This window comes from Odocoileus virginianus, chromosome 33 (assembly GCF_023699985.2).
Source record: "Odocoileus virginianus isolate 20LAN1187 ecotype Illinois chromosome 33, Ovbor_1.2, whole genome shotgun sequence".
In the NCBI taxonomy this organism is placed as follows: domain Eukaryota; kingdom Metazoa; phylum Chordata; class Mammalia; order Artiodactyla; family Cervidae; genus Odocoileus; species Odocoileus virginianus.
In genome coordinates, this window is record NC_069706.1 from 21,356,822 (window position 1) to 21,591,345 (window position 234,524).

Consider the following 234,524-nt stretch of genomic DNA (forward strand, 5'->3'; position numbering starts at 1 on the left):
CTTTTTCATCTCCTAAAAATCAACACATTTAATGAAAAATTAATATAGGGCAAACTATATCAGTGTTAGTTAGGAATCAGGTAAAATATAAGAGGGGCAGACATAGTCAGAAATGTGTAATTTCTACCACAATATCACATTTTTAAAGTTTAGTTTTTTTTCTGTTTTTGTGAGTGTGTGTGTGAGTGTGTGTGTGAGTGTGTGTGTGAGTGTGTGGTTTCAGTTTCGTTTGTTTTTGTCACTCAGCGGTGTGTGGCCATCCTGGTGATTATTACTGTTGGAAACATACTAAGAATAAAAACAAAATAGCAGTTCATCTTTTCTATTAAGAAAAGGTTGAAACTGACAGTTAACTCCTGAAGTTTTGAATCCCTTGAATAGAATTGTTATTTAGGAGGGATTTCAACTTGACTTTATCAAGTTGATTTGCATTCAAAAATAATCCAATCCAAGAATCCAAAGAATCTTGACTTTACTCAGAATTTCAAGTCAGAATCTCAGGCTAAAGAACAGCCTTCCAGTCATGCAATCAACTGTTACCTCTTGTAATTACTCTGGGAAACATTATTTTTCTACATTTAGTGTGTCTTTATTTTTTAGTTTAATAGTTTAATAATATATTCTTAAATATTAATTATCTTAAATATTAATTAGCTTGGGAAATAAAATTTAATAAATATCAATTTACAAAGTCACATTGATATCTTATAATTTAAAATGTTTCTTATATCAAAAGAACTCATTAGCACAATTCATTAATATTTTATATATAACTGACATAACTTTGTATTAGTTTAAGTTGTATAATCTGTTGATTTGATAGACATATATTGCAATATGATTGCCAACAGTGTGTTAGGTAACATCCCTATCACGTCACATGGTTATCATTTTTTTTTTGTGGTGAGAACAAAGGATATAGTCTGTTAGCAACTTTGAAGTTTATAATAAATATTGTTGGCTATTAAAAAAAAAGAATAAGAAATGCCTGTGATTCTCTTTCTTGAGAAAGCAGATGGCCTTTTGTGAAATACAAATAGATCATCACTAAGTTGGAGGCGGGGCTTCCCAGGTGGCCACTTGGTAAAGAATCCGCCTGCTGTGCAGGAGACCCAAGAGATGCAGTTTCAAACCCTGGAAAATGCGCTGGAATAGAAAATGGCAACCCACTCCAGTATTCTTGCCTGGAAAATTCCACGGAGAGAGGCACTTGGTGGACTACAGTCCATGGGGTTGCAAAGAGTTGGTCACAACTGAGTGACTGACCAAAGTTGTAGAGACAGGTGAGACTGCGGAGCGCATGAGGAATATTCCCTTTGAGTTCACTTTTGAAATGGAAGTTGCACTTTGGGTTTCCTTAGCTTCAATCTGAGGCTACAGTGTTGATTCATAAAGGTAAAGATTCTATCCAAAAATAAATTGCTATACCTGGTCTCATTGCCAGGAAGCAGGTGAGGGCACACAGGTCTCATTTGCCTGGTTATTACAGGGAAGGGGAAAAAACACCTAAACATACATAATTTTCAAATCATTATGGTATTGGTACTAGCAAGGGCAGACAATTAAGTGGAATTGAATACCATTCCAGAAATTGATCCAAATATAAAAATAGTAACAGTTTCAGCATAAATAGATGTGAAAAGGATAGATTTTTCAGTAAATACTTTGAGAGAACTGGACAGCCGTTTAAAGTAGATTTTTTTCACATCTTAAAATTCTAGATAGGTTAAATTTTTATCCAAAATTTTATTTTATTGTATAACCCAAGTGTTGATCAATTTTACTCCAGCCTTCTAGAATCACTTTTTCTTTAATAGTTTGGTCTTTATTTTCCAAATCAGCCAGTCTATTGGAAACCCAGGTTTTTCCTCAGTAGTTCTGATGGTAGTTGCGAGATCTGGTTTACCTTGGTTTCCCCTTTTTTGAATTCCTGATGTCTATTCCTTGTGCTGATGTTTCTCTTCTAATCTCACTAGAATCTCAGTCTTCATAAATTTTCTGACATTTCTCCCAGAGCAAATCACATCCTCATTTTCCTATATACAGCAGCATCCTTTTTTGTCCTATACCATAGGTTTTTCATCTTTTAAACTGAAATCAGTCGTTAAGGGTATATTTCTGAACCAAGAAACAATTCCCCTGTGATGAATTATACCATTAGAGGGCAGAAGACGCTGCAGTTAGTTCTTTAAAAATAGCAACTCTTTTTTTTCCCCCCCTCTACAAGTTTTTATTTTCTTTCCAGCAGTCAGTCTTGGTTGCTTCATGCAGTATTCTTTAGTTGTGGGATCTAGTTCCTTGACTAGGGATTGAACCCAGGCCCCCTGCATTGGGAACATGAAGTCTTAGCCACTGGACCACCAGGGAAATCCCCTCTACAACTTTTAAAAATTACAAACTCAACTATTACTCAGTATACAAATGGCCAGTTACCATTTGAAAAAGATATCCCTGGTAATAAGAATGCCATAAAATAGAGTTCTGTTGCCCTCAGTTGTTTAGAATTATCCACAAGTCCAAAGTGTACCTGATTCTCCATCCCCTCTTCTCTGATGGTTAGTGTTTTTTTATGAAGTTCACCCAGATCATCATATGCATTCTCAATTTGCAAGTTTTAAATTTTGTTTTTTAACAAAGTTGTACATAGTTTTAAAAGTCACAAATTTCTTCAAGACATTTCAGTCTCTTGCCCTAAGCTGATGCACCCCAACCCCAGTTCTCCAGAGGCAATTTCAACTCTGCTAATTGTTTCTTTAATAAAAAAAAGCAGGGACTTCTTCAGTATCCAGTGGTTAAGACTCCGCTTTCCAGCACAAGGGATATGAATCCAATTCCTGGTTGGGGAATTGAGACCCTACATGCTGAGTGTTGTGGCCAAAAACAAATATACAAACAAAAAACAAAAGAAAAAAAAAACTACCCCAAAGCAAAACTCAAAAAACTAAAAAAATAAAACCCCAAACCTTTTTATAATAAAAATAGATCATGCTCCTGTTATTTCCTCATCTTCCAGTTTCAAGTATGAACAATTACTTTAGTTCTTCCTTTCCTCCACCTGCCCCCACCCCACCACATAGACATCCTCTCCCATCCTCCAAATAAAAGTTTTATTATTTAGGCTAAAACAAATTGTGTGTACATTATGATATATTATTCAGAATCAAGTCATCTGGTATATAAGGATTTCTTTCTTGTAAAATCTTATTTTTCCTGGAATTACTAACTGGTTCATTTTTAAAAAGTGTTTAGGACTTCCCTGGTGGTCCAGTGGTTAAAAATCCACCAGTCAATGCAGGTTCGATCCCTGGTCAAGGAGGATCCCACATGCCACAGAGCAACTAAGCCCGAGAGCCACAACTACTAAGCCCACGTGCCGCAACTACTGAAGCCTACGTACCATAAAGCGCATGCTCTGAAACAAGAGAAGTCAGCGCAATGAAAATCCCAAGCACTACAATGAAGAAAGTAGCCTCTGCTTGTTGCAACTAGAGAGAGCCCTCGAACAGCAATGAAAACCCAGCACAGACAAAAATAAATTTTTAAAATTAATTTAAAAGTGTTCTGTTTCCTGTAGATTACTAGCAGTGTAAACAACCTCTTGGAATAGTCAAATAAATATTCTTCCTTCAGTTTTATCTTTTTGCATGTGATAATTCTCCTAGAACCTTCTTTGCATTTATTCTTTTTAGCCCATCGCACAGCTATGACCCCAGGAGCTCATTTTATTATCCTGGAAATTTTCCTCAGCTTCTCACCTGCACTGGATCTTTGTGTTTTCCATCCTGGGTCTCTCTTTTTAGGTTTGTTTCCTCATTTGGGGTAGAAGCACATGCTCTAGTAAATTCCTGAGAAAGGATGCACGAGAGATAACCTTTTTGAGCCCTTGTAATATTAAAAGTGTTCTTACTTCACACTTACCCTTGATTTATGGCTTGACAAGGAATAGAATTCTAGTTTGGAAGTTGTTTTCACTTGTACTTGGAGGCCTTTCTCATGATGCAGCTTGGCATTGCTGATAAGGAGTTCAAATCCATTCTGATTTCTAATCCATTTATATATGGTTTTTTTTTCCTCTCCCAGGAAACTTTTGGGAAATTTTACATCCTGGGTGCATTAAAAAGCCCAGGAATGTACACTGATGTGAGTCTTAAAATTTATTTCACTGAGTGCTCTATGAACCCTTTCAATCTGGAAGCTCCTGTCTTTCAGTTCTAGAAAACATTATTTTATTACTTGTGGAACAATATCCTCCCATTTCATTTTTCTTCTTGGACTTATTATATTTAGATGTTAAGATTTCCTGGGGTGATTGTCTAATTTTCTTACCACTTTCCTCCTATTTTCTTTCTTTTTCTTCATTTATTTTTATTAGTTGGAGGCTAATTACTTTACAATTTTGTAGTGGTTTTTGTCATACATTGACATGAATCAGCCATGGATTTATGTGTATTCCCCATCCCAATCCCCCATCTATGTTTTTGCAGTGAAGACTTCAACATTTCCTGGTTTTTATTTTTGCTAGTATATTTATAATTTCTCATAATTCTTTTTTTTTTGTTTGTTTTATTGTCCCCTTTTAATAACATTCTGTTCTTTATTCATGGATATAATAGGACTGGTGGAGAGATGATAGGCTTTTTTTTTTTCTTTTAGTTCTTGCCCCCTGCAAGAGAAACTGTGTGAGGTTTGTCAAGTGGGTTCTATTGTTCTTGTTGCATCATTTCATTAGGGGAGACCCAGCTGCTAGTATCTGCCAGGCACTGTTCTTGGGCTAGTTTCCCAAAGAGGAATTTTCCACTCTTCAGAATGGTATAGAGGAGGTGCAATATAATTACAAAGCTGGCTACCAGAAACTTTTTTTGAAGCCAGACAGTCTTCACTCTGTATACAGACTTTAAGTCGATCTTTCTGTGCTTATTGCAGCATTCCTACTACAGCTATGCCTGATGTCCTCAAATCCTGAGCCTTTCTGTTTAGTGGTTCTCATGGGGCTGCATATTGAAATTACCTGAGGAACTTTAAAAGTACTGAAGACTGAGGCATTTAAAAACACTGAAGATGCTACCCTCCAGAGTTTCTGATTTCATACATCTCCCCAGGACTTCCTTGATGGTCCAGCAGTTAAGAATTTACCTCTCAATGTAGGGGACACGGGTTCAATCCCTGGTCCAGGAAGATTCCACACGATGTGAAGCAATTAAGCCAGTGCATCACAGCTACTGAAGTGTGGGCCTAGAGCTTGTGCTGAGCAACAAGAGAAGCCACTGCAATCAGAAGCTTGTACACTGCACTGAAGAATAGCCTCCACTTGTCGAAACTAGAGAGTCCATGAGCAGCAATGGAGACCCAGCACAGCCAAAAAAAGATAAAATAAAAAATAAATCTAAAAAAGATTTATACAATTTCCTTCATGTGAAAAAACATTATAAAATTTAAAAAAAAATCTCCCCAGGTGGTTTCAATGTGCAGCCAGGGGTTGAGAACCACTGCTCTCTAGAGAGCTAATCTCCATTCTGGGCCTAACTGCATTCCTGCTTTCAGCAGTATCACCTATGTATTCTGATTCTTCCTGAACTTCTGTGTTATGAATAGCTTGACTTCGGGCTACTGATTTGAAACTCTGATTTTCTGATTGTTCATTTGAATTTCATCTTCCAGCAATGTGTTGTTACTATTTCCTTTCCTATTCTTTTTCATTTGTGCCCCTTTTCTCCCTTTATTACCATTAGAGTGAATTTTCAGGAAGAATCAGAAGGAAATAAATTCAATTCACTATGTTTAGCTGAATTCTACTCTCTATCATCAATAGTATTGTTAGACAATGTCTAGCTAGGGACTTGGCCAAGTCCTCCAGATTAGCAAAACTTGGCCTGTAAAATGTCTAAGGTTTCCCCCAAGATTCTATAAGTTTCTGGACTGCTCATGTTTTCAGTTCAGTTCAGTTCAGTTGCTCAGTCGTGTCCAACTCTTTGCGACCCCATGAATTGCAGCACGCCAGGCCTCCCTGTCCATCACCAACTCCTGGAGTCCACCCAAACCCATGTCCATCGAGTCAGTGATGCCATCCAGCCATCTCATCCTCTGTCATCCCCTTCTCCTCCTGCCCCCAATCCCTCTCAGCATCAGGGTCTTTTCCAATGAGTCAGCTCTTCACATCAGGTGGCCAAAGTATTGGAGTTTCAGTGCATTAAAAACAGTTCCTTCCAATGAACACCCAGGACTGATCTCCTTTAGGATGGACTGGTTGGATCTCCTTGCAGTCCAAGGGACTCTCAAGAGTGTTCTCCAACACTACAGTTCAAAAGCATCAATTCTTCGGTGCTCCGCTTTCTTTATAGTCCAACTCTCACATCCATACATGATGTTTTCAAGGCCATTGTAAATTCATGACTAGAATCCTTGGTCAACCTAAGTTGACCTATATCAATCTATGTTCTTCTTCTAGATCAGTAACTTTTTCTTCTGCTAGTTCCCTTATTTCATCTTCTCTTCCTCCAACCTATTTTTTTTTTTGTTAACTCTGATTGTTTGTAGTATATAATTAAGGGATTTGTTTTCCATGTACCTTTCCATGACTTTTTTTAAATTAAAGTTTTTTGAGTTATAATAAGCCAAAATTAATGTTTCAGGTGTATGACCTATGGATTCAGTATTTTTATACATTATAAAATGATCATTACAATAAGACCAGTTATCATCTGTCATTACACAGGTTGTTACAATATCATTGACTATATTCCCTATGTGTACATTACATCCCCATGACTTATTTATCTTATAGCTGAAAGTTTGTACCTCTTAATCCCCTTCACCTGTTTCTTCCATTCCACCCTCCCCCCACCCCCTGCCTGGCAACCAGCATTTTTTCTCTGTATCTATGAGTCTGTTTCTGGTTTTTCGTTTGTTTCTTTTCTCTTTTGGTTTTTAGATCCCACATGTAAATGAAATCATAGGGCATTTTTTTTTCTATCTGACTTATTTCACCTAGCATAATAACCTTCTATGCATCCATCCACGTTGTCACAAATGGAAAGATTTCGTTCTTTTTTATGACTGAGTGATAGTCCATTGTATTTATATACCACATCTTAATTCATTCATCTATTTGTGGGTACTTAGGTTGCTAGCATATCTTGGCTATTTTAAATAATGCTGCAGTGAACATAGGGGTACATATATCTTCTCAAACTAGTGTTTTTGCCTTCTTTGGATAAACACCCAGAAGTGGAATTTGCCAATTCATATGGTAGTTCAATTTTTTAAATTTTTTGAGGAACCTCCACATTGTTTTCCATAGTGGATGTACCAATTTACATTCCCACCAGCAGTGCATGAGTGTTCTCTTTTCTCCACGTTCTTACCAATACTTATTAGTCTCATCTTTTAGATAATGTGAGATATTATCTCACTGTGATTTTGATTTACATTTCCATGATGATTACTTGAGCACATTTTCATTTGCCTGTTGACCACCTGTATGTCTTCTTTGGGAAAACATCTATCCTCTACCCAATTTTTAAAATCAGGTTGTTGTTTTTTTATATTGAGTTATATGAGCTGTTCGTCATTTTGGATATTAACCCCTTGTTGGTCACATTGTTAGAAAATATTTTATTCCAGTCTGTAGGCTGTATTTTCATTTTGTTAACAATTTCATTTGCTGTGTAAAAACCTTTACATTTAATTAAGTCCCCCCCATTTTTGCTCTTATTTCCATTACTTTAGGAGATGGATGCAAAAAAATACTGCTATAATTTATGTCAAAGGTTATCCTGCCTAAGTTTTCCTCTAGGAGTTCTATTAGTAGCTGGTCTAAAATTTAGGTCTATAATCCATTTTATTTTTGTATTAATATTAGAGAATGTTCAAATTTCATTCTTTTTTCATGTAACTGTGTTCATGTACCTTCATTCATGTACACAACATTCATTTTTCATGTAACTATCCCATTTTCCCAGCACCACTTATTGAAGAGACTGTTTTTTCTCCATGTTATATACTTGCCTACTTTGTCATGGATTAACTGACCATCCATCCACGGGTTTATTTCTGGGCTGTCTATCCTGTTCCATTGATCTATGTATCTGATTTTGTGCCAGTACCATACTGTTTTGGTTACTTTAACTTTGTAGTATAGTCTGAAGTCAAGGAGTGTGATTCCTCCAGCTCTGTTTGTCTTTCTCAAAACTGTTTTGGGTATTCAGTCCTTTATTTTTCCACAGAAAATTTTAAATTACTTGTTTTAGTTTTGAGGAAAATGTCATTGGTAATTGATAGGGATTTCATTGGCTCTGTAGATTGCCTTGGGTTATACAGTCATTTTAACAATATTGATTCTTCCAATCCAAGAACACAGTGTATCTTTCTTCTGTATCATCTTCAATTTCGTTCACCAGTGTCTTGTACTTTGAAGAGTATAGGTCTTTTGCCTCCTTAGGTAGGCTTATTCCTAGATATTTTATTCCTTTTGATGTAATGGTAAATGGCTTATTTCCTTAACTTCTATTTGTTATTTTGTTGTTAGTATACAGAAATGCAATATATTTCTGTATATTAATTTTGTATCCAGCAACTTTACTGAATTCACTAATGGGCTCTAGTAATTTTCTGGTGGCATCTTTAGGATTTACCATGTATATAATGTCATCTGTGAAATATGGTTTATTTATAAAAGCAATCCTAACAAATGTGAAGTGACTCCTGACTGCTATTAATATTTTTCTCTATAATTTGTTTTTAAATATTAGATTGTGATATTCTTTGGTGTAGTTTTATTTTTGATTAGCTTTTTATGTTTGATTAGCTTTTTAGATCTGTGTGTTTATAGTTTTTATCCACTTAGAAAAATTTCAACTGTGATTTATTAAAATATTTTTTCTATCCCACTCCTTTAAGGGTCTCCAAGTACATGTATATTAGGCTGTTTGAAGTTTTTCTAAAACTTACAATAGTCAGCTAATTTCTTTCAATCTTGTTTTCTCTACATGCTTCACTTGGGATTATTTCTATTGCTATGTCTTTGTGTGAATACATGCTAAGTTGCTTCAGTCATGTCTGATTCTTTGCAACCCTACGAACTGTAGCCCACCAGGTCCCTCTGTCCATAGGACTCTCCAAGCAAGAATAGTGGAGTGGGCTGCCATGCCCTGCTCCAGGGGATCTTCCCAACCCAGGGATCCAACCTGTGTCTCTGTTGTCTCTTGCATTGGCAGACAGGTTCTTTACCACTAGCACCACCTGGGAAGCCCTTTTATGTCTTTAGATTCACTAATATTCTATTTTACAAGTATAATCTGCTTCTAATTTTATGCATTATAATTTTTATATTGGTCATTACAATTTTCCTATCTAGAGGCTTGATTTTGTTCATTTTTATATCTTCCATGTTTCCACTTAACATATTTCATCTTTCCTCTAGACTTTTATACATATGGAACATAATTATTATAACTGCTTGGATTTTCTTACATACTAATTCCATTTTGTGTCATTTTTTATTTTATTTTTTCCCACTGTGTGATATTTTTCTGTTTCTTTGCATGTTTGATAATATTAAAGATTGGATGGTAGAACTGTGAATTTTATTTTGATGTGTACTTGGATGTTTTTGTATTTCTTTCAATATTATTGAATTTTGATATGGGCATCAGTTAAGCTACTCAGAAATATATATATATATCAGTTCTTTTAAGGCTTGCTTTTAAAGTTTATTTGACTGAACTAGAATTGTGTTTAATTTGGGGGTAATTTGGACCTAACACTACAGCAAGACACTTCTTAGCATTCTACGCAATAATTACAAAGTGTTCCAATTTAGGGTGGTGAGCAGGAGTTATTCTTGGCCCTGTATGTGCCTCAGGATGGTTCCTCTTAGGGTGGTTCTTTCAATTGTCTTTGGTAGTTTTATTTCGTGTATGATCACATGTGATCTCACATGTGATGATCTGTACTCAGCTGGAGACTTGAAGGGCACACCCGAAGATCTCTGGAGTTCATTCCCTGCGAGGCTCTCTCCTCTCCAGTACCCTGCCTGGCAAACTTTAACTGCCTTGGTCTCTGTGACCTCCTAGCTCTGTCTCTTCAACACACGGAGAATGCCAGCCTCAGTCTGAGTCCCACCTCTCTTCCTGCAGCCTGGAGACTCTCCAGGTAGTAATATTTGGCAATAATAGGGCTAAATATCATTTGTTTCATCTGTCTTTTGTTGTCTAATGTTCAATGTCTTGGAAAACTGTTGCTTTATATATTTTATCTTTTAAGTTGTTTCATGCAGAAGGATCCATCCAATTCCTGTTATTCCATCTTACTTGAAATTAAGAGCCAATAATCTCTTCTTGAAAAGTTAAGCATAAAGTTTTTTAAAATAGTCTTCATTTAACTGTATTATTGCATGAAATTTATAAGGACCAAATACTGCTCTTTGTTCTGTCTACTAGTGCTTTAAATGTTATAACTGATGCTTTATAATTTTGGATTATGAACTCATCTGCAGTGGGAAGTTAATCTGTGGGAATTCTGTGGAACCTGAGTTTAGGGAACTTGCATTGGGATCAGTTTTATGTTTGCCTCTCCAGGGCTCCTCCCTATATGTGTTATTTTCCACTTGGGGTATTCCTGGGTCATAAAAATAGTGTATATTCAAACATCAAAGACACATGAGGACAGGCTTTGATTATTAACTAGCAGAGATTTTCCCCAGATTTCAGGTCAAATCACATAAACTTCCATGTTTTCTTGAACGTAAATGTGGACTTTTTTCTGTTGCACATTTTCACTGAAAATACAGCCCTTTATGGGCCCTAAGTTGTTGTGGGAATTTCTGTTGCATCTCCCCAGACTCAAGACTTTGCCTCTACACTGCTCAGGGTTACTGCCCAGTCCCCTGAGGTTGCCCTGTCCCCATTAAACACCAGTTCCCAAGGTTGACACAGTGTTAACTCAGGTGCTTAGCTCTCGGCTTTTCTGTTTCTTCTTCCCTTTTAGAGCACTCAGCTATGCACTTAAAAGAAAGGTGTTATATTTTATGTAGAATTTTCCTGTGCTTATTTGGTCCTCCATATTGTGGGAACAGAATTTTCCAATTTGCATCTTGATTCACTATCATCAAACTTCCATCTCCACAACTTCACTGAGGCTATTCTTCCAAGGCCATTGATGACCAGGAGGCAACTGACAAATTCAAAGGATGCTGTACCAGTTAGGATACGTTTCAACCACAGGTGATAAAAATATGTGGCTAAAAGTGTTTTTTCTGTCCTTCTTCATAACATCCTTAGTGTTATGCCAATGATATTTTTTACCTCATTGACTCATGAAGGCTGCCTCCCATGACCATATCCAATGAACAAAAAGTAGCATGGAAGGAAAGAACTTTTTCCTTGTGAGTCTATCTCTTATCAAGGAGGATAAAGGGGGTTCCAGAAGCTCCAGAAGCTTCTAGCAAGAATGGTCACATGTCCATCCTTGGAGCAATCACTGATGAAGGAGAATGGAGTCATCCCTAGGGCTGGAAATATTGCTGTTGGAACCATAATCAGGATGTCTTAACAAATAACATGAGTTGTAGAATGCATCTGGCAGTATCTCTGTCCTTAAGGTGCACCCTGTCTGGAGAAGGCATCAGAAACTCAGATATAGCAAACTAAATTTCACGGCCACACAAACTTAGATGTGCAAAATTATAATTGCTCTAATTGTCTACACCCTGTGGAAAATTCTGAAATAGATGGGAATACCAGACCACCTGACCTGCCTCTTGAGAAACCTGTATACAGGTCAGAGAAGCAACAGTTAGAACTGGACATGGAACAACAGACTGGTTCCAAACAGGAAAAGGAGTACATCAAGGCTGTATATTGTCACCCTGCTTATTTAACTTATATGCAGAGTACATCATGAGAAATGCTGGGCTGGAAGAAGCACAAGCTGGAATCAGGATTGCCAGGAGAAGTATCAATAACCTCAGATATGTAGATGATACCACCCTTATGGCAGAAAGTGAAGAAGAATTAAAGAGCCTCTTGATGAAAGTGAAAGAGGAGAGTGAAAAAGTTGGCTTAAAGCTCAACATTCAGAAAACTAAGATCATAGCATCCAGTCCCATCACTTCATGGCAAATAAATAGGGAAACAATGGAAACAGTGGCAGACTATTTTTTGGGCTCCAAAATCACTGCAGATGGTGACTGCAGCCATAAAATTAAAAGATGCTTGCTCCTTGGAAGAAAAGCTATGACCAACCTAGCTGCTGCTGCCTCTAAGTCGCTTCAGTCACGTCCGGCTCTGTGCAACCCCATAGTGGCAGCCTATCAGGCTCCCCCGTCCCTGGGATTCTCCAGGGAAGAACACTGGAGTGGGTTGCCATATCCTTTTCCAATGCATGAAAGTGAAAATTGAAAGTGAAGTCGCTCAGTCGTGTCTGACTCTTAGCGATCCCATGGACTACAGCCTACCAGGCTCCTCCATCCAAGAGATTTTCCAGGCAAGAGTACTGGAGTGGGGTGCCATTGCCTTCTCTGGACCAACCTAGACAGGATATTAAAAAGCAGAGACATTACTTTGCCAAAAAAGGCCCATCTAGTCAAGGCTATGGTTTTTCCAGTAGTCATGTATGGATGTGAGAGTTGGACTATAAAGAAAGCGGAGCACCGAAGAATTGATGCTTTTGAACTGTGGTGTTGGAGAACACTCTTGAGAGTCCCTTGGACTGCAAGGAGATCCAACCAGTCCATCCTAAAGGAGATCAGTCCTGGGTGTTCATTGGAAGGACTGATGTTGAAGCTGAAACTCCAATACTTTGGCCACCTGATGTAAAGAGCTGACTCATTGGAAAAGACCATGATGCTGGGAAAGACTGAGGGCAGGAGAAGGGGACAACAGAGGATGAGATGGTTGGATGGCATCCCTGACTCAGTGGACATGAGTTTGGGTAAACTCTGGGAGTTGGTGATGGACAGGGAGGCCTGGCGTGCTGCAGTCCACAGGGTCGCAAAGAGTCAAACACGACTAAGCGACTGAACTGAACTGAAAACTTAATTTTACCCTAAGCAGTCATTCTGCCCCACACAGGAAGTTTAATGTATCACATCATGTAAACTCGGCCACCTGTGCCTACCACAGACACTTCTGCTCTTATTATGTAGGACGAAATAGAACAAAATTTCTGATTAGGAAAAACTTCTGCTTTCCTCTCATGGGCATTTTACACTGCTACCCATTTGAACTTAAATTGTAATCTTCCTTGCTCAAACAGGGCCCCAAATTACAAAGTGACAGTGAGTCATACTATTTTCTTCTAAGGAAAGAGGTCCATATAGTTTGTTTACCTGTTTATTTATTTGAGTCAGTGTCAGAGCTTAGTAGCAACCCCAGTATGGAGAGTGACAAGAGAACAAACATTTAATTTGATTTTAAATTTGAAGCAGAGAAAAGTCACCCGGACGAGTTTATTGGGAAATTATTAGATTAAATTTACTATACTAGGTAAGATGGGGGTGGGGGGTGGGGAGGCTGGAGGGAGAGGTGAGGTTGGGGAGTAGACAAATAAAAGATTCACGTTTCTCATGCCTGAGTTTGTGTGACTCTGAAATTTGCATCTGCTACATCTGTTGCTGTTTCTGTTGCCTCTAACAAACAACGTGCGCCTCCAGGATGGAGAGCTCGCTTTGCGCATTTATTTTAACATCGCTTCTCTTCCCTTGCGCAAGATCCACAATGTAGTAGGTATGCCACGCACACACAAAAAAGAGTTTGTTTAATAAAAGATTGTTTGGGTATAGGAACAAGCAAGAAAAGAAGGTTACTGCAATGGGAGGAAATAAGCCTAACAGATTTCCCAGCCAGATCTATTTCACTGAATCCTGATTAAGGAGGGAAACGAAGGAATGCGTGAGTGCAGAGGGCTGCAGACAGAACAGAGCTAGATCGCTGAGAGGAAGACAGTCTAATCAGAGCCAGACGGGCCCCACCTGACTCCTACTGCAGCTACGGGGGGAAGAAAAGGGGACTAGAAGGTTCAGCAGGAGCGTCTCTCCTTTTGCAGCTCCATCGCTTCCCACCTCCACCCCACTCCCACTGCTCTGTAAGGAGGCATGGAAGCTGTGGGGAGGGGAGGCAGCCCAGTCGGGTATTCCAGAAGGAGGCAGGATGGTGTGAGCTCGAAAGCCCTGCAATTGCTGGAGCAACGGTGGCGACACTTGAGTTATTCACAAAGGCTGGAATTCAAATGAGGCTGGCGCTGCTCCAAGTCGCAGTAGCTTAGGAGGAGGGAGAAAGGCATATTAACTATTCATCAAGATCCGAGCGTTGCTGGGGCTCTGAGGTTCTCTATCTGCATCCCTCCTTCTATCATTGATTTCTAGAGGGGGGAGGGGGCTCCTCCAAAAGCACTTTATCTGCCAGTCTCTGAGCTGGAGGTGGGGGTGGGGGGGCTGAAGTTAGGCAGATTTGTCTCGTCACATGATGGAGGACCTGTATCATGTGATGACTCCGGTGATGTTGGAGGCAGCATGTGACTCCCAGGGCTACGTGGGCTCAAAAACAATTTAAATGCAAAAACACAAGCAGGTTCCCCTCCTCTCCTTTGCCTTTTGGTCTGGCTCTCCCTTCCCTTTGGGTTGGCGCCGGCCTAAATGGAAAACCCGTCGTCTTGCCTGCGCTAACCTGTGAGCACCGGGTACCTGGAGGCCAAGGCCCCTCTGCTGGGGGGGGCGGTCCCCCGGGAGCTGTACCCCATCATTCCGCAGCCCGGTAAGTTCCCGAGCACTTGGAGCGATCGTGTGTGAAGCCGATCTAGACTGCCTCATTAGCGTGCACGGGCGCCCTAGCTGGGCGCGCTGGCCGGGAAGTGTCGGCGGGCTCTGGGGACCCGCGGCTCCCGCCCCGCCAGGCAGACGCAGGCTTCCTGGGGGCAGCGCTGCGCGGCTGTGTCGGGTGGCGTGTGCGCCCCGTCTCTGCAGCCTGCCTTCCCTGTCTTCCTCCTCTCTCTTCTCAGCCTTACTTCTCACCTCTTCCCTCTCCACTCCCCTCCCCTTTTCTCTCTTCATCACCCCCACCCTCTCTCTCTCTGTCTCTCTGTCTCTCCTGGCTTTTCTTAGGAGTCCTTCTCCCCTGGACTGTAAACATTTGCAGAAGTACCTAGATTTTACGATCTTTCTGTCCAGAGTCTGAAGGACCAGCTTCTGGGGACCTGATGGTTGGACATGTACCCAACAACCCCTCCTGAGATGGTTTGCTCACTAAGACAGTGCAGAAGGCCCAGCTCCCGTCCTGCATGTGTGTGCCTGTATGTGTTAAGGGTGACTGATGGGCTTCCAGGGGCCATCAGAACTGATTCTTGGGTGGATGTCTGCTGGCTCCAGATCCCAGCTCACCCAGGGGCATCATCAAGTGATAGGAGCGGCTGTTACAGCAGTTAGGAGACCATGTCCTCTGACCCTAAACGATTGACTCTCCGTGGGAGAAATCGGGTATGAAAGCTGAAGTCAACATCCATTGCTGAAGGCTTAGGGGCGATGTCATGAGGCACGTCTCAGAGATGGCTTAGAGTTTGAGACCACACCTTGGCAAAATGAGGCAGAGCGCTGGCCGAGAAGCTAGCCACAGGGAAGACACATGTAAATTTAATCACGGCAGTGTCTGTATCCACAGAGGAAGGACATGGTGGCCGTGTCAGAAGCTCCTGGTTCACTGTTCTCTAGGTGTGCTGGCATCTGTTCAGCAAGAAATAATTAACATTTTAAAATATTTATTTATTTGGCTGCGTTTGGTCTTCTTTGCAGTGCATGGGATGTTTGTTTTGGCAAGTGGGCTTCTCTTTAGTGGCAGTGCGTGGTGTTAGATGCTCCAAGGCCTCTGGGGTCTTAGTTCCCAACCAGGAATCAAACCCGAGTCTCCTGCATTGGGAGGGGGATTCTTAACCACTGGACCACCAAGCAAGTCCCAATAATGAACAATTACTGAGCATGATCCACCCAGCAATTCAATGTGGAGATGCTATTTGTATCCCTATTTTAGAGATGGGGAAACTGAGGCACAAAGCAGTTAGTTAGGTTGCTCAGTTTGTAAGTGATGGAGCTAGGATTTGAGTCCAGGCAGCTTTTCTCCAGAGCCTGCACTGATAACCTCTATGATAAACTTCCTTCCCCCAAATACCTATCCCCAATCCTATGTGCCTGGTGGTGTGCAAGGCTTGGGGCTACATTTTTGAACAAACAGAGACATCTTGTTCTCATGGAGTTTACAATCCAGTGGAAAAGGCAACTAATAAACATATCGTCACACAAGACTGTATTGTTTCAAATGAGAGTATTTGCTAAGAAGGAGAATAATAGGGTAGCATGAGAATATATAACCAGAGACAAATTTCAGTTGGGGGGCACAGGGAAGAGTTGGTCAAAGGAGTCCGCTTTGCTGCTATAATATTTAAGTTATGATTTAAAAGGAGAACAGGATTCAACCAGGTGAAGAGCCAGGAAGAACATTCCAGGGAGAGGATAAGGGGTGTCTGAGAACTGGGACCACTCAAGAGGAAAAACAGTGGGACCACGAGAGGTGAGGCCATCCAGATAGTGTGGGTCACAGCTGCTGTGGTTCAGTCGCTCAGCCGTGTCCACCTCTTTCCAACCCCATGGACTGCAGCATGCTAGGCTTCCTTGCCCTTCACTGTCTCTTGGAGTTTGCTCAAATTCATGTCCATTGAGTCGGTGGGTCATAGTAAGCCTTGCTAAAATGACGGGTTTCATCTCAAGATCAATGCAAAACCTTTTAAACCTTTTACATAGGAGAGTAGCATAATTGTATTTGGAATATGAAAAGACTCCTTCCAGAGGTATATTGGTTAGTTTTTGCTGCCTTACAAAGCGCCCCAAGCCTTAACGGCTTCAAGCAACCACCATTTATAGCTCAATGTGCTGCAAGTTGACAACTGCAGCTGGGATCATCTGGACAGAATTACTTGCCTAGTTCACTCATATAGCTAGTCAGCTGGCAGGCTGGCTGGCGGCGGTTGATCTTAGATGGTCTCACTCATATGTCTACTAATTGGCAAAGGCAATTGAAACTGACTGGACCTTGTGTCTCCATGTCTAACAAGCTAGCTCAGTCCTCTTCAAATGATGGCTGGTTTCCAAATTCAACAAGAGAAGGGAAGCCCCAGTGCATAGACTCTTTCAAACACCTGCTTGCATTGTGTTTGTGAGTGCTCCATTGGCCTAGATAAGTTACATGGTCAAGCTCAGATTGAAAGGATGAAGAAACATACCTCTTGACAAGAGGAGTTATAAAATACTATGCCTATTCATTTCCAGACTGCTATATGAATTCAAAATGGTAAGCTGGATGCTGTCTTCCTTTACTACGGCAAGAACTGAAAGCCAAGAGGAAGTTTAAAGCCAGTTTTGCTATGATTAGAGATGAACACAGATCGGTCATATATCAAACTTTATTTTCTGCTTTGAATAACCAAGGGTCTGAGCATCTCTTTTGGATGTGAATCAGAAGAGGGTCTAAAAAGTGGTGTAGAAATATCCCCTCTTCTCATGGGATTATCTGGGAATGCCTTGGAATTCAAGAAGACTTTGAGATTGTTACCCTAGAGTGAAATTTGGGCCATTTAGGACTTGGAGTGTGTTTCAGTGTTTTAGGCAGGACAACAGTGTGTACAAAGGCCCTGAGGCAAAGTAGGTGGCTTATTTGGGAAAATAGGAGCCGTTAGTTTAATGTAATTGCAGTGGAGATGGCATGGGAGTAGACAGATTAGAAAAATATTTAGGAGGCAGAAAGAACAAGCCTTGCTGATGAACTTGATTGGAGTTTAAGAAAAGAGACATAGTCATGAGGACCTGCAGGTTGGTGATATCATTTCCTAAGGTGGAAAGATTAGGAGAGGATCATAATATTTTGGTAGGGAAGAAGATAATGGGCAGGGAAAAAAAAACAAGCATTTTATCAAGTTGGTCAAATGTTGCTGAGATGGTGAGTAAACTGAGGACAGGAAATTGTCTGTTCAAGTTGGTAACGTGGAGGTAGCTGAAGATATTGACGAGAACAATTTTGGTGGAGCAGTGATGATGGAAACCAGATTGGAATGTGTTAAGGAGTGAATCCCTAGGAGCTCAGTGGCAAAGAAGCTGCTTACAATGCAGGAGACCTGGGTTTGATCCCTGGGTTGAGAAGATTCCCTGGGGAAGGGAATGGCAACGCACCTCAGAATTCTTGCCTGGGAAATCCCACAGAGCCTGGTGGGCTGCAGTCCAAGGAGTCAAAAAGAGTCGGACTCAACTGAGCTACTAACACTTTCATTCTCAAGGAATGAATAAAGGTGAATAAACTTCAAAGAGGAGCACAGAAATCCGGCATCATTTAGATATGGGTCAGGGTTGGGGATCTCGCTTTATCTTTGCTTTTGAAAAATAAAAACAAGAGCCTGTAGTTTTTGTAAACTGTTGGAGTGGTCCAGTTGAAAGGGAGAGAGGGAATTGGGATCTAAAGTGTGTGTGAATAAAGAGGTGATGATAAGGTTATTTTATTTTATTTGTTTATTTGGCTGCACCAGTTCTTTGTTTCGGCACTCAAGACCTTCTGTCTTCATCGCGGCATGCGGGATCCTTAGTGTGGCGTGCAAACCCTTAGATGTGGCATGTGGGATCTAGTTTCCTGCCCAGGGATCAGACTTGGGCCCTGGGATTTGGGAGCACAAAGTCTCAGCCACTGGACCACCAGCAAAGTCCCAAATTTTTATTTTATTTTTTTAAAAGGAGGGAGTAATGAGAAAAAGATGGAGGCAATACATGATGATTTAGTGCTGAGAGGATGAAGGATTTCCCATCAACCAACTTTTATTTTCCCAGTGAATTATAAGACAAGGTCATTAGCAAAGAGAAAGGAGATAAGAAGAGGGAGGAGGTGAACATATAAAACGGAGACGGTGCGATAAGCATCCTAAGGAGAGAAGCAGGGTTGCTGGGCTCAGCAGAGTGCCTACTGAAAACAGAGAGCATGGATTTCAAATCATCTCCTTTTCTCCAGTAACATTTAAATGTTAACATTAAGTAACATTCAAGAACCTGGAGAAGTTGGAGTGCAAGTCAGGTTGAAGTTTTGCTGAATGAATTCCACAGGAAAGAAAAGGGCCAGATGTTGAAGGGGTTTTCAGAGGAATGGATTGTCCAGGTGAGCCACAGAATCCAAGCTGGGCCAGAGTGGGAATGGAACAGGAAGGGATGATGGAGGATGAGTTAGTGGTAGGCTTAGCAGAATAGAGGTTTGATGAGGTGAAAGACTGCATTCTTGGAGGCAGTCTAGCATCATCATCATCTGGGAGCTTGTTAGAAATGCAGACTGTCAAGCCTCAACCTAGATTTTCTGAATCCAAGTCTGCATGTTAACAGTCCTCAGGTGACTTATAGGTACACTGAAGATTTAGAAGCAATGATCTAGATTGTCTTGTGAAAAATAAATGGTGGTATTCTGGGCAGAGTGAGAAGTCAGTGAACCCCAAAATGTCTTACCCCTTTATTTTTTCCCCTTCAAAACAGATCTTGATTTAGCAAAAGTTCCCTTTTTAAAATTTGGTCCTGGTTTTTATTTTAATTTTATTATGCATAATCCCAAATGTATTTAGAAATGTAGTGAAAACCAGTCTACCAAGTTAGTTTCACTAATTTTCAACTCATGACCAATCTTGTTTTCTCTATAGCATCCCTCCCTGCACCCCAGCAAGACCCTCACCACCATCAAACAAGTTTATCTTTTTTTTTCAGCCAAGTTTATCTTGATTCAAATCTTGGACATGATATAATTTCACCTGTAAATATTTCATCAATTACCTCTAAAAACTACCTCTAAAAGGGCCCCCTTTTAGAACATAACCAATGTATCGTCACCACATCCCAATAAAATCAAGAATAAATTCTTCTTATCAGATATCCAGTTAGTGTTCACATATCTGCAGTTGTCATGTTTGTAATAATTTGTTTGTATGAGCATCCATCCAAATTACAGTCTAAACCTGGCAATTGGTTAATATGTCTCTTATGTCTTATAATTTATAGGTTCTTTCTTTATATCTTCTTTTTTTCCTTGAAATTTTGTATTGAAGAAACAAAATGATTTGTCCTCTAGATTTTCCCAGAGTCTAGACTTTGCTGATTGTTTGCCCAGGGTATCATTGAATATGTTCCACTAGGTAATTAGACCTAAAGAGAACTGCTTTTGAAAATTCTTTTATGGTGAAATATACAACACATAAAATGTTTATGTATGAATACATACATATATACAGATAGCCTGGGCTTCCCAGGTGGCACTAGTGATAAGAACCCACCTGCCCATGTAAGAGCTGCAAGAGGTGTGGGTTCAATCTCTGAGTTGGAAAGGTGCCCTGGAGGGGGGCGTGGCAACCCACTCCAGTATTCTTGCCTCGAGAATCTCATGGACAGAGGAGTCTGGCAGGCTGCAATCCATAGGGTTGCGCAGAGTCGGACACAACTGAAGTGACTTAGCCCACACGCACACATACATATAGCCTGAAGAGTAAAAATATCCTTGCAACACCTACCTGGTGCCTTGTTTATATTTTTTATTTTGACTGTGCTGAGTCTTCGTTGTGGCACGTGGTGATCTTCAATCTTCGTTGCAGCATGTGGTCTCTTAGTTGCTTCATGCGAACTCTTAGTTGTGGCATGTGGGATCTAGCTGGTGATCTTCAATCTTCGTTGCAGCATGTGGTCTCTTAGTTGCTTCATGCGAACTCTTAGTTGTGGCATGTGGGATCTAGCTCCCTGATCAGAGGTGGAACCCAGTCCCTCTGCACTTGGAGGGTGTAGCCTTAGCCACTGGACCACGAGGGAACTCCCTACCTAGCGCCTTATGTGCGTATGAGTGCATATTAATTGCTCAGTCGTGTCTGACTCTTTGCAGCCACATGGACTGTAGCCGGCCAGGCTCCTCTGTCCGTGGAGTTCTCTAGGCAAGAATACTGGAGTGGGTTGCCATTCCCTTCTCCACGGGATTTTTCCCACCCAGGGATTGAACCCAGGTCTCTTGCACTGCAAGCATATTCTTTACCACTGAGCCACTGGGAAGCCCCACCTAGTGCCTTAGAAGCCCTTCAATAAATTCCCTCTTCATCTTCCCTAGAGGTAATGTCTATCTTGACTTCTGTAGTAACAATTTTTCTTCTAGTTTTATTATATATATATATATATATATATATATATATGTATACATACCTAACCAATATATTAGGTTTTCTCTCAGCTTTTTGAGTTGTATGTAAATGTAATCAGACCATACATGTTTTTCCATGACATTTATTTTGCTGAACATTTTATTTTATTTGATTTGATGAAAGAATTTACATTTATTGATATCATTTATAATGAGAAGATCTTTACTAAATTTAAATAAAAGATACAAGAAAATAGAATTATGGCTATAAAGTGAGCTACTAGTAACAACTTTGGAAATACAGACTTTTTTTCTCTATTTTATTTATTTATTTATTTTTATTTATTTATTTTTTCCATTTATTTTTATTAGTTGGGAAGACTCAGAGGGATTGGGTAGAGAGAGAGGTGGGAGGGGGCATCGGGATGGGGAATACATGTAAATCCATGGCTGATTCATGTCAATGTATGACAAAACCCACTACAATATTGTAAAGTAATTAGCCTCCAACTAATGAACATTTTATTTTTGAGATTCGTCCCTGTTTATATATGTAACTATAATTCATTCATTTTTGCTGGCGTATAGTAATCTACCATGTGGATATGCTACATTTTATTTATCTATTCTACTATTCATGAACATTTGGTTTTCCCCCTCAGTTTGGGGGTATCGTGAATAATACTGCTCTGAATATTCTTGTACATGTCTTATGGACTTGAGCAAGAATTTCTCTAAGCTATATACATAGGAGTGAAAGTGCTGAGTCATAGAGTATGCGTAAATTCAACTTTACAAGAAAATGCCATATTATTTTCTGCAAGTTGATTTTGTTCCCTTCCAGATCCTTATACCTTTTCCTTTATGTTGTCATGGCCTTATTATACCAGCTAAGTTTTCTAATACAATATAATAGAAATGGTGATGGCAATTATCCTTGTCTCATTCTGATCACAAAGGGAAAACATTGAACATTAAACTGATTTTTTTTTTTTTTTGGTTGAATGGGGTTTTTTAGAGTTTTCTCTCCTATCAGATTAAGAAAATTCCTATTTCTTCTTTGCTTGGAGTTTTTTTAAATCATGAATTATTTTTGAATTTTATTGAATACTTTTTCTGTGTCTTTTCTGATGATAAAATGATTTTCCTATTTTATTCTTTTAGTGTAGTGAATTATACTGATTAATTCTCCCTTTTTTCTACCTTTATGGACATACTGACATATATATATATATGTTTGTTTAAGGTAAACAATGTAATGATTTGATACATGTTTATATGGTGAAATGATTGCTACAATCAGGTTAGTTAACACCTTCATCCTCACATAATCACCTTTTTGTGTTTGTGATGATAACATTTAAGATCTACTCTCTTAACAACTTTCAAGAATATGAAAGTGAAAGCGTTAGTCGCTCAGTCGTGTCTGTCTCTTTGTGACCCCATGGACTGTAGCTTGACGGGCTCCTCTGTCCATGAGATTTCCCAGATTAGAATACTGGAGTGGGTTGTCATTTCCTTCTCCAGGGAATCTTCCCCACCCAGTGATCAAACCCGGGTTTCCTGCATTGCAGGCAGATTCTTTACCATCTGAGCCACTAGGGAAGTCTTTAAGAATATAGCACAGTATTATTGAGTCTGGTTAGCAAAACTTTTCATTTTACAGCTGAAAGTTTGCACCCTTTGACCAACATCTCCCCAGTTTCCCCCATGCCCCAGCCCCTGGGAACTACCATTCTACTATTTTTGTGAGTTTGAATTTTTTAGATTCCACATATAAGTGAGAACATATAGTATTTGTCTTTCTCTGACTTAAAAAAAAATTATTTGACTGCTTTGGGTCTTAATTGCAGCATGCAGGATCTTCATTTGCTTTGTACAAGATCTTTCATAGTGACTCATGGATTCTGTAATTGCAGCTCTCGGGCTTAGTTGCCCCTTGGCATGTGGGATCTTAGTTCCTCAGTCAGAGATCAAACCCACGTCCCCAGCATTGCAAGGCGGATTCTTAGCCACTGAAACTACTGGAACACCAGGGAAGTCCCCCTGTCTGACTTAGCTCACTTAGTATAACGCCCTTAGGATCCATCCATGTATCACAAAAGGCAGGGTTTCCTTCTTTTTTCTCTGGCTGAATAATGTGTGTGTGTACCACATTTTCTTTTTCCATTCATCCATTGATGAACAATTAGGTTGTCTTGGCTATTGGGAACAATGCTGCAATGAACACGAGGGTATAGATATCTCTTTGAGAGAATGATTTCATTTCTATTGGATATATATCCAGAAGTGGGATTGCTGGGTGATATGATAGTTCTGTTTTCAATTTTTTGAGGGATCTCAATACTGTTTTCCATAGTGCTAAGTCACTTCAGTAGCGTTCAACTCTTTGCGACCCCATGGACTGTAGCCCACCAGGCTCCTCTGTCCATGGGATACGCCAGGCAAGAATGCTGGAGTGGGTTGCCATTTCCTTCTCGAAGGGATCTTCCTGACCCAGGGATCAAACCCACATCTTTAGGTCTCCTGCATTGGCAGGCAGGTTCTTTACCACTAGCGCCACCTGGGAAGCCCGTTTTCCACAGTCGCTCCAGCAGTTTACATTTCCACCAACAGTGACCCAGGATTCCCTTTTCTCCACAGCCTCACCAACATTTGCTGTTACTTGTCTCTTTGATAACACTCATTCTAATAGGTGTGAAGTGATACCTCATTGTAGTTTTTAATGTGCATTCCCTTGATGACTAGTGATGCTGAGCATCCTTTTATGTACCTGTTGGTTGTTTGGAAAAATGTCTATTAAGTTCTTAGCCCATTTTTTTCTTAGCCCATTTTAAAATCAGGTTATCACTAAACCTGACATTGAGGTGTACAAGTTCCTTATTTACTTTGGATATTAACTTCTGATCAGATAGATGATCAGCTTAAATGGGAAAAGAATTTGAAGAACAGGTACATGTATATGTATGTTGCTCTACGGTACATCTGAAATTAACACAATGTTGTTAACTATACTCCAAAATAAAATAAAAAATTTAAAAAGATAAATGGTTAGCAAATATTCCCCCCATTCGGTAGCTTGCCTTTTTATCTTGCTGACTGTGGGTTTTGCTGTGCCAAAGTTTTTAGTCTGACGTAGCCCCACTTGTTGATTTTTGCTTTTGTTGCCTGTGCTTTTGTTGGCATATACCAGAAATTGTTGCTAAGACCATTGTCAAAGAGCTCTTTCCCTTGCTTTCTTCTTGTCGTTTACCATTTTGGATCTTCTATTTAAATCTTTAATCCATTTACAGATAATTTTTGTGGGTGGTATAAGATAGGAGTTCAATTTTATTATTTTGCATGTGAATATCCAATTTTCCCACCATTTATGAAAGAGATTATCCTTTCCCTATTCACTATTCTTGGCCTCTTATAAAATGTTAGTTGACTTTACATGTGTGGGTTCATTATCTAGGCTTTTGATTCTTTTTTCCTTGGTCTATGTGTCTGTTATTATGCCAGTACCATACTGTTTTATTATTATAGCTTTGAAATAAATCAGTAAGTATGATGCCTCCAGCTTTATTCTTCCTTCTCAGAATTGCTTTGGCTCTTCAGGGCTTTTGTGGTTCCATACAAATTTTAAGGTCACTTTTTCTATTTTTCTGGAAAATGCATTGGGATTTTGATATAGGTTGTTTTGAATCTACAAATGCTTTTGGGTAGAATGAACATTTTTAGCAATATTAATTTTTCTGATCCACAAACACGGGATATTTTTCCATATTTGTGTCTTCAATTTCTTTCATCAGTACTTTATAATCTACCATATACTTTCATATCCTTGGTTAAATTTACCTGTAAGTATTTTATTTTTTTTAATGCTGTTATAAATAGCATTATTTACTTCTTTTTCAGGTAGTTCATTGTTGGCATATAGAAATGCATCTTTTATAGGTTTATTTTCGTATCTACAACTTTACTGAATACATTTACTAGTTTTACCTTTTTTTTTTTTCTTTTTGGTGGAGTCTTTAGGATTTTCTATGTATAAGATTATGTCATCTGCAAACAAAGACACTTTTAGTTCTTTCTTTATGATCTGCTTTATATTTCTTTTCCTTGCCTAATTGTTCTGGCTAGGACTTCTAGGACTATATTGAATAGAAATGTTGAGACGGAGCACCTTTGTTTTATTCTTAGTCTTAGTGGGAAAGCTTTAACCTTTCACCATTGAGTATGGTATAAGCTGTGGGTTTGTCATATATGGCCTTTATCATGTTGCTGTTCAGTCGCTCATTTGTGTCTGACTCTTTGTGACCCCATGGACTGCAGCACATCAGGCTTCCCTGTCCTTTACCATCTCCCGGAGCTTGCTCAAACTCATGTCCATTGAGTCAGTGATGCCATCCAACCATCTTGTCCTCTGTCATCCCCTTCTCCTCCTGCCTTCCCTCTTTCCCAGCATCAGGGTCTTTTCCAGTGAGTTAGTTCTTTGCATCAGGTGGCCAAAGTATTGGAGCTTCAGCCTCAGCATCCAATGAATATTCAGGACTGATTTCCTTTAGGATTGACTGATTTGATCTCCTTACTGTCCAAAGGACTCCCAAGACTTCTCCAATATGTTAAAAATCATCAATTCTTCAGCACTCAGCCTTCTTTATGCTCCAACTCTCACATCCTTATATGACTACTGGAAAAACCATAGCTTGGACTAGATGGACCCTTGTTGGCAAAGTAATGTCCCTGTTTTTAATGCACTGTCTAGGTTTGTCATAGCTTTTCTTCCAAGGAGCAAGCATCTTTCAATTTCATGGCTGCAGTCACCATCTGCAGTGATTTTGGAGCCCAAGAAAATAAAGCCTGTCACTGTTCCCATTGTTTCCCCATCTGTTTGCCATGAAGTGATGGAACTGGATGCCATGATCTTAGTTTTTTGAATGTTGAGTTTTAAGCCAGCTTTTTCACTCTCCTTTTACCTTAATCAAGAGACTTTTTAGTTCCTCTTTGCTTTCTGCCGTAAGGATGGTTTCATCTGCATATCTGAGGTTATTATGTTAAGGTATACCCAATTTTTTGAGAGGTTTTTTAAATCATAAAAGGATGTTGAATCGTGCCAGGTACTTTTCTGCATCTATTTTTAAAATTTTTATGTATTTATTATTTTTGATTGCACTGGGTCTTCATTGCTTTGTGCAGGCTTTCTCTCTAGTTGTGATGAATGGGGCTACCCTTTGTTGCAGTGAGTGGGCTTCTCATTGCAGTGGCTTCTCATTGCAGAGCACAGGCTCTAGGCGCTCGGACTTCAGTAGCTCTGACACACAGGCTCAGTAGTAGTGGTTCGCAGGATTAGTTACTCCACAGGAGGTGGAATCTTCCTGGACCAGGGATCGAACCTATGTCCCTTGCATTGACAGGAGGATTCTTATCCACTGCACCACCACGCAGTTCCCTTTTTCTGCATCTATTGAGATGATCGTATGATTGTTATCTTTCATCCTGTTAATATGGTGTGTCATGTTTATTGATTTGCATATGTTGAACCATGTCTGCATCCCAGACATAACCCCACTTGAGCATGGTGTATGATCCTTTTAATGTGCTGTTGAATTCAGTTTGTATTTTGTTGAGAATTTTTGTATCTATACTCATCAGTGAAATTTGCCTATGGTTCTCTTTTCTTGTAGTGTCCTTATCTGGCTTTGACATCATGGTCATCCTAGTTTGTGAAATGAGTTTAAGAATTCTGTACTCTTCAATATTTTGAAAGTGTTTAAGAAAGACTGGTGTTAATTCTTCTTTAAATGTTTGTTAGAATTCATCAGGGAAACCTTCTGGTCCTGGAGTTTTCTGTGTTGAGAGGTTTTTGATTACTGGGGTATTTCCTTACTTGTTATTTGTCTGTTCATATTTCCTATTTCTTAATGATTCAGTCTTGGGAGGTGGAGTGTTTCTAGGAATTTATCCATTTTTTCTTAGATTATTCAATTGGTTGGCATATAATTGCCCACAGCAGTCTCCTGTGATCCTTTGAATTACTGTTGTAATGTCTCTTCTTTCATTTCTTATTTCAGCTATTTTTTTCTTAATCAATTAAGCTAATTCCTGATGGCTTCCTGACTTCCCTGATGACTCAGATGGTAAAGTGTCTGCCTACAATGTGGGAGACCCAGGTTTGATCCCTGGGTCGGGAAGATCCCCTGGAGAAGGAAATGACAACCCACTCCAGTATTCTTGCCTGGAAAACCTCATGGATTTTCCTCCCATGGAGGAGCCTGGTAGGCTATAGTCCATGGGGTCACAAAGAGTCGGATCCGACTGACCAACTTCACTTTCACTTTTCACTTTCAGTCAAGCTAAAGCTTGGTCAATTTTATCTTTAAAAAAAACTATTAATTATGTTGATCCTTTTTATTGTGCTTTCTAGTCTTCATTTCATTTCTTTATGCTCCAATCTTCTTTTCTTTCTTTCTTTCTTTCTGCTAATTTGGCGCTTGGTTTGTTCTTCTCTTTCTAGTTCCTTGAGGCATACAATTTTCTGGAGGGGCACAGGGCTCATGGTTTGCCCAGAAAGGGGGATATGAATAAGAGGACAGGAGCTAGCATGAGCTAGGCTAAAAGTTTTATGAGTATTGTGAGGATAAGGACACCTCAAAATTTATTCTCCTTCCTTTCCGCTTGCCTTCTCAGCTCCCAGGTCAGAGGGGAGGGGGCTCCTAAGCAAGGAATAGCCGCCAGGTTTCGTCTGTGATTCCCAGAGCTTTGGGCAGGCAGTGAGTGGGGCACAGGCCTGCTTCCCCCAGCTCAGGGCAGCTTCTCTCTGCCTGTGAGCACCAGGGTCTTTAGGATGACAGATAGTGAGACAGTCCCCTTGATCACATCATTCTCATCCACCACCACAAGTCTGTGAATCCGTGCTTCCACTAACCTGTTGAGAAAGGTCTCCAGAGTCTCATGCAGGTAGCCCTTAAAGCTACATTTACAGTAATATGATCGACTTTTCAGGGCTTTGACTACAGATCCATCTAAGTTGTGGTGGGTCTTTTATGCTGCCTGATGGATAACATCAATGAAGAAGGAAATGGTAACCCACTCTCGTGTTCTTGCCTGGGAAACCCCATGGACAGAGAAGCCTGACGGGCTACAGTCCAGAGGATCCCAAAGAATCAGGCATGACAGAAGTGACTTAGCATGGATAACATCAAACGTGGAATAGATGTTCACCACACGACCTTCCTCATTCACTGGCAGATGCTGTACAAAGATGCCCAGAGCCATGTTGATGGGGTCATGGTGCAGAACATAGCAATGTTGGCATAGAAGCTAGTCTTCTATTAGACTTAGACATGAATTCTGGCTTAAGAACTCAGTGATAAACACTTTGAGAAACTTGAGAATGCACTTGTGGGTGAGGATGTACAAGACATCGCTTGATTCTGGGTCAATAACTGGCAGCCTGTGGATCTTGTTTTGAATTAATGAAAAGACAGCATCAAACAAGTTGGCATTAGGAGAAATGCAGACAAGTGGTTTAAAGAAGTCCTGTATATACACCTCCTTCCAAGTTTCTATCTTGTATTCTTCCAGCTCATAGCTCTGTACCAAGGCTGATTTATAGTAATACTGCAGGATATTGATGAAATTGGTGATAGCCCACATGCCCACAAGTCCTTGCTTTTTAGTATCCCAGAAGGAGGCAGCTTGTATACCTGCAGGAAGTAACAAATACAACCAAACTGGAGCTTGTGAGAATCGGGTCATAGCAGCCAGAAGCTTTATAAAGGAAGGATAGATGCTATTGATGGATTCTGGGGTCTCTCTCTTTTGTAATTAGTTGATTTTATTTATTTTTGGCATGCAGGACCTTTGTTGTGGCACGTGGCATTTTTCGTCTGGTGTGAGGGCTCTTCCTTGTGGGACGTGGGCCTCTCTCTGGTTGTGGGGGGTGGACTCCAGAATGCCTGGGATCAGCAACTGCCACGTGTGAGCTCTGTAGTTCTGGCATCTGGCCGTAGTTGCCCCACCACATGTGGGATCTTAGTTCCTGACCAGAGATCCAACCTGCACCCCCTGTGTTGGAAGATGGATTCTTAACCACTGGACCCTCAGGGAAGTCCTGATTCTGGAGTCCCTTGAGGATGTTCATTTTTCCAGAGTTGGAAACTCTCAAGAAGTGACCACCTCCATTGCAAGAGGCCCTGGCTGGGTTCATTTGCTCTAGAACTTCATTTTCTTTTTTTTCTTATAAAGGTTTTTATTGATTTCGGGCTTCCCTCATGGTTCAGATGGTGAGGAATCTGCCTGCAATGTGAGAGACCTAGGTTCGATCCCTGGGTTGGGAAGATCCCCTGGAAAAGGGAATGGCAACCCCCTCCAGTATTCTTGCCTGGAGAATCCCATGGACAGAGGAGCCTGGCGGGCTACAGTTCATGGGATCACAAAAGACTCCGACACAACTTAGCGACTAAACAATTACAACAGTGACAAAATAGTGTATTTCCTGTGTTTCATGAAGTTAACTAGTTGCTATTATAGGTACAATAAGAATTAATTCTGTTTTCTGACCTCCTAAGAAAAATATTTTAAGGTAAGTGTTAGTCGTGTCCAACTCTTTCTGGAACCCATGGACTGTAGCCCACCAGGCGCCTCTGTCCAGGTAAGGAATTGCCTATTCACTGAGCACAACTCAATAACTGGAGTTGACTAATGATAGACCAGGGAACAGTCGGGCACAGTGTTGTAAATTATGTTCTGTCATCTTATAATTCTTAATCATTCAGCTGTCACTCTAGACATTTTTGTGTCTTTGTCTGGAGAATGGAGAGAAATAAAATTTAGGCTGCTATTCCAGACAAGGTGAAAATCTGGAGTGTCGGGGGAAGGAAAGTCTTCACAGAGAAGACTCTAAAATTGGGTCCTGCAGGGCGAATCAAAGTTCATGAAGGTGACACAGGGAGAAAGAGAGGGCATTCTAGACAGAAGGAACAAGATGGACACAGATCACAGATAGAAGACATCTTCAATGGGAATAGAGAGGCTGCGTGCATTTGTGAGAAGTTCAGGAAGGCAGATCGAAGGGGCCAGGGTGGGGGCCAGGTAACATGCTGTCCTTAAGAATTAGACAAGCCTGGGACCAAACTCCTGCTCAGCTTCTGATTGGCTCTGCAACCAAGTACCTTGAGCAAGTACCTCTGTAATATTCATAATTCCCTATCTGTAAATTCATCAGAGCAAACCAGTACCTACCTCCTAGCGTTACTTGCTGTGAGCTAGAAATAAGAGAGTGCGTTTAAAATGCTTAAAATGACACTTGATCATGAGTATCATTTAAGGGCTCAGTCAATAGAAGTGTGTGGTTGCTATTGTTACTGTCACTAGTAAAAATGTGTGTGTGGGTATACACACTAATAGCAATAGTTCTTTTATGTGAATCAAGGGACTAGATTATGAAATGGTTTAGAGACCATGTTTAAGAGTACAGGCTTTTTCTTTTAGGTCAATGTTTCTAAAATGTGGTCAATTAATCTATAAAATTAACAGTCCTCAAGCAGCTTCTGTGGCAAAAGCAATGAAAAGATACCTGTTCAAAAATTTTATGAATTTGAGATTGAAGAAAAATGACCAAATACCATTATGCTCTTAAAAAGGGTTCAAACATAGAGATGGCTCAAATTGGACAGACCCTTAAGGTGTAGCTAAAATTATTAGGCTATAGTTTATTTTAGTTATATCAGTGGAATATTATTGTTTATGTGTGTAAGGTTTGCATTTTTTTTCTTGTTACTATTGTGTTGTGTTATGACTCTGATTAACAAAAATAGATTAATGACTGAAAAAGTGATTCATTGAAGTGTAAAAGCAATGATAAAAATAGTACAAAAACTACAATTCAGAATTGTAATTAGTGAACAGGATTTCAGGATCTGTTGGAACAAGAGCATCTGTGAGCATGATAAATTCCCTCAAGCAGCTGAAAGGGAAAGTGTGAATGGGAAGGGTGGCTATGGATATCTAAAAACAGGACTTTATTGAACCAGGGGTTTATTCCCCTCCTGTCTCCAGGGTGCACTCTGTATTAGAAAACTCTGTCAGAATGCTTTGTGATGCTCTCAGAGGTTTTACATCGTTTCTGAAACAGAATAACCTGGAGACTTCCCTGGTGGCCCAGTGGTTAAGATTCCTTTTTTTAAATTCAGGGGGCACAGGTTTGGTCCCAGGTCAGGGAACTAAGATCGCATATGCTATGCAGCACAACCAAAAAATAAGCAAATGAAAAAACAAAATAGAATAACCTTATAGGTCAACCTGGAGAAGGAAATGGCACCCCACTCCAGTATTCTTGCCTGGAAAATTCCATGGACAGAGGAGCCTGGCAGGGCTACAGTCTGTGGGGTCACAAAGAGTCGGACACAACTGAGCATGCTTGTGTATGGGTCAACCACTAGTTTTTCCTGAACCAGGCACAAAATAATATTTTCTGGTGTGAAATTGATTTATTTTATTTATAAATGTGAAGAGGCCAAAACAGTAGCATCCACAGATGCAAGCCATGCTAGGGCCAACATGTTTATAAAACTGGCCTCAAACTCAGGACAAATAAAATGCCGGGAGAGGAAGCCAGAGCAGTCGTGGGCAAACCTAACACCAGGACAGGATGCTGCATGGCACAAATAACACGCAAAGACGTGGGACTCTTCTTATTGTAATGATGACAGCCAGGTTTTGTTTTCAGTTCAGTTCAGTCCCTCAGTCGTGTCCAACTCTTTGCAACCCCATGGACCGCAGCACGCCAGGCTTCCCTGTCCATCACCAACTCCTGGAGCCCACTCACACTCTTGTCCATTAACTCGGTGATGCCGTCCAACCGTCTCATCCTCTGTCATCCCCTTCTCCTCCTGCCTTCAATCTTTCCCAGCGTCAGGGTCTTTTTAAAATTTTTTTAAACAGTTGAGTAATTTATTTTGTTTTACAGTTAAGTAAAACTATAAAACAAAACTATACTTTGTTTTTATTTGAATAAAACCACAGAAAGGGAAAGATATACTCAACAGAATGCAGAGTTCCAGAGAATAGCAAGGAGAGATAAGAAGGCCTTCTTAAATGAACAACTCAAAGAAATACAGGGAAGCAATAGAATGGGAAAGACTAGAGATCTCTTCAAGAAAATTGGAGATATCAAGGGAACATTTCATGCAAGAATGAGCACAGTAAAGGACAGAAATGATGAGGACCTAACAGAAGCAGAAGAGATTAAGAAGAGGTGGCAAGAATACACAGAACTATACAGGAAAGATCTTAAGGACCCGAATAATCACGATGATGTGGTCACTTATGTAGAGCCAGACATCCTGAAGTGTGAAGTCACGTGGGCCTTAGGAAGCATCACTATGAACAAAGCTAGTGGAGGTGATGGAATTCCAGCTGAGCTATTTTAAATACTAAAAGATGATGCTGTTAAAGTGCTTCACTCAATATGTCAGCAAACTTGAAAACTCAGCAGTGGCCACAGGACTGGAAAAGGTCAGTTTTCATTCCAATCCCAAAGAAGAGCAGTGCCATAGAATGTTCAAACTAACATACAAGTGTGCCCATTTTACATGCTAGCAAAGTTATGTTCAAAATCCTACAAGCCAGGCTTCAGCAGTACTTGAATCGAGAAATTCTAGTTGTATAAGCTGAGTTTAGAAAAGGCAGAGGAACCAGAGGTCAAATTGCCAACATTTGTCGGATCATGGAGAAAGCAAGGGAATTCCAGAAAAACATCTACCTCTGCTTCATTGACTATGCTAAAGCCTTAGGCTGTGTGGATCACAGCGAACTATGGAAAATTCTTAAGGAGATGGAAATATCAGACCACTTTACTTGTCTCCTGTAAAACTTATATGTGGGTCAAGAAGCAACAGTTAGAATCAGACATGAAACAACTGACTGGTTCAAAATTGGGATAGGAGTACAACATGGCTGTATATTGTCACCCTGCTTATTTAACTTATATGCAGTGTGTGTGTGTGTGTGTGTGTGTGTGTATGTTAGTCACTCAGTCATGCAGAAATGCTGGGTTCGATGAATCAGAAGCTGGAATCAAGATTGCCAGGAGAAATATCAATGTTTCAAATGATGCAGATGATACCAATCTAATTGCAGAAAGTGAAGAGAAACTAAAGAGCCTCTTGTTGAGGGCAAAAGAGAAGAGTGAAAAAGGTGGCTCAAAACTCAGCATTACAAAAATTAAGATCATGCCATCCAATCCTATCACTTCATGGAAAATAGAAGGGGAAAAAAATGGAAGCAGTGGAAGATTTTCTTTTCTTGGGCTCTAAAATCACTGAGGACAGTGACTGCAGCCACGAAATTAAAAGATGCTTGCTCCTTGGAAGGAAAACTATGACAAACCTCGACAACGTCTTAAAAAGCAGAGACATCACTTTGCCTACAAAGGGCCATATAATCAGAGCTATGATTATTCCGGTAATCACGTATGGTTGTGAGAGTTGGACCATAAAGAAGGCTGAGCACCCAAAAATTGACGCTTTCGAATTTTGGTGCTGGCGACTCTTAAGAGTCCCCCTAGACTGCAAGGGAATCAAACAGGTCAATCCTAAAGGAAATCAACCCTGGATACTCATTGGAAGGACTGATGCTGAAACTGAAGCTCCAGTACTTTGGTCACCTGATGGGAAGAGTTGACTCATTGGAACAGACCCTGATGCTGGGAAAGACTGAAGGTGAAAGGAAAAGGGATGAGGATGAGATGGTTAGGTAGCATCACCAACTCAATGGACATGAGTTTGAGCAAACTCCAGGAGACAGTGGAGGACTGAGGAGTCCAGCATGCTACAGTCTATGGGGTTGGAAAGAGTCGGACATGACTTAATGACTGAACAGCAACAAGAAGAAAACCACTAGTGGGAATAGAATAAACCAGCTCTTTGCATCTCTTTGGTACCTATATGAAAGAGAAAGACATACCTTATAATTTTGAATTCTCATTATCAATTCATCTAATATTTTTGTGAGATATGATGCAGATTAGAAGTGTATTTGAGGTCATGCTGATGGAGGACCAGACATGTGTCCAGCAAAGAAAGGTTTGGCATGTCGGTATCTACTTTTTTAAGAAAGTATTTGTTTGTTTATGTTTTGGCTGCCTCGGGTCTTGGCTGCCTCTCGTCTCAGAGGATGAGATGGTTGGATGGCATCACCAACTTGATGGACATGAATTTGAGCAAGCTCCAGGAGTTGGTGATGGACAGGGAAGCCTGGCATGCTGTAGTCCATGCAGTCGCAAGGCGTCAGACATGACTGAGTGACTGAACTGAACTGAACTAAACGGGTCTTAGTTGTGGCGGGCAGGCTCAGTAGTTGTGGCTTATCAGTTTAATTGACCATGGGACATGTTGGATCCTACTTCCCCAACCATATTGGGACCCACGCCCCCTGCATTGGAAGGCAGATTCTTAATACTGGAGCGCCAAGGAACTTCTTGAAGCTATTGCTACAAAAATGTACAGCCACTTCAAAACCTCATCACTTAAATAGTGGGGATCTATTAATCTCATGAGTCTGTTGGCTAATGGAGTGGTACTTCTCATCTCAGCTAGGCTTACCCTGGGGTCAGTGACAAGATGTGAACAGGACCAGCTGTGTATATTGTGGAGCTCAGAGCAAAATGCCAGGCCCCTTATTTAGACATCATGGAGAATTTTAAAGCAATGCCAACAGAACATTAAAGCAAGCATGGGGTCTCCCTTCCCATCGGACCCTCTGTGACTGCAAAGGCCAAGAGCCGTGAGGCCAGTCCTTGCTGTGGCTCATCGTGGAGGCATCTCTGCTCCCCTCAGCTGGGTTCTTCCCTGTGTCTGAGGCACAGTGTGGCTAGTCTGGGTTGGCCTTGGCTGGACGGCGGGGGTAGCTATCCTCCGTCCATCTCATCCTTTAGCAGGCTGGCCCAAGCGTGTGCATGTGGCCAAGGGACAGGGGAGGACAAGCAAGCCCAAACATGCTGGCACTTCTCAGGCCTCCACTTTGCCACATTTGCTGCCATCCCACTGGGTCACGAGTGGGCTTCCCGGGGGGCACTAGTGGTAAAGAAATCACCTGTCCATGAGAGATTCAGCTTCGATCCCTGAGTCGGGAAGATCCCCTGGAGGAGGGCACAGTAACCCACTCAGTTATTCTTGTCTGGGGAATTCCATGGACAGAAGCCTGGTAGGCTGCAGTCGACATGACTGGAGCAACTTAGCAAGTACACACGCATGCATGCATGCATGCACATTGGGTCCCAGCAAGTCCTGTGGCCAACCCAGAAGTAGAGTGGAAGGGTGCTACCACACTATGACAAAGGGGTGAAGAATTAGGGCCGCTTTTGCCTTGTACCTCCCTCGACTACTCAAAACTGGCTCTACCCTGGTGCTAAAATTGCACACTGTTTTATTTACTAAGAACGTTTAAGAATGGTGATCTTCACAAAGTGGAGAAAAAGGAATGAAAATTGTTAGCCCCATCAAATCTCTATGATGGAGCATATGTCTTTCCCATGTGTCTTGCGAAGAAATGGGTGGCATGGACTAAAACTGTGTTTCTACCCTAAAGTGTGCTGGCTATCCAGGGGGAATGTACTCATGTGAAAAACTAAAACAAGGGAGGAGAGAAAATTTTTTTATAACACTAATAATGCCAGGAAAAACCAGAGACCAGAAATCATCCTTGTTGTCATTACCAGTGTTGTGAGGAAATGTTATCTCAAAGGTTTCCAGTGGGTGTCAACGTGCCATGGGCAGCAGGTTGAAAATCTCAAACCTCTCATTTCAACCTCATCCGATATTCAGTGCAGAAGATAACACATCAGGAAATTGAACTGTGATGCAAGAGGCTTTGTCAGCCAGCACTGAGTCTTCCCTAACACTTGATTTTTGTCCATTTTCTGGAGAAAGACATCAGTGACATTGGGCATATTTAAAAACCGTTCAATGTGCCAGAAAACATGGAGAAATTCTTTCCTGAGCTGAACGAAAACAGAAAACTTTAGAAATTCATTTGCAACTATCATCCAAGTTAAACCATCCAAGGACTTCCCTGGTGGTCCAGTGGTTGAGAATCTGCCTGCCAATGCAGGGGACATGGGTTTGATCCCTGGTCAGAGAAGGTCCCACATGCCACGGGGCAACTACGCTGGTGCCCCATAACTAATGAGCTCGAGTTCTAGAGCCCACATGCTACAGCTACTAAAACCTGCACACCTAGAGTCCATGCTCCCCAACAAGAAAAGCCATGGTGATGGGAAGGCCGTGCGCAGCAACAAGAGAGTCCCCTCCTCCCCACAACGAGATAAAGCCCATGTGCAGCAAAGAAGACCCAGCACAGCATAAATAATAAATATTTTAAAAAATCCAGCCATACAGGCTTTGACTTAACTGCTTGTAAAATTGGCCTTCAGTGAGAGACTTCACCACTGTTTCTAGGTATATATCCCCATCGAAATATACACAACACAGTGTGTAGGGCCACCGAGCATTTGCTGCCCATCATTCTTAGTTATGGGCTTCCCAGGTGGCACTAGTGGTAAAGAATCTGCCTGCCAATGCAAGAGATGCGGGTTCGATCCCTGGGTCGGGAAGATCCCCTGCAGTAGGAAATGGCAATCCATTCCAGTATTCTTGCCTGGGAAATCCCATGGCCAGAGGAGCCTGGCAGGTCTCAAAGATTTGAACATGACTGAATGACTGAGAATGCATGCATTTGTAATTTTGCTTTCTAATTTAGCAGATAAATGGAATCTGTCATTAATCCAGATATACATATACATGTGTATATTATATACTCTAAAGATTGATGGCAAATAATAGTATCCTTTTTGCTGATTTGTTATTCCTCACCATTCTGCCTTTGCTATTTCAACTTTCTATCCAAACTCTGGATCTGAGTATATTTGAATACTTCTTTTTAGTAAGCCTGGTATATGGCACTATCTAAACTCTTGCTTCCTGTTATCCAAAATTCAGGTACCAAGTGTGTGTATCCCTTGCTATATGAACTTGATTTCCAAACCCAAGGTCAGAAGATAAATAGGTTTGATAACAAGGGATACTTGAATACTATGAATCTTAAGTTATATATTAATTTTATCATTTAAAATTTTTGTGACTGTTTACCTAAAATTGGAGGTTTTCATATGCTCCAGGCAGCTAATAAGTGGTTATTAAACACTGAAAATTTAAGAAACACTCCTTTCCTTTAGGGAATGGGAAGGGGTGGAGATCATTGAAAGAAATTTTAAATAAACGGGAAAATATAAACAGATCTGCATTTTCAGATTATTCAGTAAGATAGTGTTGAGTTTGGGAGATGGCACATAAAATTCCATACTGGGGACTTCCCTGATGGCCCAGTGGTTAGGAATCCACCCGCCAATGCAGAGGACATGGGTTTGATCCCTGGTCCAGGAAGATCCATCATGGTATGGAGCACCTAAGCTTGGGCGCCACAGTTACAAAGCTTGCATGCCACAACTACTAAAGCCTGAGCTTTAGTATGTACGCGTAGAGCCTGAGCTCCTCAACCAGAGAAGCCACGGCAATGAGAAGCCTGTGCCCTGCACCTAGAGAGTACCCCTGCTCACTGCAACTAGAGAAAGCGCCACATGCAGGAACAAAGACCAGCCATAAATTCATTAATTAAAATAAGTAAACAAATGGAGGTACCTGTGTTCCCAAAAGACTACTGAAAAAAAAAAAAAACTTGATACTGGCAGACTTTATTCTTTCTACAAATACTCAGGTACCTACTGAACAGAGCTTGTATTGGAGGATACAGGAATGGAAAGATTGCAATGGGGGTCTATTGTCCTGAGTCCAGCCTCGTGGAAGTGACCACTATTCACACAAATTACCCAACAATTAAGTCACAATTGTGTTAAGTCCTGATGATGAATCAGGAGTGGCTCAGAGAGGTGGCGTGGAGATAGAAACCGTTCTTACAGAAAGATGAGACCTGAAGGTGAGAGAGGAAGGAGATGAAAGATGATTCCAGTTTTCTGGTTTAGAGCCTGAGGTTATTGACAGAAAAAGGAGGGCGGATTTAAGAGGAAGTGATTTGCCCTCTTTTGATAATTAAGTGATGTGCTTTGCTGTGCTGAGTCACTCAGTCGTGTCCTTCTCTTCACGGCCTATAGCCCACCAGGCTCCTCTGTCCGTGGGGATTTTCCAGGCAAGAATATTGGAGTGGGTTGTCATGCCCTCCTCCAGGGGATCTTCCCAATCCAGGGATCAAACTCAGGTCTCCCAAACTCAGGTCTCCCACATTACCATCTGTGCCACTAAGTGATAGACATGATGAATTTGAACTGCCTCTGAGATATGCAGGATAGTTGTCTAGAAGGCAAGTGTGCACTTAAATGTGGAGAGAGAAATCTGAGCTGCAGGTACATATTTGGGGATGGACTGGTAGCTATGGAGACTGATTCTTGTCCACTATCCTTAATAGCTTCTCCTCTGGCCTCAGTCAAGGCTATAGACAACTGTTTCTGCAGGGCAAGATATTTTTTTTCAACCAGCTTCCATCTCTTAACTTCCACTTTGAACCTCCCTACTTTGGTTTAGCCTTTATAGTTTTCTCTTGCCTTGAATCTATATATTTCCATTATGAATTTTTTTTTTTTCTTTTTGGTTGCTCAACTTCCATTCACTCTACTTCTGCTAACGGCTTCTGGGCATTGCTTGAGGCTTCACCTTCCCCCACCACTCTAATCCTATGTAGTTCTGGTAATACTGACTCCACCCTGAATTTGGGGCAGGAGAATCTATACCTATGATAGAGGCCTGGCCAACCAAAGTCTCCTGGTGATAGTGATTACCTCAGGGTCGATCGCATGATCAGAGTAGGAAAATAAAAAAGAGATGCCATGAAAGCTTTGCTGAGACTTCTGGCATAATGGCAGGGGTTCTTTCCCTCTTAATGTAAACCAAAAAGGACATAATGGTAACATTTCTACGATAGTCTTGTAGCCACAAGGATTTTGAGAACAGAGCGAATACTGTGAGAGAAGCCTGAGAATGAAGAAAATGGATCTTGGTGATCTTGTTGAATTCCGTCTTTTACTTAGGGAATTTAACCCGTTGACATTGGTTGTGATTACTGTTTCCTCCTGTTGAATTTCTTTATTTTTATTCATTTAATACAGTGGTTCTCAGATACATAAGTCTGACCCCATCCCACAGATTCTAATTCATTTGGTCTAGGGTATGCTCTGGCTGTTAGTATTTTTTAATTAATTTGTATTGGAGTATAGTTGAGTTACAATGTTGTGTTAGTTTATACAGTACAGCAAAGTGTATCAGCCGTGCATGTACCTATCTCTCTCTTTTTTTATTTCTTTCCCATTTAGGCCACTAGAGAGCTTTGAGTAGAGTTCCCCGTGTTATATAGTAGGTTCTCACTAGTTATCTCTTTTATACACAATATCAGTAGTGTATATACAGCAATCCCAGTCTCCCAATTCGTCTCACGGCCCCTTCCTCCTTGGTATCCACATGTTTGTTCTCTATGTCTGTGTCTCTGTTTCTACTTTGCAAATAAGATCATCTGTACCATTTTTCTAGATTCCACATGTATGTATTAACATGCAATATGTTTTTCTCTGACTTATTTCATTCTGTATGGCAGTCTCTAGGTCCATCCACATCTCTACAAATGACCCAATTTCATTCCTTTTTATGACTGAGGAATATTCTATTGTGCACATGGCCCACATCTTCTTTATCCATTCCTCTGTTGATGGCCATTTAGTGGCCTTTGGTATTTTAAAAACTTCCCCACGTTGTATATGCAGCCAGGTTTGAGAATTCCACATCTAGCAGTCACTCTTGATTTTTTTTTAATGTTTTATTATAAAATACCACAGGTACAGAAATATAAGACACTCAGGAAAAAAACATAAAGCAAGCAAAACTCAACTTTACCTTGAGAAATGAAATATTACTGGTACCCCAGAGCCTCCTGCACACCCCATTTCAGTTCATCTTAAATCTCCTGCCAGATATCTTCTATCAGTACCTAGGCTTACTCTATGTCTTCAGCATCCCTGGAGCAATTCAAGCCATAACCTGCTTTCACACCCCTTCCTGCCCTCACTCCAATGTTGAATGAAGTCTTATGAAATTCTAGTTCCAGGTCTTAATTTTTCTCACAGTATACATGTCTACATTTATTTAGATATAGTCATAAGTTTTCCTAGTTTTTTTTTTTTTAATTTGGCTGTGCCTCATGGCATGTGGAATCTAGTTCCTTGACCAGGGATCAAACCCCTGCCCCCTGCATTAGAAGGTGAAGTCTTAACCATTGAACTGCCAGGGAAGTCCTCAGTGTATTCAGACAGCATGTTTCTTGTATCCACCACTCCTTTCCCTAGAATTGGCAGTGTTGGAAGCTGGAGCACTGTTAGTCTGAATGAGAACCTCTGTTCTTATTCCAGGAGCCAGTTTCTGAGATTTTAAGGGATGGGGTAACTGTACTGCTTGATTAGGTGGTACGTTTATATTCTAAGAGGACAGGTATTCTCTCCTTCTTGGTAGGTACTGTGTATTCTTGGGGGCACTCCCTGCCTTCTTCTGCGGCTCCTGGAATTATTCAGAAGTGTTCTACCTTGGAGAGCTAGCTAGGTAGCTGTGACAGGGCCGGACCCCAGAGACAACCTTTCCTTTTAACTCCCCAACTTCGGTCCCTATCGTTTTAGAAGCCCTTTAAGAAGGGCTCTGCTTCCCCATCCAGGCCAGCCCTCAAGGTCAGAGCCTTCTCTAGGAAAGTTATTTATTCCTTTGTTCAGCAAGTAGTCCTGGGGTCTTTATCCTGGGAACTTTCTCTGCCTGGAGCTGTCAACTAGAGGGCAGTGTCTGACCCAGCCAGGCCAAACGCAGCCTGGTACTTAATTACTTTAACAACCGTCCAGGGGGATCTCTCTCTCTCTTCATATTTGTTTATTGTAATCTTGAATTTCCCCCTGGCTTCCTTGGAAAGAGCTGCTTTTCCCAGCAGTGTTTAGTGTCAAGTTTTCTCTACCCTAGTCTTGCCCTTGATTGGAAACTTTATAGAGTCTATCTTACAGGAATTCTTTATCATTTCTTTCTTTCTTTTTAAAAAAATATTTATTTGACTGCTCCAGGTCTTATTTGCAGCGTAGGGGATCTTTAGTTGTGGCATGCAAACTCTTAATTACAGCATGTGGGATCTAGTTCACTGACCAAGGATCAAACCCAGGCTCCTGCATTGGAAATGTGGAGTCTTAGCCACTGGACCACCAGGGAAGTCCCTTCTTCATCATTTCTGATTTAATAATAGGACTCTTTCTTGTTTTTTGGCAATTATATATGCAAAAAATTTGCCAGACTATATAAATATTTTATACATAAATAATACTATATTAAGCATACATAATTTTGTATATATGTGAATAATTTTGTATATATCAATAATATTTTTCCTGTCATTTTAGTGGAATATGGGAGCACGGGAAGTAGATATCTGTGCTGAGAAAATGAAATAGTGAGACAGGCATAAGATGGCATCTTATAGGGAGTAGCTACATAGTTAGCATCTCCATTTGGGCCTTAATGCATACAGGAGTATACTACAGTTACTTATATTTTGGGGGGGGGTGCTGTGCTAGATCTTCCTTGCTACATGCAGGCTTTCTCTAGTTGCAGCAAGTAGGGGCTACTCTTTGTCGGGGTGTTCGGGCTTCTCTTTGCAGTAACTTCTCTTGTTGCAGAGCACGGGCTCTAGGCACACAGGCTCGGTGTTGTGGCATCAGGCTTAGTTGCTCTATGGCATGTGGATTCTTCCTGGAGCAGAGATGAAACCCATGTCCACTGTAGTGGCAGATGGATTCTTAGCCACTGCACCGCCAGGGATGTCCAGTTACTTCTATTTTAACTAATGCTCAGCTTGCTAAGGGCTTCCCTTGTGGCTCAATTTGATGAAGAATCCGCCTGCAATGTGGGAGACCTTGGTTCGATCCCTGGGTTGGGACGATCCCCTGGAGAAAAGAATGGCTACCCACTCCAGTATTCTGGCCTGGAGAATTCTGTGGACTGTATAATACATGGGGTTGCAAAGAGGTGGACCTGACTAAGTGACTTTCACTTTCACAACTTGCTAAATTTGTAAATCCAAAAACCCAATTTTCCCTAAGCCTTTAACATATGACTCACAGATAATATTATTGTATTTATAAGTCTAGCTGTATCTTATATAAAGTTAATGACTAATTTTCATTTGTTCTTATATCAATGCTAAATTAGCATGTAAATTTGACATAGTACATTTTCCTAAATATTTAACATCATTTACAAACTTGATTAATAACATTTCCGTAGCTTTGGCATTTTAACCACAATTACAGATTTGATTCTCTTCAGTGCTTCAAATGTCTGACAAGGCCGACTTATAAATGGAATAAATAAGATTGCTATGCACTGAAACACTGTTTACAGACCTAATAAATCTGAAGTTATTTACTAATCCAGAAGTTTTTTAACATTCAGTTTTAGTCTGAGTCAATCAAATTCTCTTAAATATTTTTAATTAAAGTCACAAATCTTCTTAAATCACTCAAATTCTCTTTACCCAACATTCTGCCTTCTTCACCTGTTTGTAGCCTGGCAACTGAAGGCAGCAGAGGAAAAACATGCACGATTAAGCTTATTGGTTTTGCTGTAAATTTATGTCCACAAATCTCCAGTAAGTCCCTGGTACTGCTTCTAATATTAAATTTCCCCAATATATTTACTCTCCTGTATTCCCAAGTAGCTTTTTTTTTAAAAAGGGCAGGATGGTTATTTATTAGCCTTTTTCACCTTTTAAAAATTATTTCTTTATTATTTATTTTTTCAGCTGCACCATGTGGATTGTGGGAGCTCAGTTCCCCAACCAAGGTCTGAACCCCAGCAGTGAAAGCCTAGAATCCTAACCACTAGGCTACTAGGGAATTCCCTGAAACTAATATTTTTTTTAATTATGGCAAAATACATCTAACATAAAATTGACCATCTTAACCACTTTTTCAAGTGTCTCAGATAACTTTTCACAGTTTGTCTCTCCCTACTCTCAGTGGATGATCTCATTCACTCTGTAATTGTAAATATTGGGAGCAATTAGAAAAGAATGATTTTGTTTTCTTGCCACTGCCAGATTTGCCAGCTTGCCTACATCTGTGCCCTTTTAAGCTGCTCTCCCTCGTCTAATAGTGGAAGCACTGTTTGTGCCAACCTCTCCACCAAGCCGCGGATCCCGTCTCCCTCACCTGTTCAAGGGCTCCGCACCCAACGTTATCCCCATCCTCTCCTCTTCGTCAGCTTTTCCTTCTATTCATCCTTTCCATCAGCAAGCCAGAGGGCTGTCTTTAAAAACACCAAGACTGAGTTTTCTTTGGCTTTTCCTTTCCTTCCTGTTGCTACCCCATTATGGGAAAAGTTCCTTCAAAGGCCTGTCCACACTGTTTTTTCATCACTTTACTCCATAGTCTCCATTCTATTTGTGTGTGCTCAGTCACGCCTGACTCTTTGCAACCCCATGGACTGTAGCCCGCCAGGCTCCTCTGTCCATGGGATTCTCCAGGCAAGAATACCGGAGTGGGGTGCCATTCCCTTCTCCAGGGGATCTGCCTGACCCCTGAATTGACTTCTCATCTTGCGCATCTCTTGTATTGACAGGCAGGGTTCTTTACCACTGACGCCACCTGGGAAGCCCCCACTCTCTTTTTAACCTACTCCAATACTGCCCCCAAGCCCCATGTTTTATAGCAGTGGTCCCCAACTCTTTTGGCACCAGAGACTGGTTTTGTGGAAGACAGTTTTTTCACAGACAGGGGTGGGGGATGGTTTCAGGATGATTCAAGTGCATCACATTTATTGTGTACTTTATTTCTATTATTATTACATTGCGATATGTAATGAGATAATTATACACCTCTTCATAATGCAGAATCCATGGGACCCCTGGGCTTGTTTTCCTGCAACTAGACGGTCCCTTCTGGGGGAGATGGGAGACAGCGACATCCAAAGTGTGTTGCTTATGTCCAGTCTGCTCTATAATTTTGTTTTGGTTTCTAGAATACCCTGCTTCACAAAGTTAGGCTGTTGAAAACGGAAGCGGGTTTGTCAGTGCTTTTATGGCATCTCAGGATATTCTGCCTTGACTTTAATCCAGATGTGTGGAGATTTGAAGTTGTCTCAGACACGCTTTTCAGGCCACCATCATTTGCCATCTCAAGCACTTGCTCCTCTTCCAGCATGGACAAAGTTGATTCACCTGGCTTATTCACAAATGGGTCTCAGAGCCATTCCTTCTCGCTGCAGGGATTTTATGCGGTTCTGAAGTCATGCTCAAAGCCTTTTGAAAACTGAGATAGGTGATCCGACAGGAGGTGAGCTCAGGCGGTGATACGAGCAATGGGGGGCAGCTCTAAGTGCAGATGAAACCTGGCTCTCTTGCCCGCCGCTCACCTCCTGCTGTGCGGCCTGGCTCCTAACAGGCGACGGACTGGTACCTGTTGGGGTCCCCTGCTTTAGAGGACCCTGCTCAGACCCCCCTCTGGCTTTGCCCCTCCCCACAAGGGAAACACAAACCCCTGGATTTGCCCCCTTCCTAGACCTCACTCAGGATGCCTACGATCCTGTCTCAATGGTCCCACACCAGTTCCCAGGGCCTGTGAGGGGCTGTTCCCCAAATCCAAGGGATGCAGTGTGTGTTTCTCTGCCTCAGAGGTGGCTGTTGGCTGGGGAGGAGGGTTGGGGAAGCAAGTGTAGGTAAAATAGACATTCAGTCTGAAGGGAGGGGAGGAAAAGGGGAAGGAGAGCAGGTCAGGGGCCAAGTTCTCTTTATGCCAGTTCATTCTGATAAGGAACTCAAGGAGGTGGAGAATTCCAAATCTGAACCTTGCCTGCCAATATATAAGGAATATAATAATATTTTATTTAGCAGTTTGTTCCATTGATATTATTTAAATATTTAGATCTGTGATGTGTAGACCTCCATGAATGCCCGCTCCGGTCAGCCCCGTGGAAGCTCTGTAGTGAAGGTCACTGATGACCTGCAGTTTGCCAATCCAGTGGCCGCATCTTCCTCAACCTCGCTGCAGCTTCTGACACGATGATTCACCTTCTCCTTGGTCTGCCTCCTGTTGCCTCTCCATCCGTTCATCTGTTCCTCCTCCTCTTCCCACTTACCCTAAATATGCCCTAGAGTTCAACATCACTCCACTCACATCCTCTCCTTTGTTACCTGAGGTCTCATGTCTGTAAATACCAGCTGCTGCTGCTAAGTCGCTTCAGTCGTGTCTGACTCTGTGTGACCCCACCGTCGGCAGCCCACCAGGCTCCGTCATCCCTGGGATTCTCCAGGCAAGAATACTGGAGTGGGTTGCCATTTCCCTCTCCAATGCATGCATGCATGCTAAATCACTTTAGTCGTGTCTGACTCTGTGCGACCCCAGGGACAGCAGCCCGCCAGGCTCCTCTATCCATGGAATTCTCCAGGCAAGAATACTGGAGCGGGTTGCCATTTCCTTCTCTGATAAATACCAGCTATGACCGTATAATAAACTCCTTGTCTCCCTGCTCATCACCTCCACTTGGGTATCTAAGAGAGACCCCACAGTTTACATATCCAAATGAGAATTCTTGATTTCCCTTACCAAACCTGTCCCCCCTCACCCCAATCCCTCCGATATCTTTTCATCATCCACCCAGATATTTAATCCAAAGTGCTAGATGGTCTTCCTAACTTCTCATTACCTGACATCCCACACCCAATCAACCCATATGGAAGATATTTGGCTCTATTGTCATAACCTATCTTCAAACTATTCACTTCTTTTCAATTTCACTGCGACTATCCTCTTCCAAGACAGTATCATCTTTCACCTTTAAGGGGCCTCTCAACTGACTGGCTTGCCCCCATGTGTACCCCTCCTCATTACAGACTATGAATTCTTTTCATTTTGTTTGTTTGCCTTTGGCCAAACCTCATGAGCTTGTGGGATCTTAGTTCCCTGACCAGAAATTGAACTTGGACCCCTGGCAGTGAAAGCACTGAGTCCTAACCACTGGACCATCAGGGAATTTCCGACAGACTATGAATTCTTACAGTAGCCCCAATGGGCTTTTAAAGATCATACACCAGACCACATGATTCCCTTGTTCAAACCCTCCCCCAAAATTCCCTTCATGTTAAAAATAAAACCCAAGGACTTCACTGGTGGTCCAGTGGTTAAGAATCCTCCTTCCAATGCAGGGAAAATGGGTTTGATCCCTGGTCAGGGAAGCTCAGTTTGTAAAGAATCCTCTTGCAATGCAGGAGACCCCAGTTCAATTCCTGGGTGGGGAAGATCCACTGGAGAAGGGATAGGCTACCTACTACAGTATTCTTGGGCTTCTCTTGTGCCTCAGCTGGTAGAGAATCTGTCTGCAATTCGAGAGACCTGGCTTTGATCCCTGGGTTGGGAAGATCCCCTGGATAAGGGAAAGGCTACCCACTCTAGTATTCTGGCCTGGAGAATTCCATGGTCTGTATAGTCCATGGGGTCACAAAGAGTTGGACACAACTGAGCGACTTTCACTGTCGGGGAACTAAGATTCCACATGCCATGGAGCAATTAAGCCCACATGCTTTGGAGACCACTCACCACAGCCAGAGTCCATATGCCTCAATGAAAGACCCTGCATGCTGCAACTAAGACCCATTGCAGTCAAGTAAATTTAAAAAAAAGAGAGAGAGAGAGAAAGAAAATCCAGACTCCTTCTCCATGGTCTTTGAGACCCTACGTGACCTGGCATCTACTTTGCTTTCAGCCTCCCCTCTCCATCGCTCACTCTGTTCCACCTCCCGTGCTGCCTTGCAGAGTCTGGAACACACCGAGCTCATTTCTGTTTCTGAAACGATGCTCTGTTTGCTGTGCATGGATGCTTTGCTTCTGCGTGGCTTGCTCCTTCATACGTTTTAGATCTCAGTTCCAATACCTCCTCAGAGAAGTCTGCAAACTATACTCCCTTTCACGTCTATCACCTTAACTGTATTTACCTTCTGCAGAGTATTATCAATTACTTTTTAAAAATTGAAGTATAGTTGATTTACAACATTATACTAGTTTTAGGTTTACCGCATAGTGATTTGGTATTTTTGTAGATTATAGTCTATTAAAAGCTATTACAGGATAATGATTATAATTCCCTGGAGTATACCATATATCCTTCTTGCTTATCTATTTTATATATAGTAATTTGTGTCTGTTAATTCCATACCCCTAATTTGTCCCTCCTCCGATTCCCTCTTTCCTTTGGTAACCACTAGTTTCTTTTCTATATTTGTGATTCTGTTTCTGTTTTGCACATACATTCATTTGTATTATTTTATAGATTTCATATACATGTGATATACTACATTTGTCTTTCTTTATCTGACTTATTTCACTAAGCATAATATTCTCTAAGTCCATCCACATTGCTTGCTGCAAATGGCAGGATTTTGTTCTTTTAATGGCTGAATAATATTCCATTGTGTGTGCGTGTGACATCTTTATTTGTTCATCTACTGTGAGCACTTGAATTGCTTCCCCGTCTTGGCTATTATAAGTAGTGCTGCTACTACATTGGAGTGCATGTATCTTTGTGAATTAGCGTTTTTGTCTTTTTCTGGATATATACCCAGGAATGAAATTGCTGGGTCACATGGTAGTTCCAAGTTTTGAGAAAATGTCCATACTGTTTTCCATAGTGGTTGCACCAATTTACATTCCCACCAACAGTGTACCAGGGCACCCTCTTCTCTATATCCTCTCCAACATTTAGTCTGCGTAGACTTTTTTTTAACTTGTAGACTTTTTGATGACAGCCATTCTGACAGATGTGAGGTGATATCTCATTATTGTTTCGATTGGCATTTCTCTAACAATTAATGATGTTGAGCATCTTTTCATGTGCTCATTAGCCATCTGTATGTCTTCTTTGGAAAAATATCTATTCAGGTCTTTTGTCCACTTTTTGATTGCTTTTTTTTTTAATGTTAAATTGTATGAGCTGTTTATATATTATGGATATTAACTCTTTGTTGGTCACATCATTTGCAAATATTTTCTCCTATTCTGTGGATTGTTTTTTTCATTTTGTTGATGATTTTCTTTGCTGTGCAAAAGATTTTAAGCTTAATTATGTGCCATTTGTTTAATTTTGCTTTTGTTTTGTCCAAGGAGACAGATCCAAAAAAATATTGCTATGATTTATGTCAAAGACTGTTCTGCCTGTATTCTCTTCTAGAAGTTTTATGGTTTCAGGTCTTACATTTAGGCCTTTTTTTTTTTTTTAGTTACTGTTGTTTTGAATTTTTTTTTTATTTTTTAAATTATGAAAGTATAATGGTAAAGAATCTGCCTACAATGCAGGAGACCCAGGTTCAATCCTTGGGTCAGGAAGATCCCCTAGAGAAAGGAATGGCAACCCACTCCAGTATTCTTGCCTAGAGAATTCCATGGACAGGAGAGCCTGGCAGGCTACAGATCATGGGGTTACCAAAAGTCAGACACAACTGAACAACTAACACTTTCAATAACACATTTACAGAAGTCTTGGAAAATATCGAACAAGGTTACATATAGTTCTACTATGTATCACAAATATTTTTTAAGTAGATAAATTAAGATTTCTAGTTGGAGTTTCCATATCAAACACTCAGAAGTTAATAGAATGAATATACAGAGAAGTAGGGCTTCTCTGGGGGCTCAGAGGGTAAAGGATCTGCCCACAATGCGGGAGAACCCTGCAATGCATGAGGCTCAAGTTCGATCCCTGGGTCAGGAAAATCCCCTGGAGGAGGAAATGGCAATGCACCCCAGTATTCTTGCCTGGAGAATTCCATAGACAGAAAAGCCTGGCAGACTACAGTCCATGGGGTTGCAAAGATTAGGACAACTGAGTGACTAACAGGAATGATAGAGAAGTAGAAGGATATGTAGCCCTGAAAAGCACTATGAACCAATTCAACATAATTAAGATTTTTACAATTTTCACATAAAAGTAGCATACAAATTCTATTCACATTCCCATAAACTGTAAACTAGGAGACACTGGAACATATCCAGGGACATAAAACAAGGTGCAAAAATTCCATGGTCTAAAGGTATTGAAACCATACAGAGTCTATTCTCTTATCACTGTGTAGGTCTTTTCTTGGCAAAGTAGAGTATAATTGCTTTCCCTGGAGGAGGAAATGGCAAATCACTCTAACATTCTTGCCCGGGAAATCCCATGGACAGAGGAGCCTGGCAGGCTACAATCCATGGCGTCATAAGAGTCGGGCATGACAGCACCACACATAATTGCTTTACAATGTTGTGTTACTTTCTGCTATACAGAAGCATGAATTCATTACATGTATACATGTATCCCCTCCTTCTTGAGCCTCCTTCCTATCCTGCTGGGCTTCCTTGATGGCTCAGTGGGTAAAGAATCCGCCTGTGATGCAGGAGACACAGGAGACGTGGGTTCGATCCCTAGGTTGGGAAGATCCTCTGAAGAAGGAAATGGCAACCCGCTCCAGTATTCTTGCCTTGAAACCCCATGGACAGAGAAGCCTGGAGGGCCACAGTCCATGGGATCGCCAAGAGTGGGACACGAAGCACGCAGACACGGCCCGTCCAGCTAAGACATCACAGGGCGCGGAGCTCTGCTCTCTGTTTTGCGGCAGCTTCCCATTAGCTGTCTATTTTACCGATGGTGCTGCATATATGTCAATGCTAGTCTCTCAGTTCGTCCCACCCTCTCTTCCCCCACTGTGTCCACAGTCTCTTCTCTATGTCTGCATCTCTATTCCTGCCCTGCAAATAATCTGTACCGTTCTTCTAGATTCCATACATATGCGTAAATACACAATATTTGTTTTTCTCTTTCTGACTTACTTCACTCCGTATGACAGACTCTGGGTTCCTCCACTTCACTACAAATGACCCACATAAAGGTCTTTAAACCATTTTGAGTTTATTTTTGTGTATGGTGTGAGGAAATGCTCTTGTCTCATTGTTTTATATGTGGCTAGCCTGTTTTTCCAGCACCACTTGGAAGAGATGGATTTTTTTTCTACCTTTTGTTTCCTTGCCTCCTTTGCCATAGATTAATTGACTATAGGTGCACCAATCACTTTTGAAATAATATTAGTTGTGTATTTGTTTGTTCCCTATGCCCATCTGCCATCATTAAGGCATAGACTTCATCCGTCTTTTTTATCACCATATGCCTAGAGCTTCCTGTGATAATTCAATAAATAAAATTTCAAAATAAATGTACATTAGATATCACAATTTTTTTAAGTGTTCCACACACATCAAATAGCATGCAAAAATTACAAATTATCACAAGGACCATAGAAACTTTCTGCTGAACCTGAAGGGCTCAAGTTGGACCTATCTGTCCATCCCCTCTATTCTTTTTTCTACACTTTCCCATGTTTGTGAAGTCACTTCTCCAAGACAGCAGATTATCATCTTAGGGAAACTGAGGTTACAAGTTCAGGGACTTCAGACGGTAATTACAAACAACAACAGAGGAAGTGGGATATGCTTTCTAGGGTAGGGCAGTATCAACCGTATTTTAATGACCTCGACCCTCTCTCATAATTATGCCATATGTGATCTGTTTATGGCAGATATCCAGTCTGTCTCTTTCACCTAGAATTTAATATTGAATTCACAACCTAAGCATCATTTATTTTTCACATTCAGCTATTTTTTTAAAAGAAGTCTTAATCTCCATACAACTTTTTTTTTAATTTATAAAGCTAAAATTCTCTTTCACCTAAATTGCTTTACTTTTTATTCATGAGAATCTGTGCCATTTTTTTTTTTTTTTTTTGCCATTCCACTCAACTTGTGGGATCTTAGTTCCTCAAGCAGGGATTGAACCTGGGTCCTAGCAGTGAAAGCACCAAGTCTTAAACACTGGACCACCGGGAAATGTCCCCCTGCCTTCTTTATATCATACTTTCTCAGCTGTTTCATCATATCATTCCATGGACATTCCATTTGCTGGTTTGGGGGAAAAACTGTTGCTCTTTGAGTATCTATTTTGTAAATTTCCAGGACTCTTTTCTTACTGCTGATTGTTTTTAGATGATTCTCCTAGGTTTCATGCAAGGAAAGATCGTTTTTGTCTCACTGCCAAGAGCTATACCTTGTTTTGTCTCCATGGTTTTTTTGTTTGCTTTTGCTTGAGCTTCCAGAAAAACAACAAATGACAGTGGTCGCCCATATCCTGGTTTAGCTTCTGACTTGAAAGAGACAAGGTCTGGTGTTTTATTGTTAAGTATGATGTTGACTGTTGATCTGAGATTCTTTGATCATCCATTCCTTAATTCATTACATATTTATTGGTCCCCATCCAAGTGCATTGGGTTTGGCAATATGTAGGGCACTGAGCGCCTTGGGGAATGCAGTTTCCATGGCATGGTGCCAGCAGAAGCCAGATTGCAGTGGTTTGCAGAGAGGCATACGATGGAAACCTTCTTTAACACATGCCAAGAGTTTTCATCAGATATGGATGCTGCGTTATTTTTTATTTTTATTGACGTACAGTTGTTTACAATGTTATGTTAATTTCTGCTATACAACAAAGTGATTCAGTTATATATACTTTTTTAATATGAATTCTTTTTTAATGTTCTTTCAGCATTTATTAAGTGATTTTTTTCTCATTTGACCTATAGGGATGACTGAACATATTAATATGTTTTCATTCATTTATTCAAGAAATATTTAAGTACTTACTATAAGCCAGGCACTCTTCTATTATTGTGACAATTTGTGATTTTGACAAAATGTAAGCTGTTGTGATATCTTTGCTATCAGTTTGTAAATATTCAGTGGTTTTTACAATACTAGGATAATTTCTACTTAACTGTGGTGTGTCATTCTTTACATTTTAATCACTAAGTCAAAGACCTTACTATTAATAATTCAAAGGATGCAAAATAATACAAAGACAGAAAGTTCTCATCCAGTTTTCCAGAATCCCACATGATATTCCCTATTGATAGATATTTCTGGACCTTTTTCTTGAGATTTCTTAAAAAACTGTTCTCCAGTTTTAGTAAACTTTGAAAAAAAATCATTTGCAAGCATTTTATGGAGGATTTTCACATTGGTATTCATGGCCGAGGTACAGATGTCACAGTAGGAGAGCCACACCTGGCTCCACATCAGGTTGGCATTTCCTGCTAAATGGCACTTTGTTGCAGACCTGACCCATCTGTTCTGTCTGGGCAACATGGCATTCCCCAACACCCTCCACCCCATCCCCTCCTCTGGGCATGCAGGGAGCCATGCAGCAGTAGCTGAGATTCATTTGTTCAAAAGGTATTTACTTAACACTTATCTAACTCCATGGAACTCACATTCCAGGCACGGCAAATAATAAACAAAATATATCAAATGTACAGGATGTTAGATGGTGATAATAAGTATGGAGAGAAAGCACAGAAAAGGGGTGGGAAACGTTATCGGGAGAGTTTTGTTTGTTATTCCGTTGCTCAGTCATGTCCAAGTCTTTGCGACCCTATGGACTGTAGCCCACCAGGCTTCTCTGTCCATAGGGATTCTCCAGGCAAGAATACTGGAGTGGGTTGAAATTTCCTTCTCCAGGGGATCTTCCTGGCCAGGGATCAAACCCAGGTCTCCTGTATTGGCAGGCAGATTCTTTACCACTGAGCCACCTAGAAAGCCCTATTGGGAGAGAGGGAACCATAATGTGGGAGGCTGAGAGTCTTTGCTGAGAGTTCAGACAGCAGTGGAGAATGGATGATCCACAGCTACTTACCACAGTATCCATGAATCCCCAGAACACCATGTTGAGCAAGAGAAGCAAGGCAATAAGAAGTGTATTCTGTAGGATTCCGCTTGTACAGAGCACAAAACCAGGAAGAGTGACCTGTGACGTCAAAGTCAGGTTAGCAGTCACTGCAGAGGTGGCGGAGTGTCTAGGAGACACAGTGGGAATTCTGTTCATGGTCCATTTCTTAATCCAGGTGCTCTTAACACTCATGTGTTCAGTCTCTCAAAATTCATCAGGCTGAACATTTGTAATTGTGTGCCTTTTCTATACAAATATTACATGGTAACAGTTTCATTATTTTTTTTAATTCAAAGTTAGCTGTCTCATCGGTGGATGGTACAACAAGCAGAAGACCCCTCCATGAAATCTGTTGCCTTGTCTTTCCCCCCAATATCTGGCACATAAAGGGGTTCACTACATGTGTATGTTTGAATGAATGAGTGAATCAGTAAACAAACGCATCTCTATAACCTCTAACTGGTTTTGTACCTGCTTCCCTTAAGCTAATCATTAGGGAAAACTGAAGCAATAGTTATTTTTGTTGTCATTTTTGTGTTTCATTATTATTTTTATTTTTTAGGTTATATTTATTTATTGAAGTATAGTTGGTTTACAGTCTTGTGTTAGTTTCAATAAAGTGATTCAGTTAGATGTACATATATATCTATTTTTTCAGTCTTTTCCCTTGTAGGTTATTATAAAATATTAATATTAAATTTAGTTTCTCTGTGCTATATAGTAGGCCTTTGTTTATCTAATATATGATAGTGTATACATGCTAATGATTTATCCCTCCCCACTTTCCCCTTTGGTAACCATAGTTTGTGCTCTGTCTGTAGGTCTATTTCTGTTTTGTGAATAAGGCCATTTGTGTCATATTTGAGATTCCACATATGAATGATATCATATGCTATTTATCTTTTTCTTTCTGACGTACTTCACTTCATGTGATACTCTTTAGGTCCATTCACGTTGCTGCAAATGTCATTATTTTATTCTTTTGTGGCTAATATTCTGTTGTATATATGCACTAGATCATCTTTATTCATTGATCTGTCGATGGACATTTAGATTGTTTCCATGTCCTGGCTATTGTAAAACAGTACTGCAATGAACAATGGGGTACATGTGTCTTTTTGAATTATGGTTTTCTCCAGATATATACCCAGGAGTGGGCATGTATTTTCTAAATTCTTTATGTCTCCCTTCTGCTTATATGAGAATAATAAACTTCATTCAGCAGACATTCAAATACTTTTAGGATTTAGAGTCAGGAGATCAAGTAAAATGAGGACAAAAAGTTGTCCGTTGAGTCTGGCAACACGTAGGTTCTTGATGGTGTTGGTGGAAGCAGCTTCACTCTTGTGCATGTAATGGATACCAGATTGCAGAGGTGTCAGGGGCAATGGGATCTCAGGAGCTGGAAACAGTAAATGCTGACACATACTTCAAGTGCTTTAACTCTAAAAGTCAGGAGTGAATTGTGCGTGGTGACAGTTTACTTTTTCAGTGTCTGTGTGTGTGTTTATCATGGAAAATGAGCAAAACCAGAGCATGTTCACATGCTAAAGCAGGAAATCAGCAGCCAGGAGTGTTCAGTGGTTCAGTCGTGTCTGACTCCTTGTGACCCCACGGACTGCAGCATGTCAGGCTTCCCTGTCCTTCACGACCTCCAAGAGTGCTCAAATTCATGTTCATTGAGTCGGTCATACCATCCAACCATCTCATCCTGTCATCCCCTTCTCCTGTCTTCAATCTTTCCCAGCATCAAGGTCTTTTTCTAGCCAGGAGTCGTTTCATTCGTTTACTTCTGCATTCAATCGGTCAGTCACCCATGTGGTCCACAACTACTTATTGGTACCTTTTGTATCAGTTCTTGACAGTAATAAAGAGCAGTGAATAAACTGGACACAATCTCTGCCCTCCTACAGCTTACAGTCTATTAAAGAAGAGACACTGAAGATGTAGGTGACAGAAAGAATGATGCTGGCAGGGATGTTGAATCAAAATACAGTAGGAAGAATTAGCATAGGCAAGAGACAGCCTTACAATGAGACAGTGGTGATATATCTTTTTCTTTTTTTTTTTTTACAAAGGGATAAGGCTGAAAAATGGATACAAATGTTGCTAAGAAAAATTACTGGTGAAGCAGCATGGTGCATTCCTTTTAGACAAGAGTGTGGAAAAATACACAAGATCAGGTGAAACCAGGCAGAGGACAGTAGGCTTAAGACAGGCTGTTTGCAGGACCTGTATGCTGGATGAAGCCCTTAGAGATACCTAATTCAGCAGCTGCCCACCTTGATTCGCAAATCAAACAGTTGTCAGGGGTGACTCATAAGACCTGTAAATAAGACTGCGTAGATGTCTGCAGAGTCACATCTGACACCAGGATCAGTAAGGCAGCAGAGAAGTTAAAAACCGCATGAAGCTTCCGATGAAAAATCTCAGAGGAAAAGGCCATACTGGAAAGGAGATGCTTTTTTGACAAGTTTTCTCCCAGAAAAGCATACGTATTGATTTTTGTTTTAGTTGAACACGAGCTGACGTCATTGGCCTCCCTGTAGGGCTTTGTATTAAAAAATGATTGTGTAACTCTCAGCTTAATGAGAACCTCACAGGATGGGAGGTGTGGAGAGACCAAGGACAACCAGGAGCCAACAGGTCCCTGTTACCCATCTTTCATGCGATTCCTCACTATTAAAGTGATGAGTTTTTCTTCCTTATGTTCTTTCCCCCCTTCCCCTTCTCTCTCTTTTTATTTTCAAGGTGGGTAATTAAATCCTCAATAAGTGTAATTCTATTACTGTCAAAATATCAAGTTTTCAGATTATTATTTTTTTAAATATTAATAAAAACAAACTTTCTCTGTCCTTCCCTTGCATTCAGATAGGCTTTCTTGAGTGGGGAAGAAAGGGATGGAATTAGTTAGCACCCAAAATTGGCCTATGGATGTGTGTCTTATAGGTAAATCTGTATCACTGGCTGTATTTGGGAGGGAGAAAAAAAAAACTCACTAATATGATGCAACCCCTTCATTTCTCAGGTGTGAACACTGAGGCCCAGAGAGGTGATGTGATTTGCCCTAAGCCATGCAGCTAGTGGCAGAGCCAGGCCTAGAAGCCAGGTGTCCTGGCTCCCAAGACATTCCGCTGCCCAAGGAATGGAACAGGTAGTATCGCTCACACTGGGGGCCATGGGTCAGTCTTTTCAGCTCAGAGCTGCCTGGGGTTCCAACCAAGGAAACCAGAGGAAGCATCAGCTCAAAATGCTGACCGCTAAATGACGCAGGGATGAAATCAAAACTGGGTAAGAGACAGAAGGGGAGGTTTGACATGCCACCCTCGTGACTCTGAGACAGAGTCCAATGGACCGTGCTCCCAAGGCAGCGGTCATCTTCTCAAGGTGGATCTAGCTGGCTGTATCGTGTCCCTCTTCAAATACCGAGGTGCTGAGTCACCTTCTGGCCATTCTGACACCTACACTGTCTCCAGTGCAGTTCATAGTGTTAGGAAAATCAGTGGCCCCTTGCAGAGGACAGTTGAGGAGTCGGGGAAAAAGAAAGTGAGGGAGACCAGTTAGGAGGCTTTCGCAGGGATACAGGAGGGAGATAATAAGGAAAGGCTGGCTGGTGGGATGGGCTGGAGCAGGGTGACATCACCTGGGTTAGTGGCTGGGAAAACTGGCTAGCAGTGGAAAGGTGGACAAAAATTGAAATGTACATCAAAATGAGGAGGAAAAGAGTTCTTGCTTTCATATATCATCGGATGTTCTTAAGACTAGCATTGATAAAACCAAAACTACCTATGATGCTATAAGTAAGTTTTATTCTGTGTACTATATATAAACCTGGGTACTGGTCACTGTTAACATGCATTGACCCCTCTGAGGAGTCTTAAGTCATAGTTTCCTTTTCCTTTATAATGGTTATTTATGGAGCACCTACTATGTGCCAGGTTCTTTTCTGAGTACATGGCACACATCAAGTCAGCTAAACGTTGAATACGCTTGTCCTCATGGAGCTCATTCAGAGAAAAATGGCTACAGAAGCCAGTCTCTTGGGAAAAACAATAGGAGAAGACAGCTAGGAGAGAAATAGCTAATTGAGATGGTATTGATAAAAGAAATATCCAGAAAGAATATGGTGAGTTTTACTGACTCCCTCAGAGGAAGGTTTTTTTTTCAGCTTTACTATTTCCTCTATGATTTGGATACTTTTTATGTCTTTATCTTGCCTAAGCTGCTCTGGTTCTGGTGGTTCAGATAGTAAAGAATATGCCTGGAGTGCAGGAGACCCGGGTTCAATCCCTGGATTAGGAAGATCCCCCTGGAGAAGAGAATGGCCACCCACTCCAGTATTCTTGCCTGGAGACCACCATGGACAGAGGAGCCTGGTGGGCTACAGTCCATGGGGTCACAAAGAGTCAGACATGACTGAGATACTTTCACTATGACATTAGTACTATATTGAATAGGAGTGGTAAACTGGGCACCCTTATCTTGTTTTTTGCTCTTAGAGGAAAATCTTTCAACTTTTCACTCTTTTTTTTTTTTTTAATTTTTATCAGAGTATAGTTGCTTTACAATGTATGTTAGTTCCTACTGAAGAGCAAAGTAAATCAGCTGTCCATGTACATATATCCCCTCTTTTTTGGGTTTCCTTCTGATTTAGGTCACCACAGATCGCCGAGTAGAGTTCTCTGTGCAATACAGTAGGTTCTCAATAGTTATCTGAAAGACTTTTTTCTAGGCAGAGAGAACTGAGATAACAGAGTTGTCTGGATCAGTGACTGTAATCTTGCAACTCCTGACAGCACCAGACACCCAGGAATAAACTGCCCCACAGGAGACACATGGGGATGGGCTCTGAGCCACGGCCAGGTGAGGAGGTTCAGACGTGCAGACAGGACGGAGTGTCTGGAGAAGTGATCCGTTCATGTGGGTAGTCAGACTTCAAGAGACCAGGCAGTTTTGTCCCAGATGATTTCAACACAGGAGCGTGGGGAGCAAACCATCGGAAGTCTGGGGGCATCTGAGATCCGGCTAAGTCAGATAAGTGGTGAGCATCAGTCATGGAACTGAAAGCAGGGCTGTGGTCACTGAGCTGAGATTTGAGGAACATTTCCCAACTCTGGGAGGCACAAACAACATCCCGAGCAAAGCACTGACCCAAGGACTCAGGCCCAGGGATGGGGAAGGGAGATGCCATCGGAACCAGAGCATGAAGTAGGGACTTGGTCACAGGAGCCCAGTTATTAGCTGGACCCTTCATCAAACCTGGCGTAATAGCCATGAACCTTTAAATCTCTGGGAATTAAGCCTCCATCCCACTGATGCATAGGACCTAGTCTTTAGAGAATGTGTTGTATGTCATATATTATCTGTAGGATGTATTATATGTAAGATGAGGGAAATGGGTACCATCTCCCTTCCCCCACCCCCACCAGGATGGAGGGAGAAGGTCATGTCTGTTGCTTCTTCTGTCAGCAGTAATCCCCACTAGTGCCTCCTTGGTTGCCTTGGCATTGGATGGTTCCAGAGAGTCCCTTTTCTTGAATTAACCCAAGTACTCACTCCAAGACTCCAAGGATGGATTTCTTAGCAAGACTGCTAGTTAGGGCAGGCACAGGGTCCTTATCTGCAGCTGGCTTAATCTTTGCATGTTTCTTTCAACTCCCACCCCAGCCAGCCCTGTGCTTAGTCTCAGCTCATTCTCCAGTCCACATTCCTTTCCGTTTCCATCTCCCTGGCTTCCAGCTTCCTTGCTTATTCCCTATTTGGAGATTTAGCTCTGTCTTCACACGGGTTGGTGCCATCTTTGCCTGATTCTACATCTTCCTCCAGCTATGCTTCTGTAGTGGACGTTATGTTGGTTCTCCAACCCACCCTCATGAGTAGCGGCAATGCAGTTTGGTCCACACACTGCCACAGATACCATGTTAAGGTTGGCTTCCAAACAATCCTTCTGTCTCTGCACCACTCAACCCAGAATCAAAGTCCCAGGGGTAAGCATCTGTCAGCCCAGGTTCATGACTCCTTGGATCTGGTTCCACAGGTTTCCATGGTGTGGGAGCTGAGAGAGGAGGCAGGTGCCTTCAACTGCCCTCTTGTCAGACCTGATCATGATGGGTAATTCTCTCAGTGGGAGATCTGGTGGTAATCAGAAGGAAGGGATTCTAATCAGTGCTGTCCAATAGAATAATAATGCAAGCCACATATGTAATTTAAAATCTTCAAGTACCACATTGAAAAAGGCAGAAACAGATGGAATTAATTTTAATATTTTATTTAAGCAATATTCTCCAAATATCATTGTGTCGACATGTAATCAAAATATAAAAAACTATTGGTGAGATATGTTCCTTTTTAAAAGTTTTGTTTTGTTGAAGTATAGTTGATTTACAACATTGTGTTTCTGATATGAAACAAAGTGATTCAGTTGTCATATATACATTTTTTTCATTATGGCTTATCATAGGGTACTAAATATAGTTCCCTGTGCTATACAGTAGGACTTTGTTGTTTATCCAGAAATGTTCCTTTTTATGTTGTTTTAAGTCTTTGGAATTCAGGATGTATTTTACTCTCACAACACAGCTCATCCAGATGCTACATTTTTATTGGAAATGTTTGATCTATGTTTATATTTGGGGCTTTCCTGGTGGCTCAGCTAGTAAAGAATTTGCCTGCCAATGCAGGAGACGTGGGTTCAATCCCTAGGTTGGAAAGATCCCCTGGAGAAGGAAATGGCAACCCATGCCAGTATTCTTGCCTGGAAAATCCCATGGACAGAGAGGATCCTGGCAGGCTACAGTCCATGGGGTAGCAAAATTGTTGGACACAACTTAGTGACTAAACAACAACAACAGCATATTTATATTTACAGCTGAAAAAAAAAACCAACTAGAAACACATTCCCAAGTTCTTCCAGACCTGCTTAAAAGTTATCCAATTACTGAATCAAGTACCAAAAATCATTTGCCTTTAAAATTCACCTCCACATTGACAAGACAAATAGATCATTATTAGAATTGTTTGAAGCAAAAGCTTATTAGTTTCAAAGTTATTTTTGTCCAAGTTATGTTAATACATTGTCTCTTGTGTCAACTCAGTAATATTAAGATGGAATGTAAAGGAGTATTGCACAAATTGCACAGTAATTCTAAATTTATTCTTCCAATTTTGGTAGGTTTTGCAGATAATTGACATAATACTGCTTATCATTTAAAATATTTTATATGTTGATTCATATCATTAAAAGGTATAAAAATTATTGTTGATTTACATTATAAAAAGCTTCCATTTTAGTGCAAACCCTTGTACTTTTCTAACTGGGTCACAAGGAAGCTTTTTCTTTTTCCTTAGAGCTTCAGTGCATCTCATTCATACCCACTGTGATATCAGTAAGAAAACTTAAATCTCATTGCCATTTTTTATCTTTGATTCCTAAGTATTTGGTAAGAGCTTCTTCTGTTTCAAGAAAATCTTGAGTTGGAATTGACAGTACAGTAAATCTCTGTAAAATTCTCCCATGACTCAACCCACAAACATAGATTAGGATACAAGATCATCACATTTATTGCTTTTTATTTCTTTCTATAAACTGGTGATGATTCATAGCATTTGAATGCATACACTGAAAATTTTTTAACAGCTGTACGCATAACACTTTCCATAGAATGTGCTTCTGAAAGTGAACACAAATATTTTCAATATATATCATACAGTGGGATAAAGCAATAAAGAAAACATCATTCTCTTATTTTGAAATTCCAATAAGTCCAGATTTTTAACATAGCTGGAGTACCATCTGTCATGATAGAAACTAATTTTTTTCATATCTAACTGAAATTCTTCTTTATCAGATGTCAAAGGTTCAAATTCTAAGCGGCAGTTTTTTAAGCCATGAATTTACAATGTTTCTGTACAAATTTGGAAGACCTTTAAGACTAAATATACCCAAGGTAGTCACAGGGCAGTGTCTCATGGCATGACTCAGCTAAAATTTGCTATTTTTCAAAATTTGAATTAATTTATCTTTGATAAGTTCTTTTATTCTATGAGCATTTGGTAGCTTAATTGAAAATTGCTCACTTGTTTTGAAATATCTTTTTAGTTTCTTCCTCATAATTTTCTAATAAAATTTTCACAACTGAAAAAATAATTTCTTTTATCATCTTTTCATTAAAAATTGTGCATATGTGTACGTGTGCAATCTTTTTACAATTTTTATTTATTATTTTTGGCTGTGCTGGGTTTTTGTTGCTGTGACAACCTTTTCTCTAGTTGTGATGTGCAGGCTTCTGATTTCAGTGGCTTCTCTTGTTGCAGAGCAAAGGCTTTAGGGCTTCAGTAGTCAGCACAAGGGCTCAGTAGTTATGGCACGCAGGTCAGCTACCCCTATGGCATGTGGAATCCCCTTGGAGCAGGGGTCAAACCAGTGTCCCCTGCATTAGCAGGTGGATTCTCAACCACTCGACCACCAGGGAAGTCCTGCCTCACTGATTCTTTTTCAAATGTTGAGAGGAAACTTATCAAATCAACTCTATGTGTGGAAAATGCCTCAATATTTTCTATCTTATTATTTTAAAAAATGGTTGTTTCATAACACAGTATTTTCATTTTGCTCTGCCATAGCAAATTGCAACTGACATTCATCGTGAAATTTGTGATGTTATCCTCTTCCAGTCCCTTTTTTCTTTACTATTTTCGTTGCTAGTTTCTGCAACTCCATTGGATCATCAGTATATGCCTTCATTTTATATATTTAACAATTGTATGCAGAAAAGTAATTGAATTATATTATACTTAAAATAATACATATTGTTATTGTTCAGTTGCCCAGTAGTGTCTGACTGTTTGCGACCCCATGGACTGCAGCATGCCAGGCTTCTCTGTCCATCACCAACTCCCAGGGCTTGCTCAAATTCATGTCCATCGAGTCAGTGATGCCATCGTACCATCTCATCCTCTGTTGTCCGCTTCTCCTCCTGCCTTCAGTCTTGCTCAGCATCAGGGTCTTTTCTAATGAGTGAACCCTTCAAATCAGGTGGCCGAAATATTGGAGCTTCAGCTTCAGCATCAGTCCTTCCAATGAATATTCAGAGTTGATTTCCTTTAGGATGGACTGGTTTGATCTCCTTGCAGTCCAAGGGACTCTCAAGAGTCTTCTCCAACACCACAGTTCAAAAGCAATTACAATTTAAAAGGTATCCGATCCATATAAAATATTCCAGTAAACACATTACAGTGATTTACATCAGTGCACAGAAAAAAAAATCATTCAAACTGAAACAGTCCCCAAAAATCCACAAGCAACAAACATTGGAAAGGGTATGGAGAGAAGGGAACCCTCCTATACTGTTGGTGGGAATGTAAATTGGTACAGCCACTATGGAGAATGGTATGGAGGTTCCTTAACAATCTGAAATTAGAAAAAAAAAATCTAAAATTAGAACTACCATGTGACCCTGAAATCCCACTCCTGGGCATATATCTGGAGAAAAACATGATTGGGAAGGATACATGCATCCCATTGTTCATTGCAGCACTGTTTACAATAGCCAAGACATGGAACCATCCTAAATGTCCATTAACAGAGGAATGGATAAAGAGGATGTAGTACATATATGCAATGGAATATTACTCAGCCATTAAAAAGAATGAAATAATGCATTTGCAGCAACATGAATGTTCCTAGAGATTGTCATACTAAATGAAGTAAGTCAGACAGAAAAGGAGAAATATTGTATGACATCCCTTATATGTGGAATCTTAAATGGTACAAATGAACTTACTTACAAAGCAGAAAGAGACTCACAGATTTAGAAAACAAACATGATTGCCAGGGGGTAGGGATAGTTAAGGAATTTGGGAAGGTCATGTATACACTGCTGTATTCAAATGGATAACCAACATGGAACTCTGCTCAATGTTATGTGCCACCCAGGATGGGAGGGGGTTTCGGGGGAGAATGGATACATGTATGACTGAGTCCCTTTGCTGTTCACCTGAAACTATCACAACATTGTTGGTCAGCTGTACCCTAATACAAAATAAAAAGTTTTAAGTTTGAAAAAAAACTGCATCAGTCCATATCCACCAATTAAATAGGTAATATGTTTATATGCTATCCTAGGAATGTGCACAAGTGGCCTACCTATAACAGCATACTGTGCCCTCTATTATAAAAATAATATTTTATGCAATGCAGTTGTTTGTTTGCCCTACTGAAATTCAATGTAACAAAAAAAAACTTTTTCTGATTTAATTTTGAAATTTTAAATGTTAGGTAAAGCTGAAAATTTTAGTTTTATTTCAAGTGCTCAATGCCTATATGTGGCTAGTGGCTACTGTATTGGATAACACAGCTCCGGAAATACAAAACAACCACAATAAACTGAGCGATTCCATTGTTCAGTTTCTTCCCAAAAGAAATTCTGTACATGTGCACAGGAGGGCATGTAGAAGGAAGTTCTGGCAACATTGTAAACATTGTTTACAGGGGCCACCAACCAGAAAAACCTTATATCCATCAATTGGGTTATGGCCAAAAAAATTGTGATGTATCCATTCTAAGGAATTTTGTGTCACAGTTTAAAATAGATCTCTGATTAGGTTTTTAAAACATATCACTAGGTGGGGAAGCGGAAAAAGCAAGCTGTTCAATGTGATGTCATTAAAAAAATACCAGATTTAAAAATTGATTAGATAGATCAAGATAGATTCACACCGAATGGTTACTTCGTGTTTCTGTGGCAGGAAAGAGGAAACTTAGGCTAACTTGGATTTAATAAGAATGAATTGGTGTTTTACTCATCTAACTAAAACTAATTTGGAAAAAAGATCTTAAGAAAGGAGAAGTCTTGACAGAAGTGGAAAGATGAACAAAGACACCAATTAAATAGAATTAACAGCAATATAGATTATATGGTGTCTAAATAAGTGTAATCACATGATTATAATATTTAACGCATAAGTCAAAAGTAATGCTTCAGAAAGAAGATACACAAATTATATAGCGGCCCTCCTGTAAACTGAAAATTGGAAGTGCCAAACAGTGATTAAAACTAATTTATGTGGCTTGCCTCCACCAGCACTTTGGCAAACATCCAGGTTACCTATCACATGCTGCTATTGCATTAAAGCCTCCAGACCATAGTCCCAAACTGGCATCCAGCCCCTTGACCTCACCAACATTTTCCAACACACCAATTGTTTTTCTAGTTCTTATTTTCATATCTACTTTTCTTTTTCTTCTGTGTCCTTTGTTTCTTAAATATAGATGTTGATTCAGTGGCAGTTAGGATCCAAACAAGTGGTGATGAGATCAAACAACATAACCTTTCTCAGGAAAGAGAGGGGGAAGAAAATCGAAGTGTTTGAAATCCTCAATTTGCCCTTCTTTACCGTAGAGAACCCCAATTCCAAATTAATAAATACCTCCGTGCTAGTTTTTTTTTTTTGTCTCTCCATAGATCAAATTTACCCCCAGACCCTACAGGACATGGATTGATTAATTTAATCCTGATCCCAAATTTCCCCTTGACCTACCTGACATTGATTGAGTAATTAGATTAGTCAAGAAAGACAATAAAATCAGCAGATAGGCTTGGGAATCTTCCTGAATTTTGTGTAAAAATGTCCTGAAATTGGAGCTTCTTGGGAGCATTAGCTTCAAACCATGTCCTAAATTGAAATCACATTCCACTTCCCTAAGATCACAGCCTTTCTCTAAGACCGGATTATGGAAACTCTGAACCATCCAAGCAGAGGATATGTGTCTGGGAGTAAAACTGAAATGAATAAATCTATAAAAAGTCGAACAATAACACCAACAAAGGCAGCATGATTCATCTTGCAAATGACAAGAAGAAAAAATAAACAAGGGAGCATTAACTTTAGAAAGTATAGAACATGATGACAATGATAAGACTTAATAGAACAGTAATGAAAAGACTTAACCAATCCCATTAAAAAACAAAGCCCTTTGAGATGAGATTTTTAAAATCTAGTTACATCTTGTTTCCAAGAGACAAATCTATGGAAAGTGAATCGAAAGTGTTAAGCAGAAAAGGGGATGGGGTGATCTAAAAATACATCAGAAATGTAAAAATAAAGGAAACAGAACAGTCATAATTTTAGAGGAAAGAGAACAAAAGAAACATTTTGGACCAAGTATTATTTTATGGCAGAAGGTACAACCCTCCTAAAAGATAATGTTTGTGAACATTTATGAGATAAAAGGCAAAGCACTGTAGAAAAAAAATGATAGGAATTGTCAGAGAAAATGAGACTGCTTTGTGGTTTTAAATAGTTTTCACTATAATTGCCATTTATTTCTAAAATATGACTTTGATAAGAGTCCCTAGGACAGCAAGGAGATCCAACCAGTCCATCCTAAAGGAGATCAGTCCTGGGTGTTCATTGGAAGGATTGATGCTGAAGCTGAAACTCCAATACTTTGGCCACCTGATTTGAAGAACTGACTCATTGGAAAAGACCCTGATGCTGGGAAAGATTGAAGGTGGGAGGAGAAGGGGATGACAGAGGATGAGATGCTTGGATGGCATCACCGACTCAATGGACATGAGTTTGAGTAAGCTCTGGGAGGTGGTGATGGACAGGGAGGCCTGGCGTGCTGCAGTCCATGGGGTTGCAAAGAGTCGGACATGACTGAGCAGCTGAACTGAACTGAACTGAAGAAAAGTCTTGCAAGAACTTTTTTTGACTCCAAGAGAGTATACAGAGTTTATGTGCTGTCTGGATTCATTACAATTACATCAGTAAGAAAAATTAACTTCCTGTGATAAATGTAGTTTACAACATTGAGGAAACAAGCAAAATTATTTACAACAAACACTCTAGCAAATGCCATTTCCTGTATCAAATGTTTAATTTTTTAAGATTTTGAATTAATGGTCCTTGGGGCTATTAAAATGAATCTCCAAATTTAAGAAAATTCTTTGCCTTTTTAAGTTATCAAACTTAGGCAAAAACTTACTTTTATAATGATGGAAATTCATAAAGTTACATATTTAACTTAATTTTATCACTAGCATGTAAATAAGCCAGTGTTTGCATTCTCAAAAGAACTGGAGTCAACATTTTTTCTATCTTAGAGCTTTTTGTTAAGTGTGATTGAATATTACCTCAAATTTAAAACAAAGGCTGAGGCAAAGAATATGGGAATAAAAGGTAATCATTTCCATGGAATTATAAGAAATACTAACAAAAATAAAATTAAGAAAGAAATTAACAAGATATTCTTATTCTGAAAGAACAAAATTTAAGAAAATCAGGATTTGATTAAAAAATGATAATATATCAGGCCAAGTGAAAACTTAAATCCCAAAGGCAGAAACTGTACAAGTCAAGTTATGTATTTGATAAAAAACAAACTATAAATGAATAATGTATTTTGGGGTTAGTGAAAAAGTCAAAATACCTAGAATTTTTTAAAATTCCCTAGAAAATTATTTTGGGGAAAAGAGGGAATTAAAACTTCAGTTGCTATTTGTGTACAAAAGAGTACAAAAAGAACTATCTTTCAAAACTGATGAGATGAGACAACCCTGTAATCAGAGGTAAAATCATAATTTTAAATGCTTTTATTAAGAAAACATAAAAAGAAATAAGTTTCTGATAAAAAGATGTTACAAGAAAGAACTAAATGAACTAAAATAGCAGGTAGACTGAATCAATCATGACAAGACAACTACTATTACATTAACAAAGAGAAACAATTGTTAAATAAATCCAAGAACCAGATCTTTCATAAGATCGATAAAACTCTAGAAAGATTTATGAAGGAAAAGAGGGGATATTTCAAAATTTGGAAATAAAAAAGAAAATTCAACCAGATATACTCTCAAGATTTAGAAAGATATGAAAATATTTTCTCAAGTCTATACGAATAACATTTAAAGTTTTATTTTATGGTGCTTTTTTAAAATGAAGATATATGGGCAACAATAGTCTTAAGAGATTTTTTCAGAGTTCCCTAGTGGTTAGAATTCCAGGCTTTCACTGCCATGATCTGGGTTCAATCCTTGGTCTGGGAACTGAGATCCCACAAACCATGCAGCACAGGAAAAGAAAAAAAGATTTCTTAGCACTGAGCATTAACTACATTCCTGAAATATGTTAGGTTTTCTTTAGCAATATCTTATTTAAGATATAATATTTATAAATGAGCTTGGTATATAGTTTTTGGGATATGATTTTCAGGTTTTGATGTGACTTTTACAGAAAATGTGAATGTCTTTTACTTCTATGTGCTCTAATTACAATTTATATAGAATCAGAACTGTTTATTTCTTGACTATTTAGAAGAAACTCTCTAAGAAACTTTCTGGGTCTGGTGGACTTTTGGTAGGGAGCCGGTTGATAACTTCTGTTTTGTTCTTGCTTACTGTTTTAAGATTTATACCATTGTGTTCATTTTGTTGTCGGTGCTCAGTCACTAAGCTGTGTCTGACTCTTGAAGACTCCATGGACTGCAGCATACCAGGAGTTTGCTCAGATTCATGTCCATTGAGTTGGTGATGCCATCCAACCATCTCATCCTATGTCATCCCCTTCTTTTGCCTTCAATCTTTCCCAGCATCAGAGTTTTTCCCAATGAGTCGGCTCTTCGCATCAGGTGGCCAAAGTATTGGACCTTTGGTTTCGGCATCAGTCCTTCCAGTGACTATTCAGGGTTGATTTCCTTTAGGATTGACTGGTTTGATTTCCTTGCAGTCCAAGGGACTCTCAAGAGTCTTCTCCAGCACCACAATTCGAAAGCATCAATTCCTCAGCATTCAGCTTTCTTTATGGTCCAACTCTCACATCCAAACATGACTACTGGAAAAACCATAGCTTTGACAATATGGACTTTTGTCAACAAAGTGATGTCTCTGCTTTTTAATACGCTATCTAGATTTGTCATAGCTTTCCTTCCAAGGAGCAAGCATCTTTTAATTTTATGGCTGTAGTCCCCGTCCTCGGTGATTTTGGAATCCAAAAAATAAAGTCAGCCACTGTTTCCACTGTTTCCCCATCTACTTGCCATGAAGTGATGGGACTGGATGCCATGATCTTAGTTTTTTGAATACTGAATTTTAAGCCAGGTTTTTTTTTTTTTTTTTAACTCTCCTCTTTCACCCTCATCATCTATTTCAGATTTTCAAATTTAATTGCATGAACTTTTGCTGGGTACTAAATCTTTTCATTTCCTCTGTATGATGTTATTTTCCTCTCCATATTTCGAATGTTGTGTTTTTGCTGCTTTCCCCTGTGGGTTTTGTTTGTTTGTTTGTTTGTTTGTTTTTCTTCTAATTAGTTCACTCAGTAGTTTCTCTATTTTACTTTAACCAACCTCATCCCGAAGAGTCAGTTCTTGGATTAACCAGTTCTACTTTTTAAATTAGTTTGAGTTCTAGTTGATTCATTTCTTTATGATTTTTCTTCCTTCTGATTTTTCTTTTTCTTTTCTCTAACTTGTTTGAATACTAAATATGTTTGTTTTCCTTGTTTTTTTTTCCTTTTTACTAATGTATTTATTTAAGGCTCTGTATTTTCCTCTATTATTTTAAATTTTTGCATGCACTGGGTCTGTTGCAGTGCATGGACTTTTCAGGTTGTGGTGCATGAGTTCAGTAGTTGCAGTGTGGGCTTAGTTGTCCTCAGGAATGTGGGATCTTAGTTCCCCAACCCGGGTTTGAACCCACAACCCCTGCATTGGAAGTTGGATTCTTAGCCACTAAACCACCAAGGAAGTTCCTGTATTTTTCTCTTAACCCATATTAACTCTGTGACATAGGTTTTGGTACATATTGACTTTCATATCATTATTTGAGATATTATGAAATTTGGGTTTAAATTTTTTCTTTGATTTTTTTTTCTCTTCCCACACTTGCCAACCCACATGGGGTAGGTTTTTTTTCTTCTAATTGTGTAGCTAATTCCTAGTTTTCTTGTGTTGTTATTTGTGAATGGTCTGTTATATTTCTACTTTTTAAATTTTGTTAAGATTTTCTTTGTGACCTGATATTTTTTAATTATTTTAAATTTAAATTTTGAAATTTCCCAGAGCCATGAAAAGATGTATCTTCTTTTATCAGTATACAGCATTCAGTACAAAACAACAAAGTCAGCACAGTTAAATATACATTCAGGTCCTCTAAATCTTTATTTTTAATTTCCTTTCTTGTAGACTGGGAGAGTTAAGCTACATAAGTCTGTTGTTAGTCCTTGGCGTCTGTTGAAAGTTGATGCTCTGATTATTTTGCTCTGGCTTATTATTTTTTGCTCTTTGCAAATTATTTGTTATTTTTATCTTTGCAAATATATTTTTTATTTGCTCTTTGCTTATTATTTTGCTCTTTGATTATTATGCTCTGGCTTCAATTATGTCCTTATATCATTGAAGTTTTAGCCTAATTGTGGAGTGTACACACTCTTTGTTATTATCAAATGCCCTGTTAGTCTCCATTACTTCATTTAATTATAGATTCAACCTTGTCTGGTATTAATATCATGAACCCAGCTTCATTGTTGTTATCTTTACCTGATATGCCTTTGTTCACACCCTTCAAACTTCCTGAGAAATTTCATTTGACATACTCTTTTGTTTTCAACCAAAAGTTTTGTTTCATTTTTTTTGACCCAGGAAGTCTTTCTCTTTAAATTATATAAAAACTCCACATTCATTTATGGAAATAACAGATATGGTTTGTTTTCATTCTCTCATGTTATACTTTCTGTTTTTAACATTTCCTTTATTTTCTACCATTTTGATACAAGGTTTATGTTTGCTTTGCTTCTCTTCACTTTGTTTCTGGTCATTTTTAGCTTTATCATTTTAGGTTGCCTTTTGTACTTTCAGATAATATTTCAAGCCTCCATTTCCTGATTTGTCAGCTTTTGTAAATGTCTACTGAGATCCCAAAATAAAAGAAAGTGGATGAGACTCCTGGGTTTTTGTTTTGTCCGTTTTTGCATTGGGGATGCTCATAAGTGAATTATCCTAGGAGACACACGTGCTGACAAAGCAAGAGACTTTATTGGGAAGGGGTGCTCAGGAGGAGGGCAGGAGGGTAAGGGAACCCAGGAGCACTGCTCTACCTGGCTCAGAGTCTCAGGTTTTATGGTGAGGGGGTAGTTTCCAGGGTGTCTCTGGCCAATCATTCTAACTCAGGGTCCTTCCTGGTGGCGCCAAGATGGATTCCTGCAAGGAAGATTCTAGAAGGTTGATAGGACCGAGAGGCTGGCATCTCCTTGCTTTTGACCTTTCTCGAATTCTTCCGGTTGATGATAGCTTGTTAGTTCCATGTTCCTTACCAGGACTTCCTGTTCTAAGATAACTCATGCAGGTGGCTTCTGTCCTGCCTGGCCAGGATGAACGAGTTCAGTCAGTGTATTCCCTAACCCTCCCACGTCCCTCTCATTCAGAAGCGGGTCAGGGGAACAGGCACCAACCAGGTACTTCTGCCTGCCACACACACCACTGAGAGATTTATCTGATTTATTTTTTTACAGCCTGCTCTTCTGTCCAGTTCTTTTATGGCAGGAGATAGTGAGAGCAGGTGGTTGAGACCAATCTACATCTCCTTTCCTGCTTTCCTGCTATCTGAAATACACCACGCCAGCCCTTACCTGTTTTTTCAGCTCTCTTGTAGGACTCTGAGATGGAAGCAAGGAGCTTCTCCTCCAGTGGGTGTGGGAAGGGAAATATTGCCAAGATTCTTTGGGACTTTCACCTTTATCTTCTACCTATTCCTCACCCTGCTTCACACTCCCTGGGATACAGGGCAGAAGCTGCCTATTGATTGCATGAAGCTTCTGAATTTTTTTCCATTGACATTTTAAAGCTGAAACATAAGGTCATAAATCTTCCTCTAAATTATTCTGGCTGGTTTTTTTTTAATTAATTAATTTAATTTTTATTTATTTTTGGCTGTGCTGGGTCTTTGTTGCTGCGTGTGCCCTTTCTCTAGTTGTGGCAAGCAACAACTACTTGCTGATTTCAGTTTCCTGTGGCTTCTTTTGTTGTAGAGCATGGACACTAGGGTGTGAAGGTTCTAGTAATTGCGGTGTGTGGGTTTACTTGCCCTATGGCATGTGGAATCTTCCCAGACCAGGGATCAAACCCTTGTCCCTGCATTGGCAAATGGATTCTTAACCACTGGACTACCAAGGAAGTTCCATGGTGGTTTTTTAAATCTAGATTGTTGTCAATTTTTGTCCATTCCATTATATTGGGATAAAAAAAAAACCTCTCTCTTTGGTTATCTTCACCTTTATATTCCAGAAGCTTCCTTTATTCTTTGCACCATTATAATGTGTAGTATGAGTGTACCATAGTTTAACTAACTATCCTTTTATTGGTAGAGCAATTTATTAATTAATGGAGCAAGTAATTAATGCAAGTGTGATAAGGAAGCAGGGAAACAATCCTGCTTGCATAGAACTGGTGAATTTTAATTGATATAGCCCTCAGAAGATATACTCTATGAAAGATCTTAAAAACGTCTGTACTCTTTAATTCAGAAATTCCATGTGTAGAAATTTAAGATAATTATAGAAAAGCCTAATGATTAATGTACAAGAATCTTTATTGGTGCCTTATATGGAAGTGCAAAATTGTTGGAAACAATCCAAGTATCTAACAATGCAGAACTGGTTGAGAAAATCATGGTACAGCCATACTGTGGAATCTACACGCTCATTGACTGTTGGGAGGGAGTGGTGAAGAGACTTTCAGCTTATTTACAGAGAGGTACACCGCCAATTGTGTTTCTCACTCTACTTTTACTGGCCTTATGGTGAATCTAGGAAATGACTCGTAGATTCTAGCCCTGGTTTTGGTAAAGGTAGGACAATTCTGAGTATGAATGTGTGTGTGTGTGTGTGTGTGCGCGTGTGTGTGTGTGTGTGACACAGAGAGAGAGAGAGAGTTTGCACACATGCAAGGAGATCCAAAATGATCTGCACATGGTCACCGTTGCCTTGCAAGAGACTAGTCGAGGAATCTTTTAGTTTATTCCAGAAGAAGTGAAAAGAGAGGAGAGTGGGAAGATATGTCAGGGGTCCCTAAGACCACCCTCAGGTTTGAAGATTTGCCGGGAGGACTTAGAGAACTCAGGAAACTGTTACGATCACGAAGTGTATTACAGTTCAGTTCCGTTCAGTTGTTCAGTCGTGTCCGACTCTTTGCCACCCCATGCACTGCCGCATGCCAGGCCTCCCTGTTCATCACCAACTCACGGAGTTTACTCAAGCTCATGTCCTTCGAGTCATTGATGCCATCCAACCATCTCATCCTCTGTCATCCCCTTCTCTTCCTGCCTTCAATCTTTCCCAGCTTCAGAGTCTTTCCCGATGAATCAGTTCTTCACATCAGGTGGCCAAAGTATTGGAGTTTCAGCTTCACCGTCAGTCCTTCCAATGAATATTCAGGACTAATTTCCTTTCGGATTGACTGGTTTGATGTCCTTGCAGTCCAAGCGATTCTCAAGAGTCTTCTCCAACACCACAGTTCAAAAGCATCAATTCTTTGGCACTCAGCTTTCTTTATAGTCCAACTCTCACATCCATACATGACTACTGGGAAAACCGTAGCCTTGACTAGATGGACCTTTGTTGGCAAAGTAATGTCTCTGCTTTTTAACATGCCGTCTAGGTTGGTCATGGCTTTTCTTCCAAGGAGCAGGCGTCTTTTCAGTTGAACTCTGCTGGAACCATCATTTGGTGTCCCTGGTGTCCCAGCGGTATTACAGTGAAAGGATACAGATTAAAGCCATCAAAGGAGAAAGGTACACAGGACAGTCCCAGCACTATCTTCCAGCTGTGTCCTCTCTGTGGAATGACAGGGATATTGCTTAATTCCTACAATAATAATATGTGACAACACACAAAGTATTGTCAACCAGGGAAGCTCACCTAAACTTTGATGTCTGTGGTTTTTGTTGGGGGCCAGTCATGGAAACACAGAATGACTGTGTGACTGATCTTAGTTACTCAGTCTCCAGCCTCTCCAGAAACTGAACTAATACAAAATGACCCAAAGCCCCCACCATAAATCACACTTTAGCATAAACCAGCTGGCATGGCCCAGGATCCCAGATCTGAAGCCACTCTCATCAGGCAAGATAGTCAAGGGCTTAGAGGTCATCTCCCAGAAGCAGATCAAAGGCCATTCCTTTTCTTTGAAATATGTATGGTTTGGCCATCCCAAGCCTGCTGAGTTAACCTGTTAGTGCACAGAAGAGAAGAGAGAATAAAAGCAGGGTGATATCAGGAGACTCTCCTGGACAGAGTGTCCTGACTAATCCCCAAATATCCAGGAAAGTCTATAGTAAATCGTGAAATCTTCCTGCATATGAAATTCTTATGAAAATCCATGAGGTGGAAGAGTTTTGCATCAGAGAAAAAGGTGTTTGTTGAGAACAACGGTTGCAGAAACAGAAGCCAGGGGAAGTAAGCCGTGGGCTTAAAGGACTTAGAGGTTTGCAGTCAGATTCTAACATCAGAGGAGCAAGAATCAGGTTGGAGAGTCTCCTCTGACAAAGAGAAGAGGCAAATGTATTTTTTTTAAATATCGTTTCACTATGTTTTTTGTATGACTCATTGTCTGCTACTTTCCCTAAAATAGTGGTTTTCAGCATGAGCTGTACATTACAATCACCTGGAGAGAATTTTTTAAATGACCCCACCCAACTGAATCAGAGTCTTTGGGAATGGGGGCTGGGCATTAGTATTTTAAAAAAATTTCCTGGATGAATGTAATGCATAGCTAGGGTTGAGATCCACTACTCAAAAGTGTTTTTATTGTAGTCATAATGATGGTCTTGTTTACATATTATTATTTTTTTAATGTGGACTGGTTTTTTTGCATAATTTTTTTAACTCTTTATTTCCTATCGGGGTATAGATGATTCACGATGATGTGATAGTTTCAGGTGAACTGTGTAGGGACTCAGCCATATGTATACATGTATCCATTCTCCCCCAAACTCTCCTCCCATCCAGGCTGCCACAAAGCATTGGCAGAGTTCCATGAACTATACAGTAGGCCCTTGTTGATTATTCATTTTAAATGTAGCAGTGTATGCGTGTGGATCCCTAACTATCCCTTCCCCACCTTCTTCCCCTCCCCCCGACCCCAGCAGCCATAAATTCATTCTCGAAATCTGTGAATCTCTATTTTGTAAGTAAGTTCATTTGTATCATTTTATTTTAGATTCCACATATAAGGGATATCGTACAATGTTTCTCTGTCTCTGTCTGACTTACTTCTGATGTGGACCATTTTTAAAGTCTTTATTGAATTTGTTACAGTATTACTACTGTTTTTGTTTTGGTTTCTTGGCCAAGAGGTGTGTAGGATCTTAGCTCCCTGACTAGGGATCAAACCCACACCCCTTGCACTGGAAGGCCAAGTCTTAAGCACTGGACCACCAGACAAGTCCCTTGTTAACAAATTATCTTAAAACAGGGTGTCTCAACCTCCTCATTGTTTTTTTTTTTTTTTCATTTATTTTTATTAGTTGGAGGCTAATTACTTTACAGTATTGTAGTGGGTTTTGTCATACATTGACATGAATCAGCCATGGATTTACATGTATTCCCCATCCCGATCCCCCCTCCCACCTCCCTCTCCACCCGATCCCTCTGGGTCTTCTCAGTGCACCAGGCCCGAGCGCTTGTCTCATGCATCCAACCTGGGCTGGTGATCCTGGTTAGTACTTGAATGGGAAACCTCCTCATTGTTGACATTTTGGCCAGACGATTCTTTTTTGTGGGACATTGTCTTGTGCGTTGTAAGATGTGTATTTAGCAGCACCCCTGGTTTCCATCCATGATAGGCTAGTAGCACCCCACTTCCCAGTTGGGACAATAGAAAAAAATTGTCTCCAGATACCACCAGTGTCCCCTAGAGGGTCAAAATCACTTCTGGTTGAGAATCACTGCTATATATGAATTATTGAAGGTGCCATTTATAGAAAAGTTTCTGGGGACACAAGTCTTTCCCTGCTCCTCCTGTATCTGTGCTCAGCTAGTGTATCACTCAAATCTTTGTGAGGTAGGCATGTAGGGCAGCTGTAATTCATGTCCAGTGGAAAGTTGCAAGCAGTTGTATTGAAAAAATGTGACATACCAATGTAAGTTGGAAATCTCAGTGTTCTTGAGAAATTGTATTTAAAAGCACAGCCTGTGATGTTTGGTAGAAACCAACATAATACTGTAAAGCAATTATCCTTCAATTAAAAATAAATACTTTTTTTTTAAAAAAAGCAAAGCCTGGAAAAAAAACAAACATAGGCTAGGAACAAATCTTGACTCCAACATTTACTCCCTAGATTAGCCAGATTTTTCTGCTATCTTTTACCAGCCAAAGCAGCTCTAAAACCAATGAACCCCATTCTTTATTGCTCATGAATCTGTGGTCAATGGCTGGTTGTTCTGGCCTCTCCCAGTCTCACTCCTGTGTCTGGGCTCAGCTGCAGGTGGGAGAAGTGGCTTTGCTGATCTTGGCTGGGCTCTGCCACATGGCTGGGCCACAGCTGGAGCAGCGGGACTCTGGTCTACCCAACCTCTCATTCTGCAGTGACCAGCCAGGCCTGGTACAGGTAGTCATGTCAGGGTTCCAGAAGAACGAGCAGAAACATGGCTGGTGTCTTGAGGCCTATGCTTGGAACTGGCCCATCATCCCTCCCCTCCTTTCTTCTGGTTCAAGTTGACCTCAAGGCCAGCGGGTGGGAGAACAAATTCCACTCTTGGTGGGAAGAGCTGCAGAGTCCCTTCGCCAAATGATAGCAACGTGACAAACACAGCGGTGGATGGAGAGTTGTGGTCGTTTTTGCAATCCTCCACATTTGGGCAAGTGCCTTACCCTCGTTAAGCCTCAGTGTTCTCATCTGAAAGACAGGGATAGTATTGCTCCACTCAGAGTTACTGTGAAGATTCAATGCCTTGTGCATTGTTGGTGCTTGTGAACAATAGCTATTTTTACTCTTGTTATTCTACTCTTTAATATACCTCAGTGGTTGCACTTTATTCAGTGAATGAATTCAGAATCCCTTAGTGCAACCAACAAAGCCTTCGTGATTTGGACATGGTCCATCAGGCCCCCCACCTTCAGTGATTCTGAACTACTTGAAGCTGCTCGATGGAGCAGCTTCATGACAGGTGCCTCCATGTCTCACCAGTACCATTCCTTCTGCTGGGTTGTCCACTTTTGTCTTTTGTCCTTAACAATTAGAAGGGCACCTGAAATTCAGTCTGCTTGCCCACCTCCTCTGCCTTGCAGATGAGGTAATTATTTATTCTTCATATGGTCAGCAGTGGTTTCGGGGGGACACTCGTGGAGCAAAAGAGATCCCTGGACTGTGTAGTGAGAAGGTCACTCCCCTCCAGTGGTTTTCAGTACTTTACACAAGGCAGTTTCATTCTGCTGCTCATGTGTCCTTAACACCTAATACCTGCCAACCTGAACAGATGGTGAGCCCCAGTCTGAAAACTTTCAGTAGGAAGAGGTTAGAATTCAACAGCCCTGAATTGTTTCCATCACTTTTACTTTTATAGTTTCTTTCATGGCAAGTGATACTAGTTTTACATTTTCATAGCGCTATAAAGTTTCCTTCAAAACCACATCCATTTGGCCAATAAAAAAGGGTCAAGTTCAAGGAAAAAACCTGAAATAAAGAACAACATGGGTGGTACTCAGGACGAAAATACAGAGGGGGTACTTAAGTGACATGTTTGGAAAAATCCTGAAATACATCAGCTGTACCACCTTTTCTCAGAGAAGGCAATGGCAACCCACTCCAGTGTTCTTGCCTGGAGAATCCCAGGGATGGGGGAGCCTGGTGGGCTGCCATCTATGGGGTCGCACAGAGTCAGACACGACTGAAGTGACAGCAGCAGCAGTACCACCTTTTCTAATAAAGATCCTATAGCTCTTCCAGGATTCCCTAGTTGTCTGTGGAGTCGTGCCTTTGTCTGACCCTAGATTCACAGCCAGTGAGGGCAACAGTGAAGTGCCAGCCAATTTGGGCAGGCTGGTATCATTCAGGGAAGAAGAGTTGCCAGTGACTCATAATCCTGTACTCAGCCGATGTGTGTTATCTCCATGGTGATAAGAGGAGGAAGAGTCAGAGAGGGGTAACAGCAGTCATTGTTATAGTAACAGTAAGCATAGTAACAGTAATAGTACCAGGAGTAGTTAGAGTAATAGGCAGAGTCATAGAAATAATTGTAGTAGTAGCAGAAATATTCACAGTAGGAAGACTAGCAACCATTTATTGAGCACCTAATGTGGGTTAAGCATTGGGCCTTACTTGGTATGCATCAGCTCCCTTATTTCTCATCACAACCCTCTGAGGCAGCTCTTCTTCTAACCTCTATTTCACAGATGAGGACATTGATCTTAATGAGGTAAAGTAATTAGCCCAAAGCTAGTCAGCAGGGAAGTAACGGGGCTAGGAGTCTTAAGGTCGGTCTGACTGCCAGGTTGGTGCCACTCATGACCAGAGATATTCTCTTCCACTAAGGTTTCGAGAGTGCAATCCTTTGCACCTTTCCAAGGCAACGGGAATGCTACTTCAGCAATTCATGTATAATTTAAGGAAATTCTGAAGCAGTTTGAATATTTAAATGATGTCTTATCAAGGCAATGTAAAAAAAAAATTCTGCTTCTCTTCAATCTATAATACGATCCTCAGAAATTCAGTAGAATATCTGAGAACTCTCCTGTCTCCATCTCCAAACACCCCCAGCCCCACCCTGCCATTCCCAGCCTCCAGCCTCTCGTTTTACTGAAGAAATGAGATTCAGATGGAAAAATACTGGCACAAGCTTGACCGAGGTTCTCTAATAAAGACACCATGCATCACGCATCAGCTGCTGCTGTTGCTATGGTGACAGCCACGATTTCTCCCAGACAGCTTGGGTCTGAAGGGAGGGTGGACCCTAGGGGAACAAGTGGATTTCTCCAACCTGTCAGTCCCTCTCACCTTTCCTGTTTCTCTCACCTCCCCCAATCCCACCAGCTCCCCCCTCTTCTTAGATGACGCTGACAGCGGGTACTAGCACCCCTAGGCCATTGTAATTAGCATCTGGCTCTGAGCCCAGTCTTCTGGCAGCACATTCCTCTCCTCCCTCGCCAGCCAATCTCCTTCCCCCAGCATCCCTCCATCAGCACTGCAGCAGCTGCGGCACCAACAACCTCCTCACCAAGGTCACCACCAGAACCAACAATGACAAAGCACTCACTTCCTTCTTGGGTGGGCACCACACCGGTCAATGCCTCACGATTGTCTGAGCCATTCTGGGATAATGCAGCTGTGATTCTGAACAAAGAGCGTGTCCTTAGGAGGATGGGTAAAGGTTAGCCACCCGTTCTTGGAGGGGCTAGTGAGAGATGCATTTAATCAATTAAGCTCTCCAGGACAGAAGGAACAGAGCAAAATAAGCCTAAGAGATCCCAGAAGGGTGAGGAAAGGATCAGGCGAGTTTGTGCCACTGCAGCTTGGAACCTGGGGTGCTGAGGATGGTGGTGGTGATGAGGAGGATGCTGATCGTGATGACAATAGCACCATTTACTGTGTGCCAAATACCAGACTAAGCACTTGCCAAGCATCTCTGCGTTTAATCCTCGCATCCACCGTGTGGAGTAGCCAGCGGCAGCTACTGTTAGGATACCCATTTCACAGATGGGGATATAAGCCTAGAAAAGTTAAATAGCACACCCCTGCCTGAGGAAACAATCACAAAATCCAGAATGTGGGACATTCCACAAGATAATTGGCCTGGACGCTTCCCAATGTCATTGATGAAGGGGTAGGGATCTTTTCTAGACAAGAGGAAAGTAAAGAGACATCAAAACCAGGTGGAATTTGTGCTCCTACTTGAATCTTGATATGGAAAATAGAAACAGCCATAAAAGACATTTAAGGGACATTTGGAAAAATCTGAATATGGACTGCATGTTAGATGACATTAGGAAATTGTTAATTTTTGCTAAGTGTGAAAATGCTACATAGGGCACGTCTGTTTGTGCATGTTATTTTTAGGTGAGACACACCAAAATATTTAGGGGAGAATTGTAATGATGCTTGTGATTTACCTGTACATGTCCTTACTCTGTGATGTTTTCCAACACCAGCAACCAGACACGAGTGGAGGGTCCTACAGTCCAGTTCAGTCTAACACCAACTACCCAGAGTTGGGTTTCCTGGGTGGTGCAGTGGTAAAGAATATGTCTGTCAATGCAGGAGATGCAAGAGACAGGGGTTCGATCCCTGGGTCCGGATGATCCCCTGGAGGAGGGAATGGCAACCCACCCCAGTATTCTTGCCTGGAGAAGCCCAAGGACAGAGGAACCTGGAGGGCTGTAGTCCATGGGGTTACAAAGAGTTGGACACGACAGCAGCTGAGCCCACACATCTAGAGTTAGCACAGATTCCACAGGCTAAGGGCTCAGACTAAGGCTAAGGCTAAGACTGCCCTACTTCAAATATCAGTCATGAGCCCCAGCTGTCACCTGTACTTCTGACTGATGGGTTATAAATTCAGGGAATTCCTACAACCCTCTCCCCAGATTTGATAATTTGCTAGAATGACTCACAGAACTTTAGGAAAACAATTCACTTAAAATTTTTGGACTTATTAAACAGGATGGGCTTCCCTGGTGGCTCAGCGGTAAAGAATCCACCTGCCAATGCAGAAGACGTGGATTCAATCCCTGGGTTGGGAAGATCCCCTGGAGAAGGAAATGGCACCCCACTCCAGTATTCTTGCCTGGGAAATACCGTGGACAGAAGAGCCTGGCGGGCTATAGTCCATGGGGTTGCCAAAGACCTGAACATGACTTAGCAGTTAAAAAGAGGATGGTAAACTCCATCTAAGGCCAAATACCAGCAGAGACCGGTGGTCAACAAGTATTGTAAGGGAAAGTTGAAAAGAACTTTGAGAAAACAACATTATCCTGGATACAACTCAGGAACAGCCAAATGGAAGAGACACATAGGGCAGGGCTGGATGCCCTCTCCACATATTGAGGAGATATGTGCCTTCTCCATATACTGGCTGTCCTCTCGTAGGATTGAGATGTTCACCAACAATGATGTGATTGTTGATGTGTTCACCAACTCAGAAGCTCTCTGAATGCCGTCATTCAGAGGTTTCTATGGAGGTTTCCTTACACAGGCAGAAATTATTAAATCATTGGTCATGGGTGCTTAGCTCATATCTCTAGCACCTCTCTTTTCCCAGGAGAAAGGTGAAGCTGATATTTCCAACCCTGCCATCCAGACTAGGTCTCTCTGAGGACCAATACCCACTCTGAAGCTTCATGTTCAGCCATATAATGGCCCCTACGCACCAATCATCTCATTAGCATACAAAAGACACTCATCAGAGTGTCCAGAGTTCCAAGGGTGTTAGGAGCTGTGCGCCATGAGCCTAGGACAAAGATCTTTTTTTAAAAATTATTAATATATAATCCTTGTACATATGCATGTTTGCAAACCTAGAAAATATAGCACAATATTAACAACTGTTGAATCTAGGTGGTTCATTATTGGGTTATCAATTACAGGGACTTCCTTGACTGTCCAGTGGTTAAAACTTCAGCTTCCAGTGCAGGGGGGTGTGGGTTCGAAACCCTGATCTGAGAGTTAAGATCCCACATGCCTTGCAGCCAAAAAACCAAAGCGTACAACAGAGAAAATATTGTAACAAATTCAATAAAGAATTTAAAAATTGTTTCTGTTCAGTAAGTCATGTCCGAATTTTTGTGACCCCATGGACTGCAGCATGGCATGCTTTAAAAATGGTCCACCTCGAGAAAAAATCTTAAAAAAATAGCACATCATATATTACTATTATGTTTATCATATATCATATATTAGTATATAATTGTACTATTCTTTCAACTTTTCTGTATCTGTGAAAATTTTCATAGTAAGGTTGTGAGAGAGTATAGAAAAGAAAGCTTAAGTCACTTGCCCAAGTCCAAAGGTAATACAGCTATTAGATGTCAGAAGCAAACTCAGATCTGAGCCACCAGGCTTCAAAGTTCATGTCCTGGGATCATGGCTCCGCTGCCTTCCCAGGGAGAGAGGACAGAGCCTTGCTCACCTAGGGATGTCAGAGGGTTCCCTTTGCAAGGGCCATGTCTCAGGCAAAGGTAAGGAAAACAGGTGGTGACAGGGGGAGAATTCCACTAACCCAAGCAGTGAAACAACCCTTCAACAACTCACTCAGGAAATATTTTTGCAAGACCACCATGTGATGTTCACCAAGTAAAACATGCAGTTGTAAATGAAAACAGACCAAAGTTCCCACTTATGTACTACTTATATTGCAAACACTTTAGACTCCATTATTCTTAGCAGCAAAGCCTTGCCTCAGATACCATCAAAACATAAAACAACCTCAGAAAGGGAGTCAGGAATATGCACTATAATTTTTGTAGTCTTTAAAAAACATCCATGATATCAAAACAACATCAACATTAGCAACAATATCAAAAGTATTTCTTTTAAAAGCACTGTGTCCAAAATTTACTTTCAACACTAGCCTTAGCAATAGGCCTAAAGGCTCCTGCTGAGATGTGTCACTTTCTTATTTTAAGAAAATGAAATTATAATAGACTTGAACTTCATAAACATCTTCATTGCTTTATCTGTGCATGCGTGCGTGGCTAAGTCACTTCAGTTGTGTCCAACTCTGCCACCCTATGGACTGTAGCCCATCAGGCTCCGCTGTCCATGGGATTCTCTAGGCAAGAATGCTGGAGTGAGCTGCTCTCCTCCCGGGGATCTTCCTGATTCAGGGATCGAACCTGAGTCTTTTACATCTCCTGCATTGGCATCCCGGTTCTTTACCACTAGTGCCACCTGCTTTGGTCAAAATTCGGTGCTATGTTGCTAGCTTTGCTGGGTGTTTTTAGCTTCCACCGATCCTTAATAAGCCACTTATCCTTAATAAGCAGTGGCTCTCACCTCAATTGTATGATAGAAACACCCAGCAAGTTTTGACAACTACTGAGAGCCAAGCACTAAGCTTCAGGGATTCTGAATAAAGTAAGGTCGGGTCTAGTGTTGAATATCCTACAGAAACAGAGTTAGTGACCTTCTGCCCTCCTGCTCCAAATGTTGGTTGAAACATCTATTCAATCTAAAAGCATTCCATATATAGATCAAATTAAGCTAATTAATATATTATTAATGAATAAAAATACAATCTTGGGACTTATGAAAATATTTAATAGCATGAGATAAATTACCTAGATGAAAGAGCTCAGAAGAAAATGTTTCTCCCGATACAAAGATTTACTGCAAAGAAGGCAGCATGTTTGAAAAATGGTCTACACTCAATGAGATAATAGGCCAAGAGTGAAGAAGAGAGGCAGATACAAAGGAAATTTAACAAAACATCCACTTCACAAAAACCTTACTGGAGGCAGGAAAAGCAGAGATGACACAGGAGAAGGTTGTATCAATGCAACTAAAGAGGAACTTGGGAAAGGTGGAGGAAATAGGTCAAGAAGTGAAAAAATAACAGTGTAGCTTCTGAATTCAGTGCAGTGGAAAAGAACTGGCTGGGAATCTTAACACTAAGGGTAATGATATAACACAGCAGTGGTTCAGTCCCCAGAAGCATTATCACAGGGAGGAGGAGAAAATGGAAGGAGCTACACAAATTGCCTCGAAGGTGCATGTTATATATAGATGCTGAAAATCTGGTAGAGAACCATCACATCAGACCTGGATAAGTCTCTCCCAAGGAGTAAATTCTACAGATTACAAATCATTTTTATTGACAGTCACATTTTGCAAAACTTACCTGTTTTCTAAATGCAAGTAGTGTTTGAACATGTATTAGTAAAATGAACTACAATATTGTAAAGTAATTAGCCTCCAACTAATAAAAATAAATGAAAAAAATAAAAATAAAAAAATGAAATGGGAAGTCGCACATGATAAAAACAAAACAGCTGTTTAGATATGATTGTTTGGAAAACAAGTGGACAAGAAAATCCCAATGGCAAGTTAGTTCTCAGATTTCCCAGCTCTGGGCATCTCTTCTCAATAGAAGGCTGATTCAGGTCAAATGTTAATGTTCTTAAATGGTCTACCTTTTCTTTCCAACTTGTGATTCAAAAGTAAAATAGTATCAAATGATTCGATGGGTCCACAAACAGCAAATTGCCAGTTTTCTTGGGTGGGATTAGTAATTTGGGATTAGTTAGAAAAGTAAACGTTAGTCATAGTGTTAGACACTCAGTCATGTCTGACTCTTTGCAACCCCACGGACTGTACCCCACCAGGCTCCTCTGTCCTTGGAATTCTCCAGGTAAGAATACTGGAGTGGGTAGCCATTCCTTTTTCCAGGGGATCTTCCCCACCCAGGGATCAAACCCAGGTCTCCTGCATTGCAGGCAGATTCTTTACCATCTGAGCCACCAGGAGCCCAATTAGAAAGGGACTTTGCAAGTAACAGAGCCTGGCTTGCAGGTGGAGGCAGGGACATCCTTTCTTCTCCATTGCAACAGAGTGACACATAAAAGCAGGCAAACTGTTCAATATCATGACAGAAGGATATACGTGCAAAGGAAGCTTTTTACCCACTATTTGTCTTAAAACACCTCTCATGCCACCCAACACACATACACACACATATACAGTTTGGTTTAAATCTGAACAATTATGTGAAGTAAGTATTTTTTCAAAAGAATTGCAAGAAAGATGATGAAAAGACTGCCAAAGGAGCCATGTCCCTCAATTCACTCCAACTCTCCAGCCAACACCACCAATGTCAGGCAATTTTCTGACCCCAAAGGGAAGAAGAAAAGTTAAAGAAGCAAGGCCTTTTCTGGACAGAAAGAACAAACCGAAACAGCAGACATCCAAAAAGATACTTCACCTGAGAAAAGCTGAGATTCTTCCTACTTCGTAAATGCCTGAATTTCCTAAGATTCCATCTTTCGGGGAAGTCCCTGGAGGTCCAGGGGGTATGACTCTACAGTTTCACTGTGAGGACCTGGTTTCAATCCCTGGTTGGGGAACTAAGATCCCACCTGCTGTGCAATGCAACCAAAAAAAAAAAAAAAAAATTCCATCTTGCTAAAGGATATGGACACACTTTGGCTTCGGAAGGAGATTCTGTTTAGATAGGAGACACTGAGTACCCACGAGGAATCTAGAACGTCCCAGCACCTCAGCCTTTTCACTCCTGGAAACCTCTGCTTCTCTGTTGACTGGAGGACACACAACCTCACAGTCAGATAGGTGTGCCCCCTTCTCCAGCTTTTCTTTCTACTCTTGCCCCCACTCGTCCAAAGCAATCTTATTCTTCTTGCCTAATGGAACTATTTACAACCAAAATTAGGACTGAATGAGAAAATAAGAGCTGACAGCCTCCCAGAGAGTTAATAGCATCAAGGATGGATGTTTAATTCAGATAAGGCCTCAGTATTCATCTATGTGCCAATGGGATTAAAAAAAAAACTCAAGAATGGTTTACTTTCTCTATCTCTACTTCCCCATCCCTCAATCCCTTCTCAACCTTCTCGCCTTCCCACTCCACACTTCCGAAGCCCTTCTCATCACGGTCACTGATGACCTTCTCTTTGCCCCAAGGGAGACATCTTGACTGGGTTAGACGAAGCTGTTCACTCCTCTTTCTTCCAGTTCTCTTCTCCTGCAGAATCTGTGATGCTTCCTTGTGCCTCTCTGACTGTTTCTTTATCTTCTCTCTTTTTGCCTTCTCTTTCCTCTTAGCCACCCTAGAGACATTCCTATCTGTCAGGGTTCCACTACTCTTCTTTCCTTTCTCCATTTATTGGTGTGGCTTAAATATCACCAATGGGGGCTTCCCAGGTGGTGCTAGTGGTAAAGAACCCACCCGCCAATGCAGGAGACAGAGGAGGTGTGGGTTTGATCCCTAGGTCGGGAAGATCCCCTGGAGGAGGGCCTGGCAACCCACTCCAGCATTCTTGCCTGGAGAATCTCATGGACAGAGGAGCCTGACGGGCTACAGTCCACAGGGTCACAAGGAGTCAGATGCCACTGAAATGATTTAGCACACATGCAAATATCACCACTACACTATTGATATGTTTTTTTTCTTTGTCTTTTTTAAGCACTTCTTTTACCTTAGACAATGTGTGTGTGCTAAGCTGCTTCAATCATTTTCTACTCTTTGCACTATGGACCAGAGCCTGCCAGGCTCTTCTGTCCATGGGATTCTCCAGGCAAGAATACTGGAGTGGGTTGTTATGACCTCCTCCAGGGGATCTTCCCAACCCAAGGATCAAACTTGTTCTCTTATGTCTCTTGCATTGGCAGGTGGGTTCTTTACCCCTAGTGCCACCGGGGAAACTCCTTTTTGTATCTTTTTAAAAACTTTTTTCAAGATGACTTTTGATTATTTTTTTAAAATATGCATTTATTTATTTGGCTCATCTGATCTTAGTTGCAGCACTCAGGATCTTCATTGTGGTGCACGGACTCAGTTACGGCATGTGGGCTCCAGAATGTGTGGGCTCTCTAGTTGTAGCTTGCAGGCTTAGTTGCCCCATGGCATGTGGAATCTTAGTTCCTGATCAGGGTTCAAACTCTCATCCCTTGCATTGGAAGGTGGATTCTTAACCAGTGGACCACTAGGGAAATTCCCCTTGATGCCTTATTTTCTGTTTCGAGTCCAGGAATCCCTGCTGAGCTGCTAGTACGTGTGTGTGTGTGTGTGTGTGTGTGTGTTAGTTGCTCAGTCGTGTCTGACTCTTTTTGACCCCATGGACTGTAGCGCACCAGGCTTCTCTGTCCATGGAATTCTCCAGGCAAGAGTACTGGAGTTGGTTGCCATTCTCTTCTTCAGGGGATATTCCCAACCCAGGGCTCGAACCCAGGCCTCCCACATTACAGGCAGGTTCTTTACCATCTGGGCCACCAGGGAAGCCCATTGAGCTGCTAGACTGGTGTCCAGTTGCCTCCTGAGTATCACCTGGTTGTCTCAGAGATTCCTTAACCTCATCACCTCCAACACTGAGCTTATTGTCCTTACCTAAGTCTATTCGCCCTCTAGTTTTCTTCACCCTGGACAAGGTACCAGGGTCTATCAGCTGCCTAACCTTGAAACATGGGAATCGTCTTCAACTCTTCCCTCTCCCTCCCTCATCACATCCAGCTCACCAGCAGACTATGGTGAGTCTACCTATCAAACCCCTCGTGAATTACACGACCACTGTCTTCTTTCCTTGCTCACCATCTCTCTAGTTGCCTTGCTTGCCTCTACTATACTATAAACTCCAAGAGCGCCTGAGCTTGGTCTGTCTTGTTCAGCATTTTATCCTCAGAACCTAGAGTAGTGTCTGGGCATAATACACATGGGTTGGGCTCAGTACATACTTGTGGAATGAATGGATAAGTCCTTAAGAAGCTCCTGCCTTGAATTACCTGTGCTTCTTCTATTATCTTTCATCATATCCATTGTTCTTGTGGTTGCTTATTTTCCCAGAGTAGGTAATGGCCAGGATGGCCCACAATGATTCTTGTCCTCTGATATCCCTGCCCTTGTATAATCTCCTCATCCTTGCATGTGGACTGGATCTAGTGAATTATTTCAAATTAATAGAAAATAGCAAAAGTGATAGGATGTCACTTCTAAGATTTGGTGACAAAGAAACTCTGGCTTCCATTTTTCATGCCTTCTCTTGCTTGCTGTTTCTGAGGGAAGACAGCTACTATGTTGTGAGCTGGTTTCTGGGAAGATCCACTTGACAAGGAAGGTCTTGTCAAGGAAGGTCTTGAGGAAAACCTTCTAACCAACAGGCAGCAAAGAGGCTTGCCAACGAGCATGTGTGTGAGCTCAGAAGTGGATTCTCTCTCACTCGAGCCATCAGATGAGACCACAGTCCTGGGTAACACATTGAGTGCAGACTTGTGAAAGATTCTTAGTCACAGATTCTGTGAGATAGTAAATAATGGTTGTTTTAAGCTGCTAAATTCTAGGGTTATTTATTGTGTAAAAATAGATAAGTCATATATGACCTAGGGCTCAATTTTAAACTGCATGCTCTAAACCTTCTAAGGTCCTAAATTAACTTGGCTTAACCATGCTATGAATACTATGGAATGGTTAATAGAAATGAAATCAATGTAAGGCATTTACAACATTGAATTTTAGAAAGCAGGGTGAAGAACAAGACCTATTGTAGGGCTTCCCTGGTGACCCGGTGGATAGGAATCCACCTGCCCAGTGCAGAGGACACACGTTCGATCCCTGGCCTGTGAAGATCCCACATGCTGAGCATCAGCTTAGTCCATGAGCTGCAATTACTAACCCCATGTGCTGTAACTACTAAAGCTTGTGAACCTGGAGCCCATTCTCTTCAACAAGAGAAGCCACTGCAATGAGAAGCCCAAGTACCTCAATGAAGAGTAGCCCCTACTTGCCACAACTAGGGAAAGCCTGCACACAGCAATGAAGACCCATCACAGCCATAAATAAATAAATCTTAGGAAACAAAAGAAGGCTTATTGTAGGATATCATTCATGTAAGAGAAAAAAAAAAACCTCAATACACAATATACTTCTGTAGCTGCAAGTAAATGTATGTACATATCTGGAAATAAGCCTGGAGGTAAACATATCAAGTCATAGCATGCTTCCCTGGGTGTGGTTAAGAAGAACTGAAACTTTGCCTGTATTTCTAGAAATTTTAACACAAAGAATGTGTTTAGGTGTAACTTTTGCTATTAAAAAAAGTAAACACCACTTAATTTTTTTAAATTAATTAATTTATTTTTTATTTTGGCTGTGCAGGCTCTTCGTTGCCACGCGGGCTTTCTCTAGTTGTGGTTGTATAGTGGCTTCTCTCTAGTTGCAGCTCTCTGGCTTCTCTTGTTGCAGCACACAGGCTCTCTAGCTGCCCCATGACATGTGGGATTTTAGTCCCCCAACCAGGGATCAAGCCCACATCCCCTGCATTAGAAGCTGGATTCTTAACTGCTAGACCACCAGGGAAGTCCCTAAAAAAATAAATACTACTTTCTTTCTTTATTTATTTTACCATTTTATTTATTTTTATTAGTTGGAGGCTAATTACTTTACAATATTGTAGTGGTTTTTGTCATACATTGACATGAATCAGCCATGGATTTGTAAGTATTCCCCATCCCGACCCCCCCTCCCACCTCCCTCTCCACCTGATTCCTCTGGGTCTTCCCACTGCACCAGGCCTGAGCACTTGTCTCATGCACCCAACCTGGGCTGGTGATCTGTTTCACCCTAGATAATATACATGTTTCGATGCTGTTCTCTCAAAACACCCCACCCTCGCCTTCTCCCACAGAGTCCAAAATTCTGTTCTGTACATCTGTGTCTCTTTTTCTGTTTTGCATATAGGGTTATTGTTACCATCTTTCTAAATTCCATATATATATGTTAGTATAATGTATTGGTCTTTATCTTTCTGGCTTACCTCACTCTGTATAATGGGCTCCAGTTTCATCCATCTCATTAGAACTGATTCAAATGTATTCTTTTTAATGACTGAGTAATATTCCATTGTGTATATGTACCACAGCTTTCTTATCCATTCATCTGCTGATGGGCATCTAGGTTGCTTCCATGTCCTGGCTATTATAAACAGTGCTGCGATGAACATTGGGGTGCACGTGTCTCTTTCAGATCTGGTTTCCTTGGTGTATATGTCTAGAAGTGGTATTGCTGGGTCATATGGCAGTTCTATTTCCAGTTTTTTAAGAAATCTCCACACTGTTCTCCATAGCGGCTGTACTAGTTTGCATTCCCACCAACAGTTTAAGAGGGTTCCCTTTTCTCCACACCCTCTCCAGCATTTATTGCTTATAGACTTTTGGATAGCAGCCATCCTGACTGGCGTGTAATGGTACCTCATTGTGGTTTTGATTTGCATTTCTCTGATAATGAGTGATGTTGAGCATCTTTTCATGTGTTTGTTAGCCATCTGTATTTCTTCTTTGGAGAAATGTCTGTTTATTTCTTTGGCCCATTTTTTGATTGGGTCATTTATTTTTCTGGAATTGAGCTGCAGGAGTTGCTTGTATATTTTTGAGATTAATCCTTTGTCTGTTGTTTCATTTGCTATTATTTTCTCCCAATCTGAGGGCTGTCTTTTCACCTTGCTTATAGTTTCCTTTGTTGTGCAAAAGCTTTTAAGTTTAATTAGGTCCCATTTGTTTATTTTTGCTTTTATTTCCAATATTCTGGGAGGTGGGTCATAGAGGATCCTCCTGTGATTGATGTCGGAGGGTGTTTTGCCTATGTTCTCCTCTAGGATTTTATAGTTTCTGGTCTTACATTTAGATCTTTAATCCATTTTGAGTTTATTTTTGTGTATGGTGTTAGAAAGTGTTCTAGTTTCATTCTTTTATAAGTGGTTGACCAATTTTCCCAGCACCACTTGTTAAAGAGGTTGTCTTTTTTCCATTGTATATTCTTGGCTCCTTTGTCGAAGATAAGGTGTCCATAGGTTCGTGGGTTTATCTCTGGGCTTTCTATTCTGTTCCATTGATCTGTATTTCTGTCTTTGTGCCAGTACCACACTGTCTTGATGACTGTGGCTTTGTAGTAGAGTCTGAAGTCAGGCAGGTTGATTCCTCCAGTTCCATTCTTCTTTCTCAAGATTACTTTGGCTATTCGAGGTTTTTTGTATTTCATAAATACTACTTTAAAAGGAAGGAAGCAGGCTTAGAGATTTTATTGTTCCAAGTGAAAATAGCTTTTTTTAATTGGTAAAGCTTATTCCAATAAAACTCAAATAATAGAGATGCATAAAATAGAAAAAGAAAGGTCATGATTACCTCTCAATCAATAATTATTAACAATTTGCTTCATATTCTTCTATATTTTCTTTTAAATTAATTAAATAAAGATGGGATCCTATTTTACTTCCTGTTCTGTAGCCAGATTTTCTTTCTATTAATCATACATCATGAACATCTTTCGATACTCATACATTTGGAGCTACTAATTTTGTTGTCTTGTTGCATGTCATTCTTTATACACACGTGCTGTATGTAATTAATTCAACTGCTAAAATGTAAGCTCCACAAGCATAAGACTTCAACAGACTCGCCTACCAACAGATCCTTAGGGGCTAGAACAGTGCTTGAAGCTTAGTAGGCATTCTAAAAATATCCACTGAGTGAATTAATTTGTCTCATCAACTGCCAGTAGATGATTGGTTTGACTTTTAATACAATAGAACATTGCTTCACACTTGTATGATTGTTTTCTTGAGATAAATTCCTGAAGATGAAGTTACTAGGTCAAAGGGATATCTTAAAATTTGAGACTCCCAGGTGGCGCTGTGGTAAAGAATCTCCTGCCAGTGCAGGAAATACAAGAGACATGGTTTCGATCCCTGGATGAGAAGGATCCCCTGGAGTAGGAAATGGCAACCCACTCCAGTATTCTTGCCTGGAAAATCCCATGGACAGAGGAGCCTGGTGCACTACAGTCCATGGGGTCCCAAAATTTTGAAACATGTTGCCAAATTTGTCCATGTTTAGTCTCTATCACATTACATTCCTACCCATCAGCGTATAAAAATATCTATGTCCCCTATACCCTCACCAGTATGGGATATAATTTATCTCTGACATAAAGTTGTAATGAGGTTTTCAACTACAAGTATTGTGTTGGGGAACTGGAGAGAGTTCCCACAGATTTTTTGTGAGACTGGGCAGGATATAATGAGCCTACCATGCTTGGAAAATTAATTTAAATGAAGAGTGTGCCAGTCAGGGTCCCAGCAGGAAAGGGGAGGCACAGTCAAATCAGGTAATTTAAGGGGCATTTAATAAAGAAACTCATTCCGAGGTAGGACAGTGTGTCAGAAAAACCTTAAGTATCCCCAGGGACTAATTACATTGGGTTGTTTTATCACCTCTAGACCTGAAAGGCAAGAGTGGCTACTGTAACCTGGAGACCGAGAAGTCTGTGTGGTGAAGACCACCATGCAGGAGCTGTGACCCTAAGTTATCACGACCCAGCAGGGTGCAAGCTGGAGATTAAATTCTTCCAACTTCCTTACCTTCTGGGGCTCCCTAGTGGTCAAAACCAATGGGAAGCCCCTGAGTAAGGGTGCCCTTTGAATAGTCGTTTTTTTTTTTTTGGCCTCCCAAAATCACAAGGTATACAGCAAACAGTAAGTGCTCAATAAGTGTGTTCTTGACTTTAACCCGCACAACAGTTTCCTTCAAGGTAGTCATTTATATCCCAAGGGGAAACTAAAGCTCAGAGAAATTAATTAACTTGCCCAAGGTCACACAGCTAGTTCTGGAGGGCTCCCGAGCCCTATGCTGTGAAGTGCTAAGGATCCTGCTTCTGAGGGTAAGCAAACGGTAGTCACCATAATCACTTTGTCAAACAGTGAAGCCCTGGGACTTCCTTATGGTGGTCCAGTGGTTAAGAATCCACCTGCCAATGCAGGGGACACGGGTTCCATCCCTGGTCCAGGAGGATCCCAGATACTTCGGAACCCCTAAGTCCGTGTGCCACTGCTACTGAGCCTGCACTATAGAGCCTGTGCTCCACAACAAGAGAAGCCAGCACATTGAGAAGCCTGTGCAACCCAATGAAGAGTAGTCCCTGCTTGCAGAAAGTCCATGGGCAGCGACAAAGACCCAGCGCGGCCAAAATAAATAAATAAATAAGAAGAAGAAAGTCCCTGAATACAAAGCAGGATCACAGGTGCTGGGGTGGCCACAGAAGACTCTCCTGCAGCTGCTGGGACAGGTGAGCTGGTAGCCCAGGTCAGCTGGAAGTCTAGCATGGCATCCCCAGGGAAACCTGTCTCATCACTGAAGCCACTTGGGAGAGGTGGCGGGGTACAAACTGTCCATATTTAAATCCTGACCCTGTACCTACCAGCTGCGTAACCTTGGGCAGGTTCTGAGGACATTAGTCCTTTTCTCCATGTGTGAAGTGAGAACCATCATCTTAACCTACCGTGGTGAGGACGTCAGGCGTGAACACCTGTGGTACCCAGCACCTTGTTACTCACATCACCTCTAACTTGCAGGGAACTGCTTCTACCCGGCCTTGCTGCCCTTCAAGGTTCTGATGCACAATCTCTCCCTAATTACACTCTGCTACCCAAAGCCAGGGGCTTCCAGGTGGCTTAGTCGGTAAAGAATCCGCTTGCAATGCAGGAGACTGCCTGCAGTGCAGGAGACCCAGGTTCCATCCCTGGGTCAGGAAGATCCCCTGGAGAAGGAAATGGCAATCCACTCCAGTATTCTTGGAGAATCCCATGGACAGAGGAGCCTGGTGGGGCTACAGTCCATGGGGTCTCAAGAGTCAGACTCAATTTAGCAACTAAACCACCACCACCACCCAAAGCCAGAGGCGTCTTGTCTAGGGCTTGGAAACTTCCTTCTTTCAGGAGTCAAGCATTCAGTATTTTCAGCTCCACAGGCCATACATCTCTGTCCCAACTACTCAACCCACTGGCTTGGCACCAGAGTGGCCAGCGCCCCTGCATCAGTGTGAGCATGGCTGCGTTCCAATAAAACTTTATTTATGGACATGGAAATTTGAATGTCACATAATTTTCACATGTCACAGAGTAATATTCTCTCAAATTCTTCTTCAATGACTTAAAAATGTAAATGCCATTTTTAGTTGGCAGGCCCATACAAAAACAAGCAGACTGGCCAAACTTAGTTCTTCATCTGGAATTGGCTAGCGAACCACTAGTCTAGACCCCTTCAGGCAGGACTGACCCCCCGACAGTGCCCTTGAAACCTGACTTTCTTCTGTAATCTCACAGCATCAGGCCTCGGCTCAAACCCCACCTCTTCCAATTAGAGGAAAATCTATGGTCGAACTGCAGCCCTTCTGGCTTTCTTCCAGTTCTTCCAAGGGGCCAACTCCTTCCTGCCTCAGAGCTCCAGGGAGGGAGGGGGAGCACTTCCCCCTGTTCATGTACAAGCTGCTTGATCCTGGGATTGTGTTTGTCTTCCATCCCACTGTACTTTCAAGGCCCAACATAGCACCTGGTATGCAGTAAGTGCTCAGTAAATGTGCATTGAATGTAATCCTAAAACAGTGCTTCAAGTAGGTGGGGAAACTGAGGCTCAGAGACACTGATTAACTTGCTCAAGGTCACACAGCTAATTTTGGAGGTTCCAAAATTAATTAATTAATTTTGGAGGTTCCTGTCTCTCTCTGTCTTTTTTTTTTTTTTTTTGGCTGCACCATGTGGCTTGTAGAATCTTAGTTCCCCAACCAGGAATTGAACCCAGGCTCTCAGCAGTGAGCTGGAGTCCTAACCACTGGACTGCCAGGGAATTCCCAAAGTGCTGTCTTCTTAAGTGCTATGCTCTGTTGCCAAAGAACTCTCCAAGTCCGTCAAATTCTGGTGCCAACATCAACTATCTGGTGACCTTGGGTGAGTCACGGTGCCTCTGTGCTTCAGTTTCTCGGCAGTAAAATGGATATGAGAGTAACGCAAGGCCTCCCTCAGAAGTTGTCATGGGGGTTGGGGGAGTTCACAGATCTTGCCTGGCATCCAGCAGTCACCGTGTGCAATGTCAGTCCTTGTCAGCAGGGAGCCCTGCGCTGTGAAGGAGATGGCGGTCTTAGATCGGGGCAGAAAAATGGCTTCCTCCTTCAGCCCTGGGGTGACCCTGCCCCAGGGAGCCCGAGTGGGCTGGAACTGTCACTCAGTTTTGGAGGAGAGGCCACTGGCCGTTTCTAAGGAAAACCAGGGCCTCTCGGACTAGGTGGTGAGACCACCCTGGCTTCGTGGGGGTTAAGTCCAACCAGAACGTGTTTGTTTTCCCCTGTGTCTGGAAGGGCCTCTCTGGTCTCCATGGCAACGTGACTTCCTGTCCTGGCTTTCCCTTGGACGAGATACCTGTGAATGCAGAGGCGCCTGGGCTAAAGCTGGGCTGGAGGCCAGCGTTGAGGCAGGCCGCTCTCCCTGCCTCCCCAGCACGGCCGGGTGGCCAGCCAGGGCCCCTGTCACAAGAGCCTTTGTTTACCAGTCCAGACATCCAGCTCAAGGGTGACGTCATGGAATCCAGCCGGAATCCTTGTTACGCCCCATTTTCTTTCTTCCTTTTCAAGGGTTTTGTTTCTTCCTGAGGCTGAGGAAACAGGCTCACACACTTTGCCAGTTTGCTGAGAATATTTCCAAACCCTCTCGATCACAGGCCCTGCCCTGGGTCTGGGAACTTCCCTAACGGTTATTCATGCATTCATCGTTTCATTCATTCAGCACACATTTTTGCATGTTGGATTAAATGCTCAAACTGTGCTGGAGTTGAAGAAACGGAGGGGACTGGATCCAGTCTTTCTTTAGCCCTGAGGAGTCTCTCTCTTTACAGAGAGAGATGGGGAAGTAACCAAACACCATACAGCATGGTGCCTCTGGAGAGGCCTCTTCAGGGCTGCCTTGGAGGTGTGATGGGAAGAAGCTCAGTCTCTGCCACCTGTCTGCTTTCAGGATCAGCTCCTAAACTCTGTGGTGTTAGGCACATCCTAGCTTGAGCCTCAGTCTTCTCATCTATAAAATGGGGATGATGCTGATACCTGCTCAGGGGCATTACCTAGCATGGTATTGAGGAGCCTGCTCTTTGGAGTGGGACTGATGGGTTCAGGCCTCAGCTCTACCACTTACTGGCTCTGTGTTTCCAGGAAAGTTACTTATGTTGTTGTCGTTATTTAGTCACTAAGTCTTGTCTGACTCTTTTGTGACCCTATAGACTGTAGCCCTCCAAGCTCCTCTGTCCGTGAGATTTCCCAGGCAAGAATACTGGAGTGGGTTGCCATTTCCTTCTCCAGGGGATCTTCCCGACCCAGGGGTCAATTCTGTGTCTCCTGCATTGGCAGATGGATTTTTTGTTATTTTTTTTTTAACCACTGAGACCCCAGGGAAACCCCAACTTACTTATATTCTCGTTAAAAGGGGACGGACGATCCTGGTGTCCATCACATAGGGCTGTTTGAGGTCTACCTAAGTGAATGCATGCACCTAGGACAGCGCTCTTAGACCTGTTGTGTTATTACCTACCTCAGGGGACCCTGCAAGCCCAGAGGAGGGAGAGACTGGCTCCCCGTAGAGAACAGGGGGAGAGCAGTGAGAGAGGCCTTCCCAGAGGCGATAGCATCTAGATAATTAGCTATCCAGTGTCTCTATTCCTCTGTATCTGGGTTCCACATGTGTGGATTCAACCAACTTCAGATCGAAAGAATTTGAAAAAAATTATTCCAGAAAATTCCAAAAAGCAGCACTTGAATTTGCTGCATACGGAGCACTGTTCTGAATCCACGTGAATGCAGTGATGTGTAGCTGTGCCCTTTTGCAGCCTCAGGGCCCCTTACAGGTCCTCAGAGTCTCTCCAGCGCTCCTTGTTTGAGCATCCTTCACCTCACTGTTCCTTCCCTCGCTCCTTGTGTTAGGTGAACTCTTTGTTTTTGTAAAGAAAAAATAGCTTCTAAAGAGCAATTAAGTGGTCAAAGCAATCCCTCAAAGGCTAAGAGGGAGCAGAAAGTGCCATCTCTCGACAAGAAAACAGAAATCTTAATCTTTTGAAAAGCGGCATGAGGCTTGCCAAAGTGGGAGTCGGGTTGCTAAGAACGAACCGAGCGTTTATACAGAGATGTGGAAAAAAGCTGAAATTTGTGTAACAGTCAGTGCTGGCCCTACAATGGCAAAAACAGTCTCTGCTCATAACAAGGTACTTGCAAAGACTGAGCAAGCATTAAGTGTGTGGTCAGAAGACATGTCACAGAAACATGTTCCTGATGGTGGCAAACTTATGCATGAAAAAGCATCCAGCCTCTGTGAGCATAGAGGTTATGGGAGGGGCTCAAGGAGAGTGAGAGGAAAAAAATGCAGGATGGTAGGGGTTGGCTGGCTGGCTTTGTAAAGAACTACAGGCTCAAGAACTTAAAGATGGGGTCAGGGGGAATTCTCATTGACTAATGCTGAAGCAGCATCAGTGTTCCCAGAAAAGTGCAAGAAGCTCATAGATAAGAAAGGCTACCTTCAACTTGCTATGTAAGAAGGTACCCAATGGTACCTGCGTCCATAAGAGTGCCAAGCATCTAGGGCCAATTTAAAGTATATGGGAGGATGTGTGTAGGCTATATGCAACACTACGGCATTTTATGTAAGAGACTTGAGCATTCATGAATTTTGGTGTCTGCAAGGGGTCCTGAAACAAATTCCCTGCAGATACCGGGGTGGGGGTAAGGGGGCATGTGCAACTGTTTCTCCCCTTTCTTCCTTAATGTCATGGCTCATATCTGCATTATTTCATCATCTGATCCCTACCTCCTTGCACAGTTCATGGAGCAGGAGATCAAAGACTGTGTGAATGGTCAAGTGACTATAGGATAAACCCACCCTTTTTATCATGACATGTAAAACCTTCTGCAATTTGACTGTGGCCCACTGTGATGGTTCATTTTATGTGTCAAATTGACTGGGGCAAAGAGTGCCCAGGTATTTGATTTGAGGTGTGTCTGTGAGAGTGTTCCTGGAGGAGATTAACATTTGAATCGGTATAATGAGTCAAGCAGGTTGCCCTCCCTAATGTAGGTGGGCCTCATCTAATCTGTTGAAGGCCTGAAGAGAATAAAATGCTGAGTGAGAAAAGTATTCTTTCTCTCTTCTTGATGGTTTTTGAGGTGGGACATCAGTCTTCTGTATTTGGACTCAGACTTAGGCTGAAATTTGTAGCATTAGCTCTCCTGGTTCTCAGGCTTTGGACTCAGACTGAAACAACACTAGGCTCTCCTAGGTCTGGACTTCTCAGCCTCCATAATCATGTGAACCAATTTCATATAATAAATCTCTTTCTATATACATCCTATTATTGCTGTTTCTCTGGAGAATAGTGATACACTCGCTGGGTCTAATTTCTGGAAATTCTTCCCAGCCCTATCTCCCTAGGTTCTGTGTGTGAAATTGTTGGTCGCTCAGTCATGTCCAACTCTTTGGGACCCCATGGACTGTAGCCCACCAGGTTCCTTTGTCCATAGAATTCTCCTGGCAAGAACACTGGAGTGAGTAGCCATACCCTCCTTCAGGGGATCTTCCTGACCCAGGGATCAAACCCAGGTCTCCTGCATTGCAGGAAGATTGTTTACCACTGGGCCACAAGAGAAGCCCCAGGCTCTAGTTATAATAAACCTTAAGAAGTCTTAGCTATTCCAGCTTTCTTAAATATCCATCTTTTCATCTTTAGCAGGTGAACCACAACTCATCTCTTTATTCATTGACTAATATTTATTCAAAACAATTGTGTGGTGGAAGTAAAAGTATAGAGGGTGCCATGAGATGTATTGTGAGGCAGATTCTGTTATTCCTTCCCACCTCCTCTCAACCATTCAGAAGCCATTAGATACACTGATGCTCTGTGGAAGCAGGAAAAGGGAGGAGCCTGACTGGTAAAAACCAACTATATTACATCCTACACATCAGTGATTGATTCGGAAATCCAGACCTAGGTCAGCCAGAGTGTGGTTTTCTCCTAGAGGCAGGGACTGATTTACAAAGGGGCAATGACCCAACTTAGCCCAGAGGGAAGTTAGACGGACTCGTGACTTTTGAGAGAGGGACTCAAGATACCTTTGTCTCTCCGTGGAAGCAACATAAATGTCCATTGACAGATAAATGGATAAACAAAATGTGGGAGGGGCTTCCCTAGTGGTAAAGAATCCTCTTGACAATGCAGGAGACACAGGTTCGATCCCTGGCCAAGGAGGATCCTACATGCCGTGGAGCATCTAAGATTGTGCGCCGCAACAGTGAGCCTGTGCTCTGGAGCCTGGAGGCCACACTGCTGAGCCCAGGTACCACAACTCCTGAAGCCCTTGTGCCCTGAAACCCGTGTTCCACAACAAAAGAAGCCACCGCAGTGAGAAGTCCGAGCACCTAGAAAATAGTCCTGGCTCACCACAACTAGAGAAAAGCCCGAGCAGCAATGAAGACCCAGCACAGCCCAAAAAAAAAGATGTGGTATATATATATACAATAGAATATTACTCATCCATAAAAAAGAAACAATAAAATGGTGCCATTTGCAGCAACGTGGATGGACCTAGAAATTATTGTACTAAGTGAAGTAAGTCAGAAAGAGAAAGACAAATACTATATGTTATCACTTATATGTGGAATTCAAAATACAAGACAACCTATCTATGAAACAGAGACAGACACACACTTGTAGAAAATAGATGTGTGGTTGCCAGGGTGGAGGAGAGGTAGGGGAAGGAAAGATTGGGAGTTTGGGATTAGCAGATGAAAACTAATCTACATAGGATGGATAAACAACAAGGTCCTGCTGTGTGGCACAAGGAACTATATTCAATATCCTGCAATAAACCATAAAGGACAAGAATATTTAAAAGTAGGTATGTATAACTGAATCATCTGCTGTACATCATAAATTCACACAACATTGTAAATCAACTATGTGCGTGCTGAATCACTTCAGTTGTGTCCAACTCTTTGCAACCCTAAGACCATAGCCCACCAGGCTCCTCTGTCTATGGGGTTCTTCAGGCAAGAGTGGGTTGCCATTTCCTATTCCAGGGGATCTTTCCAACCCAGGGATTGAACCCATGTCTCCTGCATTGGCAGGTGGGTTCTTTACCACTAAGGCCATCTGGGAAGCCCATAAAATCAATTATACTTCAATAAATTTTTAAAAAGGTACATTGGTCTCTCCTCTTTTGGATGTTATTGAGTAGTGTAGTAAGGCCATCACTGAAGCTACTTTCTTTCTACAAGCCTGTGAATGAAACCTGTGTAGGACTTAGCCAAGATCAATGGAGCAGGAGCCACAAGATCCAATCAGATTCTGTCTACTCCATATGTGGACTCTTAATTGGATTCAATTCATGTCCACATTGTTTAAACCAGTTGGAGGTATGCTTTCTGGTTTTAAAAACATCTAGGAGCATCCTAACTGGTATAAACAAGTAACATGGAGACCTAACCATCAAGAAGCAATGTTAGATTCTTCCAGAAAAGAGTGGCATGACCAGATCCAACACTTCAAAAGAACCTTCTTGGCAGTGATGAAAGTGAGCTGCATTTGAGACTGTGTTGCTAGATGCCTGGTGTGGATATGGGTCAAGAACAAATTGAAGAAGACACCTAAGACTGGAGGCTAAAATATATTATCTTGACTAGAATCGTTCCTCAGACTCCAAATGTTCTGACATGGTGGGACTGTATGCAGATGTGGAGAAAATTTAGGAATATTCATTCATGTATCCAACACATTTTCTGGAGCTCTTATGTGCCAGCACTGGGCTAGCTGCTGGAGATGCAGCAGAGAACAAGAAGGATACAAATCACTGCCCTTATCCAACTGATGTCTTAGTGGAGGGACAGGCAATAAACAAAACTAATTAAGTATACATATAGCATTGGTTAGATGGCTATACATGCTATGAAGAAAGTTTTTTAAGGAAAAGAAATATGGAGTGTCAGAAAGAGAAATGATTCAGCCAGAAGTTGCCACCCCATGGTGGTAAAAAGTGAGTTTTTTCTCAGCAAAAAGCTTCAAGGAATGGTAACTTTATGTATTATTTTGTGACTGATAAGGGCCAGAAACATCTTTTCTAGATAACATCACCCTAACATGGATTGAGTGCCTGCTCTATGAAAGCCAAAAGCATTGTTTCAATCTGTTCACAGACACTAGTTTACTTAATCTCCGTTTTATAGATAAGAGGACAAAAAGTGAGTGATGTCAAGTACGTCACCCGAGATGACATGGTGGGAACAGCTCTGACCCTGGGTGTGTTCAGCACTGAGTTTCATGTTCTGCTTTTGGACTGTACGATGCTATCTCAGTGCAGTAGCTCCATGAGAAAACTCATGGTCCTCAGCAGATGTGATCAGTAGCACTAGATAAGACAACCAAAAAGAAAATGAATTTGTTATGAAGGCTAAGTTTGAGTAGATAAATGCAATCTATCAAATGTATTACAGAAGAGGAAATGCAGAAGTCTCTAGAGGGACCTCCCTGGTGGTCCAGTGGTGAAGAATCTGCCTTGCGAGGTAGGGGATGTGAATTCGATCTCTGGTCAGGAAACTAAGATCCCACATGCTGCGGAGCAACTAAGCCCGGGCACTTGTGTGCCATAAGGAAAGATGGCGCAACAAAGATCCGTGTGCTGCAATCAAGACCCAACGCTGCCAAAGATATAAAGAGATATTTTTTTAAGTCTCTGGAGGGTAAAGATAGTTAAGATTGACCTCCAGACCTGGCTAGCCTTTTCACCAATATTTTGGAGTCCCTCTCACTCCATTGACCACATATCTCTTCCTTTTTGCTTCCGAAGTTATCTTCACAAGGGGCTGCCAGGAGTTTGTGGGAGGTCTGGAACAGATCCAGAAAGGTGAAGTTCTTTGGTATTTGGAGCAGTGAGTCAACCAGATTTCAGAAAATAGGCTCCTTGTCCCTTTCTCAAACAAGCAAACATAACTTCATGTAGTTATGGAAACCCCATATTAGAGACCCAAAGGCCAAGAAGGAAAGCAAAGCATGCCCTTGTGCATACCCTTCCCTAGGGCTACTTGGCTTCTCTCCCATCCACTTGTGCTTCAATCATAAGTGAACTTGTCAGAAAATGATTTTAATTGTACACACAATATATGAATATCTTCTCCTTACAATGAAAGCGTAACAGGTAAGGATAAGTCCCACTTAGCTGCCATTGCCAGTCCTAGGCTTCCTTTCCCTGCCTCTGTTCAAAGCATTTAGAGCCTATCCTTACAGGAGTTCATCTAAATGTTTCTTTTTTCCTATAGAATGCACATACTGTTGCTATGTGCTTTTGAAAAAAAAAATAACATCATACTATACATGCAATTCTGGAATTTTCACTCTTTATTTAAAAGATAGCCAGCCCTAAAGACACATGCACTTCAGTGTTCATAGCAGCACTATTTATTATAGCCAAGACATGGAAACATAAATGTCCATCAACAGATAAATGGATAAAGAAGATGTGATGTGTGTGTATATATATATATATATATATATATATATATATAATGGAATATTAGTCATATAAAAGAATGAAACAATGCTATCTGCAACAACATGGATGGAGCTAGACATTATCATATTAAATGAAGTAGGTCAAAGAAATATTGTAAGGTATCACTTATGTGTGGAATCTAAAAAAATAATACAAATGAATGTACTTACAAAACAGATAGACTCAGACATAGAGAACCATCCATGGTTACCAAAGGAGAAAGGGGAGAGGATGATAAATTAAGAGTTTGGGATTAATATATGCATAGTACTACAAGGATAATAGATAAACAACAAGGTTCTACTTTATAGCACAGGAAACTATACTTAATTTTTAATGTAACACAAGGACCTTATACTCAATATCTTGTAATTACCTATAATGAAAAACAATCTGAAAAAAAAAAAAAATATATATATATATATATATATAAAACCAAATCACTTTTCTGCACACCAGAATCTAACACAACATTGTAAACTAACTATACTTCGATTGAAAAAAAAGAAATAGTATATTGCTGGTCATCATCTAAAAAAAAAAAAAAAAATAGTCATCCCTTCATATCTAACACCTCACCAGGAACTGTTCTTAGTGAACACCCTGGAAGGAAAACTAATATTTATGATGGTTTCAGTAGATGCCAGACTCTGTATTGAATGACACATTTTTCAGGTCTCAAATTTGAATCAAAGCTGTATTTACCCTAGGGTAAACTGGCAAATGGGGCTTTTCACATGGCTCAGTGCTAAAGAATCCGCCTGCCAATGTAGAAGGCGCAAGAAACACAGGTTCAATCCCTGGGTCAAGAAGGTCACCTGGAGAAGGAAATGGCAACCCACTCCAGTATTCTTGCCTGGGAAGCCCCATGGACAGAGGAGCCTGGTGGCCTACACAATCCAGGGGGTCGCAAAAGAGTTGCACATGACTGAGCAACTAAACAACAACAAACTGGCAAATATTTTCCCAACTATTACTTAAAATAATAGTTCAAAAATAATCATAGTAGTAGCATGAAAAATAATCATAATAAGCATACTCATACTATGGCAGGATGGTTTAGTGAGCCATTAATTCATAATGTGTTCCCAGTAGATTTTTCCCTCATGGGCTGTAATTAGGAAACCAGATTTTGTGTTCTCTCACCTGAAAGGGATTAGTTGATATGGAGGAAAGCAGAAGGAACCTTGAAACAGCCCCCATCTTTGACTCTATTCTTTCAAATATTATTTGTCGCAGGACTATGTTGGGTCATCTTTGAGGATGAGGGGAAAAGGCAAGTATCTTAGATGGAGGGGAGACAAAGCAATGAATACCAGGAAGGGGGATTGTCCCCAGTCCTAGACATGGGACAGAGACTGGCATGTCCCCACCCATGTCCCACCTCTTACAACACCCTGGGGAGAGAACAGTACCTTGTGCATGCTAAGTCGCTTCCGTCATGTCGAACTCTTTGTGACCCCAAGGACTGTAGTCCACCAGGCTCCTCTGTCCATGGAATTCTGCAGGCAAGAACACTGGAGTGGGTTGCCATGCCCTCTTCCACGGGATCTCCCTGACCCAGGGATCGAACCCGTGTCTCCTGTAGCTCCTGCATTGCAGGCAGATTTTTTACCACTGAGCCACCAGGGAAGCCCACAACAGTACTAGAAAGGGACATAATTTCATGTGGCCATTGGTCCTGTGGCCTGGGGCTCCCAATTAGCCAAGTCCCCTTGGTCCAAGCTCCACACCATAGCAACCAAACCACTTATCTTTAAAAGCCCAACACCTGGACTCAGACAATGGTGCTAAATGCATTGATCCAAGAGCAAGGCCAGAGAGTGCTCCCAGGACCAGCATCCACCAGAACAGACAACTGAGCAGGTCCAGTGAGTTGTTGAAGAAGTTCCCATGGCTTTAATTTGGTTTATTTATTTAAAATTTTCATTGTATATTGGGGTATTGTTGATAAACACTGTTGTGTTAGTTTTAGGTGTACAGCAAAGTGATTCTGTAATACATATACATGTACCTATTCTTTTTCAAATTCCTTGCCCACTTAGTATTGTATTATTATGTATTATGTATTGTGTTATTACACAGTATTATAAAATATATATTTATATTTGTGTGGGGGGGAATATTACTCAGCCATAAAAAGAATGAACTCTTGCCACTTGTGACAACATAGATGCACACAGAGGGTATTATGCTAAGTGAAATGTCACATATTGTGTAATCCCATTTATGTCAAATACTCAGAGTAGGCAATCCCACAGAAATAAAAAACAGATTAGTGGTTGCCCGAGGCTGGAGGAACAGGGAGTGAGGAGTGTCTGGTAAATGGATAAGGAGTTTCTTTGGGGATGATGAAAATGTTTTAAAATTGATAGAGGTGATAGTTATACAAGTCTGTCATTATAGTGAAAACCACTGAATTATATACTTTAAAAGGATGAACTTTGTAGTATGTGAATTATGTCTCAATGAAGTTATTATTTTAAAAAATAATAGAAGAAGGGAAACAGCTGACGGAGGGGTGGGCAGATTTTCACTATTCCACTGCGCTGCTTACGTATATGACTGTTCGAGAAACTTCCCAAGGAGGATTTCATGCTAATGATGTGGATAAAGCGCAAAGATCATGGGTCACCCCTGAGCCCTCAGTCAGTCATTTCAGTCAGTTCAGTCACTCAGTCTTGTCCAACTTTTGTGACCCCATGGACTGTAGCATGCCAGGCTTCCCTGTCCATCACCAACTCCCGGAGTTTACTCAGACTCATGTCCATTGAGTCAGTGATGCCATCCAACCATCTCATCCTCTGTCGTCCCCTTCTCTTCCTGCCTTCAGTCTTTCCCAGCATCAGGGTCTTTTCCAGTGAGTCAGTTCTTTGCATCAAGTGGCCAGAGTATTGGAATTTCAGCTTCAGCATCAGTCCTTCCGATGAATATTCAGGACTGATCTCCTTTAGGATGGACTGGTTGGCTCTCCTTGCTGTCCAAGGGACTCTCAAGAGTCTTCTCCAGCACCATAGTTCAAAAGCATCAATTCTTTGGCGCTCAGCTTTCTTTATAGTCCAACTCTCACATCCATACGTGACTACTGAAAAAACCATAGCTTTGACTAGACAGACCTTTGTTGGCAAAGTAATGTCTCTGCTTTTTATAAGCTGTCTAGGTTGGTCATAACTTTTCTTCTAAGGAGCAAGCATCTTGTAATTTCATGGCCACAGTCTGAAGTGATTTTGGAGCCCCCAAAAATAAAGTCTGACACTGTTTCCCCATCTATTTGCCATGAAGTGATGGGACCAGGTGCCATGATCTTAGTTTTCTGAATGTTGAGTTTTAAGCCAACTTTTTCACTCTCCTCTTTCACTTTCATCAAGAAGCTCTTCAGTTCTTCACTTTCTGCCATAAGGGTGATGTCACGGGTGATGTTATCTGCATATCTGAGGTTATTGCTATTTCTCCTGGCAATTTTGATTCCAGCTTGTGCTTCATCCAGTCCAGCATTTCTCATGATGTACTCTGCATATAAGTTAAATAAGCAGAGTGACAATACACAGCCTTGACATATTCCTTTCCCGATTTGGAACCAGTCTGTTGTTCCATGTCCAGTTCTAACTGTTGCTTCTTGACCTGCATATAGATTTCTCAGGAAGCTAGTCAGGTGGTCTGATATTCCCATCTCTTTAAGAATTTCCCAGTTTGTTGTAATCCACACAGTCAAGGGCTTTGGCATAGTCAATAAAGCAGAAGTAGATGTTTTTCTGGAACTCTTGCTTTTTTGATGATCCAACAGATGTTGGCAGTTTGATCTCTGGTTCCCTTTCTAAATCCAGCTTGAACATCTGGAAGTTCATAGTTCACGTATTGTTGAAGCCTGGCTTGGAGAATTTTGAACAGTACTTTGCCAGCATGTGAGATGAGTGCAATTGTGTGATAGCTTGAGCATTCTGTGGCATTGCCTTTCTTTGGGATTGGAATGAAAACTGATCTTTTCCAGTCCTGTGGCCACTGCTGGGTTTTCCAAATTTGCTGGCATATTGAGTGCAGCACTTGCATGGCATCATCTTTTAAGATCTGAAATAGGTCAACTGGAATTTCATCACCTCCACTAGCTTTGTTAATAGTGATGCTTCCTAAGGCCCACTTGACTTCGCATTCCAGGATGTCTGGTTCTAGGTGAGTGATCACACCATTGTGATTATCTGGGTCGTGAAGATCTTTTTTGTATAGTTCTTCTGTGTATTCTTGCCACCTCTTTTTAGTATCTTCTGCTTCTGTTAGGCCCATACCATTTCTGTCCTTTATTGTGCCCATCTTTGCATGAAATATTCCCTTGGTGTCTCTAATTTTCTTGATGAGATCTCTAGTCTTTCCCATTCTATTGTTTTCCTCTATTTCTTTGCACTGATCACTGAGGAAGGCTTTCTTATCCCTCTTGCTATTCTTTGGAACCCTGCATTCAAACAGGTATATCTTTCCTTTTCTCCTTTGCCTTTCACTTCACTTCTTTTCAGAGCTGTTTGTAAGGCCTCCTCAGGCAACCATTTTGCCTTTTTGCATTTCTTTTTCTTGGGGATGGTCTTGATCGCTGCCTCCTGTACAATGTCACAAACCTCTGTCCATAGTTCCTCAGGCACTCTGTCTATCAGATATAATCCCTTGAATTATTTTTCACTTTCACAGTATAGTCATAAGGGATTTGATTTAGATGATACCTGAATAGTCTAGTGGTTTTCCCTACTTTCTTCAACTCAAGTCTGAATTTGGCAATAAGGAGTTCATGATCTGAGCCACAGTCAGTTTCCAGCCTTGTTTTTGTTGACTGTATAGAGCTTCTCCATCTTTGGCTGCAAAGAATATAATCAACCTGCTTTTGATGTTGACCATCTGGTGATGCCCATGTGTAGAGTCTTCTCTTTTGTTGTTGGAAGAGGGTGTTTGCTATGACCGGTGTATTCTCTTGGCAAAACTCTGTTAGCCTTTGCCTTGCTTCATTCTGTACTCCAAGGCCAAATCTGCCTGTTACTCCAGGTATTTCTTGACTTCCTACTTTTGCATTCTAGTCCCCTATGATGAAAAGGACATCTTTTTTGGATGTTAGTTCTAGAAGGCCTTGTAGGTCTTCATAGAACAGAACCGTTCAACTTCAGCTTCTTCAGCATTACTGGTCGGGGCATAGACCCATATCAATATCTGCATTACTGTGATATTGAATGGTTTGCCTTGGAAACAAACAGAGATCATTCTGTCATTTTTGAGATTGCATCCAAGTACTGCATTTCAGACTCTTTTCTTGACTATGATGGCTACTCCATTTCTTCTAAGGGATTCTGGCCCACAGTAGTAGATATAATGGTCATCTGAGTAAAATTCATTCATTCCAGTCCATTTTAGTTCGCTGATTCCTAAAATGTCGACATTCACTCTTTCCATCTCCTGTTTGACCACTTCCAATTTGCCTTGATTCATGGACCTAACGTTCCAGATTCCTATGCAATATTGCTCTTTAGAGCGTCAGTCACATCCACAATGGGTGTTGTTTTTGCTTTGGCTCCATCTCCTCATTCTTTCTGGAGTTATTTCTCCACTCTTCTCCAGTAGCATATTGGGCACCTACCAACCTAGGGAGTTCATCCTTCAGTGTCCTATCTTTTTGCTTTTTCATTCTGTTCATGGGGTTCTCAAGGCAAGAATACTGAAGTGTTTTGCCATTCCCTTCTCCAGTGGACCACATTTTGTCAGAACTCTCCACCATAACCCATCTGTCTTGGGTGGCCCTACATGGCATGGCTCATAGTTTCATTGAGTTAGACAAGGCTGTGGTCCATGTGATCAGATTGGTTAGTTTTCTGTGATTGTGGTTTTCAGTCTGTCTGCCCTCTGATGGAGGCTTATGGAGGCTTCCTGATGAAAGAGACTGACTGAGGGGGAAACTGGGTCTTGTTCTGATGGGCAGGGCCATGCTCAGTAAATATTTAGTCCAATTTTCTGTTGAAGGGTGGGACTGTGTTCCCTCCCTGTTATTTGACCTGAGGCCAAACTATGGTGGAAATATTGAAGATAATGGTGACCTCCTTCAAAAGGTCCCATGCACTCACTGTTACACTCTGTGCCCCCAACCCTGCAGCAGGCTACCGCCAACCCGTGCCTCTGCCAGAGGAGGGAGAAAACTATTTTACTAATCCCGTAATTTTCTGAGTGACAAGAAGTGTGTACATGAATCTGGGCATATGCACAGACTGGCTGATATTGCCAGTTGCTTATCGCTTTCCCATTCCTCTCTTTCTTTTCCATTTTGTTTTGGGCAGTTCAGTTCAGTTCAGTCACTCAGTTGTGTCTGACTCTTTGTGACCCCATGGACTGCTTCATGCCAGGACTCTCTGCCATAACCAGCTCTCAGAGCCTGCTCAAACTCATGTCCATTGAGTCAGTGATCCCATCCAACCATCTCATCCTCTGTCGTCCCCTTCTCCTCTGCCTTCAATCTTTCCCAGCATCAGAGTCTTTTCCAATGAGTCAGGTGTTCACATCAGTGGACAAAGTATTGGAGCTTCAGCTTCAGCATCAGTCCTTCCAATGAATATTCAGGACTGATTTCCTTTAGGATTGACTGGTTTGATTTCCTTGCAGTCCAAGGGACTCTCAAGAGTCTTCTCCAACACCACAGTTCAAAAGCATCAATTTTTCAATGCTCAGCCTTCTTTATGGTCCAACTCTCACATCCATACATGACTACTGGAAAAACCATAGCTTTGACTAGATGGACCTTTGTTGGCAAAGTAATGTCTCTGCTTTTTAATATGCTGTCTAGGTTGGCCATAGCTTTTCTTCTAAGGAGGAAGCATCTTTTAATTTCATGGCTGCAGTCACCATCTGCAGTGATTTTGCAGCCCAAGAAAATAAAGTCGTTTTGGTGTAGGAATGTGCCCAAACACCTTCCCAAGCTTCCTTGAAGCAAAGCACACTTGCCGGTGAGATGTAAGCACAGTACTGTCAGAGCTGTGTGGGATAGCTTTTGCTTTTGTGTTAAAAGAGGCAGGCTCAGAACTGGCCCTCTGACACTTCCCTGGTGGTCTAGTGGTTAAGACTCTGAGCTCCCAGTGCAGGGGATCTGGATTCAATTCTTGGTCAGGGAACTAGATCCCATGCGCTGCCAAAAGGCACAGTGCAGCCCAAAAAAAAAAAAAAAATCTGGCCCTCCTTTTGACCTACTCCATCTTCTTTCTGCCTGGGTCTTGGACTTGATGGCTAGAGACAAAGCAACTATTTTGTGACCAAGAGAATCACAGACACTGACAACATTAAAATGCAGAAACAAAAGTAGAAACTACCTATGTTTGGGTATCTTTTTATTTCTTTCATTCTAATCTTCTTTCTCTTCTTTTTGTTTATATGCTTGTTTTTCACTTAACAGTGAGAAAAAGGAATCCTAGTATTCAATGTGGTCCATGGACTTACAACATAGGTATCACCTGAGAGCTTGTTAGAAATGGAGCATTTCAGGCCTGCCCCAGCTTCCAAATCAGAATTCTTAAGATCCTTAGTTGATTGAGTGACGCATTAAAGAGTGAGAAGCTGTGGTTTCAGTAATCATACGAGTGTGGTTGGTTGCAATCTAACTGAGATGGAAGCTGCCTAGAGTCCACAAGACACAATTAGGTGCTGTTTTGTTATCAACAATAGTGGGAGGTCATCACAGGCAGCTGAAGTAGGAGAGAAGGAACATGGCAGGACAGCCAGGAGTGCTGGTGTGGGGCATTTTCTGGATGTTTATTAAATATTTTATGGTATTTACTCCATTCCAGGCATTGTTACAAGCATTATGGCAAGAATAGCTTATTTCATCTCCATGGCAACCTATGACTCATTTCCCAGATGAGTAAACTGAGGCACAGATAGGGTAAGTCATACAGCTGGTGAGTGACAGAGGCAGGAGAGGAACTCATGCATTCTGTTTCCAGCCGTTGTGCTGTCTTCCCTGGATTCTCCCCACAGGCTTTGGGAGAATTTTTTTTTCCATTTATTTTTATTAGTTGGAGGCTAATTACCTTACAATACTGTAGTGGTTTTTGCCATACATTGATATGAATCAGCCATGGATTTACATGTGTTCCCCATCCCGATCCCCCTCCCTCTCCATCCCATCCCTCTGGGTCGTCCCAGTACACCAGCCCTGAGCATTTGTCTCATGCATCCAACCTGGGCTGGTGATCTGTTTCACCCTTGATAGTGTACTTGTTTCAATGCTGTTCTCTCGAAACATCCCACCCTCGCCTTCTCCCACAGAGTCTAAAAGTCTGTTCTGTACACCTGTGTCTCTTTTTCTGTTTTGCATATAGGGTTAGGGTTAGGGAGAGGAGAAAAGGGAACCCTCTTACACTGTTGGTGGGAATGCAAACTAGTACAGCCACTATGGAGAACAGTGGGGAGATTCCTTAAAAAACTGGAAATAGAACTGCCATATGACCCAGCAATCCCACTCCTGGGCATACACACCAAGGAAACCAGATCTGAAAGAGACATGTGTACCCCAGTGTTCATAGGAGAATTTTTTTAATTAATTAATTAACTTAGTTGCGGCATGTAGGATCTTTAGTTTTGGCATGTTAACTCTTAGTTGTAACATGTGGGATCTAGTTCCTGACGAGGGAATAAGCCTGGGCCTCCTGCATTGGGAATGTGGAGTCTTAGCTTCTGGACCATAGGAAGCCCCTGGGGAGAATTTTAAGGAAGTCAAAGGACCTGTAGGGAGGTTAGAAAGTGGATAAGTATTTCTTTGTCTTCCTAGTACATTTTGGGAGGTCTGGGCTAAACATGCGTTGTTCTCACTTAATCTTTGAAACTTCATCTCTTCAACGTTTATCTGCTGAGTGCCTGGTATGTGCCTTGAACGGGGGGTATGTTGGTGGCGAGATCCTGTTCCTGCCTCCACAGACCTGGAAGAGACAGATCATGAGTTCTGACGTGGTACAGTCAGTCCTGGGAAGGGAGTGAGCAAAACGAGCAAGGAGAAGGACATCTCATCCAAGAGGGTTTGCAGGAGACGGAAAAGAGCCAGATGAGGTGTGATGCATGACCAGGAACTGTTCAGGCAGATCTGGGTTGTGGAAAATGTACTTCTGAGGGAATTGCCAAAATAAAGACCCAGAAATGAACAAGCGAGTGGCACTGAATGGCCACTGTTAGCATTTCCTCAACCACCAGCCCTGAGGGTAGATGTGATTAATTTCCATTCTACAGATGTGGAAATGGAGGCTCTGAGTGGCTAAGCAGCGTGCCAAATTCTAGAGTTACACAGCAGATAAGTAGCAGAGATAGGCTTGAAATCTGCTTGTAGTTCAGTCACTAAGTCATGTCTGACTCTTTGCCACCCCATGGACTGCAGCACACCAGGCTTCCCTGTCCTTCACTGTCTCCCAGACTTTGCTCAAACTCATGTCCGTTGAGTCGGTGATGTCATCCAACCGTCTCATCCACTGTGGTCCCCCTCTCCTCCTGCCTTCAATCTTTCCCAGCATCAGGGTCTTATCTGACACCAAAGGCAGTGTTCCTTCTACCATGTTTATCCTACCCCTTCTAGAATCAGGGACTCTATGCCTTCTGGTGCTTAGAGACTTAGACCAGCGGTAACGCCTGTGTAACTCCAGCAGCTGAGGTCGAAAGATATTTCCTAGGGTTCCCTTGCACCTTCCCCTTTATCTTGTGACACTCCTGAACCCCAGTGGGCTGTGGATCTCCAGGGTAAATGTGCTTGACTGGCTGTGTTCTGTAACTAGGTTCAAGGTGACGGGTGACGTACCAGTCTGGCTGGCCTTACGCACCCTGGGGGAATGACCCACATAGGTGTTTTCACTCTGATCCCCGATCCTACACCTTTAGACATTCACCACTCACCTTGTTAAGCATCTTTCTAACTTCTTTGACAAACTGCTGGTCCCCTCCTGCCCCACTTTCTCCCCTGCGTAACAAGGCGGGAGGCTGATATAGTATCAGGTAGATTGCTGTCTGCTCCTTGTATTTATTTGGCACTGACCCAAGGCCATGAGGCTGCCAAGTGGAATCTGGTCATCTTAGGTTGAATTAATGAAAGCATAGGGCTCAGAATCAGGGAGGTGGACTTGGATCAGCACTCACCAACAAAGAACATTCTGTTCTGGGAGAAAGGTTGCCAAAGGCAGCCGTTTCAGAGGAGGCTGTCCAGAGAGTAAGAGGCTCCAAGCCAAAATGTATGAGTAATATTGAAAGAATTGGGGTTGTCTGGCCTGAAGCAGGAATGACTCAGGAGGAGATGGCTCCCAAACGAACGAGACTCCAGGGATCTGCAGGGGTCATGTCTCAGCATCATTTCAGAGTCCATTCCTCTGCTGACAGCCAGATCTTCAAGCCCCCAAGCCTCTGTGTTTCCTCATTCATTCCCCTTACTAAGCCCTAACTCTTTCCTCTCTTCAAACCCACGACCTTGCTCTCTCTTCTTTTATTTTTACGAATGATTTTGCCTTCTTCCCAGAAAAAAATTGAGGCCAGTAAGAAGAAAAAAAAAAAATTCCCTGCACCATCAACTAATTAGTATCTGAATTCATCCTCTCCCTCTTCCTTCCTGTCTCACGGGAGAGAGGCTGGACTCCTTCCCAGGTGATTGCTTCCGCCATGACTCTGGAGGTCATCCATCAACCTCGTTCCTGTTTCTTCAACATCTTCCACTCTGATGCTTCTTTCTGCTCTTCCTATGCAGGAAGTCTAAGTCCTCTCCTCAAAGAGCAAACAAGCCCCCCCCACCGCTGCTCCCACTGGTTGCCTCCTTATCTACCTTCTCAAGCAGGTAATCTTTACACTTCCTCTTCTCATCCTAGATTCAGTTCTTCAAGCCATATCATATAAGCTGATGCTATTTAAGATATTGGGGGACATCCCTGGTGGTCCGGTGGCTAAAACTCTGTGCTCCCATTGCGGGGGCCTGGGTTCGAGCCTGGTCAGGAAACTAGATCCCACATGCTGCGACTGAGAGTGCTTATGCCACAGCTAAAGAACCTGTACACAGCAAGGAAGATCCCACGTGCCACATCTAAGACCAAATGCAGATGAATAAATACATATTTTTAAAAGAAACTTTAGAAAAAAGACATATGACAATATTGGGTTGAACCATATGAAATGACATGTTTCTTCTAACAGCTTTCTTGTGATATAATTCACATACCCTACAATTCATGCATTCAAAGTATACAATACAATTGTTTTTAGTATATGCACAGACTTGTGCAGCCATTACCGTAATCAATTTTAGAACATTTTCACTACCCCACGAAGAAATCCCAATATCCATTATCCCCCAGTTCGCCAACTTTCTCCATCCCAGCCCTAAGCAACTGCTAATCTACCTTGTGACTCTATGGATTTGCCTATTCTGGGCATTTCATATAAATGGAACCATATATTAATAATATGGGATCTTTCCCGTATGACTTCTTTCAATTATGGTAATGTGTTCAAGACTCATTCATGTCGTGGGTGGTATCAGTAATTCGTTCATTTTTATAGCCAAATCATCTTCCAGTGAATGGATCTACCACATTTCCTTGCACATTGATCAATCAATAGATATTTGAGTTATTTCTACATTTTGACTATTATAAATAGAAATGTTCAGAACATTTGTGTACAAATTTTCATGGGGACATGTTTTTACTTCTCTTGGGTGTATACTTAGAAGTGAAGTTCATGGGTCATGTGGTCACTCTATGTTAAATTTCATGAGGAACTGCTAGACTCTTTTCAAAGTGGCTACACTCTTTTATATTCTCACCAGCAGTGTACGAGGGTGTCAGTTTTTCCACATTTTTGTCAGCACTCATTATTATTCATCTTTTTTTGTTATAGCAATTCTAGTACATGTGAAGTGATACCTCGTTGATTTTTTTTTCATTTCCCTCATGACTAATGATGTTGAGCATATTTTCATATGTTTATTGGCCATTTGTCCTGAAGAAATGTCTTACAGATCCTTTTCGCATTTCTTATTTGAGTTATGTTTCTCTTTTAAATTTCAACTATAATCCATTTACAAAGTTGTGTCAGTTTCAGGTGTATACCAAAGTGATTCAGTTATACATATATATATATTCTTTTTCAGATTCTTTTCCATTATAGGTTATTACAAGATATCAAATATAGTTTTCTGTGCTATGCAGTAAGGCTTTGTTGTTTATCCATTTTAAAATATAGTAGTTTGTATCTGTTAATCCCAACTTTCTAATTTATCTCTCTCCTCCTTCCCGTTTATTAACCATAGTTTGTTTTCTCTGTCTTTGAGTCTATTTCTGTTTTGTAAATAAGTTCACTTGTATTGTCTTTTAGATTCCACAAATAAGTGACATAATGATATTTTTTTTTCCGTTATCTGCTTCACTTACTGTAATAATCTCTAAGTTCGTCCATGTTGCTGCAAATCGCATTATCTCATTCTTTCATTCTTTTTAGGGCTGAGTGATATTCCAGTGTGTGTGTGTGTGTGTGTGTGTGTGTGTACATCTTCTTTACCCATTTGTCTGTCACTTAGGTTGCTTTCATGTCTTGGCTATTGTAAATACTGCTGCTATGAACATTAGGGTGCATGTATCTTTTCAAATTAGAGGATTTTTTTTCTGCATATGTGGCCAAGATTAAGATTGCTAGTTGTTCCATCACTCAGTCGTGTCTGACTCTTTGCGACCCCATGGACTGCAGCACGCCAGGCTTCCCTGTCCTCCACCATCTCCCAGAGCTCGCTCAAACTCGTGTCCATTGTGTTGGTGATGCCATCCAACCATCTCGTCCTCTGTCATCCCCTTCTCCTCCTGCCTTCAATCTTTCCCAGCATCAGGGTCTTTACCAATGAGTCAGTTCTTCATATCAGGTGGCCAAAGTGCAGGAGCTTCAGCTTCAGCATCAGTCCTTCCAGTGAATATTCAGGATTGATTTCCTTTAGGATGGACTGATTTGATCTCCTTGCTGTCCAAGGAACTCTTAAGAGTCTTCTCCAGCACCACAGTTCAAAAGCATCAATTCTTTGGCGCTCAGCCTTCTTTATGGTACAACTCTCTTTAATGAACCATCTTTATGCTCCAATAGATGGAGAAACAATGGATACAGTGACAGGCTTTATTTTCTTGGGCTCCAAAATCACTGCAGATGTTGACTACAGCCATTAAGTTAAAAGACGCTTGCTCCTTGGAAGAAAAGCTGTGACCAACCTAGGCAGCATATTAAAAAGCAGAGACATTAGTTTGGCAACAAAGGCCTGTATAGTCAAAGCTATGGTTTTTCCAGTAGTCACATATGGATGTGAGAATTGGGATTGCTAGATCATATGATAATTCTGAGTTTTTCATCGATACTACATGTTATTCTCCATAGCAGCTGCACCAAGTTACATTCTCACCAACAGTGTGGGAAAGTTCCCATATCTCCACACCTCCTCCCACATTTATTATCTGTAGACTTTTTGAGGGTGGCCATTCTCACTGGGGTGAGGTGATAACCTCACTGTAGTTTAGGTTTGTATTTCTCTAGTAATTAGTGATGTTAAGTATATTTTCATGTGCTTGTTGGCCATCTGTATGTCTTCTTTGGAGAAATATCTGTTTAGGTCTTCTGCCAATTTTTTTTCATTTGATTGGGTTATTTGGTTTCTTGATATTTAGTTGTGTGAGCCATTTGTATATTTTGGAAATTAAGCCCTTGTTGGTCGCATTGTTTGTAAATATTTCCTTCCATTCCATAAGTTGTCTTTTCGTTTTGTTTATGGTTTCCTTTGCTGTGCATGGTTATGTGTCTTTTTATTATTGAGTTCTAAGAGTTCCTTACATTCATTTTCAAGATACAAGTCCTTCATCAAATACATGATTTGAAAATATTTTTCCATTAAATTGGTTTTCTTTTCCACTTTCTTGGTAATGTCCTTTGATGCACCAAACTTTCTAATTTTCGTGAAGTCCACTTTACTGAATTTATCTGTTTTGTTGTTTTGTTTGTGCTTTTAGTTTCATGTCTAAGAAACCATTGCCAGATCCAAGACCATAAAAATTTATTCCTATGCCTTCTTCTAAGAGTGTTACAGGTTTAGTACTTACATTTAGGTCTTTGATTCATCTTGAGTTAATGTTTGTATGTGTGAAAGTTAGGAGTCAAGCTTCATTCTTTTGCATTTGACCATCCTGTTTTCCCAGAAACATTCACTGAAAAGATTACTCTTTCACTCATTTAATTGCTTTAATATCCTTGTTGAAAAAGCAAGTGATTGTAAATATGAGGGCTTATTTCCCAATTCTCAATTCTTTTCCATTGATCTTTATGTCAATATCTATGTCTATCAAAGTGTTAATTACTGTTTTGTAGTAACTTTTGAAATCAAGAAATATGAGCCCTCCAAATTTGTTTTTTCCAGATGGCTTTGGCTATTCTGGGGGCTCAGACGGTAATGCGTCTGCCTGCAATGCGGGAGACCCGGGTTCAATCCCTGGGTCGGGAAGATCCCCTGGAGAAGGAAATGGCAACTCACTCCAGTACTCTTGCCTGGAAAATCCCATGGACTGAGGAGCCTGGTAGGCTACAGTCCATGGGGTCGCAAAGAGTCGGACATGACTGAGCGACTTCACTTTCACTTTGGCTTTCTATGTCCCTTTTATGTCCACATAAATTTTAGGATCAGCTTGTCAATTTCTATAAAGAATCCAGCAGGTATTCCAATACAGTTGTGTTAAATCTCTCAACCAACTTGAGGAGTGTTGCCATCTCAACAATGTTAGGTATTCTGAATGCCCTTCTATCTATCTAAATTTTTTTCAATGCAGTTGCTGTCTTTGAAGTTCCAAAACAGTTGAATATTGGCAATTTAGTTATTTTAAACCTAATACATAGAGAAAAGTCAGTCAGATTTTCCCACAAAGCCAGTATAATCTTCACACACAAACCAGAATCCAGTCGCATCTTAAAACCATAGTGCACACAGCCTGTTTGCAGCAGGGTAGTGGTTTCCTGTGGGGAGGGGTATAAAGATGGAGACTGGGAGGGGGATGTGTGGAGCTGCACATGTGTGTTCACTTTGTCATTCACTCAGCTTTTTTTCATTTATTAAAATTTCTATTTTATCAATTATAAAGACACCTCAATAAATTTTAAAAAATTGATTGATGTATAGTTGATTTACAATGTTGTGCTAGTTTCCGGTGTAAAGTGAATCAGTTGTACATGTACAACTGATAGATCCAGTCTTATTTATTTCTGTTTTGGCTATGCTGAGTCTTCACTGCTGTGTGTGGGCTTTCTCTCGTTGTGGAGAGTGGGGGCTGCTCTCTAGCTGCGGCATCCACTCTCTTAGATTCTTTTCCCCATGGGTCACTATAGAGTACTGAGTGTCATTCCCCGTTTTTGTTTTTAAAGATGGATTGATGGGCTGTGCTGTGCGTGGGCTTTCTCCAGCTGTGGTGGGTAGGGACTACTCTTGATTGCAGTGCTCAGCTTTCTCATGCAGGGCCTTCTCTGTTGCAGAGCGAAGACTCTAGGGTGCACGGGCTTCAGTAGTTGTGGCTCCTGGGCTCTAGAGCACAGGCTCAATAGTTGTGGCCTTAATTGCTCCCTGGCATGTGGAGTCGTCCCAGACCAGGGATGGAACCCACGTCCCCTGCACTGGCAGGTGGATTCTTAGCCACTAGACCACTAGGGAAGCCCTTAGCTTTTATAACAGTTATTTTTAAACATTGTTCTAGATGAACCCAAGATTTAAAAATAAGTTTAAGAATTCCAGTGTGAAGACAATATGATGATATTCACAGGTAATATTATTACATATCTAGACAACCCAAGAGTACTATTGGAAAAACTCTTTCAAAAAAATCTCTTATACAGAATGAATTCCGCCAGGAAGGGGGTTGGTTGCAAGACACAGAGAGAAAAATCAACAGCATTTTTATGTTTCAGAAAAAGAAAGCTAGAAAAAAAGGAAGAAAAATACTGTACTCAAAAGAGTGCCAATACTTACTTTATAATGGCAGCAACAACAAAGATGAAAGAAAATGGAAGAAGAAGCAAATGAAAATACATACCATGTTCATCAATAAGAAGATTTAATGGTGTGAAAATACATATTCTCCCTAAATTAACCTTTATTTTTAACTTTATGTCAATAAAAATACATTATGAGGTTTTTATGAAAGTAGACAGAGTCTAAAGTTCGAATGGAAAAATAAACAAGTGAGGCTGGCCAGGAAAATTCTGAAGAAGAAAAGTAATAAAGAAGGATTAACCTGAGTATGGTTGTGGTTTAGTCACTAAGTTGTGCCCAAGTCTTCGTGACCCTAGTATGCACTGAAGCATATTATAAAGCTGCATTTATGAAAAATGTTTGGTACTGGTACATGAAAAGAAAGACAGATTAATGAAACAGGTTAGAATTCAGAAACAGATTAAGTACATTTGAGAAGATAGTGTACGGTAAAGCTGTATTTCAAATCAGGGAGGAAAGAAATAAAATCATACAATGTAGTCATCGGTTCTCGGGTAATTGCCTAGCCATTTAAGAAAACATAAAGCTGGGTGCTTATCTGATTACTTACACCAGATACATTCCAGATGAATAAACAATTTAAATGTAAATAAGTGAAATAAAGAATAAGAAGACATGGGCATGTGTACACACACATATAATTTTGAATGGAAGAAAATCTTTCTAAGCAAGCTACAAAACTCAGAAGCTGAATAGGAATAAAATGGCCACATAAAAATTAAAATAGCTGCATAATATAAAAACAGCATAGAGTAAGTTAAAAGATAGATAACACACTAGAAAAAAGTGAAAAAAAATTCAGACTACCAAAAAAATCCCCCAATTTCTTTAATGTCAAAGAGCTTATAAATAAAAGAGAAAATATGAATAGCTTAAAATTGGACAAAGGATGTGAACATGTAGTTCACAAAAGAGAAATCCAAATTGCTTATAAACCCTTAAAAAGTCTCTCAACCTCACTAGTGTCTAAAGAAATATACATTAAAATGAGATAACAGGTTGACAAAGATCAAAAGTGTTGATATGGTTAATTCATGTTGATATATGACAGAAATCAAACCAATATTGTAAAGCAATCATCAATCAATTAAAAATGAATATTTTAAAAAGTGTTGATACCATTACACCAGTGGCATGGCTAAAAAGTGCTTAATAGTGCCCAAAAGGAATAAGAGGAAATAGATGCTTTCATAAATTGTTGACCAGGACATAAATCGGCAGTCTCTTTGAAAGGTAATTTGGTGATACTTATCACCATGGACAGAGGAGGCTGACAGGCTACAGTCCACGGGGTCTCAAAGAGTCAGACAGGACTAAGCAACTAAGTACACAGTTCAATTCAGTTCAGTTCAGTTCAGTCGCTCAGTCATGTCTGACTCTGCGACCCCATGAATCGCAGCACGCCAGGCCTCCCTGTCCATCACCAGCTCCAAGAGCTTACTCAAACTCATGCCCATCAATTCGGTGATGCCATCCAGCCATCTCATCGTCTGTCGTCCCCTTCTCTTCCTGCCCCCAATCCCTCCCAGCATCAGGGTCTTTTCCAATGAGTCAACTCTTTGCATGAGGTGGCCAAAGTACTGGAGTTTCAACTTCAGCATCAGTCCTTCCAATGAACACCCAGGACTGATCTCCTTCAGGATGGACTGGTTGGATCTCCTTGCAGTCCAAGAGACTCTCTAGAGTCTTCTCCAACACCACAGTTCAAAAGCATCAATTTTTCGGCACTCAGCTTTCTTCACAGTCCAACTCTCACATCCATACATGACCCCTGGAAAAACCATAGCCTTGACTAGACAGACCTTTGTTGGCCAAGTAATATCTCTGCTTTTTAATATGCTATCTAGGTTGGTCATAACTTTCCTTCCAAGGAGTAAGCATCTTTTAATTTCATGGCTGCAATCACCATCTGCAGTGATTTTGGAGCCCCCAAAAAATAAAGTCTGACACTGTTTCCACTGTCTCCCCATCTATTTCCCATGAGATAATGGGACCAGATGCCATGATCTTAGTTTTCTGAATGTTGAACTTTAAGCCAACTTTTTCACTCTCCTCTTTCACTTTCATCAAGAGGCTTTTTAGTTCCTCTTCACTTTCTGCCATGAGGGTGGTGTCATCTGCATATCTGAGGTTATTGATATTTCTCCCGGCAATCTTGATTCCAGCTTGTGCTTCTTATAGCCCAGCATTTCTAATGATGTACTCTGCATATAAGTTAAATAAGCAGGGTGACAATAGACAGCCTTGACGTACTCCTTTTCCTATTTGGAACCAGTCTGTTGTTCCATGTCCAGTTCTAACTGTTGCTTCCTGACCTGCATGCAGGTTTCCCAAGAGGCAGCTCACGTGGTCTGGTATTCCCATCTCTTTCAGAATTTTCCACAATTTATTGTGATCCACACAGTCGAAGGCTTTGGCATAGTCAATAAAGCAGAAATAGATGTTTTTCTGGAACTCTCTTGCTTTTTCGATGATCCAGTGGATATTGGCAATTTGATCTCTGGTTCGTCTGCCTTTTCTAAAACCAGCTTGAACATCTGGAAGTTTACGGTTCACATATTGCTGAAGCCTGGCTTAGAGAATTTTGAGCATTACTTTACTAGCGTGTGAGATGAGTGTAATTGTGCAGTAGTTTGAGCATTCTTTGGGATTGCCTTTCTTAGGGGCTGGAATGAAAACTGACCTTTTCCAGTCCTGTGGCACTGCTGACATTTAAGGATGTTCAAATCCTTTGACCCAGCTAGTTCACTTTTGTGAATCTACTCCACAGAGGTCTCAAATACAGTAATAAGGGAGTAAGTAGAACTTTTTTTTTAACAATCACAAACTAACAGAAAAGTTGGAAATACAGAAAAAGAACTCACACCCCTGCACCGAACCATTTGAGAGTAAATTGCTAACACAACCTGAAAATAGAACCAAATCCATGCCACATCACCCTAAAGTAAATGAGAGTTTATTTCCCATGAGCTCAGAAACGCTCATGTATAACTTAATACAATGATTGAAATCAGAAATTAACATCGATATCATCTAATCCTCGAACTCTTCAGGTCCATAATTATCTGAATGATGTCTTTGTAGGGAAAGGATCCAGTTCAGAATCGAGCATTATTTTTGATGGCTGCATCTCTCTGGTCTCCTTCCATCAGTCTTTCCTTGGTTTTTATAACCTTGACACGTAAAAAAAATTACAAGCCAGTTCTTTTGAAGAATGTCCCACAATTTAGTTGATCTGAGGTTTCCTCATGATCAGGTTCAAGTTACTCATCTTTGACAGGAACCCTACAAAATGATGCTGTGTTCTTATTGCATCCTACCAGGTGGTGCTAGATTCAGAAGTTACCAACTCTCAATGATGTTCACTTTGATCACTAACGGGGTGTCTCAGGTTTCTCCAATGTAAAGTTACTCATTTTCCTTTTACACTTTGAAGCATTTTGTGGGAGGTGTTTTGAAATTATGTAAACATACTGTTCTTTGCTAAACCTTAAAAAAAAAACCAGCTTTATTGACTCACATATTTAAAGTGTCTAATTTGAGAAGTTTTGACATATGTATACAGCTGTGAAACCATCACCACAATCAAAATAATAAACATATCCATCATCCCCAAGAGTTTTCTCTTGTCTTTTTGTAATCTTGCCCTCTCTATTTCTCTGAATCTCCCCTATTGCTTGGCAAGCACTGATCTATTCTGTTCTATTACTATAAAATAAGTTGCATTTTCTAGAATTTTATATAAATTGAATCATACAATTTATACTATTTTGGATCTGAGTTTCATCCACGTTGTTCATATCAGTAGTTCATTCCTTGTAAGTGCTGAAGAATATTGTACTATATATATATTAATCAGTCTGTTTATGCATTCTTCTGTTGATGGACAGTTGGGTTCTTTCTAGTTTCGAAGTTTTACAAAGGAAATGTCTCTGGACATTCATGTACAAGTCTTTGTATGAACAAATGCATTTATATCTTTTGGGTAAGTACCTATTAAAAAACTATCAAAATGGCTTTTCAAAATAATTGAATAATTCATGTTCCCACCATCAGTGTGTGTGAAAGCCACAGTTGCTTCACTTCCTTACCAACCATAGTATTATGAGCCTTGTTTTTGGACATTTTTATAGGTGTGTAGTGGTATCGTATAGAAGGAAATGGCAACCCACTCCAGTACTCTTGCCTGGAAAACTCCACGGATGGAGGAGCCTGGTAGGCTGCAGTCCATGGGGTGGCAAAGAATCGAACACGATTGAGTGACTTCACTCACCAGTGGCATCCTATGGTGGTTTTAATTTTCATTTCTCTAACTACTGAATCTTTTGAGTGTGTGTATATCTTATTTACTGAAGGTCTGTTCACATTTTTGGCCTATTTAAAAAAACAGGTTATTTTCTTTTTATTGAGTTTTGTGACTCCCTTATGTATTCTGGACATAAATTCTTTATGTGATTTGCAAATATTTTCTCCTTGTCTGTGGCTTTTCATTCTCTCTCTGAACAGCATCTTTTAAAGCACTGATATGTTTTAATTTTGATGTCTTATGGATTATGTTTTTGGTGACTGTTAAATCATTGCCTAACCCAAGGTCACAAAGATTTCTCTTATGTTTACTCCCAAGGTTCCATAGTTTTTAATTTTCATATTTAGGCATGTGATCCATTTTGAGTTAACTTATATGTATGATATAAGGAATGGGTTGAAGTACTATTTTTTTTTTTGCAAATTTATTGAAAAAATTATCTTTGTACCCTTTGCTGAAAATAGATTGATCAGATGGGTATAGATTTGTTTTGGGATTTTCTGTTCTGGTACATTTATCTATTTATCTATTTTGGTGTCAATGCCACACTATTACTGTTGCTTTCTAATAAGTTTTGAAGTTGGGTCACTTGGGTTTCTCAAGGTTATTTTCATTATTCTATGTCCTCTATAGTTCTAGATGAGATTTAGAATCAACTTGTCAATTTTTACCAAACAAACAAAAAATCTTGCTGGGATTTTTAGTATCATTCCAGTAAATACATACATCAAACTGGAAATCCTTGGTGGCTTGTTGGTAAAGAATCTGCCTATATGGCAGGAGAACGGTTACCAATGCAGGAGACTTGGGTTTGCTCCCTGGGTCAGGAAGATCCCCTGGAGAGGGAAATGGCAACCTACTCCAGTATTCTTGCCTGAGAAATCCCATGGACAGAGGAGTCTGGTGGGCTACAGTCCATGGGGTCACAAGAGTAAGACATGACTTAGCAACTAAACCACTACCATACATCAAATTAAAGCAACTGACATCCTCATAACACCAAGTCTTCCAATTTGTAAGCGCCACTTCTCTCTCCCCTTATGTAAGTACGCTTTAATTTCTCTCTGCAATCTTTTGTTATCAGGGTATAGATTTTGCACAATTAGATTTATCTCTAAGCATTTCATATTTTTTGATACCATTGAAAATAGTTGCCATTTTTAATTCCAAATTCCTATTGATCATTGCTATTGTATAGAAGTAGAACTGATATTTTTCAGATCACCAGCCCAGGTTGGATGCATGAGACAAGTGCTCGGACCTGGTGCACTGGGAAGACCCAGAGGGATCGGGCGGAGAGGGAGGTGGGAGGGGGGATCAGGATGGGGAACACATGTAAATCCATGGCTGATTCATGTCAATGTATGACAAAACCCACTACAATATTGTAAAGTAATTAGCCTCCAACTAATAAAAAAAAAAAGAAGTAGAACTGATTTTTGTATGCTGCCTTTAAACCCATTTACTAAAGCTAGTAGCATTTTTGTAGATTCCATAGAACTTTCTGCATCGAAAGTGAATACAGTTGTACTTCATTTCTATTCTTTTATATTGACACCTCCAGAACAATGTTGAATAGAAGAGGTTCAAGTAAGAATCTTTGTCTTATTCCTAATATTAGAGAAAAATATCCGGTATTCCATTATTAACTCTCATGTTAGTTGTAGAATTTAAGTGCCCTGTATCATGTTGAGGAAATTCCTTTCTATTCATAGATTTTTTTTTAATTTTTTTTATTCTATGAGATTTTTTTCTTTAATCAGAAACAAATACTGGATTTTTCTCCAAAACTTTCCCTGCCCCTAATGAGATGACTATATGGCTTTTCTTATATGCTGTGCTGTGTTTGTGTGCTCTGGTTAGTCGCTCAGTCGTGTCCAACCCTTTGTGACCCCATGGATTGCAGCCCACCAGGCTCCTCTATCCATGGGGATTCTGCAGGCAAGAATACTGGAGTGGGTTGCCATGCCCTCCTCCAGGAGATCTTCTCAACCCATGGATGGAACCCAGGTCTCCCACATTGCAGGCAGATTCTGTATAGTTTTATAATATGATGATTGATTTCATTTCTAGAATAAACACCACTTGGTTGTGGAATATCGTCTTTCATATACAGTTGGGTTTGTTTTGCAAAAACACTTTAAATTCCATATTTGTGTTCATTAGAAATGTTGGTCTGTAGTTTTCTTTTCTTGTAATATCTTGGCCTTTGATACTGGAGTAATTTTGACTTCTAATAAGGAATTGGGAAATAGTTCCTCCTCTTTAATTTTCTGGAAGAGTTTGGTAGATTTTGATGTTATTCATTTCTTAAATATTTACTGGAATAAATGAAACAATGTTGACCTGGACCTTTCTTCATGGGACGGTTTTTAACTACAAAGTCAAATTTTTAAACAGATAAAGGACTATGCAGGTCATTTCTTTCTTCTTGAGTGAGTTTTTGTAGCTTGTCTTTCAAGAATTTGGCCATTTTAATTAAGTTGCTGAATTTTTGGCATAAACTGGCTTATATGTTTATTGTCATTTTAACATCTTTTTAACTTGTAGCATTATCATCTCATTCATTTCTGTTATTACTACTTTGTGTTTTCTTTTTTCCTGGCTAAAATATTATGAATTTTGCTGATAAAACTGGTTTCTGGAAGAACTAGCTTTTTGTTTCATTGATTTTTCCCTTGTTTATTGGGAAACAATAGAAACAGAAATGTTTTCTGTTTCACTTATTACCACCCTGATCTTTATTATTTCCTCTCTTTTAAAAAAATTTATTTATTTATTTATTTATTGTTGCCTGTGCTGGCTCTCTGCTGCTGTGAAAGCTTTTGTCTAGTTGCAGGGAGTGGGGGCTACTGTCTAGTTGCAGTGCTCCGGCTTCATTGTGGCGGCTTCTCTTGCCGCGGAGCACAGGCTCTAGGACGTGCAGGCATCAGTAGTTGTGGCACATGGGCTCAATAGTTGCAGCTCTTGGGCTCCAGAGCAGAGGCTCAATAGTTGTGGCACATGGGCTTAGTTGCTCCGTGGCATATGGGATTGCCCCAGACCAGGTATCGAACCTCTGTCTTCTGCACTGCAGGCAGACTCTTTACCACTGAGCCACCTGTGATGCCCTCTTGATGAACTGGCCCATTATCATTAAAAAAGGATCATCCTTTTCCCCTGGTAATAGTCTTTGCTCTAACGCCTTTGCTGATATTAATATAAACATTTCCGCTTTCTTTGGATTGGTGTTAGCCTAGTTTATTTTTTCCTTCTCTTTGCCTTTAACCTGTCTGTGTCTTAGTATTTAAAGGCAGTTGCTGGTAGGCAGGATACAGCTGGATCCTTCTTTTTTATCCATTCTATTTCTGCTTAGACTACTTACATCTGATGTGGTCTAGTAAATTTAAATTTCACATTTTGGCTATTTGTTTTCTTTGTGTCCCATTGTTCTTTCTTTCCATTTTCCTTTTTTTTTCCTTCTTTTTTTCTGTATGCTTTTAGTTGTCTAATTATTGTGACTTCATTTTACTCCTTTGTAGGATGCCAAGAACTTTTAATGTTTAGAGGACAGGCTTTTGACAAATGGTGAGAGACAGAAGATTCAAGGATTTGATCCCTGGGTCAGGAAGATCCCTTGGAGGAGGGCATGGCAACCCACTCCAGTACCCTTGCCTAGAGAATCCATTAGACAGAGGAACCTGACGGGCTACAGTCCATGGGGTCACAGAGTTGGACACAGCTGGAGTGACTTAGCACATACGCATGATGAGAAAACTGGATATCCACCCGCAAAAGAATAAAACTGAACACTTACCTTACACCATTTTACTCTTTTGTTGGCTTAATCGCCGTTAACTATTGTGTTATTTTAGCGGTTGCTGTAAGCTTTACATTTACTTTCTTCATCTTATTCTACCTTTAAGCAATAGTATACATCTTGGTAAACAGACATTACAACAGTACATCTATTTCCCCTTTTCCAGATTTTGAGTTGTTGTTGTCTTATGTTTTATTTCTACATATGTTGTTAACCCCACCATACATTTTTCTCATTTTTGTTTTAAACAATTATCTTTTAGTGATATCTGATGATGCTGTGTGATGAAGTCAAAGTGAAAGTTGCTCAGTCATGTCTGACTCTTTGCGACCCCATGGACTACAGAGTCCATGGAATTCTCCAGGTTAGAATACTGGAGTGGGTAGCCTTTCGCTTATCCAGGGGATCTTCCCAACCCAGGGATCAAGCCCAGGTCTCCTGCATTGCAGGTGGATTCTTTACCAGTTGACCCACAAGGGAAGCCCAAGAATACTGGAGTGGGTAGCCTATCCCTTCTCCAGTGGACCTTTGCAACCCAGGAATTGAACCAGGGTCTCCACATAACAAGAAAAAATATTTTCATATTAATCTATGGCTTACCTACGTAGGTACCATTTGCAGTGCTCTTTATTCATTTATATAATCTAGATATCTATCTTGCTCATTTTCATTCTGTCTGAAGACTTCATTTTACCACTTTTTTTCCTGATAGTACAGATCTGCTGGTGACAATTATTTCAGATTTTCCAAGCCTGAAAAGTCTTTATTTCCTCTCTACTTTTGAAAATATTTTTGCAGATAATAGGATTCTAGCTTGATCAATTTTTTTCTTTTAATGCTTGAAATATGTTGTCTTTTTGTTTGCACTGTTTCTAAAAAAATCTACTGTCATCTGACTTTATTCCTTGGTTATAATATCTTTCTTTAGCTGCTTTTAAGATTTTTCTCTTAATGATTGTTTTAAAATGATTTGATTATATTGTACTGGTGTCATTTTCATCACAGTGTGTGTACATTGAGGGGTAGGTTTTATGTTTGTTATATTCTTGAATTTGTGGCTTATAGTTTTCATCCAATTTGGAAAAAATTTACTATTATTTCTTCAACTATTTTTTCTATTCCCAGTTTCTCTCCTTCAGAAGCTCCAATAACATACATATTAGGCATTTTAAGTTTTTTCACAGTTCATTTATTCTCTTCATTTAATTTTTAGTCTTTTTTCCAATCTGTTTTATTTTAGAGAGTTTCTGTTGCTTTGTGTTCAGGTTCACTAAGCTTTTCTTTTCCAAGGTCTAATCTGCTGTCAACCCCACCCAGCATATTTTCTTAGACATTGTAGTTTTAATTTCCAGAAATTTACTTTAGATCTTCTTTTAAAAATATCTTGCCCTTCTCAAATTTTAGAACATTTGGAATATAGTTGTAATTGTTTTAATGTCCTTTCCTCTTAATTTTAGCATCTATGCCACTTCTGGGTCAATTTCAACTGATTAATTTTTCTCATTTCGATCATGTTTTCCTACTTTTTCACATATCTGGCAATATTCTATTTGATGCCAGACATTGTAAAATTTTACTTTGTTTGATGTTGAACATTTTTGCATTCATATAAGTGGTCCTAAATTTTCTTCTGGGATGTAGTTACCTAAACACTCCTTGAACCTTTTAGAGAGTTCTTTTAAACTTCACTATGTAGCACCAGGGCTGTGGTTTTTTAAAAGCTTTTCTGGGCAGCACTAGAGTATCGTTTGTCTAGACCTGACTTTGTCCCAGTATTAATGCCAAATGCTCCTGAGAATTCCACCTGATGCCCGAGGTTTTCTGCACTAATAGGAACAGGACCTCTGTGAGTCTATACATTGTCCTTCTGATTCTTCCAATATTTCCCAATCTTGAGTCATTCCATGACCTGAAGGCACTGTTCAGTTCTCAGCCAAAGCGGCAAGTATGACCCTCTGCAGATCTTTAGAGCACTCCACCTGTGTGATTCTCTCCTCTCTGGCACTCTGATCTCTCAATCTAGCCACTCTGATTGCACTTTACTGCTCCAGACTCTCAGCTTCATTGCCTCAATTCAGGGAGTCCACTCTTGCTAACCCCTCCCTATTCCACTGTATTATTGCCTAGAAACTATCCTCAAGCAGTAATCTTGGGCAATCAGAGGGCTCACCTCCTTTGCGTCCATCTCCCAGGGATCACTTTCTTGGTTATTCGGCTGCCCTGGGTGTTTGTTGTGGCTTGAGGGCTTTCTCTGGTTGAGGCTCACCGACTTCTCTTGCTGTGAGGCGCAGCTCTAGAGCGCACAGACTCAGTAGTTGCGGCACATCAGCTCTCTAGCTGTGGTTTGCAGCACGTGGAATCTTGGTTCCCCAACCAGGGATTGAACCCGAGTCGCTTACATTCAAAGATGAATTCTTAACCACCAGAGAAGTCCCAGGGATCCCTGTCTTTCATTCCCTGATGCTCAATGTCTTGAAAACTCTTGTTTCATAAATTTTATTTGTATTTTTAGTTTTTTTCAGAAGGGAGGGTAAATAGAACTTTGCTTGCTTCAGCTTGGTTGGAAGTGGATGTTGAAGTCCCCATTCCTCACCTAATGTTTAATGAATGATGGACAATATACATTTGTGTCTATGCAGACCTATGTGATAGTTGCTCAGTTGGGTCCGACTCTTCGCGATGCCATGGACTGTAGCCTGCCAGGTTCCTCTGTCCGTGGAATTCTCCAGGCAAGAACACTGGAGTGGGTTGCCATTTCCTTCTCCAGACATATACTCTCCTACTTTATTGAAAGGGTTATATCCCTTGATATATTAATTTTAACACTGTGTTTGTACTCAGTCACTCAGTCCTGTCCAACTCTTTGCAGCCCCAGGACTGTAGCCCACCAGGCTCCTCTGCTCATGGAATTTTCTCGGCGAGAATACTAGAGTGCAGTGCCATTTCCCACTCCAGGGGATCTTCCCGACCCAGGGACTGAACCCGTATCTCTTATGTCTCCTGCATTAACAGGTGGATTCTCTACCACTAGCACCACCTGGGAAGCCCCTACATTTGGTCAGTGTGTATAAGAAAATTTTAAATTCAGAAGTGTTCTGTGCAGCATTTCTTCACTAAAATTAATGAACTGAGAGTAAAGGAGGTTTGCCCTTAAGGCAAGGCAGGTGCCATTATCATTTCTTCAATTCAGGGAAAAAGAGAAACAGTAGCTGATTACTTCAGTAGTGAATGTTGAGAGACCTAGTAAGAGGTAGAAGTACCCACTTTATCCTCAACAAAACAATCAAGGTGCCTGGTGGATCTGGTGGAAAACAAAAGCATTATGAAAGGGTGCTTCTTGTATCTGGAAGATAAAGCAAAACCTGGCACATCTAAGAAAGTAAGAAGATGTCTAGGAGAATCTACTTCTTGCTGGTAGTCAAGATGGTAACAAGCTGGTACCTGGGAGAACAATGATGCTCCTTGACTCACCTTGTGGAACGGCTTGGAATAAAGACGACATTCATTCTTCATCACTCAACAAATATTAAAGCAATGCTTAATACCTCCCAGGCACCACTCTAGGTATTGTGAACACAACTCTGAAACCTACCGACAAGTCCCCATTCTTGTGGGCCTTACATGCCAGCAGTGAAACTGGATAAAATGAGTTATCTCATGAGAACATGTAAGATTCCAGTCCTAAACGCTAAAGGGGTCCTTTCTAGGAGAGCTGAGTTTCTGCCCAAATAAAAGGGAGAAATAGTCAGTGAGGTCTAAGTTAATTTTGACACATGAATTGTATCTATGCTAGTAAGAGGTTCAGAGAATCCCTAGCAAGGCTTATGAAAGGCTATTTGAGCTGAGATTTGAAGTAAAAGTTTGTTAGGTAGACATGATAGGAGGGAAACATGTTCAAGTCAGAGTCTTTGAAAAACATGCGAAAGTAGCAATAGCTCAGTGACATTGGAACACACAGCAGGAATCCTAAGAGACAGGGTAGTTACACAGTAAGAGTTATTGAAGAGCCTTTTTTTTTTGGCTAAGCAAGGGGTTTTGCATAATATTCTATAAAGAACAGAGATTCATTTAAGAATTTTTTAGTGGCAGCAGCAGCACCTGATCAGACTTATTTGTTAGGAAATCATTTAGGTGGCAATGTGAATATTTGGATAGAGAGAGGTAGGCAAGCCTGGAAAAATCATTCCTTTATCCAGTGAGTATTATTAAGGACATAATATATACTAGGCAACTTGCTTAGATGCAAAAGATATAGTGAGAACAAGGCAGATGTGGACCTTGCTCTCCTGGATCTTACAGAGAAACTGGAGAATCAAAAATCAAACAACCCTTCCCCCAAATTAAACAAATAATGATGGAAGTACTACGTTACAAATGCGATCATGTCATGAAGCGGAAGTAGAGGATGTCTTTAGAATATGTGATTGGGAGACCCAATAAAGTCAAGGTGGGTGGTGGTCAGAAAAGTCTATCCTGAGGAAGTGAACATAGGGTGGAGAGCTGAAGAATGGTAAGGAGCAGGCTGGGTAAAGACCTGGACACATTTTAGAAAACAAAAGAAGAGCCCTTGGTTTGAATTGTTTGAAAAAAGGCAGGTGACTACAGATAGCACTGGGAGACCTTGCCAACCACATTAAAGATATTAGGCTTTGAATCAAGAGCCCTGGAAAGCCTTTGAATTAATATTTTAAGCTGGAGAGTATGATCAAGTTCTCAATTGGAGAAAAATCACTGGGGCTGCTAAATGGAGAATGATTTCAAGTGAAATCATTCTGGGACTGGAAATGTAACCTGTTGTAATCATTTCAGAAACGTTGTATAGCTTCTTCTGTAGTTATGAATGCACTTATCCTGTGATTCAGTATTTCTATTCCTAGCTATTTATCGGAGAGAGAAACATATGTCCCATGTCAAAAAAAAAAAAAAAAAAAAGATTCATACAAGAATGTTCAGAGCAGCTTTATTCACAATAACCCTAAACTGGAAGCAACCCAAGTTTCAAGTCAGCAGGAGGATGATAAACAAACCATGGTACATTCATTTAATGGGATGACTCTCAATAACAAAAAGGAGTGAACTTCTGACACATGCAACAATGTGAATGACTCTCAGATATGTTCAGCAAGAGAAACTAGGCACAAAAGGATATATGCATGCCATATGACCCTGTTTATATGAGGCTCCAGAGTAGATAGTGCTAATCCATGGTGATGTAAGTCAGAAAAGTGGTTTCCGGGTGTCAGGTGTGCATGTGGGGTGAAGGGAAAACAGGTGAGTGATGAAAACGAACACAAGGGAATTTCCAGGGTGTGTTTATTTGTCAAGACTCATCTTTTTTAACTTCAAATGTGTGCATTTTATTGTATTTAAACTATTCCACAACAAAGAGAAAGAGGAAGAAAAGAGAACCTGTGGCATTTTCAGGGTTATGGGTGGGGTGGCAGAAGGGGAAACTAAAGTTTGGAAACAAAATAACAATGATGCATTGGATGGGAGGGAAGGAAGAATAAAAATTAACTCAAGTTTCTGGCTGGGATGGTTTACTGTTAGGTATTACTCTCTGTGGGAAATTGTCTTTTTGGGAACAGGTTTGTGTGTGGTGGGGGGAGTGGGACAGAGAAGGTATAAGGCTGAATTTTGACATGTCAGTCTGAGAAGCTCATTTGTTCCCATTACATGACACTTAATCCTGTTAATCCTGCCTTTCGAGGTTGTCACTGAAGTAGCATTCCTCCGCTCTTTCCTCACTTCACAGCAATAGTTCTCCATATGGTAATCCTTCATCTCCACTCCTCAGAGGAGTCGGGGAAACCACTGAAGAGTTTTGGGTCATCACAAAGAGGTGGGATTCAGTGGAGAGGGGCTGAACAGGGATGTTCACTCAGGGCTGTCAGTCAGTCATATCTGGCTCTTTGCAACCCCGTGGACTGTGGCCCACCAGGCTCCTCTGTGCATGGGATTTCCCAGTCAAGCATACTGGAGTGGGTTGCCATTTCCTACTCCAGGGGATCTTCCTGACCCAGGGATCAAACCCACATCTCCTCCATTGGCAGAGGGATTCTTTACCACTGAACCACCTGAGATAGTCACATAAAATGTAGGATTAAAAAAAAAAAAAAAGTAGGATTCCCCCCCACCCCCCACCCAGACATTCTCATGAATAAAAAGGCACATGTGTAATTATCCAAGGACCTCTTTTTTTTTTTCAGTGTTAATATACCCTTAAATTTTCAGTAATGCAATGTTCCCCTAAATTGAAAGAGACTTGTTTTCTAGTTGTTGAGAACTTTGACTGAGAATTGTTCCCTCTTCCAGATAAATGGCATCTCCAGCATCACTACACTTTTTGGTGTGTGAGTAGTTATTTCAACACTACTGTGTTAGGCTGCATTGGCAGGAGTGATTCCACACATAGGTGCCAGGATCTGCCAACTTTACTGAGTCTTCTGGTGTAGACAACTACCAAATATTTACATAGTAAAAGGCTTTTTATTATATTTTATTTTACTTACACTTCTTTGACTCTTTATTTCAGATGTCCTTTTATGTGATTTTAAAATTATATGTTAAGTAACTTACACTACCTATGATGATCATTTAGGGATGGTGGGGGTGGTGTTACAAAATATTTCTTATCCAAGGGAGCTATAAAGTCTGATTCAGTTGAGGAAAACAGATTTACAAAGTAGTGGTTAGTGATCTAGGCTCTGAAAGCAAACTGCTTGATTTTACCACCTATTATTTAGGTGTCTTTGTACAAGTTAATTATCCTCATCTGTGAAATGGGAATAACATACCTACCTTATTGGGCTGTGTGAGGACAACAATAATGATTAATTAATATTTTTAAAGCACTTTAAACACTGCATAATTGGCCCATCAATTGCCACATATCAAGTACCAAATAGATTTTAGTTAAATAAAACAAATATACTCTGTCCAGGAAATCTCATTTATGTTCATGTCTTCAATATCTATTTATACATTATTATGGACATTTTTCTAAATTTAAAAATCTTTTGAGTGAGCTTCATCTAAAAAGTACATATATATTTCATGATGATATCTGGTACAGACTTGGGAGAAAAACAAAATCCTTTCAAGTACATAATTTTCCCAGGATTAGGTTAGCCAATTACCCTTCTTGGATAAGAAAAAGAGGATTGGAGAACATTTATGCTCTGGTAACCTCAGAAACCGAGGGAACAAAAATCCCAAGGAAGAGAGACAAATGGAGAAAAGATACTTATATTTGATTTCAAACAGCCTCTGTCTCTTATTATGCTCACTAAAAAGAAGCAAGAATTTCCTGACATAGTTACTGATTTTTCCAGAAATAGAAAAACATTATGGTAGGAAAGGCATATTTAACGTTATATACAAATTATCAAACTGTAAACGTCAGTCATGAGGCATGTAACAATATTCACTTAATCTAGAGAACATGCTTTATTGTAGGAAATGGCATTGGCATACTTAAATGAGTTGTGTTATGTGAGTCATACATGACTGAACACCACAACACTAACACACTCTGCCCCTTATCTTTCAGTTCTCAGGTGAAGCGTTACATTTTCAAAGAAACCTTCTGTGACCGCACACTCTATGTAATGTTCCTTTGTTTCTCTCTCAGCACAACATACATTTCCTTCTGTGCACTTGTTATAGTTTGTAATTATACACTTCAGTTCAGTTCAGTCGCTCAGTCGTGTCCAACTCTTTGCGACCCCATGGACTGCAGCACACCAGGCTTCCCTGTCCATCACCAACTCCCGGAGCTTCTGAGTTTGCTTGAAAAAAATAGTCTGCCTCGTTAGACTTTACACATGGGAGTAGCTGCTCCCGTAGTGCTGAGTTGTCCCCTGGCATAGCACCTAGAACATATATAGCTTGACAAATACTTGTTGCATAGACAGACTGGCATTTTAGCTTCTGGAGTATACATGTGAGATACAGGCTAAAAATATGAATTTGAAAGTTATCTGCATTTAAATAGTATTTAAAAACAAGAGAAAGGATGAAATTACCCATCCCAGGAGAGATAGGGGTCGGGGGAGCTTTGGAGATCAACATTTCTTTGGTACAAAGCAAGATGATGACAAAGGATACCCAAAAAATGAATGGCTAAAGAGGTAAAAAGAAACCCAGGAGAATATGCTGCCAAGACAATCAGGAAAAGAAGCTCTCTTAAGACAGTGGGACAGATCAGTTGTGACAAATACAGCTAAGAAGTAAATTAAGATCAGGATAGAAATGTTACCACTGAGTTGGGGAGCTTCAAGGTCATCTTGGACTTCCCTGTTGGTCCAGGGTCTAGGACTCTGAGCCTGCAATGCAGGGGGCCTGGGTTCAACCCCTGGTCAAGGGACTAGATTGCATATGCCACAAGGAAAAGCTAGCTTAAAATTCAACATTCAAAAAGTTAAGATTATGGCATCCAGTCCCATCACTGGATGCAGAAATAGATACAGAAATAGATGCAGAAAAATAGATGCAGAAAAAGTGGAAACTGGTGGATTTTATTTTCTTAAGCTCCAAAACCACTGCAGATGGTGACTGCAGCCACAAAATTAAAAGACGCTTGCTCTTTGGGAGAAAAGCTACTAATACAACCTAGACAGCATACTAAAAAGCAGAGATATCACTTTGCTGACAAAGGTCTGTACAATCAAAGCTGTGGTTTTTACAGTACTCCCATATGGATGTAAGAGTTGGACCATAAAGAAAGCTGAGTGCTGAATAATGAGCTGCGATGCTGGAGACGACTCTTGAGAGTCCCTTGGACAGCAAGGAGATGAAACCAGTCCATCCTAAAGGAAACCAACCTTGAATATTCACTGGAAGGACTGGTGCTGAAACTGAAGCTCCAATACGCCACCTGATGCGAAGAGCCGACTCACTGGAAAAGACCCTGATGTTAGGCAAGATTGAGGGCAGGAGGAGAAGGGGGTGACAGAGGATGAGCTGGTTGGATGGCATCAACAACTCAGTGGACATGAGTTTGAGCAAACTCCAGGAGATGGTGAAGGACAAGGAAGCCTGGTGCATGGGGTCACAAAGAGTCAGACACAACTTAGTGACAATTAAGGTTATTTCTGATGTTGGTAAGAGTGATTTGGGGTGGGAAGTGGGGGTGACAGGTTAGAGTGGGCTGGGAAAGGAGGTGAGCAACTGCAATCAGCTGGTGTAGAACACTTTTTCAAGAAGTTTTGCTCGTAAGAGAATAAACAAAAAAAAGTTGGAGAGGAATGAGGTTATCTGTGGAACTTGTTTTGTGTGAATTTTTTTCTTTCTGTGGAACTTACTAGAATATGTTTGTATGGTGATGGAACATTCAATAGAGTAATTATTAATAAAGGGAAAGAATATTAAGGACAATCCCTTAGTAGTTTCTTTTTCCTTTTTTGACTGCACGGGGAATTTCCCCCAACCAAGGACTGAACTATCACCGTCTACACTGGAAACAGAGAGCCTTAACCACTGGACCACCAGGGAAGTCACAGTAGGTTTCTGATAAGGAATCAGTGCTGCTTTTCTGTAGCTTTCTTTGACCTACCCCTATGAACCAAGTTTAAGAGATAAACAAAAAGTAGTTATCAGGACTTCATAATGCAGCTCTGGAGGGTTGTCAACCACTCTGAAAAGATCTTCAAGAAATTGCATCTTCTCAGCTTCCCTGGAGCTGGGAATTAGTTCCAGGATTTCTCAAACTTGGGTGCTATTGGTATTTTGGTTCACATACTCTCCTCTTAGGGGGAAGGGGTTGAATCTCCTGTGCAGGGTTGAATGTTTCACAGAAACCCTGGCCTTTACCCACATGGGTACCAGTAGTATCTAGTTGATACTAGATACTCAGATACTATGATACTCAGAAACTGGAAATTTTAAATCTTTGTGTGAGGGTTGGGGAGCAGATTGCCACAGTTGAGAATCAATGACTTATTCAAACCTGAAAATGAAAGTCACTCAGTCATGTCTGACTCTTTTTGACCCCATGGACTCTACAGTCCATGTGATTCTCCAGATCAGAATACTGACCTTGTCCTTCTCCAGGGGATCTACCCAACTCAGGGAATCGAACCCAGGTCTCCTACATTGCAGGTGGATTCTTTACCAACTGAGCTATCAGAGAAGTCCTATTCAAACCTAAGAAAGTCTAACTAAAAAAAAATCAGCTAATCTTAACAGCTGTTTTCATTGCCTTATGCTCTTATGGAAAATAAACTTGGTATCAAAGCATACTGTTCTATACATACATGTTCTAATTTTTTAATTCCTAAAGAAATACTGTAATATAATTTTTAATACTTTCAGTAGAAAGAACAATAAAAGAAAACCAAACCAAATATACACATGGATGAATCACACTTAGGGATGATGGCAAGAAAAGGAAAGTCAGTAAGATTTATTTGGTGCCCCCTTCATTTCACATTGAGATTCCCCAGTGGCTCAATGGTAAAGAATCTACTTGTAATGCAGGCGACTCGGGAGATTTGGGTTCAATCCCTGAATGGGGAAGACCCCTTGGAGGAGGAAATGACAACCCACTCCAGTATTCTTGCCTGGGAAATCCCACGGACAGAGGAGCCTAGAGGGCTACAATCCAAGGGGTCACACAACAGTCAGATACAACTTAGCATCTAAACAACAACATTTTACATTTTGTAAGAGATTAAAAAAAATTTTTTTTGGACAAGCTCATTGTATAAAAATGGAAAAAAGATATATTGACAAGAAAATTTAAAACTTCATGATATCATCAGTTACATTTTGGTACATATGCTTTAGGACTTGCTGTGCATTCATTCATTCTCTTACTCATTAACTTATTACACATCTGGGGCTTCCCAGGTGGCGCTAGTGGTAAAGAATCCCCGTGTCAATGCAGGGTAGGAAAGAGGCATGGTTCCATCCCTGGGTTGAGAAGATCCCCTGGAGAAGGAAATGGTAACCTGCTCCAGTATTCTTGCCTGGAGAATCCCATGGACAACGGAACCTGGCAGGCTCCAGTCTATGGGGTCGCTGAGTCGGACACGACTGAAGCGATTTAGCATACATTACACATCTCCCTGAGAGAGGACAGGAACTGGAAAGTCAAGGGAGCTTTGTTTTTTCTTAATGGGAGACATTTAGGCATGTTTTAAAGGCAGTGAGAGGATCACAGTCAGTCGAAAGAGGAAAATGAGATGATAGGTATAGTGAGGTTTCCGAGAAGGAATGGATTTCAAGCACAGAGTTGGAGTCATCTTTAGATTAGGGGAGGAAAAAAAACACTGTGAAAGGATTGAAAGAATACACACATATGCACACGTATGTATCTGACTGTATCTACAGGTATGCATATTCCTGTATCTACCTGTAAGTATTTATCTTGTATCTACAGGTAGGTATATATATTTTTTTTATCTATACGTATGTATCTTTATCTACATGTTTTCACCATGTGAGCTACTGAGGAACTTGCTTTTTCACTTATTCTATTGTAACCATTTCCCCTCCTCCTGTTACGCTTCCTTACCATCATTTTTAACAGTATCCTAACACATGCAGTAGTTCAGTCTTTAAAGCCACCTCGTAATGTTGGACATTTTCGCCGTCACAATTTTTCACTACCATCAACGCCGGACTTAGTATAACGATGGTGACATATTTGTCAGGATTATTTTTTGAACAGAAATTCACGCAAGAGGAATTGCTGAGTCAAATGGTCAGCCTAACTCGAGGGATAAAAGTCACTTTTAAACGTCAGTCATCCTCGGGTATGCAATCTTTACCTGAGGAGGAAACAGAGAAGCAGAGAGGTTAAATAATTGGCCCAAGGTCAAAAATAATTGCAAGTGGCGGATTTAAAAAGCCGCGCGGGCTCTTCATGCTGCGGCAGGGATAGAATTTGCGGTTTAGGCGATTTTTTTTTTTTTTTTTGGTGTGTTTCTGTGGGGGAGGGGCCGGGCAGTAGGGAAGGAAACTTGTGTCGCAGCAAAGAAGGAGGAGGAGGAGAAGGGGAGGGAACTCATGTCAGAATCCGAGCCGACTGCGCCGAGAAACGGTACGCTCGGGATTCGGTGGGCCCCCAAGCCGCTGTGCGGGGCACCTCCGAGGCTGTGTCCGGCTCCAGGAAGGTCCGGCCCGCGGCCGCGCCGCGCCAGGGCGGTTGCCAAGGGTCTGCCCAGTTTGCTGGTCTAGTTGCTAGGGCCTCCATCTTGAGGCCGGTGGCTGCGACACCCCCGGAAGGGGTTGCCGAGTGGGGCATTCACTTCCGGTCTGGGGCCTGCGGCGGCGGCGGCGGCGGCGGCGGTGGCGGCGACGGCGGCGGCGGCGGCGGGTCGGTGTAGAAAATGGCGCTGGTGCAGCGGCTCGGGCCTCTCCCCGCGGCGCTACGGAGGGCTTGAGGCTCTCGAGCCTCACTCGCCGCGCCCCACTTGCTCGTGCACTTTACACACATGAGGTGAGCGGGGCGGGGGCCTCCCTTCAGGCGGGAGGAGCCTCGGGCGCTGCCGCAGGGCCCGCGATCGCGGGCGGCGGCGGCGGCGCCGGGCGTCCCCGAGACCTCGGGCCTCCGCGAAGGGGGCGCCGGCTGCGCCGCTGCGGAGGCCGGACGGGAGGCCCGGAGGGGCCGCGCTATACTGCTGGGGCAGGGCCGGGGGCTGCGGCTGGCCCGCGCCGCCAGACCGCAGTCGGGGCTGCAGCCCCGCAGCTTTGTGAGCCCCCCCGGGCTCCCTTCCCCCCCGCCCCATCCGGCCCCGGAGCGAGCCTCTGCAGCGGCAGCTCCGTTTTCACGCGCATCTCTCTCTCTCTCTCCCCCCTTTTTCTTTTCCGTTTTAGAGAATTGGAAGCTAAAGCTACCAAAGACGTAGAAAGGAATCTTAGCAGGTAAGATGGGCGCGCTTTCCGCCTCTCACCCCATTTCATTAATCGTGTATTTCCACCCTGGCTCTCCCTTGCTGGGTTTAGAAGTTCTCCCGTGTCATTTTCTTCCGCACGCAGGGAGCAGACACGGAGAAGAGGCTGGAGGGAATACTGGATGGAGGAATTGCGGGGAGATGCGTAATTACGCGTGTTTTCCTTTCTTGGGCCGGGGCGGGGGAGGGGGGGGTGGCAAAAAACAGCGAAAAGCAATTCTTGTAAACTTAGTTAAAGCATTCTCACCCATTTAGAATTTAATTAGGGGACTTGTGCATTAATTACTATTGTAAATGGTTGCAGGCATTGTGTGACTCATGATTGAGGCGGCCCTTATGGCGGGCTGTCAAACTGTTTTGGCTTCCCCGTTATTACTTTGTAACTCAAATTGTTGCCTTTATAAAAAGATACTATGTCTTCGCTTCCCCCCTCCCCTCCCCAACACATTGTAGTCAGGCGGATTCTGTTGCACTGGAAACAGTTTTGCCCTTGAACTTTACCGAGCATAGACTGCGTTTTGTTTTCTTTTGAAATACGTTTATATCTACGTTCGGTGTATGCTCCTTTTATCAGGTGATAAAATAATTAAAAATCTGTTCCCAGTAAGTGGTTCTCACTCCTCTTGGACCTGAGTGCTGTTGCACTGGTAACTTAAATCATCACCACAAAGCGTTTTTTTTTTTTGTTTTGTTTTTTAAACGATGCCCCTGTGAAAATGTCGAGCTTTATTGAGTTGTAATTGCTTAAGCATCAAGGCATTTAACTCTTTTTCACATTCATATTCTGGTCTTACTGTCTTTTCCTTTCTTTTTCGCCGTTTTCTTTTGCATCATATTGGGACACTGAGAGAAACTTCTAGATTAACCTAATCAGTGAGCAGCTTTTACTTGAACGAAATAAAATAAAAATTGTCTGTCTCAGGTCTTAATGTAGTTTTTGCTTGGTGATTGTAAGTTTTGTGTTTGTATTGAGGTCTTAACAGTCACAATTCAAATCATCTGAATGTTTTTTCAGCATATAGAAGCATTTCAAATTGCTGGTCTTTGGGGTTATATAGATATTAATTTGTTAAACTGGTCATTAAAGAATCTGTTCATTCAGTGAAGGATGGTTGTCATTGGCTTAGCAAATAGAGATATTCTGTTATTCAAAATAATTACAATCATTTAAAGGAAATTAAGCCTGACGTCGCTGACTAAACAACTGGATATTTCAGTTTTGTTGTTAAAAGCTATTAACATTAAGATATGATACCATTAAATAAAACAGGTTGAGTTTTTAAGATACACTTTCAGAAAGGAGCTCGGAGTGTCAGTCTATTTCTCTTTCTTTTTTTGCTTTGTCAGGTAACTATCAGTATAATTCTTGTGGAGGTTTTCTGGAACGTAATTAAAAATTGTCTCTACCACAGGTATAATTTCTGTATGCTATTATAGTTGGATAGAACTTGGAGTCTGTATCACCTGTGTATCGTAGTTTGAATCCCAGCTTTGTCACTTAACAACATGACCTTGACTCTAGGCAAATCACTTAGCCTCTCTTCCTAATCTGTAAAGCGAGAGGTTTGGGCCTGCCAGTTGCCAAGGTCTGTTAGGCCCCTTGGGTTTTATAAAAAAGAGTCAAGTGTTGTCCCTGGCCACAGACTCCATGTATATTATAGGAGGAAGGCTGTAATGGGCACATGAATAACTAACACCCGGTAAATGATGCAAGGATCAAAAGAAGATACCATTCCATTCATAGATTCAAAGATCTTCAGTTGGTTAGAAGGAATGAAAAAAGGAAAAACGAATATAAAGGATGTTACAGGCCAGTGTATACCAAGGTCCCAGTGCAAGGGGAACATTTCCTAAAGTTAAGTTTAAAAGTTTCCTGAGGAGGGAGAGAGAAGATTAGGTGGGCAAATGCTTCCTTTCAACTCCATCCTTAGCACTGTGCTTCTTTTTTTCCAAATAAGGAGAGTGTATTTGTCTTTACCCATTTGTGCCTCCCCAGGAAGGCATTATCCTATGTTCAGTTAGTAAACATTTCTTGCCCGTCTTATATTCCAAATGCAAGACTAGGCACTAGGGAAGGCAAGAATGGCAGTAGCTGAAGTTAGCGGATGTTTTCTGTCTGCCTGGCATACTTTGAAGATCTTACATCGACTCGTCTGATCCTGAAACTCTGAGGTAGGTGCTTTCAGGATCTCCATCTCTGTTTTACAGGTGAAGACTTTGATGCACAAAGAGGTTAAGTAACTTCCAGGAGGCCACACCACTGGTAACTGCAGGAGACGTTACCCTTTGGACCGTACTGTCTTGCCTCACAAGAGGCATGGTTCTTCACCTCCAAAAAAAGTGAAAGTATGGGGAGGCAGAGCCCACATATACAGGCAGCACTCCTAGATAAGAATTCCTCATCCCGGGCACTGCAGACCTCTTTTTTGGCTGTGCCACGAGGCATGTGGGATCCTAGTTCCCTGACCAGGGATCAGACCCATGCCGCCTGCACTGGAAGCTCGGAGTCTTAACCAGTAGACCCACTGTTGACATTTTGACCAGATCATTTGTTGTTGTGAAGTCTGCCCTGTGTATTATGGGATGTGCAGCAGCATCAGCCAGGAGTACTCACTCAGGTGTGACAAAAAACGTCTTAAGACATCGCCAGAGGTCCCCTCAGGGGTGAAATCACCCCCGCTGTTCTAGGTCTTCATGTTTCCTGAGTATAACCAAACATTTGGATTTTTAACATTAAATTCGTAAGTGTTCAGTATCTTTTGTAATACCGTGGGACTCCAAATTCCCACTGTGTAGACCCCCTGTTTGGAAGCCCTTCCAGTCTGAATGAATGGCAGACGTTTTATTGTCATTCTCCGTTTCCTCTGCTCAGCTGCAAACCCTGGAGACGGTGTGCCAGGTAGCCAGGGCCAGTTAAATAAAATTGGCACAGTGGATAAGTTTGGTTGCCTGCATGAGGTCAACTCTCTTTTCTTAATTTACTGTCGGCCATTAAAATTGTCACTTTCTGTCAGTATCCTGGCATTCAAAAGACAGAACTGTAATGTCTAGATACGGGAGATCACAACTGGAACTAAATTTTAAAGAATGGAATCCGTTTTAAAAGGCAGAGAAAAAGCAGTGTAGGAACAACAGCAGAAATAAAGGTACAAAACCCAGAAAGTATAGAGAATTGTGAAATAGTAAGTAGTTCAGTTGGATTGGCGTGTGAGGGTGGAGGCAGGGGGTAGAGTTTCTTGAATATCCGGTGGAGGATATTTTGCATAAATCTTACATTATGGGAAGTTACTATGAAGCTTTTAGGTCGGGTGGTGATAGGATAGAAAAATGATAACTAGTGATCTGGGCAAGAGATGAGGACGACCTGAATAAAGTGGTAGTAGAAAAGCAAGAGTATGATTACTCAAGATGTTGAATCTGGGGTTTGGCACCTACTTACTGGGATTAATTGGGAGCAGAGTCTTGGGACTTCCCTCGCCATCCAGTGGTTAGGAATCTGCCATCAAGTGCAGGAGACTTGGGATCAATCCCTGGTTGGGGAACTAAGAGCCTACATGCTTTGGGATGGCCAAGATCATGGGCAGCAGCTATTGAGCCTTCAAGCTCTAGAACCTGTGCACCACAGCGAAGACCTGGTGCAGCTAAATTTTTTATTTATTTATTTTATTTTTTCAATTAAAAAATTATTTTTTTAATTTAATTTTTAAAGAATATAATTTAAAAAAATCCACTAAGTAGACAGGGGTTTCCATTTTGGGTAAAGGGAAGATTGACCCAACCTCTGAACAAAATAAGTGTGAGAACAGACATCAAGGTTTGGGGAAAAAAGATGATAAATTACAGTTTATGGTTGTAAAAAAAAAAAAAAAATCCCTTCTAATTCAGTGTATCTAACTTAAAAAATATATATGTGTGTGCATATATAAAGTACATTTATGTATAAATTATGTAATTATATTAGTACATATATAAAGTAAATTATATATATATACACACATATAGGAAGCCAAAATGATAGAATCATTGTGTATTTAGATCTAGACCATAACACCAGCCAATATTTGGATCCCTTCATTTTACAAGTGAGAAAGCTGTGGTCAAGGTTATAGTCTCTAACAAGTGACAAATCTGGGATTCAAACAGACCTTTTGACTCTAGCATACCTTCAGGCTAGGCAGTATTTTATATTGCACGATAGGAAAAAAGGTAACTTTGGTTTTTTCTTTCTTTCTGAAAATAGAATAATTACCTCTATAGACTATTTTGGGACCATTTTGCTAATTTAATGTAGTGTGTATTGTCTAAAGTAGAAGTTACATGCTTTATGGCATGCTGATTTTCTTTTTCCCCTAAAACCAACCATTAAATGCCATCACATGAGAAAAGTTGTTAAGGATGCTGCATACTGTATAATGTAGCATCTAAACTGGAACGTTTTTATCTGAGACACCTTTACCTGGGACGTGCTAACTAAGAAAAGACTAGAGAAAGCAGGTGTGAACTCCCTAGATAAGGTGCTCTTGGAATTTACCCAACTTTATTTGGGGAGAGAAGCTTCTGATGTTGTTCAGTGTTTGTGTTGCTTTCCTGCAATGTGCTTTGTAGGCCAGCAATTTCATATTGATAGGTTTCTTTCTAGCTTTATTTGGAAGCTGTATGGTACATCAGTTGGTAGAATAAATGAATTATAAAAGGTAAGCTTAATTTTAAAGTGTGTAACAACCCTCTATGGAAATTTTAAATATAAACATTAAAAAATCTGAGTACCATTCTGTAATCTCTTGTGAATTTTGGTGTCTGAAATAAATCTGTGAGTGTAAGTTACCATCCTTTACAGCTCCGTTTCATGGCAATCGCAAAAGTATTGTCCACAATTGGAAAGACTTAAATAAATATGGCTGTGTATATTCTGGTCAGGTTAACTTATGATTTCTCTCTCAAAATCAAGAAAATGTCCTTCCATTTAAAAAATTTTAAAAATCATCCTAATCTTAATTAAAGTAGCAAGAAGAGTGCAGTGAACACTTGTATCTCCACCTAGGTTTACCAGTTTTGCCAATTTGTTTTATCATGCCCTGTCACCCCTAAAGAAAGAACAAGGGCATTCTGCGTAACAGCTATCAAATAGATCACAGTTGGAGAGGTTTAGCTTTGTTACAGTACTATTTGGTTCATATTCAGATTTTTCCAGTTGTCCTAATAATGTCTTTTAAAATTTATTTTCTTCTTTTTTCTCAGTTCCCTAATCCAGGGTTGCATTTAGTTGTCTTCATTTCCTTCCATGAGGAGCAGCTCCTTATCCATTTCTTCCCCGTTCATGACATTGACATTTTGGAATAGTCCTGACTAGTTGTTTTTGCGGACTTCGGTTTGGATTTGTGCTGTGGTTTCTGTGTGATTAGATTCAGGTTAAGCCTTTTTGGCAGCAGTGTCACGTAGATGCAGTGTTTGTTCTCAGTACATCGCATCAGGTGCCCTCCCCCACCACTTGGAAGGAAATTAACTGAAACTTTACCCAGTACTTTTACCTTTACACTAACTCAATGTTTTGTTTTTGTTTTTTTCATTTTAGGATGTGCCAAACAATTAGTTGAAGCTGAGGTATAATTTTAAATAGTTGAGGTTACAATAATTACAAGTCTTTTTTAAATTGGCCAACTGTAATGATTGCAGCTTTTTTGAAAGGTTATTCTGAATATAACTCTTTTATTGTTAGACATAAAAGTTGTGTGTTTTTGGCTTTTCACCTGTAATAAACTGATAACCCTAGTAAGAAAATGAAACATTGGGCTGGGCTTGTGATATGCTTTCTTCAAAAGAAAGCCCCCATTGAAATTAGAGTGGCATTGTGCCACTGGAACAGTTTCTCATCCTGAATTTCGCAGGGACCACAGATGGTATGAAATAGTTCAAAAAACTGAATGTATGCTTAAAAAAAAAAATCCTTAGAATACTTCAAAGATTTGTGGCTCCCCAAATATTAAGAAACATTGTGTCATAGGGAGGATGATAGAGGAGCTGAATAATGTGAATAAAGAGATTTTTAAGATTTAAAAAAGAGAAAGTAACATTTGATTAAGGCATAATTTCTCTAAAAAATACAAAAAAAAACCTCAAAGAGTAACAATGTGAAAATAAGAGTTGACCCTCAGGGAGTTGGTTCCAAAACCCCCAGCCCAGCCCATTCCAAAATCCAAAGATGCTCAAATTCCTCATATAAAATAGCATAGCATTTGCATATAACTTACACACTTTCTCCCTTTCATTTAAATCATCTTTAGATTACTTATAATATTTTATTCAATGTAAATACTATGTAAGTAGTTGTAAATACAGTGTTAATGCTATGTGAACATTTGCCCATGGATAGCAATTCAAGTTTTGCATTTTAGAACTTTCTGGAATTTTTTTTTGATCCTTGGTTGATTGAATCTGAATTTGGAACTTGGGCTTTGGAGAGCCAACTGTATAGTTTAAATGTCCTGTCAAGGTGGTCTTATTTTTAAAATGAATTGCATACTCTGTGTGAGCAGATTATGAAGCAGAAATCTGTGTTTCTACTCTTTTAACAGGGAAAGAGCATTTTGAATTTTGGTGTGTTGTGTGACCATGACTCAGCTGACTTCCCGTTTCAAATGGAATGTTCAAAACAGATTGAAACTTGGTTAAGGAATTTTATACTTTGAACCTTACAAGGTATTTTCTGCAAACAGCAATTGATTAGACTTTGTATAATAACAAACACGATGAAACCAAGTCACTGGTTTTGCTGTTCTTACTAGTAATTTTGAGTCAGCCAGCATTGATTGAACGGCTTGCTGCAGTGATACTGAATATCTTTTACAATTGTGACATCTGTGTTTTGTTGACTTTGGTCTCTTTTTTCTCTTACTCTTCTGGAGTATCCCCATAAAACACTAGGACATAGTGCTGGGTGGTGTGAAATATGCACTAATTTTAAATGTGTTTTAAGCATTACTTCACCATGTTAGGAGCTTCCCTGGTGGCTGAGATGGTAAAGAATCTGCCTGCAGTGCAGGAGACCCAGGTTCGATCCCTGGGTCGGGAAGATCCCCTGGAGAAGGGAATGGCAACCCACTGCAGTATTCTTGTCTGGAGAATCCCATGAACAGAGGAGCCCAGTGGGCTACAGTCTGTGGGGTCACAGAGAGTCAGACACAACTGAGCAAATTTGTTTGTTGCTGTGTTAATTGACCGTGCAGGGGTGTCAAAGAAATGTGTTTTACTTAATATTCTACCTGTGAGTCCCTAGATGACGTGAGGCATATAAATGAGAATCTCACTGTGATAAGATAGAAGGGAGTGTAAAATGTGCCTTCTCTACATTGCTGAGTTAATCGTGCTCAAGCTGCAGTTCCCAGCCTGTCACTTAGCATTTCTTAGAAACCGCCGCCGCCTCCCTATGACGCTGGAATTGAAGCCCAGGCTCCTGTCTGTGCTAAGCTTATCTGTTTAGCTTTATCCCTTCTACCTCTTGCTCTGTCCTCAGTTCGTCCTTCTCTGAATGTCCTCTTCAATTTCTCCCTCAAAAAAATTTTTTTCTAACACTTTGACATAGCATAAAGTTCACCCTTTTGAAGTGTATGATTCAGTGGTTTAGTTTATTTGCAGAATTGTGCAATCATCACAGCTACCTAATTCCAGAACATTTTTTATACCCCCTCCCCCCGCCCCTCAAAAAATAACCCATACTTACTATTGATCACTCCCCCTTCACCCCACCTCCAGCCTCTGGCAAACCACTAGCCTATACTTTGTATGGTTTTGCCTATTCTGAACATTTTTTATAAGTGGAATCATAATATGTGACCTTTTGTCTTGCTTGTTTCACTAAGCATGTTTTTATAGTTCATACATGTTGTGGCATGTATTAGTACTCCGTTCTTTTTATGGGCAAAAAATAATCCATTGTGTAGCTATACCACATTGGGTTTATTCATCCATTCATTAGTTGGTGGGCATTAAGGTTGCTTTCACTTTTGGGCTATGATGAATATATGATGTTGTGACCATTCATTTACAAGTGTTTGTGTGGATGTATGTTTTCAGTTCTCTTGGGTATGTACCTTGAGGTGGAATTTTGAGGCATATGGTAATTCTGTGTTTTAACTTTCTGAGGAACCACCAAGCTTTTCCAAAGCAGTCGCACCCGTTTTCCATTTCTACCAGCAGTGTATTTCATTTTCTTCATATCCTCACCAATGTGAGTGGTATCTCATTGTGATTTTGATTTGCATTTCCGTAATGACTGATAACACTGCACATGTTTTCCTATGCTTACTGACCATTTGTGTATTTGACTTGGAGAAATGTCTGTTCAAATCCTGTGCCCATTTAAAATCTAGTCATATTTTATTGTTGAGTTGTCAGGAGTTCTTCGTGTGTTCGAGATGCAAGCCGTTTGTTGGATTATGGTTCACAGCTCTTTTCTCCCGTTCTGTGGCTTGCCTCTCGCGTTCTTGGTGTCCTCTGAAGCCCAGACACTTACAATTTTGGTAGAGCCGATTTGCTGCCTTAAACTTTTTTAAAAAATTTACCTCTAATTGGAGGACAGTTGCTTTATAATACTGTGTTGCTTTCTGCCGTACATCAACATGAGTCACAGCCATAGGTGCACACGTGCCCCCTCCCTCTTGAACCTGCCTACGCCATCCCAGCCCTTTAGGTCGTCACGGAGCACTGGTTTGAGGTCCCTGTGTCATAGAGCAAATTGCTGCTGGCTCTCTGTTTACATATGGTAATGTGGATGTTTCCATGGCACTGTCAGATTGTCTCAGCCTCTCCTTCCCCTGCTGTGTCCACAAGCCTGTTCTCTCTGTATCTCCATTGCTGCCTTGCAAATAGGTTCATTTGTGTCGTCTTTCTAGATTCCATATGGGTGCATTAACATATGATATGTCTTTCAGTTTCTGACTTCACTCTTTTTCAATAGGCTTTAGGTTCATCCACCTCATTAGAACTGACTAATGCATTCCTTTTTATAGCTGAGTAGTATTCCATTGCATATATGTACTATAGTTTCTTTTTCCATTTACCTGTTGATGGACATCTAGGTTGCTTCCATGTCCTAGCTGTTGTAAATAGTGCTGCGGTGAACACTGGGGTACATGTGTCTTTTTCAGTTCTAGTTTTCTCAGGATATATGGTGGAAAAGGAAATGGAGACTCACTCCGGTATTCTTGCCCAGCAATTTCCATGGACAGAGGAGCCTGGCGGGCTGTAGTTCATGGTGTCGCAAAGAGTTGGACACGACTGAGCAACGAATACACACACAGGGTAAATGTCCAGTAGTGGGATTGTTGAGTCAGGCTGGTTTTAATCCTAGTTTTTTTTAAAGCATCTCCATGTTCTCCGTAGTTGCTGTATCAGCTTACATTTCCACCCACAGTGTAAAAGGGTTCCATTTTCTTCATACCCTCTCCAGCATTTATTGTTTGTAGATTTTTTTGATGTTTGCCGTTCTGACAGGTGTGAGGTGATACCTCATTGTAGTTTTGATTTGCATTTCTCTAGTAATGAGCGATATCGAGCATTTTTTCTTGTGTTTGCTAGCCATCTGTATGTCTTTAGAAAAATGTCTGTTTAGGTTTTCTCCCTCTTTTTGATTGGGTTGTTTGTTTTTCTGGTATTGACCTGCATGAGCTGCGTGCAAATTTTGGAGATTAGTCCTTTATGAGTTATTTCATTTGCTATTATTTCTGAAACATTTTTGAGTGCACATCTCAGTGAAGTTAAGCGCGTTCACGATGCTGCCCCACTGCCCCTGCCGTTTGCCTCCATGACTTCATCCTGCGGAACAGACGCTGCACCTGTTAAACAATAACTCCCCGTTCTCTCCTCCCCGCCACCCTGGGAACCACCATTCTTTCTGTCTCAGTGAGTTTGTTCTAGGTAACTCATGTGCATGGAACCATAGTGTTTGTCCTGTTGTGACTGACTTATTTCACTTAGCAGAATATTCTCGAGGTTCATATATGTTGTATCATGTCATGCAATTGATTTTTGTATGTTGATTCTATATCCTGCAGCTGTGGTGAACTCATTTATATAATTTCCTTTCCATTCTTAATGCCTTTTATTTCTTTTTCTTTTTTTTTATTGGAGGATAATTGCTTTACAGTGTTGTGGTGGTCTCTACCATACAGCAACTCAAATCAGTCGTAATTTTATATACATATATATATTCCCTTCCTTTTGAGCCTCCTCCTCCACTTATTTTTCTTGCCTTATTTTCCTAACTAGAACCTACAGTAAAATGTTGAATAGGAATGGTAAAAGTGAACATCCTGGTCTTGTTTCATCTTAGAGACAAAGCATTCAGTCTTAACCATTAGGTACAATGTGAACTGTGGACTTTCTGTAGATAGCCTTTATTAAATTAATGAAGTTCCCTTCTATTCCTGGTGTGAACATTTTTGTCTTGTCTTGAAAGGGTGTTGGATTTTGTCAAATGCTTTTTCTGTATCTATTGAGATCATGTTGTTTTATTGTTTGTTCTGTTAATGTTATATTACATTGATTTTCTTTCTTTCTTTTTTTTTTTTAATCCAGCTAAGTTTCTCTGGCATGTGGGATCTTCCTGGGTAAGGGATCGGACTTGAGTGTCTTGCATTGTCAGGCAAATTCTTTACCACTGAGCCACCAGAGAAGCCCCTACATTGATTTTCATATGTTAAACCAGTTTTGCATTCCTGGGATAAATCTCACTTGGGCATAGCATATAGTTCCCATTATATGTTGCTAAATTCGATTTATTTGTGTTCTGTCGAGGATTTTTGAGTTTCTGGTCTCAAGAATTATTGATCTGTAGTTTTCTTTTGTGACATCTTATGTCTTTTGGTACCTGGTGTGGTCTGGTCTGAAATCTGGAGTCTGGAACTCTTTGCTTTGGCATCTGCCTCATTCTGAATTGTGCATTAATAATTGTTTCTATATATCCAGTTCCATTTTTCCTTTTTCATTTGTTTCCTGTTATTGAAAACATTACTTTTGGTTGCACTGAGTCTTGGTTGCTAAACTCAAGATTTCTCTAATGGAGCTGTGTGGGCTTCTCTTGTTATTTGGGCTTCTCTCTTTGCAGAGCATGGGCTCTGGAGTACGGGCTCAGTAGTTGTAGCCCATGGGCTTATTTGCTTCAAGGCATGTGGGATCTTCACACACCAGGGCTTTAACCTGTGTCCCCTGCATTAGCAGGTGGATTCGTAACTTTTGGACCACTGGGGAAGTTACTTTTCCAGTTTTATTAAGGTATGATTGACAAAGTCAGTTCCATTTTCTTTTCTCAGTGCATACTTGTGTGTGTGTTTGTGTGTGTGTATGTTATTGAGATATAATTGACATCTGACTTTGAGCAAGTTTAATATGTATAGCTTGCTGGTTGGAAATATTTATATACATGTTGACCCTCAAAAAATGTGGGTTTGAGCTGTATGGTCCCACTTATCTGTGAATTTTTTTTTCTTCACTATCGTATTACATGATCTGTGGTTGGTTGAATCTGTTGATGTGGAACTGTAGGTTTGAAGGGCCAACTGTAAAGTTTTATGCAGCTTTTCGACTGCATAGGGTCTGTGCCTGTAATCCCCGCCTTCTTCAGGGGTCTGCTGTATTCCAGTAGGATTACCACAGAAGTATTAGCTGGCACCTCTCTCAGGTCACGTAATTATCGTTTCTTCTTTGTGATGAGAACATCTAAAACCCAGTCTTTCGGCAACTTTGAAACATACAACACAGTATCATTGGCAGTAATCACTATTCTGTGCATTAGATTTCCAGAACTTATTCCCTTTATTTGCAAATTTATTATTCCCTTTAGTTGGAAGTCCTGTTTAACAACATCTCAATTTTCCTATCCCCTGGTCACTAGTAACCACAAGTTTGGTTTTTTTAGAGTCCACATGTAAGTGATAGTCATACAGTATTTGTCTTTCTCTAACTAATTTTACTTAGCATAATGCCCTTAAGGTTCATATCCATGTTGTTGCAAATGGCAGAAATCTTTCTCAAGGCTGAATGATATTCCTTTGTATGTATATACAGCATCTTCATTCATTGATGGACTTAGGTGGTTTCTGTCTTGGTTATTGTGAATAATGCTGCAATGAACATGGGAGTGCAGGTATCTTTTTGATACCCTGTTTCGTTTCTCTTGAATATAAATCCCAGAAGTGAGATTGCTGGATCATTATTAGCTGTATTTCTAACTTTTTGAGGAACCTCCGTACTGTTTTCCTTAGTGGCTGCACCAGTTTACATCCCCACCAACAGTGTTCAAGGGTTCCCCTTCTCTCATGTCCTTGCCAACACTTGTGACCGCTTACCTTCTTGAAGGTAACCATTCTAGGAGGTGTGCCGTTTCCATTTTCTCCTGTATGCTTTCTTTCCTTTGGTCGCAGTCTTCTTTGTATACTAACGTTAACTTAGTGCAGTGTTTTGTACCTAGTCTCTGGTAGCTGATGTTTAGTATACACTTACGTGCATCTCTTAAGCACTTCCTCTGCATTACTTAATTTAATCTTCACAAGACACTTCTGGGGGAGGTACAGGTTAAGACCTCTTATAAACGAGATGGAGGCTTTAGCTAAATTAAACAAGTTGCTTATACAGGTCTGTAGTGGAGTTGAGATTTAAACCCACTTCTCTTAAGTTCAGAGCCGGAGCTCTTAACCACATGCTGTGCTGCCCAGGAAATGCTTGCTTGAATAGATTGGATTTAAACTGGTCCTTAAAGAAGTAGAAGGTGGGTAGAAGAGAGAGTGGGAAGAGTGCATGTGTGGTGGTGGATGGGTTTATAGTGTTAGTAAAAGGCAGGGAAGCAGGAATTTAATTGGTATTTAATTGGAGTACCTGGTGCTGGGGGAGTACAGTGCAAGTAGAACTGGTTTTTGTTCCAGAGCAGTAATTAGTTCTGTTTGGAAGAGTGAGATTGACATCTGAAATAATTAGAAAAAGAGCATTGTTTAATTAGAGGTCAAGAGTGAGTTTTGTATGAGTTGGAAAGAATTATGAAGGAACTAGTAATTAAGTTAAGCCTCAAAAGAGGAGTGGATTCAGGAGAGTTGTCTAGCAAACCAGATTTCGGATTGGACTTTACGACTGTTTTGTGCTGTAACACTTGTAATCCTTTACTAGTATTATTTTATTGCTCAGATTATGAGGCCAGTAGAACCCCCTTTTAAGCTCAGCTTCCTGCTTTTTTAGGCATTCCAAACTATGTATCATCTGGATCTTCATGGCTACCTCATTGTAGCCTATTTTTCTCTTCATTCTTAAAAGGAAGATATGCTGACTTTGAACTGTGCTTTATAGTTCAAAATCAAATGCTATACAGAAATACACAGTATTGCTGCCACCCTGACTTTTGTCTTCTTTTCTCCACATATTTCTGTCACGAATAGGTATTTTTATTAGTTTCTCTGTGTGTGTGCTTCTAGAATTCCTTTATGCAAATACAAGCACATGGGGAAATGTATCTCTTCCCCACTTTCAACATGGAAGGTAGTATACTGAACCCTTTTTTTCCCAGTTAACTATGTACCTTCCAGACCCTTTCATGTCACACCATGGAGACCTTATCTGTTTTACAGCAGCATATTGTTCCATTTTGTGGATGAATCAGTATTATTTAATGACTCGAGCATTTGCAGGTATGAACTGCCTGTACCTGTAAACAAGCTTCTCTCGTGTTACCTCTTTGATTGTTACCTTCCCTGATACTTTTGCTCCCTAACCCCTTTTCTGTTTCCAAATAAGTACTGGTCTTCCTGATGTTGGCCTTCCCTGGTGGCTCAGTTGGTAAGTAATCTGCCTGCAATGCAGGAAACCTCGGTTCGTTCCCTGGGTTAGGAAGATCCCCTAGAGAAGGGAGTGGCTATCCATTCCAGTATTACTGCCTGGAGAATTTCATGGACAGAGGAGCCTGGTGGGCTGCAGTCAGTGGGATCACAAGAGTCGAACACGACCGGGTGACCAACACTTCCCTTATTTTTAAAAACAAAAAACTTCATTTCTGTTTTGTATTTTTCATATCAAGGCTGCGTTTTTGAAAATCTGATCACTCTTAACCTCTTCTGCAACATTCAGTTTCTGTCTCTACTGTCTGGTGAAATTACAACTTTGTAGCTTACCAGCAACTTCGTGTTGTGTGGTACTAGGCTGGCTTTGGTGCTTAATTTGGATGTAGGAGGACAGAAGGAGGGAAAAAGGAAAGGCTGATGAGCAGATAGGGAAAGGCTGGGAGAAAACAGTAAGGGAAAAGCAGAGTAAGGGGACAAGTAGGTGAACATTTTTTGCAGGAGATGTGAAATTATTTTCATAACTAATTTGTAACATACAGTTGGCTTCTGTGTGAAGATGACCTGCCTTACAGTGATTTGTGACTGATAGGCTAATTGAGTGCCATGGAAAGTTACCCTCGATTTTCTCTTATTTCCCTTGTGACTCAGCTGGTAAAGAGTCTGCCTGCAATACGGGAGACCTGGATTTGATCCCTGGGTTGGGAAGATCCCCTGAAGAAGGGAAAGGCTACCCACTCCAGTATTCTGACCTGGAGAGTTCCATGTACTGTATATCCATGGGGTCGCAGAATCGGGACGTGACTGAGTGACTTTCACTTTTTATCACTTCTCTATTATCATTTCTAATAGCAGAGCTTCTGTTTACAAATTTCTGCTTTCTACAATCTGGAGTTGTCATTAACCTGTCTCTCTTTTGTCAGATCTTACTGATATTGTCAACTGTTTCAATCTCTTGTGATTACCTTGGATTTCTTCTTTGCTTTTCATTTCCACTTGCCCCCATCAGGGTTTGGGACACTGCACTTCCACGTGGATTATGCCGCAGTCTTCTCACCCTGTCTGCAGGTTTGTGTCCTGCTTCTACCCAGCGCTTTTTCTCCCTTTTTCTGTCCCAGTCAGCACTGGCTCTGGATACTGCCTCGCTGGTAGGTCTCCGTACTTCGCTGTGTCCATGCCGTTTTGTGCTGCTTGCCTGAAAAAAGCCCCTCTCTGTCTCTGTAGAAATCCTGACTCTTTTTTCCTCTCTGTCTCTGTAGAAATCCTGACTCTTTTTTAAGTCCCAGATCAACTTTTTACTTCTCCCTGAAGCTTTCCTTAGCTGTAACAGTTCATACGCATGTCTTGTTTTCCTAAACTTGCTTGTAGCCTCTACCGGATGATTTCTTGTTTCCGAATTTCACGTGTGTTCATTTGTTGTTCCTACAAAATTATAGTTTAAAACAATGAATTCTACTAGAGTTCTAGTACAAAGCAGACCGCTTGACTTATAGGAATCCCCAAGCACATCCTTACTGATTTATTGATTAAACATTGTGTGGGTTGTTATTAAATAATTTTGGATGCAGTGAGTCAGGTCATCCAGGTACCTTGAGGGTCTGCTTCTTTGCTATGCTGTGGATATGCACTTTTAAAAATGGGATTTTCTTTTTGATTTTCTAACAAATGATATACACTGAACTGGACCTTGACCTTTTTTTTCAACTCAGCAGTGTGTCTTAGAGATCTTTTCTATAAAGCCATGTTTGTTGGGGGGTCCCCAATGTCACCTTCAGTTTTAACAATTCACTAGGAGGGCTCACAGGATTCAGCATATAATTATTCTCATGGCTGTGAATCATAAGAATGAAAGTATAAAAAACAAAAGCCGTAAAGGGAAAAGGCACGATGGTCAAAATCTGAAGGAAACTAGGAGCCGGCTTCCAAGATTTCTGTCCCTGTGATGTCACACAGAATGTGCTTAATTTCTCTAGCATCAAATTATGACAACATGTGTTAAGTGTCTACCAGGAAAGCTCATTAGAAATTCAGTGCAGAGGGGTTTTGTTTGTTTTGTTTGTTTGTTTGTTTTTTAGCGGCTGATTATGTAGTTACTATGTACAGCCAGCCCCTAAAAAAAGTCCATGGGGTTGCAAAGAGTCAGACATGACTGATGACTGAGCAACAGTACTGCACAACAATGTAGGTACCTTCTGCCTAACACATACCAGAATTCCCAACCGCCAAAAACAAAGTAGGCTTTTAGCAGACCTATGTTGCTTGTATATTAATTTGGGATTGGTGGGAACCTCCCTGAAATCCAAGTACCTTGACCCCAGTCAGGGGCCAGTCTTGCAGTCCTTTCTCAGGATCGTGGTCTCAACATGCTGTGCTAATAAGAACTTTTTCCTGCACACCATGGAAATCTGTACCTCCCCTCCTTTTAAAAAAAAACCAAACTAACTAGTGTGTAATATTTCATGGTGTGAGTATATTATGGTTTAGCTTTGCCCTGTTGATTGGTTTTTAGTCTATTATTTTGCAGTATCTATTTTTGTACATTTTCTTTTGTAGAGGCTTCAATTGAAATTGATTAGTGACATTTAAAAATTCACTGTTAACAGATACTTCCAAGTTGTTCATCAGAGGTCCTTGCTAGTTCATGTCCAACAGCAGTTTACAGGAGTATCCTTTGGAAGTGATTGCTTTGAATGATATTCATGTTGGGAATGAAGGGAAAGCTGACAATGAAGAATCGGGAAGAGCAGGTCCAGGAAGGGCCTTCTGGATCCCAGACTTGCTACCATTAAGGACACTTGTCTTGCCCTTTGTCTTCCCAAGATTCTTGGTTCACAGGCTCATCTCCTTTTATCTGTCTCTAATCTCACACCTTGCTGCCTTACTCATTTGAGTGGAGACTTGTGATTGTTTTTATCTTTTATTATGGAAAATTTCAAACATACGCAGAAATAGAACAGAATAAAAAGCTTTTTTTACCCATTACCCAGTTTCCGCAGTTGTCAACATTTTGTCAATCTTGTTTCATTTTTTTCTCTTTTCCTGTTTTTGGGAGGATGGAGTGCAGCCTAGAGTAGTGAAAGCAAGTCCTAGACATGGTGGTTTTAAAGGCATTCATTTTTGGTACTAATTTACAAAAATAGTGCATGTTTACCATAATATTTTAAATAGGGGTTTTCTTTTTAAAAAACTTAACAATTCCTGTAAATAGTTGGTTCAGTTTTGAGGTACCTTTGATGTTCCTAGTTCAGGGGGGTATACAAAAAGAGACAACTTTTAAAAAATATGAGCTAACGCTGTTCACAGTTTTACAAATTGCTTTTTTTCATTTAACAATGTTAGGGACATTCCTTCAGATCAACAAACAGGTCAAGTTATTTTCAGTGCAATGTGCTATGCTATTATTTCTTTACTGATGGACATTTCAGTTTTCCGCTCATATGCATATGGCCTTGTGTACTAGTGCTTTATTACTGTAAGATACATTCTGAAGCATGGGATGGCTGGTTAGATTATGTGTGACTTTATTTGTTTATTGGCTGTACCCCATGGCATGGAGGATCTTACTTCCCCAGCTGGGGATTGAACCGTGCCTCCTACAATGAAAGCTCGAATTCTTAACCACTGGAAGGACCATTGGGGAAGTCCCAGATTATATGTAACTCTAATTATTAAAACTGTTACCACAGTACTCTGCAAAAGGTTATAGTAATTTCTGCCATTAATATAAGAGAGAACCTCGTAATTTTTCATTTTTGCCAGCACTAAATATTATTACCCCTGATCATTTTTACCAATGAAATTAGTATAGTTTTTTTTGCCTTTATTAGAAAGAAAACCCAGCAATTTATTTTGGGAAAAAAGTATTGAGTTGGCTTTATACTAGGAAACGCAAAGCTTGGTTCAGTACTAGAAGATCCATCAACAGAGTTAATCATATCAGTGATCAAAAGTCAGAAATTCTATAACCATTTCAGTAGAGACAGAAAAGAATTTTAACAGAATATAGCATGCACTCATGACTGGATCTCCCAGCAAACCAGAAACAGAGAACAGCCTTTTACTGTTTAAATACTGAAATTTAATATTAATACTGGAAAACTTTTAATATTTAAGTTTTTGAATACTTACTCACATGGCTGAGAAACTTAAATTGAATGAAAAGGTTTATACGTTGAGCTCTCCCTTCCCCCATATGCCTAGTTCCTTCTGCCGCCTCCCCCAGTTACTATTAGTGTCTTAGGTGTTCTTTTAGAGTCATTTTATACACATGCAGGTGAATATGAACACATAGCCTCTCTTGTACTGTCAGGCACCTTGAGTTTTTCATGAATTTTTTTTTTTTTTTTTTTTTGGACAAGCGTTATTGCTCACTTCTGAAAGTTTTTTAGCTACCTTCGTGTTTCTCTCTCTTAAAAAAAAAAAAACAACTTGAACTCCTCAAACATGGACCTTTTAGCTCTTCACTAGTTTATCCCACATTGCCCTCCCACAAACATTCACAAAATAAAAAATACTAGAATTGCTGTCCTAAGTATCACCAGTGCTTGGTCCCCTCTTGTTAAAACCGGTGGCTGTTCAGTCTTTGTCATTGACTCTTTTGCTGTTCTTACTCCTGATTATACTTGCATGGTGTTTGGAACTCCAGTACATTGAATTTCCTGTAGTATGGGGTTGACCAGAAACTTAGTTCAGTTTCCTATACAGTGATTCTAGTAGTTCTTAGTTGTCTTTAACTTCGTTGGACACAGTTCTGTAAGAGTCTGTTATGACAGCTGTCCTATCAGTGTGCATTTACAAAAAGAAAGACTTAGCAACATTGGTGAGTTTTGTGTAGGCATTTTAATATTGAAGATGGAAGAAAAATGCAGTGCTTTTAGCATATTATAGTTTATTATTTCAAGAAAGGTAAAAAACTGAAATGCGAAAAGATTTGTGCGGTGCATAGAGAAGGTGCTGTGATTGATCTAATGTATCAAGAGTGGTCTGTAAAGTTTCTCATGCTGGAAATTTGTCACTGGATGCTGCTCCACCCTCCAGTACTGATTGAAGTTGATAGTGATCAAGTCAAGACATTGAGAACAATCAGTGCTATGCCATGTGGGAGATAACCAGTGTACTCAAAATATCCAAATCAAGTGTCGAAAATCATGTGTCGAAAATCATTCACACCACCTTGACTGTGTTAATCACTTTGATGTTTGGATTCTACACAAGTTAAGCGAAAAAAAACCTTGACCGTGTTTCTGCGTGCAGTTCTCTACTTAGACGTAATGAAAATGTCCTGTTTTTAAAAGAAATTGTGGTGGGTGATGAAAAGTGGATACTGTACAATAGTGTGGAATAGAAGAGATCATTGGGTAAGCAAAATGAACCACCACCAGCCACACCAAAGGCTGGTCTTCATCCAGAGAAGGTGATTTGTTTATGGTGGAATTGGAAAGGAGTCCTCTATTATGAGCTCCTTTCGGAAAACCAAGCAATTAATTCCAGCAGGTGCTGCTCCCAGTTGTTGTTTAAGTCGTTGAGTCATGTCTCTCTTGCAACTTCATGGAAGGTTGCCCGCCAGGTTCCTCTGTCCTGTCCGTGGGATCTTCCAGGCAAGAATACTGGAGCTGGTGGTCATTTCCTTCAGGGACTCTTTCCAACCCAGGGATCGAACCTGCACCTCCTGCACTGGCCGGCAGATTTTTTGTCTCTGAGCCCCCAGGGAAGCCTAACTGCTCCCAGTTAGACTAGCTGAAAGGAGCTTTTGACAAAAAGTGTGCAGAATTAGTCAACAGAAGACTCATAATCTTCCATTAGGATAGCACAGGACCACGTGTTTCTTTGATTACCAGATACAACCTGGCTGGAAAGTTCTGACTCATCTGCCATATTCACCAGACATTGTATCTTCAGGTTCCTTTTATTTTGGTCGTTACAAAATTCTCTTTATGAAAAAAATTTCACTTCCCTGGAAGACTGTAAAAGGCACCTGGAACAGTTCTTTGCTCAAAAAGAAGAAAAGTTTTGGGAAGATGGGATTATGAAGTTGCCTTGAAAAACGGCAGAAGATAGTGGAACAAAATAGTAAATACACTGGTCAGTAAAATTCTTGGTGAAATGAAAAATGTGTCTTTTGCTTAAAAACTGAAGGAACTTTTTGGCCAACCCAATACATTCTTTTTTCAAGTGTTCTTACAAAAGGTGGAGGGAAATAAAAGAATTGTGTATGCACACAGTCTGAGGAAAAAAGTGAGACCTCTCACTTAACCCATTTGAAAGAAAAGGTTTTATTCTCTGTCGCTTCTGAAAAGAGAGCTGGTCCTTGACTTTGAGAAGTACTAGGGTGTAGGGGAAAGGGAAGACCATGGCTTTGAGAACCTAGATTGGAATCCTGACTCCACTCCATACTAGCTGTATGACCTTGGACAAGTCCCTTAACCTTTCTGAGCTTCAGTTTCTTCATCTATAGGAGGGCAGTCTGTCCCTAACATTTAAAAAAAGTAACAAACGGGAAAATATCCATAATGTGCCCAGCATAATCACTGTAATGTTCTAATGACTCAGGTTTGTTCTTATAGCTAGACCCGGAACTTGCATTTTGAGATGTCCTGCTGCTAACTTTTAAGGGGAGAATGATTTTGCTAACTAGACTGTTCTCTTTGTGGAGCTCATATCAAATATGATGGACAATGTGGACCTATCAAATCCATCAACTCTTACTCCTTTTGATAAATAAGGTGAACGATAGACTCATATGTTGAATGAATTTGTTAGCATTTAAATTCTGGAAGTCAGTCTTTGGGCACAGGTGGTTGTGGGCGTGTGCGTGTGTATTTTTTTTCCAGTTGCCTTTTTGAAGGAGATGTGGGGAAAGTAGGGTTTGTTGTAATGACAGTTTTGAAAAGAGCTTTTGTTTCTCTTATGCTTTGGGTGTCTACTGATACTGTAATAGTCTCATGAGGAAAAATGGTGCATCTTTTAAGTACTAAAGAGGTCATTTTTGGTCAGCAAAACACTTGCTAATGTCGTCAAAAGGTCTTCAAAATGAAGTTTGAGACTGATGAAAAAAAATTCTAGGTAAATAATAAAGGAACATCCTATAAAGTAAAATTACAGAACAAGGACTTGTCTACAATTCACAGGCAAACACAAAGAGCAAATGCTAACGATTGCTGATGTTTCTGCATAAGTGACCCTAAATATCTTAAAAGTTGAATGAATACAGTCTTTCACTGAGAATTGGTGAGAGGGTTCCTAACTGGGCATTTGAGTGCTTACTCAAATGTGTTAAGAAAGCATTCTTCACTGAAACCTGATAAAAAGGTGATGAAACTGATGCACATGGTAATTTATCCTGTTTCTTCTTAGTGCTGAAAGAGTTTTAAGTCTATAGAGCTAGTAAACAGCTGTGGTTGAGTAACATGACAATGATGTAATTTATTTGCCTTTGTTTACTAAAATGCTTTTTTTCCTCTTATGCTGTAGCTATCTCAGGCCTTGACTTCTAGGATTATAGTGTGCAAGTTTGCTCGCTTTCACTGCCTCCCTGACCCAGAATGCTAGTGAGTGAATCATGGTTACACTTGGCTTGATCAGCCACAAGACAGTGCTACTTTGAACAAAATGGAATGAAAGACAGCAACAGTTATCACCCTTTTCTCCCAGCTTCTGATTTTAGCAGCTGTAAGCTTAGCTTTACTCGATTATCATCAGTTTTACATAATGTCACTCTTCGTTTTTCACCGTCTCCCTACAGCTCCTCAATTTTGTCCGTCAACAGAGCCAGCTTAAGTTTTGGGTAATCTCAGTCTTAGTGTACCTGTAGCAGCCCTTCTAGTTTCTTATGTATTTGTCTGTGTTTTCTCATCATACCTTCTGCTGCATCCTCACTGCCATATGCATTCCAGCCTTAATGAATTATTTTACAGTTTTCCAAGTGTCTAGTTCCTGTTCCTTGAACCGTCTCTGCCTGGTATTGATAATGACCCCTCTGGAAATCTTCCTCAAGGGCAGAATTAGGTACTTTTCCTTTGTGTGTTGATTTTCTTTAGGTGTCTTGTGATTTTTGGTTGTCCATTGATATTACGAATGAAGATTTAGATTCTAGACACTAGAGTAATTAACGTAGGTAACGAGTATGTTTCCTCCAATTTTGTGTAGATTTCCTTACCCGGTAGCCCCCTACATTGAAAGGGCTGGAGGAGTGTTGATGGGGAGCCCTGTGGGTATGAAGGGTGTTGACTGTTGGGCTTTACTTCAGTTTTTTTTTTTTTTTGGTTACAGGCTGAATTTAAATGCATTTGCTACCTGCGGCCACGTGGCCATCTGGGAATGCAAACTGGATGGCAGTTGTTGAATAGTTGGGGCCTTTCTGTTCCTTATGCAGTCTTTACTCCGTGCCTATTTGTGCTGAGCCAGCTCTAATCTTGGAGCCTCTCTGGAGCTGCACCAGAGGATGGCACATACAGCCATTTATGTGTTTAAACACGTTCTCTGTGTTTATTCTTAGATTGTAGCTTCCTTTGCTCTTGTTCATTCATCAGCTGTGAATAGATTTAGTACCTTTTCCCCTATCATTTTGTTGAGTGAGAGCAGAAAGGAGGAGACAAACACATTTGCCCATTCATCTTGAAATCCTGAGCCGGAAGTTCTATTGCCAAATTTGAACATTTCTGATTTTAAGAACTGAAACAAACTTATATTAGTGCATTATGGATTGTTTCCCAAGTGTTGATAGAGTAGTTTTGAATGTTTATAGGATATGAAGTTAGTATAATGCTAAAATACAAGTCATCTTTTTATGAATAAGTTGTGTTCTAAAAATAGGTATGAAAACAGAAAGCGACTCACAGACTTAGAACTTATGGTTGCCAGAGGGGAAGGGATGGTTAGAAGTTTGGGAAAATCATGCACACATTGCTGTATTCAAAATAGGTAACGAACAAGGACCTACTGTATAGCACATGGAACTCTGCTCCAGGTTATGCGGCAGCCTGGCTGGGAGGGGAACTTGGGGGAGGATGGATACGTGTATGTGTGTGGCCGAGTTCCTTCACTGTTCACCTGAGACTGTCACAACATTGTTAATTGCCTCTACCCCAATACAAAATAAAAAGTTGAAAGTTTGGGGGAAAAATATGTATCAAGTTTTTTAGAGCAAGGAAAGCTGAAAATATGCCAGATACTGGTCTGCAGAGGGTGGAGGGGAGGTTCCAGGCATTGCCATTAGCTACTGAAACAAGATGACTCTGCTCATGAGATGTTGTTTACATTCTAGAATTGGAGGGAGTTGTTTGTCTGCCAATGTAAAATTTGCTAACTTTAAGTTATCTTCCTTACTATAACATTAAAGCTCTACTGCTTGTGACTTACTAAAGAAAAGTACTGTTCAGTGGCTGTATACTTAGATTGAGGTTTTAAGTTATGTTTTATATTAATGAATGATAAACTAATTTGCCATATCTTCTAATAAGAGTGAATATGAATCTATATGCAACATTACTGTTATTCATTGATTTTGGGAAAGTTAATTGCAACTGTGTGGTTCAGGGATTTAGTGCAAGAAGAAGAACAGTTGATGGAAGAAAAGAAAAAGAAAAAAGACGACAAGAAAAAGAAGGAAGCTGCTCAAAAGAAGGTAGTATATGTATAAACTAATTACTTATATTAAGCAGTTTGAACATAGATTTAAAAAGAAATTACTCTTATTGGATTACTTAAAGCATTTGATTTAATGTTTTAACTTCAGTGGTGTTTTATTTTAGTATTTAATGTCTTTGAATATGCATAAACATTAATGTGTATACAATTTAATGCGTAGTTATTTGATCTTGCCAATAATTTTTTTAAAAGGTAAGTCCTTTCATAGGTCTTTTTTTCAATTAGGTGTTCCTAGGTTTTCATAATACTTAACATCATTTTATAGTGAGAAGAGCATGGAATTTGTAGCTTTCTAGAGAGGAGTTGAAGTCTGGCTGTCACACACAGCATACAGAAGGGTGTAGCCTTCAATTTTATTTAGCCTCTCTGGCCTTAGTTTCCTTATGTTTTGTAAAATGAGAGTTGAATTAAATAAGATAATGTAATACATATGCATAATAGGAAATAATAATGGAAGTAGTAATAAATATAATAAGAAATAGTCTCAGTTTTCTTTTCCCTGTTTATTTAGTACCTAGGCTCATTTTTTTTTTTAATTTTAAGGTTTTGTTAGGATGTATATGTATTTTTTTATACTTTAAAGTTTATTTTTAATTATAATATATTGATTTTACATACAGTAGAATTTTCACTTCTTGGTGTACAGTTCTGTGAGTTGTGAAGCATGCTTAGAATCATATCATAACCACTGTCACAATCAAGAAACATAAGGTTCATTACCTTAAAAAAAAAGTGTCTCATGGTATCCTGCTGTAATCAGAAGATATTTAAAAATAAGCCTAAGACATAAATGCTGCAAAAAATCTTTAGCCAGTACATTAATAAAAAATTATAACCAAAGCAACACAAATTGCAGAAAAATAAAAAATGTCTGTAAAGATTTTTACAAATTAATAGTGGAGGCTGATGACAGTTAACTGAGCTGGGCACTCATCTCCTACTCTATTGTTTCAAGGACCTTAAACATGTTCTTAAAGACCCAGTGAAGATACTATTCCATTTCTGTATTCTAATGAAAAGTTATGACTGTAATTTTTAAATACATATCTTTTGGTAGTAGCAACTGAGTTTAAACTATAGTAACAGAATTATCTCCCCATTATTTAGAAGGGAAAAACTCAGGGTACAAAACTATGACAGGTAGGGAGCTACTGAAGCACAGAGAGAAGAGTTTAACTCAGCCTGAAATGGAGTAGAGAGACAGGGGAATTTTCTTAGAATAGAAATGAACCAAGTGAATGAGGAACAGAATGGAAAATGGTTCCAGCAGTAACTGAGAATTAAGTGTCCATAGCTTGTATGTGTTAAAGTATGGGTTTTGATGGGAAGGAGTGGTAGGGAAGGCCAAGTGTGGAAATGAAGCCAATTGTAGAAATGTCAGGGGACAAGACTAGAGAGGCTGCTCATAGCTGTTGGCACATCTCTCATTTTGACCGTTGGGTGGCCAAAGACGTTTTAGTAGAGTGACATAAAATTTTCTGTTTTAGAATTGTATTTAGAACCTTGACCGAGTATAGAATTGGGTTGGGTAGAAACTAGAGACTGTGATAATAGTGAAGGAACTATTAAAAGCATCCATAACATTTGTTTAAAGGATATGAAGGAAGAGTAATTTAGATTGACCCTTAGGTTCTAGATTGAGTGGCTAAATACATCTTGAAAGTGAAAGTGAAGTTGCTCAGTCGTGTCTGACTCTTTGCGACCCATGGACAGTAGCCCACCAGGCTCCTCCATCCATGGGATTTTCCAGGCAAGAGTACTGGAGTGGGTTGCCATTGCCTTCTCCAGAGGATCTTCCCGACCCAGGGATCAAACCTGGGTCTCCCACATTGTAGGCAGTACTTTACTGCCTGAGCCACCAGGGAATCTTAGGAGAAGTTTAACCGGGTTGGGGGATACACAGAAAGGGGAAAAGAAATATAATTCAGTTGTGGACTGCAGAGTTTGGGTTACAGTGAAGCCAGTAAACTGGAGAAGGACAGAGTACAGAGCACTGAGTGAGTGATGAGATGAGTTGATTTAATAGGTGACCCTTATTATTGGCCTTTGGTTACTCAGGAGTGAAGGGGAAAGATGCATTGGTGGTTGGTAGGTAAGGTTTCGGGTGATTCCTAGTATATAGTTTTGGCATTGGTGATGCCGTAGGCCTCTGTCAGAGGCCTGTTGGTATAGGACAGTCTTTGCTCAGGATTTGTTATGAAAAAAGTTGTATCTCTGTAAGTTTAAAGTTGGGAGGGAGCCTTATCATACTCTTGTTTGAAGACCAATTACTTAACGAAAAGAGAGTCTTAAGAAACTTGAGATTTATTGAGAAAGATGCTAGGGTGCACTTTGTGTACAATCATTAGTTTGGCAAGCATCTGAGTGATGGCATTAGGCCATATTGATCCCTGCTTCTAGAGTTCACCATTTAGCTGGTAAGTTTAGGATGTATGTGAAACGACAGGAGGCCTTATTGTATAATGAAACATGTTAATTTGGAATTCACTCTAATTACTGAGGAGATTCTAAGAAAGGGAGGAGTTATTCAAATGATTTCTTTAAATATTCTGTTTTTTGTTTTTGTTTTTTATTTAAGGAATAGTTGACATGCAGCATTTTAGTGCATGCTAAGTCACTTCAGTCATGTTCTACTCTTGTGACCCCATGGACTGTAGCCCACCAAGTTCTCCTGTCCATGGAATTTTCCAGGCATGAATGCTGGAGTAGGTTGCCATTTCCTCCTCTAGGGGATCTTTCTGACCCAGGGGTCGAACCCAAGTCTCTTATGTCCACTGCATTGGCAGGTGGGTTCTTTACCACGAGTGCCACCTGGGAACTATTTTAGTAGTTTCATGGATACAGCATAACGATTCAGGATATGTGTCTGTTGTGCAGTGATCACCACAAGAAGTCTATCTAATCATTTTTTTTCCTTGTAATGAGGACCTTTAAGATTTTAAATACTGTATTTTTAAAAAAATGTGAGTATAATTTTAAAGTCGCATATTTAAATAATGACTCTAGTTGTTGAAGTTTACCTTTACACTCTTCATCACCAAATCTGAATCACCAAGTGTGTCTTTAATGCACAGATGATGATTTTTGTGGCATTTGGCCTCTCTCAAAATCTGAAGCGACAGTTCTTCACACTCTTCACTGCTCCATCCCTGTCTCACGGTATGGTTCATCGCTCACCCCAGCTGTGTCCCACTGAAACCACCATCAGAGGCTTAGAGATATGAGGAGGGTTTTTTCCCCTTTCATGAGATCTTCAGCATTGATAGGGTATTGCTATGTATTCTGTATATACCGTAGTATCTGGGGATTGAACATAATATAAAGAATATTTAATACTGCTAATAAATGCTAAGCTTAGTAGACTGAACTGGCACTGTAAATAAAACTGTTCTCCGAATCCCACATAACTGGCTTACAACTGAATTTGAATACAACCCATTGGTGAAATGAGGACAGCTGGTGTTTCTGTAGGCTGTTACCAAATAGTTCTTTAAAAACAAAACAAAAGGAAAGATCACCCAAGTTGGCACACTAACAGCCCATATGAAAGATTGTGAGTCACAGGAATTCTCCATTTCCTTAAGCTTGTATTTGGCTGTAGTAGGAGCCAGCAGGTGTATCCAGGTAGATGACAGACATCTTCATAAGTCAGGGAGATGAGCCTGTTTATATAAATGTTGAAAACACGAATTCACTCTGGTAAAAACAGAGTGTCTGTTTTATGTAATCTGTGTACACTTTTTAAAAGACTACGTACGTATTTTTGTTTCTGAAAGACTTCAGATACTATCTGTTTTAATTCAGTGAGTTTATGTGTAAGGAACACAAGCATTAAAATGAGTTAAGTGTCACCATCAGAGTGGTGGAACAGGAATAGAATTGAAATCTTCTATTTCCCCTAGCTGATGGTTTTCCAAAACTCAGTGCCATGGCTTTACCCTTTTGGTACAGAACTTTAACTTGTACTTTTATGTTTTACCAACCAAAGGTGAACTTTAAAGCTGGAAATAATATGATAGTTTTTATAAGGTATTTAATAAATCTTTAAAATGAATACAGAATACTATGAATACAGAAAACAGATTTAACAGTTTCTAATTGCCAGTGTGGCAACTTAAATTTAATAGAAATTCAAATTCAGACCATGAGTTAGTCTCTATTTTAAATGAGAAACTAGATAACATAATTCCTTACATAAGCAATCAGACAAAGCTCACTGTACTATTTATACTATGATAGTTTTTCTAATTTTGTCTATTAGTTATCAATTTAAATATTTTAAATTCCTCTATAAAATTTTTTTACACAAAATTGCATGGTTTTTATGATATTTCAGTCCCAGTACATCTCTAGTTAATAACAGAAATCAATGACCAGATGATTTTTTTTTTTAAGCCTTCTATTTCACATCAAAGAATTATGGCTGTTTGCTTATCTTCTGATTCTAGGCTCAGAAAATAATTTAATACAGCACAAGAATGTAGTTTCTGTACTTGAGAAAAGGGCAACAATAGTAGCAATAGGTTGTTAGGATGAATTTCTCTCGTTTCTGGTTTTAGAAGAAATTTCTAGAAGGAATCTTGAGGGAAATGTAGTGAGGAAGAAAAAGGAGGATGAGAAACAGGTTAATTACAGAGGGATAATTTAGTATCAACTTTACTTTAAACATGTAATTATAGTTCCTAGAAAGCATATAATGGTTGAGGGTTGGAGGAGAGAAGCACCAAGACAAATTGGGATGTTTTGGTTGAGAATGTGTAGAAGTCAGTATTCTTGAGTGTTTTTGTTACCATGTTAAAAGCTCAAAGGGATTTTTATAAAAGGCTTTGTGGATTTAATGTGCTCATTTTGAGTTTAAATGAGAAGTAGATTGTAGGAAACTTCCAATTTCATTCCTCCGTTTTGGAAATTTTAGTATTTACTAGTCCTGTCTCCCAAAGGTCATTTTGTTCTGAGACTGGGAATCTTACCTGGCACTGTTAAGACATTTTAGATGATTTGAAAGGGAAAAAAGCAAGACCTGGGAGCTGGGAGTGGGTTTGAGTCCGATCCCTTCCCAGTGTGAGAGCACGGAGCCAGAGCGTGGGTGAGTAGGGCTGATGGTAGCCATACTCGGTCCTGTTTACTGAATGCTTTCTGTCTGCTTGACGCGGCCCCAAGTGCGCGCTCGCTCTTCCCCCTAAGCTCTTGATGTGAGTTCAGTCCTTTTAGCCTAGCAAGTCTGAGGTAGGTGTTTTATTCCTGTCTTAGAGATGAGGAAACCAAGCTTTAGAGAAGTTAACCAATTTTTGACCAACGTTACACTGTTCACAGTGAAGCCAGGAGTGAAAATGAGGCCGTTGGGCTTCAGACCCTGAGTTCTTAACCGCTGAGGCGTACTTAAGGGTTGAGGAGCTGGGTCGAGTTGTGCAGAGCCTGACAGAAACAACAGCAGGCATGGACCTGGCGTGTCTGCCACTTGTCTTCACTGGTATACTGAGACAGTGGTGCTAATTGCTGTGGAGTCGCAGCTCAGGTTTGTTTGTTTGTTTGTTTAAGAAAACCCGTATTCAAAGTAGAAATACTTTTGCTTCTCAGTTTGCTGAATCCTTTAGTTCTGTTGTACAAGATCCACAATGATACTTCACGTTGAATAGTATTATTTATCCAGAAAAGGTTTATATTTTACTTGAGCCTCATGAGAGCCCTGGAAAGGTAAGCAGTACAGTTTTTTTTTTTTCCCCCTCCTCCTCCATTTGAGGGATTGGGAAACTGAGACGTAGGTTTAAATGACGTAAATGTCATTTGAATGACAAGGTCATTTCAAAGTAAAAACAAAAAAATTGCTGAAGTTAATTTTAGTATATATTATATAACCCAGTAGATCCAAAATATTGCTATTTTAACTTGTAATCAGTATAAAATATTATCAACGGGATAATTTGCCTTTTAAAAAAATGCTCACACTAACTCTATCTCAGTGGTCAGTAACCACATGGGGATAGTGGCCTCATTTTGACCACTGCAGACAAATACTCTTAAAATCACTGACCCCCACTTGGAAAACTTTCTTTTTAATAGTTTGTGTAATATGCAGGGTCCCTGGACCAACTCAGCACAAAAACCTGTTTGAATCATTCCATTTGCTCCTCATAAGGAGCTCTCTTGGGTTCTGGTAACTAACATTCTTTCACTATATTAGTTGGTGTTCTGATGGGCAGACTCCTTTGAGTGTCTCCTTGGTGGTGTTGTCTGTAGATGACACAATACTTGGATGAGGTTAACCACTGTTCTCAAGCAACGTGGAGGTTTTTTCCCCCAAAGGAGCTGGCATAGTAGATATCTTTTACGTTGTAAGGCCTAGAAGAGCAATACTGCATGTCTTGAGATTTAGTAATATGGCCATGGTTTCTCTGTACTGTAGCCTGGTTTCCTTTGGAAATAAGCCGTGGAAGAAACCAGGACAGTTAAACAAAAAGATAGAAATCCCCACAAAACAGCACACAAAGTCTGTTTTCAATGCAGGATAATTTCTGTGTAGATTTTGTTTCAGAAAATTATGTTATCTTATTGTTTGGCATGATATTTATAACACTTGAAAGTATTCAGGTACTGAGTTCTATTTTTCTACAGCCAGATTTTAAAAACAATTTCTCCCAGAAATAAATGTTTAAGCTAGTTGACTGGTCTTTTGCCATTGTCCTTCCATCAATTTTTTTTTTCTTTTAAATTTTAAATCCATATAAAGTAAAGATGGGCCTCCATTATTGTACTTGTTACTAGTCCTCTAAAACTTGGTAAAGCATTTAAGTGCCTTGATTTACTCTGCCTTTCTAGGCAAAGGTTCATGTTTGGTATGGCTTCAGTATTATAGTAATTGCCATACAGTGTTTTACCATGTAGTTCCACAATGATATAATTTTTTAAATGGTGTTTTTGGCAACAGTTTACTGTGATTAAGCAAAATGATTTATCCTGTCCTATGACAGTTTAAAAAAAATGCTTATCTTCATTTAGAAACAATTCCTGATTATTCAGTAACTAATTATTCAGTCTTCCCTCACCTCCCTGCCTCCCTGCCTATCTGCCAATCCTTGTATCTTTTTTTTTTTTTTTTTTAGGATTCCTGCGCAGTTGGGCATAATCAAAAACTTGATTTTCTCTTGTGGCCTTTGTAATCAGTTCTTATCGAGGCCCTTGAAGTTTGAGCCAGGCACCTTTGGGCAGTCCTCCTGTGCTCAAGCCCCTCCCCGTGTTGTATCAGCCACAGTGCAAGTAGGGGCAGGCATGGGAAGCAGGGCCCACAGCAGTTTAGCTTCAGAACACAGTTATTTGAATTTAATTGTCAGATGTGTAGGAAGAGACAAATATATTTCAAAATTTTTCCCACCCCAAAATACCTAAAAGTTAGCTATGTTTAACTGCAGCAGCCTAACTTCCAGGAGATAAATTTGTACTAGTTTGGCCAAAGAAGTTATATGCAGCTTTTCTTCCAGAAAACATGATTTGTCTTTTGTCATTTGAAATAAGAAAATTTGAAGCCTTTTAAACACGTGCAGAATTCAGTAGATCCATTAAAGGTAATGGTGACAGTTGTATAAAAATAATTTTAAAACCAAATGATGAGAGAAGTGCAGTTCCATTTTTTATTATATACTGTCATACAATGGTGTCTTCTCCACTTTGTACCTAAAACATTTTGAGAATTTTTTTAAATTAATAAACATTGTGTCAGGGACAATGGGGCACATCTGTGGGAAAAGCATGCTTTCTTTGCATATCTTTTCCTATGCAGTTCATCTAAATGACGAATTCCTTATTTAATAAAAGTGTATATGTCTTATGTAATAGTAATGTATGAACATTTTATCATAACAATCCATTTCTTTCAGTTTCATATTTACATTGTTTTTTGTTTGTTTGTTTTTATTTTAGGCCACTGAACAAAAAATCAAAGGTACGTTGTTTAAAGCTATTTTTTATTATTTTTTTCATTAAAGCAAGGTTGTTGATATGCATTTTTATTCATCTCCAGGATGGGAGAGAGAAGAGCGTGAAAGGAACAGAGGGGTGGGGGCAGACTTCTGCAGTGACATCACCTTGGAGTCGCCTTTTGGGGTTTATGGGTTATTGTAGTATATATTACCACTTTAAAAATACACTGTCTTAAGGCCTACCTTTCAACTATCTCCTTAAACACCACTTACTAACATACTCCCTGGATTTGAGTGTTTGAACACACCTACCTTTCCTCTGGTCCTCCATCTAAAAGTCGTCTTGTCTGGAGCTACCTCTAGGGCGTTGTTCCTTTTTCTCTGTATACTGCTGTCTCCCACTCCTCCCTGTAGGCAGACAGTGACATCCATTCTATGTTACCTCTGAGAATATTAGATTGCTAACCTTATGGTGAGGTTGAACAGCCCCCAGTACATGCCAAGCAAAAGACATCAGGGTGGTGAGGAAACAGGAACCTTATTCCTCTCAGATCCTGAATCAGAATTTCTTCACCCTCCTAGAAATTAGTGAAAGGTGTACGGCTGTCTGATGCTGAACTTACTGGGCCTAGAGATTGTGAATTTTTACTTAAGCTAATACCAAAAGTAAAATCTCTGCATTTGACCAATATCTGAACTCAGAACTGCCTGTTTCTATTAGAGGTTTCTGTAAGGAGTTGGTTAAGGTCCCATTTTTAGATGCAGTTGTTTGAGAGGGAATGGCAACAGTTAAGGAACACCTTTTTTGAGCTTGTGAGTCTTTAAAGATGAGATAGCCAGTCAAGGAAAATGATGACATGGCAGAGGGATCAGCATCATTGAAGAGATAGAGGCAAGAAATAACGTGATGTTAGTGTGTGCTAGTGGTATCCCAGGAGCGCTAAGTAAGTACCCAGTGCTGAGTGGGCAAGGTTAAAGGATTTTCCTGACGGAGGTTGGTAGGGGCCAAAGAGGGCCCTGTATGCTAAATGTACTAAAGGAGCCACTGAAGGAAAAGCTTAAGAAGAGGGTGACATCACCATTTGTTTTTTCATTCTTCTTGTAAATCCATCAGTCATTTACATGGAAAGTTTGGTTGAAATATGGGCAGGGATTTGAAAGATGGTGCCAACAGAAGACCCTGGGCAGAAGAGGCGGGTGAGCAAGAAGAGGGAATAGTAAGAGAATGAGTACAGGAATGCTAAAGGGAGACGGCAGAATGTAGGCACGGAGGTGGGGGGGGACCGGAAGACTTCGTGCTGATTTTTCCATGTGAAGGTCATGGTCATAAGCTGTGCTTTAGGAATATTTCTTTGTCATTTGTGTCTAGTGTCACCAAATAGAAGCAGTTCCAAAGAGGGCAGAGAAGGAATGAGACAGAAATGGGGATTTGAACTGAGGTCTTGGCAGTAGAGGTGGGGGATGGATGAGCGATGTGTGAGGTACAGTTGAGAGCGTTGGCAGCTGGTGAGAGCAGAAGAGAGCCGAAGGTGATGTTGTGGCCTTGAACCTGATGTCTCAGTTACAGGGATGTGGAATGATGTAGGGAGTAGCATTGCCAAATTAATTAATTAACATGGGGAATTCCCTGACGGTCCAGTGGATAGGACTCTGTGCTTCCACTGCAGGGGCCACGGGTTCCATCCTTGGTCAAGGAACCAAGATCTCACAAGCCTCACAATGTGGCCACAAGAAAAAAAAATTTTTTTTTTTTAGTAAGAACATGACCAAATTAGTTTTCTTAAAATTCCACTTTTATCGCACCACTCCCTTGGATAGGAATGTTGAGTTGTGTTTGTTGCTTTGCTTCGAAACCACCTGATTGACTTAAAGGCCCTCTTTAATCCTACCTCTCTAACCAGCTTGTTTCCCATCACTACTTCATATTTTTCAGATCCTTCTTATCTTTTTATGTTCATTCCTGTTTCTATTTCTTTTTGATCCCATTTCTCAGCCAAGGATGCCTTTCAGCTTTTCTAAACCTCTCAGAACTTATTTTCTGATGGATCCCTCCAACTGCCATTGATCCTTCCCTTTCTGGTTTCTTAAGATGTATTAAACTTGGGGCACAAATTTATATTCTAACCTTAGATTTTTGACTGGTCCATGGATATTTGTTTCTTTAAGCTTGATCTTTGAGTGCCTGCTGTTTATATCCTTTCCAAACAGAAGTCATTTCTTTTACATCCATACACGAGACATGAACATATTTGAATCTTTTTTAAGAAACTTTTTCCCACAATTCTGAGAATGTTGGGCTGAGTGTATGAAGGTCATTTCAGAATACTTCGTTGTTTTGCCAGCTGTTTTACTCACTTTATCCTTTGAATGGTAGCTGCTTTCATACTTGGTCACACTCTGATTCATGAAAGTGTATCTGTTTTCGTGGTACGTATAATATCTGTATGGTGTTTATGGTTTGGGGTTTGCAGTGATTAGATTACAAATTGAAGTCTTGTAATACGGGTTTGGCTCACACAGTTGATTTTTGCTAAGCTTAATTTTGGAATAATTTATGATTTACCGAAAAGTTGAAAAATAGTACAGAGAGTTCTCATATATACCTCACCCAGTTCCCCATTATTCGCTTCTTACACTTCCGTGGTAGTTTTGTCAAAACTAAGAAACTGACATGAGTTGATTGGTATTACTGAACTCCAGACGGTATTTCGATTTTACTGTTTCTTCTGTTAACTTTTCTGTTCTACGACCCAGTGCAAAATAATTTGTTTAGCTATCATTTCTCCCTGATCTCCTGTGGTCTCCACACAGTGTTTTTATTGATATCCTTTAAATTTTTAATTGATTGCCATCATTTAAAACTCATGAGAATTCACCTTAACTCAAGATTATAGTTTATACTGTCAGCATCGTTTTTGTCTTTTTGTATTATAGAGTCTGTATAAAGCCCAAGTTTAGTTACATGTGGCTTTTAAGTACTTGAAATGTGGCTAATGCTGCTGAGGAACTGAATTTAAAATTTTATTGGCCCACATAGCTCTAGAGCCTTCTTCTTCGTTGTTAGAGTCAAGATTTTAGTGCTCAGACTGAGCATAACTGATGAGGCTTGGCACTTCCTTTAGAAGTCTGCCTTCATGAGCGATTTCTTTTTCTAAGGCTACTGCCACTCTCGCTTAGATAACACGTGCCAGTGTTGGTGTCATTCACTGGTGGAGCTGTATAAAAGCTGGATTTCTGTAAGGTGTCACAAATTCAGTTCTTGACCAGCTTTGTTAGATGAAAACTATGATGTTTATTTCTTGGTGTGGTGAACTCGTGGTTCATCTCACAGAAGTGTGGATGTTTATGAGTGACATAATGACATTTTTGAAAATTTTATTCTTGTGACTTGAACTTTGAAAAACCATGAGGAGCATAAGTATTGGAATGTTTGAATATTTGAAGTTCCTTTTTAAAGTATGTATTTGAGTATCTCTTTGAAGCAGCAGGAAAATGAAGGGCTGAAAACATTATGGTGAGATATAGGAATGGATGAATATCTTATGGACCTTACACTGTAAAGGCAAGGAAGAAGTGATTGGGAACTCTGGAGGGTAAAGGTCATTAAAAAAAAAAACTTTCTAACTCTGACACTGGCTTGTTTTGGAAGCATACAAAGGATTGTACATTCCTTACAAAAGAATAAGCACTGTTAATTTTTGTCAGCTGATAGTTGTTTTTCTGTCTGTATATTATGCCAGGGCTTTCTTCAGGTGGTTTCATAAGCAAGCTAATTATAGAGAAGGGTAATCCCTAGTGCTCCTAATGGAGATAAGGGGAGCTTTCATATGGAAGCAGGAACAGAGAAAATTTGGGACAGATTTTTTGTTTTCTGATGATCACATAGGGAAGCATAGTTGATTATTGCTGTTCTGTTTCTGGATTAATTTAAAACTCATGAGACTTAAATCAACATTTAAAACATTTTTGTTTCTGCCACAATTAGAAACCATTATTTGTATTCAGTTCTAATCTTTTCTGTTTTTCTGTCAAACACAAATTCGTTACTTAAATGCATTGATCTAGGATGTGATAGAAATGTCCAAGAGCTGTTAGATCAGCTGCATGTCACCTCATGTTGGAGGCATCAGGATCGGTAACTCTGGGCACTGACTGTGCAGCGTGCAGGGTGCTTTACATTTGCTTCATTTTATCAAGGTGAGATTCTAAATATCTAATCACTAGTAGTGAATGGGCACCAGTGATGCAGAGCACTGTCCTGCAGCAGGCCTGAAAGCTTGATGTACTAAGAGTAAAACCAACTTTTGGCTATTGAATTTTGGGAAATATGTGGGACCCAGTGAAGGGACCAGAGCAGCAGGCTGGGAACCATGAGACTTCATGCACTGGATATTTAAAAACTAATATGGGAATGGCTTCCTCAGTGTGTACTAGTGCAGTATAAGCCTGCATTTAATAATTTCAACAGCCTTAGGACAGTGGATAGCATTATCACTATTTACAGATAAAATCAAGACTAAGGAAGTTTAAGTAACTTGCCTGTTGGTTATGCAGCTGATTAATGTCTGAGTAAGGATTGGACTACTAACCCTACTGGTGTCTGTGGCTTTGTTTTCTTTGAAAACATCCCTGTGGTTAGTTACATGGAAGACAAAACAGGAGAGCTGCACCATTGCCCATGCTTTAATAATATGCAGCAAATGAACTAAAGCAATGCGTCTTTTAAAAATACTACAGAAAGGTCTTTTAATAGTGTGTGAAAGTATATGTATACACATATTCCCATATGTATATGATATTTCCCATTTGAGCACAAAGAAAGAAATAAAAACTGTATTACCAACATAGTTTTTTTAATTAGAAAGGTTTTGACAGCTTTGTGATATGTGAGGTAGTTGGTTTTTCAGGAATTTTTAACGTTTCGTGAGATATTTATTGTGGGCCCACCCTGTTTCATGCACTGTTGTGGTCACTGTTGTGCATGGATAAAACAAACTCCCAAGTTCCTATTCCCACTGTGTTACCATTCTCATCCTTGTTTTACTTTCAGTTCCGTTCAGTTCATTTGCTCAGTCGTGTCCAACTCTTTGCGACCCCATGTTTTACTCTAGTAAAGGTACATGCATTTACCTGTGATCTCAGCTTAGCAGTCCATTTTCTCCATGAAATCCTAAGTTTCTTAATTGCAGAGCTCCCTACGATGATGAAGTTCAGGAACTTGGGTGGCCTGGTAAAAGGTCCCTGTACCGCAGAGATTTTCAGAGGAGAAGACTGAGGCCCACATAGTTTGTGACTTGAAGCACGTTGCCTGACCTTGTTCACATAATGGCACGTGTAGAAAATGATGTTTGTGGAGCTATTGTAGACAGAAGAGGCTGCTCTCAGCTGAAGATGATAGTCCCAGAGAGTCTGACCACCCAGACTCTGAAGTGCTGCCCCCCTAGCATCCATGTAACCTGTTTCTGCCCCACAGGTTGGGAAGGTCTGCTTTTAGAATTGGGACTTAGTTCAGTGTTTTTATTCACAGTGTGCAATGTACAGATAAGACTTTTGTACTACAGGCAGGTATTAGGCGATATTTGGAAGACCAAGTTCTAATTCCAGATATGCCATGATAGTACTTTGGCTTTATGAGAAATTTTGAAGGCAAATAGGTGCTGACCTCTTTGAGGAAGCAGAGGTTCTTACTGATTAAGAATTTACTAATGGTGAATGTGTTTCTATGAAAATGTGTTTGAGCGGTATAACAGATAAGGTTTGTTAGCTGTGCACTAACAGGAGGTGGGAAAAATGGCCTTTTATTTCTTGGGAGCCAATAAAAACGATTATTTTGGGGTATATCAGTCACAATTTTTCCTTTTCTCCTATTAAGAAAGAAAAATGATTTATATAGATTTATACATGTAAATCTAAATTTATGTACTCAAGAGGTTCTAAAGAATGCTAAGAACCCCCCACTTTTTTTTTTTTAGAAAAGAACTATTTTATTTCTACCAAATGTAGATGTGTTTGCTTATAAATAATAATAAATTATTAAAATAAGTAGAAATAATTTTGTGTATTCGGATGTCTGATGAGACTGGAGCAGGACAAAGGAGACAAAATGAATGTGAGAAAAGTGGAGATTAATTTAGTTAACAAAGTAAAGTGTTGTTAGAAATGAGATTCAGAGACTAATGAGCCTATAGTTGTTGGTGGCTTGTGGTAGCATCCTGGGTTTGTATCCTGAGCCCTGAGATATTATGCCGGGGCAACAATTAGGTCTTCAGTTTCAAAGAAAACAAATTAGGAATCTTCTTATTTAAATTTTGGAGTAGAAATTGGGATGGATTAGCAAGACTAGCTTAATCAGTTTATACTAACTTTATAAGGGAAAACTCCAGACTAGGAAAAAACACATTATATATGATAATTTCACTTTAAATGGTGGCTCAGTGGTAAAGAATCCACTTGCCAGTGCAGGAGACACAGGTTTGATCCTTGGGTAGGGAAAATCCCCTGGAGGAGGAAATGGCAACCCACTCCAGTGTTCTTACCTGGGAAATCCCATCAGAGGGGCCTTGCTGGCTACACTCCATGGGGTTGCAGAGAGTTGGACACGACTTGGCGACTGAGCACCTGATAAAATGATACTTAAAGGCAGCATTTTGCCGGAAGCAAATAAGGTAATCTAATAAGGTAATCCTGGAATTTTTGCATAAACCAAGCATAGTGGTTAAAAGTCCAATCTTCTGAGTCAAATAAACTTTGATTTGAATCCTGCCTTTGTAGTTCTTATCTCTACGACCTTGAGCAAGTGCTGTAACCTCTAACCTTGGGTTTGACTCTGTTAAAAGGAGATAATCCAGGCTACTTAATGTGGGAATGAAATGATATATAGAACATAAATCATAGGACCTGGAGGGTAGTTAATGCTGAGTGTATAATAGATAACTTATTATTAATGTAAACACTGGTTAGAAATTTTTGATCTGGAGCTTTTAAGATGAAAATGTATGCTACAAGGAACATTGGTTTGGAGGTCAGATTTGGTTTTAAGTTTTAGCCCCACCATTTACTAGATGTTTAATCATGGGCAACCTTCTTCTGAGCCTTAGTTGCCTTACTGGTAAAATTGAGGTAATAATTCAAATGTGTAGAATCATGTGAGGTTAAAGGGATATTAAATTGCATGGTATCCAGCTGATACTCTGGTAAGTTTTAACTTCACAGCTATGGTTTTACAGTATCTTAGCAACCTTTCAGTCCCTTGAAACATCATGCTAGTAGTTTCCCCAGTCGTTTCAGAGTTCCTCCTCACCCAGACGATGACTTGCTTTTTCCTCTCATTAAAATAGAACCCAGCCCAACATGGGTGAATCACAGTAGTGTTTCTGCAATAGTGCAAGGAATATGAGGGTGGGATATATGATCTTTATAAGTTTGTCAGGCTAAAATTGGAATTTTATTTCTTTGATTTAAATATAAATCAGTTTATTGGTAAAATGGAGTGTTATATGTTATTATTTGTACTTTTTTGCTCTTAAAAATTATCCATTCTAAAAAAAAATTATCCATTCTTCTCTACCCGTTTACTTTTTGAGCTTAAAATTTTTGTTTTCTATTTACACGAGCTCTCTGTATAATAAGCTCATTAACATTCCATCTGATGTGTTTGATGAAAAAAATTCTAAAATTATGGACTGTATCATATGTTTTAGGCTGTTCTGAGGATGAGATTCTAGGGAGAAATACCTAAGTATCAGACCCCCGAGGGCTTATGTGTGTTTAAAAACAACGGCATTTTATAGTGTTAACTGTTTAATTTTTCTGAACTTCATTTTTATATATACGGGAGTGTTTTTTCTAATTTAAAAAGATCATTTCTTCATCCCGTATTTCTTAAATAGTTTGTATCTTCAGTGATGGTGACAGTTCCTCTGTTATACAACTTTTGTGAACTTTTTTTTTTTCCCCAGTATGTTTGGGACTTCTGTTGTTCCTGTTACTGACTTCTAATTGAGTTTTTAGGTATTACCCCTTTTTTTCCCCTTTGGAGTCACAAAAGTTCTGTAAATGTTGCTACAGTATCTAGTAGAATACTAGTTTTGCAGTTTTCTAGTTTTACTAGAATACAGTTTTCCAAATTTACTCAGACATGAGAACCACGTGATACATTTTTTAAAATGAAGATTCTGATTTAGTGAATCTGTGAGGCTTGAAGAACCTGGTTTTGGTTTGGTTTGTGTGACCCCATTCTCCATAGCACTTTAATTAAATTTGGGGATCACTTCTAGAATTGTTAGTTATATGAAGAAGAGACTTGAGGGCAGTAAATCTTTTTTTAATTTTTATTTTGTAGTGGAGTATAGTTGATTTACAATGTTATATTAGTTTTAGGTGTACAGCAAAGTGAATCAGTTGCACATGTACATATATTTATATCCATTCTTTTTCAGATTCTTTTCTCACTTAGGTTATTACCGAATTTTGAGTAGAGGTCCCTTTGTAAAAAAATTACAGTAAGCAATTTTTTTTTCTTTTTTAAGCATGAGCTTCTGCCTGAAAAATAAATCTTTCATCTTCCCACTTCTCTGCATCTTACACATTTGGGCAAGATATGATGGAGAGGTTAACCAAAGATCTTAAGACTACCATATTGTAAATGTTCTGTGGATTTTCTCTAGCTCTTAAAGAAGATCTGTACTTTAGAACAGATGTACCTTCCTTCGGTGTTTTGCTGAAGAGCAGAATTTGTTAATAGGGTGATTTCATCCAGAAATTCATTAATGAAGCTTGGCAGAATAATTTATTCAGTCACCAAAACCTAGAGGATTGCAGAAGGACAAATCAGTTCTGTTTCTCTTTGTGTTGGTAGTTTAAGGTGGGAGATTTGGGGTAAGAAGATAAGAGTCCTTTGAAGCAGTAGAGTTAAGACCAGGAAAAGGTGTATTTCTGATTTCTCTGGGATTTTGAAATGAATTAAAACTAAGGGAATTCAGGAATTCCCTGGCGATCCAGTGGTTAGGACTCTGCGTTTGCACTTCAGGAGGTATGGATTTGAGCCCTGTTTGAGGAGCTAAGATACCACATGCCCTTTGACATGGCCAAAAAAAGAGAAAAAAACACCTAAGTGAATTAAATTTAATGTTTGTTTTAAATTTGGGATCTAATTTTGAAGTGATTGTTTATATCTAGCTGTTTGGTATTTTTTCTGAGGAACCTTTAAACAAATAAACAAATGCTAAGATTTGGGACCTCCGTGGGGGTCCAGTGGTTAAGGTTCCACACTCCCAATGTAGGGGACAAGGGTTGGACCCCTGGTTGGAGAACTAAGATCCCACGTGACAAAAGAAGAAAAATAAAGATTTGCTTGTACCAGTATAAAATATAAATACAGTTTATTATGTTTAACATTAGTTTTTAAGTCTTATTTTTCAAGTTCTCAAGTGGCCATTCAGTTCAACTTGTTAAGGATTAGGAGAAGTTAATGCATTGACAAGCATTTAGCTATTTTGCAGATTGGCTAATGGCACTTAAAACTGCAGCCATTTATCCACAATGAAGATTTTAGCATTGCATGTTTGTAGCCCGAAAAGCACAGAGTTCCCCCTCTGTGCCTTTCAGCGTTCTAAAACTGACAGGTTAGTAAAGGACAAAGAATGTGTATTGTACAGGGGAAGTATAATTGATATTGTTAAATCATCCAGTATGCTTATTAATGATGGCAGAAATGATTTTTATAGTAGTACAGTGTTTGGCCATGTTTTTAATAAATTTGATTTATAAACTCATTATAATTGAACAGAATCACTCTTCACATTTTCAGCTAGCTGCTTCTTTCCCTTCCCACCTCACTCTTAAAAGAAGATGGAATTCAAATTATTGGGCCTCATATATAGGGATAGTTGGCAAGCAGTATTTCTGTAGCAGTAAAATGACATAATGCCTTTCTTCCATTTTCTTCTGAAAGCTGCAGAGTGGGGAAGCAACAAAAATCGAAAACACCTATTTTTGGAATTTCTTGATATACAGAATTTTCTAATCTACTATGAAGTTTTTATCAGGTTTGTGCTTTGTGAAACAGAGTGCAAATATGATAATGTTGCTGTTATTCATCAGGAAAGCTGAAATAATTGATTTTTTATTTTATTGCCCATATTTGTTTTCACTTTCTCTGAATGTGAGTCAGATTCTTTAAAGTGAATGTTATTGAAAGCTACCTTATTATTTTAGTACAACAAGTAGAATAATTAATTTGAGAATTTAGGCTTAAAGAGATTATAATTACATATTAGAAACAGTAATAAGGGAGAAAGATAAATATTATACATGGTATTGCCTGATAAGCAGTGAAGTTTAAATACACTAGTTTGTTACATGTTAACTTTTCTTCCCAAAGTTATTTTATTTTGTAACTCTTAAGAGCATAAAATAATTTCCTGTAATAAAGGTTTTAAGGACTGTTAATCTATAGATGACACAAATTTTTGAAAAATATTTGAACAATTTTGTTTTCTAACTGACCAGCTTTCATTGGTATATGCCATCTTGCCTTCAAAGAGGTTGACTTTTGTTTTCCCATATAATGATACATACTGAGACTGAAAATAGTAATTCTAGGTTAATTTAAGTTTGCCCAAGCACTCTGTATTTTATAGATGCTTAGTAATTTTAACTATTTCAGTCCTTTGAATAATTCAAATGCAAATCTGTATGTGGTTTTTTATTTTCCAAACATCCATTTAATACTTCATTCTATTAAAATGAAACCATGTCTTAAAATGGCAGTTTGTATACTATGGTTGTTATTTATGCTTGTGCTTTTAGAAAATTGGCAGTGTAGCCAATAGGAAAACAATTATGCAAAGCTGATTTGTAAACTTCAAAAGGATAATAAAGGAAGCTCTTGAGGTATTAAGATGTATTAATTGATGTTTTGGTGAGTTTGGTAGTAATACAAGTTGATTGATGGCTGGTTTGTATTTAAACTGTTCTTTAAAGTGTAGATAGCTGAAGCAAAGTTCATTTTAGTTTTTTTCTGAAATGTATTAAAATGTTAAATTTTTAAAATGTTATATTAAAGAAGGAAATATTCATATAGGATAATTTCAGTCATTAAGGAATAAGAGTACATAACAACTGATTTTTACAAATTTAGAGCTTGGTATATTTAGAACTTTAGATATTAAATTGTTTTTTATCGGTTTTTTTTATTTGAATGTAAGACTATTGCTATGGGTTTTTCTTTCCAATTAATAGATTTTTTTTAGCAACAGTTTTAGGTTTACAGAATGAAATTATGTTTTTACATTAAAAACTGCCAGAAAATTAGGATGAAAGTAGGAAAAAGAAAAAGTCAATAATGTAATTGTAATATTGTTTCACAGAGTCTTGATTTGGAGTACAGTTCAGGAAGATGTGGATTTAAATTATTTCTTGAGTAATTTTTCCATTTTAAAAATTAAAATGCTTGTTTATTTCTGGGCCAGTTCAAATTTTGCATATCTCCTTTAAACTGCAAAGGACAAATTGGGTTATGGTATGGCCAAAAAAAATGTAAAAGTAAACAATTGCAGTGAATATGTTTTGTACTAGCTGAATGAAATTTCTTCAGAATACTTTTCTGGTATTATGGATACTGTATTGTTAGGGCTAACTAGAGTGTCTTTTCCACATTAACAAGCATATTGACTAAGCTTGTCTTGTTTTCTGGGTGTTGGCTCTAGGTCTCTTCTAGAGCAGGCGTCTGTGACCAGTGAGTTACTCAGCAGTGACTTAGCCAGTGAACATCACTGTCCGTAGTCTCTACTTCTCTTGATCACTCTGTCCTCCTTCATTGGTTCTTGATTATCCCACCTCTTGAATGGTGGTGTTGCAGCGTTTCATCCTCAGCATCATTCTGCACTGTTCTTTGAATTCGGTCATCTCATATATGCTGACAGCTCATAAGTTGTTGTTTAGCCAGTATTTCTTTACTGTCTGCTGTGTTTGGTTCTGGGAACACCAGTGGAGAAAGGAAGATGAAATAAGAAACCTGTGCTTAAAGAGCACATTGCCTTGTAAGAGATGCCCCAGAGCTTCTTGGGAGTGGGGGGCATTGTCATAACGTACTTCTACTGTTAGCTGAGTCTGGGAGAGGGAGAAGTCGGCGGGCGACTTGTTGTTTCCTAGGAAAGGTGGTGGACAGAAATATTTTGAAGAAAGGAATGTCATAAAACAGCCTGTTACCTTTTGGAACACTACAGACATTTGATGCAGAAGGGGAGATGTATGTGGATATAGCAGGGTTATGAATCTGGGAAAGTGGTAAACAGGGGCTGTGTTAAAGACTTTGCATTAATTCTGAGAGCACTTTAAAAATATGGATAAGATAGGGCAGAGGTTTGGGGAAAGAGTGAAAACAGTGCAGGGTGGGATCAACAGTTAAGAAGACCAATTGGGCTTTTGCATGATTGAATTGATGAGTCTAACCTATTCTAAGTCTTGCCATTTCTTATTTTACAGCTTCATAGCTTCTTTTTCTACCTGTATGTTGAATGCTAAACCCATATTTTTAGTTAAGACTTTTACTGAATTCTAGGACCATCTTGCTTCCAATCAGTTAGCATTTCTATAGCAGTGGTTTTCATAGTTTACCTGAGGACACACGAGAGGCTCCCTGAAGCTCTCTTGCGACCCACAAGGTTAAAACTGTTTCCGTAATAATAGAAAGACTTTATTTGTCTAGTTCACTTATTTTCTCATGAGTGTGTGGCGAAGTTTCCTAGAGGGTACGTAATGTGCAAAGCACGACCAATTGTATGCAGAAGTGGTTCCGAGAATCCACCTGCCCTCCGTTAAGCCAGGTGTTAAAGGGATTTGCAAAAAATATAAAACAACGCATGCTTTTTTTTTCTTTTTGGGGGAAATAGTTATTTTTTCAAAAAAAGAACTTTTATTATAAAAGATTTTCCTAATTATTTAATAAATATTTTTTAAACTTCTTTAATTTTCTAGCAGGGTAAATATCTATAGGTGTAACCCACATAAATGAAAGATTTTTGGTGTTCCATATTTTTTAAATTGTAAAAGGGTCTTGAACCAAAAAGTTCAAGAATGGTTGTCCTATAGTAATAAACCTAACAACAACAAAAAAACCAGTTAAACTCGTTCTTTCACACATACTTCCCAGATTTAATTTTTTCTCTGGTTCATATCTTTGTAAATGGTACCACTCTGTACTCAAATTCCAGGCCAGAAACCTGGGGTTCATCTACCTTTTTTACCTAAATGGTAATACTAATCACTGATGTTTATTGAATACTAACCACGTGCCAGATACAGTTTTTATTAATAATTCTTTACATCTATTATTGTGTTAAAGCCTCACAAAAACCTTACAGGTGTAGGTATTAATATTTAACTTCATTTTACAGATGAAGAAAAGGTACAGAGGGAATAGATACCTTGCCCATGGCCATGTAGCTCCCAAGTCTCAGAGCCAGAATTTGAATCCAGCCAGTCTTTTGAACCTGTACTTCTTTGTTCTGTAACGTTTATGTAGGACAGATACATGTTTCTTGAGGACTTTATTTACACACACACCCCCTGTTAAGTCATGTGGGCCAGGTGCTTTTTTAGAGGCAAATCTTGTAGGATCTTTTAATGTCTTCTCCCGTTATTACACCATAGGATCTTCTACTCCTCTGTGAGCTTATTTTGGGAAACTATATTTTGTAGAGCAGAGGCTGGAAAACTATATCCTGCAGGCCGAATCTGGCCCACTGCCTGCTTCTTTATGTGAAGTTTTGTTGGAACACAATCATATCCATTCATTTGCGTGCTGTCTGAGCTGTTGTTTGTGCTACAGCAGCGAGTTGAGTAGTTGTAACAGAGACTGTATAGCCTGGAAAGTCTCAAATGTTTGCTATCTGGCCCTCTACAGAAAAGGTTTGCCAAGGCATTAGTTGGGTGTTCTGTTTTATTGGTGTATATTACACATAGTATCTTGTCTTTACGGTCTCTCTATATATGAAGTTATGTGTTTTTCCCCCAGTAGTATTTATATTTCTTCTTTATTTCCCCCATTGTTTGGGATGACTAAAATTTTGTCTGATGTATTACTGTTAGTGTTGGTATTCGATCTTATGCTGTGCCCTACAACAATTTGAATAGCTTTTGATTTAGAGATATGTTTTGTAACAGTGTGCTAGCTTTTTAAAAAATGAAGTATGCATGGTAGTTTTGATCAAACTCTCTGATCCTGATAGATGATTTAATAATTTCATTTCTTTTGTGCTAATTAGTCTATTTTTTCTGCCTCTTCTGGAATCTTGTGGTAAATAATTCCCTCCTCCAGTTTTTCTAATTATTTATAAGTTGAGCCTAAAGAAATATCTTAATCTTAGAAATCATCTCATTTTTTACATTTTTAAAAATTTAGGTTAACTGATTGTTTACTTTTTTCATAGAATCATGCCTTGGATTTATTGGTTCACTGTTTTGCATTTCAAAAAATTTACTGAATCAACAGTGTAAAATACTTCAGATCAAAATGTAAAATTATAGCATATATTGTTTATAGTCTTTTAAAAATATTTGTGTCATATATTTTAATATTTGCTTATTGATTCACATTTAAAGTAATTGGTTTCTGTTTTTATCTTTACTGATTTCTTACCTCTTCTTTTTGTTGGATTTTTAACTTGAGTTTTTTTCTTCACATTCTCATCCCCTGGTTTAGTCATGTCTTAAAATTTATTGTGTGTATGTTTTCATGATTTTTTTTTTGATAGCTCTAGAGTCCTGGTATTTATTTCCTCTTCAACTCAAGATTTATTTGAATAAGGCAGTTTTAGTTGCTAGTTTTTCTAGTGTGATTACATTAAAGTCCAGAAGTATCATCTGTATTATTCCTACGTTTTGTAATTCATTGATATTTTCTTTAGTGCTGAATGGTATGTGTATGCACTTCCTATTTCATGAGTAATTGTCAGAAAAGGTGTTAACCTGATTTCAAGGTGTATGGTTTTGCCTTTTTTTTTTTTTCCAGTTTTTCTTTTCTGTCTCCACTTGGTTTACATGTTTTGATATTAAGATTTGATATATAAAGGTTCTTAGCTCGTTATTTCTTTTTAGCTGGTTTCTTTATCAACATGCAGAATCTTTATAATGCTTTCCTTTTGAATTTTAAAAGTCTGCTTTCATCTAAATTTTGTTAGCACTTCTTGTTAGTGTATCTGTCTCTGTACTTTTTTCCACCGGTTTTCCTGAATTGTTTTGTTTCAGGAGTGATTTTTGCAAAGTGTATTCCTTAAGTTTGTTTTTTCTTTTCTTAACCCTTTTAATGGTCTTTATTAACTAGTTAATTTAACCATTCACATTTTTATTGTGATTACAGATATTTTGAGGCTTATGCTTGGCGTTTCATTTTATATTTCATGTTAAGCACAATTTTAAAATAATTCTCTTGATTGCATTTTCTGTGTCTGTTGAATGGTTTTTTCATTTTTCCCTCTTCTGATGGTTTACATATTTACTTACATAATTAATCTAAACTTTACACGTAGACAGTAGCCAAAATTACTCATATTTATTTCTGTTACCCAGCAGCTCCACCCATACCCTGGCACACCTACATGCACTGTTAGCTCCTTTATTCTTTACTGAGACATCCCATGTTTACATCTGAGATTTTACTTCGGATTATTTAGTTTTATAATCAGTAGTTACGTCTCAATGTTTTTTGCTGAGGTCACTGAAGTTTTCTGGCCCTAGAGACTAGTATCTATCATTTCAGCCTCTTTTTCTCTATGGCACTTTATTAATGAAAAATACAGGAGTTGTTTGAATTTTTGAGGTAAGTGTGGGGTGCTGGGTGACCAGTGTAATACTGCTTCTGAATTCCTACTCACTTCTACAGTAGTGTTAGGGTTCTTGTACGTGTCTTCATGTAAGTTATCTTCTACTTTCTTGAATGTATTAAAGAATACTTCCCTGTTGCTATCTCACATAAATAACATCTTGTTTGGGTATTAAATTGTTGCAGTCTTCCCTTTAGGAATAAAGTGGTGGACAAACTTACTTTTTAGCAGTGGGTAACTCTAAAACTTTAAGGTTACATTCAATTGCCAGATACCATACTGAGCTCAATACTAGGCATGTAAAAGCAGATTTAAGACTTTTTATGTGCCTTATAATATAATTAATATATATTAGATCCTCTTGGTTTCAGATATATTTTAGAATATTCTAGTCCCTTATTTTCCTCACGACAAAAGGGATGTACATTATTGTTAATATTCTAAGAGCATTAACTTGTCTAGTAGACGAAATTTTCATACATCAAGTAATTAGACTTAGAATACACTGGGCCCAAATTGTTAATAAGAGGCTTTTCAGTCATCAAGAGTAGATGGAGTTTGAAGCAATAGTTGGAATATTTGTAATCTAAGGAATTCCTCCTGAACTACACAGTTTTTTTTGTATTACTTTAGAAAAGTCAAAGTCAGATTTTTAAAAAATAAGAGGTCAAGATCATATATTAGTGTAAGTATCAGTAATATAAACTAAATCCTCCCGCTGTTCAGAGAAAGAAGACAATAGTGAGGCTAGACCATTGAATGAGAGGCAGCTGTAGATCTGAGGGCTTGTAAGAGGAAGTTGAGTGACTTGGAAACAGTCTAGATAACCAGTACTTTATCACAGAATCATATACATTGTAGGCATTTGATGAATATTTCTTTTATTTGGGCTGCAGTAATGGCTTCTGTTTACTGAGTGTTTACATTATGCTAGGTATTAGACCAACACTGTCTATATCATATAGACAAGGAAAAAGATACAGAAATAACCTAGCTAGTGAGTGGTGAGGCTGTTTTAGTTTTAGGCCTGTTGCTCTTAACTCTTGAAGTTTTCTCAGTGTCCTCACCAATCACATGGAGACGAATCACTGTTTATTTGACAGTGGCATCTGCAAAGCTGATTAAATTGCTACAAAAATATAAAGTGGTATTGTGCCAGTCATTAAAAAATAGACACTAGGTATAGGCATTTTATTGCAGATTTGGTTCCAAGCCACTGAATAAAGTAAATATTGCAATAAAGCAAGTCACAAATTTTTTGGTTTCCTAGTACATATAAAAGTTTTGCTTACTCTGTCCTATAGTCTAAGATATTTAGTAGAATTATATCTTTAAAAAGTTTTCATACCTTAATTTAAAAATAATTTATTGCTTTAAAAGTGCTAATCATTAGCTGAGCCATTGCGGGTCCCAATCTTTTTGCAGCAGTAACATCGAAGATCACTGATCTTAGTTCATCATAACAAATATAATAATAATGAAAAAGTTGGAAATACTGTAAGAATGACCAAAGGGTGAAACAGACTGGCAAAGTGAGCAGATGCTGTTGGAAAAAAAAATGCCGCCAAGAGACTTGCTTGATGCAGGGTTGCCACACACTTTTCGTACAAACATGCAGTATCTTCGAAGTGTGATAAAGCAAAGCACAGTAAACCAGGGTATGCTGCCTCGCCTTATGTTTGGTGCTCTGTAAACATTATTACCATACTCAACCTTAGGATAGCTCTGTGAGGAATAGGTGTTACGCTGTTTCACAGAGGAGACCACAGGCTTGGGTTTATACAGCTTGTCCAGGGACACAGAGTTTTTTAAAGGCAGCACTGGGATTGAAACCTGGATCTATCTGGCACTGAAAGTTCATAGACCATGCTGCCTCTCTGTAATTTTAGAGATTGGGTATATTTTCCCTGGCTTAGAGTATTTCTACCAGTTTACTTATTTAATCTCTTTTAGGAGTCCAGAAATTCACTGTAGTTTCCAACTGTTTGTACAGTAGACAGATTGTTGTTTCTCCAATTTGCTTAAGCCAGCATATTCAAATTATTTCTCTAGTTTAGGTTAGTCTCACAGATTTCATCGTATGATCTTTGTATTTTGTCCCTCTTCTGAATTTTTCTTATTTGATTCAGATTTTACATTTTAATAACAAAAAACAATGTTAACTTTGTCTTTCTGTAAGGGAACTAGCAAGATTATTTTCTGCCCTTACTCTTGTGTTGTCTTTCAAAGATGAAAGCTAGGGATCAAACACATTAAGAATGAGGCAGATTCAGAACAGTCACACGGGACTTGAGGATTCTTTAGGGATTACCAAAACTTTGTCATCTTTGTTCTTTTAGTTACTGTGAGTTAGAGAGTTGTATGATCAGTGCTTGTTCTCTAATCAGAGATAACAAGGGAGAGAGGTGGTGAGCTGAGCTATCATCCAAGACAGGGACTGCTGATAGCTGTCCATTCCTTTATCTGATAGGTAGTTAGCTGAAGTCAAAATCTGATGCTTGGCAGTGATCCTTCCCAAGAAAACTTGAGCCCGTGAATGAAGATAGCCCTGCACACATAAAGAGCCTGTTCCTTTAGGATTGTTTTCCTTGGGGCCTTTTTGCTTAGATGGCTTGCAATGGAGGTACACTTGACTGGCTAATCTTTTCCACCCCTTTTCTTTTGTTGGGATTAGTGCCAGAACAGATAAAGCCCAGTGTAAGCCAGCCTCAGCCTGCCAACTCTAATAACGGCACTTCCACAGCAACCAGCACTAATAATAATGCCAAGCGAGCCACAGCCAACAATCAGCAGCCGCAGCAGCAACAGCCGCAGCAGCAGCAGCAACCGCAGCAGCCGCAGCCGCAGCCGCAGCCGCCACCACAGGCCTTGCCTCGGTATCCCCGGGAAGTACCACCTCGATTTCGCCACCAGGAACATAAGCAGCTTCTAAAGAGGGGTCAGCATTTTCCCGTCATAGCAGCAAACCTGGGATCTGCTGTTAAAGTGTTAAGCAGCCAGTCAGAAAGCAGTGCTTTAACAAATCAACAGCCACAAAATAACGGAGAGGTGCAGATCAGCAAAAACCAGTCAGGTGAGAGAAGGCATTTCTTACGAGACTCCAACTATCATCGTTAGCAGTGTAGCAAGTTTATAAATTCATGCCTATTTGGTGATGTATTTGTATTCATCAATATCTGGGTTGTAAAGTAAGAATTCTATGCAGGAACTTGTGAATGGGGAATCTTAAAATGTTTCCTGTAAGTTAACTATCACTCTCCCTTCAGATCTTAACCCATTTTAGTAAACGGCTTATAGAGCTAAAGTTACGTGCTAACCAGTTGTGCATATTAACTGCATTTAATCCTCAACAACCCTGTGAGGTGTCAGCAGTTCTTACCTCTGCTTTTCAGCAGAGGAAACTGAGGCACCAAGACAAGAATGACTTGAGATCAGTTACCACGTGCCGTAAAAAAAGACCACCACCCATGAAAGTTCTGTTCTGAGCACATGCATTTGGTTATTATCCCAGAATGGCTTTTCTCAGCTCATTAATGATGGTCAGGCAGAAAATAAGTCCAGTATGTGATTACAGTCTTCTCAGAGTCCAGTTTATTTCCCTGTGTTCTGATAATTGGTTTGTCCATTCATTTATTGAACTGTTTTGATGCTTTTATCCCAAGCCATGTAGAGAATTGAGGATAATCAAGGTTCCCACACATGAAAGCAGTAGCAGACCAGTAAGCAGCCCGAGTCTCTGGAGCCAAATGGACCTGGTTTTTTAAGTCCTGGTTCCACAATATACCAGCATGTGACCGTAGCAGGTCACTTAACTGCTCCGTGTGTCCGAGTCTCATCTGAGTAGCCTATCCTAACTGTCCCAGGTAGAGGTGCTCACTTTGCCTCTGCGCACTCTCCCATACCAGGACCTGCTCTGTGCTTTATCATCCAGTATTGCACAGCTGATTAGTAGCGGAGCCTGCACTCACGCTGAGGTCTGTCTGACTCCGAAGCTGTGCCGTAGCAGCCACGCGGTGCTGTGGCAGCCTGCTGGCTGTGGTAGGTGAGGAGGCAGAGGACACACGTGTGATTTTCTGGCATAGGGAATGAGAGAAGCAAGTTATTGGAAAGGATACAAACTTAAACCATCAGCCTGAGTTAATACTTACCCCTACACACTTACCACTGTGTAAGCTTGGCCAAATGACTTATCAGATGGTCTTTGCTAATCTGTGAAGTGTAGTGCCCGGTCTATAAGGTTGCCTTGAGGATTATGCTATGTGACATGTTAAAGCAGCTCGTTTAGGGTCAGATATTTAGGCACTGAATGAATTATCTTCCCTGAGACTTTTCTAGAAGGACCTGTGCTTTTCAGGAGGAAGAGTCTGGTTGAGACATGTTACATCTGATGCCAAGCAATTAATTTGATTTGAAGTTCCTCTAAGAAGTCAGGTTGGAAGCAGTTGTATTGAGTCATCAGCGTCATTGTGGTTAAGACTTCGGAGAGATTATTTATGGAGCAAATTCTTGAGTACCTACTGCAGGCTAAGCAATGGTGGCATATTTAACAAACAGGAAAGTGGGATAGTAACTTTAGGAAATATATGTTGAATGTGCTTTTTTCAATTGGGGGCATGAAAGAGCAAAGCTGTTTTTGAAGTGGAAACAATGGGAGTACAAGAATTTTCTCAAAGATTGATATGGGTCAAGAAACCCAAAAGTGTTATGGGTATACATTCAGGTGAAAAGAAGCCTAAGATGTGGACATAGGAAGAAGTCTTCAAAAGTGGGGGGCTGAGAAGGAAAGATATCCCACCTGTTTCTAAAACAAGTTCACAAAGGTGGACAGTGTTAATGTGGAGACTAAGATGGAAACGAGACGGGTACAGCAATCTGACTAAAATTTAAAATTAAATCCCCAGAGAATGCAGAAGATGCAAGCAAAGCATTCTTCAAGAGAACCAGACTTGTGCTTTTGTCTTTTTTAAAATATTTGTGAATCCCCTTTTACCAGCATAGTTTCATATTTATGTTAAAATATTTTTTGTAGGCGCTGCTAGAAATGATAATAGAAACATAATGGAGCGTTGGGTATCTGTTTATTAGAGGGGACTTCTTATCAGTCCTGGCTCCTGAAGGGCTTATAATAAATAATAGTGACAGTAATAATATAGTGACTAACCCTTACGGGATGCTTGTGACCCACACGCTGTTTTAACATGTTTAATTTTCATTTTACAGATTAGAAAATAGCCTAGTGATCAATGAAGAGCAGTGTACTGGACAGTATAAATAGCATGAACGATAGCCCAGAAACCTGATAATTGCGTTTTGTGAAATTATATGTAGTTCAGAAATGTGGGAACGCATCCTTAACTGTCTTTGTCTATGTGTATTTGACCTTTTTAGTTTTCTGACCAGAGAGAGGTGATGGAGTAGATTTGACATTTAAATTGATATATACAGTAGCACACAGAAATTTACTTAAAAGTTTGCATAGTAAAGATGAGGAGTGCTGGATACACTTGCCTTGGCTTCATGGAATGCATTTCTCATTTATTCACTGCAGTGAAGAGGAGGGCTAGTGCCTAATCTAAATTAGAGGTCACACAACTAAACCCTTCATAGGCTTACAGGTAAGTAGAGTGAAGGATGAAGAGAAGTCACAGGAACTGTGGTCAATGTATTAATTTTAAGTTTCTTTTGAGCCGTGTGCTGGTCAAACCACACAGCTCTGCAGATGGAGTTGCCATTTGTGGCTTTGCCACGCACACTTAGTGATGGTTTCAATTGTCACTCTCTCGCGGTTGATTTCTTAAAGCCTTAAGGTGGTAAGACCCTACCACTCCTCAAATAACCCTTGAATCTGGTGGGACTAATGTGCTTTACCAGGGCTGGTGGCAGTGTTGTTCTTGTGGGTCAGAGTGTCCCAGGTCACATTTTATCATCAGCTGACATGACACATTCAGAAAAATTAAATATATCAATAAACACCCATGTACCCTCCACTCAAATCCAGCTTTTGTTAGTACATTGTATGTACATACACATGCACACATGTGCCTTAAGTTTCACTGCACTTCACCTTTATTACTTCTCCAGACAATTTTTTAAAGAATAGGGTAGTCTTCTATACAGCTGTGACACCATAGTCACCCTTAAGCAAAAGAGGGATATTTTCAGCAGTATCCTGTGATATGTAAGTTTGTATTCAGAATTTTGCAGATGGTACCAAGAATGTGTTTTAGTTTATAGTGAGATTCAGCTTAGTACACATACATGCCATTTATATAAAATATAAAGCTTGCAAAACAACATTATGCCTTGCATATGAATGAATTCAAATATAGCATTTTGTTTGGTTACTACTCAGTTACCTACTGTGGGAGAAATGAGATATAATCAAGAGAAAGTACACAGGAGTTTTCTATTATGTTAGTAGTATATTTCCTAAGTTGAGGGGTATGTGAGTGTTTTTGTAATAATGCTATAGATTTTCCTGTGTTTCTTTCTTTCTTTCTTTTTAAGAAACTTAAAGAAATGTGAAGTATAATGGTGAATTACTAAAAATTGGGGCTGTTTTAATGAAAAACTGTTAATAATAAAATTACCAGAAATGTTTAAAGGTTAAAATACTGTCCATCTACCTGTGCTCAAATGTCTTTTTTTAGTGCAATAAATGTACATCCTTGCTGTCCTGTGACTTCTTGCTCTAAGCGTGTCCCATGGTCTGTAAACATATTTAAGTCTTTATAATCTTTAAAAGAAATTCCTTTAAACTCCCATTCTCTTGGGATTATTGTAGAATTTCTCTCTACTTTCTTTTAGAGTTCTTAAAAAAATAATCTATACTTGGACTCTCTAATACATTGCTTCAGTCCTCTGTCATCTGGCTTCTGCTCACTTGATTAAAATAGCTCTTGCTAAGGTCACTGATCTGAATGCCAAATCCAGACTTTTTTTATTTTTAATTGTGGTTTAAAAAGCAGACTTACCAAAAAACCTCCAAAAAACCAGACTTACCCATTTTTATCTTAATAGATATCTACATTTTTTTAAAAATCATTGACCACATTCTCCTTTTTAAAGCCCTTTCATTCCTTCATTTTCCTTTGACCAGTTTGCAGACTTTATTCCCTCCCGTGGCTTTGTTTCATCTCCCCAGTTTTAGGTTTCATGTCTTCTGGATGTCTTCAGCTGATGTTGGGCCCTTCAGACTCAACATGTTCAAAGTTGAACTCAATTATCTTGCCACATACTGGTTTTTCATTGTGGATCCCATTTCTTGAAAGGTTGGCACCCCCATTCATCCACTCACTCGCCTAGAAATCTTAAAATCATGCTTCAGTCTCCCTCTTCTTCATGTCTCACAGGCCACTGGTTTACCATGCCCAGCTGGCTTTAAGTCCAGAACAGCTCTTGGCTTTGCTGCCTCCTCTGCACTGCCGCCGCCACTGACTCAGTTCAGACACGCAGCATCTAGTCTAGAGCAGCAGCCGTGGGAGTGTCTTCTGTAGCTGTGTCCCACCATCCTCTCCCCATGTCTCAGACCAGAAACCAGTCAAAATCCCTGCATTGCATCTGGTTGTGGTACTGCTTTTGTCTTTAACCATCTCTAACCTAGGCTCTCGGGCAGTTTTTCTGGAAGGCTGCTGCCCCTGTTCATTTACATGTTACCTGTGGCTGCTTCCCAGCCACTCTGGTAGAGCAGTCACCACAGAGACTCTCTGGCTGGCAGAACCTGAAGTATCTGTTAATTGGACCTTCGCAGAAAACCTTTGCCAGCCCCTGGACTCCAGATTAGAATAACTAAGGAAAACACTTTTCACTTTCTCACTCAAGTGCTATTTGAAATTGTGCCTCTCAAGTTCTCTCATATTCCAAATGATAACATTTCATACTTCCTGGAAATGCTGTAAGGCCTTTCTTTCTGGTGAGATGGAAAGTCTTTAAGGCAGAAAGCATATGTTTGGCTATTTCATTTGTTACATGATACATATTTAACTTAGAAAAATGTATGAATTTTCCTGGATCTAAATTCTTCATGAATGAATTATGCAGTTCCCTTGAATTCTCACCAGTCTTTGCTTTACCCCATGTATCTTCTTTCTGAATAGGTGCTGTGTAATACACTCCTTTATTCTTTTTTTTTTTCCTTTTGGCCATGCCTCCTGGCTTGCGGGATCTCAATTCCCCAACCAGGGATTGAACTTGGACCCTTGGTAGTGAGAAAGCAGAGTGCTAACCACTGGACTGCCGGGAATTCCCTCACACCCCACCCCCTTTTAGAAATATTGGAATGTAGTTGGTTTACAATGTGTTAGTTTCTGCTGTACAGTAAAGTGAATCAGCTGCATGTATACATATATATATCCCCTCTTCCTTGCATTTCCTTCCCATTTAGGTCACCACAGAGCATCAGTTATCTATTTTATACATGTAATATACATATGCCAATCCCAGGCCTCCCTTTCCCCTTTGTATCCATATGTTTGTTCTCTAAGTCTGTGTCTCTATTTCTGTTTTGCAAGTAAGTTCATCTATACTATTTTTCTAGGTTCCGCATAGCCTTTTTTTTTTTTTTTTTTAATATTCTTTTTGAGGTATAGTACTAGAGCTGCCCTCAGTCTTCCTAACATAATTTTGTATGAGAGTAGGGTGCTGATTTTAGATTTCAAATGTTTTTTTCTCAGTTAAATGCAGCCTTCCAAATCTTGGTTTAAATTTTGTATTTTGCGTTACACTGTGAAATTGAACCGTCCACTTTCCTCCCACCAGTACAGGGGTTTACAGTCTCACTGTTCCTCACAATTTCCTGGGAACGTGTGACTGTCATCTTCTACTTACTAATGTTGCTGTATGTTTATCTTCCAGATCATTTGTAATGATGGATTCTGGCCTCCTTGTGTGTGAGGGAAGTGTATTATTTGACTTCTTTCAATTCTGAAGTAGTCTCCGACTCTGAAATGTTTTAGTTGTGATCGCTGAGGAGTCCTGCATTTTTTATAACTGTAGTCAGGCTAATGTCTGTCCACCCCACTCCCCCTTCCCACCCCCAACCCCCCATCCCCCTGCCCCACACACACTCAGATTTTTTAATCTAAGCTGAAGTGCTTTTCATAACAAAAAGTGGTCTTTGTGACCTATCGTTGGTAAATGCAGTTTTTTGAGGTTGCCTCTTAATTTGTGTTTTTGGGAAAGTTATCAAGTTATGTTCCAGATTAAAAATGGAGTTTTAGCTAATAATTACTGATGGCATCTCTTATTTTCTTAAAATACATGGGCATACACAGCATAAGGCAGGTGTGGACCATAACCCCCTCCAAACTAGGTTATGGCCAGATTGTGAGAAAGTTTCACTACCATTAAAAATAATAGAATTGGTTTGCAAAGTGTATTCTGCTGTTTTCTGGGACGTTTTGCTTTTGATGTATTCAGACATTAAAAAAAAAGAAGAAAACAACCTTTCTTGTAAGTAACTTAAGTTTTTTGCTTTTTTTTTTAATGGTTTCTTTGCTTTTATGTATATAGAATTCTCATTCACAAATTCATGGTTCCATCTTTTAACACTTGAATCATTTGGATTTACTTTTGATAGGTCATCTTATTTAAGAAGTCTTTAAAAGTATTGAATATTCCGTTTCTTTAGGTGATTTAAAATGCTAACCTTTGGCATATAACCTTAGATAATATACTTGGGTCCATTTCTGGATTAATTTTTCTGTTCTTACATACTCTGATAGGACAGTGCTGTTTAGTGCATGATAAAAGTTTTTAAATCCGCTTATTTGTCTCATGTGAATTTAAAAATTTTTATATCTAATCAAATTACGGACTCTTGTTAGTAATTTTTTATAATTAAATTAAACTCAGAAGGAACATTGTCATATCTTCCTATTGAGGAGCGAGTTTATATTTAATCAGGTTATCTGCTATGACCTACAATAAAATTTAATCGAATATTTTTGTTAACTATTTCAAAGCTTCCTTAATACTTTTTGTGATTTCTATAATTAGGATCCTTTTCCATCCCATTTTCTTGTTGATTATTCTTGGTGCATAGGAAAACTGGCTTTTTACATGTTAACCCTTTTTGTTTCTTTTCTACTATCTTGACCTCATTTGGGGGTCATATTTCATCAGTTTGTGCTTCTAGCACAAAGTTGAGTAGTTGTATTGATGACAGATTCCTGTCTTTTCCCTGTTGTTAGGGGAATGCTGATTATATTTCAGTGTTAAATCCCAGGTCCATTCCTTTGTTTTCAGCTTGGGTAGTTTTGTCTGTCTTTCTCAGTCTTGTTTTCTAATTCCTGTTGAATGGGAAGTGGCAAGACACACGCACGTGTGCACACACACGCAAATACTTAGATCAGAATACTTTTGTTACAGACCATGGCTTGATTGTTTTAGGTTTGGAGAAAAGTGGAAGGTTTGGGACTTGCTGATGTTCTGAATTAGCTGTTCACAGGAAAGAATCTAGGATAAATCTTAGGTTTTAGGAAACTTACCAAGATGAAGAAAACTGGAAAAGAAGCAGGCTTGTTTTTTTCCTTTGAGAGGCGGCCCCTGTGGAGTTAACAACCTTTTTGAGATATCTAAGTAGAGATTTAAAGTAAGTACGTTGTTGTATGGTTTCTAATTTTGCTCTTAATGAGAGAGGTATGGTGGAATGAAGAACTTTGAAGATAGGACTGAAAATTATGATAATCATTGATAATTGATAATCATTAATCAGTGAAAAAAATAATGGCCCTCATTTGTATCTGAATCAGATACAGTTCAGAGCAGTTTTAATTAGCCATCATTTAATCCTTACAACTGTTTGAGGTAGCTCCTGTTACTGTTCCCACTTTATAGATGAAGAATCCAAGGCACAGGAAGTATTGAGGGTCTTACTGGTAGTCACACAGCTGGTAAATAACAGAGCGACTTTTAAACCCAAGCAGGCTGGCTTCGAGAGTTGTACTCTGCATCACTGCACCAAACTGCCCTTCATAGAGCACTTACTTGAAGTCAGCAGTGAGCTGCGTACTTTACGTATGAAACTAGGTTAACTAACAGCAGGTAAAGAAGTCCGTGTGTACTGTGTGTATTCCTATCTTACTAGTTGGGTCATGCAGCTGCTACACAGAGTCCAGACTTCAGTCTGGGTATCTCTAGAGTTCCAGATATGTTCTGAGCCACCCCGCTTTTTCACTTTAGGATGAATTCTGATTTTCTCACCTTATTTTCTACAGCCCTTGAGCCTCCATTTCTTCATCTGTAAAGTGAAGGTAATGCCTACTCTAGGGTTGTTTCAAGGATTCAGTGACAGCATTCCACATAAAGCATGTGCTCCCGCATGCTGAATGATATCGCCCGCAGTGCAGGCACTGGTCTGTTAGTGAGACTGATGTTTTTGTGTGCTTTATTTCCTGAGAAAAATCCTCCTCATGGGCACTGAAAGATGAAAAGCTTTCCTTGGAAACTTCGAACTGCCAAGTAATTTTTAATTAGTGGAAGTCAGAAGCACTTAGAGAACTTCTGAGAAAAAAATATATGTTTGATGAGTTATGTATACATTTTTGGTCTCTGTTTAGTCCCCCCCCCCTTTTTTTTTTGCTACTCTTTCTAGCTCTTCACCTTTGGCTGCTTAGCAATTGTGCTTTGAGAAATAATGGTGCATGTTGAATCTGATTTTCCACATCAGCAATACCCTCGTGGGCTTTCCCGGGTCCTCAGACAGTAAAGAATCCACCTGCAATGCGAAAGGCCTGGATTTGTCCCCTGGGTTGGGAAGATCCCCTGGAGAAGGGAACAACTACCCACTCCAGTATTTTGGCCTGGAGAAGCCCATGGACAGAGGAGGCTGGCAAGGTTACAGTCCATGGGGTTGCAAAGAGTCAGACATGATTGAGTGACTTTCACTTCACTATACCATCACAATGAGTGATATTTTACTTTCTGGGCTTATAGCACCTAGTGTCTGGGACATGACTTAAGCATATGTATTACTTACATATGATTCTGATAACTACTGTAGTAAAGAACTATAATATGAACAACCCCCTGAGGACAGTCTAACTGCCCACATCTTATCTCTGAAGATTTCTAACTTAACCAGATTTTTAAACTGAATGAGAGTGATGCATTTGGGAAAATATTATAAGCAGTAAAATAACTAGATGATAATACATAGCAGTAAGTCTGAGTTTATAGGATTATATGACTAGTCATTAATGTCTTCGATGTCAGCAGTGGAATTTTTAATCGTAACTTTGTTCTTTAGCGTATCAACAGTTTTCTGTTATCTTCTAATAAACATGGCTCTGAACACATTTTTATGAAGGCAATATTTCTACTTGTGTGCTGTATTTTTCAGATTGAATTTGAACACTAATGAAATGCAAATATAATGGAAAAGTCTTTATAATTCTTATAAACTTGCTATAGTACCCAAAACAGTTGTGTGAAATAGCTATTCTAAAAACATGTGGCTAGAAAAGGATTCCTAATATATTTCTCGTACATTTCACCAAGTTTGGCCTGTCCACTTGTCATTTCCCATTTGCATCCCAGCCCCTTCCTTCCTGAGGTTGGGCCTCCCAAGCCTGGGTTGCTCCATCATCCTAATAAATCATTTCTACCTTGTCCTTCCTGACTCCAAATTCTTTATTTGCTGATATGTTCATTCATTCATTCACATATATATTGAGGAGCTACTATGTTCCAGCTACTGCTGTATGCTCTTGGAATAACATAAATGAACAAAGCAGCAAAATTCCCTGCCTAGGTGGAATTAATTATTGAATATGGAAAGTTGGTGGCTAGGATATAACCAGTGCCCTTGTAATTATATTGCCAAGTTTTATATTTTGTTGAGGAGCTATACACATTTATAATATATCCATCAACACTTGATACATTTTTGTGTTTCTTCTTTATTCTAGATATAAACCACAGTACTTCAGGATCCCATTATGAAAATTCAGAGCGGGGACCTGTGTCTTCTGCAAGTGACTCTAGTCCAAACTGTAAGAATGCTGTTGTGAACGACTCCCCTGACAAAGAAGCATGGCCCTCAGTCCCTGGCAGTGATCCGGAGTTGGTTTCAGAATGTATGGATGCTGATTCTGCCTCCAGTTCTGAATCAGAGCGACACATCACTATCATGGCTTCAGGGAGTGCAGGTGGTGAAAACGATGGCATTCGGAACAGCACTGGACTCGGATCCCAAAACAAGTTTGTGGTTGGTAGCAGCAGCAATAATGTGGGCCATGGAAGCAGCACTGGGCCATGGGGTTTTTCCCATGGAGCCATAATAAGCACATGTCAGGTGTCTGTGGATGCTCCTGAAAGCAAATCAGAAAGTAGCAACAATAGAATGAATGCTTGGGGCACTGTAAGTTCTTCATCAAATGGAGGGTTAAATCCAAGCACTTTGAATTCAGCTAGCAACCATGGTGCCTGGCCAGTATTAGAGAACAACGGACTTGCCCTAAAAGGGCCTGTAGGGAGTGGTAGTTCTGGCATCAATATTCAGTGCAGTACCTTAGGCCAGATGCCTAACAATCAGAGTATTAACTCTAAAGTGGGTGGCGCTTCCACCCATGGTACCTGGGGAAGCCTTCAGGAAACTTGTGAATCTGAAGTAAGTGGTACACAGAAGGTTTCATTCAGTGGTCAACCTCAAAATATTACCACTGAAATGACTGGACCAAATAACACTACTAACTTTATGACCTCTAGTTTACCAAACTCCGGTTCAGTACAGAATAATGAACTGCCTAGTAATACAGGGGCCTGGCGTGTGAGCACAATGAATCATCCTCAGATACAGGCTCCCTCGGTTGTAAACGGCACTTCCCTTTCTCACCTTAGCAATGGAGAGTCAAAAAGTGGAGGCTCTTACGGTACTACATGGGGTGCCTATGGTTCTAATTACTCTGGAGACAAATGTTCAAGCCCTAATGGCCAAGCTAATGGTGACACTGTGAACGCAACTCTAATGCAGCCTGGCATAAACGGGCCTGTGGGCACTAACTTTCAAGTTAACACAAATAAAGGAGGCGGCGTGTGGGAGTCTGGAGCAGTGAATTCCCAGAGTGCATCCTGGGGAAATGGTGCAAATTCTGGAGGAAGTCGAAGAGGATGGGGAACTCCTGCACAAAACACTGGCACTAATATACCCAGCGTGGAATGGAACAAACTGCCTAGCAATCAGCATTCCAATGACAGTGCAAATGGCAACGGTAAGAAGTTTACAAACGGATGGAAATCTACTGAGGAAGAGGATCAGGGTTCTGCCACATCTCAGACAAATGAGCAAAACAGTGTGTGGGCCAAAACGGGAGGTGCAGTGGAGAGTGAAGGTAGCACAGAAAGCACTGGACGCCTCGAGGAGAAAGGGACTGGGGAAAGTCAGAGTAGAGACAGAAGGAAAATGGATCAGCACACGTTACTCCAAAGCATTGTAAACAGAACGGACTTAGATCCACGTGTCCTGTCCAACTCTGGTTGGGGACAGACTCCTATTAAGCAGAATACTGCCTGGGATACCGAAACATCACCTAGAGGGGAGAGAAAGACTGACAATGGGACGGAGGCCTGGGGAAGCTCTGCAACACAGACTTTTAACTCAGGGGCATGTGTAGATAAGACTAGCCCTAGTAGTAATGATACCTCATCTGTATCGGGGTGGGGAGATCCCAAACCTGCTCTGAGGTGGGGAGATTCCAAAGGCTCAAGCTGCCAGGGGGGATGGGAAGATGACTCTGCTGCTACAGGAATGGTCAAGAGCAATCAGTGGGGGAACTGCAAAGAAGAGAAGTCCGCATGGAATGATTCGCAAAAGAACAAACAGGGATGGGGTGATGGACAAAAGTCAAACCAAGGGTGGTCCGTCTCTGCCAGTGATAACTGGGGAGAAACTTCCAGGAGTAACCATTGGGGTGAGGCTAACAAGAAGTCTAGCTCAGGAGGTAGTGACAGTGATAGGTCTGTTTCTGGTTGGAATGAACTCGGTAAAACTAGTTCTTTTACATGGGGAAATAACATTAATCCAAATAATTCATCAGGCTGGGACGAATCTTCTAAACCGAATCCTTCCCAGGGATGGGGAGACCCTCCAAAGTCTAATCAGTCTCTAGGTTGGGGAGATTCATCAAAGCCAGTCAGTTCTCCAGACTGGAACAAGCAACAAGACATTGTCGGATCTTGGGGCATCCCGCCAGCAGCAGGCAAACCTCCTGGTACAGGCTGGCTGGGAGGACCTATGCCAGCCCCAGCGAAAGAGGAAGAACCCACCGGCTGGGAGGAGCCATCCCCAGAATCCATACGTCGCAAAATGGAGATTGACGACGGGACTTCAGCTTGGGGAGATCCCAGCAAATACAACTACAAAAATGTGAACATGTGGAACAAAAATGTCCCAAATGGCAGCAGCCGCTCAGACCAGCAAGCACAGGTACACCAGTTGCTACCGTCTGCAGGTGCCATCTCAAACAAAGAGGCAAGCAGTGGCTCCGGTAAGTTCTCCTTTTCTGGAGTCTTGATTGTTTTTCATAGTACTTCATAGTAACAGGAGCCTTGTTTCAAACTTACTGTTTTTGGATGTGCACACAAACCTTTTTTTTTTTTTTTCCAACTCTAATCTGGGAGAAGTTTGTAGGGAAGAAGATTATGGGGAAGGTGTTACTGTCAGGAAACGGCTCTGCCTTTGGTAGTATTGGCCGTGAATCCCACGTACTCCGTTCTCTGTCCGGAAAATTATAGAAAGCAGAATTGGAAAAGGGATGTCAAGTGGGATACTGTACACTTTCCTCATCTCAGTTCTTCTGAGTTGAGCCGTTACGTTTTGGTTTTATTATTTGACTATCCCCAGAAATAGAACAAGTATCTAAAAGTACAGTCCTCTAAAAATCTAGATACTGTAATTGGTCATAGATGGGATTTATTTAAGTAGGCATGTTGAATACCACGTGTATGTGTGTGACAGTGACATTTTTCATTAGTTGTCATTGAGATGTGCTGTCTCTTTAATGGAGGCTACATTGAATAATAATCCTGTTGGATGTAGAGACAGAAGTGTCTTCCTGAACTAACGTTTCAGTGCCTGATTCTTTTTTCTGAGTATTATTAATTTAGATTTAATTCTTACAAGAAATGTGTATGTATCTAAGGGGAAGGCTGTTGTGGTTCTTTTAAAACAATGTATATATGGCTTGTCTTTGCCTTTGTTGATTATGGTTGACTTTGGACAGCCTAATAAATTCTAAGAAGTATTGTCCAGCGTATACAAGTAGGATGCCTACCTATCGTTAGTCTTATATTAAATTACACTTTCCAGAACAGTGATGTTGAAAGGTTGTACTTACAGTAAAAGTTTTATACACATACTGTTACCCAGCTTGATCATCTGCTTTAATTCACTAGGTTCGACTCAGAATGACTTGGCTTTTCTAGGAATTAAATTCATCCTCAAAGGAGGATGACTTGCCATAATTAAGATTATTCAAAGGAATCTGCTGTGTACCTCCAGGGCAGTTCTGAAAGAAGAGGTGAAAAAGAATTATAGTTAGATTATAATAATGGAAAATTACTTGTCTTCTTTACATAAAACAGAGGCCATCCTTTTTGCCCATCACAGCATCGTTATTTAATACACAAATGTGAAGGTCTTCTTTTGTTCCCTAAGTATTCCTTATTACCCCTTCAACCTGCTAATGACTTCTTTTCCCACACTTTCTAAAGGCTGGGGTGAGCCCTGGGGGGAGACTTCAACTCCAGCCACAACTGTGGATAATGGTACTTCAGCCTGGGGTAAACCCGTAGACAGTGGGCCTAGCTGGGGCGAACCCATTGCTGCGGCATCCAGTACATCCACGTGGGGCTCCAGCTCTGTTGGTCCACAAACATTAAGCAAATCTGGTAAGTTACTGATAATTCCTGGTTTCCGTTTGATAGCAGTGGTGATCTCATTGTCTGTAATTAAGTAATTGGATAACGTTTATGACGTTGATAATGTATCCACATAGTATCGTAATTGTCAAGCAACTTTCATGCTATCCAGCACAAGAGACTGAGTATGATAGTCATGGGAACACATATCGAGGCGGTCTGGCTCAGGTACCAGACAAGTCCCTAAATACTACACAGAAAATGAACAGAGTTCAGGAAGGACCCTTAATATTCAGATAGACATTGTTACCATTCTTGTAGGGATTCCAAAGACCATGTATAGTGATGAGATACTTTCTGCTTCTGACCTGCATGCTGTACTTTTGAGCCATTCTCCTTAAAAATATGTATTAAGATGAATTTTTTAAAATTCCATGCATCCTCATGGCCCTAAGCAAATACGAACATGAATGCCACCAATGTCCCGTGTTTAGGAACCCTTTGATTTGTAAAAGCATGAAAAATGTTTTATTGAAAATTTTACTAAAAATACATTCTTGTTTAGCTTTTAGCTATGTATATAACATACATTTTTGCCATGCAAACCTGGGAAGGGAAATAAAAGAGGGTTTTTAGGTTGTCCCCCAGCGCTGCCCTATTAATGAGTGCTCATCCTCCAGAAAGAATTGTTTAACTATAACATGTTTCTTTTTGTCACAAATCCACAATCAGGGCCAAAATCTATGCAAGACGGCTGGTGTGGTGATGATATGCCCCTGCCTGGAAATCGCCCCACTGGCTGGGAAGAGGAAGAGGATGTAGAGATTGGAATGTGGAATAGTAATTCATCTCAAGAGCTTAATTCATCTTTAAATTGGCCACCATATACAAAGAAAATGTCTTCGAAGGTAAACATTTCAAGGGCAAAGCCCTTGAAACTTTAAATTCCAAAGGTAGTTTCCCCACAGAAGATAGTGTGCTTGCCTGCCCGTGTATGGCAGTCAGTATAGTCCAGGCAGTCCCCAACTTAGGTGGAGCTTCCTGTGGGCAGCCACCTAGAGAGACAGGACCCCAGGAAGGTCCTTTCTCCCCACTGCTACAGCTGGGCATCTCTCTCCTCCTCCCCCTCCGCCAGTGCTACCTGGGACAGCCCCTCACCCCAGGACGGTGCTGCAGGGGGGAGGATGAAGAGAAGGGCAAAGCTACATGTCGACGCCTCCCATCCCACTGCCCGTTCATCTCCCATTCCACCTCCTCGCCTGGAGCCCCTAATTTCTAGTTACTGTGCTCCCTATTCGCTCCCCATCTTCGTCCCTTCTCCGCTCCATAGGTCCTGGGATGGAAATCCCTAGGAATGAGTAGAGAGTTTGGTTTTGCTTTTATATGTGGACAAATCTTATTCCAGACCTGGGTCTGCATCAGAATTGTAAGGCATTTCTTAAAAGTATAATTTCCTATACCCTAGGCCTACTGTTGTTTTGGAAATTGGACCAAGTTTCTTGTTCTCAACAAGCTCTCCAAATGTTTCTGATGCAGAGCCAGGTTTGGGAAGACTAGCGTCAGATTTTCTTGGGACCCATTTTCAAAATATGTGCTTAGTCCCCCCAGGTGATTCTGATATATCTTTTCCAACCTGTTTGAGAATGAATTCTTTTTGAGGGACCTTAGAAGTCAGATACCAGTAGCTCATGGCCAGAGTCCCTCCCTTTTAAGCCTGGGATTCTAAATCTAGGACCTGCTATTTTCATTTTTAAGACTTTTCTTCATTGGGCTGCAGTTGCCTGTTGCCTCACCATATAGATTATGAATCACTTTCCCATATTTTGCATAAATCATTTGATCCTCATAACCTTCTGAGATAGAATACTGATAAGGAATTTGAAACTGGAAAAGGTGGTGGCTTGCCCAAAGTTGCGTAACTAGTAAGTGACAGAGCAAGGATTTAAGTTTAGGTCTTCCAGTTCCAAACCCTGTGTTCTTCCCACTGGACCATGCTGTTTTGTGACTTTGTCTTTCCTTACAGGGTCTGAGTGGCAAAAAAAGGAGAAGGGAAAGGGTGTGTAGCCTTTTTACTCTTTCTCCTTTGTTTCTGCTAGTAAAAATCTTTTAGAAAGCAACTGCAAATATTTATTTAGCCTCTGCTGTGTGCCAGGTACTGTGCTTAGCGCTGGGGGTTCAGAAACACTAGGATAACAGCATACTTCAAGGAGCTCAGGGTTTCGTATGGGGGTGTGAGGAGTGCTCTAAGAAGTGTTAGCTTGAGCTTCAAAGATGCCTGGGAGTGGGATGTGTTAGGAAAAGTGGTAGCCTGAAATACAGAATGTGGGGGGGAAGAGGTGACAGTCTACTCCACAGTTAGATTAGGGGCAGATACTTAAAGTGTTTTCAGTACCATGCCAGATAATTTTAACTTTATTTAGCATAATGTGTGGAGCCAATCAAATTGAATAAAAAGGCGGCATCGGTTTGGTTTTTAAAATTGGAAGAAAGACCAAAGAGAGTGATCTCATTTAGGAAGCTTCTGCATTCTTTCAGGTTAGAGAGGACGGCCTGAATTGGGAAGCAGAAATAAATGTTTCGCAGAAGGGACTGATGTGAGAGACGTTTGGGATTAAAGAGACAGATCTTAGCAGCCAGTTAAGTACGGGGTGGGGTGAAAGAGGAGAAGGAGTCCAAGTCAGCTTCAGAAACCGTGGAAAGAGCTAGATGCTTGCTTCAGAGGCCTGCTTTCAAGGGGAAACTACGAAGCTGTGTTCTGTTCCACAGTCAGAAGGAACAGGTAGTAGCAATGGGATAGGGAAATTATGGCAAGAAACTGAGAGTGGTTCTGTGATCATTTATGGGAGGCCTTGGTCTCTATGGCTTCCAGCCTCCCTGTCTACCAAGTGCTAATCATGGACCATTTGTTCTCTCAGCTCATATTTCCAAGTAGTTTCCGTACCTTATACCCCAACCAGCCACGGAAAGCCAACACCAAGTAGGAAGAATCCCAGCTTTAGTTGCTGCTGGGGATATTGTGTTCTTGGCAACATAAATTGGAATTTTAAAATACTCTTTCGTATGGAAACATATGGTGTTTTTTCAGTACAGTGCACATAGCATAATTAAATTATGGTTTTAATTGGTTTCTTTGGACTAACCTGAGAGCCTAGTGACTATTTTTACTTTGCTTTGGTGTGAGAATTCTACAAATCCAAATTATAATTAATTTTTTAGAACACAGTCCACTTGTACTTTGGAAACTGTCAGAGGACCTGTATACTTTCTGTAGGTCATCAAGGCCCTTTGCTTCTGTCTTTTCCTTCTGACTGCTTGCCCTTAGAGATTTCTCTGTGCATTACAGCTATACCAGAGGACTGGAGCAAAGGAAGTTGAAAATCAAATAAGTTGATTTTTAATTATTAACAACTCTGTGAGAAGAGTTGATTGGAGGAGAAATTATTGGCTAAAAATGAGAGTTGGGAATTGTCTTGAAGTTTAATTAATCCGTCACTATACCCAGATAAATAGAGATGGCCATGGCATCTTTCTGCTCTTTTATTTTACAAAGGGAATGATGAAAGGTGGAAATAAACAAGAAGAAGCATGGATAAATCCATTTGTTAAACAGTTTTCAAATATCAGTTTTTCGGTAAGTATGTTTTCTTAGCAACCTCCTCCCCTTTTAATGGTGGTTCATAAACTTACCCTAATTTCATTTTTTTGTTTTCTTTAATTGTTCTCTGAGTCGTTATCAATATGCTGAGGTTAGAATAAAATTTTCCATGAGTTCTTCTTTATTTTTATAGTTATAGCTAAAAATACTGATCACATATCTTTTTTTATTATTTTTTTTACCATGTTAGGCAATGAAAAATGAGATTTTATGATCAACTTAAATTTCACAAATGAGGAAATAAAGTAAAATGCTTTACTTTTATTTTCATTTGCAAGTTAAGATCAACTAACAAGCTACTTTTTTCTTTCTCAGAGAGACTCGCCAGAAGAAAATGTACAGAGCAATAAGATGGACCTTTCTGGAGGTAAGAAAACATTAAATCAGCTTGAATTTCATATTCATCATTGATGGGGAGACTTACCTGTGACATAATCCAACTGAAAGAGCATTGGTCTCAACCAGGAGAGGGAGCTGTGGGTTTCTGCTTCAGTGTTCCTGTCCTTTCTGGTGTACATTAGAATGTGGGGATTATGCGATTTGGTGTGCCTTTTAAAGTGTAAATCACTGTGCTAAGCTAATGGTACTGTTAGTCTTTGGTTACTGCAGATTGAGTCCTGTCAGGAATAAGTTATCCAGGTTGGGTGACACAGTCTTCTTAATTTAGGGAACACTTTTTACAAAGGCCCAGATACAGTGACAGAAACATCTGAAGCCATATTGGAGAAGTGGCGGGTAGTTCCATGTAGTTGAAGAATAGATATAAATTGACTGTGGTGGTGGGAGTGTGGTGATAGTAAAAGCTGTACCCAGGTGGATTCACTAGAAAACTAGGTAGGTGCTAAATCATGTGGCGCTTGGGTGTCTGAACTTTTCTGAAAATAAGGGATTAAAGAATTGTAAGCAGGAAAATGAAATGATTTGGATTTATGTTTTAGAAAAATAATCATGGCTATAGATCAAAAGTCTTGGGACAGAAAACACTGGCAGCGGAGGAAGACTAAAAGATACTAAACGTAGAAAACCAGTTAGAGATTTTGTTGCTTTTGCTGGTAAGAATTTTCATAGCTCTAAGCTAAGACAGTTGATGGGAAGAATTGTAATTCAGTGGAGATATAGGAATCAGAATCAGTAAAAGTTGATAACTGGTTTGAATCAGTTTATTACAGAGGATGAGCATGAGCGTGTGGTAAAAGATAATTCCCAGCCTTCTTGCCTGGACGGTTTTGTAGGTAGTAATGTTACTGTTTTAGTCTGAGTCCAGGTGGAAGAGAGGGACCATATAGTAATTGGAACAGGGAAAGTTTAATACAGATGTAAAGAATTACTGTTAAATTGATGAGGGATTGGCTAGGAAGAGATAATAACAGGACCTCCTAAGAATATATGAATAGCCAATATAAGAAGTAACCTAGAGACTAAATTGTAAAAGTCAACTTTCAGCACCTTAAAAATGAAAAAAGGGAAAAGAAAGAAGAAAATGGCCTATACAGCTAACAGATAGATAAGCAATGGATAATAGCAGAATTGTTGCTTATTAGGTGAAATGGTGAGAGAAACCACTCCTACTTTCACCTTTTGATTCTTACTGCATCCTTTTCAGATGTTGTCTGTCAGCTTGCTTTGTAATTGAGTCTTCAGTAACCACTTGTACCTTTCAGCTTGGCTAACTACTGTTGGATGATATCTGTGGTAAAACCACTTAAGCACGTTATTACTCTTTTCTTTGCTATGAAATGAGTTCTTTGGTCAGACAGTGCTGTGAGGAGTGATGGATAAGGCCTCTGTGAGACCATGGATGGTAAGGGCGGGGGGATCCATATCCAGAATGTGTGTCTCTTCCTGTGAGGACAAGGCTCTGCCTCCTGCCTGACTCACTTCTTGCTGGGATGCGGTGTTGTTGGACCTTGCTGGCAGTCTACCCTTCTGGGGTGCTGGGACAAGCTTCTCATGGAGGGCTGTGTCACCACAGACACTCCGCTACAGAGCTGCTTGGAGGTATTTGGGAATGCTGGGAGAAACTGGCCTCGGGTGCGGTTGACCATCCTGAGCTGCGAGGGCAGGGCACAGGAGAAGCTGGAAGCACTGCCAAAGCCTCTAAGAGCAAGTAGGCAGCACTTCTGCCAGCAGCATCTCTGCAAGTGCCCCTTGCTGATAAAACCTCAGTGCCAGTTGGCAAAGGAAGAAAATGTAGAGCCTGGATACAGTTTCAGAGAGCAGTCAACAAGGGTGAATTTGGAGCTGAGAGACAATAAACGAATAACTGGCCATTATTTGAGATAGAAAATATATAATAGGTTGGATAGACAAGATTACTGAGTTCAGAGTTGCTATGAAAACCATGTGGTAATAACCAGTAACTAGTAAAAAAAAAAAAAAAAAAAATCTGGGTGTGGAGCTTATAAAAGGTAGGGCTGGAGATAATAAGTGTAATTAATTAGACATTAATGGTAGTACAGGTCGTGGAGGGAATTCCCTGGTGGTCCAGCGGTTAGGACTCTGCGCTTTCAAAGCCAAGGGCCTTGGGTTCCCTGGTTGGGGTACTAAGGTCCTGCAAGCTGCGTGGTGTGGCCAGAAAATTTAAAAGTTAAAAAAAAGTGGGGGTTGACTAGAGACTTAGAGTGATGGACCAAAGACAAATTCCGGGGCAAAAATGGCATTTACGGAAAGATCCGAGGAGATGTGGAACAGGTTTGAGTAGAATGGGGTAATTTTTCAACGGCAAAACGAAAATAGAGGTTTGAAAAGAGGAGAGGGATTGTCACAGAATGGATTTGACCCTGGAGGTTAGGAGGCGTGTCATTGGTAACTTAGCCAAGGGCTAAGGGCCAGGAAGTCAGTCCTGGGTATTCATTGGAAGGACTGATGTTGAAGCTGAAACTCCAATTCTTTGGCCACCTGATGTGAAGAACTGACTCATTGGAAAAGACCCTGGTGCTGGGAAAGATTAAGGGCAGGAGGAGAAGGGGACGACAGAGGATGAAATGGTTGGATGGTATCACTGACTCAGTGGGCAGGAGGTTGGGTAAACTCTGGGAGTTGGTGATGGACAGGGAGGCCAGCCTGGCATGCTGCAGTTCATGGGGTCTCAAAGAGTCGGATACGACTGAGTGACTGAACTGAACTGAAGGGCCTTCTTATATGATTGGTCAAGGGAAGGCTGCCACATTTGGAGCTCAGGTGGTTTCTGAAGTGATGCCGAATGGTTGGATGAATGGGGAAGGATGTATCACACTACCTTTTTTTAAAAGATTTTATTAAACAGGCAGAAGTAATGTGGATTTTTAGGAAAGAACAACTTGGAGAGAGATTTGAGAGGAGAGTTGCCTGCGTTAGATGTGAAAAGTGAGGAAAAGAGTTCAAAATGGCCATCTTGGATGTTTCAGTGAATTAACAGAGGGAAAGAGAACAGAGAAGAGTTTGTTGCAAATGCTTATTGAAGAATACTTTCCTTTTGGTGGCTCAGACAGTAAAGAATTTGCTTGCAGTGCAGCAGCCCCGGGTTCAATCCCTGGGTTGGGAAGACCTCCTGGAGCAGGGCATGGCAACCCACTCCAGTATTCTTGCCTGGAGAATTCCATGGACAGAGGAGCCTGGTGGGCTGTAAAGTTCATAAGGTCACAAGAGTCAGACATGACTGAGCAACTAATACTTCCCTTTGTTAAAAATTTTTCCTTTCCACTCTCCTAAAATGAGGTTTTAAAAGTGGGTGTGTCATGGTGGCGGCTACAACAGCAGTTCTCTCAAAAGAAGGACAGCAGTTGCAAAGAAATCGTGGGTGAGATTTGAGGATGGAGCCTAAGGAACAAGGAAATGAACTGCAGTTTTCACAAGTTGAAAACCAAGGTCTCAAGTCTGTGTGACTAGGAGAGTAAAGACACCGCCTCTGAGCCCCATGAAGATCGAAGGGCAGTACTGCCCTTGGTTTCTCCAGTTAGAAGTGACGAAGGGGCGTCCCAAGTGACCGCACCTGCCGGCAGTTAAAGATGTGCCAGTGAGCACAGGCTTCGAGTCAGAGTAGGCGTTGGTATTTAAGGGTCGCCGTGACGGTGAACAAGCCTCAGGGAGGCCAGTTTGAAGAGACTTGAAAGACTGAAACCTTGAACACACTGAGTACATCCCAACATCAAAGAAAGACAAAGAAGCGGGCTCAGCTGTGGAGAGAGGAGGACTCAGGACAGGCATAATATGGTGAGGATGTGAAGTTAGAGACTTGCTTAGGATGGTAGCCTGGGAGCTGGCTCTTTCGAGCACAGATTTTTGCTAGACACAGGGATACCATGAGAGGAGGTCATATTTATTGCAGAGAAGTCGGTGAGGAGAGCAAAGCATGCCCTTAGGGAGGGGAAGATCTTTTCCATTGGCTGAATGAGGGTGATGGTAGTAGAGTTATAAGCATTAAATGAGAAATGCATGTTCACAACAGTGCCTGGCACATTGTAGACATCTACTGGATGGTTTGTTGTGGTGCTGTTTCTGTTTGTTACTAGAAACTATGTTGTTATTATAAAATTAAGCAGAGTTGAGATGACCAGCGATGTCTTACCTTTCTGTTTACTAGTCTGTTTTCAAGTTACTTGATTCAATAAAATGATAGTGTCTGCTAAACCTAACTTGTGAGGAATATAAGATTTATTAAATGCTAGTGCATTTTTCACATGTCAAGGCAGAAGTCATTTTGGTTTGGAAGTGAATATTTCTCTTTCTATTGTAAATTTATCTGAAACCAACTAGGTTAATTCTCTTCCTACTTGATGACATAATCTCCTGCATTTGTTAGGAATGTTACAAGACAAACGAATGGAGATAGATAAACATAGCCTAAATATTGGTGATTACAATCGAACGGTCGGGAAAGGCCCTGGTTCTCGGCCTCAGATTTCCAAAGAGTCTTCCATGGAGCGCAGTCCTTATTTTGATAAGGTAAGTTGTCTTGTCTGTTTTCTGTCTTGTTTTACCCCATGGCCAAGAAAGCAATACACTTAATGGCATAATTTCTCATTAATAGTTTAGAACATTTAATATAATATGAAGTGTTATAACCCAGTTCCAAATATTACTGGACATGTAGTTCATTGTCCTTTTATGTCACAGTTTATCACAGGGATTGTATTTATATTTTCCTCTTAATCCCGTAAAATATGTTTGGTTCTTTTTGTGTGCTCTAGAATTAACACTAATCTGATCTCTTCTGTTTTCTACCTGTTTCCTGTTGATGCTGGAATGTCATGTGACTTCTCTCCTGTTGCTGCAATGATTTCTCCCTTCCACTTGTTTGCTTGGCTGGTGTTGCACGTCTTTCTGTCTGTCCAATCAGGATGGCATTGTAGCAGATGAATCCCAAAACATGCAGTTTATGTCCAGTCAAAGCATGAAGCTTCCCCCTTCAAATAGTGCACTACCTAACCAGGCCCTGGGCTCCATAGCAGGGCTGGGTATGCAAAACTTGAATTCTGTTAGACAGGTAAGTCCACACGTGTATTTCAGGCTCTCTGTTGATTTGTATAAGTAATAAGAGCTCTCTTACATGTAGTTGCTGTGTTTAGATCAGTATTACAGTGTGTGGTAATGAGATGTCAGCCCCTGAAGAACCCAGTGTTATTTGGTGGTGGTGGTTTGTTTTCGTAGAATGGCAATCCCAGTATGTTCGGTGTCGGGAACACAGCAGCACAACCCCGGGGCATGCAGCAGCCTCCAGCACAGCCTCTCAGCTCATCTCAGCCTAATCTCCGTGCTCAAGTGCCTCCTCCATTACTCTCCCCTCAGGTGAAGAAGCTTTTCTGCTCGATTCTCTACTGTTTACCTGGAGTAGAACCTCAAATAAATTTATATTTGAATGAGATGACTGGTTGGTCGTCGGATTATTTATTGGCCACTTATGCAGCTAATTCTGAATGAGTTATTAGTACAAAGGGTTGTGGGTAGGGTGCAGCAAATGAGTTAAAGAAAATTTAAATCTCAAATCTATCATTCTCTTTCATAAAGTACCTTGCGGGGAGAATGGCAGTAGCAGTATGAATTAACTCTCTGAAGATTCATCACTGCCACTTTTTACTTAACCCATGAAAATACATGGGAACAAAAAATTAATGAAGCCAGAAAGAACACCCCCCGCCGCCCCCCCCCCCCCCCCGCCCCGCTGTAATAATCCACAAGTGTAATTGCTCTACTGATATTTTAAAACACATAGTATGTTTTGTTAGCTTGAGTTTCTTTTATCAACATAGTTAACTTAACCACTGTGATCCTCAGGTTCCAGTTTCATTGCTGAAGTATGCACCAAACAACGGTGGCCTGAATCCGCTCTTTGGCCCTCAACAGGTAGCCATGCTGAACCAGCTATCCCAACTAAACCAGCTTTCTCAGATCTCCCAGTTACAGGTAAGTAGAACAGAATAACAGCCATATTCAGTATACATTCATTGTCTACTGTAAACTCCACGCTAGAGTCTGAGCAGGAAGTGTCAGTAGACAAAGCAAGCATAGTCGTGACCCTCAGGGAGCTTCTAGTCTCTTAAGTGAAGGCAGATGGTAAACTGGAAGGGCAGAGTGCGGTGTGAGCAAGCCCAGCCAAGTCTGGGGTGGCCGTGGGAGTAGGATGACCAGAAAACATTTACCTGATGAAGTGGAAGTTTGGATTGAGCAAAGGACTGAATTCAGCAGAATGGCTGGAGGCCAGAGTCCTCCAGAGGACAGTCTCCAGTCCAGAGATGATACTGGATGAGGCAGGGCGTGTTGGCATCAACTAGATGGAGCCGTGCCTTTGTAGGCCGCTCTGCCACAGTCACTCTGCGGCACGCTTGTCTGTGATGCTGTGATGCTGACGACCTGTTTGCACTTTTCCTCCCAGCGATTGTTAGCGCAGCAGCAAAGGGCGCAGAGTCAGAGAAGCGTGCCTTCTGGGAACCGGCAGCAGCAAGACCAGCAGGTAGGTGCCATCCTTCCCCTTGCTTCTCACACTCAACTTAGATCGCTTCCATTGTCATCCTGACAAGGCAGTTGAAATGCCTTTATTAAAATATAATGGAAAACATTATTAAGTCTTCTGTCTGCCTAGAGGTCTTACTAACTGGTGGACAATGATTCTTCACCTTCCTGATGAGAAGGAACTGAATTCAAAAATGAAGGGGGGATCGAAGGTATCCGTAAAGACTTCTCTCCACAACTTCCCAATCATTTTGTTGTTTTAAGGGTCGACCTCTTAGCGTGCAGCAGCAGATGATGCAACAATCTCGTCAACTTGATCCAAACCTGTTGGTGAAGCAACAAACTCCGCCATCTCAGCAGCAGTCACTCCATCAGCCAGCCATGAAGTCTTTCCTTGAAAATGTCATGCCCCACACTACACCTGAGCTGCAAAAAGGGCCATCACCAATAAATGCTTTCAGCAACTTCCCTATAGGTGGGTTTTTCCTTGGCCAAAGCATTGGGCTGGTGTTTGGTGATCACAAGTTGACATATTGCTGTCTGACCTGTCCACTTGTTCTCTCATGAGCACCATGTGGTTCTTTAGCTGCTTCATCTCTGAGTGGCCACGCTTCTTCCAGCATTAGCCTCTCTTCATACTTCAGGAACATCTGTCTCTGTTCAAGAAAATCACACATTTCACAAAGCCCATGCACAGGTGGTACAGTGGAAAGAATCCGCCTGCCAGTGCAGGAGATGCAAAAGGCGTGGTTCAATCCCTGGGTCAGGAAGATCCCCTGGAGAAGGAAATGGCAGCCCACTTCAGTATTGTTGCCTGGGAAATCCCATGGATGGAGGAGCCTGGTGGGCTGCAGTCCACGGGGTCACAGAGAGTCAGACACTGCTGAGCACAGCACAGCAGCGTGCTCGTTTGAAATGAGTTAGCATAAATATATTTCTTTTTAAGACTCAGATATCTTCATCATAGGATAGGAAGGGGAGGGGAGGACTGAAATTATTAGAGCACGCCAGAGAAATTTTGAGCTTTGCTGCTTTGTAGAAATAACTTGGAACAGTCATATCTGAAATTGTAACTATTGTTTAAATGTTTACAATAAATTACTGGCAAAAATGTAAAAAATAGGTATGAGAGAAGGAATTGCTTTTATTGCATTTACATTTGCTTCCCCCCAACCCCTCTTTTCTTATTATGTCTCCAGGTTTTTTATTCCCTCTGGGAATTTCAGGTATATATGTCTTCTCCTTCCTTAGGTCCCTTCTCTTCTTGTGCCTTTGAGTATCTTTTGACCTTTGATCATTCACACCTTGTTCGTTTCCCTTTTTCTTTCTCTTTTGTAAACCAGCTTCTTTGGTTACTCGCCCAACTTTGTTGAAGACGTTCAGTTAACTAGCATGTTCTGGGCTGTGGGCGGAGGTTGGGCCTGCTGTTGTCCCTGCTCCCGATTCGTGTTGGCTGGACCTGATACATGACTCAGCTCTGCCTGCTTTCACTGTGGACTCCGCTAGGACACTGATGGAACTTCCAGTTTCAGGAGTTGTTAGCAATCTTTTTACATTCCTTTGTCTGTTAGGCGAATATCATAGAAGCCATGTCCTCCCAGAGACAGCAGTATGGTGATAAAAGAATACCCAGGTGTACATTGAGAGGTTTTGGTCTCACTAGAAAGGAAGTGACTCTCACTGTGTGATTACATACTGAGCATATAGATTGGGCCACTGAGGAGATAAGTTTCTAAATGAGCAATTTCCTATCCTGGCTGGCCGTAGAGCAAGAGACTTTTTCCTGATTAAGGAAGTCTGCTTTAACCCAGGCAAGTGCCAGTGTGGTGGTCTAAATCAGGCACTGGCAAACTACAGCCCATTGGTCAAATTTGTCTAGCTGCCTGATTTTGTAAATAAAATTTTATTGGAACATAGCCATGCCCTTTTGTTAATGTATTTCCTAGCTGCGTTTGTGCTACAACAGAGTTGCATAAAGACACTCGGACCGTGTGACCCACTGAATCTAAGATATTTACTGTCTAAACCTTTACCTAAAAAGCTTTCCGATTACTGGGTCTAAATGGTGAGTCCAGAGGGCAGTAAATTTAATTACTTTCTCCAAATAGGGATGATACTAGCGAATTTATATTATTAAAGTTTTAAGTTTGACCTGGTATCACATGGACTCTTCACCAGACCCAGTATCTTAAAAAACCATTTATTTTGAAACTTTAGATTAAGAACCATTTGGATGTATTAAACAAAGTTTCTGGCTCTTGCTGAAAATTTTTCTTTCTTTTTTAAAATTTATTTCCTTTTTTATTTTGTGGCATGCAGAATGTTAGTGTAGATTTCAACACTGGAAAGATTTAAGCAGAGAAATAATAGAACCTCACATACTTTCTAAGAACTCATCTTGACTTATTTTTCATTGTGTGCCCATTTATATTCTTTTAATTTCTTACCCTGTGCGTACTTCTGCTAAAGAAAACATTTATCATCAATTATTTTTTTTTTTTTTTTTGGTCTCACTGCATGACTTGTGGTATCTTAGTTCCCAAACTAGGGATCAAACCTGTGCCCCCTGCAGTAGAAGCAGGGAATTGGAAAGTTTTCATTTTTAACAAGCATCTCAGATTATTCTGTAGATGATGGTGCCCAGGATCACACTTCAAGAAACACTGGCTTAATGGTCAGTGACTAAGATAGAAATTTCCATCTTTGTTCCAAGAGAATATCTAAGGCTGATATGTGTCACTAGCTAATCAAGTAAGTTGCACCTTGGGATACAAGAATTTCGCCCTTGGGTACATTTCCTGCCCTTACAGCAGGACAGTTTTACTTTTAAATAACAGTATCCTTTGGTGGGTCAGGCAGTTGAAAATTGTTGTTTATACAAGCAAAAGTTAGCGACTGAACATGGTCATTTGTAATTTTTCATGCATGGTACTCTTGGGAAGTTCCTAAAGAGATATATTTTAGTAGCTAAACAAATACTTCGCTGCCTTAGAATTTTCTCTTATTTTGCTAGGAAATTTAAAAATAATCAAAATTATAGGAGTAGTTTTCCACAGTTAATGCAAGTATAGTACTGACAGTTTTGTGGTTTAAAAATGTGTATTATTGAGTATTAGCTAGCTCTTTAGAATTTCTGTGTGTTGCTTTCTGTGGTACCCTAGGCAGGCTCTTTCTTCTGACATCGTTTCTGCGTGACCTTGGCCAGGAGCCCAGAGTGTCTGTCCTGCCTGCCTTGCCTTTGTCTATAATCATTTGGCTGTGCCACATTTGCAGGATATTTATTAAGGAATATTAGACAGGATTGAAAACATTAGATTAACTGCATACGTTTTTTAGAAAATGAAAGTTGTGGTACCAGAAGGAGAATGTGCTATATTTTTATAAAGTGGTTTTTAAAAATTGTTATCTATTTTTAGGCTTGAACTCAAACTTGAATGTAAATATGGATATGAACAGTATTAAAGAGCCACAGTCAAGACTAAGGAAGTGGACTACAGTGGACAGCATTTCTGTGAACACATCTTTGGATCAAAACTCCAGCAAACATGGTATAAGATACATTCTTATATTCTGACTTTTTATTTAAAAACTGTCAAATACTAAATTTAGGCCTAATTTTTAAATATATATCTTCATAGTTAAATTCTCTTAAGAACCTTTCCTCATTATTAAAAAGTGCTTTATTAGTTATTGAATCTTAGTTAAAATAAAGTAAAAGACCTTCATTGTGCTATTGTGAAAAAGAGAGGTTGGAGCACATTTATTTTTTTACTTGCTCCCTCTTTAGATGGTCGTTAAGTTTTTTGCTCTTATTTTATTGTTTTAATGTTCTACTTAATATTTATTCAGTTTAATCTGATGTAAGGGATTAAAGACTTCCACCATTAAAAAAAAGCAAACTTGATTTCTGACAATTTCTTATCCATTTATTTAGTAAATGTTAATGAAACATTTTCTGCTTTCCAAGAGCTGTGCTCAGTCACCTGGAATACATAGGTACACGTGTACATACACGCATACAATTGAGTATGCAAGTAAAAGTACTTGCTCTGAAGGCCCTCATTGTTTGGTAGCAAAAATAAACGTGTGAACAACTTTAGTTTGCTGTGACAGGTGCTCTTAGAATTAATACATATAAAAGGAGAAACAGTATAAGAAAGTAAATCCAGTGGAAAAGTGAGTAAGGAATAACAAACCATGGGTGTGGCGGGTCTGCAAAGGCTTTAAACGGGCTCCTCTGAGCCGAGTCTTCGAGAGTTTACCAAAGGACTGGAGAAAGAACAGCATGGAATAGGTGGCGTGAGAAAAGTTCAGAGACAGGATAACCTGGTGAGCTCTGCCACACGGGCATGTCTGGGGGTTGACAGCCTGAGCGAGAGAAGGGGAGCAGGGTACAGCTGCTGTAGTAGGCGGGAGCAGTCAAGGAAAACTTCTGTGCCTGCAAAGTCACTCTAAACCTGAAGCATGTGGCCACCTAAAGGTGCCCAAGGCTTCAAGGAGTCAGAGAGAAAGAGGGAAACAGACATGAGAAGAGGGAGTGCATTGAAGGGAGCATTAGAATTAAAGACAAAAGGACTGGGTAACTAACTTCGCTCATTCTGCAAAGACATGATTATCTTTAATGCGCCTCCCATTTATCTCCTTCCTCAGTCCAATCTTGTACCTCACCCTGGGCTCAAAGGTTGTTCCCAAGTAGCCTCCTCCAGGCTTTGTGCTTGAATAGCACCTCTTATGCATGTCTGTCTTCTGTAAGTATCCATCTGGGCCTGTCTCCGTCACAGGGAGGAGTGAGTCTGTTCTTTGCTTACCTAGTCCCATTGGGCGCATTGCAGCGCTCGGGGAACCTTTGTTAGGTGAAAGGATGAGTGGACGATAATGCGCTTATTGGTAGAGGAAATGTAGGAAATGAAACAGGCCGGCTGGGGCAGGTAATGGATTGATTTCAGAGTGTGGTGTTAATATTTTGGAAATGGCCCAGTAGAGGCCTAGTACTCAAAAGAAGAATCTGGGCTGAAGTAAGACTTGGTGTTCATCAGAATGTTGATGTTGTGGACATGGACAAGGTTGCCCAGACTGATGGAGAAGGGAATAAGGACAGAATCTTGGAGCCACTGGCAGTAAAGAAACCTGGAGGAGAATGGGTGGAGAGATAGGAAGTGGAGACCCAGAGAAGTGTTTCTACCATATGATTGTCTTCTCAGGTTAAAATGTCTGCTTCACATGTCTGAGCCTCAGTTTCTTTGTAAAAATGAAGTATTTCCTTCTGCTGTTGTAGGTATAATATGTTTCATATTCTCAAGTGCTTGGTATGCCATACCAGTGTATAGTATGCATTGTATAGATGGCATGTCATCAATGTGGCATAGATTTTGAAGTCAGACTTGGAATTTGATCCTAGTTCTTGCATAGTGTTTGCATCTGTGAAGTGGAAAGGAAGCATCGTAGAATTACTGAGGATTGAAAGAGATAACATAAAGCTCCTGTCTCATTGCCTGGCATGAGACATGCAAGTAGTGGGTGGTGGTATCTTCTATTATTGTTTTCATTCAATTCAATTAGTAACTTTACATTTTGTGCTTTATCTTCTCTTTTTTTAAACTTTTATCTGCTTTTTATCATTTTTTTACCATGCATTTTATTGTTTAATTCTGCATAAACCTGGAATGTGAGCAGTGAATTTTTGATTTTTTTAGTAATTAGCTTAGACAATAAATACTTTTATACCTGTATACATAGCAGTCTAATGAACATATTCTAGTAACATTCTCTTCAAAATAACGAGGAAGTTGATGCTTTTCTTTTACTTCAGTGTAGGTTCCTATTCTTTTTTCTTAATTTAACGTAGAGTTGATGTACGGTATTACACAAGTTACAAGCATACAGTATGGTGATTCACAGTTTTTGAAGGATAGTTACTGAAAAATACTGGCTAAATTCCCTCTAAATTTCAGGTTTTAAAAGGTGGTGGTTTTGTGTTTTAAGCTTTTCAGTCTGTTTAACGAAGGTGCTTTTCATACCATAGTAGCTCTGGTTGTTTATACTGTCCTTTTCTCCCTGAACTCCTCCTGTTTGCCCCGTGGTTCTTTTCCGTCTCTTGCTGCGTCTCTTCGTCCTGGTGGAGATCTAGAGGCTTCTTCTCAGGCACATTCTTTGTTTTCTGTTTTCCTTACATTACAAAGAGAAATGCTAATCATTTTATTTCTATTATCAATATTTTGGTGCCATTTGTTCTTTTTGCCTTATAAGAGTAAAATCGGGATCTAACTTCATGTATTTTAGGAGCGATCCCCAAATGGCGGGTCTGTGTGTTACGTGCTGTTAGACCCTCACCATTTTGAAAATAAGTTTTTTGGAACCAGCATCCATTTAAACGTTTGCGAAGTTTCGTGTTCAGATTTCTGGCCTCTCTGCAGAATGGAAAGATCTGCCGGCGCCCAGCTCCAGAGCTGTCACCATCCCGAGCCGAGTGGCTGCTTTCTCATTCTTCCCACTCCCCTCCCCCTGGTGGGGAAATATTTTTCTATACTCCCTAACCAGAGGGATATTTCCCTGAAATTGTGTTTCTGCTTGAGGAAGGACCGTGGGATTTTTTTTCTAAAGGCAACTTGCTTCACTTGTTTATAAAACCTGGTTGGCCCTATTGGCATTTGTAGTTCTGTGCTATAGAAAATGGGGGCTGTTTTTCTAATAGTAGCAGAGGAGTGTGGAGATCATTTTTTTTAAGGGCGAATGATCTGATCGCAGTATTCGGGCTCATGTCAGAGATGGGCTGAGCCTGGAGACAGGAGAGGCCTGTGGGAAAGGTTTGGCTGGCTCTGATAACCTGCATCACAGTCTTACGTGGGTTCTATTTTTATCTCCATCTAGTGAAGCTTAGCAGGCTAGCAAGATAGTTGTGGAGCTGAGAAGAAAGGGCAAAGTCAAGAGAACTGTTTGTGTCAGAGATCCCCAGGTACACTAGTTTTCCTAAAGAACTCACAGAACTCAGAAAAGCTATAATATTCATGGTTATGGTTTGTTACAGCGAAAGAATACAGATTAAAATCAACAAAGGCAAAAGGTGCATAGAAGAGAGTCCAGGAGAAACTAAGAGAAGCTTTCGTTGTCGTCCCCTCTCAGTGCGATCTCTTGGACTTGATTCTCCCCGCAGCAGTGTGTGAGAACATGTACAAAGTATTGCCAGGCAGAGACGCTCACTCGGCCTTAGCGTCCTCAGTTTTTATCAGGAGTCAATTGTATAGTCGTGGAACACACTTATGTGTCAGCCTCCAGCACCCTGCAGACCCTACATATGTAACTCTTTTTTTCTGTGATGGCAAAGATTTCTGAATCATTTTGATTTGGGTTCCCTGTGTGTTGAGACGTAAAGAGCATGACCCAGGCCCCATGCACAGAAGAATAGATGTTCACCACAAGTCCCGTTGTTATCAGAAACTCTTGCATGGCCATGGTTATGCAAAGGAGCTCTTATCTGGCAGCTGACAGGCTCCTCTGTGAGCTACAGGAGCCCAGCAACCGTCAAGGGCTGGTCTTGGAGCTCTTTGCCATGTGCAGCCTAGCCCTGCTGTGCTAACCCTTCACTGTGCACCTCCCACAGTCACAACACCAGGGGGTAGAGTGGAGACAACGACATTGAACCCCAGAGTTGTGGAGCAGTGAGGGTTGGACTGGGCTCTGGGGTGTTTGTGATACTTCATACTTTATGGTCCCATGATTCTGTTTTCTTCACCAGTTTATAAGACCCCTTGCTCCTCGTCGCCCAGAGAAAAGTACAGTGTTCAAGAGCAGGAATACGTTTATTTCAGAGTTGAGGGCTGTTGCTTATAAAGAAATAAAAGGTATCATATAAAATTATATGAAAGAACTAAAACAAAATATATATCAATTTGATTAATGTAAGTGGGTCAGACTAATTTATTAAAAGAAATTCTTATTGAATCCCAAAGTAAAACCTGACTGTATGCTATATACAGGGAACCCAAAACAAAATGATTCCAAAATCTTTGTGATCACAGAAAAAAAGAGTTTATGTAGGAAGCAAAATTGACAGGATTTAGTGATTTTAGATAATAAGGAAGAGCTAGGAGAGAGTTGTTTTCTAACTTAAGTAACATCAGATCTATGTTCCCCTGTTTAGTATTAAAAGGATATTTTGTGACATCGATTCCTTTCTCCATTGGATTTTCTCTTAAAACTTTGACTAACTTTGGCTTAAAGGTCAGGTTGCTGCTTTGTACACACTGGACTGATGATTACCCGAAATTGAAGGTGAAATTGCCATGTAATTGAAGGAACATTGGAACTGTGAATCAAGCAGCCCTGAATTCTAAGCTAACATGCCTCTCAGTGTTGTGTTACATATGGAATTTCCCTTAAAAGTGGCAGCTGAGACAATGATAAAAATGTCAAAAGAAATACGGGTTCTAGAATCAACACTTAACTGCAGTGTATTAGCTCTGCTACGTATTAGCTACGGCAAGGGCAAGTAACTTAACCTTTCTGAGCTTCAGTCCATCATCTGCTCAATGGGAGTAATAATAGTACCCCTTGTGGTGTTTTGAGGATGAGTAAGGCAATATCTCTGAAGCACTTAAGCACTAACCAGGGTTAGATATGTAAGTGACCAGTGGGTCTCAGCCTTCCTCGTTATTGCTCTTGCCATCATTGTTATGTCATGAGTGCCCTCCCTGTAAGACAGGGACATTTCTCCAGTGTAAATCCAGCTCTATTTGCTTAAACTAAAACCTCCCACATAAATTTTATGTTTCATTTTTCTGATGTTCTCCCATATAGTGACTGATAGAATGTAATTGGACCATGGCTAACACTTAAGTCACGTCTATTTTCCTTTTTAACAAAATGAAGTTTTAATAAGTAGAAAGTGTTTCTTTTTAACAAGCGGAGGACAGGGAGTGCTTTTATTATTGCTGGTTCTTGCATAAGAATTAATCACTTGAAATTTGGCAATCATGCTTACTCACTATATTACTTAGAACTACTACTTTATATAGCCTACTTTATTTCCAAGTGACTTTAATTCAGCTAAGATACATAGCTCACGCAGATAAAAGTAATAGCTCGATGAGGACTCCAGAGAAGGGAGGGCAGTGGAGTTGGTGGGATCACTGATTCAAGTCAGGGATGCGTTAGTGCCCACCAGTGAGTGACATGAGGTCCTGTGTTTTACCAGAAGCTCATAGCTGGAGCAGCCCTGGGTCCATGAACCAAAACTTTCCTCATATCTATTTCAAAATCTGCAACAGACAAGACACTTTCCTTTTGTTGTCAAATCCAGTTTTGTGTGTCTGACGCACAGTGAGGCCAAACAAACGGAAATGTCGGAGTTTGGGATAGCGTATTGCAAGGCCAAGCAAGGAGAATGTTCAGCTGGTGCTCAAAAAGCCCAACTCGCCATGGTTTTCAGGGGAAGAGGTTTTTTATAGGCAGAATTGAGGGGGTAGACTGCAGGGGTATTACCGTCCTATGGTGGGTGGTGAGATAACACGGTGGTGGCTCGGGAATCTCGGCCACTCGCCTTCTGGTCCGTCCTCTGGGGTCCGGTGTTCGTGCTCAGCCTGCAGTCTCCGCCCTCCACCTGGCTGGGGGCTGTTGACATATCCTGGGAGGAGGAAGCAGGGCCTGGCTGTACTGTTGTTTCTTGACTGCCTTTCCTTTGTTTCTGCATTCCCTTGCTCCCCTAATTGAATCAGCCATTTGGAACTCAGGGAAGGTCTAGGAGGCTGAATCTTTTTTCTACAAACAAGAAATGGGGGACACGGAAAAGCTTTTGTACGCGGGAGAACCCCAGAGGGATCTAATAGGTTTCACTTTCTTCACCCTTGCTCCTCTCCATTCCAGAAGTTGAATCTAGAAATTTAAGAGGCATTCTCTTTTTCAAAAAGTTTACTGAGATAATTTACATGGACAGGCCTGCTTTTAAAGTGTGCACTTCTGTGGCTTTTAGTACATTCTCAGAGTTGTGTGCCCATCACACCGTCAGCCTGAAGGAACCCCTTAAGTGTCATCCCTCCCACCTCCATTAGCCATAAGTGAAAACTAGCATTTTTGTTTTCTATAGATGGGTCTGTACTGGACATTTCGTGTAAGTGGAAGCATGTAATATCTGGTCTCTTACGGCTGGCATTTTTGGCTTAGCATAATGTTTTCAAGGTTCATCTGTGTTGTAGCATGCTGTATTTCATTCCTGTTTATAGTTGAATTGGATTACATGTACCACGTTTTGTTTATGTACTCATCAGTTGGTGGATATTTGAGCCTAAGGGATACTCTCGATTTCTTCCTTCCTCCAGTCTCCCCATCCAGTCCATCTCTGGACAGTGCCCATTCTGCTTTCTGGTTTATGCATCTGCTGCGTCTCCTAGTCTCCCTGTTTCTGTGCTAGCCTTCCTTCTCTTTTCTACACTACAGCACATGTGACTTCAAAACAAATGGAACTGTATTAGTATGACTTCCCTTCCTAAAACCCTTAGATACAGTGAACTCATTGCCAAGTCCTAGGGTGTTGCCAATTGTGAAGGCTTGAGGGAACAGACAGGGCATCGGTCAGTCTGCAGTGGTGGGGCCGGGGCAGCTAGAGCACGCAGCACCCCACCTCAGGATCTTTGAATTGCAAGCATTTAAGACAAAATGTCCTGGTCGTCCCTGTCCTTCAGGGTCAGGGCCCAGCTCCTTCATGTTCTTCACTCTCCCATTTACTATTTTTTGGACCCAGTGATCTTTCAGTTCCTGAGAAGTGGCAGTTTTTCTCCTCTAGTCTTTGTGCAGGCCTCACCCACTGGCTGGAATTTTCCCCCCAAACTCTTTCCATGCCGGCCCTTCACCTCCTCACCACGCATTCTCTCCTTCCGCCCTCTGTCCTTCCGCTCTTCTGTCAATGAATATACTGTCACTGAGGCCCAGGACCCCGCCGGAGAGAGGTGACTGAGGTCTTGAAGAAAGTGCAGGGCTTTTTTGCTCCTGACATCTTCACCTAATCTACAGAACACAGTTTGGAACCCACAGATCTAATGAAAGGTTTTTTTACTGTTTGACAAACTACAAGAAATGAATGTGATGGTGTGTTTTGTTCACACTTCCCTTCCATTCGCTCTTTTTCAGGTGCTATTTCAAGTGGTTTCAGGCTGGAAGAGTCTCCATTTGTTCCCTATGACTATATGAACAGCAGTACTTCACCAGCCAGTCCTCCAGGTTCAATAGGGGATGGCTGGCCACGTGCCAAATCGCCTAACGGCTCTAGCAGTGTTAATTGGCCACCAGGTAAAATGCTGGCATCTTCTTTTGTGAGAGTTTGTTTCCGTTAAAGATTTCAGTACCTCTGGACATAGGAATGATTTGGCCCCAGTCCCGTGTGATTGGCCTGAACTACACAACGGGTTGGGGGAGCGCACAGAAATGGAGAGTGAGCTGAGCGTCGGGTTTGGCTGCTGAGTGGCCTGGCCTGTCCCCGGTGCCTGTGTTGTGAAGGCGGGGTCAGTTAGTCTAGCACGAAGAACGATGGAAACCCGTGTCCACTGTTCTTCTCCAGCGGTGTCTGGGGACTGACCTGACAGCATTTCCACCTACTGAGGCATCACCAGAAATGCACTTAGGGCCTGCTTTGTCCAGTCCACGTTGCTGTAGCTTTGTGATGGTAATAAAGCACTTTAAAATATACTTTTAAAAATATATAAACCCAGAGAAATTACTTCATGCAAAAATTCGCAAGTTACTCATTAATAACAGCTTATATTAGTTGTGATATTAAATCAGCCTGTTAGGGTGTTGAAAAATAATTTGAGAATATTGGGAAATATTTGAGAATTGCATAGACTTTAGGAATAAAACTTTGGGATCATTAATAGTGGATTTTTAGATGATGATGAGGCCTGAACTAATTTTAAGTTTTTTATTTCCAGAATTTCGCCCTGGTGAACCATGGAAAGGTTATCCAAACATTGACCCTGAAACTGACCCTTACGTCACTCCTGGCAGTGTCATAAACAATCTTTCAATTAATACTGTGCGGGAAGTTGACCACCTCAGGGACAGGAACAGTGGTACGTAGGCGGGTACAGTTTACGGTTTCTGAATGGTGCAGGGCCGTGTGAGCGGGGCTCAAGGTAGACGTGAAAGTGAGCAGCAGGGGTCACTCCAGCACAACACAGCGCCTGACACCCAAGGGGCTGTGACAGTGATAACAGAACTCTCCATCACCTTAGGTGACTCTTAGCCACTTTTTAATTGGTGAGGATTTATTATCACTTGATAGGGTGAACACGTATATTAACTTAGTTACATTAACCCAAAGAACCAACAGACATTTGCTTTCCAATAACTGTATTTACCTATTTTTATAAGAAGTTGCCATATTGTGGTTATTAAGAAATGGCTTTCTTATGAAAGAAGTTATATTATTGTTTGTTTTCACACTCTGAATATTAAAGAACTTTCCTCTGGAGAAACTTTCTTGGTCTGTCAGAGGGAAAATAAGAGCAATTTAAGGGTCCATGCATTTGGATGCGCTTTGCAATGGATTATCACATAAAATCCTCCTCCTCCCTACCACAGGGTAATTTCTCACCATGTACAGGAATGCCATGCACACATGCAATAGAGGAAAGGTGAGCAAAATGAAGGAGGATAAATCTTTGTAACATACATCCTCACCACTATCCCTTTAAACAGTTTGTAATAAAGAAAATGTCAAACAGTCAACACTTTCTATCAACTACATAGTTTGTTGAGAGATGTTTGTCAGGTCACAGTGGTGAGATAAGAATCCTCGTCATTCTGAAATGGCTGAATTAGCCGACGGCTCTGTGTGGAAACACCTGGAACCACTGCTTTCACAGGAGAACGTGGGCAGTGAGCGCTCGTGCCCTATAGCTAGTGAAAGGATCCAGCAGCGGGAACTGTTGCCGAGATTCACAGAATGGTCGGGTCTGGAGCTGAAGCTAGAGAGTAGCCATCATGGGGACCTGCAGTAGTAGGAAGAGAGGCCCGGTTCTGGAGAACGTGGGGCGCAGTGGGGAGGAACCAAGGCCTGGCTCGCTGTGGTGCCGGTGTCAGGGAGCCTTGCTGAGCTGCCCAGCAGGAAGTCACGAGTTCAGAGACAGGCCAGGGATGCAGATGGAGCCCGGTACTGAGAAGCAAGGCCGGTGTTGCAGAGACACGTATGGGGAGACGGGTGGGAGAGGGACCTCTCCTGGGCCCAGGTGGGGGCAAGAGGGAGACTGCCGACGTGGGCACCGTGCCCGAGGCCCTGAGGACGCCTGTGTCCGTTCTGTGGCACACACTCCCCAGTTGCAGGCTCTCCGAATGCGTTTGCGTCCCGAACGCCGGCCTCCTGCCCTAACGAGTGATTCACTGGGCTCTTCCCTCGTGCAGGGTCGTCCTCATCCTTGAACACCACGCTGCCTTCAACTAGTGCCTGGTCATCCATTCGTGCCTCCAACCACAGCGTTCCCCTCAGCAGCACAGCACAGAGCGCTTCAGGTGGGCCTGCTCCCCGGCCTGGCCATGCCGCCACGTCTGTCCCGGCTAGCCCGGAGTCGCCTCGGGGGCCTGGGGGAGTGCGTTCTGAACTGGGGTGACAGTATTGACACTCTTCGCCCCCTTCTAAAATGTATCATATCCAGTCCTCATTTGTTAAAATAATCAGGTTTCACTGAATAGCGATTCTCATCTGAGATTAAATGTAATTTGGTTCAAAGCAGTAGTCCTCAACTATCTGTAGTGAAGGACCTTTTATTTTTTTTAACACCCAGTCCTTTGCAGACGGATCACTTTTGTGAAATACAGTAAACCGGAACTTGAAATTGCTAGAAAAACGATTACAGCCTTGGGGATTAGAACAGTGTCCGAGTGCTCTCGAAGTTTACAAACGCTCACTCTGAATTTCTCGTACTGTCACAAGCCAGTAGTAAGCTGAGTGGTGAGCAGTCTTCCCATCACAGTTTGAGATGTGCTGGCTTAAAGACATACTCCTTATGATCAGGTAGAAAAAACAGTTGACGGTGACTGAAGTTATAAAATTTTTCTGTTGGCTTCTGCTCCCCCCTCTTTATTTAGCCTTCTTTTTTTATTTAGTTTCCTGTATTCCTGGCCATGCGCTGAACCCATAGGCACATTGCTTACCCTCTCTGAACCTCAGTAGAGAGTGTGTGAGGATCAGAAGGAGAAGTATGCCACAAGCCCAGCAGACCAGTGGCATGCTGTGAATGTTTGCTGTAAGGACTGACTCCCTGAGTCGGGGCTACTTTTTTCATGAGTGAACCACAAAATGCTAAAATCCAGTGGTCTGAGATCAGTCTTGAGGGACTCCTTATGATTGTTAAGCTATGGAGTTCCCACTCGCTCTTTGGAGCAGTTCAAAGCAGTGTTCAGTGTGTTGTTGTGTTAGCTGGACTAAGGGTCTCACAAGTCTTAAAACTGTTAATGAGACAGTCTGTTTTGAGCCAAGGGAGCAGGTTCCTTTTTAAAGTTTATTTTTGTTTGATCTGCTTTTAGTGGAGGAATAGGTACTGTAATTACTTAAATTTTCTCTTTTCTGAAAGCGTTTCTCTCCCTTCTCCCTGTCTTTGTTTTTCTCCTTTGAGTAGCCAGAAATAGTGATTCCAAATTGACATGGTCCCCTGGTTCAGTTACAAACACCTCTCTGGCTCATGAGCTGTGGAAGGTCCCTCTGCCACCTAAAAACATCACTGCTCCGTCCCGCCCACCTCCGGGACTGACTGGTCAGAAGCCACCCTTGTCTTCGTGGGATAATTCTCCCCTTCGAGTAGGTGGAGGATGGGGAAATTCTGACGCCAGGTATACCCCAGGTAAGACAACGTGCAAGACGGTGGTTTCTTGTGGTTCATTCACTGAACACCAGCCAGTACCATCAGTCTAGTTTAACAGACCTGAGAAGGAGACTATTGCGTTGTCCTCTATAAAGTAGGATTAGAATGTAATGCAGCATAAGATTCTTAGTTCATTACTGTCTTCGGTCATGCTTTTGAGAGTCTTAAATTTTACTTTAAATTTTGCCCATGTTACTTGGGTTTCCCCAGAAACACACACCCGTCAGCAGTGAAGTTAGTAGAATGGGGACCCCTCCTTTCAGAAGCTGCTCAAGAACTCCTCTCATTCGGTGTAGTAACTTCCTGTATGTGGCAGACTTGTGTTGACACCACGTCACATGGAGAAGTATCATCTGACGAACCCGGGGTCAGCGGGGACAGCCCATCTGGGCCTTTAAGGATAGGGCCTGTTTTGGGGTGAAAGCTTGGCCTGTACTTAGGATTATCAGAAAATTTATTGATTCAACAGGGACAGTTCAGAGTGAAACGGGGTGCTGTTAATTAACCATACAGGCCTAAACCAGCCTGTCCTAGGAACCCTGGGACAAATGATTCCCACCCCCCGCTCCTTCTCTAGACGACTAACACGGGTCACGCCCCCGCCGCCTCCCCCAGCATACACTGCACACACAGCCACAGACATGCAGGGCTCATCTGCTCCCCTGTCCCCCAAGTGCACGAAGTTTTCTCATCTCCAGGCTGAAAATTGTAGTGAAACCTCATTAATAATAATTTCCGATCTTTAGACCAGTGATTGGTTGAAATAAAACATAAAATGTTTCCTTAGAGGGAAGGTTTTAATTATGTGAAAAGAACACTTGAGTCTGTTCCAGGTTACTTAATGCACGTTAGCTTGGTGTGATGTGTTAGCGATTCTTTCAGGCCGCAGGCATCTTCTGGGTGCCAGCTCACCCCCTGGCAGTGCATGATGAGGGGGCATCATAAAGGTGGCCGAGGAGCCCTGACCCTCACAGTGGTGGATAGAGTCGGGCGGGATCAGGAAGCCTGTGTGAGTCAGCCACGTCAGCAGAGGGGCAGCGTAGGCCAAGGCGCCGAGAGCTGGGAAAACACAGGGTTTCCTGTTGAAGTCGGAGCTTGGCCAGGGTTGGGGGTGGTGTTCAGGGAGTGCTGAGCGGCCTTGAGCTGTGACATGTAGCCATCTTCTAAAGGGTTTCTGAGGCTCTTTTGAACAGTTTTAGACAGGAGTAACTGGATCATGTCTTGAGCTCGGCTGTTGGGAGAGGGAGACGATGCCTTGGGGCCAGACAGGAAAGCCAGATGCAGAGCCCCTGTGGTAGCCCAGACTAAACAAGGAATGTCTGGGTGATCGCAGGCTCTTAAATCCCCTCTAACTTCACACCCTGTGGGACGTGCATGCAAAGTCATCCAGCACCTGGATGATCATGAAGTTAGGCTATTCCCCAAGTAGGGAATAGGTTTAGCTTTATAAATGGGAAGAGCCCAAAGGCATCTGGCCTTTGATTCACTCGCCCACCGTGTTGAATTGACAGCCCTCTGAGCCCCTCACCCCCAGAGGCTAAGCCATGTGCCCCAGGAATTAGCTGCTGGTCAGAGCTGGAGTGAGGTGGCATCCTGGCCTTCAGGGAACATACCCCAGGTAGAAGCACAGGTGAGTAAGAAGGAAGGAGACGGATGCCCTGAGCCCAGGTGATCCTTCTGAATCTCTGCAGTGTAACTGGGCTGTGTTTGTCCTGAATAGTCCATTCAGGCCAAAGTCTGGCAAGACTGACTTGTCCTTTTTCTTCCTTGTTTAGGTTCCAGCTGGGGTGAGAGCAGCTCAGGGAGAATAACAAATTGGCTTGTTCTAAAAAACCTTACACCTCAGGTAAGAAGATCAGGTATCCTGGTGGATGGTGTCCTGGTTCCAGGTCGCATGGAAGCAAAGGTTTCCATGCTGGTGTGAGTCTTGAGATGAGGACTGCCCGGGCCTGCTCAGCGGACTGAACAGATGTCAAGGCCTGGCAGAGAATGGTCTTCTGATACCTCAGGCAGGCTGGTGGCCTGATCCTGTGGTTCTCATGCTATGAAATGCATGGGAGCCGATCAAAACCAGAGTTCTAGATCTCACCCCACAGACCCTCATGTAGCAGACCTGGGCTAGGACCAGGGGTCTGCATTTCAGGGCATTCAGATGAGTTTAATGCAGGTGGTCCTTGTACCACATTTTGAGAAACCGTGTCTGCCCGTTTAGATGAGAACATTTTCTTAGTCCCTGGACGACCCCCTCCTCTGGAGGCTGGGTGATAAGAGCCCACCCCCCTCCTCCCCAGGGAGCAGTGCCTTGATGAATCCTGTCCTCAGGGCAGGGAAGAGAGAAGACCTGAAGCCACAGCAGGGGCAATGGCTAACTAAGGAATTGGGGATCTGGGGAATACCCAGGAGTCTAGAGGCCACAGAGGTATGGCTCTGGGACCAGCGGAGGTGGGGAGGGAGGCATTGTGCCCCGTGACAGCAGTGAGTCCCAGTGCAGAGTGGCACCAGGAGTGAAGGACCTTGGGCAAGAGAGAACCGGAGTCCCAGCCTGGGACCGCCTCCCCGGACGGTCCCCGCGGCGGTGCGTCTAACTGGCAGCTCCCCGGCTCTGTCTCCTAGATTGACGGCTCAACTCTGCGTACTCTGTGCATGCAGCACGGCCCACTGATAACATTCCACCTGAACCTCCCACACGGAAGCGCTTTGGTCCGCTACAGTTCAAAAGAAGAGGTAGTGAAGGCACAAAAGTCTCTGCACATGTAAGTTGCCCATTCTGCGCAGGCGCCTGGAAAATGCCCCTGGGGTCACAGGTTCAGAATCCTCTTGTTAGGGCCCCCGCGGGCAGCTGGAAGCGTGGCCGATGGCCCTGCGCACCACCCCTGGGCCGGCACGTGCGGCCAGGCAGTGAGCACCTCGGAGCAGCTGCGGCCTCCTGTGTTTTGGCTCCAAGGACAGCGTTCAGAAGGGAGCGCATCACCCCAGATCAAAGTGGCCCTAGAAAGTCCCTTAAATTGCCAGTTAGGAGACAGGACGTGATTTTGACGCCTCAACAGAGCTGGGTGGCACGTCTGGGTCTGGAGAGCCCTGGGCGCCAGGAGGGCCCTCGGGGTCCTCGTGTGCCCTGCCCTCTGCTTTTCCCCGACTGTGGCTCAGACCCCGCAGCTGGCCCCCCGTCTTCACCAGGCCCGCTTGTGTCTCTCTCCTCCAGGTGTGTACTGGGGAACACTACTATTCTTGCTGAGTTTGCCAGTGAAGAGGAGATCAGTCGTTTCTTTGCACAAAGTCAGTCTCTGACCCCTTCTCCCAGCTGGCAGTCTCTCGGGTCCAGCCAGAGCCGGCTGGGCTCCCTCGACTGTTCCCACTCATTCTCCAGCCGGACCGATCTCAATCACTGGAATGGTGCTGGGCTGTCGGGAACTAACTGTGGAGACCTTCATGGCACTTCCCTCTGGGGGACCCCACATTATTCCACAAGCCTGTGGGGTCCTCCCAGCAGCAGCGACCCCCGGGGAATTAGCAGCCCATCCCCCATTAATGCTTTTCTTTCTGTTGACCACCTGGGTGGGGGTGGAGAGTCCATGTAACAGTGTAGACTAGGCTCACGAACTTCGACCTCAAGCCGCAAAAGAAAGGAGCACTAAGTTGGGCTCGCCGCCTGCAGCCAGGGGCCACCTGTGGGAACAGCTATTCTCTGCACATTTTCCACTTTGTTTTCCCTGAAACATATCAGTTTGAATACTTGAATCATGCAGGCCAATATTATAATGTGAAAAGGTATCTATCTATTTACACTCCCAAATAGCGCCATACATGCTAAACCGTATAGAATGAGCTCACTTGTGTATATTCATCATGTTTAGCCTTTGAGTTCTCTTTTTTTTTCTCCCCCCTTCCTACCCCTCCCCCCCATTCATTCTTTTTCTCTTCTTTTTGCAAACAAGTTTCTTGGGCTGATAATGTATGAGCTTTTAACTTTGCACTGAAGGCTGTTCTCTCCGTCTACTCGGCAATATGGGGAGGGCAGCCGTTCCAGTGTAAATGTTTACTCAAGGATGTTCTTAAGGTGTGCGCTCTCTACTATGCCTTGATGTTTGCCTACCTTATTGTGGTATCGTGGAGTTTAAAAGATCAAGTTATGATACTGACTTAGGACTATAAATGAAAGTATTGCACCAGTTTTTTCATGTTATAAAACTAAAGAATTTCACTCTGCAGTTTGAAAAACTGTGGCCACAGCTGTGACTTGCAGCCCACCTGCCACCCAGGACGGGCCCTGCACTTTGAATAGGCTTTCCATTTTGTTTTGAAGGTTCCCACGTTGAGCCTTCTTGTTTACAGATTTTTTTGTTTGTTTTTTGAGAAAAAAAAATGTTTACTCTTCCATCATTTAAAAAAAAATTAAAAGACAAAAAAAAAAAAATGGAGGATGATTTAAAAGATGCTTTCTATCTCTGGGAAAAAGGAGCAGCATTTGGCCATGTTCTTTTGTTTTTCTATTCCTGTCCTAAATCAAAGAGCATGGTTCTCAGGAAAACCAGTTCCCCAGTTTAAAAAAACAAAAAAAAAAAAACCACAAAAAAAAAAACTCCTTGTAGTTTCTTATAGGAAAAAAGAAAAACCCCAACTTTTAGCACTGATACTACATATTGCTCTGTTTAAGAATTTTCTCTGCCAAAAAAAAAAGAAAGAAAAAAAACAAAAAAAATGCTTAAAGCTGGAGTTTGAGATTCTGCTTTCAGATGCTGTCTTTTTATTAGTGAGTGATGATGGTTTGCTATTAATCAATAGGTAATAATTTTTTGTAATCCCATCAAGTGGCTCTCTGTTTCCGCTCTCGTGACTGTGTTAATGTTTAACTGTTGTACCTTAAAGCCGAAATCAGTAACTATGCATACTGTAACCAAGATATTGGGCTTACAGAATTGTTCGTTGTATAAAGAAAATTTTAAATGTTGTTGCAAACTAACGAGTTACACCATTTTTAAAATTTCTTTCTCCCCACCCCCCCCTTTTTTTGCCCACAAATGGTATTATAATGCTTGCTTAGTCAAAGAAGAGAGACTAAACAAGGGTAAAAATTTTAACAGTACAGAATTTGCCATCATTTCATTGCCTTGATTCTAACTGTTTGTGTCCTAAGATGCAAAAGAAGTCAGTGGCTTTTAACTGTTTACAAATAGAATGTGATTGTAAAATGTACAGTTTGGTTGTGTTTGAATTATGAACTTTCTTCAGATATAATAAACCATGACTTTTTGGCTGCTCAACATTAACTGTCTCTTTTTTGTGAATTTATTTGTACGCTCTTTTTTATAACGAAAGTTTCAAAGTTGCTATGTATGAGGGTTCTCATAGAGCAACCGAGTTAAAAAAAAAAATCTAAGCAAATATTTGAACATTTTATCTGAACTTATTCACAATTTCACCCTGAAATAATGTGAGAACAATGGGAAACTGTTGCTTGCTCCTTCCTACCCTCTCTGAGCATCTTTGGGATCTTGTTGCTCAAAACTCTCCTGTGACTTCATCTTCCCCACCATTTGTGCCCATCTCAAGCCTCAGCAAGAGACCATTTGGAACATGAAGCTTAATGACTTGACAGTGTTCTAGTGTTAACTCTCATACCTCTGTTACAAAACGAGAAATGCCACAGCCTGGACTGGCCTTTGTCCTCCCCCTTCACGGCCCTCGCTCCTCACCGCAGGAGCTGCGGGGGCAGAACCTGTGTATGTATTTCAGCGTATGACTTCAGATCATGCTCCAACTTGCCAGGTGTAAGCTAATGTTGTTGGACACCTTAATATAAGCAAATGTTGTTCAATGCATTCAATGTATATTGACTTCCATACTGGTTTTTCCAAAAACCAAAGGTAGCTTTGAAAAACCACGTCTGGAAATGTTTGGAACGTTAAGCTGATTGACCTTTTGGGGCTTTGAGTAGTATATAATTGACTTCATAACTGCGTTAATTGTATTGTTAAAGTGTTTGGGAGTTTTTTGCGCTTGTTATGTGGAAATAAAGTGTTTGATTTAAAAAATTAAGAAGTGGTATGGTGTTTGCCTGGTCCTTAAACAGTTCTAGTCCCTAAATGACTGTGTTCCCCCTAAACCTTCCTTAATCTCTCTCAGCTGCCCGCGCCTTAGCTTCGATGGTTAGTCTGGCCGTGACATTCCCCTGGCTCAGTGACCTTGAGTCACTAACCGCCTCTGAGAGTTGCTCTAAACATTTTAATGCGTCCAGCCATGTGTTTCCAAATCTAGCTCCCAGGAGCTATACAGCTCCTCCCCTGGACGTGTCCTGGGCTCTGGACATCCTAGCTGCTCTCTGAGGGCCTGCCCAGCACTGCCTTCTCCTCGAAGACAGTAATCCGCTGGGGTCAGCTTGCCTGGACTGGCAGCGAAAATCCAGACTCTGTTCTGTACCAAACTGAATCTGTTTCGGGTGCAATGGAAAAGGATAATTTGGTTGCTTTGCCAGGCAAAGGGGGACACAGAGGGCTGATAACCCTCAAGATTTTGTGTCCCAACCCAGAGAGGGTAGTGAGGAGTTTATTATGAAAAGTTCAAAGAGGGTGTGACCCGCTCGTGAACATTCTTCTGAGGTTGGTGATGAAACAGTTGGGAGTCAGCACCATCAATTTTCTGATTCCAACCAGTCTGGGGTCTGTCTGCCTGTTTGTGGGCAGCATACCGTTAACTTCTCCCACCTGAGCTGCCAGACAGCTCAAAAGTCTTCTGTGTGTCCTGTGAGGGGGAACCAGGACCCTGTCCTAAGGCTGCAGTATTGTCTCTTGACTACTCCATTCTCTGCATCCTCCACCTTCCCTGATTAACAGCTGTTTGGAACTCGGAAGGTTGTGGAGGCTGAATGAAGCCTATTTCCTGCAAACAAGAAATAGGGGGTACAGAAAGGCTTTTGTGCCCAGGAGCCCCACTAGGTCTTCCTGCTC

General features: G+C 40.7%; 1 protein-coding gene and 1 pseudogene across 13 annotated transcripts; one reads left to right on the forward strand and one right to left on the reverse strand.

Annotated features, from left to right (window-relative positions):
• Positions 1-14,499: 14,499 nt before the first annotated feature.
• On the forward strand, positions 14,500-232,847 carry TNRC6A (trinucleotide repeat containing adaptor 6A). 13 transcript variants are annotated; one of them, XM_070461053.1, is made up of 26 exons: positions 137,157-137,249; positions 138,026-138,073; positions 140,311-140,365; positions 161,451-161,538; positions 169,476-169,497; positions 187,973-188,371; positions 198,207-200,783; positions 202,009-202,185; positions 202,888-203,063; positions 204,179-204,211; positions 205,706-205,786; positions 206,126-206,177; positions 210,591-210,733; positions 211,128-211,274; positions 211,439-211,576; positions 212,063-212,191; positions 212,661-212,738; positions 213,002-213,212; positions 216,154-216,285; positions 223,856-224,014; positions 224,653-224,793; positions 226,124-226,231; positions 227,338-227,559; positions 229,356-229,426; positions 230,194-230,333; positions 230,783-232,847. In XM_070461053.1, exons 4-26 carry the CDS (start codon positions 161,479-161,481, stop codon positions 231,156-231,158), a joined length of 5,772 nt encoding a protein of 1,923 aa, XP_070317154.1. In that variant the 5' UTR covers positions 137,157-137,249; positions 138,026-138,073; positions 140,311-140,365; positions 161,451-161,478; the 3' UTR covers positions 231,159-232,847. The 13 variants fall into 13 exon arrangements, 12 of the variants coding, with proteins under 12 accessions (XP_070317156.1, XP_070317154.1, XP_070317153.1 ...); XM_070461054.1 differs by lacking the exon at positions 137,157-137,249 and adding an exon at positions 137,363-137,648; XM_070461052.1 differs by lacking the exon at positions 140,311-140,365.
• LOC110128473 (5'-AMP-activated protein kinase subunit gamma-1-like) lies at positions 27,954-28,910 on the reverse strand (annotated as a pseudogene).
• Positions 232,848-234,524: the final 1,677 nt, after the last annotated feature.

Coding starts and splice junctions, on each gene's coding strand:
- TNRC6A (XM_020908457.2), top strand. Junction 200,784..202,008: donor AGAGGCAAGCAGTGGCTCCG/GTAAGTTCTCCT, acceptor CACTTTCTAAAG/GCTGGGGTGAGCCCTGGGGG. Junction 216,286..223,855: donor TCAAAACTCCAGCAAACATG/GTATAAGATACA, acceptor GCTCTTTTTCAG/GTGCTATTTCAAGTGGTTTC.